This window comes from Macrosteles quadrilineatus, unplaced genomic scaffold (assembly GCF_028750875.1).
Source record: "Macrosteles quadrilineatus isolate MER2022 unplaced genomic scaffold, UCM_ALF_1.0 Scaffold_3__2_contigs__length_128488019, whole genome shotgun sequence".
Lineage (NCBI taxonomy): Eukaryota > Metazoa > Arthropoda > Insecta > Hemiptera > Cicadellidae > Macrosteles > Macrosteles quadrilineatus.
Genome location: NW_026542596.1, coordinates 11,118,663 through 11,369,689, shown reverse-complemented (window position 1 = coordinate 11,369,689; position 251,027 = coordinate 11,118,663). Strand labels below are relative to the sequence as shown.

The window sequence follows — 251,027 nt, the reverse complement described above, 5'->3', positions numbered from 1 at the left end:
AATCCATCCCGTAGTTATTGCGTGATTGAGCAACACACATATACACACAAACCTTCAGATTTATAATATTAGTAAGATTAGTCATAAACTGAACACAAATAAAATTAAACAACTAAAATATTGCTATCTATACTATTATAAAGAAGAGGTGGTGTCTGTGTGTGTGTGTGTTTGTATGAGGTAATCTCAAAAACTACTGAACCGACTGGGCTCAAATTGCACACAAATGAAGCTACAGCTCCGAGGATACATATAGAACTATTCCCGCTTCGATATTGTCCTAGAGCTCTGCCCCGTGGGCTTTCAAAAATTTGAGGTGAGAGATTTAAAAGTAAATATTGATTGATGGTATCCATGGTAACAAAGAACAAACCTACAAAGTTTAAAAATGTAAACAAGCAGAACTAACTGTCAAATGAATTTTGATTCCACAATTCCACACAGCTGGTTCAAACATATTAAATACTACACGAATATTAGAACAGAGAGGGTAAGGATTATAAATTTAAAATAATGATGTCACTAAGCCCGAATGTAAACATTATTTAACAAACCATATGTTAATGTAATTTCATTAGTATATGATTCTTTCAGTTACTTCATTTGTTAATGTTTATGATCTATTATACTGAGTCTGTTCTAATATTTGTGAAATGCTGAAATAATATTTTACAGGGAATAAATCTTTGTAAATAAATTGTTCGTGGATATAGGAAATAATTAAGATTCTATAATCAGAAAGTTTGGATGTATAGATGTATGGATGTAAGGATGGATGTTTGTGGCGAGTAAACGCGAAAAATACTAAACCGACAAGGTTGAAATTTAGTATGATGATAGCTGACATTCCCGATTAACATAAAGACATATTATTCTTACCTCAAAAATCCTTTCTGGCTCCGCCCCAGTGACTCTGGCTCTAGAGTTTCTCATGTAAACCTTATGAGTATTCATATTTAATGAAATTAAAGAATTTTGTCAGCCGTTTCAACTTTACAAGTTGGTTCTATGATATTAAATAGCATTAAAAAGGTATAAGGCTTACCAACAGGGTGCAGCACTATTATGTGTTTTGCATTTATGACCATAGCTAATTTTAACCAACTAGCAACAAAAAGTTGTGGTACGCAATGAGAACTTAACTTTTTTCATGGTTTAGGTGCAGTGAAAGAATATTAGGGCTATGGTAGATACTATAGGACACTATATGATACTATATAATACCGTTTAAATTAAAAGACCAAATTTTAATAAACCGTGTCCTCTCCCATAACTAAAAGCATTTATACTTATATGCCAACCCCGTACGAAGGACGGGTACTCTGCTAGTACTCAATATAATTTTATTTTATTTTCCTAGAAATACACTATTGCCATGTCTTTGATGTTCAGAAAGCATCAAAATTTCAAACAAACTACTGTACATATATTGTACAGACGTATTAATAGAATATGTTTCCGGTTTCAAGAAGCATAACTAATGAAAATATAATAAACCATTATGGAAAACCAATTCAAACTAAGCTTTGAATCCTTGGGAAGCTCAAAGCAACCGTTTCATCTCCATTGTTTACCAAGCTAAGAATAACAACTGCCCGTGCCAGGCTTGAAATTTCAACTGTCAATATATAAATAACCAAGCCACGGGAGCAATGTTATGATAGAGATTTCCTGGATCGAATTGGAGGAATTTGTTGACTTAGCAGTTATACCGCAATACTTTACCAAAAACCTGATCTTTGATAGATTTGTCAACTTTATGGATTAGCTGAAGGTTTGTTTACAGTCCGGTGTTCGAGTCTTGGGTGGGCATTTTTCCGTACAGAAACACCGTGTACTATCAGTTCAATATCGAAATACTAAGTATCGATTTTATTTCGATACACCGTTCAGCGACACACATTTGATAACGGGGGGGGGGGGGGATTGTCCCGGTGTACAAAGAAGGGGACAAAAATTTGCCTAGCAGTTACCGACCCATTTCATGTATTCATACAATGGCCAAGATCATGGAAAAAATTGTCAAAAATCAAGTATGTAATTTTTTGAACATTTTAATCTGTTTAGTAACTGTTAATTTGCTTATAGATTAGGTCTTTCATCAACTTTAGCGGTGGTTCATATTGTAAATAATCTTTTTAATGCTTTAGAGGGTAGGTGCTTTGCTCAGATCACCTTATGTAATCTGAGCGTTTAACTGTGTTAATCATCCCATTCTTGTAGACAAATTAGCTCATGATGGTTTTCAAGGCTGAGAATTAGATTTATTTGTGTCGTATCTTAGTAATCGTAGGCAAATGGTTGAGGTTAATGGTATTATATCGCAAGTCACTCATGTTAATTTTGGAGTCCCTCAAGGGTCAATTTTGGGCCCATCTTATTTTTGATCCTTATGAATGATTTATCTGTTAATGTTTCTTGTTGTGATGTCTGATGTCGCAATCTATGCGGACGACAGAACACTGTTTTGTAGCCATACGGTCTGCCTTAACAGAACAGGTGAATCGACCGAGTGGTTTTCTGCAAATGGCTTACTTTAAATGTTGACAAAACTGATAATTTATTGTTTTCAACCCATGATATCTGTGATTTCAGTTCTGTTAAGTTTTTAGGTATATAAACTGACAATAGGCTGTCTTGGTAGCATTATATTGATTTTCTCTGCACAAGGCTACCCAGAGTCAAACGTTTATTAAGCAGTTTAAGAAATCATGTTACTAATAGCTATTTGTAATTTTTAGCCTATTTTGCATTTTTTGAGAGCATCATAAGATTTGGTATTGTGATGTGGGATAGTGGAGTAGGTATTGGTAAGGTGTTAGTGATAGAAAAAAAGTCATTAGAATTGTTACCGTTGCCAAAAGATTAGGCCATTGTAAATCTATGTTCATAGATAGAATCTACTATATTAACTGTTGTAAATCTGTATATTTATAAAGTCTCCATTTTTGTGAAAAAGAACTCAAACAAACATGTTTTGGGAGGAAATGTCCATAGCCACTTAACAAGAAATATAAATTTTATTGATGAAAACTAAAAAAGACAGAGAGAGAAGAGAGAGAGTGATGAGTTTTTTTTAAGTAAGACTGTCAAGATCTCAAAACTATCAGACCCACTAGGGGATCAAAATATTTAACATGTTTCCAGTTTATTTTCGTGCATTGCCCTTAACATAATTAAAAAAAATGTATAAAAAACTGCTCTCTTGGTGTAAAGCCCTATGTACAAATTAAGTGATTTCTTCAATTTACAATTTGTAAACAAAGATTTAGATTTTATAGTTGTGTATAAATAATGTTTCTGTTGTTTATATTTACGATGTCTATTGTAATTCTTGTGAATTAATTAACGACTAATAAACTTGCCTATTGTCCAACGTATTTTAGGATTAATTTGAACACCGAGTGTAGGAAGGGATTGACATTATCTTGTAATAAGAATAATAAAGCGCTCACTAAAATGAAGCAAGCACACTAAAGAACTAATGACTAATGAAGGGTAAGTTTACCCTAAAATGAGATGATGATTTGGTGTGAAGCTGTTTTGCTATTACAAAAAATATTCTTTGTCAAGGAGATCACTTTTTAGAAGAAATTTCATTACCGATTCATTAAAATTATCTATACATTACAGATATAAATCTACAAATAGCCTAATGGTACCAATGTTTACTTTAATAGATGGACAAAAACGCCGACCACCACAATCCCCTTAAATCTTTCTCTTTTTTTATTTATTATTTTTTATTTTATTTATTTATTTTTATTTTTTTCAACGGACATTCCATTTTGTTTGATGTGGTGCTATTTGTTTACAAACTTATCTTTATCAATATAATATTGCAATGTACAGTTCAAGATGGCTAATTAAATAACAACTACCTACACATTTGATCTTCCATATTTATAAGCCGTGATGGTTGAAATTGTTTGTTTAGTTTTCACTTTTATTTATAATGCCTCTAGTTAACTTTGTTTCGATATAATTCTTCCACGAAATGTCTTCAATCTATGTCACAGACGAAATATCGGATTTCAAACTCGACATCGTCGCATTTTGACGACGTTGCCCTCATTATTCAAGCGTCTATTTTCGTTACCTACTTAAGTGTAACAACTCACTCTGTATCCGCTATTAATTTATAACTAGTTATCTCAGCCTTTCTTAGATTTAAACACTACAAATTTATTTGGCTATATCATAAAGAATGAATTTATAAAAGCGTTTAAATATGCAGCACCATATCAGCGTCTCGGTTCACATATCACTTGCGTTTATACAGTATGTAACATAATACTACCTGTAGCTTTATCGTCGTTTTCTACTGTGTGACAATTTGACAGGTTTGGACTGTTCTCTTGATAAAAAAAACCTAAAAATGCTGTTGGCGAAAGATAAACACAAAGTAAACGCACATAATAGAAGAAATCAGAACAGAAAAGGATCTGTTCTTTAAGTAAGTTTGGGAAATAGATGCCCTATAAAACCCAGTTGTATCGTCTAACTTCATACAATTATCATTGGTTTATTTCAACCACTGAGCCGAGAGAAAATCTAAGTCAACTAAATGTAACAATTTGTGGTTGTTGTGACCATTAAAATTAATACGTAAAAATATAATCTTTAAAGATTTTTGAAAGGTATACATGATTGCTAGGTTGGTATAGAATCTAAAATATAGGATTAATTTAGGACAGGAAAATTCCCACGTACTTGAAGAACTATTATTTCCCAGAGTTAAGTGGCGATCCGATCGGATGGGTAATTTGACACTGATAAAAAAACATACAAACACAGCCTAAACAGGCTTACGTGTACGTTAGTCCCACCATACTCCTTTTATCTATGGTCCCACGAATACTTGAACGGACACGGTATGGATCATAAACATAAACAACAATGTTACTGGCCCGAAAGTAAAGTTCTACCGAGCACGGCAAAAGGGAGTTTAGGGAGATATGGAGAGCGTGTGTGAGTGAGAGCGCGGAGGCAGTAATAATGAAACAGTAATAAAAAATTAAATAACATATTACAGAATGATAATTTTAATTGCCTTTAATATTTATGTTTATATTTATTTTGAAAGAATTTAAGTGTAACATCAATTACTTAATACAAGATAAACAATATTTGTATCATTGATTTAACCGTTTGAGGTAGATTTTTTCCCCATTTTTCAGCGGGTATAGTTTGCCATTCGAGCAGAAAACGCCCGGCGACGTATACTTGCCATTTGACCACCAAGATAAACTTTTATTATTATTTTTGTTTAGTATAGGTTGCCATTTTTTAGCAGTAGGCGAAATGGCGGGTGGCGACCTACACTCGCCATTCGACCTCAAAGGGTTCGGTTTGAACTTGTAAAATACCATTTCAACCTTGACCAAACAAACCACAAAATTACAACATAAATGCCCTTAAATATAACGGCAAAATATTACCCAACATTTATTTATTTTACCAATTAAAAAGTTTAATTGCCACATTAAATTAGAACAATTAACTATCAACGTAGCGCAGGCGGGCGCTCGCGACGATGTACGGGGCAAAAATATACCATGACACACTATCGTACATCTCTCTGTACATCGGACCGATCTTTTCTTTGATCTTTCGCCAAAAAACCCGGCGCTCGTCACCCTGCTCGGCCTGATGTCTGGTTCGCCGTCTGGATCGGTGTATGGACCCCTGACACACTATCAAACATGCTCCCTTCGACCTCCCTTCTCCCTGCACGGTTCAGGGTCATATCTTGATCGGAGAAAAAATCGGTAGTGTGTCACCGTCTTTAAACGTAGTTTGACATTGCTTGAATGGGAATGTCTCAACCATAATGTTAATGCTATTAATCAATGTATTTTTTAATGTATATGATCCATTACGGTTCTGTTAGTGTATTCGTGCGTTAGTCCTATAGATTAGTCAGCAAAATATAGGCCTACAGAGTGTCCCGGTCCCGAATGTAAACAGCCAAACTCAGGAAAATGGGGGTCAAAATAAAGAGATTTCAAGGAAAGATATTTTCGAAAAATTGCTTCGTTAACCAAACATCCACCATTTTGTATTTCTCACATGAGAATTTTTATCTTTAGATTTTCAAACAGATCTTGAACTAAGTATATGTTTAAGGTAAAAGAGACTTATGCCAGAAAAGAAAGTTAATATTAAAAACTTTAATATAACAGCCATTTTAGTTGTATTTTTTAATTTAAAAAAATGGATAATGGCTTTGACTATTAATACAACAACTTCTGTATCCAATAGTCAATGATAATGGTATGAAAACATGTCAAAGAACACTTTTATTTAGCATTTTAAATATCCTATCAAACGACACGTAATATCAAATAAAAAATATATGAAATACAGTATCACAATTTTTATTGTAGATGTAGAATAAGGCTAAGCTAGTAAGGTACAAACAATCTTAATATTTCACCTATTTTTATATTTGATTGAACTTAATAGTTTAAACTAGTTTACAAGGATACCCAAACAGACAACGCATAAGGTTTATGATTATAACATTTTGTATAGTGTTTATTAATCTCGATTTGATATCCGATAAATGCCTACTATAATCAAAGATTTCAGCTACAAACCAGTTATTCCGCGCACAGATAAGCTATCAAGACCCGCCTACGAGACCAATAATCTCTGGCATATGCAGTGGTCATAATTTGATTTGCTATCTAATTAATTTCGTAACGCCAATTCGTGGATTAGACATAATACTGTTAGTCTAGATTTTTCGTCCACATTAATCAGATTAACGATTTTATAATATTGTACATTATGGAAAAGTGTGTTTTTTTTATTTCTGTAAACTAGTTTTGTAGGCTATTTTAATTTTACTATAAGTTATCTTGACCAATAGCTCAATTTGACTCCTGGCCCTAACCCATTTAGCTGCATTAGTACTGTATCCTTCCTTAAAAATAAATTATTGTCTTACTGAGAGGTGTTAAGTTTAATGTGTGGTGTAATTACATAAAAAAAAACAATTGAAATCATGGATGTAAGATGATTAAAGCCATTACAAAATTTTTTACATTTAATTTCTTATGATATTTTTATGAATTTACTAATTTATACGATGAAAATAGTAAAAAATACATTTTCCTACAGTCAATTATAGCACAGAAAGTTGCTAATTGCTGCACCTACTTACACAGTTTTTTTTTTTTTTTTTTTTTTCTGTCGCACACCAGTATTCCAACTAAACAACACAAAACAGTGTGCTTCATTAGGCACGTATACGCGTGTACGCTTGAAAATAAGCTGGCAACACTAAATATACAGTAACGACTACGATCAGCATGGCAGGTGGTGCAGCGTTTACCATTTCGTTCAAGGTTTGGATTTAACCTAACCTAAAAACGAGCTTTACAGTGTTTGAAAGACTAATTATTTATACTACTTCTACTGTAGTAGTTCTGCCCGTGCCGAGTCACGGGAAAAGAACGCAGAAAAGATGGAAATATATATAATGCATCACAAAGTCTGCATGTTGATCAAGCGAATTATATTCTGGATCTCTGATAGTCCAATGCGGTGTTCATCATTAGTCTCATCTATTTGTCCAAGTCGATGAATGTCACGTACTAATAATCTTGAATCTTCTACGGTTCTTGATCGTCTTCTACGGTTTTCAAAACTTACTTTTGCGGCTCGTAGCATTTTATTTAATCACGAAAAATATTATTGCATTCTGATATATTGTGCAGTTTGTTTGTATTCAACATTTACACATAACGCAAAATATCTTGACACTTGATAAATTCCACTACTGATGTAAGATTTATCATAGTAAATTTTCTTCATAAGATACATTGGGATTTTGATGGTCTGTGGGGCTGAGCCCGAGGACTTTTATTACAGGAATTGGTGAAAGGAACTTAATGTTGACACATCGTTTGTAAAAATCCGTCCATTATTAACGGAGGAGTAGTGTTTCGTAGAAATCACCTTCACGTATTATATATAAGGATGCTTTATAGTAACTGTAGGAAAAATATTATGATGTAACGCAAGTGCAAACTGCCTTTGCTGCACTCGAGAAACTTTCCACACTCGCTTATGGCGTAAACAGTTCTCTCGTGTGCAGCAAAGTGCCACTTCGTCCACTATTAACACGAATAACTATTATCTCTCCAATTCCCAAACATTGGCAAATTACATAAGAAAAACATACCAATCAGACCTGTGTTAGATTTCATTACAATCTCCATTTGACAAATGAACATACACAAACAACATATACACAAAAATCACCCCTAATACCTCCACATTGTCATGTAAAAATATATTATTTCCAGTGACTAATAGAACAGACATTTGAGTTAAAGCCTTGATTTAAGCTTTCAAAGTGGAAATATTTGGTAAAGTTTGATTTACCAATCGATCAAGTTTACACACGGCCGCCTTAACTCCGTTTACAAGCGGTTTGTGATCAATGGTAACCTTTAGGTAGCAGTAACAATATGTTGCGTACCAGTGTTATTTAGACATGCGTTTGGCACAAACCATCAATTAGACCTTCTGAATAAATCTTGCGTCTTGTATAAACCAGAATTGTAAACTAGTGATATTTATCCTTCCAAAACGTACAGAGCCAAAAGATTCCAGACGTGTTTGTATTTATAGTCCAAAATTCTGATGTATATAGCACCGCTCTGCATGTAACGTAATTTTGTGTGAACTGTGGACACTACTTCGTTTATATATTTTTTAAACAATATTTTTTGTTAGTTGTTCTCTTACTTTGACGCAAAATTGTATACAATGCAAACTGTTGACACTATTGATATGTATTGTTTCTCCTTTCATGAATGTTTTGCTACTTTACGATAATGTAATTTTTCCCAAGAGGGTTTATTAGTAAAACTCATTCTTTAATCATAAGAAATACTTTATCCTGGTGTATCGATTAAATCGATTACTATGTACACAGTATTATTTATCTTAAGGGAGTTAATTTTGGTTTCTCTTTTTCGAGTTCGTATGGCTCTTCTACCCGTCCGATTTACATAATTGAGGTCTCAAATTGAAGGTACGCACGCACAGATTAGCCATCAAGCATCGTCATATACTTATCTATAATCCCACTCGGCTTATACGTAAACGAAATTTGCCCCCCATGTATTTCTTATGTGGGTTCAATTTGGTCTTTCTTTGCCGAGTTCGTTTGGCTCTTCTACCCAACCGATTTTCATGTTTGAGGTCTCCAATTCAAGGTATGCACGTACAGATTTGTCATCAAGCATGTGCAAATATTTATCTATAATCCCACTCTGTGTATACGTAAACGAAATTTGCTCCCTATGTATTTCTTAAGGGAGTTAAATTTGGTTTCTCTTTTTCGAGTTCGTTTGGCTCTTCTACCCAACCGATTCTCATGATTGATGTCTCAAATTGAAGTTATGCACGCACAGATTTGCCATCAAGCATCGGCATGTATTTATCTATAATCCCACTCGGCTTACCCGTTAACGAAATTTGCTCCCCATGTATTTCTTATGTGAGTTTAATTTGGTTTTTTTCCGAGTTCGTATGGCTCTTCTACCCGACCGATTTTTATGTTTGAGGTCTCCAATTCAAGGTATGCACGTACAGATTTGCCATCAAGCATGTGCAGATATTTATCTATAATCCCACTCGGTACATATATACATAAACGAAATTTTCTTCCCATGTATTTCTTATGGAAGTTAAATTTGGTTTTTCTTTGCCGAGTTCGTTTAACTCTTCTACCCGACCGATTCTCATGATTGATGTCTCGAATTGAAGGTATGTACACACAGCTTTGCCATCAAGCATCGGCATATATTTATCTATATTCCCACTCTGTGTATACGTAAACGAAATTTGCTCCCTTATGTATTTCTTATGTGAGTTTAATTTGGGATTTTTCCGAGTTCGTATGGCTCTTCTACCTGACCGATTTTTATGATTGAGGTCTCAAATTAAAGGTATGCACGTCAAGTTTTCTCATAAAGCATCGGCAGATATTTACCTACTGTATTACTCGATCAAAACACATAATTTTATTTATTTTCTAATTCTTACTTCAATTTTAAGATGTACATTCATCAGTTATTATTTTATAATCCTATATATTTCAGTCTAAGGACCTTCAGTGAAATACTGGCTTTCATCTAAGCTATTATTTATTCAAATCGTACGAGTTTCAAGCAAACGCAAGGTGAAAAAACTAATATAAAAATTATTTTTCATAAGGTTTTATATGATTAAAAATTAATAGCTCCAGTATTGGTAATGCTTTTTTATGTTTTATTCTCATAAATTTGATTATTTCTCGGATATTATATTTCTTTTAACGCTGAAGAGCAGCACGGGTCCTATAGACTCAAAATAATCAGTAGCCTAAATTAAAGACTTTCATTTGAGCTATCGATCGTTTGGGTCACAAACCCAGACCTTAACATTTGAAAAAAATATTTTGCATCCAATATGGCGAATCGAAAACCGGCTGGAAACGACCACCTTGTCAAAATTAAGTTCTTCCTGCCCAACAATGTTTGGAAGTGGTCTGGGATTTATATTTGAAAAAAAATGTAGAAAAAAGTTTGGGGGGACAATTAAAACTCACCCTGTATAATAACAATATACAAAAGTTTACAGTATATAATTGCAGTATACAAAAGTTTACAGTACATAATTGCAGTATATAATTACAGTATATTTGAAAGATCGAAACTTACATTCATAAACAACATTACTGTATTGAAAATACACGATTAAACTAAGAATTCGAGACTACATATTAATGAAATTACGCTATTGAAACTCCAATATAATTTTAACTACATTGGCTGAATGCTACATTATCGAAACGAAATTACTAAAACACCACTTTTTAAAACTACTGTTATCTTGGAACTACGATATTGAAAAGATTTTTCTCAGCTCATGTGCATCGCAGGGAAAATCTACGCATACTGTTGGAAAGATATTTGCCTGTAGATGTACAGAATACCTTTATAAATGAAATTAGGTTAAAGATAAAGACAACAAATTAATTAAAAAAAAATTAACATGGGCCCTATGGTTTGCCATGCTGGTGACGAAATAACAACGAAATATAAACAGTAAATCAAAACAAATGGAAGAAATTCCAATCACGTGTTTTATTTACAGAGAGGGGTGAAAATAGAGATGTCTGTACTGTACATTACATTTTTGGTTGAGTTTTCGACCAATGGACGACCTCTAGTAAATTATAATACCCCCGCCGCAGCAAACCTGCCGACTAAGCGAATTTCCATTTGTCTGAATTGATTTTCAGTTTAATATATTTTAATAACATTAGGTTTAACGAGTACCTAGGTTTGCTGCTACAAGGAAACTAATAAAGTGTGTTTTTGAGTAAAATATTGATAGCTTAGTACAAAATAAATAAATTTGCCAAGTTTGATCAAAATATATCCATAAACAAGCAAACTACAACATTTGACAATATTCTCCATAAGAATAACATGGGAATTTTAAATTTACAATTTTTTTAATTTTCTCCGTTACTAATAATCGAACAAAAATACTTTTATATACTAAATTATTTGTTTTTTTAAGCTCTTTAAAAAGGTCTAAAGAGAAATCGGGAAATTTTGTGTTTTGAGGGCCAAAAGTGAGAAAACCCAATTTTTACCCCATTAAACCCCCCATAAAGCCCCGTTCCCATGGTCCGATCGTGCTGGTTCGCGAACTCATTCAAGTTTATCCCGCTTTACACCTTTAAACCAAATTTCATCAAAATCGGACAAAAATTACTCAAGTTATCGCGTTCACGGACGTATATATATATATATATATATATATATAAGTCTATATATATATATATATATACATATATAAAAATTTGAACGAATGGTGTTTTTGGCCTCTGGGGACATCCAAATGAAAAAGTAAATCGGTCCCGGGTCTAGGTCTTACCGTGCCACCTACGGTAATAGCTACTTCCCTATAGGGAAATTCGCTAAAACCTTATAAAACCATTATTGATTATTAAAATGGTTTATCGAAACTACTTTATCAATTTAACTATACTTTATTAATTTAAGGAAACTACCGCAAGTTACTATATCTACATAGTTAAAACTACGTTAGCGAAATTACTTTATTGAAACTAGGGTATTGAAACTGTGTATTATTGAACTCCCTTATTGACAAAACATATTCAAACTACGTCATTAAAATACAACTTAGCAATAAATAATGCACAATAAAATGTAGTTAATGATTCTAGACCAAGTGTAGAATTCTTGGATGACAGCAGATTCATAATCATAAAATCAAAACCGTTACCACCAGATGTGGATTGTATCCCTTAGGATATCAGTGAATAAGGAGGGCGACATTTATGTTAAGGTAAACAGTGACATACGTACCAAGCCATTGACAGACCAAAGTGATGCTTCCTCTGCGGCTGCCACAACAATACTGTGTACTGTGGTGGTAGAACGAGTGGAGACTGGATTGGAGTACCACCTCTGTCAAATCTGATGCCACTACGTCTTTGGTTCCATTAATAAAATCTCCTGCTTCCTTATTATTATCATTATTTACTATCTTCTTCATAATGCAATGAAATTAAATGCTTTATTTTCCATTAGGCATAAAGTGCAATAGGCATCGTCAAAACAAATAACAATATATTACCATTCATATACAGGGTGTCCCATAAGTAAACAGCCAAACTCCGGGAAATGGTTCTATGGGTAAAAAAATCAAGAATAAGATTTTTTCCAAAATCGCATCGTTAACTAGATATTTGCCATTTTGTTTTTTTCACATTACCATTTTTATCTTTAAAGGTTTACAACCGATCATTATGAAACTTGGTATGTATGTTGAGGTAATAGAGACCCATGTTAGAAAAAAAATGCATCTTGATTTATCATTAAATTTTAAAATGGAGGATGTTTTAATTGTTATTTTTTAATAAAATCAGCATTTTTTTAGTAATTTAAGTTTAAAAAATTAAAATGGCCGCCATTTTGAAATTTAATGATGAATCAAGATGAATTTTGTTATTCAACTAAACTTGTGTTGATGCAAATGACAACCATGTCTGATCTATGCGCTTCATAAGTTGTGAAACAGACTTAAATTGCATGTATAAGCGTTCTAAATGCTTTCAACCCATTCATTTATAAATGATATGTAATAAAGCCATTCTGTGTACCTATATTATTAACTTCTAAAGCTTTACATACAAGGTGAAATGTGAATTTAGAATTTTTGTATAGGTACATTATTTATATTTATAGGCAACTTGTTACATCGCAATAAGTGAGGCGTATGCTCAACTTTTTCAGTTGTAATCATATGTGTCATACGTAAAGAAACTTTATGGTGTATTAAATCTGCACTTTTGTGCTGGATAGTTACTCAGATTTTATCAACAGCACAAATCATGCTGAACAACGACGAGCCACCACCAAGACCGTATCAGTCGACATTGATTTCACTGAAGAAATGACAGTGACAGTACAGCAAGAAACCCTTCTTTGTAATGACAAAAAATAAGGCCAGCAGAGCCATCCGAAGGGGGGCGGGCGCCACAGCACAGGGGGCTCCTCGCCGTGGCTATTTGTATTAACATAGTATTACACATATAAGTGAATGCGACTATTACTGGGGGGAGGAGGCCACGTTTGCTCCGGGCGCCGCCAACCCTAGGGACGGCCCTGAAGGCCAGGTTCATCAATATGCTGTCTCAGAAAATGATCTCCAAGGGGATTGAAGTCAACAAGCTGAGGCTGATACTGATACAACTGTGTGGTGAAAAAAGCAGCATTCAGTGGTCATGTTGCTATCGTTGTATACTTACTGGGCCTGCTGATTACATTAGCTCTACTCAAACAAGAAACTATATTCTTCAAAACAGGAAAAGGTAAAGTAGAAAGCAGAATGTATATGAGTGAAAATTTAAAAACGTACGTTTTCATGTCCCTGGCCTTTTACTTCGTAGATACTGGATTTGTAGTTTATTATTATGTGTTTTAAAAATTTTTGGGACGGGGGCAACATGTTACACACATTTATTTGGTTTTAAATAGGTTCTAGGTATTTTTTTCGTATTTTTAAAGTCTCGAAATTCACGACCATGACGTGTCCCTAGGGTACATTTTCCAACTTTCACGCTGTTTTAAGACTAATTATTCATGCCGAAATATATACAGCCATATTTTTATGTCATCAATGGTTATTAAACTTACAAAAAAGGAGCAAATTATAATTTTATTGTCATTGCAAACTGACTACCATGACAAAATAAGTCTGTCCCTCGATTTGGGGTCACGACCATTTGGGAAAAATTTTCAACTTTGGGGCACGACAGTGGCAAGCCTGGCGCCGATGGAGTCAGTTGGTTTTAGAGACTAGTTCGGGGTGTACGTCAGGATTGTAGTGCCGGTCGTTTCGAGTTGAAAGGAGGAATTACAAGATTAATAAAGGAAAGATTGTGTTTTTTGTAATTTTGGTGTGTCCATGACCGTACGTAGTCATTCGATGAAGTAGACATGGGGTTATTTTTTGTTTATAAGATATTTCAATTGCTAGATTAACCTAGAAGTCCACTTTGTATCCTCGAACATGAGGTGCAGGGCTACCGCCAGAACAGAGCCAAATAACACGTAATTTCACGACCAAAGTTTCACGACCATCGCGGTTTTTTTCACGACCAATCCAGCCTTATGGATTATAGTGTGTTTGGTCGTGACAATAACTTTAATATAATTGTAAATTGAACAGTTTAGTTCAATTGAAACACATAATTTTATTATATCTAACAGTATAATTGAAGGATTGTTTAGAAAGATTTAGATTATTCCAGACAATTCACGACCGTACCGCTTGTCCCTGACCATCACGTTTATGATTTCTATCATAAAAAATTCAAAAATTAAAATATCGTCATATTTTAATGTTTTATACACAAAAGAAGCACACCTCTATACAAACATAACGATTTTTCGGGTCTCTGGTAAGTTTTTTCGGAGTTATACAAACTTAAAAAGATTTTATTGGCTTTTTTTCAATTTTTTGAGTTTTTTTCTTTTTTTCTAGAAAGACCAAATATACCAAAAGCTCAGTGACCTTTTTATTGTATAATGGTCATAAAAGTAAATTAGTTTATAGCAAAACATAGTTATAAAAATAATATTAACTATTTTTAATATTCATTTAAACGTCCGTTATGGTCGTGACAGGATTTTGTGTTTTTCCACTAAAGATTCTCTTTGAACAAAAAACTACCAAAGATATTGCGTTACCATGGACATTTTATAAAACTTCAAATGTTAATAAAATAAAAAAAATAATAAAAGTTTTGAAAAAATTGGAAAAAAATTTGCAAAGTGCTTTTCCTGAAAACGTACGTTTTTAAATTTTCACTCATATCCTCTGTTGAATTACAGAAATGTGACTGCCAGAAGCATATTGTTCATTCACAGGATTAGTGGGTGTGATACCACCTTGTCATCATCATATAAATTAAAACGTGACAGGGTTTTTTAATTTCACGATTCTGAATCAACCACTTGACAGATTTTCATGATTTTTGTATTGAAAGAAAGATAATTTTGAGAACTAGGGAATGTCGCCATAATTTTAGTTTAGGGTTTTAGTTTTTTTTAAATTAAGATTTAAATTTTAAAAAGTCTAGCAGCCGACGCTAACATTCTACTGTAGCTTTTGGTATAATACCATTTGCTTAACGTAACAGCTGTAAACATTCAGCGTTTTCGACACAATTTCAGCTTTTGAATGAAAATTAAATGACATAAGTAGAATTGACTTATTTATACTATGTGTACTATAATAATTGATGAGTTCATTTAATCGGTAAGAGGATAAGAGTTTATTTAAATATAAATAGCAAAATAATAGATGTTCTCATTTATTTTTTTGAGCGGTCTTTAAAATATTTAGTTTGTTTTAGTGAAATATAATTTGTTATAACTAAAAGCTGGTTCAATAAAAAATATTCTATAGTATAGAACTCTGAGGCTAGTTTATTTTCCCTGAGATTTGTTCATTGATTATAGGAAATCAGTAAGATTCTATAACCAATGCTGTATACGAATCGAAGCTCAAAAATCTTCAAAAAAAGCTTATGAAAATTATTTTACTACTCGACTTGAGGAAAGGTTGGGAAAATAACGATGATCACATGTTTTAATTCATCTTGGAAGCTTTTTCTTTACTATAAATTTTGAACTGCTTAAACTATGCTTGAATTAGTAATGGACACACTATTACTATACTAGTTTTAATGGACTACTTGATTCCCGTACGTAGGACGGGCCAACAGCTCGTTATTTATAAAAGTGAAATAGTAGGGATAGCAATCTCGATACTATCTTCAACGTATTTTACAGCTCGACTTCAACGCAAATGGAAGTCTCGACAGCCAGTGAGCGAATGATCCTAGACCCGAGAAAAAGAACTGGACAAACATATTTTCTTCAATCTAATGAACAAAAGGAATACCGGTAACGACATATTTTTTTTTAGTTTGACTGGGCTATAATGCAAAAAAGGCAATTTTAGCCAGTAAAGTAACGGTAGTACGTTGTAGCGGATTTTTATCTTCCTGAAATTTTACAACCTAAGGCACTGACGTCACATAATAGGGGGTAAAATTCCGGCTGCGAGTTTTTGATTTGCCCAACATCAGTCGACTAGGTGAAAGGTAGAATTAAACATATCTTTTCACGGTTGTGAATTTAATCATAACAAATTAATTATATAAATCTAGAGTGTAGGGCCGGACTTTTACTCTCTTCATGAGTTTCGCTACATACATAACGGATTTTTACCCCTGGAATTTTTCATGAATATTTTTGTCGTTTTCTAACTTAGTTTGCTTAAAATAATGGAGCAATATGATTAAAAATATAGTTCCATCACAAAGGCAAAAGTGTCTTTTTCAACCAGCTCTCTCATTTTCAGACCTCGACTTTGCCTCGAACCTAAAACTTGAGCTCATGTGAAAAGAGCCACTTTACACCCTAGTGATGAAATATACTATTTAACAATCATCATAAAACAAAAGCAGACCAAATATGGCCTATGGTTGGAAAACAGTTGTTAAATTGTTTCTTTTGAGGTAAAATTTAAAGTGGTAGAAAAAGAATTATATTGTACGCTATAACTAATTGGATTGGTTTAATATTTACATTTAAATCTACATTTAAAATCACAATCTAAATCTAAAGTACATTTAACATAGATTCCAATAATTGGTTGGGTTAAGGTCAGTCATCTGAGTGACATAAATATAATTTACCTAACCCGCCATGTTAAACTTCCCTTTCCCAAGCGTGATGTATACAACTTCCTTACTTCTCAAGTGATGTAAAGTATCAAAAACTCACTCGGTGATGTAAAGTTTAAATTTAATTTAAATATTATTGAGTGCTTAACTTAAAAAATATACTTCTATGGAGCCAACGACGTTCAACGCTAGAAATCAGCTGTGCGCTTGAATGTTATTGTTATGCTTTAAAGTATTTTCCTAACCTAGCTTTTGTTTGTAAAAGAACGTTACTGTTAGAAGATGAGTGAAATGGATAATGAAAAATATTGTTCGTAACCTCCTGTATATTGTTGGGTCAGGTAAAATCTTGTAAGTTACACGTTACGCAAGAGCTTGTTTACATCAGGTGAATTATGGTGATGACTCGCTTCACCATGACATTGTTCACCATAGAGTTCACCAATGACTCGCTTCCGCTCGTTGCACAACATTCACTTGCGTGAGGTAAAAACGCTCTTACTACACTTGTAATGTAAATAGCTATTATATCTGTCCAAGATAGGACTCCCCCCAATAGCCTTCAATGATATGACATAGTAATGTTTTGTTGTCATGTATGTTAGCCTTATTCTACCCCATTTTACAACTAAAAATCGTGATATTTCAGTTATTTTTTAAACGATTTTTTGAACTTGATGGTGTTGTTTACTAGGGAACTGAAAATGCTAAATAAAAGTGTTCTTGGCATTTTTCATAAAATCAGCCACATTTTAGTATTAGTAATATATTTTCAAAAAATTAAAATGGCTAGGAAAGGTTTAGGCATTTTGAAATTTTAAGTTTAATCAAGATAAACTTTTTTCTCTAACATGGGTTACTTCAACCTTACATACCTATATACAAAGGTTAAAAATGTTATGTTAGTTTTGAATAATTATATGCATTATGAAATTGGGATTTGTTAAAAACATTCTCACTGATCGGTTTAAATAACCTTTGGTAAGTTTGGCATTCTATATTGATCACACAAGACAATTAAACTTGCAAGGTAGTTTAGTTTAGTTTACATTACTCCTCCTCCCGGAAAAATGTTATGTTGGCAAAATGCTTTAGGGTGAGATCATCAATAAAGTTTTTATGACAGATACTTTATTTTACTTTAGGGAAACCATATAAAAATTAATTATAGGTACATTAAAACACTTAAGTATATACAGAAACTTAAATCAAGCATCACTTTTTTTCATCCAGTCCGTATTTACTCTTGACTTTCTCTAATTCCTCTTTCTTCTTGTCGACATCTACCCTCTTGAAAGCCTTGTTAGCCTGAAAATGTGTGATAAATGATTAAGTATTTTATCATTAGTTTTGTTTAAGGAAATGCTCTAGGCCAGGATTTTAAATGGTAGAAAAAGGAGGATAGCAGCTAGCTTACCTTGAAAGTGAGGGTAGGCCATAGAACAAGTAGAAAAATATATTGCACACAATATTTCGTCCCCTAAGGGACTTTGTCAAGTGTAGAGAGAGTTTATAAATTACAAGATCAATACATATCGATACATACGATACAAGATCATCTTGTAATTTATAAACTCTCTCTACACTTGACAAAGTCCCTTAGGGGACGAAATATTGTGTGCAATATATTTTTCTACTTGTTCTATGGCCTACCCACACTTTCAAGGTAAGCTAGCTGCTATCCTCCTTTTTCTACCATTTAAGTATTTTATCAGATCATAATTTATTATCCATCAAGTTAATAACCATGTGAGATAAACACAGCAACCCTCAATAAAATGATTTCACACTGTATGTACCTAGGATAGCGAGTTGGATTTACAGTAGACTTCCTGTTACTTGGTCACCTTGGAATCGAACCCTTGTCTGAACTCGAACAAGTCTTGGCTTTTGAAGGAATACAGGTCAAGACCAAACAAATTTTGTTTGCAAACTATCAGCAGCGAGCTCTTATGTGGATGAGAGGTAGTCTCGCAAACTAAACTCATTCATACAAGAGGGAGTCTATTGTATTCGGGAAGAATTTCATCGGGGATGTGGAATACTACCCCCTAGAAACCACCCCACCCCCCCACCAAAGGTGAAACGTGACATCACAAAATCTGCCAACTAACCAATATGGGTTTCCACAACTGGAATACTACCCTCCTAGCATAATGTGACACTATGCTATGTATTAAAGTTAATTTCATACGTAATAATTATAATTGTAATTTTAATTAGAGTGATTCTGTTTGATAACAGAAAAGGCACTTGGGGAATATCATACAGAATTTTGAAATGTTACAGCAAGTTTGGTTAGTTTAGGACAGTTTGACAACGAAATTTGAGTGTCTGTAACTGGAAAAATACTCCTCCCACAAATCTTTGTTGTCAAAATGACGTAGGAACCTTCTTGGGGGAGGGGGGGGGGGTAGTTGTCTGGAGGGCAGTCTTCCGGCGACTCATTTCATCAAATGTTGATTAATGCGGTTAAACCCTCTCAAATTAATTTCATTCCTGGTGTGAATATAAATATTGTATTCGTACTGTAAATGGTTTTTGCTTGCATTATAACACACCCACAAAGATAGGAAAATTCACATATACATCCATATCACATTTTACGGGAAAGCCAAGTGTCTGGTTATGATTAATTTTTAAAGAATATGGTTCAGCTAGCTTACCAGAAAAAAAAGAATACATGGGCTAAGAGATCCTTCAATCTTAACTCTGCTAACTTTTTTTAGAAATTTCATACAGACCAATTATCCATATAAAAAAATTCTATAACCTTGTGGAAAAACTTTTTAATTTTCTGTTTGAATGAAAATGACTTTCAAGTCAAACATAATGGTCATCTCCTTTTTAGAATTGTTTAAATGTAAAGCATATAATGCTACATAAAAAAATATTTTCAACAGTACCAACCTGATAGTACAACACTACAAGATATCTGTTACAAACGTTGAAGCCAGACAGGTGATCACAAGCATTTTTTGCATCAAAAATGTCTTCATAGACGACAAACGCAGTACCTCTTGTGTCAGCAGTGTTACCACTGAAACAAAAATGAAAGAATAGCACAGTTAAACATGTTGTTTTTACAAAGGTCAAACCTGGGCGTTGGAGAACAAGTAGTATTAGTTGAGCCTCTCCTAAGTTAATGGCATTTTAATTTGCAACCAGTCGTTAGCTGAGATGCATAGTGCAAGTGGCCTTTTAGCTACAATCAACATTTTAATGTTTACATATTTTTTAGTTGTAAACTGTGTTTGTGAGTCTGGAAGTTTAAAGAATGATAAGCTCATTAAAATCCAAACTTAACTTAATTAGGTATGGAATGGTTTAAAGTAAAACTGAGCCCAACACTTTGTTATTAAAATTAAGTCTTCTGTTTGTCTGAAAATGTACTGTTGACACGATTCACTCATCCAACACTAGCAGTGTACATTGGAATGCGGGGTTCCTAAAAATACTGATTTACTAATAGACATCTAAAAATTACTGTTATTGCTACGATATCTAGCAGAAAAATATTGCTAAAATAGATGTTGAATTAGAACTTTACTGAATACGATTTATTAAAGCCGAATGCCTTTGAAAAGAACTGTAAACATGAAAATTTACTCACACTTGACATATAAGCCGTAGGTCTAGGCTACTAGTAAAACTTTGACCACAAAGGCTTTAAAAAAAGAAGTTCTCTTTACTTACACTCTTATTTGGCGAATAGCACCATACTTCCCAAATATATCATACATTTCTTCTGCTGTTATCTTGTAGGGAAGGTTACGTATATATAACACTCTATTCACCTCAGGGGGTAAGCGGACCTGGAACAACAAATCCCATCAACATTATCATCACACATAATGGTTTCAGGAACAGAGGCAATTCATTATAGGCCTAAATGAAAACATGTTGGTCCAACCACCAACAGATATTTAGAAATAAATGTACTCAGGTGCTCTTTTTCAATATCCTACACTGGAATGGATATTGATCCCAGATAAGATCAGCCACATAAAGAATCTGCTAACAACATATTATGACATACCATGCATGTTAGGTTTGAATGACTAGACTTCTAAGCTAGGCTACTTGAAATCGAGCAAAAAACATAAGAGCATAAAAAAACAATTAAGTTACTTGCAAATCCAAATAACAATTAATAATTCGGTACAAATGTAAGTAACTTAGGCCTAAAGCTAAATCTTGCAAAAGAGGATTATGTAATAATATTAATGAGCTTGTTTCAGCTTAAAAACATAAGGACTCAAAGAGGTTAAAACAGCATCGTATCTTAAGAATATAATCGATAGAAACATCCTGTTACAAATTTATTATGGTTGCTTCCATAGTGTAATGGCCTATGGCATAATACTATGGGGAAACAGTACTGAAGCTCAGAATCTTTATGTTACAAAAACGAGCAGTAAGATCCATCTGTAAAATGAGAGGTCGGGTCTCCTGCCGAGATACCTTCAAGGAACTTGGCATTTTAACTCTACCAGCAGTTTATATTCTGGAATGTGCCGTTACTGTTAAAGCCAAACCTGAATGTTTTACCAACAACAATAGTATTCACAACTATAACACCAGACAAGCACAAAATCTACATGTACAACAAGTAAGAACAGCATTAGTTAAAAAAAAGTCCCTATCACATGTGCAGGGCCGTGCTGGGACCCTCAAGAGGGCGCTGGACAAAGTGTCATGAGGGCGTCAACCAAAAACCGGGGGGTACGGGGGGTAATACCCCCCGTGGGGCGGAAAAATTTTGAAATTTTAGGTCTAAAATTAGTAGTTTTTAACTTCTTTTATGCTATTTTGACAAGAAATTATATTTATATTTATAAACTATTTATTTAAAAAAATATTATTTCAGCCAGAAAATTACCATAATTTTTTCAGGGTTTAAAAATATTGCAGTCATTAGTATTGTGTTAAAAACATTTAATTTGCTTAAAGTTTATTAAACATACATGTAATACGGCTACATGAGAAAACGTGCTTTGTTTATTTATTGAATGCCTTTATGCCTTTGCTTTCACCGTGATTTTGGGTTATCCATGACACTTCAACCAGTCATTCAATTCCCTCGGTTAATTGGGAGTTGACTAATATGCTTGAAATCTTACAATCTAAGCTAAGCCTAGTAAATTGAAGTTAAATTCCACAGAGTGAATAAGAAATGAAATAAAATAATAGGCCTAAATAAAATTATATAAAACTCGTAAAATAGCTGCAAACTATCAACCAGACCCTTAAATAATCATGTAACGAACAAACTATATTAAAACACCACTCACCTAAAAAAAAAATTGTCTGACAAGTCAAGTGCCGAACTTTAAGGTTAAGTTTTAATGTAAAGTTATTTTTATTAAAGAAAAAAATTAATAACTGTCTAAATGTTGTCAGTAGCTAACTAGGGAAACTCAAAACTTAAACACTGAATATTTCAGGGAGAAATAAAAACATATGTAGGCCTATACATTATTCCCTTCATAAAATAAATAAAATACAGTTAATATAATAAAAAAATAAACGGCTTTATGGGCGTTTTATTGGAACGGTTTTGTTGTAGAATGGAAGCTCTAAGTGAAAAATTATACATAGGCCTACGTTAAGCGTTAAAATACACTAATTATTTCACAATTTATTAACTACAGGAAAATGTAGGCCGACTGTAGTGTTAAAGATAATGCGACTTGCGACAATGAAATTCGATGGTACCGGTAGCTTAATAATTATGGTAACATTCTTTACATTTGGTAGTACTAAACTAAAATAATAATAATAGCAATATAATAATACAACAACAATTACCTGCAGGCCTAACCTATGAAAGGGATGTAAACAAACCGGTTTGCTTCTGTTGTGGCTCCGCGCAGACCAGACGACTCAAGACTAAAATAGATTCTACCTCTACTTGACTCCGGTCCTAGTTTTCCGTACTGCCAACCGTTCAACGTCAAATTCGTTTTTATTCTGTCTCAGACATAGCATTCAGTTATGAAATACACTGATGTAAAACTTCTATTAAAGTTTTTTTCTCAAGATTGTTATGTGAGGAAACCAAAACCATATTTTTTTATTTTTATTTATTTATTTATTTATTTTTTTTTTGCCTTTAGAGCTAGGGCGTCAATTGGGTATTCCTTGGGAGGGCGCACCGGGCAATTGCCCGGTTGCCCGCCTGGCCAGCACGGCCCTGCACATGTGCATAAAATTATACAATAGTTTACCTCAAAATTTAAAAAGTGAAGATCAAAATGGCCTCAAGAAAAAATTAAAAATGTACCTGGTAGAGAAGAAAATATATAATGTAAAAGAATTCCTTGAAGAGTAACTGAATAAGAGAAATGAAGAGTAAATATAATACATTGACGACCACGGCGTAGATACGCTTCCAGTGGGATATTAACAAGTATCAAGTATCAAGTAAGTAAGTATCTTGTAAGAACACCTATTAAAAGTAGGCATATCGATTAGATACTAGATAGGTTAGTCTACTGTTGAAATATATAGAAATTGAACGTTCAAACAAACCATGACTTACTATTGTATGACTGAACTAATTTGAAGTAAACAAAGTCTAGAAAGGATTATTAATGTACCGGTACCAGTAGGCCTAATTGAATAATTGTAATTGGTATTTATATGCCTTATTAGGCATTTACTAACGGTTTTGAATGGGAACGATCCTAACTCTGGTCTTGTTCTCCTCAACCTTTTGATAGGCCTTATGGGTATATAATTTGGGACCAAAGTTTGGTCGTGGACTATGAAGTCCCGAGCTCGTGAACCACCCCTAAGACTAAAATACCATGCTTTCGCATGTCTGATATTATTATTTCATTGTGTTTCACCCACTATTCAATGTAATTGTGCAAAAACAGTCTGGAAGTAGCATAAATTAATGAGTCGGTTCATTATAACCTAACCTTTACATTTATAATCTAACCTCACTTCAAAACACTTATTGCAGTCACGAATCCGCATAAAACCCGACCTAGCCACCTTCCTCACATGCCTAAATAAGAAATTTGATTATTTGGTTTCAAAACAAGTTGATTTCATTCCGCATTAAGTCAAGTATAAACGGCTGTTTGCTCTCCTCCTCACTCAGTCCTCAGTCCACATCATATTACCTTCAGTACCACTCAATTATCCTTAGATTCATAATATTTACCTTCCTTTTACGGCCATATTTCGTAAAATTACCATCGGGTACACTTCCATATCTGTTGGCACAAACAACCGAATGAGTAACATTGATTATTCGGTTGTTTAATTCAATATAAACTTATCGTTTGGTTAGTTAGGTTAAGTTAACCTTACCTAACTAACCTAACGATTTATCGATCGGTATTTTCATTCGGTTGTTTGTGCCAACAGATATGGAAGTGTACCCAGAATCTCTCCGACAAAAACTGATTGTAGGTATTTTTGGATTCAGTGTGGAAAATACTGTAAGTAGACATCTAAAAATTATACATCATATCCCAATGTAGATACAGTAAATATTTGCCCAAGGTCTATGTGGAACAAACTTACAACTAAATTAGACCTACGCTAGCTCAGGAAAACAAGCATAGGGCCTAAACACTAAATAGGCTAGATTTTAGATTAGGCCTAGGTAGTCTACTTACATTTAGTTTAATTAACTTAGCTAAATAAGCTTATGTGGAAATATTTTGATATCTGACGGCATCATATTATTGAGTAGCCTAACTTACAAAACCAATGATAACCAAACCAAGCCTAGGACCCAACCAAAATCTTAACTTAGGCTTGGCTTAACTTAAGTTATAGAGTGTATTTATTGTACCGTAACAATTTATAGATAATTACGATGGAGTGGTATACCAAAGTTTTGCCTATAGGCTAATCTTACATCTATAAACTTACATTAGCTCTCTTTTGCATCATAGCCATGGTGAATGAGTGTTAGTATCCAAATGCAAAATTGCAAAGTAGATATAGAGAGTCCGTGGACAAATTACTTTGTTTAAAAGCAACCAAACGTAAAAACCCCCCTTCTTGCACTTGCAGCACTGTAACTAAACAAAATTCAATTCAAAAACTAGCTATTCTATGAAAATCTCGATATCATCACAGTTCAATAGCTTCACCTAAGAAACTAGCCTAAGCCTAACCAAACTTTTGTTTGACAGAGTTCATTCAATGACCAATCAAACAAAAACAAAACAATCCGTCATCCATTATTCCACAAACCAGACATCCGTTTCAATCGCGGATTACTCCTCTCCAATGCGCATGCGCAAACAAACTGTTCCATGGGACTATGGGAGCTGTAACAAGTGACACGCGTTCGATGACGATGGAAGGAACGGATACTGCAACCGGTTAACCTCACTTTGTTCTCCCAGTCAAACAAAGCCAACGCCAACTCACTCAACTAGGGTTCACCCATGGTGGAAGGAAAAAACAGGGTTCACCTATATAGATCCTATATACTAGATACCGTAATGTGGAATTTAGATTATTATTTTCCTTAGTTGTAAAATTTCTATACATTTTTATTTCTACTTTTAACCTAACCAACCCATATTAGTACATTGATGATGACACAGGTAAGGTAATATTGAAAATCCAATCCAATCCAATTCCACTCGCGGCCATTTGGATACAAAGAAGATAACTTAGATGCAGTAAAATGGTAAACATATACGTATATAATTAACATTGACAGCTAGACTGAAACCGTCCGTTAGATCAGGCCAACTTCATCTCTGTCCTCTGTGTTACAAATTTACAAAATAAAGGAACCTAACTTAACTTCTCACATTCCTTTTATTATTCCAAACGCTTTATTCCATTACAGTCAATGTCACTACATTTGTTAAACAAGAGTTTAATTTAACTTTATGCAGGCCTGACCCGAACATACAGTGTCGAGCGATCAAGTACTTAGTTTCAGCACAAACTATAAAATAAGTATCAATAATTTGTAAATATTTAACTGGAATAACTAACATAATATTAGTGTAGATATTTTGAGATAGGTCTAGGCTAGCTTGGTATACGCCTAATAATCTATTAATATTCAAGTTTAATTTACAAATTATGTTTCTAGCTTTAAAGTATGTTACTTTCAAGTTTTTATTGATAGGTACCTAGATCCATAATTTTTTATTGTGATATCACAGATATAGTACTTTAATGGTGATATAGCTGACTCAGAACATGGTGTGGTGATCTAAAATGCAGTAAGATTCTTTCAAACCAAAAGGCAGCAATTTAGGATAGTAAGTCAATATTAAAATTACCGTGAAGTGAGGGGGTGGACTTGCACATAAGATCCTAAAATAATAAACCAACATAAAAGCAAGAACCAGAAAGTATACTAAAGTAAAAACAAAGCGCAGACTAGTTGGTAAAAGTAAAGGAACAACCGTGCTATATTCAATTCATTGTACTGTGTGAGTGAGACTGTACACGTTGTAGCAGATAAATCTGATATCTGATATATGTCACAGCTCCACGGAACGGTTTACTCACGCATGCGCAGTATGAGAGGAGTAATCCGCGATTGAAACGGATGTCAAACCAGTAACCAGGAGTTCAACATTTCATGTTTTTTCCAATCCGGCCCAGCAGTTGAGACGATTATTATCCTTTCAACTTGGATTATGATAGTATAAATATAGTCAATATAGTGTATAAAGTTCAGACAAAGAATTTTAGGCAATGATTTGGACCACAGTTTTCTGGTTCTCATCAGCCAATTATCATAGGCAAATTTATTATTATGATATCATGCATCGACATGGTTAAGAATTTTAGAGGGTCTTTAAATTTTCTGAAACACTGAGCTGCTTTGAAAAACGGAAGATGAAGCCAAACTAGCTGTTTGCTCGGCAGCATGGATTTAAACCAATGCAAGTAACTTATGTAAATCTGGTTAAATGACTTATGCTCACGGCCACCTTTAACTACAGGCCGCGGCCTGGTAGAATTGGCAACGTAGCAAGTAGTATTGTTTCGTGACAGCTGACAGCAGACGTCCCATAAGATAACATGCCAGACATGTGACATAAGTTATTAATTCGCACTTTATTGATTTAAATTTACGTTTATGAACATAAATTTATTAAAAATATTGAAAATAAAACACACAGGAATTGAAAGCCGGAACAATATGAATTAAAATCTATATCTGTACATTTTAAGCGGAGTCAATATTGTCATAGTCCAGTGTAACCAATCTTTCGTTAATACACAAATACCATTAGCTGCTTCCAAACAAAACAGCTGTTACAACACCACTTACGACGTTGCCACTTTGAAGGCCGCAGCCTGTCACGGCCGCCTTTAACTCCAGGCAGGCCGCGGCTTTCGAAGTGGCAACGTCGCAAGTGGTGTTGTAACAGCTGTGTTGTTTGGAAGCAGCTAATGGTATTTGTGTACAGTATTTACGAAAGCTTCTTTACTGGACTATGACAATATTGACTCCACTTAAAATGAACAGATATAGATTTTTAATTCATATTGTTTCGGTTTTCAATTCTGTATTTTTTATTTTCAATATTTTAATAAATTTATGTTCATAAATTTAAATTAATAAAGTGCGAATTAATCAGTTGATGTCACCTGTCCGCCATGTTATCTTATGGGACGTCTCGACGTCTGTCACTAAACAACACCACTTGCGACGTTGCCAATTCCAAGGCGTATTTCATACGCCTTGGCCAATTCTATCAATCCGCGGCCTGTAGTTAAAGGCGGCCTGTAATTTTTTACAGCATTCAGACTATTCAGAGCAATTAATCAGCAACAAGACCAGCTGGAGCTGCCGGCCTGCCGCCAGCTGGAACGATCGTCCAGCTGGAGCTGTCAGCTGACTAAGTTCGATTTGCATTTGCAATACAGAATGCAATTAGGCCTAATTCAAAACAAACAAAACACAAATTTTCAATTTTCTAGATTGATTAATGATTGAGATATAGCCTACAGCCTCTTAAAAAATACAAATTACTAATAAGTGTCAGATAATACTTTCGATAATTAATTCTCCTTTAGGTGATCTAGTATTAGTTATTAGTTTGAAGTTATATAGGATCCCAATTATTGAAATATTTATGTAAATAGTAATGAACGATTTCACTTTTGTCAACAATTAGCCTAGCCTAGGTTAGTTTTTCTTTGGGGAATAGTTGTGGAAAATCTTGTTGAAACAATGTCTCTCTTTAAACTCTTCAGAGGAAAACGTTTTTATGAATTCCACCAATATGTTTCCTCTGTAAATGGACGTTACAGCTTTTTGTCAGCTATTTTTAGGTTATGGGGTAGAAACAATCATCAAAACTGCAATAGAGTTGTAAAGTTTAAACAATTAAACCTCTTAAACCCCACAGTTTCAAGGATTAAATTAGGTCATTATTGTAAAATTGTGACTGCATTTTCTAATAATTCAAACCATTATAACAACTATGGAACAGACTTCACAAACACAAATAAAGTCTTACCAATTAGTGTTGCCTGTGGACTAGCGATGATCCTTGTTCAATGTTCGCAAAGTATGAAAGGTATGTAACTTATTGTATAGGCTAGTATCAGTAACTTAACCACATTTGTAAAAAAAAACTGTATACTTAGTAGGTAAGTTATTTGAAAGCTTCTAGGGCAAAACTTTAAACTTAACTTAGGCCTACTGTACATTAATAGGTACCGATCCAAATCCATAATAACTTAGACCTGTAGAAAGTTTGGGTTTTGGTTAGTTAAATTTGGTTTTCGATCAAATGAATTGGCCTGCTTTTAGCGAATTTCCCATATAGGGAATATTAGCGAATTTCCCATATAGGGAATAAGCTATTAAGTTACTGTAGTACTCATGGTAAGACCTGGACGCGGGACCGATTTTTTTTTTCATTTTGAGGTCCCTAGAGGCCAAAAACACCATCCGTTCAAATTCATATATATATATATATTTATATATATATATATTTATATATATATATTTATATATATATATGTGTCCGTCAGCACGATAACTCGAGCAAAAATGATCCGATTTTGATGAAATTTGGTACAAACGTGTAAACGTACGTTTATTCGAACGAGTTCGCGATCCAGCATGATCGGACCATGGGAACGGGGGTTTACGGGGGGTTTTATGGGGTAACAATAGGTTTTTCCCATTTTTGACAAAAAAAACATAAAATTTAGCAATTTCTTTCCAAACGATTTTGTAGAGCTTAAAAAAACAAATAATTTAGTATATTGAAGCGTTATTATGCGCCTAATGGTTACGGAGAAAAATCCAAAAAATTGTAAATTTAAAATTCCCATGTTATTCTTATGGAGAATAAGTAATCTTTTGTAGTTTGCTTGTTTGTGAACATATTTTGATCAAATTTGGAAAATGTTTTTATTTCTTACTAACTATTCACATTTTACAAAAAATAACAGTTTTACCCTCCCTGATGCAGCAAACCTAAGTACTTGTTAAACTAATTCTATTTAAATCAAGAATAAATGTTATATTTTTAAGTAGACATTTCAGTGTAAATCCAATCAGTCAAATGGAAATTCGCTTAGTCTGCAGGTTTGCTGCGGCGGGGGTATTATATTTTTCCTTAATTCGTTGTAGACGGATATCTTTTTTTAGCGAATTTCCCATAGGCATATAGGGGATATTGGGTACACTTCCATATCTGTTGGCACAAACAACCAAATTAATAGATGAAATTAATCCGTTCCAAACCAACCTAACAAAACTAATCAAACTTGCTGTGCCTCTTCTATAGCCTAATCAAAAGGAGTTTTAAAATGGTGCAGCAAGCTTGGTTGGTTGTGTAAGGTTACCTAGCTTAGAACAATTCAAAGTTTTTTTAGTCAATTTCCTTAAGACGCATCTTCTTAATTTCCACATCTCTGATCGTTCTTCCTCATCGTTTAGCTTTTGGCTTTCATCTAGATGAGTATCCTGTCCACCCCATTAGTTGCACTAAATTTCTCGGATTGTTTTTAGACGACAAGTTAAAATTTTACCATCATATTAACCACGTAATAAAAAAAAGTTAGTTCAGGAATATTTGCCATCCGCACCCTTGCAAATTCTACGAAATCTGATGTCCTACTTTCCGCCTATTATGGCCTTATTTTCCCACATCTTACCTATGCCTTGCCCATATGGGGGTATGAGAATAAGTGGACCTTATTTCTATTCCGTTTGCAGAAGCGGGCAATTAGAGAGCTATATTTTCTTTAAAAAGACGTCAAACCTGCAAACCATTTTTTCAAACTGCAAACATCTTAACGTTTCCATCACTTTACATCTCCAAAACCTTGTAATTCCTAAAACAAAACATCGACAAGTTCAACAATTCCCATAACCATGCTTACAATTTAAGAACACTATTGTCTTGTAATAGCAACCATATTTTACGTTTCAGATATTCGGTTTTTTAGAGCTGCTAAGTATGGTTCTCCTGAAGACCTTAAAAGGTAAATATAATTGGCTTAAAAGTATTTTACCAGCTTGTGGTAGCCTAATGTGATTGAATTAACTTTGAGGCACGGGTCAAAGAAAGCTTTTGGCTCAGTCTGTAGCAAGGGTAATGTAAAACCAGTGCAGCGCTGTTGTAGTATACAATAATATACAATCAAATTAGGTAGTTATTTGTAACCATTATAACATTTGACTAGACCACAACAGTGTTATTACTGGTTATCATAGATGGCTATTATGCTATTCATATAGACATTTATAATTCAACTAGACCACTACAGTGTTATTACTGGCTATTATTTATAGATGACTAATTATGTTTTTATAGACATTTATTATTCAATTGTATGTCATAGAATGATTGCAGAAGAAAAAGTAAATGTGAACCAGAAACATCCGTTAGGTTGGACTGCTCTCCAAGTGGCCGTCATCAACAACAAGGTTATTTAGATTTTTTTCATTATCTCCTATATTTCACTAAAAAAAAATAGGATTTCCTGAACCTAGAGATTACAACCCTTGTTTTTGAAGTTTTTTTTATTCATTTACTTTATTCATATTTATGTGCAAAGGTGGTGAATGGGGTTTAATGATTTAAGCTGAGGTTGTGCATGAAAGTAAATCAGTTGTGTAAAGTTGGTTTTAAATGGCAAACCTTGTGCTTTTAAAATAAAATTCTGAATGTATTTTTACATCCTAGGTGGGAAACGTGAAAGTTCTATTAGCAGCTGGAGCAGACCCAAATGTTCCTGACGATTTCTCAAATGCCAACAAAGTTGCTGCTACCAAACGCCTGTACGCTTTTGATGGTATGAAAAATTGGAATTCTTAATCTGGTACTTCTAGAATCACAGTGTGTTTTTATTTATTTATTGAACACCAACGGCAAACACCATTTTACATTAAGTAGCTACAAATAGGAAAATATTATAAAAATTAATAATTAACAGAGGAGTAGAAAACAATATTTAAAACTAATTACTACATGGCAAAACAATGGGTATAGATGTTACAGAAAAATAACACTGTATAAAATATATAACGATGACAAAATATAACAATGAGTACAGTCTAACCTTGATATAACGAACCTAGATATAACGAATTCCTTGATATAACGATTTTTTTTTTTAATCCCCTAGAACTCTCCATCTGATCTTAGTCAGTAACAAAGCTACACAGGTCATCACACACCATTCTACACTCATCCTTCACTCATATTTGGGTTAAAATACGCTCCTAGGTGGCGTCCCCATCTCAATAATTGATTGATTGATTGATTGATTGATAAGACACAATGTATATTTTACCTCTACATAACAAACAAACCATAATAACGATCTTGATTAAACAAATTTTTCGCGATTTCGGCTAAAATAAGACACCTCACTATAACGAATTTGTCATTGTCAGAACCTCTACATTGCGAATTTAACCTCTGCATAACAAATTGTCTACGTCTTTCCCTCGATATAACAAATCCCCCACCCAATTATTGTTTTGGGAAAATCTGTTTCTTTATAAAATTAAATGGAAAGGTGACGTCATCGCTTGCGCTAACATTCGTCTGCTCCGTTTTACACATCTCAGTCTGCTGTTGCTGCGCGCGCTATGTTGCAATTGCAACTGAGAACTGATTTCATTCTCTGAGGACTGATGACGACGTAATGTTTAGTAAGCTGCGATTGGGCAATATGGGATAACTATGGTGAATTGTACAATTTTTTGATAAAGAGAAACCTAAGAAAGAATATAAAAACAAAACCAAAGAGAAAGAATAGCAACATCATTATTTCAACATTCCTTTAAGAGTGTTTTTATTATCCTTAAGTTGGCTATGATTATACACTTTTATAATGACTTATCTAATAATTTATTGTTTTCAATACGATTTGTTTCAACTAGCAACACCAATGCTATAGTTAATGATTATTATTGACATTCCTGTGTCGTGATAAAATCAGTACTGTACTGTAAGTAGCCTACCAGCCTATCGCGAGCAGCAGCTTACAAAACTTTCTACTGTTTTGTTTTGTTTTTTACATGGTTTATGACTACGCAATACAGTGTTTGGCTAGGTTTTAGGAGGGTTAGAACAAGCTGTGATTTTAAACTTACAGCTTTTAACCTATACCAAGGTCAATGCCATTGTCATGATTGCGCAATATTCAAGATCCCTCCCCTTTATTATGCCGGATAATTTAGCTTCTACTGTACAATGTAAACACTGTAAAGTAGCATATGCTACTTTAATTGTATTTTAATGAGGTCAAATCCCGACCTATATTGACCAACGCTGGTTCTGAACCTCGACTTAGCGAAATTCCTGCAAACCTAACCTCTATATAACGAACCTCGTTTTAACAAAATCCTTGATATAACGAATATTCAGTTCGGTCCCTTCAGATTCGTTATACTGAGGTTGGACTGTATATCAATAACAAGAATACAAACAAAATAGATCACAAAATTAACAAGAGAAAAATCAACAACAAAGGAACAACAACAACAATGCTTTTACGGGGTACCCTCAAGGATGCCTTATCACATTCTCGAGACGCATAATCCGGGGAATGGGACTGGATCTGGCGTAGTTAGTGCCAGTATGGTCAAGTTCAAATACACGCTGATGTCTCGTGACTCTCGAAGGAACATGGAAGTTTATCCTTTCCAGCAAGAAGGGGCAGTTGACTTGGTTATTTACCAGTTTGTAAAGAAAGGTCACATCAGCCACTCGCCTTCTGTTTTCAAGACTCGGACTGCCATACATATTAGAGAGCTCGTCAACCCGGACATCACGAAAGTCAAGTCCAGCACGACATCCCAGGAACCTGATGAAGCGTCTTTGTACCGACTGAAGATGGTAAATATGGCCAAGATGGTATGGTGACCAAACCAAGGAAGCATACTCGAGTAGCTGCAGGATGAGAGACTTGTACAGGATAATAAAGGCTTTACAGGCAGTTTATTAACATGACAAATCTTCAGTCTATTTGTTGGATTAATGACACTGATAATTGACAATTATAGCAATAATATTTATATAATATAATAATTAATATAATATTTTTGTAACAAACAGCATGGTCCACAATTACAATACAAGAAGAGCAACAAATCCACATGTACCTCAAGTAAATTCCACCCTTGCAAGCAAGAGCCCTTACTTCAATAGTATAAAAATTTACAATAAATTGTCTCAGTACATCACACAAGAGCCCTCTATCAACAAATTCAAGAACCTGCTAAAAACTTTCTTAAGTCAAGTGGCCTACTAGAGTGTTGATGAAATATATGTCTTGGCCATGTACAATCTTGAAGAGGAAATGAATCCATCTATATAAATTAATATGAAGAAATGTATAAAAACCTGACGACCACGTCGCTGATGCGATACCAGTGGGAATTCTCCAAGTATCCAAGTATCCAAGTATAGGGTATTTCTGAGGATAGAGTTCAGCTGCTTTAGATTTTTAGGATTCATGGATATACAGGGTTAGTAAAAAGTGTGGAGACCCCCTGTAATTTTTTTAACGGCCCATACTAGAAAAAATAAACTCGGCACACCTTTATGGCATGTTATGAAGTACTTTTTGGGCATAACCGTCACTTGGTGTACATCCCCAAAATGGGGGATTTTGGGGGAAACTAAAAAATTTCAAATACAAAGACCTATCGAGTAACCCCTCATTTTGAAGTTCCTGGTAAAAGAAAACCAAAAACGCAAACTAGAGGTCTTTATCTCAATCTAGTAAAAAATGGCAGCCAATTGAAATTCTCAGAAGTTGAATTTAACTTGCAGCTTTCCAAGTCTGGAGACCCCCTGTAAATTTTGTAGCGGCTCACACTAGGAAAACTAAACTCTACACACCTTTTTGGCACGACAAGAAAACTAACAACGCAAACTAGAGGTTTCTATCTCAATCCAGTAAAAAATGGAAGCTGATTGAAATCTTTAGAAATCGGAAATAACTTGCAATTTTATATTCAATTGGCTGCCATATTTTACTGTGTTAAGATAGAGACCTATAGTTTGCGTTGTTAGTTTTATTTTATTATGACCTTCAAAATGAGGGGTCACTCGATGGGGCTTATCATTTAAAATTTTTGAGTTTCCCCCAAAATCCCCCATTTTGGGTTTGGGAACTTATGAGAATTTCAATTGGCTCCCATTTTGTACTGAACTGAGATAGAGACCTCTAGTTTGCGTTGTTGGTTTTCCTTTACCAGGACCTTCAAAATGAGAGGTCACTCGATGGGTCTTTGTATTTGAAATTTTTTAGTGTCCCCCAAAATCCCCCATTTTGGGGATTAACACTAAGTGGTGGTTGGTGTCCTACTATTTGCCACCAGTGTCGTTTGCCACCAGTGTCATTTGCCACCAGTAGGGTCAGTTCCTGGAATTCCCGCCGTGGCCGTTCCTATGAGTCATAACCATGTAGATGTACTTATAATTTTTTTGGATATTAAATAAATGTTTATAACTCCAGTTACAACTGTGAATTGTGAAAATTAATTTTACCATCTTGTTCGGCAAAAGAAAACGCATATTTTGAGTCCAAAATCACATAATTGCAAGTTAAACAGTATAGGCCTATCTATGTTTAGGTATTTTAAGCTATTTGAATATTCCTTACATGGCCTAAGATTAGATAAATAATACAAAAATAACATTTGGCACAGTATACAACGCATCAATGAGATTAAATCCCATTAAAATACTTGAAAAGACGCAGTTTCAGTGTTAAGTATTCTGCGAATATACAGAGTGAAGAACTTAAATGTACCACCTTTGCTATCTCAGAAACTATTTGATTTAGAGAAAACATTATATGGGGAATTTCAACTACTATCTTAAGGCATTTAAAAATATGAATTCTCTTCCTTTAAAGTCTGATATTTTCAATATTTAACTTAAAAATTTCTTATCGGACACCTTGTATTTTATGACGATTTTAGACTGTCATTTTAAAAATGTTTTCAGTTTAATTTTTTCTATAAAGCCACGTAAAGGAGTTACAGCGTGTAAAATTTAGATTGAAGTAGCTTTTGGTTACATTCAGCATGATATAGCTCCTAAACGAGTAAGTTTGAAGAAAAAGTGCAAAGAATAAATTATAAATGTTTTAAAATTAACACTGCAATTTATAGATTTGGAGGGGGTGGGGGGGAAAGCTCAAGGGGTAGAAGTGGGGACTTATGGGAAAATACACCTCTCATGTGGTTCTATCACATATAAAAAATCCAGCTTTCCACCATTTAGTTGCGAAAAAGGGTGTTTTATTGCGTTCATTGACTGGGCTATGATGTTCTTTGGAAAGAATCCTGCATATGTCGGTATTATGTTGTGTAAAATTCTGCCTGATAACTTAATAAGCAACTAAAAACATTTATGTTAACCAAGTCCGTCTATCGTCTAAATTAATTTGTTGATTGAATGTGGTTTTATTTAGTACGTTATTAGTTTACATTTTTATTTAGCCGCTTTAGATATAGTTTGTATTAAAGATTCATTTAACTGTGATGTCACTCTTGTGCAATATGCATCTACTTATATATAATTCAACTTTGAAAATCTTTGTAGAGGTAAATCTAGAGTTCTACTGGACCGATTTATTAATTAGTGGGTCATTGGAAAGCTTAATTCATGTAGATTTGATAATAATTATAAACGTTTTTAGCGAATTAATAAATAAATAAATTAGACTAACACTTTGTAAAACTTGGTGAGAACAGCACTAACTAACACTACAAAACCACAGATAGGAATGAGCGTTTCCGTCATGTATTTCCCTACTCCTGGAGAGAGTGTTGGAATTTTTACCATAAAAATGTTGCAAGGGAGGGTGATAGTGTGAATTATAGGTATTCCTTGGTCCATCGGCCGGTGCCTCGAGGGGTGATGACCCACGGACTAGGGTTGGGGCTGATGACTCACCCAGCCAGGTATAAAGTGGTGGCAAATGACACAAATCCTAGAGTGGTGGCAAATGACACTGGTGGCAAATAACACATATTCGTGGTGGTTATGCCCAAAAAGTACTTCATAACATGCCATAATGGTGTGCCGAGTTTAGTTTTTCTAGTATGGGCCGTTAAAAAAATAACAGGGGGTCTCCACACTTTTTACTAACCCTGTATATATATATATAAAGAAAACTACGAAAAACATTGACATTTTGTCTTTATTTTGAAATTAGATAGACAAACATCTTTTTTTGTAATTTCTTTAAGAAACACATTTGTGTCAGAATAGGCTACATAGGATGGACAGTTTTTCTTGCTTCACTTATTCAGAGATTACTCCTAGATCTACTCGACCTTTTGAACAGGAGTTCCTATAAAGGTGTTATAGAATTATTTTTAATTGTATAGCTCAATAAGTTGATAAAAACAACAAAGTTTGAGGGTTATCTGTAAATGTATCTCCAACTTTCTTTGGTCACAGCCAAACAAGCTAGTTCAAGTCTGTTCTATAGGTGCTCCTTCACCAGTATTAAAGCTGGTTCCTAAGTCTCTGCAATGCATCTAGGCAGATACAACTTTTTGGGCGTAAAAAATGTGCTTTTATGAGTTTCAATTGGGAAAGTAACTACTAAAGTTGAGAATGTTCTGCTTGCAAATCAACATGTTTAAGACCAGCAGTGTTTACCATTGTTCAGCAAACTTACTTTCTCACACCGCAGATCCTAATAAAATTGTAACCTAATTTTTCACATAAGAAAAACAAAACTGATGAACAACCTCAGCCTTTATCAAGAATATGCTTACACACTTGTGCCACCCCTTATAATAATTATTTATGCCTTAATATTTTCCTCCATGCCTAAACTACTTATGCATAAACTTGCAAAGAATTTCAATAGGGGTTAACCTTTTCATTTAGAAATCTAATCAAAGAATTAAATTTACGCTTAGAGTGCCAATTTTCCCCTCAATCATTACATTCATTTACCACTTTCCACAGTACAACAGAGGCGGGAGGACGAGTTTAGTGACCAGTTGAACTACAGAGCAACCTTCACAGGATTCACTGCGCTGATGTACGCTGTGCTGATGGACAACGTGGCTCTGGTGAAGCTGCTGCTAGAACATGGAGCTGACCCTGGCCAGGAGAACGAGAAAGGCATGAGGGCGAGAGACTATGCCAACAACAACCCACAGATACTGGCAGCACTTCAGGAGTACGAGGAGAAGGTGAGGTAAACTAGGCCATTGTAAATTAACGCTTGTGTTAGAAGCTCAAGGAGGTAATATCTTTTACCTTTGAAGGATGTACATAAATTATAGAGTCTCTTATGAGCTAACATTGTCATAAAGCGAACTATCAAATTTAACACCAACATTGTGTTCTTTACTTTAACCACCACAATTCATGTGAATCCTCAGCTTCAAACAATGCTCAGAATTAAAGAAATCTTTTTTTGTTGTAATCATTATGAGTTTGGAGATAATATAAATACGCTCTTTACCAAGTATAAATTGCTTTCTGTGATAAGATTTCTGTGGGAAGAGGTAAACTCCAAATTAAATCCATCACCAGTTGACAAATGTGGATGGTTAACTGGTGAAAAATTCAAAAATATTCATTTAGGGTCCAGAGAATGTATTCTCATTTGCAACAAGGAAGTCACCGGTAATCATCAGTTACTACAGGCAGTGATAATAGGTGGACATTTGAACCAACAAAGTTTAACCCCTTAACCGCCGTCTAAGAAGCCTAGTCAAAATCCGCCATTGCCACATATTTTTGCCGTTTTTTGACGATTTTAACTTGGAAAATAGTTATCAATATTGTTTGTAGACATCTTCAAAAACATTAAGCTTTAGCAATAATAAAATTTGAGATTGTGGGGGGGGGGTTCGGGGGTTTCTTGAGTTATAATAAAAATTAGGCCTACAATAAAGTCTACAACTCTAATAAATCGTCATCCTCAAGCATGTCACCAGCCATTACGACTAATATTTACTACTCATTCAACACTACCAAGTAAATAACCACCAAAAACCACAATTATAATGACACGCACAGTAAACGTAAGCTTCCGCAAGCACGAGTTTTACTGAAACTACGAACGGAACTGATCGGGACCATTACTGACCTATAATACCACTAAAATCCACCAGATTGCAGCACTGTCAACAACTTGTTTACGTACGTATATCAGAGATAAGGCGGGAAGTGAGCTGTTAAAAATAAAACAACAGCTGATTACGTCAACACAAGATAACTCGTACGTGGCGGTTGCTCTGAAAACTAGTATCGCCCGGCATATCTCGTGCGTGGCGGTTAAGGGGTTAACAGAAGCATACTTTTACAACCCCCCCCCACCCCCACAGATATCAGCAGTCCAAGTATAAAAAGTCCATATTCTACTCTAGTATTTGTGGTTGTGTTGCAGTTTAAAGAAATTGAAAGACAAAAATCTATAGAGGAGAGGCGAAGGTTTCCCCTGGAACAAAGACTTAAACAACACATTGTTGGGCAGGAAGGACCAATTGCTATTGTGGCAGCAGGTAACTCAGATTTTAATACCTATTCACCTTCTTGTAGGTCTTCCTTCCCTCATCATCTTGTACAAGTCCTTAGGAACCATATTTTTTCACATTATTTGCACCAAGTCAAAACCATCTATTTATTGCTTTTCTTAAAGTTTTTTTTTCAACTAAGCCTTTTCTGATCCCACTTCCTTCCAATTCTAATCCATCTAGTTTGACAGTACTCCTAAAAATTGATAGCGCTATCTCATTTCTTCATCTTGCATTCTGCTTTATACTCTCTCCTAGACATTCCATACTTCTGCAACTTTTTATAAATTTTTCGAGCAGGGAAGAACAAGGACAGTTTTATTTTATACCATGTCAATCAAATTCCACCTTCATATTACAAACTTAACCTAGTAAATTTCTACAGTAACAGGTTGTAAAATATTATTTGTAAATGGATCAATAGTTTTTGTGTTGTACCTCTAAATCAAATACTAAACCATTTTGAGACCATAGTCTAGGAGTCTTGGTTGAAGTTACCAATATTTTGTTAAAATAAAAATTTACCCAAATTATTTGTTGATTATTTTTGTTGTAAAATTTGTTGACTCTCAATCAAACACTGATAATCATAATAAAATAAATTATAAAAAGAACATTATCTACTCTTAGGCACAGAAAACATACTACTATAACCCAGAATGCCAACCGCATGGTAAAAAACATTAAGTGTTTTGAGAGAGCTTTGCCTGTCAATTGTAGGCAGCGCCACCAGCGTTGCCATACACTCAGCATAGCAACGCTGGTGGCGCTGCCTACGATTGACAGGCAAAGCTCTCTCAAAACACTTAATGTTTTTTACCATGCGGTTGGCATTCTGGGTTATAGTAGTATGTTTTCTGTGTCTTAGGCTACAACTATGCATGGAAGCATGGCTGAAAACCATCTCACTTGTGCTCAAAGCGATAAGAAAATTTGTGATCTCCTGACATTATTAAATGTAGACTTACTGTTTCCAACTCCGATCCAATAAGATTGATGTGATCATGTTAAACCACATTGGTTAAAATAGCATGTACAGTAGTCCCATTTAGTCTGGGCGCACGGCCGCACTAGTGCCCGGGATGTAGGGGGCAGTGTTTATTGCTTATTTCCAAAAACATCTGGCCCACACGGCTCTGGAGTTGTTCAGCTGTCTTCATCGCTGAAATGTACACAGGATGGCTAGTAGAGACGGAACCGCACGCCCAGACTGCTTGTGCTTACTGTACTCATATTGAATCAAAATGGTATTGGCTTCTTTGGTAAAAGGATGAAAATTTTCATAAATATTAAGTAAGATATTTTTTTCACTTTTTCAGCAATTAGGCGTAAAGAAAACGGATGGGCTGATGATGAGCATCCTCTGGTATTTTTGTTCCTGGGCTCCTCAGGGATTGGCAAGACTGAACTAGCCAAACAGTTGGCCCACTATATACACAAAGACAAGACTGACGCCTTTATAAGACTAGATATGTCAGAATACCAGGAGAAACATGAGGTAATTAATCAGCTAGTGTATTAAAAATTAGTTTTAATTGGTATTGCACAGTAAATTGTTTAAGAGCATTTTTTCATCATTTAGTATATTGTTAAATTTAAAATTTATCGATTATCTATATCTATACTTATTTAATACGCAAGCAGGTTTTTTGTGACAATTAGTCCTCCGAAACTACTGAACCGATTGACATGTTGAAATGAAATGAAATGAAATGAAATGAAATAATAATATAATGAAATGAAATAATATTTTATTTCCCATAAATTATATACATATAATTACATTGTATTTTTTTTACTTAAATATAATACAGCAAACATTACTAACTGGATAACAAAAGAAAAATTATATTCTGTAGAAATAAAACGAAAAATGTGCAAAAAAAAATACCTTCTATAACAAAGGAAAAAGTCTACATAGGCAGGGCCTGTGCGTAGACTCGAGTTGCGAAAAAGGTTAATTTAGATGGGAGGTAGAAAAATGTATAGGAAAACAAAAAATAATTCGTATAATTCTAAATTTTAAAAAATTTTCTTGCTTGAAACTGGATGTTTAGTTTTCTTCTGTGAATTAAATTGACGATAAAAAACTCTTTGTACGAAACTGAGAAAATTTATAAAAATCTGGTGAAGATTGGAGAGGAGAGGTGGAGTGTGGTGTGTTGGTCAGTCAGTGAAGGTGTTGTATCAGTGATTGTGTAGGGTCAACGGTCAGGTCCGCCCAACGCGATAACGGCCTCGGTGTCCTCTGCACTCAATCCTACAAGCCACGCTACTACATGCTTCTTAAATAGAGAGAGAGAGGGTGAATTTAAAATGTTGACATTTTGATATCTGTTACACATGTTACGATAAATGATTTGGGTTAAGTGAAAGCAATTCGTATGTGAAAATGATTTTAAAGTTTGTGGAACATTTATACCAACATTTCGAGAAAAGCGCGTATTGTGGGGATGAGTAATTTTTATAAAAATATTATCAAAGTTTTTGTACATGTGAACTAAAATAAATTTTAAAAATAACTGTCTGACTGTCAAAACTCCCGTTTCTACAAAAAGGTCGTCAGTTGAATATCTAAAGTGTTTTTTAAAAGCAACTTTAAGTATTGTTTTCTGTACAACAAAAACAGGTTGCAAGATAGTTTTGTAAGCACCACCAAAAGCAATAATTCCAAAAGATAACAAAGATTGAACATATGCATAGTATGCTATTTTAATTTCTTGCTCTTCGAGTATATCACTAAGTTGCCTAAATGCATAAATATATTTGCGTAATTTATTTGTTAGATATTCAACATGTTCCGACCACTTCATCTTTGAATCAAAAACAATACCAAGATATTTGTATGAATCAACTTTTTCAATTTTGCTACAAGAACAAGAGTTATTGGAATGATTTCCACAGACATGAATAGATAGGTTTTCAAGTTTGTATTCGGTTATCTTACGTAATGAAATTGGCATGAATTTGGTTTTAGATATATTAAGAGACAATACATTTTGGTCAAGCCATTTTTTTAGCAAACAGAGGTCTGATTCAGCCTTGTTTTTAACCTCCTCCCAGGATGATCCGGTTACAAATATTAGAGTATCATCAGCAAATAATGTTAATTTTCCTTCTGTTTGAATTTTAGAAATATTATTAATATAAAGGAGGAACAAAACAGGACCAAGGGTCGAACCCTGGACCACACCATACTCCACTGGCAAAACATCGCTTGACACTTCACCAAGTGCGACAGTTTGTAGCCTATCAGAGAGGTAGCTGCTGAACCAAGCGAGCGAGGTGCCGCGCACCCCTACAAGCTCAAGTTTACGCAACAATCGACTTCTGTCCACTGAGTCAAAAGCTTTTTTAAAGTCTAAAAATATTAACATACTTCGTTTGTTGCCATAAATTGCCTCGTTAATGCATTTATTAATATCGAATAAAGCATCAGATATGTTTTTGTCACTCCTGAAACCATACTGATTTTCACTTAATATATTGCACTGGTGGAGGTAAAAAACAAGTTGGTCTTTAGATATTTTCTCTAATAGCTTAGCGATTACACTTAACAAAGAAATCGGACGATAGTTATTCATGTCTGTGAAATCATTGGATTTGTGCAATGGAATGATCTTGGCCAATTTCAGCTCGTTTGGGAATATACCAGATGTCAGGCTAAGATTGACAATGTGCAGAAGAGGAGCACATAGAGAGTGGATGTTTTCTTTAAGAACAAAGGCCGAGATACCATCATGGCCAGGTGCAGACCCTCCGCGCAGACCCTGGACGTAACGTTCTATGTCAGCGTGTGTGACCGTGTTGAATGTGAAATTCGTGTCGAGTGAGAAGTCAGCGTCGTTTACGACTGGAGCCCCAGCTGAATTGATTGAGTTGGCCAATTTAGAACCCACTGATGTAAAGAACTTATTAAAATCATTAGCTATTTTAGTCTTCATGTTCGCATTATTCGAAGAACCAGGTAAAACTTTTTCAAATGGAAAATGGTCCTTAGAGCAATTCCTGCCCGATATTTCACTAACTATGCCCCAAAATAATTTTGGATCCCTGATAGATTCTGAAATTATACCCCTATAATAATTTTTCTTTGCGAGTTTGATGTTTTGATTTAAAGATAGGCGCAGGGCCCTGAATCTATCTAGAAGTAATATATTAAAAGGTTGGGTTTTGATCTTTTTACTTAACTTGTCTCGTTTTCGAATTAATTTAATGAGGTCTACGGTAATCCAAGGCTTTATTTTTTTAAATCTTGTTGAGTGATTTTTAATTGTTTTTGTTGAGGCTTCGATACAGTTACTCAATGTCGAACAAAAACATGCTGTGCACTGATTAACCTCGTGATTACTCATGATAGGACTCCAGTCAGTTTTTGTAATATGTTCAGTTAGTGAAGCGTGATCAATGTAGGTGCGAAATTGGTTCTGTGGCAGAGTGTCAGTTCCAGTTCCTTTAGGCGACTGAATGGTGTTAGTGATTTTAAGAGCAGTGCTGTAATGGTCAGTGATGTGAGATTGTATGACAGCAGATTTGACTCGTCTCATATCATGAAAACGGACAAAAATGTGGTCAATACAAGTAGATGTGTTGTGTGTCACTCTGGTCGGCTTGTCGATGCACTGGACTAGTCCAGCACCTAGTAAAGTGTTTAAGTAAAGATCCGTTATTGCATCAGTTTTGTGTAAGTCGATGTTTATATCACCCAAAAAGATACAGTTAGTATCTTTACTTATGCGATTATAATAGCATTCCAAACCATTTATAAAATGATCAATTTCACTATCAAACGTCCTGTAAACAGCTAACAGATTGAATATTTTATTAAAAAGACTGAATTCCAAAGAAATACCAAAAACTCTGTTGATGTTAACTTGAGTTACTGTAGCAGACAGACGTTTGTTGATGAAAACAATGACTCCGTTATTTTTTTTGTTTTGTGTATCTGTCATTGTACACAGTCAAACCCGTCCAAGTGACCCACCTCCCCCCCGCTCAACCAACACTCTGATAAGACGATGATATCTAGATTAGCATTCAAAGACTGTAAATACACTGATAAATCGTCAAAATTTTTTGAGAAACTTCTTATGTTTGTGTGAAATATTTTAAGACTACTATTTATTGGGGTTTCATTGAAAAATCTTTCGCTTTCAAAAACATTATCCAGCTCCAAGCAAGAATCGTATTCAAAAGGTGTATTTTCATCTGTGTTGCCAATCATCGTGTTTTTGGTGTCATTGGAAAGAACGTAATGTGAAGGTGTGCAGGAAACTTTCTTTTTAGGGGAATAATGAGAGAGTTAGGCCCTGGGGCCCTTAAAAGTTTCGTATTTCTCCATAAGATTAACATGGGAAACAAACATTGTTATGAAACTCCAGCTGTTGTCAGAAATTAAAAGTGAGAAGATGAACATATGTTAATTGTAAACAGTCAATAAGTTTGCTAATTTAACAGTTTGCTACAAACATTTACTTACTTGGTTGAAATGAAATATTTACTATTTGAATTTGGGTTGTCGTAAATATTACAATGGAAAAACACGAGAGAGCATGGATAATTTGATAGATACTAAAGAGAAAACTGAATTAACACTGTGCTGCTTTTCTTAGTAATCATTGAAAGAGCTGACTTAAACTATGGAAATATAGGAAAGTCATAAAACACCACTAATGACAAGAAATAGAAATAATGTTTTTTTTCATAACCGTTAAAAAAACGAGATCATCTTTTGAAAAATTATAAGATATTTACAAGAAATGTTGATTATATCGATCTGTTATGTACATCTTGAGTATTTCCATAATCTTTGAGTCGAATCTTTTAAAGTCATCATAAATTATGACTGTTATCCGTTTTAAAATAACACCTGTAATCTGTAATAGAATTGTTCGAATTCGAGCAACAGGTACACTAGTTTTAATATAAATTAGTTGTTCTTATTAAATACTTTGCAGAAGATACCTTTTCACTTTTAGATGTAACCAAAGAATCAAATACTTTGTCATCCTGTGGATAACCTTTGTATTTAGAAAGGACATGTTAAGTTCTCAAGGCATATAATCCAAAAGAGATTATGGTACATAAATATAACATTTATATGGTACATCTTCCTGTAATATTATACTGAAGCTGTTGTTTCTTGATTGGAATACTCACAAGAGTCACAAGGGTATTTTGGTCGTGATGAAAGGATTGAAGTGTTAATGTCCTGATGCTATTGTTACCTATTTTTGATGATTGTGAGTTATTTATAGGTAGCCAAGGTGATTGGAGCCCCACCTGGGTATGTTGCACATGATGACGGAGGTCAGCTGACCAAGAGACTGAGAAAATGTCCTGATGCTGTTGTTATGTTTAAGTAGCCAAGATGATGGGAACCCGCCTGGGTATGTTGCACATGATGACGGAGGTCAGCTGACCAAGAGACTGAGGAAATGTCCTGATGCTGTTGTTATGTTTAAGTAGCCAAGATGATTGGAACCCCGCCTGGATATGTTGCACATGATGACGGAGGTCAGCTGACCAAGAGACTGAGAAAATGTCCTGATGCTGTTGTTATGTTTAAGTAGCCAAGATGATGGGAACCCGCCTGGGTATGTTGCACATGATGACGGAGGTCAGCTGACCAAGAGACTGAGGAAATGTCCTGATGCTGTTGTTATGTTTAAGTAGCCAAGATGATAGGAGCCCCACCTGGGTATGTTGGACATGATGACGTAGGTCATCTGAACAAGAGACTGAGAAAATGTCCTGATGCTGTTGTTATGTTTAAGTAGCCAAGATGATAGGAGCCCCACCTGGGTATGTTGGACATGATGACGTAGGTCATCTGAACAAGAGACTGAGAAAATGTCCTGATGCTGTTGTTATGTTTAAGTAGCCAAGATGATTGGAACCCCGCCTGGGTATGTTACACATGATGACGGAGGTCAGCTGACCAAGAGACTGAGAAAATGCCCTGATGCTGTTGTTATGTTTAAGTAGCCAAGATGATGGGAACCCGCCTGGGTATGTTGCACATGATGACGGAGGTCAGCTGACCAAGAGACTGTGGAAATGTCCTGATGCTGTTGTTATGTTTAACACATTCGCTGCTGAAAACCTTTAAACAGACGCTTGCCAATGGCGGCGAGGCCCGGGCGGAGCCCCGACGCGCTAACTGAATCAGCGATCGCTATTGGTATTGAAATATCTCAGTAAGACGAATCACAAAAGAGCAGTGGTGATTGTTCTGCGTTACTCCGAAAGTGGACGTAGTTCACTGAAACACCCAAAGGTAGCAGCACTGCCTGGATCAATAACCAGAGTCTTTGTAATACGGCTCGAACTGAGAAAATCCCCGAAAACGGGACAAAAGCATTGCCAGACGGGATTTTACGGGAAATCTTTGTACCAACCTACACCAGAATAAAGCTCGCATTATAAGCTACAGGCTGGTAAAGATTACAACGTTCCCCCGACAATGGCTGAACCACACTGATCCGGCAAACAATGCAATGCGCGCTCCCCCACCGGTGGACCCCCCGCTCCTCAGCTGAGACGTGCGGGGTCCACCGGTGGACCCGCCGCATCGAATGTGTTAAGTAGCCAAGATGATTGGAACCCCGCCTGGGTATGTTGCACATGATGACGGAGGTCAGCTGACCAAGAGACTGAGAAAATGTCCTGATGCTGTTGTTATGTTTAAGTAGCCAAGACGATTGGAACCCCACCTGGGTATGGTGGACATGATGACGGAGGTCAGCTGACCAAGAGACTGAGAAAATGTCCTGATGCTGTTGTTATGTTTAAGTAGCAAAGATGATTGGAGCCCCACCTGGGTATGTTGGACATGATGACGGAGGTCAGCTGACCAAGAGACTGAGAAAATGTCCTGATGCTGTTGTGCCAAAGGCATGGATTACATTAATATATTTAATGCCAGCTGGTTATAATTCATTTTGTTATTGTTTTGAACTTATAATTGTTACTATAAAAATACAAAAACTGTGAACCAAACTCTCAACTTATTTCATTTTTATCTAACTTTTAATCTTATAAAACTAACTAACTTTAAACTTGAACAACTAACTATTTGACACTTATTTCAGTTTTATCTAACTTTCAAACTTATAAAACTAACAACCTTAAACTTGAACAACTAACTATTTGACATGGTAGCAGAGCTGCAACGATCCACCTGTAACTGATCTTTATTTCACTTATTTGTACTGTCTAACTTCAACTGAACTTTGAACATGACGACTCGACTGAGGAAGAAGGCTGCCACTCTCACGGCACGTGTGAAGTCTACCCTTGCAGAGGCGACTACACTGCTTAACGCCGAGGACCCTTCAAGGAACGCGCTACTAGCGACGCTGGCAACTCTGCAAGGCTATTCAGCTCGCCTAGAAGCCTTGATGGAACAGATTGACCTAGACACAGCCAACGGGTCGGCAACTGTGGAGGGTACCGACGACGCCGAGGACCTTTTTGGTATCGTACTTGACAGTGAGCAAGTAATATCAACCTTGAAGGTAAGACTTGAAGCCTTCAACACGAAAGCTATCAATGATCATGCCAATAATTCAAATGGTCTTTCGTCCGAGCGAGTGTTGGAAAATCCACACAGTTTAGTACAACTGCCCAAACTAATCCTTCCCATGTTTGAAGGTAGCATTCTTAAATGGCAAGAGTTCTGGGACTCGTACAACTCTGCCATTCACAGTCAGCAATATTTAACTAAAGTAGATAAATTCAATTATCTTAACTCCCTTTTGAATGGAGAGGCCAAACTATGCATTGCTGGTCTACAATTAACTGCTGACAATTATGACGTTGCCATTTCTTTACTCCAAGAAAGATTTGCTAACAAACAACTCATAATCAATTCGCATTACAAAGCCTTGATGGACTTAAGTCCCTTAAAATCGAACGACACTGGAAAACTTAGGAACTTATTCGATGTTATTGACAAACACATCAGGTGTCTACAAAACTTAGGCGAAGATACCAACTCGAATTTCTTTTTTTCTCTGATTATGAGGAAACTTCCTCTGGATATAGTCATAAAAGTAGAGGAAAACAACGTAGATAATAATCTTGATGCCACTAAATTATGTAGTATAGTAAGAAATATAATCGTAGCTAGAGAAAAGTCACAACTTTTATTAGGTTTTGGATCAACAAAAACTTCTATCCCACCATCAGAAAACGGAAACTACTTTCGTAGCTCAGAAAAGGGTAGTTTTTCAACTACACAGGCCCTTCCTTCGACCGAAAACAGAACTGCAACCTGTATTTTCTGCAAAGACGCCCACTGGAACGACCAATGCCAGAAGTATAAAACTGTTGAAGAAAGAAAAGGTAAGGTCAAAGGTCTCTGTTTTATTTGCCTGAAGAGTGGCCACAACTTAAAGGATTGTAAGGTAAGCAAACCTTGTGTATATTGCAAACAAAGGAAGAACCATCATAGAAGTCTTTGTCCCAAAAGATTTTCACAGTCCCTTAAGCCTCCCGAAAATTGTGCTGTCAATCCCGAAGTCTGTAGCGAACCTTCTCTTGTTACGGTTCATGAAAATGTGATTTTGCAAACGGCTAAGGTTTATTTGACGAGTAATGGCTTGACAGAGCCTGCTAAAGTTTTGTTTGATACCGGGAGTCAAAGATCTTATATCTGTACTAATCTTGCATCAAAACTTAAACTAAAGAGCGATAACACTCAAGTTTTATCTGTATTTACCTTTGGTAATAAAGATGCAAAAACCTTTGAAACACAAAATGTAACTACCGGACTCATACTAAGTGATGGTAAGGTTTTCAATCTCAGTTGTAATGTAGTGCCCCAAATCACGGGAAAGTTAAGCAGTACCTCTAGTATTGATGTTTCCCAGATACAATCTCGGTTTCCATCCCTTACTTTTGCCGAGGGTCAAAATGAGGATTCAGTCATTGACTTGTTAATAGGAAATGATTTCTACTTTGACCTTATAACTAATGAAAAGATCGAAGTACACTCTGGTTTGTATCTAATAAGATCTAAGGTTGGCTGGATTTTAAGTGGGAGGGAAAAATCGCCAAATGATGCAAAATCAAACACTTACTCTACGTCCTTTCTAACTATGTCACAACCTACAAATGTTTTTAATTTAAGGAATCATTTTGTGGAACCAGACTCACCGTTTGTACAAGATTTGCATATTAAAGACCTATGGAGTTTGGATAGTATAGGGATTCGTGATTGCCCTCATCAAAATGATGATGATATAGCTTTGGGTCAGTTCAATGAAACTATTAAGCTTGAAAATAGTAGGTATTCGGTTGGTTGGCCTTGGAAGGAGTATCCCCCTGACTTACCAAAAAACTACAATTTGTCTCTTTCAAGACTTAACTCACTTTTGTACCGTTTTAAAAACAAATCTAGTGTGCTTGAAGAGTACGATAAAACAATCAAGGATCAACTCTGTAACGGAATTATTGAAAAGGCTCCTCCTAACGATGACTTAACAGTTTGTCACTATATCCCACACCACCCAGTTATCAATGAGTGTAAAATCACAACAAAACTAAGAATTGTGTATGATGCATCATCAAAGAGTAAAAAGACAAATAACAGTTTAAACGATTGCTTGTACCGTGGACCGGTAATTTTAGAAGATTTGTGTAGTCTACTTCTCAGATTTAGTATGAATCCTGTTGGTATTGTTGCGGACATCGAAAAAGCATTTCTTCAATTAAATTCACAGGAATCTGACAGGGATGTCACTCGTTTTTTGTGGCTTAAGGATACATCCTCTCTTTCACTAGACAACAATGTTGAAGAGTATAGATTTTGCAGAGTACCATTTGGAGTAATTTCTCGTCCTTTTCTATTGAATGCAACTATACAACATCACTTACTCCACTCTCAACTTTCTGGGGTTTCTGAACGTTTGAAACATTCATTTTATGTCGACAACATGATTACTGGAACTCAAACCAGTCAGGATGCGGTTATTCTTTTCCAAACGAGTGAAACTATTTTTTCACAAGCTAGTATGAATCTAAGGGGTTGGTGCTCTAATTCTAAGCTATTTATGGCAAGTATTCCTGATGATAAAGTTACTAATGAAAATGAAGACAGTGTTTGTGTATTGGGAATAAAATGGGATACAATCAAGGACACGCTCTCTGTAAAACCAGTTAAAGTTGAACCTTGTGTTGTAACGAAGAGGACTGCACTGAAACTAGTAGCTTCCATTTTTGATCCTTTGGGTTTATTTACTCCTGTAGTTTTGAAAGCTAAGTTATTCATTCAAAACTTGTGGCTTGAAGGCGTTGATTGGGATGAAGAGCTGAACTCAGAACTTACAAAGGTATGGATGCAGATTCAATCAAACCTACTTAAAATTCCTGAGGTATGTATTCCAAGATATGTTGGAATCATTGGTGATACTTTAGAGTTACATTGTTTCACTGATGCATCTAAAGATTGTTACGCTACAGCTGTTTATTTGCGATTAAAGAGTAATAATACATCCACGACAAAATCAATACTTATTTTCTCTAAATGTCATGTAACCCCTAAGTCTAAGCCAAACATCACTATACCACGATTGGAATTACTTGGTGTTTTAATTGGGGTGAGATCATTGAAGTTTACTGAAACTGCGCTGAAGACTTCTGTGACACGAAAAATACTTTGGACAGACTCACAATGTGTTCTCCATTGGTTGAATACAAATAGGATACTACCAAAGTTCGTTGAGCGAAGACTCTCAGAAATTAAATCACATACCGATGTAGAGTTTCGTTACGTACCTTCTAGTAACAATCCTACAGATTTGGCGACTCGCGGATTGACTATTAATGAGTTGCAGGAGAGCCAGTTATGGTGGTCAGGCCCTGAATTTCTAGGTTCATCGGAACATGAATGGCCACGAAATGACTTTAATCAAATCACTTCAATGTCAGAACAAACTTACCAAGACACATTGAACATTTGTGAACTTCCCACATCTAACCAAGATGTTATGGCTGCAACTCAAGAGTCCACAAGTAAAGGAAGTCCTTTTGACATTGATTGTACAAAGATCTCGTCTCTAGATAAACTAATTCGAACGACAGCATATTGCAAACGAGCTATTAAAGCATTCAAGAAACTTTCAACTCCATTTACATCCAACAAATTGAGCTTCGAAGAGCTTCATGAGTCTACTTTATGTTGGTTGAGATACATACAAAGCTTGCATTTCAGCACTAGTATTAAAAGCTTAAAACTTGGCAGGACTGATCATCTCCAAAAACAGTTAGGGTTGTTTTTGGATGAATATGGAATATTGAGATGTAGAGGAAGACTTCAAAATGCTTATTTGTCATCGGAAATGAAATTTCCTGTGCTTTTACCTAAAAATGACCACTTTACCAATTTGGTAATAAATGACTATCATGTAAAACTACAACATGTTGGTGTTCAACATACTTTATCGGAAGTCCGAAAACACTATTGGATTATTCAAGGAAGATCTCAAGTGTCTAAGATTATCAGACAATGCAGAAGATGGGATGGAGGTCCATTCAAAATGCCGTCTTTCCCTCCCCTACCAATGGAACGTGTTACCCAAAATATTCCTTTTTCATACACTGGTCTAGATTACTTTGGTCCGTTGTACGTGAAGAGCAATGAACTCACTGATGACTCAAGAAAGGTATATGGTTGTATTTTCACATGCTTAACTGTTAGAGCTATTCACCTAGAACTGGTCAGTGATATGACGTCAAGTGAATTCTTGTTGGCTTTGAAGCGATTTGTAAGTAGAAGAGGAAAACCTTTGGAGATATATTTGGACAACGCTCCACAGTTCAAACTAGCTTCTTCATTCTTAGAGAATATCTGGGAAAACAACTTCGTAGATGATGACATCTTATCTTTTGTACATAGCAATGGCTGTAAATTCAACTTCATTCCTGAATTCGCTCCTTGGATGGGAGGATTCTACGAACGGCTCATTTCTAGTGTAAAACAATGCTTGAAGAAAACTATTGGACAATTGAAGTTGAGATACACACAGTTAGAAACTGTATTATACGAAACTGAGGCCATTTTGAATTCAAGACCTCTTGTGTACGTTTCTTCCGAAGACATATGCCTCAGTGATGAAATCATAACACCCGGACATTTTTTTAATTTCCATGGTAAAAATGGTTTGATTGGAAATTTAAAGTCACATAACATCCAAACTAACAAGGACTTAAAAAGAACATCAAGAAAAAACATTCTTGAAATTTGGAAAAAAGGAGAAAATGTGTTAAGTTTATTTTGGAAGATCTGGCTTCAAGATTACTTAATGAGCCTACGTGAAAGAAAAACAACTGAAATGAAGCAGAAAAAAGGAACTACAACAAACAAACCAAATGTTGGAGAAACTGTTCTGATCCATGAAGCACTACCACGAGGAAGTTGGAAAATGGGCAGAATAGTAGAACTTCACTCAAGTCGAGACGGAAAAATAAGAAGTGCTACAGTAATTCTCAGCTCGAAGAAGAAAGTTGTACGTCCCTTAAATCTCTTATATCCACTAGAAGTGAAGAATTATTAGTGTTTGTCCTTCGCCCGGAGTGTGCCAAAGGCATGGATTACATTAATATATTTAATGCCAGCTGGTTATAATTCATTTTGTTATTGTTTTGAACTTATAATTGTTACTATAAAAATACAAAAACTGTGAACCAAAATCAACTTATTTCAGTTTTATCTAACTTTCAAACTTATAAAACTAACAACCTTAAACTTGAACAACTAACTATTTGACAGCTGTTGTTATGTTTAAGTAGCCAAGATGATTGGAACCCCGCCTGGGTATGTTGCAGATGATGACGGAGGTCAGCTGACCAAGAGACTGAGAAAATGTCCTGATGCTGTTGTTATGTTTAAGTAGCCAAGATGATAGGAGCCCCACCTGGGTATGTTGGACATGATGACGGAGATCAGCTGACCAAGAGACTGAGAAAATGTCCTGATGCTGTTGTTATGTTTAAGTAGCCAAGATGATTGGAACCCCGCCTGGGTATGTTGCACATGATGACGGAGGTCAGCTGACCAAGAGACTGAGAAAATGTCCTGATGCTGTTGTTATGTTTAAGTAGCCAAGATGATTGGAACCCCACCTGGGTATGGTGGACATGATGACGGAGGTCAGCTGACCAAGAGACTGAGAAAATGTCCTGATGCTGTTGTTATGTTTAAGTAGCAAAGATGATTGGAGCCCCACCTGGGTATGTTGGACATGATGACGGAGGTCAGCTGACCAAGAGACTGAGAAAATGTCCTGATGCTGTTGTTATGTTTAAGTAGCCAAGATGATTGGAGCCCCAACTGGGTATGTTGCACATGATGACGGAGGTCAGCTGACCAAGAGACTGAGAAAATGTCCTGATGCTGTTGTTATGTTTAAGTAGCCAAGATGATTAGAACCCCACCTGGGTATGTTGGACATGATGACGGAGGTCAGCTGACCAAGAGACTGAGAAAATGTCCTGATGCTGTAGTTATGTTTAAGTAGCCAAGATGATAGGAGCCTGCCTGGGTATGTTGCACATGATGACGGAGGTCAGCTGACCAAGAGACTGAGAAAATGTCCTGATGCTGTTGTTATGTTTAAGTAGCCAAGATGATTGGAGCCCCAACTGGGTATGTTGCACATGATGACGGAGGTCAGCTGACCAAGAGACTGAGAAAATGTCCTGATGCTGTTGTTATGTTTAAGTAGCCAAGATGATGGGAACCCGCCTGGGTATGTTGCACATGATGACGGAGGTCAGCTGACCAAGAGACTGAGAAAATGTCCTGATGCTGTTGTTATGTTTAAGTAGCCAAGATGATTGGAACCCCACCTGGGTATGTTGGACATGATGACGGAGGTCAGCTGACCAAGAGACTGAGAAAATGTCCTGATGCTGTTGTTATGTTTAAGTAGCCAAGATGATAGGAGCCTGCCTGGGTATGTTGCACATGATGACGGAGGTCAGCTGACCAAGAGACTGAGAAAATGTCCTGATGCTGTTGTTATGTTTAAGTAGCCAATATGATTGGAGCCCCAACTGGGTATGTTGCACATGATGACGGAGGTCAGCTGACCAAGAGACTGAGAAAATGTCCTGATGCTGTTGTTATGTTTAAGTAGCCAAGATGATAGGAACCCGCCTGGGTATGTTGGACATGATGACGGAGGTCATCTGACCAAGAGACTAAGAAAATGTTCTGATGCTGTTGTTATGTTTAAGTAGCCAAGATGATAGGAGCCCGCCTGGGTATGTTGGACATGATGACGTAGGTCATCTGACCAAGAGACTGAGGAAATGTCCTGATGCTGTTGTTATGTTTAAGTAGCCAAGATGATAGGAACCCGCCTGGGTATGTTGGACATGATGACGGAGGTCATCTGACCAAGAGACTAAGAAAATGTCCTGATGCTGTTGTTATGTTTAAGTAGCCAAGATGATTGGAGCCCCACCTGGGTATGTTGGACATGATGACGGAGGTCAGCTGACCAAGAGACTGAGGAAATGTCCTGATGCTGTTGTTATGTTTAAGTAGCCAAGATGATAGGAACCCACCTGGGTATGTTGCACATGATGACGGAGGTCAGCTGACCAAGAGACTGAGAAAATGTCCCGATGCTGTTGTTATGTTTAAGTAGCCAAGATGATAGGAACCCGCCTGGGTATGTTGCACATGATGACGGAGGTCAGCTGACCAAGAGACTGAGAAAATGTCCCGATGCCGATGTTCTGGTTGATGATAGTATGTTATGTTTAGGTAGCCAAGATGATTGGAGCCCCGCCTGTGTATGTTTGACATGATGACGGAGGTCAGCTGACCAAGAGACTGAGAAAATGTCCTATGCTGTTGTTCTGGTTGATGATAGAATGTTATGTTTAGGTAGCCAAGATGATTGGAGCCCCACCTGGGTATGTTGGACATGATGACGGAGGTCAGCTGACTAAGAGACTGAGAAAATGTCCTGATGCTGTTGTTCTTTTTGATGAAGTTGACAAAGCTCATCCTGATGTTCTCACAGTATTGCTTCAATTGTTTGATGAGGTTTGTGAAAAGATTTGACTGTAAATACTGCATAATAGTTCCTGTTTACAGTCAGCCCTTGATAAACCGTTATAGATAAACTGTGATCAATTTAGTATTTATCTTGATTTAGCAGTGGTTTGGTTTTTAAATGTTTCCTTTTCCTACCAACACGATCCTGGTAGGTAAACTGTTTCAGGATGATCATACAATATTTTATTGAACTATATCTTTAAAATATTACTACAATAATGTTATAAATGTAGGCTATAGTTCAAAATCTGATTTAAGGACTTTTAACTTTATCATTCCTTTAGCAACCTTACTGTCTGATATGCGTCAGCCACTTTGACTTTTTGACTCCACTGAAAAACCTTAAGAAAAATAATCTGATATCTGCATTCCTGGTGAACTTGAAAGTCACCTTAGTTAGAGCCTCTTGACGAATTGCTGTCTCTCAGTCGACTTACCAAAGTAGACAGCCCAAACTGACTCTATCTTATTATATTCAAATCAAAGAGCACATGTTCAGCTCATCCTGGTTTCTGCATACATAGTGGATCACCTAAAAAGACCCATTCCAAGCATGTGGCAGTGTCCTGTGACTAAACACTTTTAACTTATTTAGGGTAGGTTGACAGACGGAAAGGGAAAAACAATTGAGTGCAAGAATGCCATATTTGTAATGACATCAAACCTTGCGAGTGATGAGATTGCAGAACATGCATTGCAGTTACGACGGGAAGCTCAGGACCTCATGAATCAGAGATTGGAGGGAAAGTTTGGTGAGTTGATAATTGTCTACAAAGTGTCTGACGTTGTAAAATGAAGTTATATAACACTAAAATGATAAACCTAGATTTTCAGGCTGAATTTCTGCATTATTAACTATCAAATTAGTAAACAAGCAGAACCGATTTGTAATTATTAATTAAGATGACCAACTTGTGGTTTTAATTATTACAGGATGAGTGTAGAATAGATTGAGACTGATTATTTTGCTTAAGCTTCGCTCACACGGTGCGAGTTTACAAGCTACTCGCCAGCGTGTAAGAAGCCAGCGAGTTGGCGAGTGTGCTTGTATTTGTTCACACGGAGCTTGTCCACTCGCCAACTTGCAGACGTGTAGAAAGACGTCGGCGAGTGCGCTTGTAGTCGTTCACACAATGCTTTTTCCACTCGCTCAGTAGCTAGCTTGAATTAAATCCTCCGACATCTTTGAATAACATGCGCACAAGCACAAGCAACAGTGTTCACACTGGGCTACTTTACACGCCTACTCGCTCAAAAGCTGGCGAGTTGGCGTGTAAAGTAGCGGCAGCGTCAACTTTTTCCAGAGCTTTTTTACAAGCAGCTATTGAGCAAGTACGTCGTTCTTACTGAGCTATTTTACTAGCTGCGTGTAAAAAAGCCGACGTGTAGCTTGTAAACTCGCCCCGTGTGAACGAGGCTTTAGTTAGTGGTTAAGATCAGCTGTTTCTTTATGATCCCAATGGCAAAAGACTGCTGGCTTCAGCTTCTAACCATCAGTGACTTTTCAGATATTTTAACCAGAACTAGAACAGCTCAGCTGCCCAGCTATATTCTATAGAGAAAAAAACATAGAAATACTCGGAATTCTGTGATATTATCCTCATGTTGTTTTGAATTAATTCAATGAGGTACCTATATTTTAGTTTTTTTTTCTGAACATAACTTACTTTATAAGCTTGTATTATGTTTATTCAATATTTATAAAATGTTCTTGTATAATGAAAATATTTATTCCAGATGAAGAAACCTCTTCAAACATAACTATTTCTCGCCACTTCAAAGACAAAGTTGTTAGACCAATTTTGAAGAAACATTTTGGCAGAGACGAATTTCTTGGACGAATCAATGAAATTGTTTACTTCCTTCCTTTTTCAAATGCTGAACTTAACAAGTTGGTTTCAAAGGAGCTGTGTACTTGGGCTAAAAAGGTGAGTAAATAAATGTATAACAGTTGCCAAAGTTTTTGTAGTGTTTAAACAAACAAGTCAATAACAATGATCAAACTGCAAACTCTTTTTGAATGTTAGATTGAATACCGTTTTACTATTGTATAGATTATCAACACAATTCTATCCTTTGTGTCCCAAATGCTAATATATCTACATTGAAAAACTAAACCTTCACTCACAAATCTGTGCAAGCAAAACTAATCAAAAACGGCTAAAAACCGAATCTAGAACTAATGCTTAGAACCATTATGTTGTGCTTTGGGTTTACAAGTATTGTGCGGACTGTTAGGTTGGATTAATGTTACATTGGGTACCAACGGCAGACTCTTTGTGTTGGGTCATTTTAAGGCAAGATCATTATTTTAACCGTCCTTTTTCTCATCAGGCGCAAGAGAAACACATGATTTCGCTAGAGTGGGAGAGGAGAGTAGAAAGTGTGTTAGCGGAAGGGTACGATGTTCACTATGGAGCTCGAAGCATCAAGTACGAAGTAGAGAGACAAGTAGTGAGTCGGCTGGCGGCTGCTCATGAGAGAGGTAATCTATAAATACACCTGTAAACTTCTTTATATACAGTAGACTCTCAGTAATCCGGCAGATATAGGACCTTGATACTTAAAACACGTCTCCGAAGATCGTGTAATCGGAAACCCCTATTACCGCGACCGGGCATGACGACGATGATGTTTCCGTAATCGTGAGAATCGTTGATAACGTCTAGCATCCGTGAAAGATGTTCATGATTTTGCCACGATCGTGCATGACGACGATGACGTTTCCAACCCGCGGGAGGTAATAATAACGTCTAAACGTCCGCGGGAGATGTTCATGATGTTGCCGCCATTGCGCATGACGTTTCCGTGACCGCAGGAGTAGATTATGATGTCTAAATGGCCGCGGTAGATGTTCATGATTTTGCCGCAATCGCGCAAGACGACAATATGTTTCCGTAACTGTGGGAGTAGATTATGATGTCTAAACGGCCGAGGAAGATGTTCATGATTTTGCCACAACCGGATTGCATTGCCGGATTAGAGAGGGTCTACTGTACATTCATAAGAAAATCAGATTTACACTTAGATACATATTCAGTACTTCTTAGAATAGATAAGTTGACCTAGAGACTCTCTCATTCTTCTCAATATATCCATACTGCCATCCACTAATATAGCATAAACATTTAAAATTACCTGAAGGAATATTATGTGCTAAGTATTCAGTTTTGTCAGCCTGACAAGCCTATCAGTCAGTACTTGGCCTCATCAACAAAGCCGATTTGGTAGCAGGTCCACTATTATAAATGGGCCCAGTGGCACAACTATATTAACTGAGAAGGTTTGTTGGGTGCACAAGGAACAGAAATTCCCCATAATGTATGTAGAGAGGGTCACAATTACCTCTCTGGCTCATAGCGCATCATATGCAAACCGCGGGCCTGTTCAGTAGGTTTGGTACGCAGCTTCCTAATTATGACATCTCTTATGAGGCTTCAAGACTTCCTCACACCTCCAGGCCTGATGCCACAAACTTGCCTTAGGCTTTCTACTTGTTCTTTTTCTCCCTGGAACATTCTGTTGTGTGTTTAATACTTTTGGGTTTCCTTTATTCCTATTAGAAAAAGTTTATTGCTGTACTTAACCTATTATACAATGAATTGATTAAGAAATATTAACAAAAAACCCTCCTTTGAGCTTAGCTTTATAAATTTAATTTGTAATTTTTTCTTAATGATTTGATGGTCACTCCACTTGCCCAGAGTCCCAACTCATAAATTTGTTCTATTCTTTGTGCTATTTCTGATATTGGTGAAATAGCTAGGTGAAATATATAATGATTAGACAGTTAGTTAACATGAAACTAATTTAATTGGGAATAAAATAGAATGCATCAACTGAATTTAAACAGGTCAAACTATAAACAAACTCATAACAATATAGAAATATAACATTAACCCTTTCAGTGCTATGAAACGATATATCGTTGTTTTAAAAAATCTCTAAGGGATATAGAGAGGAAGGTTATTTTAACAAAAAATAGCAAAACGGCCATTGGTGACCTAGGATACACTATCAACCACTTAGCTAAAAGATTCGCCCAATCCGATGATTTCGAGGTGTACATATGTCTAAAAAACCAAGGATTATGAACACCTCACTATGCCCCAGTGGTTGGTTAACATAGGAACAGATGGCGCTGCAGATGGTTGTTCAATGCGTTACTAGGTAGCAGCACCAGTTAGTCACGAACTATTTAGATGCAATCTTTTAGTTTAAACACAACAGTGATCATAAATGTGTTCCTGAGACTTTGCTGCAAAACATTAGTTTCCCTAAAATGGCTATATTACGATAACCTCGTCCAACTAAATCAAGGTTAAATTCAATGTTACATTGTAAACTATATGTCTTTTGATTTTATGAGATTTTGGTTTCAAATAATGCTATCAGAACATAAAAATTTATAGGAAAACCAGGAAAATTACAACAAAAACTAAGTTTTATTTAATGTTTACTACAAATAGCGGGATTTATCTTTCTTATATATTTTCTTATTGTGTTATTATTCAAAATTAGCCTAATTAATAAAATAGTGACAACATGACAGTTAAAATTCAACGACAGGTAATGGAATTAAAAGGCAAACAAAAAAGTCTTACAAAATATGAATTATTGGCCTAGCACTGAAAGGGTTAACCATATGCTATAAACAAATTAGGCAGGCAAATGAAAGTTAGACATTACAAAAATTTCTACATTTCACTCTTTTTCCTGAACGTTCTAGCTTTGACATTACGCATTAAACTATCAAGGCAATAAAAACTGAATTAAGATTAATGATCCTACTTTTAAATTTTGTATATATTTTCTTCTACAGGAATCATTGACAAAGGATCTTCAGTGTTAGTTACCACCCACCAGCAAGACGAAGATAGCAAACCTCTTTTGAGGTTTCGAGTGAAGAAAAAAGGTGACAAAGTGTTCACCGACTATGACGAACATTTCTTATCATAGATTAAATCCACCAATAAAACTTATTTGTTAATAATTTGTTAAATATTTTTTAAGGTTGTAAAGTAAATTTTGATTTTATTACCTGAAACATGGTAATTTATTATCCAGTTATGAAGTTACTAGCATTTATTTAAAAACAATGTTTTGTTTAAAATAGTGGATTTTATTATTTACAAATACAGTTAAAAATAAAACCATCATGAATGTTGAGCGCTATGTGTTTTAAACATGACCTTGACTGATGTCCCATGCTCTACTAGACCATCCGCATCCTATTCTGATATAACATAGTAACTGAGTATCAAGCTTTGCTCGAGGAAAATCATTACTATATTCTGAAAGCAGTCTTTGGTCAATGTCATTAATTTAAATCATCTTTTCCAGTCTATTTATATTCTGTTAAAATCATAGTTGACTTTGTTTGTGTATGCAGCAGCTATGATTCTTGTATACTTATCTACATTGTTTTGTTATTTTTTTTAACCAACACACTTATTAATCTAAAAATATCTAATGGTGTACATTTGATAAGCACAATGTAGACAGACCATAAGACCCTTTTGGAACTTGTTCTTGAAGCAAATGTAAGCGTAGTTTTAAAGGTTTAGGTGTGTAAAAATTTAATTATGAAGGTCGTATCTTACTTTATCTCAAATTTTCACCCTTCCTCCATCAGTATTGACATATCAAGGTCTCCACCTTTCAGCTTATTTTATGCTCAGCTATCGATATAGACAATAGACGAATTTCTATATTTGTGATTTCTCAAAAGAAATACAATGGCGTCATGTTTGTTTAGATCTCTTGCTTTACAAGTATTTAAAAGATTAAAGAGTTCTTTGATTGAGTCAACAGGTTGTTCCATCACCCAGTCCCGTAGTCTTTGTTTTAGACGTCTTGGGACAGTGTAATGATAATCTTGCAGCCGATATAGGATGGCTTCTTACTGAACTGAGTTATAACGTGTGCTGGAAGGCTGAAATCTGTTGCTCTTCAGGTCTGGTATGGGTGAAAAACTCCAATCCTGTAAAGGTCCAGCTATGGTCAGTGTATAGAACAACCACACTGATGTAAAGTGCTATGACGGTTGAGACCTTAAGCGCCTCTGCAGCTATCTGCGAGGTAAACATCCATGAGAGCCCTAATGGCCTTGTGAAGTACCAGGATTTTGTTAAGGTTGGTTTCAGATGTTCCTCCCCATGATATCAACCCATACCTGAGATGGGACTCCACTAAAGAAAAATATTTGTCTTATCTGCTTGCATGCCTGCAGTCGATTTAATCCTTTTCACCACATGGATCCCGGCAAAGAGCTTTTTTGTTAAGGTGTTAATATGATCTGTCCATAGAGAGATCAGCATCAATAGTAACACACAGGAGTTTTTTTTTAGGCAATATTGTAGAGCTTTGACTTATGATAACAGAATATCTGAATATAGTTCTTGTGCTGTGTCATTTCTAACAGTAGTGTGTTCTAGTATAGTGTATAATGTTATTCTGTATTCCACATAGCCAATGAGGTGTAGTGGTTAGCATACTGATCTTCAAACCCATAATACCCGGATCGAATCTTGTTGGTAGCGTTATATTTTTGTATTCTAATATTTCTTTAGTTAGAATTTGAGGTATTTTCAATTGTATTTTTTTACTAGAATGTATATTGTACATTTAACTATTTTTTCATTCATGTCTACAACAAATCCATTAATTTAAGTAATAATGTAAAATGGAATAGGCCTAAGACTATACTTTCATGAGAAGTCTAAGAAAGAAAATACTGTACATTTGTTGACCACTTAAAGGTTACTCATCTATACTGCTGAATACTGTACACCCTCAAAAGATGAAGCAAAACATGTAGAATGATTGCATTTTAGTTTTAATTAACACCAAATAAGCAGTTGGAGCAACTTTCATCAGGCAACCTTATTTTACTTTTTTTAAACATATATATATTTTTTACTAATCTCCAATACTCTTATATGAGCAGTGTTTGTTTGTATGTATGTATTTATTTATGTATACTTGCAAAAATATTTTGTAAACGGCTTCAACGATTTCCTTCAAATGTTGTATGTAAATAATTTATTTCTGGCCCAGAAACGTGTTTAATGCAGTTAAAACTGCCAATAGAAATCAAACTACGTAAAAAAATGAAATTGAAAGTCACATTTTTTTACATTGGCCTTGTGGGTTGCTAAGTAACCAGTGTTGGTCGAACAAAATAATAAGGAAAATGTAAACAAAAGACTTAATTAACATGTGTTCATAACAAGCCATCAACAGTATACATATATATATCAGGAAGCTCACCAGCAGATGCTGGGGTGCTAACCCTAGTGTCCTCACAACCTCAGCTTTAGCGCTCAGTGTGTCGGCTGTGGAGCACGCTGCACCAGTATGGAATGCATCGTCACATGCAAAAAAGGTTGACATTGCAGTCAATGACATGGCTCAGATTGTAACTGGGTGTTTGAAACCAATCCCAGTACACAAACTCTATCCTATCATAGGGATCGCCACTCCATCAATCCGACGTGATGTCGCTGCCGACGCAGAAAGGACTAAGTGTGACGGCTTCGGTCCAGAAAGAGCTTTTTATCACGGACACGAGTCCTGGATGGATCACTCTCAAGCAATCGGGTGGCAAGGTGGGAGGCCACGTTGACTAACCCTCTCATACTAGCCAGGGAGGAACTGGCTCCTGGTGGAGGCCTGCATTACACGGTGTGGAAGACCCTAAATCGAATCAGGGTCGAGGTACCAAAATGCAAGACAAACATGCAAAAATAGGGTCTCTCACCAGATGAAGAAAACATCTTTTGTGCGTGTGGTGCTGTTCAGGTTCCTGACCATCTGCTGATCTGTCCACGCCTAGACCAGTCTTGCACATTAAATGATATTTTACAAGCGAATGACAAAGCCATTTCGGTAGCTAAGTTTTGGAAAAGCGAAGTCTGATTTCCGGACACGGAAAGAAGAAGTAACAGTATACTGTACTAGCAAATTACAAAATACAGTACAAAGGAAAAAAATTCTGTTATTACTATTGAGCAAAGATTACACTGAAGAAGATTACTCGATACAGGGGAAAATACTTCTAATCAAATACTGATAATTTAACCTAGCTCTCTCCCACGATAACGTAATCCCCGAAGTACTGAGGCAATTTATTGTTAGAAAACTTTTATTTAGCAGTGAAATAAATATTTAAAAATATTATTAAATATATAATGGACAGCTGTATTCAGTTGAATCAGTATTAAAGTTAATTGTATTACAGTATAATATTTAAAGTAAACAATATTTTATAGAAAACGGCTTTGACGATATTCTTCAAATATTGTAAATAGTTTATTTCTGGCCTTAAAACGTGTTTCATGCAAGAAAAATCAAATTACGTAAAAAAAGAACTTGAAAGTCAATAATGTTTAACAGTGAGGCTTTAATTTGGCAACGAAATTACAAATGAAAATCAATAACATCAACAAAAGGGTAGAGTTATTACTCCCCAGTCCCCTTTGCTTTCTCTTAATCTCAAACAGTAATCCATAGTTACAATTAAAGCAAACAGCTGATTATAAACAAATCCTAAACGAAAGAAGTTTTCAATTTATGGCAGACGCTCTATCATGAGGTAATGTTTAACATATTACAAACTAGCAGAGTGCCTGCCCTTCGTAAGGGGTTGGCGTATAAGTATAAAATGCTTGTTGCAGTTATACTTTGTGCTTAATGCTATTGAATATCATAGAACCAACATGTGTAGTTGCAACAGCTGACACAATTCTTTTATTCCTTTTAAATATGAATACTCAGAAGGTTAACATGGGAAACACCAGAGCAACTGGGGCTGAACCCAAAAGGATTTTTGAGATAATAATGTGTCTATATGTTAATCGGGAATGTGAGCTATCATCAGCCCAATCCGACCAGAATTTTTGGTGTTTACTTGTCACAAAGATCCATCCATACATCTTCACTTTCTCACTTAGTACAAAGACTGCAACATTTTTTTATTTTTATAAATGCCATTGACAAAACATTGCTTTTAGCGGTAATTTAATTGTTAATGAGTGGTGAGCATTAAGATAAATAGATTGTGGTGAGTGGTGCAATTAGTGGTTGGTACAAGGTACATGATTCTGTGCACCACTGTCAGTGTCAAGAGAGGTTATAAATGAAAACATAACCTCTCTAAGTAGTTATAGTGATTGTTAGTAATTAAAAAATGTTGTAGGTATATAAAACATCATTTAAAAAATAAGTAGGCCTAATACCACTTTAAGAAATCTTGTCTCAATCTGTCAAACTAATGAAATGGAGCATTCATAGCTTTTTCCTGATACTATCAACAATCAATCTTGAACTCCAAACAAATCCACTACACTGACTAACTGTGCCGGTCCAGCAACAATAGGCCCATTATCAGCTGTGAAGGAAATAGCAACAATGCTTTCGAGTTCATCAACCAATCATTTCAATCTCAGACTTCGAGGGATTTATGTTCTACTGGTGAGGGATTTTATCCCTGCACGCGGTATTTGATAAATGATGGATCCTGCGATGCTGCATTTACAGAATATCTTTTCATCAGGGTTGTTAGTAAATATTTGAAAATGGCCATTTAAAAACTAAATATTCTTCAGTTAATCCAAAATGTATATTTTCTTCTGGTAGTCTACTTCTATAGCTGACTGTACCAGTGAGTGGAGTAAACGAACAGACTAACTTGTAAAAAAATACTTGGTGGAGTGAAAGATCGTGAAGTGAATGAAACATCTCGACTTCAGTTGATAGATAACAGTGATAGACCATTAGATAGTAAAATGTAGTGTCTTTTAGTATAAGTGGATCCTTCAATTCAGAAAACATTCTCTGTGCCTGGGATGAGAGAGTGAGAGATATATTTTTCCTAGCATAGATTAAAGAGCCATGCACATTATTTGTTTCAACATGCTTGATTGTATTATATATTTTATAGGTATAGGGTACAGGCCTTCTCTTGATTATGTTAACAAAGGTTTGGAGAGAAAACTGTCATATTTATTTGTTTTCCTAAATGGACCTGTTGTTTGGGCTGTAAACTTGTAATATAATATATTTTTTCAAACAGCAACAAAATTTATACCTATTTCAATCTTTTTAAACAAATATTTTTTTTTATTACCAACTAATTACTCTCATACTTACCAAAACGTGTATAAACCTGGAAAGCAATAGATACAAAATTACCATTCTCCTAAGTGAATAACTCACAACACAACTAAAATTGCACACTGGGATAAAATTGGGATAACTTTCAATCGTGGTAAATCTCTTGCCTGCGGTTGGTGGTTGGCACAACTGCGAGCCAACAGTTGCGCAGTTCTCGTCCAGGTGGCAGCACTGACAGCCACTTGTGCCAACCTAACATTACATAACCAGACCAAGAATGTTGTGGTGAAAGTGTATTCGTATTCTGACCACGCCAGCTGATCGTTCCCCGCCGGTGTGGTGTGAGTGAGTGACAGAGGTGGTGCGCCATTCATGTCTTCGGATTGTTGTGGCCAAGTGCAGGACAGTTTCGGACAGATTTTCCGCGCGGTTTTCGACACGCACGGCGGTTCTGTTATCCTTATCTTATCGATCGTCATGTCAGTCGTCAGTGCCTTCGTTTGGACCGGCGGCAGAGAGCGACGAAATCCAAGTGGCAGTGACAACGCCAAACACTAACTTACCCGTTTGTTTACGGTATGCCTGGAATGCACTTATGAATAGAAAATGTAGAAGGGTAGTTTTAGCAATTAGAGGTTAAAAATAATTATGGGATAAGGGCGAAAAAGGTGAAGATATTTGAATGTTTACGTCTTATCAGTATTGCATGATTTTGAATAGACTTAAATTTTGTTAGTTGTGTTATTTACTGTTAATTGATTTTAAAACTGCATCCAATATCCAAATAATCCATCAAACACTGCAATAGTTTTACAAATGTCTTTTAACACGCAATTTACTGTTATGTTGATCGTAACTGCGTTTTAATGCATCATTATAATGTAGGCCTAATTCGAGTAAAAGACTTTGGAAAATTGAGTTATTAAATGGAGATCTACTGCTTTACGAAAATATAACTACCTACTGTACAATAAGAGTTTTATTCATTTGTCTAGCATTAAAAACTACGATATTGTCATTAGAATGTCTAGTCTCACACCCAATAATCAATTTAGCGTCTACATTTGTAATTAATAGAATAATTATCTTATGTAAATGTGTAATAAATAACACAATTACCATTTACGCCGTGTTTTGAACTTCTTTCAAAATCTTGATGTTAACTTGTCGTGTTGAACAAGGTTAAATACCAATCACATTTTATTCGAATCTCACACGCGATAGCATATTGATTTTGCGACTGTTTAAATGACAATTAATTGTTCAGTAAGATTCGTATGAATCAAAATATTCCAATGCATTGCATTTATTTACAATGGAATCGTGAAACATGGGACGGACTAATTAATGATCCTATTTCAAGCAATTAATTCCATAACAAGTAATCCCAATGAACCAGCTTTAATAATTTTTTATGGTAGGTACATACACACTCCAACGCTTTGTCTCCTCATTCTTATTTTTACTTCTTTTATTATCATGAGCGAATATGAAAGATTTATTTAGCACTTGTCGCACAATTCACAATTTAACGCAGAAATTAACAACAATGAACCACGAACCCTGGGAAATTGTTGTAATATGTCTCTATATCCTGATCTTAAAATTCGTTAGAACTCTACGAAATGGTGTTACCGTGTCAAGCTTATTAAAAAAGTCCAAGGAAATAAATAAAAAAGTTACAGTGCTTAGGCTATTCTCGAATAATTGTTTACCTTTTTCCAAAATAAATTTTAGACTGCCACGCAGTTCAATGACAAATCAGATAATTTTGTAAAACTATTTGATAAGCTTATTTATCCGACAATAATACCATGAGAAATACGTAATATTCTACAGTCATTTTTAAAGGGACTAAAACATTGCTCAAAAGACCTGTACAATGGGAAGGCTATACGTTACACTCCTTTTATCAAGACTAAAATATTCAAAAGATTTATTTGCCATGCAGTACAAAAAATTCAATAGGCTTTGACACATACATATATCAATTAACTGCTAAATAATTTTTCTATTAAATAAATTTTAGACTAGTTTAGTAGGCTATTTAGTTTTTCAAATTCAATCTAACTGTCAAGCTATAAATAACCGTAACAGCAGTTAGTCGGCATGCGGCATGTGCGCCATTGAGAGATGAACGTTCATTTAAATATTAATCTCACTTTCCAACAGATGTTAGTTCATCCGTCACTTTCACTCAACCGACTTCCGGAACGGAACTTGGCTCGTTTTAATTCAAAGCTATTTGCTCAAATTAATCTTGATTATAAGCAGTACCTAACACGTTATAAATACGTAATAGTTTAATGAAAATATATTAATTTATAGCCTAAAAGCTCCGGCATAATATCGGATAAGAACGCACGCAAACGAGCTCTTTAGCTAATCCATAAGGATGAAGTGTTTAAATCAGAATACTAACTATATTGTATGCCAAAACTAAGATCTGTCTAAGAAAATGTTACAGTTTTAAATTTTTGCATGGTATCATTGAAATCTGTTTACATTTTGATTGGATCAAGGCACATAGCCTATATTGAAGGCTTTGTATGGATATGGTACAAACACTGGTTTAGTACTGTATAACGTCGCCCTGTCGTTATATAACATACCAAATAGCACACTGACAAAGGTACCCCGAGACCTAAATAGGCATTTCTTAGGATCGAACCAGCAGCCTCTAGATCCACAGGCGAGCACTACACTCAGCTACCCAGTCAAATATATAGCTAATACAAGAAACATTATAAATTTTGCCAAAACTTAATGAGTTTTTGTCACAATAGTATAGTAGGCCTATCACATTTGACCATACATTTTACATAGGGAAATTCTATCTTACCTTTTGAATCCTCGGTTTAGAATCAACATTGAGCGTAAAATTGCAATTCCTTTAAATTAAACTTTAATTACGATTCGCCACCCAATTTGGATTTAACGATGTTCAGCGGAGCCCTCAGTTAACCTTAGACCCCGTGGCCTAGTTTTGAAGCGCCAATTGTTGAACTTTGGTTGCGACACTTGGACAGAATCTATTAATTTATAACACTCGTAGCATATTGCAATAAAACATACATACTAGCTATACTATAATTTACAATTTGCCTTACCGGTAGCTGTTTACGTGAAACTGTTTATACCGAAGGTATACCAGAATAGGGTTTAGAAATGTAAATTAAAGACAGAACGAAAATTATACAAATTTTTTTATTAAGAAAATAAATACTAGTAAAAATCGTCTACCACTTTGATTTTGTTTGAAGATTTTTCCTGAGACCCATCTATTCTACAGCCGCCAGTTTTGTAAAAAATATCTTCACCCGAAATTAATGTTTAAGTACTTGGTTTAAACTTTAAAATTTATGGGGCTACGTCATAGAAAGAAATACAGGAGTAACACATTTTCCTGTGGTTTATATTTTGAAGTTTTTGGTTGAAGAGTAATCCTATGGGCTTGGAATTTGTATCAGACATGTACGACAGTACGAAGCCTGAACGATACCTGTTATATGTATGAGTATAAGGTAACACATTTGCATTAGTGTGCTGATACAACTAAATGTTCATAATATATTGGGTACTTAAGATTTTACAGTGTGAATGCTTTTCTTCATATTTAACATTAAAATGATACAGGAAAATCAGTAGCTTGTGAATTTATAATTTTTGTTAAAGTGGTTAAAGTGCTAGCCAATGTGAAATTAAATGAATAAATAAATAATAGCTATCAAACACACGTTTATATTGAGTATACCATAGATAGTCCTCAGTTTACTCATATTTGACGAAAAAAAGTCCGTGTTTTTATGCATTTATATCTATGATCTGTTCTGCACCTGAAAAATCATAAACGCAACATACATACAGGGATGGGGTAAAATATAACTTTTCTCATTTTTGACCCTCAAAACACAAAATTTCAAATTTCTCTCTAGACCTTTTAAAAGAGCTTAAAAACAAATAATTGAGTATATCAAAGTGTTTTTTACGCGGTTATTGGTAATGGGGAAATTCCAAAATTATAAATTTAAAAATTCCCATGTTATTCTTATGGAGAATATTGTAAAATGTTGTAGTTTGCTTATTTATTGATATATTTTGATCAAATTTGGCAAATATATTTATTTTGTACTAAGCTATTAATATTTTACAAAAAGATACACTTTATTGGTTTCCTTGTAGCAGCAAACCAGTAGCAAAACGTGAGCAGCAAACTCGTTGGACATAATGTTATTTAAATAGATTTAATTGAGAATCAATTCAGAAAAAAATCGTTTAGTCGGCAGGTTTGCTGCGGCGGGGGTATTTTTATTTTTGTATACGTATTTTAAATGCGTGTTTGTGCTGCGTTTGTTATGCACTTTGGTGACAAAAGGACTGATTTCTCCTGTTTTCAAAAATGTGAGTGAAGAGACCCGAAAATATCTTTGTGAATCTAAATTAATTGATACCTAGCATAAAAAACATGTTGTTTAAAAATTTTACCTAAAGACTGGAGTAGGCCTACACCATTTGAGTACACTAGAAAACACAATAGCTGGAAACAAGCTACCAAAGTTTCAAAGGCAAACAATGGAAAAGAGAACTACAACAATAAAGATAAAGTATTATTCAATATTTTCTACTAAACACACGACCACAAAAAATGTATACAAAAGCAATATAACGACGAAACTATCAAACCACATAAACCTAAATTCACCAATAATAAATTTTTAGCAATAAATACAACTTTTTGAATTTCTCGTCAACAAAACATCTTCAACCTTACGTATTTTGTATCTACTGTATTCCCAGACTCCTCTACTGTATTCCCAGACTCCTCTACTGTATTCCCAGACTCTAGTACCCTGACCCCGCTGTCTCGGAATGCATTTCTGGTCCTGGGGTAATGGCCAGACGAATCCTAAAAGCCTAAAATTAGACGAGGAGCGGGATTTTTGTTCACGACAGAATACATTAGTTTTTATCTCCTTCCCCCTACTCAACATCTACCTAGCCACTGTTATGTCGCAGCTATCGAGTATTTGCGTACACAAGTGTATTTTATATTGTCATAAGACGATAAAATGTTAAGTTAAAATACAATATAATTAAATAGCCAAGCCACTGGGACCATAGTGATAAGATATTATACAAAGCCGGTATCGAACCAGCGATGTCTGCCTGTCTGGCTAGCTTATCTGCCCAAAACGCTACTAGGGTACTGAAACATAAATTTACATTCCTTTCATTTGTTAGCGAATGAATATAATTAAATTCTGATACTAGATGTAAACTTCTCATGCTTTACAAAAACTGAAGCTAGTTTTGAAGAGGTTTATGTTTGGTATATGAAAAGGAAAACATAATGGAGGGCAGGAACAGAATGCACACGTTAGAACAAAAATTATCTTCAACAAAAATTAAGATTTGAAAATAGAACGTGAAGTATACAGAAAGCATGCTGGAAATATTGCAGTATCCATAGTCAACGGGTCTTTACTCTCTACAGACCATACTAGATAACCGAAGGACGTAAACTGTTTGGTTTCCATGGTGACCGACGTTCAATACATGCGTGTCCCTTCTCTCCCCCCCCCCTCGCCCCCTTATAAAGGTTATTTCGAGTTCAAATTTCATTATCATGGTACATTTCTCCCGACGAATTAATTATTTTAGCTACGAGCAATTAAGGAGGGCCAATACAGTTTTTATTTTGGCGATTTTCTATTAATTGTTACTTTATGCATCTTAATTCACCTCACACTCATATTCTGTTCATGTCTGGGTTGATTGGTCATTCCCACCTCACAACAATTAGACCTATAGTGAAAATCATAAATTTACTTTTCGAAAAACTATTAGTTTATCTACTTAAACCACCGAATGTTCTAACGGTTTTTATTCTAACGGACGGTTTTTATTCTAATTAGGTAATCAATCACTTTCTTTACCTCTCTTTTATCTTTTAATTACATCACCCCTATTTTGAGATCCCTATAAATCGCCAGTTCACTTTAGTATCGTCATTCGTCACAGAGTGCGCAACTTTCTTCTCGGAGTCTAAAACTGTTAATTCAAACGACCTTCAACCCCAAGATATGATATCAGTGACCGACAGCATTATCAGTGTCATTCGAAATCTCATCATGGTCTTATTTTTCAGAGGTTTAGTTAATTATTGTTTGGTAAATTATAAGTTTTCACAGAATCGTCATCACGATTTTATGATTCGAATTAAATGTGCGTTTCAATTTATAGACAAAATAAAGTAAAATTTAAGTTTTTATGATTGTATGCTCCCCAGAAATTTGTATTGTATCTGTCAAAATAAAATTTAATTGCAGGTTTGAATGATTATAACTTTGAAAAATAGTTTTCTAGAGGTCTCTCCAATTAATTTAGGTTATGTTTACGTAGGCCTACTTACATATTGAAGCTTTGAATTTTTGTTTTCATGCATTTTCAGTACTGATTAACTATATCTTAGTGATTAGTAATACAATATTAAACAAATAAAATAAGCAATATTTTGTTCCGTGATGAATCTTTATTTGTTTCTTGGTCGTTAAACAACAAATTACAACATACCTCGCCAACAATGAAAATGGCATCAAACGGGCTTTGGGTTTAAACACAGCCATTAAAAAACCCTCAAGACTGGCACGAGTACAAAATCGAACTTAATTGACTTATCCTAATAAAGAAAGGCACTAGCCTAATGGCAGATGATACGGTTATTACTAAACTAGTTTTAGTATTGTTATGTGTGAGCCTAAATCGTTTTATAGGAGGTTAAATAAACTGAAAGATCAGCTGACTGTTAAGCACAGTCAGATAGTGAACAAGATACCTATATACTAACTATATACTATAACCTAACAAGATACTAACTGTTCATAAAAATGGATTTTTAATAGGCTACTTCTTTATAACTGTAACCTGATGGAGGTATTTTGTAGATCTAAAAGCAACAAATTTATTTTATTGTAACTGAGTAGTTTTATTCACCTTAAACTGTCTCAAACAAAATCTTAAAAAGTAAAAGTGTATTGCATTATTCGTTTTGCCCCTGCCAAACCCTATAATAATGCGCAATTAATTCACTGGTTCTTCCCGAGGTTAGAACCGACCTTCTGATTTGACTAATTAAATTGAACTGCATTGACTTTGAAAGGCAGTGCACAATAACATTAATTTTATACGTGCACCAGATAATATTCAGTTCAATTAGGTCTTCGATTTTTTTTATTTAATAGCTCTTCCAAATAACGTACTAAAATGAGCTGCCATTCAAACTTATTGTACAAAATTACTCGAGTTTTTTTACCCTCTGCTGTAGCCCCCGGAAAGGGAGATTCCACCCCAAACCTAAGGACACCCCAGACAGATTATTGGGGTAGTTTTTGTGCCGCTGGGACAGACGCATAAAAAGTGTCTAAACTAACCGTGATAAAAGGTACTAACCGCCATTGACAGCTTCGTCTTTCCTGTTTATGGTGTATTGGTGACGAAACACAGCTAAAACAGTAGTGATTACTTGACTTAACTTCTTTATCCTATGTTCGCTATATACAATTGACCCACTTCAAAATAATTAAAGTTTGAGTGTAAACTGTGGAGCAGTGGTTTATTTTGTCCGTATGATTAAGGCCGACATGTTCCTTAGACACAGCTGTTAATTAATAGCCCATACAGCCAATGGCAACTAAGGGACCTATAGTTTATAGTGGAATCTGATCCACATTTTTGCCTTGTAATTAACGAGTTGCTCTAATTATCAGGATAGTACTGCGGATAGGCGCAGTACTCACTATAGTGCGGATACTAGTAGTAGATAAGTGATACTAATAGTACCTATATATATTTAGTATCGTTAAATTAAATTCGGGATATCTCTGTGTATTTTAAAGTGGATATGAAAACATGGCAAGTGGACAATTTGAGTGAGACAAGATGTGTAGCTTTTGCTTTTCCACTAACTAAGACAACCTGTATTTATTAGCAGCCGAATGATAAAGGACAGTTTCGACCATCAAAAAGAAACTGAATTCTCAGGATCGAACCGGCAAATTTTTAATTTATAGACAAGCATCGTAACTATCTACAGGGTGTCCCGGAACTCTCTACCAATATTTTAGGGCATTGCTCCTGGGTAAGAAACATAACTAAATATCATATTTAAACTGTCCGGAAGTCCTTAGTTATTCACACAGCCGCCATTTTGTTTTTTTCAGATATTAATTTTTTTCTAAAGAATGGTTAAACATACGAAATGGAAACTTTGCACAAACATTTATGACAACTAGACAATGCTACAAAAAAATTATCACGATTATTCAAATTCATTAAACAAAATGACAGCCATTTAAAATTTTTGTAAAATCAATGGTTTTTGAGTTATTTAAGAAAAAAACTTTAAATGGCCGCCATTTTGTTTTATGAACTTGAAAAATCGTCATAATTTTTTTGTAGCTTTGTCTAGTTGTCATAAATGTTTGTGCAAAGTTTCCATTTCGTATGTTTAACCATTCTTTAGAAAAAAAAATTATAACTGAAAAAAACAAAATGGCGGCTGTGTGAGTAACTAAGGACTTCCGGACAATTTAAATATGATATTTAAGTACGTTTCTTACCCAGGATCAATGCCCTAAAATATTGGTAGAGAGTTCCGGGACACCCTGTATAACCAGTTCTAGTAACTTCTTGTAAAACAAATCACTCCAAGGGATTGACATGCATGTTTTCTTTATTTATTTGAAGTCCTCAGAGGTTCAACAGTGAAGCATATCGTATTTCCATCGCCCCCCTCTCCCCCAATGTACCTTAGTCCTTGGCCTGGTTGACGGCTATACACCTTTACCCGTATGTCTACTACTCCACTGTCTACTTTTGACCTCAAATTCTAATGTCAATATGTAACCAGCTCATGTGCTTAAGAGGTGTAGGGGCAATGACCTCAGATTTGGGATGCCCTTGGTCGAACTGTTAAAAAGAACTAAAATAATTTTACTATATATTTTGTTTCTTTCAGTGGATATACCCTGAAACTATTACCAAATGTGGTACCGTATGTATTACCGTAGCTAAAATGTTAGCCCAAACAATTAAGAACGGATATTTGCTGCTTTTTTCATAAATTTTGAGTCCATACCAAAGTACGGAAAAATTAAACTATTTTTATAAACTTTTGAGATCGCAACAGGTTTAAAATTGTTCCAATCATTACAATTACCCGCGACTCTTCATACTGCATTGACTGTATGATTATTGCCATCGTTAACGATAGCGTTTTCGTAATACTTGTTCAATAATTAAACAACAAAGAACCCACATTGATCATGCAATTATGCGAGGGAACCATTCTTAATTAAGATGTTATCTGAAAATAACCACCTGAAATGTACTTTGTAATCTAATTTGGTATTTCCTGTCTGTTTTATATTTACATTCAAAAGTAAGAGTGGGGGATTGAATTTTACTTAATTGGTTCTCCAGTTTAACGGCTGAGTGAATTTTGTATAGAAATGTCTCAAACATATCCTAAAACAATTAAATAAATTTTCATAACAGTTTTGTGCAATTCATTTAATACATTTGGAAACTTAAAATATTGAATTAATACGTCCTAAAGCCAGTTATAGCAAACCCACAAGGCAAGCACTCAGTAAAATACCGTAGTTGTAAACGTTGCTCGATTGTAGAAAGAATCGCCGATTTCACGTGGAAAATAAAAATTTCAAACTTTAATGCTACAGACTCGGTGCGACTCTTGTCCTCTAGTGCTATAGACTGGGGTGCGACTCTTGTCCTCTAGTGCTATAGACTGGGGTGCGACTCTTGTCCTCTAGTGCTATAGACTGGGGTGCGACTCTTGTCCTCTAGTGCTACAGACTGGGGTGCGACTCTTGTCCTCTAGTGCTATAGACTGGGGTGCGACTCTTGTCCTCTAGTGCTATAGACTGGGATGCGACTCCTGTCCTCTAGTGCTATAGACTGGGGTGCGACTCTTGTCCTCTAGTGCTATAGACTGGGGTGCGACTCTTGTCCTCTAGTGCTATAGACTGGGGTGCGACTCCTGTCATCTAGTGCTATAGACTGGGGTGCGACTCTTGTCCTCTAGTGCTACAGACTGGGGTGCGACTCCTGTCCTCTAGTGCTATAGACTGGGGTGCGACTCCTGTCCTCTAGTGCTATAGACTGGGGTGCGACTCCTGTCCTCTAGTGCTATAGACTGGGGTGCAACTCTTGTCCTCTAGTGCTACAGACTGGGGTGCGACTCCTGTCCTCTAGTCCCGGGTTCGATCTCGTCAATTTCCAATGACCTTAAAAAATATTAAAATGTTGTGACCTGATTCACTAGACGTGTAAGAAAGAAAACTAAAAGTTTAACCCCGTTGGACTGGAAATTAAAATCTGATTTTGTCAGAGAACCAATAGACGTTCTTCGATAATACCTCTAGCGCAATGTGGTCGCCCACCTACTGGGGTCCATCCATCGAGAACACAAAGAATATGACTCTGACGAAGAGAACTTTCTCTATAGGAGAACCACCACTAGTCAAAGCTTAACAATAATTTGGGAAGAAAACTGCACCTGCCGCATAGCAGCCGGACGAATCCAAATTATAAATTAAAATGTGACACAGATAGTCGTAAACACCAAAAAGCCATTACTGTTTAGCACACGATTAACTTAATTATAATGGCCTTTGCGGCTACAACCATGATAATTGTAGGATAATGTAAAATACTACTATACATTTTGATCTAATCATGTTCATGAGTTGATGCATTACCTTCAATATTTTAACTTTAGTATATCCAAGACTGTATGTCACGGAGAATGCACTTCCAATCTTCCCATTTGCTTTGTAGTTTCTTGTTACGTTTCTAACTATCATCGTTTATATTTTTCACAGAAAATACGATCTTGAACAGTTAAAATTAAGTCAGTACCGGTATTCACAAAGTTACATGTGATTTTATATTATTCATTTTGAAATGAGGTAAAACTTATGTTTGTGTGACCTCTGGTTGGGAAATTCCAACAAACTTATTCAAAAACAATTCAAACGTAAATTTCATATTTCAGACTAAATCATTATTTGTTTTCAAACATCATAGAAAATGTATTATCCTTCTCTCAAATGCGTAGTTATAAAAATGTTATGTCCTAAAATGTGTAGGCCTATGGATTGGAATGTTCTACAATTTAAATTAAATAATAAATGTTTTTTTCATCTACAATCCACTTTAACTCATTGTCACCTCCATGTGCCTTCGATTCGTTTTTAAAACGCATGATCCCCCTCAAAGGCTCCTTACATAGTCCCATCGATTTGTTTAGCACTACAGATTGTATTGGAGTTTTCCAGCACCTCAACTATATCTTTACATCTCATTTGACGTAGAGTAGTTTTCCAAGTCAGTCACCCGTGCTCCGTGCTAGTACTTGTGTACTACTCGACCTAGTTTTTAATCAGCTGTTATCAATGGTACCAACGTTATCATTGACCTACTACACTATCTGACCTCATATCGACGAAGTACAGTGTCTTTAACCCTTAAAATTCATCTTCCATGATTGTGTACGTGTTTCTAAACTTACTGTTGAAAATTGTGTACAATTTTCAAATACTCATGAGTTCAGGCAAAGACGAGTTTTAATTTTATGGTTGCAATATTTTGATAACTTAAAACACAATGTAATACTTATTAAGTTGTGCTGGATTATATTACTGTGTATGTTCTAACGAGCTTAATATAGCATGGAACTCATCCAGTTTGTGTAGAGGGCGATTTGTTGAAAACTATTGTTTTTGATAATTGATTACTTTAAAAACTATTTCGACTAAACATAACAGAATATTTAAATACTGTTTTGTTTTTTCTATGATATTAGTCTATACGAGTCGGACGCAACTTGTAAAATCTGCTAAACAATAAGTGAAAAAAACATTCTTATCTTTGGAGGGTGGCATTTTTGGAATCTAGAAAATTAAAACAACCATCCTATAACCTCATCCTGCATTTTTACCCAACTTGAATTTTTAGTAGAGACAGCTCTCGGGTTTGACTCGAGTGTAATTTGTTAGCTTAACATTATTCACAGGGTAGTTATCCCAGGGACGATTAATTACAACCCGTTTAAGATATAACATCTTAGAGGATAACCTTTACAGCTATCCTTGGTGTAGTTTACCTTTTCCCGATGACGTCATAGTTCTACGCCCGTTTTACCTAAAGCGTTAACGACCTGTTATCATCAACCAACAATCCCTATCAGCTCCCCATTACAGAACCTTTCCCTCTTGCCCAGTTCTTAAAACCCATTTAGCAATTTTATAGTGGGAATATCCTTTTAAAGAGTTATTACCTGTAGTTTTATTTTCTCGCCAAGCTACTCCTATGGGAATTGTTATTATCCTATTTTAAACCAATTGTTATTTTTTAGTAATAAGTATGATAATTGGTAGAAAGAGTACGCTACTTTATGTGAACGTTAGTTTATTATTCAAAAAATCAGGGGGTTATCTGAGGAAATTGTGGTGCGATTTTGTAGTAAAGTTTAATGCATGTGATTACCTCATATTTTAACGATAGTGTTTGCAATTTTCGCCTCATTTCCAACCTATACCAAAATTGATGAAACCATCACTTATCATGTTTTTAACCACGATCATTGTATAAACTACTAGCTGCTTTACCCGTGCTTCGCAACGGGAAGAAACATCAGTTTCATAATCAATGAAATAGATTTAGAATAATAATAATCTATAACCAAGTTTAAGATTAAATAATCCTAACACATAGTCGTGTAAAATATATTTCGTTTGTTTGGATCAGCTGTCTGAAGAGCATTTGGTAGCTCTGACTGTTTACATTTAGCTTGGTAAATGTAATTTACCAGTAGTTTACCTTTGCATTGGAAATAGCAATGCAAAGGTAAACATTGTGAATTTTCTCATGCTTCCATGGAGACCAATTAATATTTACTTTTGAAAACCTCATCTTAAAACTTTGGACATCCAAGGGGACCCGAGAGGAACTCAGGGAAGTGAATATGCCTATGACATTCCTAGATATGTGGACCATCTTGGTGCTTAATTTGGGCTGTATCGGTTTAGTATTTTAGTCGTGACAGCTGCCCAGACAGACACACCCTCAATTTTATAATAGTATGAATTAAAAGCTGAATTTTACTGAGCACTTTTAAATTAGGAGACAATTCTTTTAGATACAGATCTTGTCATCATTCGAATATAGGTACATTATAAACCAATATAAAACATTTGTCTACAAAATTAAATACTTATACAACAAAAATTGTAATACTAGTCTCTATATACTGTACTCCAGAAAAAAAAGTATTTATAAGAAAAATATACCGGTATTAACAGCTATAGATTAGAAAATATGCGTTAGAAAATAATACTTTGCCAAATAAATGTCTTGGTGAAACATTATTTTTCGTAACTGCAAGGAATTTTGTCACCGGTAAATTATCTTAATTTTTTTAAATACGAATTTGCTATACTTCGGACCCCCTTGGTCCCCATCCTTATTTCTTTTAACACTTTTTCAGTTCGCTCATCATACGTCAGCGATCAGCATGCTAAGTGAGAACCCGTTCCACAAACTAGGTACTCTTGGGACACTTTCGCTGCTCCCGGACAACGCAACACGCCGCGGTCGCGACTCGCGAGTAAGAATGGTCCTCAGTGGACGAATATGACGTCATCAAGTCTCGTACTTTCCCTGTCACTCTGGCGATAATTACACAGCGGATGTCTCGGAGCTAACACATGTTAGCTATAACTGCTTACTGCAGAAGAACCATATTCTGATCATTGCTATTTTACCGTCATAAGGTTCACTGTATGGAACACAAGAAAACTCCAACAAGTTTAAACCATTACTTTAGGATACTGAAGTCATCCCACCTATAAGGACCAGATGTCGCCAATTTTGGATTAAAAATGACAAAGTTTATTGAGCTAAATTATAAAATTTTCATTTTTCTCTACTTTTAGCGAATTTCCCATATAGGGAATAAGCTATTACCGTAGTACTCATGGTAAGACCTAGACCCGGGACCGATTTAATTTTTCATTTTGAGGTCCCTAGAGGCCAAAAACACCATTCGTTCAAATTAATATATATATGTGTCCGTTAGCGCGATAACTCGAGCAAAAATGATCAGATTTTGATGAAATTTGGTACAAACGTGTAAATCTACGTTTATTCGATTGAGTTCGCGATCCAGCATAATCGGACCATGGGAACGGGGGTTTATGGGGGGTTTTATCGGGTAAAAATGGGGTTTTCCCATTTTTGACCCTAAAAACAAAAAATTTTGCAATTTCTTTCCAAACCGTTTTGTAGAGCTTAAAAAAAAAATAGTATATTGAAGCGCTGTTGTATGCCTAACGGTCACGGAGAAAATTCAAAAATAGTGTAATTTAAAATTCCCATGTTATTCTTAAGGAGAAAATGAAAATTATTGTAGTTTACTTGTTTATGGGTATATATTGATAAAATTTGGCAAATTTATTTATTTCATCCTATACTATTGACGTATGGTCAAAAACACTTTTTACCTTTCCCGTAGCAGCAAACCTAAGCACTCGTTAAATCTAATATTATTTAAATAGGGATTAAATATGTCTTATTTATGGAAATATTTGAGTAAAAATGTAATCAGACTAGTTGAAATTCGCTTAGTCTGCAGGTTTGCTGCGGCGGGGGTATTTGTTACAGGGATAGTTGATTTGACTTTAAGGTGTGCTTATAAAAGGTCGTTAATCAGGTTAATTAGGTAAACAATTTAGTTTATTCGACATAAATCGCTTTAGCTCAGCGCATGTAGTGCACAACTCAAAGTCGTCCATTCTGCTTCAAAAACTGGCGACAACTTAAAACATCCGTTTTGGAAACGCTTAAACATACGGCTCAAGCAGTCCAGACACACCCAACGCATGAATGAAGGACGCGGCACGGCGGCGGCAGAGTTAAAGGATATCTAGCATCTTGCATTCACCACCACATCTTTACGGCCTGGCAGTTCCTCGAAATTAGATCCGCATTCTGAAACACCCTGCAAATTTGCAGTCTCAGATTCATTCCAGATTTGGACACTCGGAAATGCCTTTGCCGGGCGTTGACCTTACATTCACTGAAGGAGTAGGACGTAAAGGTATACGTCATGAGGTTGGTGCTACAGCTACAGGGTGTCAAAGCTCACCTTTTGCGTTGACCTTACATTCACTGAAGGAGTAGGACGTAAAGGTATACGTCATGAGGTTGGTGCTACAGCTACAGGGTGTCAAAGCTCTAGAGCCGACAGTGCCTCTTCTTGATATCAACTGAAATTTAACTCAACAAAGCGAGGACCGAAAAACAATTTTGTTCATAAAAATATATTTAATATATTTCTTAATACTGTACCATTCTTTAAGCTACTTAATGACCATTGTGTTAATCTTAATCGGCATGCTACCAAAATGGATCCTATTTTGTTTTGGTGTTGTAAAAGAACGGGTGTTTCCGAAGTATGTGGTATGTTGCAATTGAGTTATTTAGTGCTATCAAACCCTATGAAATATCGGCTACAATGAAGAATTCTTTTAACTATAGCTTTTCTACAAGTATTTCCTGCTAATAAACATGTTTTATTATCAACTATTTTTTTTTTTTTTTTATTCCATGTCAACTGTAAACTCTACACTGTAATATTATATTTCGTACCGAGGGCCGAAAACCATTTCGGTCTGTGGTACGAACGCAATTTTTCACCACATTATACCCTATTAACACTATTCACCACAATAATAATGCACAATGATAGTCAACACAACTTCAAGGTTTTGTGAAAAATAATTTGAGGAATCAGCGAAAATAATAATAAATAGTTGCTAGGCAGCGTTGACAATAATGCTATCGATACTGATTGTGTATTTAATATACATTAGTGTTTTAAGAAAGTAAGCGGGCAGATGATTTTGCGGCCCTAGGGATGTAAAAACCTGCTCGGTCCCCAAATGACGATGACAGCTGGCATGGCCAGAAAAACGTAACTTTCAGCCACCAATTAACGCATGTAAAACAGCTAAAAAACATCATAGTGTGGTGAAAAAGAAATTTTAAATACATCATTTTAATTTTACCAATTGTTAGTAGAGGATCAATTTTTTATTTAAGATACCATAGAAGTTATATAGCGCATGTTATAACATCAGGTTGAAATATGTAAAGCCAATTTATGTGGCTGAATTTAGCTGTAATATTTTATTTTGGCTGTTTGAAGCGACGAAGTAACCATTTTAAAAGTTCAGTTTTTATATCCATTATTATAAATAAATAAAACACATTTTCTATTACTGTATTCTCCTAGTAGAGTAACAGAGAACCAACATGTATGGAGTATCCATACACACTTTTACTCCATACATCTTGGCTGAGAACTATTAACAGTGTAGTAAATATTTGAAAACCTCACAAGGTGTTATCAACTAGTATTAACTTAAAGCCCCTCTACTTGCAACCTAGCTTATCTAACAAGGTTGTTTCATGAACGTGGTTGGCACCTTCTATCTAAACAACTAATCTGAATAAGTATAGTTAATTATTGTACCTCACTATAGTGATAAGAAGAATACCTGGGATTCATCATACTATATAAGGTGAATGGGTATTTAAAACTACTTTTACCTACGACCGTTTTTTAAAGTAGCCGTTTCAGTACAGTTCTTAGAATTGAAAAGTATCTTATAACAGCATTGTTTACTTCCATAACAGCATAGTTTTACTCATAACAACACGGGTAACAGACCAATTAGGTTCTAGGATTGAGAGAGCTGAAGTAAAATTGTAAAAAATTCTAAATTCAACTAATCAGCTGTTCAGACCAATTTAATTGTTGATTGGTGCAATTAGTGTTTGATACAATGTTTCGTTGCATCACTGTCAGTGGCAATGATTGGTTATAAACGAAAACATGTCCTCTTTTAGAAGTTATAAGTAGTGGTTTAGTAATTAAAACAATGTCGTAGGTAAAGTAGTGTACGCAACTCGCGTAAATAGTGTTAACGACACTCGTAGAAGTTTTTAAGGCACTCGCCAAGGCTCGTACCTTAAATTTTCTACTCGATTCGTTAACACTATATTTACGCAATCGTTGCGTAAACTACTATTTACCTACGAAATCAGACTTGAGACTTGATGTATATCAATTAATTTAGCTGTGTTAATATTGGTTAATTAGGTGGTGCTGGGAATACTGCACATGTATTGTACTAGTAATACGCTATATTTTTACTTACATATTTGATTGATTCATTTTACAAGACAAAAAAATACTTTTTGTACACCAAACGATACATTATGTTTCCAGGCTCCACAGTGTAGAAGAGAGAGTAAATGTAATTACTAAAGATGAGTACCTGAAAGGGATTCGGTTCGTTCTTGCGAAAAGTCAAAATTCTGTTGATGGTTCTAAACTGAACCATGCTGTCCTGCATGTCTGTAAACACTTCTAGTTTTAATCAAAGCTACACTGGTCATCTTACTCAGCCTCTATTGATGTTCAGCTTACACACATAAAAGGCGTCTTAATAACAATACATTCTCCCATGTACCTTAACGTCCATGTACAGGGTGAGGCAATGAGAACGCTACAATTTGTTTTATCTGTCACATGTTAATTGTTGCAACAATGAATGATCAGCTGTGCTTAAAACATCAATTAAACTATGCCATTTTAGTAAATATTATGCCTGAGGCTATTAACACTGAAATTTTGATGTGGAAACGTATTTATAAAATAGTGGTTCTTGTGCAAAAACCCAGAGATGGTTTGGACCGTATTCCATCCTTGGTCAACATGGCGCTGTTCCAGATTGGAAAACAATGTTGAACTGGGTAAAATTATTTAGGATAATCGCTTAAACAAAAAAAAAAATAATCGGTGGGTGCCGCAAAACTCTTTGTACACCAGCAAATGTTAAAAGAATATGAGTCCCAGTAACTCAAAGTCCGAAGAGATTTGCCAGGAAGCTTTTATTGTTGAAAGCTTTACGTTGGCTAATTTTTTTGGGAGGGGGGGGGTTGTTCTATTAAGCTACTTGACGTTCTAGGTTTTTCAAAGTCACCCCACAGATTTGCTTGAACCGAAGCTAAGGATAGTCCAAAAACTAAAGTGATTCCTGAAGAAGTGCTGGAGGAGTATTTGATGGAGTTTCAAGTGGCTAAAAAGGAATGTCAAGTAGGACAATGAAGTCACTTGTAGGATTTTGTTCTCAAGAAATGGAAAAATGACTTTGTTAAGTTAAAATGGCAAAAGATAATCTGTGTTTTGGTATGCTATTTATATCCATAGGGTGAATATTATTGAGTTTGTACTGTTTATAAATAGGGGCGCTTTCATTGCCTCACCCTGTATAAATCCGTGTGGAGGACTGAGTTGTTAAAGCAAAGTCCAAAGACCAGCGTATTGGAAAACAAGATAGGAATAATTACAAGCAGACAAATGAATCATGGACAGGTCGACCCACAGACGGTATTTTCCTCTTGAGACGAGCCGAGCCGCCATTTTCGATCAGCAGATGACCTTGGTAGCAATGGCCATTTATCCTCGGAGGAGATTTGTCGTTGTCCACGCCGTCAAAACAACCACTCGACAACACAGTCTGGTTAATAGCACGTGATTGGCTTGGATATTGCGCAGTAGAGGGCAGTAGTTGACACCCCATACCCATGTCTATGTTGTAGCATAACACATACTCCTTTTGAATTTATTATCCTTATAGATTAGCTGAAGATTTGAATTTTAATTCCATCAGATTCATTTAGGTAATTTTGTTCCAGGTTTGTTCCTTGTTTTTTAGGCCCTACTCATTGAAAAGACGGTTTAACTAATTAGACCTATACAACTATAATCCATATTTTCCTCTGATATTGTAACACAAAAAACACACCGCACAGTAAGGGGAATACCGTAAAATACATTCTTATATACAGTAAAAGACATGCATTTAATAGACATTACCATGCTCCAGACGTACCAACATGAAACGCACATTAAAACGGCTTAAGAATTTACAATAGGATGAAGATGTTATCAATTAGTAACCTCTGTAGTACGTAGTAGCTTTGGCTTTATAAACTGAGTTGAGCTGAGTATATGGGCCAGCGGCCACAAGATTTTGTAACAGAGACGGGGATGCGGAATACTATCCCCCGAAAAACTACCCCCCCCCAGGTGAAATATAAAACAGATTTTCGAAATGTTACAGCAAGTTTGGTTGGTTAGGTTAGGTTAGATTAGAACTGTTTGACAACTAAATTTGAGTGTCCGTGACTGGAAAACTGCCCCCCGGTCTCTGACGTCAATATGACGTAGGAACCTGCTTGGAGGGTAGTTTTCCGGGGGGCAGTCTTCCGGCGACCCACAGCAGTCTTCCGGCGACCCACAGAGACAGGGCTGGTAACGTGAAATATACATAAACACAGACTTGATCCCTTGATCGCACATGGTGGGAAGACTACTCGCACTACTCAAATACAATTATTCAACTGATCTTTTCATTTGAAGACTGACTACAACTTACTCATGGAACTACTGTTTACGTTGGTTAATCTATTACCAAGGGTTCAACACAATCTTTCAACAACAATAGTAATTTCATTAAATACATGTATTAGCAAAACAACTATATAACTATATAACATCACCTTGGCGTGACGCAATTCCGTATTTCGTCCGGACGAATCTATTGTCACCACTTTGTCCGATTGTCTCCTTAGCTTACAACTTTCCATTATTGATGGAATATTGTTGACCATAGGTGCACTTCCAATATATATCGTTGATTCTGAGGCAATAATATCATGTACTTATTTACATTTTCTATTGTACGTGTCCTAAATGTGTTAATCGTTTCAAAATCAACATGAATCTCATTGTAATAAATTGTCACCATTTACACAGAAACGTAATGCTGCATTCTTAACATGAATAAGTGAGGAAGATTGACATATCAAATTCAGTGGGATACGTTTATTAGTAATGTTTTGTTTAATAATATCAGTTTCTGAAACCAAGACCATTCACACCACATGATCAAGAAGGGTTGGGTCCAGTTTGGAACTATTAAGAAGCACTGGCTACTAGAATCGAACCGGCGACCTTTGTGAATTGTGAGGTGAGCATCATAACTACTGGGTTGCCGTATTTTCAACGAAACCGTGCTAGAAGTCCAGTACATTTTCTCATTCTCCTGGTAAATGTATAAATCTGCGGCAGTGACAAGTAGGGTGTTTGCAAGTGAGAGAGTCTGGGCCGGTGCCAATGCGTCAACGCGCAAAAGTGAAACCAGCAACCAGCGTCGAGCGACCACGTTGCACAACCGACTATCGGGGCCGCGCATGGAATATGGATGTGTCTTATTGGGTCGCTCTCTCTGTGTCTACAGGACGCGGTGGACACGGTTGTAAACATTTTGGGGAGCCGTTTAGCTCCGATAGGGAAATATCCCTAGCTTTACCAATGCGAACCTCCGAAAAAGTACAACTTCGACAATTCAAATTCCGGGCAGGTTCCATGATTTTAAACTTACAATTCCAATACAAAGAATCTAGCAAAAGACCTCCCTCCTATACGTACGATTCAAATCCTCATTGTGCAAAGCTCCGAAAAGGCAACGCTTTAAAGCTCGTGTACACTCTAATCAACCTTAGTACAGTAAGAACCATGCTAAAGAACAGCACACAAATCATACTAAATTCTTTCTTTTTAAACACGAAGAACGTGCAAGTACGATCTGCTTCATCTATACTGTACCTCATTTATTCAGCATTTGCAGGTATGACAAGGCATGATTCCGAAAATCCATTCGTGGTACCCTGTAAGTTTTGAAATTCACAGTTCCAAAAGTTACCAAAAACCAATTGCTCAACTTTGAATATAAAAATTAGAAACTAAGTCATTCGTCCATGTTTTGTTTATACGTTTTTATTACCATTGGCAATGAATTGTCTGGAAAATTGTTACCCGCCAAATGTGACAGTTTTGGCGGGCTTCTGTGCTGCCACCGACTGACTGACTCCTATTAACCAATCACCGACTTCCTGGCAGACCGTCCTGCTCGACCAAGGGTCAGGGTCTCTGTTAGTTGGCCCGCGGACATACTTAAGAACTTACGTCACTTCGTATACAATTATAAACTTGATTAACTGCTGTAAAGAGCTCTTCAGTGCTTTGTAAATGTTGTATTGGCGTTTGTCCACTGTTAAACCATACGATTGAAGATAGCGATTTACAATGATCACCTAAAGATGCTTCAATTTCATATTTTTACACCACCTTACCTTTACAAAGCGTTGGAAAAATATAGTTGTCTGAAAATGTCCAATAGTTAATAAGAAAAACTCTAGAAATCACTTAAATCACAAATTTTGTGATTACCAGCATATTTTTCTAGATTTTATGGAAACAAACAACAATTATTTTTTCGCCATAAATTAAGAACTAGTAGTAACCTTCAGTACTTCACTTATGTGTTAGTCAATGAAAATTAGACAGATATTCAATTATGCATCTGTAAAAGACCGCCGCAGGCGTTGCCTAACCGATTTATTTTTTCGAATCGCGCTACAAACGTACTAGTGATAGCCTACAAATAATAAAACATAACGATTACGACACTTTCATTCAGATAGGCTTTGTCGCTTACGGTTCACTCATGTCCTACCCATAAAGTGGATTTTGCTGGTCTCTTATTGGTCGGAGGAAATTTTGTTGATCGCTTCATTTTGAATATTATTTAGAGATGTATTTTGTTTATCGGGTTTAAAGAGATTTTTCTCGCCTCTTAATCAGAGATACATTTCACTGATCACCTTTGAGCTTCATTGATTGCTGATTCAATGATACATTTTGTTTTTTGGTTATGTAGAGGATCATATCTCTAATTAATTACTCACGTTGCTTATCCCGTTCTTTAGAGATTGCATTTCCTGATTACTCACACTAACTTAATGATACACTCTGTTTCCCTCATTTAGAGGTTCATTTTCATGGTTACATAAGAATACATTACGGTTTATAAATACATACCTACTCAATCAGAGAAACAATTATCTTCGATATTATTCGGAGCATTATTTCTCTGTGTACTAATTCATGGATGCATTTCTCTGTTCACCTGTTTGGAGCATAATTAATTTTGATTAATCAGAAGTAATTTTCGATCATCTCTTTTCTATATATTGTTTACTTAGAGCTTTACTTCTTTGATTGTTGATTGGGAGATAAATTCACAGCTCACTTATTAAGAGCTTCATTGCAAATTGCTCTCTCAAAGATCCATTTCGCTCACCGCTTATTCAAAGATTTATTTCGCTGATCGCTCACTATGAGCTGTTTTGCTGAGCGCTTGTTCAGTTCGCTATACTTTTTGCCAGTCATTGTCAGTCCAGCCTTCATATGTGAATCTAATTAAGACCCCTTTGTTAGTTGAAGCGGCGTTCGTCCTCGACAGTGCTCGACCGTTTCCGAACCTTCCCGAACCCCAAAGTATCTTACTGTATGGAGCTGTCGTTCACTGCCTGTGAACTGTCTCTCATGGAATGCTTATCACGGTATTTTATTGGACGTGGTTCACAGTTTCTACAGATTAGATAGATGTAGTTTAGATCTAGTTACGAATCCTACATGTTTGACTTTTTACCAATGATCACACCTACTACCTGTCATGTTCGTGGACGAGTTTAATAAAACGCTTAACAAAGTTTTAATTTATTTACGCTTTGTGCATTTATACTTTTTAACCAAGATTTAATTCGTTTCGTAACATAAAAACAGAGACGCAATGATTTGAATTTTGACCGGTAAATGAGTGATAATGGAGACGCCTGTTGTAGAATGAAGTGAGACGCCTTACACCTTATGAAGCTTTGTTACTAACTAAGAACAGTTGTTTCTTCATCCAGAGCCATTTTATTAAAAGTCCCATGGCAAAGGGTAGCTGGGTCCAGCCTAGATCTATGAAAAACGTACTGACTTCTCAGGCTGGTATTTACATTAAGTTGATCCTACAACTTTCGTGAAATCTTTGGCAAAGAATTATATCATTGTTGTATTCAAATCGAGATAGTTCCTCAAAATATGAAACATCGCTCTTGTATTAGGTGTATACGCCGACACACTCGTACTCTAAGGCGAAGAATGATTGTCGAATCAATAAGATGATAACATCGCTACTGACAACGATCATAGATTAAAAGAAGTAGACGTCGAACAAGCATGTCTACTTCTTTTAATCTATGCTACGATCAACTGATTCTTAATTCACGATGATTTTATAAAAGACCAATAATTAAGGACTTGTGTGCCCAGTTCTGAACCATAAAAAAGCTACTGTATTTCCTGAGCATAATCTTCTGATTGCCAGTCGATAGCCTTGCCTACGCATCAAGTTTTCATATAAGGACAATCAAAACTACTAGTTATACCTAGACCAATCTACCAAAACTAGAACTTGTGATTACTTCCTTCATTAGCTTCGGGACATTAATTATAATTGTTGAAAGTGAAATGGAGGGATGTCGACATTACAGATTCAGACACTCACACAGACACCTGCGTCAACATGTGACCCATATGTCCACTCGAAGGACACCTAGTGCTAGTTTCTCATTCATACATAACCACGACTATATGACTGCGCAGTAGCGTTTTAGGCTAAAACATTCCTCAAATCTGATATCTTCCGGTAAAAGATTGTACACTTATAGTTGTATCGCGTTCCTTGAAACTTCCTAATTGTTTATACAAGGTTACATTGCCAGTTTATGGAACAAAGCACAGTAGTTGATGGCGTTAATGTTTATAAATATTGTGTAGCATTAATTTAAAAACGTAATCTTACCACTTCGTGTATCTAGAATCTGATCACATTTGTTAAAGATAGTAGACTACCACAGAATAGAGAGAGGAAAAGTAATTTCTCTTTGTCTCTAACTTTATTCTGTTATCAAACGAGATTAATGATTAGTGTCGATTAATGATCTTCCTGGACATATAACGTGCTTAGTGTTATGAAATATCTTCTTTTATTGTTTAAAATCATTAGAATTTGATAAAATGTACAAGAAAAATTCAAACATTGTAATTAATTTTTAACCGTATTAATGCAAGTATACATAACCTATTTACATGAATTACAGCTATTAAGCTAAGCGTGATAACTCTGAAAGCCTAGGGATACGACATCAACACACACCGACACCGGCAACAGAGTGAGGGATGGACAGTGAATTAATGAATTGGGTTATATCTTTAGTACTGACCAATAATGCCTGTTTTAACGAGGCATTCATTACAAACCCAGGGTTTAAGAACGGGTGGGCTTAGTTTAAACTTTAATACCCCCGCCGCAGCAAACCTGCAGACTAAGCGAATTTCCATTTCCCTGAATGGATTTACACTAAAATGTCTCCTTAAAAATATCACATTTATTCCCTATTTAAATAGAATCAGTTTAAAACATACTTAGGTTTGCTGCAACAGGGAGAGTAAAAGTGTTTTTTATGTAAAATGTTAATAGTTAGTAAGAAATAAAAACATTTTCCAAATTTGGGAAAAATATGTTTATAAACAAGCAAACTACAACAGTTTAATTATTCTCCATAAGAATAACATGGGAATTTTAAATTTACAATTTTTTGGAATTTTCTCCGTAACCATTAGGCGCATTATAACGCTTCAATATAAGCTCTACAAAATAGTTTTAAAAGAAATTGCAAAATTTTATGTTTTTTGGGTCAAAAATGGAAAAAACCCATTTTTACCCCATAAAAGCCCCCATAAACCCCCGTTCCCATGGTCCGATCATGCTGGTTCGCGAACTCGTTCGAATAAACGTAGGTTTACACGTTTGTACCAAATTTCATCAAAATCGGATCATTTTTGCTCGAGTTATCGCGCTAACGGACACACACACATATATATATATATATACAGAATTTGAACGGATGGTGTTTTTGACCTCTAGGGACCTCAAAACGAAAAACAAATCGGTCCCGGGTCCAGGTCTTACCGTGAGTACTACGGTAATAGCTTATTCCCTATATGGGAAATTCGCTAAAACCATAAAAAATCGGTTGACTCTTATCAGGACCGAACTAGAAACCTTCTGATAACTATATAGAGGGGTGTTCGAAAAGGGAATATGACAGTAAAACAAAAATATCATCCCTTGCATATACATAATTATTTCTCAGTGTTTTAAGGTGACTGTAAGTGATGAAGGACAGTATTAGTTATATTGACTGCACTTTACTTTAGGTCCTACACTCATTCGAATGAAAATATCGATTATTCGATTGTTTCATTCGATATATCATTTGGTTAGTTAGGTTAGGTTAACCTTACCTAACTAACCAAACGATATATCGAATGAAACAATCGATATATCGATCGATATTTTTATTCGAATGAATGTAGGACCTAAAGTAAAGTGCAGCCATTATATTTTATACATACGGTATAGCCAATGTACAATGCTAGTTAGGAATGTGTCCAATGCAAGGCAGGAGTCTGCTAGGAGCTAGAGTATTGAACCTCGGCCATTGTCCCAGTGAACCCACCTCTGTCACACAACAACTATTTGACTGTATAAAACACTGAACGAAACAGAGCTTATGAATTAACCAAACACCCTGTAACGTCGGCTTGTCCCTTGCAGAGGAACGAGGTTCAACCGAAATGAAATAAAATAAGAGACACACAACATCATGGTCCTATCGCAAAATTAAATAGGTACACCGCGTTCCAAAAAAAACTGAACAATTTCATTTACTCATAAAAAGTGTATTAACAATCACACGATAAACTAATTACATTTTAACTGACCCAAATATTCCTAAGTTTTGTTTGATATCATATGTGTTAATGATTTTCAACATGGTTGCCATTGTTGGCAGAAAGATAGTCAATACGGCTGTCCAATTCAGTCCACACTCTATGGCGCATTTCGTCAGTAATGTTAGTAAAGGCTGCATTTATTCTTTGCCTCAATTCTCAGACATCGGAAACTACTGTCTTATAAACTTATAAAATTGACAAATTTAACTCACATGCTGCACAGCGAACAGACTTTCGAGGGTCGTGAAGAAATAATTGTCGCACGTTTTCAATCAATTCATTTTGGATTTTCGGCCTACCTTTACCTTTTAAATGTTGTAAGCTTCCAGTTAACATAAATTTGTCATACCAGGCTCGAATGCTGTTCCGTGATGGAGGACGTCGACCATAGCGTCTTCTAAATGTTCTTTGCACTGCAATATCTGACTTACTTTGAATGTACCACTCAACGAATTGCGCTTTCTCTCGTGCGTTCATGGTGCCTGCTTAATGACAGGGCAATGTTTTTAAATTTCAAGTTTCAAGCGACAACAATGAATCAGCTGATAGTTACAATTGATATTGAACAAAACTTCATGAGCTCAGTTATGATATGATCACCTTCAAAGTAAACTAGGTATGCCTGGACGTATTATATAACAATTTAAAATTGTTAAGTTTTTTTGGGGACACGGTGTACTATGTAAATGGTATAAATATCAAATCATAAAGTTTGCAATGAAAAAAATCTAATAAATTAAATGCTCGTTCCAAGAAAGACAGAGTACTGGTCAAGAAAATATTAGTTTTCAATACCGGTACTCTGGCTATTTCAATCTGACCTAGACCAAAATCAAAATAAAGAAACATTACGATACCATTTTTGAGTGATTTTGAACACGCTTTTATACAAGTATGTGATGTGGTCTGAAAGAGTTCCGTAGAGGGCGAAAGAGTCTAAATATAATACAATGATTTTGTCTACGTTATAATTTTCCAATTTTGGGTGAGGTTAAACCGGAATCTACCACAAATTGACAGCTTTCCCCCTGCAATTAGTATGAGACGTAAATAAAATGCATTTGAGGAACAATGGACGATTTGTGACGCACGGATGCACCTAGCCTCAACGTGTGCGGCTTGTACTTCTGGTAGTTCTAGGAAGTGGAAGGTACTAATGTACTTGAAAGTATTCGAAAGCTTAGCTTTCATATGTGGTTTAGTTTAGTTTCAATCCCAACTTCGTGTGGCGACTCTGGTAATTCTCATGGGGAAAGATTCTATTTTAATTCGGATCAACGAAATGGAAATCAAATTGCAGAGCTAGGTGGAACAGAAGCTAGCAGACGTGGAGTAGGTTTCGTTTTTATAAGTGAGTTCATTTAAGTAAAATGCAAATAATTAATTTATCAGTATACAATTCTTACGCTATTTATCTTTTGAGTACAAAATGTAGGAGGAAAGACTTTAATTATAAATTATAAAATATTAACTGTCGGTAGATATGGCTAGTTGCTAGTTCAACCAACGAAACTTCGTAGTTTTTTTTCTTCAAGAAAACTGTCACGGTTAGGGGGGGGGGGGAGGGGCAGAAACGACTATATAACTAAAGAAGAGATGACAGAAGCAATATTGTTACGAACCAATAAATTTGGGGTGATATTTAACTTTCAATCGTAATACCGATAACTGGAATTTACAAAAAAATCCAATTATGCACAAAACTATTTCGAATTACAGTAATAAAAATTGTTTCAATGCTTTTCAGTGTACACAATTGATGAACAATTAGTTAGATGAAACGTCCTTAAGTATTTTGTAATTTAAGGATATTCATAAAATGTAGAATAATCATGATAGTTATGTTTATGTATTTCATGTCATGAATAATTTGTGATTTTTGTGAATTCGTAATATTTTCTTTTTCTTTATTGTTTAGGTGAAGTGGTAGAACATTTTGGCTATGGTAGATGTGTATACCATTAGTATACCGTCAATTTAAAGAAAAAAATTGTATCAAACTTTGTCCTCCTCCATTGCAAACGCAAAGCTTGAGTATAACTGCAATGAGCATTTTAAACTTATATGCCAATCCCATACGAAGGACGGGTACTCTGCTAGTATAATATTATAAATGTGAAAGTATATAAATGGTATATATAAAGTATATAATGTATATAAGTATATGAAAGTATATAAGTATATAATGTATATAAAGTATATATAAATATTTGCATTTATGACAACAGCTAATTTGAACTAAGCAGCAACAAAAACAATTGTGATACGCAATGAGAAATGTCAAAAGTATGATCGTGCACAGTTATGTTTATGTTTTTAATTTCATGAATTACTTGTGATATTTTGTGAATTTTTATAATTTATTTTTCTCTATTGTTTAGGTGAAGTGGTAGAACATTATGTCTATGGTAGATGTGTAATACTCTAGTATAGGCCACACTGTAAATTTAAAGAAGCAAATTTTATCAAACTGTGTTCTCCGCCATTCCATACGCAAAGCTTGAGTATAACTGCAATAAGCATTTTATAATTATATGCCAACCCCGTACGAAGGACGGGTACTCTGCTAGTGTAGAATAATTGTCTACCTGTATTACCTCGTCAATTTAAAACTGAGCCCCGGACATCCCGGCGCCAAAATGCAAACAATTTAACAGCTGTTCACACATAACTTGTTTGAGTTAATAATTATCCCTAGACCTCCTTCAATGAGAGGTTTGTGTGACTCTTCGACTGTTAAACATGAACAAGTTAGTGATCGAACCTAGGATTGTATTGTATTGTATTAATGGGCTGTTTAAAAGTAAGCTGAGGGATGAATTGGGTATTTATTACCTTTGACGTAGACAATGGTATTACACTAATGAATGGGGTACTGTTTCTTGTATTTTTGTGAACAATTGGGAAAACATGAAGGAGATAAAGTTTTAAAAAGTAAAATGTAAGAACGAGGGGATTTAATGACAATGTATGAGGAATTTCATACTTTCTTGAACGGAATCGTGAGAGGAAAATTTAATTCATACAATTAAACCGTAGAATTAAATGGTATTTCAATGACAAGTTTTTGGGGGTTTTGGCTTAGCTTAGACCGATTTGTAATCAAATTCGAAACTCTTAAACTTACGGGGTACCAAATCGTATTTTGTGTCAATATTTTCACTGAAAATTAGGATTTTAAATGTTTACCAAAAATGTTATTTTCCTATTGGGTGAGTGGTTAAAAAGGTAAACCGAGGATAAAAATGTATTTTTACAACAAGGTGCACCATATCTTTTATATTCAGGAGTTTGTTGCTCAATTCCCACTAACATTTTAATTCTCAAAATTAGACTAAAGAATATCGGTACTTTCTCATAATAAATAAGGAGAGAGAATGAAAAGTAAAAACCAAATTATGAAATAAGTACATTTACGACATCACGTGGCAGTTTTTTCGTCAATCAAATTATGGAAAAGATTGAATAAAAAGTCAACTTTGAGATTTTCACGTTAATCTTTGGGATGTGATATCGTGTTTGAAAACTAAATACATTACAAGAACTATTTGGAACCGTATATGCCATTGACTATAGATAGGATGACTCAATCTGGATAACCAAGTCGGGAAACCCATAGATAGTCCATCTAGACTAAGTCAATACGTATACCATAGCGTAGATACAGTATGTAGGCCTAGTTAGTAATAAAACCCACAGAAACCCCTCTACCAACTCATAATGTGAACGAACACAGTTTTTAGTCCACCATGAAGTTGGATAAAGTCAAAAGTCAACTCTATGATGAAATGTAATCTTATGACATAGTGTAGGATGTTGGATGGATATACAACAACACCAATGTGCTGTGATGTGATGGCGACTACCGACTTCACATGCCATTGACCTGGTTCTTCGGTCGGACGCGCTATTTTTACCGCCCAGACGTGTTTACTGTTCACTATTTCTGATCAGTCCCCATCAACAGTAGAATCCAGCTACTGACTTGTGTTTAACCATAGATTAGACAAAGGAGTAGATGTCACTGGCCCGAAAGTAAATATTTGTGTATTATTTATTTAAATGGAACAAACGTCCAAACAGTTTAGTTATTCCAATAGTAAAGGATTCGGGCCGGTGACGTAATTTGTTCACATTTATGATCCATACCTTTTCTGTTCTAATATTCGTGGTGTATTCATAAGAATAACGTAACTTTGGAAACCAGTGGGGCGGAGTCTTAGTAGAGTTTTCTAAATAAAATAGGATTTTGTTTATATGTGGTATATTGGCTATGCACCTACAAAATTTCAGCTCAGTTGGTCCAGTATTTTGAACGTAAATAATGTGACATACTAACAACATCCAAACGTTCGCGTTTATGATATTAGTAAAGTTGACCGAGTACATGATTGAAATTTATCGGAATTGGATCTGTTTGAAAATGAAACTCAAGCTGTAAAAAGTTATCTCAAATATCTACCACATTCCATACAGAAACTTCTGCAGTAGATAAAATATTTTGACTTATTTACTGTTTTGTTGGAATTGGATCTGAATCAATGTGTAACCGCCATTATTGTTTTTGCAGGTTTGGGTAATGCCAGAAGACAAGATGGTGGCGCCTTCACGTGGAGAAGAAGTGGTGTGGGACAAGCAAGTGACGAACGGCGGAGGCGCAGCCCTGCTGGCGGAGCACAACGGTGCAGCCATCACGGGGTCGCCGAGGAGGCCGGAGTCGCGGGGCGAAGACCTGCAGTGCGGTCTGGGAATGTGCACTCCCGGCTGGCTCCAGGTGTTCGCCTCCAAGCAGGCGTTCCTGGTCACATTCTGCGTCACCTGGGTGCTGCAGGGGATGTACTACACGTACTTCGTCAGCGTCATCACCACGATAGAGAAGCTGTTTCAGCTGCAGAGCAAGACCACAGGAGTGATCATGAGTGCAACGGAGATAGGTCAGATAGGCTCCTCGCTGCTGTTGACGTACTACGGCGGCCAGGGTCACCGACCCAAGTGGATCGCCTGTGGGATGGTTCTGTTCGCCGTCGCATCCTTCACCTGCTCCCTGCCGCACTTCATCTTCGGCGAACAGCTGATGCAGAGTAGAGAGACGATGTTCAACAGCATCACCCAGACGCCTAACTCCACCGTGATGAGGCCCGACGTCTGCCACGCCGCGGAGTTGTTCTCCCTCAACACTCCGGCGTTGGAGGAGTGTAGAGAGGAGGCGATGCAGGAGCAGAATGCGCAGACAAAGACGACAAAGAAAGTGCTGGTGATATTCTTCGTGAGTTTGTTAGGCGTGGGGATGGGACAGACCGCTGTGTACACACTAGGGATCCCCTACATAGACGACAACGTGGCTGGTAGAGAGTCGCCGTTGTACTTCGCTATCACTATCGGAGTGCGGATATTGGGACCAGCGCTAGGGTTCATCCTGGGGTCTCTGTGTACCCTGTTGTACGTCGACCTCTCCGTGGACCCTCCAGTGACTCCCAAGGACCCTCGATGGGTCGGCGCTTGGTGGTTGGGTCTCGTGTGCATCTCCGCGCTTCTGATGCTCGCGTCCTTAGCCATGTTTGCGTTTCCTAAAAGACTGAGTACTTGTAGAGTCGTCGCTCCTTCTGTGAAGAAGCGCGAACGCAAGAACCCCAGCCTCAGAGACTTTCCGAAAGCCATCAAGAGGTTGCTGAAGAACGACATCCTCATGTTTCGCACGGCCAGTAGTGTGCTGCACATTCTGCCCATCGCAGGGCTCTACACGTTCTTGCCCAAGTACCTAGAGTCGCAGTTCAGGCAGACAGCCCATACTGCCAACATGGTCTCTGGTTAGTATCTTGCATTTTTCTTCCAATCATTTTTTAAATACCAGCTCTTAAATTTATTTTATAAAAATAATCTTAAAAAAATACCTGTAGAACTAAAAAATACTTACCAAAATCGACAGTTTAAGGGTGTAACACTCTGAACTTGGACATCCAATATGATCGTAAGCCAACTCTTGGAGAACTTGATTACAGCAGCTGTTGTTTAATATTGTTTTTGGTGGACGTCACCATCGTCGAGATGGGAGAGCTGTTTGAGTTACACACATAATTCATTAGGCCATTAGGGGTTTTTTATTAGGCCTTATGTACTGTTTGTGACATATTTCAGTAAATGAATCAGTTCATGCAGTTTGGAAGAAATCCATAAGATTGGTGAACATTCTTAGTTGATAATCCTTTTAATTAAATGTGTTAATTTGCATTGACATATTTAGGCATGACACAGTAGTTTGTCACCACATTATGTAACCACAGATTGATTATTTACAGATCAAACGGATTACAGAAAAGTAAACCAAAACTCTTACAGCTAAGTATAATTCACCTAATAATATTTGGTGCAAAACTACACTCACGACGAGTCGGATTTGAACAAGATTTTTATCTGGACCAAAGGTGGTAAAATAATAAAACCCAACAGGCTCACGTGCAATCGGTTCTCCAACTCACTCACGTTCACGTTTGAAGTTGACCTTAAAAAATGACGTCATCGACAATATTCGCGGACTAATCGAATTTTACTTTCTAACCGGAGGCTACTTTCATTCTTTTGGCGAACGGCGCGGGAATCCCGGCATTGTATTGTCTAAAAATGCTGATTTAGTTGTAAAGTGCGTCATACACCTTCCAGCTTACCACTCTTACCAGAATTGTTGTTTAAAAGTATTGGTACGGCAAAGTAACTTATCAGTTGTCTCAGAACCATCAACAACTATAACAAGTTTAATAACAACTAAAGATGTCGACATTATATTGTATACATATCCGTTGTTTCGGCATTTTTCTATGTTTGCTTGCTAATGTCATCTGGTGAACCCACATTTCTGGTTGAACCCAACCAATCGACATTTTTTTCAATCTTGGCCAGGTCTCGCAATTCAGGCAGAAATTATGGACATGGATCCATATGATTGGTAAATTTTAAAGACTTGCTTTGAGATAATTTCACAAAGTATTCACCATACCTTAAAGTCTATTTTCTTAAAATGTTGTACATTTAACACATGAAAAGGATTTTTTTAAGTGTTCTACAATCTACATTCAACTATCTCAAAACATTGCCAGAAGTAGTTTGTTCATGTGTTTCGAGCATTCATTTGCTCGTCTTCATTTTCTACAAGTATCTGGTAGTTTTTGAGAATGCATTTTTCAATTGTCCTTAATATCACACTCTTATGCGAATTAGGCATTTTCTTGTAAAACAAAAATGTAAAAACATTAGGCTTACTTGCTTGGGCAATTTATACCCCAAGTCGTTGCGACATGCGGATCAATAGAACACGCCGGATCAATAGAACACGCTGATCAAGTGTATTTGCCAACACGATACAGTACTATCATAAAAAATCTTTCAAATTTTACAATAGGTTGGGAAGTCCTATAGAAAACGTTGTTTAAACTCAGTGGTAAACCACGTGTTTTGATAAGAGCCAACTTAAATAAACATTAATTTAACAATAATGCTTTGTTAATGTAAAACAGCTGATTAACTCTTGTTTTTTTTTTTTTTTTTAACTCTCATGTGTATTTTTGCTATCAAACACACGTGGTTATATTTAGTCGCCATTGGCACACTCAAACGTTTCCACAAGCATTGAATATGTTTTAAATTTCACAACAGGATAATGAAGTTTAATTGCACTGTTTAAAGTAAATAATAAAGCAGCATGTTCATAATAGACTATTTAGATCATAATAGGTAAATTGATTTGAGAATAACTAGTTATTTAAAAGTTCTGATTCATATATAGTTGTTTTAATTCCCAATCACATAAGATGAATATTATTTGTTATGACCTAATTTAGATTACGGAAATAAAATCTATAAAATACTTTGCCTATTTGATCAGTGGTAGTTTCCAAAAGGCGTGTAATACCAATAATTCCTCTGTATTATTTTATCAGTGGTGCTGTAGTCATCATTAGATTTTTTCCTTTGTTCTGTGTTTACTGTTGAGGTCGTATCTTGGCTTGATTTTGAACATACGCTATGCTCATTTGTTTAAATATACGTCATTATTTTATAACCATCATGACAACCCATAAGTCAAATGTTAAAATTTAAAAAACTTTAAGTCACTTTAAAATTGTATAGGCATAGTAAAAAATTAAAATTATTTCGTCTCAAACCTTCCAAACATTTGTCAAAATAACCTTGGTAGCTTTGGCTAAATTATGTTCAGCCATTATAGAGTGATAGTGTTAGAATGTTTCCACTGAAGCCGACCCCAAAGAGCTTAGCTTCGCTCCGCTCAATGAATGTATTTCTTCTTTCTTTTTAGTATGGTTGGAGATTAAGATGAAAATGAAAGTCATAGTTAGTTATAGTAAGTGATAATACAGCGGAAGTTGAGTGTGAGCGTGAGGAAGTTCTAATCTCTAGTCTCTACTATCACGTTATGACTGAGGACGTTAGGTTACGCTACAAGATTTTTGAGGCGTAGCACATTCTTCATTTTTTCATAACTCAAGTAAAGATAAGCCTAAGGCCAAAGGTTTGTGTTTAAACTTCGGTTTTTAAGATCAAGTGCAACTCTATTCGTGTCTCGCCTAGAAAATGTTGAGAGATAATCAGCTAAACTAAAGTATGTTTCTATCGCAAAATCATGTTGAAGTCCTCTCTTTGTATCGTGGTTAAAATCCCTCCGCAGAAACTCCAAAATCCATGACCAATCCAAAATCCAAGGGTTGTTCAACATCCGTTTCGTTTTATCCACTTACCAAACGTTTGTAGAATCTTAAAGGATTCTTCTCTGATTACTCGTATGTCAAGATTCATTGTGAGACACTGACACTAACAATATCCATGGGGTTTGGGGTTAGATCAAACCTAAACATAATTCATACTCACCAAGACAGATTCCTTCTCCTTTAAATAACAAGGACAAGTGTTTCTCTTCTCTAGCAATACCAAGGTTCCCAACATCAATTCATTTTGCATTGATTAAGCAAATATTGGCGAATACTAGTTAGATTAATATTTTGGGTTAAACAATGACATTCCCTTCACCAATCTCTCCTCTAGCATGTTGACATGTTAAATAGATGCAGCTAAACATTAATTTAACAATTTATATTTCCTTTTCAACAACTGGTAAGCAAACAACATAAACTAGAAATAATTAGATTTTATATATGACAGTACAACTAAAACGTTAATATGTGAGTTATGATGTGTTAATTATAGTGGTAGAAACACTCTTGTGTATATTAATACCAGCTCAACAGTCATTGCCGCTTGAGCAGCGGCCTAAGTGTGTGAAAGCCTGACTACTTTGCGATCTTAATAATACACAAAATAGCAATTTCTAAGATCATTTTCAATTTTCTACCAATATATCATTTGCCAATATCAGGAAAGTGACCTGGTCTAGTGGTAGAGCACGGGACTTAGATCCCCGAGGTCCCTGGTTCAAATCCCACCAATCACCAATGGATTTTATCCAAGTGAAAATTCCGCAACCTCTAGGACTTGCCTATATAAATGTGAATAAACGATGCTGGGTTCGAGCATAGCATCCTGTGTGTGATGTAACAGTATGACAAAAATTAATGTCAATAATGTGTTGCAGGCATTGGAGGCATCCTGGTGATGGGTCTGGGCATTATCATGTCAGGAGTATTCATCCTTAGAGTCAAGCCCAATGCAAGGTTTGTGGCCGCATGGATTGCCTTTACTGCCGTTGTCTACGCAATAGGTAAGTACCATGTTGAACTTTTTGTGAGAAAGAAATAGAAAGGAAATTTGCTTGCTGAGATTTCATGGCGCACCTTAGTGTCTAGGAGGAAAAGGCTATTGTCCGTTCACAAATTTAAGGCGGTTTGAGGCCCCCCAATCCTACACCACTTTTTTCTGCGTAAGAGTCTTCATCAGTGGTAGCCTTATTGCATTTTAGTCCCATAAGAGCAATGTTAACTTTTTGTAACAGAATTTCTACTGTTGTGATAAAATAATGATTGGGTGTAAAAATTAAGGTTTAGTGGTTCTCTAGGGAGTTAATATTTTAGTTTTGCCATTTCCTCTCCACCTAATAAGTTAATGATCATTAATTAAGCCTTATTAAATCATTTATTAAGAAAAGGTGAATATTACTTTCTTAATCCCTAGTACTCTATGTTATAAACCTAATTATAAATATTCAAAACTATAACTTTATAAATAACACCGACATGCTGAAATGATGGTACAGTATGTTCTGTCAAATTTAATATTGCTCTTATGGGACTAAAATCCAATATACCACTGATGAGGATGCTTAATGCCTAAGCTGCTATTTGACATTTTGACAAAAATCTCATCTGTTGAGCTATGTTAAAATGATAGGATCAAGATGTGGAAGGGATAGATTTCCACCCTTAAAACCATCGAAATTTTTTGAACGGTGGAGTATAGTGAAGGATGATTGTGGAATATAGTCTTAGATAATTTGATTATTTAGGAACAATCAGTTGAATGCCTTGTAATTAGGTACATTAACCTTTCAAAAAAACATCCTTAGGTAGTCACTAGAGGTGGGTCAGTTACATAGCTCCTACGGAACACAGCTCCATAACCTTGTCTCCCTGCGGCAAAACCATGTCTATGATGATTTATCGTTTTCTGCGATGCAAACTGGCACCGTAACAACATGTATCATTTGCTTAATGGAAAGTAACATCTTTGGCCTTGAAACCGGTTATAGAAAACCCCTTGAACACTGTGATTAGCAATTTGTGCTTTAGTACATATAATCACACAGGCCAATTCCAGCGGCCATATTAAATAGGTAATGGGTTCTGTGCTATGTAACCTGACAATTATGCTGTCGGGATTGTTGTTTTGTATATTGCCTGTATGATGTAGCAGGCAGCGTTATCGACAGTTGCTGATTTGAGGTACTCATTACCTCGGTGATCGATGCATGAAGACACTTGTACCAGATGTAAAATATCTTGAACTACGGTGCACTCTATGGTTTATTCACAATATTTAGGCAGTTAGAGTGGAAGTTCCCCTACCACTTTTTTTATTTAATGTTTGCTTTATCAGCTGTTGAACCATTATTTTATAGGCAAGGGTCAAGTGGAGAGGTCAGGGGATAGATATTTCTTTCCCTAAAACTGTCTAACTATTGTGAACAAAGTACATTTGAGTATAATCAATAAAATTAGCTGGTATTAAATAAACAAGTCTACTAACTTATTTGATAGTCACCCTTCCAACTGTTTTGACTGTAAATTATGTTTCCTGTAGTTGATATCAAGGATTCAATGTACAGCATATGTTTGTCCTATGTAAAACCAGTCAAAGGTAAAACTAAGGAATTAAGTTTTTAGTGAGTCGGTGGCTCAGTCGGTAGCGTCGCGGACTTCGGGCCCAAGGCAGCGATGTCGTGGGTTCGGATCCTGGTCACTGCCGATAACATTTTATCAGTACAGTTCACCTTTGTACTGTACCGGCTCACTCCTTGCTTTGCTGTTAACGATCCACGCACGGGCGCTTAGTCTATGTGGACGGGCAAATGCAAGGTTAAAAGAGGCCGCCAACCTCTTTTTTTAAAAAAAAAAAAAAAAAAAAAGTTAGAGGTTTTCAGACATGGAATTTCAGCAATTCTGAATTTTCAGGAATGGGGATCCTGATGACTATTGGATGTCCAATGGACGACTTTGCTGGTCTGAAAATAGGCGAAGGGTGAGTAAACGAAGACAAGGCACCCACACATTGTTACTGATATTTCTAGACATAAATTTGACTTTCAAAAGAGACTATTTGAGTTGCAAATGATCTAATAGTATGATCCCAACCAGTGTGTCTATTAGTGAAATGAAAGAGATGTTACAGAAACTACGTTAGATGTAAATCCTTCTTGTAGTTGCATGTTACAAAATATATACATCGATTCCCGTTTCAATATTTAGGCCAAGATAACTAATTATTTACGATTTAACTGACAATCTTATACTTAAAACAATTTCTTGTAAAAAAGATAGTATTTATGCCACATCATCTTGTCTATTACAATAATGTAAACAATGTTCCTTAAAAGCTGACCTGCAAAATACCACTTCAAAAATACAGTATAAATGTAAGCTGTGCTTATGGTTATTGAGGCATCCATTTCATAGATTAATTGATTTTTTTTCTCTTGGTCCAGAATCCAATACAGTACTTTGATAACATTACCATTAGTTTGTTATCAAAATAGCATTGCAAGAACATTGCTATATTTAAAACATATTTTTACTTCTTTGTGAATTAATAAATTTCCTAAGGTTCCCATATTTTTTACCTCCAAAACATTAAATTTTGCAATTTCTCTCGAAACTATCTTCTTTTTTGAGCTTACAAACACATAATTTAGGAGCCTAACGTAGAGCATGGATAATTCGTACGTCAAAGATCTGGACTTTCATTAATCCGTGATTGTCACTACAAAGAAATACAATTTTGTCCTGTCTTTTAAAACGTATTAAGGACTTTGAAAAAAAAATCACCAATAAAAATCTATAAAATAATGTAAACGTCTTTTGACTCTGAACAAGATTGTATAACCCCCATCGCTGTAAAAATAGCGGTTCAATAGTATATTACGTTACTAGTCCTGAAAATAGGTGTTTGCCGGACGAGTGTGGTCGTTCCCGTGCGAGACGAAGTTGAGTACGGAGTACCACATGAGTCTGGTAAACACATTTTGGACGAGTGACGTACGATATTTTACGATATACTACTAAATCCGTACAAATCCTTATAATATTTCCACCAACTAAAGGACTAAAAATCACTAGTCATAACCTCTTATGTTTTTGTTTATAACCACTCATTGCCACCTAAATACAATATAATCAGCTGATTGGTGTCCGGTAAAACTCATTGCAGTACAGTAGTACACAATGAAACCCCATTTGAATAAGCTGGTGGCAAACAGCTGTTTTCTGGATTAAATCCTTGCGTGGGAAGTTCGTCAAAATAATGTAGTGTGGCGTAAAAGTGATTGCAACTGTAGTAATTTTCCCCATAAAAATTTAAAGAAAAAAATTCGGATAAAAAATCATTTGACCAACTTTATTAAAACTATCGCAACTTTTGTTATTTTCCCCCTGAATTATCACACCCATGATAAGGGTTGTTTACAAGCTAATGGGAGAAAGTATGTGTCAAATTTCTGATACCGTCTATTTAACATTAGTATAAAAAACTACAACTTACACTCCCTGATTTACAATATACTATTTTTATTTGATGGTTTCTATTAGTTACCAAATAGCATAAAAACCAGTTTTAAAAATCCACATATTCCAAAATTTTCCCCAGCCCCGTGGATGAGGGAGCTTAAGATTACGTGGTTAACTGACTTTACTTAATTCTGACATGACAACCCTCCTCAACTAAGTCTTGTACTTCAGTTGCCTTCAGAATCTTAAAATCTTCAGAATGGAGTGTTGAATACAGCATTGTATGATGATTTTTTTAACAGAGTTTAACTGGTTTTGCTCGGAACATTTATTAAAAGCCCAATGGTCTGGGATAGTTGGGCCAACTCTCTCTCTTTCTCAGGATCGAACCAGCGACCTTTTTTTACTGAGTATTACAACTACTCAGCTACCCAGCTATGTGTTATTGTGGTAGACCTTACATTGTGGGTGGGGAGGAAGTAAAATGCATTTTACCCATTCACTTAAACCCTTACACACAACTTATTTGAGTCAGAATATTAATTCACTGTTTTCTGTTCAGTTTCAATGCAGCCAAGTTTGAGCCTCCCTGCAAGTTGGATTGTAACTGCAACATGGTGAAGTTCAACCCAGTGTGTGGCTCGGATAGGCTCACCTACTACTCCCCTTGTCATGCAGGCTGTCATAACTATACACTCAGCAAAGACTCGTCTATTGTAGAGCAGGTGGGTGAGAGGCAATGGCGGATTTGTTTATTTAGCACCTTTCTTCTACATGTAAGAGAATAAATGTACTAAATTACCATTATTACTGCCTGTCTTCTTCAGCTAAAAGTTTATGTATCACCCTATGTTTTTAAATTTTTGTATGTCCCAACTTTACCTCGGCGCTAGATTCTAGCCTTAACTGTTTCACGCATTACTTCAGGCTAGTCCTCTCTGGGGCCGGGGAATTATCACATAGATAAAATCCATATTGGTGATTAGTGGGATTAGTACCTGAGACCTCTGGCTGAGAAGCCGCGAGATCTACCACTAGACCCAAATATCACTCCCATATATCACACCTATTTACATTTTTCTGGTTTTTGTGGCTTATTTATGCCCGGGGTCTAAATTTTAGACTAATATTTACATTTGTAAATATTAATTAATGGATCAAACACCCTCCTACCCAGCTCTGTAATTTTCTAATTAATCTGCGTCATTGAAACTAACAAAACTGGAAACTAAATGACAAACCAGCAATATCACAGAGATCAAAGCATCAGCCCGACCAGGACCAAATCTAGCATTTGGGCGCCCCTAGGACCTATAACTTATTTCCACCAATAGTACGGTTAAAATTACTTTCCTAAAAATCTTTATAAAAATATCATGCATCACACGACAATGCAATTTTATCAATACAGTTTTTTTTTAGGAATTCACTTTGTTCCTGGGCGTAGTGAAAAGTTGTCTTCAAACTTAAACACATATTTAGCATTTTTATTTCTCAAATATTGTTTCCTGTTTTGAATACCTAACAAAATTTTACATGAACGATGTAACAAAAACTTTGCAGTACGAAGAACCAAAAGAGAAAACATAAAAATAGTAGCACAATTTATAAAAGGATCATTCATGTTTTCGCTGTATGACTGGTTTAGGGACTTTAGTACCCTAAACCCTAAAGGCTCGTCTATTCTACACAGGACTGGTTTACGAGCTACAAAGTATGTTTTGTTTCACTAAGCTCATAAACTAGCCAAGTGTATTAGCGACCCTCACTCGATGCACTTCTCGTTTGGTTAAAAGCGGGAATTGTATGTCAAACTCATTGACAATCCTGCTTATTCAGTTGCTGGCTAGAAGCTTGTAAATTCGCTCTGTGTAATTGAGACCATTAATTTATCAATAGAGATAATCTTAATAGCCTCAATAATGTAAATAAACTTACTCTTACTCTCTTACTCTTAAGGGGATATGGCACTGAAATAATGAATTTTTATTCAAAAAAGTGATTTTTAAAATTTGTCTATTATTTTTTATTTATAATGCTAAAAATAAGAAAAATTGGTCAAAAATAAAAATAAAATATTTTTTTGTGCTTAGGCTTTATTAAGAAAAATACGGAAGAAATTAAAAAAAAATCCGGTCATTGACTTATTTTAGTAATAATTATCATTATTCTTAATATTAATTATATAATAATTAAGTAATAATTACATAATAATATAATAAATAATAATAAAATGCTTGCATAAACAAAAAATTGATCCATAACTCAACAATAAGTATCATCACTGCCAAGTGTAACTTGAGCGTGCGATTCCCGCTAATCAGTTTTTTAGCGTCTTTAACTACTAAATTTGATATATCTTCAAAACGGTTTATGCTACATGATTCAAATTTTTACCAAGTGTTTAGAATGTCATTATCTAAATAATTAGGTAGAATTGTAAATGTATGTCTATTCTAAAGTTAAAAAAGATTTTTTTTATTTCCACAGAAAACCAATTTATTTTTTTTAAATTACAAAATGACCCATAAAAAATTAATAATTAAAGATACTGTTATAATTCTACCAAAATATTTAGAGGGCATTATTCCCTGCAAACTGATGGTTTAATGATTAAATCCAATAATTAGAACTGAAGTTATATCAAATTTAGTTAATTACCTAAAAAAAAAAATATTAAGGGTGTAACTTAACAAAAAAATTTACTTTTAACTACCTATTCTTATGACTATAAAACACATGGTATAAGTTTGAAAGACCTAGTGATAATGTTAAGGAAATTAGCATTTTCAGTGCCATATCCCCTTAACCTTATCTAAAGTTTAAAATAAAATTGGCTACAGATGTTCCTTAAAAAAAATTTAAGTGTCCTACACTATCCAATGTCAATGAGTTGGGGCAAAGTCAATGATTTATGTTACCACAACTATATTGTTATCAGTTGTCATGCACACCATTTATACATGTAAGTGGGGATCAACTTAAATAATCTCAAGACAAAAGTACTCAGGAAAAATAACAACTCTTCTGTTTAGTTCACAGAATGCTCTTGTATGGGGTCTGATGAACAAGTAACGGAGCGCATTGGTGTGTGTGAGAGTGACTGCAACAACTTCACTCTGTACATCGTCTTATTCTCCGTCTTTGTCTTTGTCCACTCGACTTCCGAAGTTGGCAGCATGCTTCTCATTCTTCGCTGTGTTGATCCCAAAGACAAAGCAATGGCCTTGGGTCTCATTCAGTTTGCTATCGGCCTTTTTGGTAATTTAGCAATTATCATTTATATATTGTTTTTAACTAAACATTTGTTTAGAATAGGCTAGTTAAAAATGTTTTAGAAGAGAGTTCAGTTGTACTATGTTAAAAACTCAAGGAGTGTAATGAATAGTTTTAGATACCCATTTTATTTAATCTTTTACATTTTATTTGTAAAACAATTACATGTCTTCTTAAAACTGAGTTGAAGGAAGAGCCTCAAAGAGCAAGAGCAATAATGTCCCAGCTATTTAACCTTTCAGAGGGCGCATTAGTTTTTAAGACGGAAGAGGGCAGTGCGCCCTCCGGGTGCCGGAGGTTACTTCCGGGTCAATAAAAACAAACATTTATGAAGTAAAATTTTATTTTAGTACACAAATTAAGTTTTATTTTTAATTTTAAACATCAAAAATATGTTTATTGAACTCTTAATTGTACAATAATTTAATTTAGATTTTATAAATATAAAATTAAACTATTATTCTATAAAATTTTCTAACATAAAAGTATATGAAGAAATCTTTTACAAGAATATATTCAAGAAGTTAATTTAAATTTTACCACAATGTCCTATAATGTGGTTTTAATTGATAACACTCTCAATACCCGATGTTTTAAGTAATTTAAGATAATGGGTATCTTAATACTAAATGGCTCTGTACATACGTTGTTCGTGAATCTCCCTTTCAGCATGGCTAAGAGTGTTGCAATTCGAAATTTAACTTCTTCTGTAATCTTGTAAAAACTATATATTTACTAAATAATGACATGAATCGTAAAAAAATAATTATTTACAGTAATAGTTTACACGCTATAATCAACGCTCACACTAAACTAGAGGTCGCATCACGGAAGTTGCCTCCAGGCTGTACGAGAATCGGCAGAGCGCACATGGAAGTTACTTCCAGCCTCTTACAAAACTGAACAAAACTAACAAATATAAAATAGTAGGGGTGAGTTTTGACCTTCACTCTATTCCAGGAATGAGGCGCGTGAGGTACAGTGACACTCACACTGCCGACACCACTCAAAATAATATAATCGCGAAAAATAAAACATCCCTGGAGGTTACTTCCGTGATGCGACCTCTGGAAGGTAAAAAGTCAGACATCAACCTTGATGAACCAATTTTAGTTACAACAACCCCCAAAATATTAAAATCTACTAATTCCTCCACTTGTAATAATCCATTTAAAGGTTTTGATCAAGAAGTTTTTCACAGGTAACGTGCCTTGCCCTATCATCTACGGAGCGTTGGTGGACTCTGCCTGTTTACTATGGGACACAGTGTGTGGCAAACAAGGTGCTTGTAGACTCTACGACACAAAGATGTTCCGATTGTTCTTTCATGGTAAGTAGAAATTGGACATGAACCCATTGTGAAAAGAGACAAACGTTTTACAAGTACTTAGTAAAATAAACATGTTTGGACAGACTTAACAACTTATCTGTATTATAATCCCTCAGATAATAAATATTGATGTCCAAGATTGCAGTGTTGTCACACTTTTTAGGCTGTTCAACAAATCTAAACTGTATTAGAGATTTCTTATGTCTTGGAGTCTTGGATCTATATCTTGGAGTGCCATTGTTATCTATATAAAGCTCAAATACCACTGATTCACTCATCACAAAATCTCAGAAACCTTAAGACCTAGGAACCTGAAACTTGGCAGGCATCTTCCTGTTGGGTAGTAGACGCTCACTAAGAAAGAATTTTACCCTCCGACCTCTGGGCTCTGCCCCAGTGGCTCTGGAGTTTCCCATGTTAACCTTATGAGTATTCATATTTAAATGGAACTAGCTGTACCCGCGGGCTTTGCCCCGCTTAACTTCATAAGTATTCGCATGGCTCAATCACGTCCTGGTTGAAGTTCGTTCGCTACGCTCACTCACCTTCAGGTTGGAAATCGTTCGCTGCGCTCACATGTTTTCAGGTTAGCTCGTTCGCTACGCTTACTCGCCTCCAGGTTGATGTTCGTTCGCTACGCTCACTCACCTTTTGGTTGCAAATTAGCAGTTGTCATTAATTGTTTGCTAAAGGTTTTTATGTTTTAATATTTAACATTGGAGAATTTAAACGTTGTTGACTGCACAGGTGTGCTGCGATTGGGGTTTAATACATTTGGACTTATTAAAAAGTAAAATAGTTCTCTGTGCTGCACTCTGTAGTAACACTGTGCCACTATTTCAAATCATGACTAATGCTAATACAGAATGTTGTGATTATTCAAACCTACAAAACAGTTGGTGAAAGTAAACATCTGCTTTTAAATTATATTTATTTGTAAACATTGTAGATCAAAAAGTCTGACATTGGCCCACTTAAAACCCTCTGGGGCAGAGCCCTTTTGACGGATCTGCACCAAACTTCACTCGAACCATCCTTGAAAGATGCTTAATAATGCCTGAAAGTTTCATTACAATCTGTCGAGCGGTTTCGGAGTCCATAACGTATATACACACACACACACACACATACATACATACATAGTTCCTCTTTTATAGATATAGATTAATGAATCTTAACAGCTGTTTCAATTAAACAAGTTGGTCCTGTTCTATGATGTTCAATAGCATTAAAGTTACAAGGATTACCAACAGGGTGCAGCACTATTATTTCTTTTACATTTATGACAACAGCTAATTTGCAACCAAAAGGTGAGTGAGCGTAGCGAACGAACTTCAACCTGGAGGCGAGTTAGCGTAGCGAACGAGCTAACCTGAAGGCAAGTGAGCGCAGCGAACGAGCTCTAACCTAAAAAAAAGTGAGTGAGCGTAGCGAACGAACTTCAACCAGGACGTCAGGACTCAATAACGTCTTGATTGAAGTTCGTTTGCTACGCTCACTCACCTTTTGGTTGGAGCTCGTTCGTTGTGCTCACTCGCCTCCATGTTAAAGTTCTTTCAACATGGCTCAGTCACATTTGGTTGAAATTTTAAAACTTTTTTTTTAACACATGTTATTGTATACTACAGTTTAATCAAAACATTTTCCTCCAATGCTAATGTAAAGGCAATTTTTTAAATTTTTTAAATTACTAAATAAGGGTTGGATGGATTATAAATTTCCTTACATAAAACCTTCTCCTGGCACTAAGGAACACAACGAAAAAAGAATCATCCAATTCTGTGCTCTCGTTCTCGAGTTATAAATACCATCAAAAAAGGGATTAATTTTTAATGATATAGAAAATTAAATTGATAGCTGAAAAGTTTAGTATGAAATAAATCAAATTTACCAAATTTCACTAAACTTTATCCATAAACAAGAAAACAGTTTATTTTTTCTCCATAAAAATAGCATGGGAATTTTAAATTTACACCTTTTTGGAATCTTCTCCGTTATTGTTAGGCATACAACAATGCTTCAATGTACTAAATTGTTCCTTTTTGAAAACCCTATGCAACAGTTTGGAAATAAATTGCAAAATTTTATGATATTAGGGTCAAAAATGGGAAAAACCAATTTTTACCCCATAAAATTCTGTTTCCATAGTCCGATCATGCTGGTTCGGGAACTCATTCAAATAAATGTTAGTTCAAAAGTTTTACCAAATTTAATCAAAATTGGATTATTTTTGCTTGACTTATCAGGCTAACGGACACATATATACTTACTTACTGCCGTGGCTCCTGGTACCCAAGGAGTTACTTTGCCTCGCCAACACACTGCCTCCAGATTCCACGATCCATTGCTTCCTCCTCTCTTCTTCCCATTCTTTTAAGATCTCTTTTCACTTGATCTCTACACCTCAACTTGGGCCTTCCAGGAGGTCTTCTACCCTCAGGGTTGTTGGTTAGGGTGCTTTTCACTAAGGAGCCCTCTTCCATTCTTAACACATGGCCCGCCCACCTCAATCTTCTACTTCTCACCTCAGCCACAATATCCAGATCCCTGTACAACTCTTTCAAAACCCTGTTGTGCTTTACTCTTCATTCTTTATTTTTAAAGGTTGGTCCAAAGATTTTTTTAGAATCTTGTTTTCGAACACCATAAGTAGTTTTTCTGTTCTCTTGTTTAGCACCCAATTCTTTGAGCCATATAGTAAGACTGATCTTATTATGGTTTTTTATATACAGATTTTAGTTATATGTGAAAGTAGGCGAGAACTTAACAATATTTGTGGCATGCCGATAAACTTTTATGTGCTGCATTTAATCTTTGTTGAATTTCAAAGTCTTCTTGATTATTGTTCGTCAGCATTATAGTCCAGGACCTGACTAGGGTTCTGTGTGCATGTCGTGTATAGAGAATTTTGCTTTTGCATTTCAATATAGGTGTCTTAGGAAGTGTTTTCCACTCGGGTGTCAAGTTCGCACCTGGTACGTTTTCGAGCTATGACGTCATAAAGATGGCGGCTCGGCAATTTTTAAATGCGTATATTTCGCAAACCGTTTAACGGATCGGTATGATTCTTTTTTTGTTTGAAAGATATTTTTACAAACTATCTTTTTTGTATTTACACATTTGTTGTAAACTTAATATTCACCGCACAATATTGAAAAACGTCGTTTTTATTGTTATTATATTTATATTAATAATTAATATTATCCCACAATATTAATAAATGTACATTTAATTGTTATTTTTATTTTACTTTTGCTAATAACTTTTTGACAAATAGTAGGTTAACAACAAAGGTGTAAATACAAAAATGATAGGCTTAAAAAACATCTTACAAACAAAAAAAGAATCATCCCGGTTCTTTAAACAATATGCGAAATATACGCATTTAAAGAATTGTTCCAGCCGCAATATTTTCCGGACTTTCTGACATGTTAAGTGTTTGTTAACGGTTTATTTAATCTCTTGGCTTTAATTTTAGTTTCAAACATTAATTGTTTGGTATCGTTGGAAAGGGCATAAAATTATCTACAACTTTTGTAATGGGTAGTTATTTCATTCTATAAGCGTTTAACAAGTTATGAGGTAAATTTCAAAAACAATGACATTAAAAACCACGTTTTTTAATATTGTGAGATAAATATTAAGTTGACAACAAAAGTGTAAATACAAAAAACATTTCCTGTAAAATTATCTTTCAAACAAAAAAAGAATCACCCCGATCCGTTAAACGGTATGCGAAATATACGCATTTAAAAATTGCCCAAGCCGCCATTTTGATGACGTCATAGCTCGAAAACGAAACAGGCGCGGACTTGACACCCGAGTGGAAAACACTTCCTAAGACACCTATATTGAAATGCAAAAGCAAAATTCTCTATACACGACATGCACACAGAACCCTAGTCATGTCCAGGACTAAATCTTTCCCGGACCGTACACCACTTTCAGTGTTTTTTTACGGTTTATTCAATCTCTTTGCTTTATTTTTAGGTCCAATCACATATTGTTTGGTATCATTGGAAAGGGTATAGAATTATCTGAAACTTTTGCCACGGGTGGTATTTGATTTTATCAGTGGTTAAGAAATTATAAGCAAAACAATAAATATAATAACAATAAAAACGACGTTTTTCAATATTGTGCGGTGAATATTAAGTTTACAACAAATGTGTAAATACAAAAAAGATAGTTTGTAAAAATATCTTTCAAACAAAAAAAGAATCATACCGATCCGTTAAACGGTTTGCGAAATATACGCATTTAAAAATTGCCGAGCCGCCATCTTTATGACGTCATAGCTCGAAAACGTACCAGGTGCGAACTTGACACCCGAGTGGAAAACACTTCCTAAGACACCTATATTGAAATGCAAAAGCAAAATTCTCTATACACGACATGCACACAGAACCCTAGTCAGGTCCTGGACTATTACTCCTAGGTAAGAGAAGTTGTTTACTTTATAAAATTTGTGTCCCATAGTAATTCCAGCTTCTAGTTTTTGTATTTCTTGTAGAGAATCTTCCAAAGCTATGTTGAATAGCAATGGGGACAAACCATCTCCTTGTCTTACACCTGTATCAAAATTCTCTGAGACTTCTCCATTGACTTTAACCTTAGATCCTGATACAGTTGATTTTGATAGGCTTATTAACTTTTTGAATATTCCATACTTTACCATTACTTTCCAGAGTTTTCTCCTAGTGATCGAGTTGTATGCTTTGGAGAAGTCAATGAAAAGGAAGAGAAAGGATTTATTGAATTCATAATATTTGGCAATTGCCTCTTTCAGTATAAACATTTGGTCAGTGGTTGATCTTCCTCTCGTAAAGCCAGCTTGATGGTCTCCTATGATATTTGATGTATATTCCTCTAGTCTTTTTTGTAAAATCTTTTACAGTACTTTGTAGGTGCCGTTGAGGAGGGAAATGCCTCTGTAGTTGGTGAAGTCCTTTTTGTCTCCTTTCTTGTGAATAGGAATGATGACTGCTTCCTTCCACTCATTTGGAATCAATTCGTTGTCCCAAATATCAATGATCAGTTTGTGGATCTCCCTTGCCAGTTCTGTGCCTCCTGCTTTGATTACTTGCGATGGAATAGAGTCCTCCCCTGGGGCTTTATTGTTTTTTAATTCCTTGATTGACGTTTCTACTTCTTAAATTGTTGGGTATGTTACAATTGGATCTACATTCTGGTACACTTCCTCCTATTCTTCTTCTTGTTCAGACTGTCTTACATTCAAAAGATCTTTGAACTGTTCCTGCCATACTTGTAGTCCTTCCTTGATCTGTACCACCGGTTGTCCTAATTTGTTTTTAATCCCATATGGCATTGGACTGTATCCCTTTCTAAAAAAACTTATTGATCGGTAGAAGTCTCTACTGTTGTTTGCTGTCCTGTCCTGTTCAGCTTTCTCTAAGATTTCTTTTGTTGCTAACGGACACATATATTTATATACACTAGAGGTCCAGTGGTCGAAAACTCAACCAAAAATGTGTAATGTACAGACTTCTCAATTTTCACCCCACACTGTAAATAAAAGATGTGATTGAAATTTCTTCCATTTGTTTTGATTTTCCGTTTATGTTTTGTTGTTATTTTGTCACCAGCATGGCAACCCATAAGGCCCATGTCAAATAAATTTAATTCATTTGTTGTGCTTATTTGTGAGCCTATTTTAATTTATAAAGGGATTCCGCACACCTACAGGAAAATGAAAGTATCTTTCTAACATTAGCCATAGATTTTCCCTACGATGCACACGAGCTGAGAAAAAAAGTTTTAAAGAAACATGCTTGCCTATTAACATATAGATAAATAAATTTAAATGAATGGTGTTTTTTATCTCTGGGTTCTTTAAAAAAATTAATATCTATCGGTCCCTGATCCAGTTCTTACCATGAGAACAATGGTAATAGCATAGAATAAATAAACACCAGAGAAGAGCAGGGGCGGCCTAAACTTCGTGGGATATTTATTCGGGCTGCCCGAGTTAGTTGGGCGGCCCGAGTTCAGAGTGCGCTAGCGTAGTCTTCGCGTCGGTAATGCAGTTATGCAATACACAGTACGTTGTTGACGTCTACAGCAACGATGCGCTCGGCTCGTAGACCGTAAGTGTGCGCTAATGTTTTGGTATAATAAAACTAACATTTAAAATAAACTATTCATTTATTACGCATTAAATTTTATAAATGTTATTATTTGACTTTATAAATGAAATTGTGATGAATGGATTGCAATAAAGAAACTATTGCGGTGGTTTTGAATGTGAATGAAAACTAATGACTTATAATATACGTGGATTACGTTTATATTACTTCATCTATGGTAATAGCTTATTCCCTTTATGGGAAATTCGCTAAAAGCGATTATATAGTGTGCTTTCCAGAAAACAATTAATTGAAAATATTTTTCACACAGGTACAACTGGGGCTCTAATGTTGTGTGCGTTCTTTGTTGACATCATCGTCTGGTACAAAGCTGGCAGCATCAACTTCGTAGACGAGCAGACGACTGCTCAGGATGAAGAACTCAACCCTATGACGGGGAAGTCAAGATCGGAAACGAGCGTTTGATTAGTAAGTTTTAATTGATCATTCTATTTTATCAGACAGTAACAGTTTTTACTTGTTAATTATTTAAAGCTGAATATGAATGCAGAGTGAGTGAAAGAATAATGAATTTTGAATCACCTTCTGATTCTTAGGCAAGCAGTGTAAACAATATTTTTTGTTAATACTTTTAATACTTTTCATTGAAATGGCCACCATCCATGTTCTACGACCCTCTCTCTGTGAATGGTCCAGTATTGTGTAATATCTCTTACTATCTCGGTGTGGCGTTACTTTACATCAGTGCAGGAAAGCAAACCCTTTTCTCTGTACCGTATACCTGGAATAAAGAGGCACCTGGCATTATCCAACCACAGGAAATTGTTTTGGCACACAGCATACCTCACAGTTTGTCAACTTCTCACACCTGCATCTCTCTGCCAACCTTCACACTATGAGGGCAATTTAAACAGAGACCTGGGGCTCAGTATACAGACGTGTAACACTTTATCTTAACTTATATCATATCTACTTACTGTTCATAATTTTTCTACGCCTTTATGATAATGGTTCAAAAGTAAAACCACCACCTCGTTCAATTTAAGACAAAGGAACTTAAACCCATGAATAGGTTTTGACAATGGAGAAGCAGACAACGGCTCAGGATGAAGAACTCAAATCTATAACGTAAAAGACAAAATCGGAAACAAGCAAATGTAGAAATGATAAATTTAACAATTTTGAAATTATTGCAATCGTGTTATTGCAATGACCCTGACTACACAGCAGCTTTAATAGTGCAGTAGAAATAATTAAAAATATAGCTTAAGGTGGATCTAATTGCAACACAAATGATTTTTGCTGTGAATGGTAGGTAGTATGCATCTAATCAACATACTAAAAATATACATCCGTACTGTGGCGCAATATATGTTTTTTGGCCGCCATCTTGAAAAAAGTTTTAAAATTTTAATATTTGTAAAAATAACTTTTTGGGTATCAAATTATAGGAAATTTAATGCTGAAAAATGTTATAATAGTGGTTATAAGCACTATTTAGAAATACGATCGTAGTACAAAATACCCCCGCTGCAGCAAACCTGCAGACTAAACGAATTTTCATTTGTCTTAATTGATTTTCAATTAAATTTAGTAATTCAGTTTAAAAAATCTTTGTACAACTGATTTGATAGATTAATGATGGCAAATATGTGCTTGCATAGCTTTGAGACCAAAATTATGAAAATCGGTTCGGTACTTATACCGAACCGCCCATCCGTTCAGCCAAACGAACTCGAAAAAAACAAATTTAACTCACGTAAGTAATGTACAGGGAGGCAGTTTGTGCATAACTCAAAATATACGTCAACATGAGCGCTGATGCTTAATAGCTAATCTATGGTGCGTCCATAGCTTTAGTTTAAAGCCGGATTTACACTATGTAGCAAAACCTGCTATATAACTTTTGCTATATAACATTGCTTGATAACTTTTGCTGTATGAAAAAATTACAAACAATTTTAGTGATTCTGGTGCTCGTGCTATATGTTATATGTAGCACAACCTCATTCGCATTCCGTATCGAAATGTGCGCTGAAGAGACATTGTTCGTGGCAGCTATCGTGGTGATCTTGGAAGTCAGACAGGAGCGAAGATTTTAGCAAGTTTTAGATTTGACCGCTTTTTGCTTCGAGAAATAAGTACAGTATAGCAGATTTATTACGGGACCTTAATGATGATGAATACGCTGACAATCCATAATTAAAACGCTAAATAAGGCGACGGTAGCTTCAAAAACGTTTTACGTATGATCACAACGCCGGTTGTCCACAGGACAGTTCAATTAAGCTTATAATATCATCCCGATCCTAGGCACTGTCACTTTCTGTTTCCAGTCCTTCCATTATAAACAAAGATTGCTGAGCAAAACCGTTCGCAACCAGGAGGCTACAACTGTGAACTGTGTGCATTAAATGCTACATATAGCAGATGCTAGACGAAAAATATATGTATATCATTGCTACATATGGCAATGTTAGATGTAGCATGTATTTCTTTTGATATTTACCGACTTTTGATATTTACCGACTTTTGATATTTACTTCTGATGCCTTAATTGTTTCTTCCAGAAGCATCAAGTCCCTAGGGACATCAGTTACCAAGTTCAGGGAGAGTGCCATGCTACCTCACAACCCTAGGGCATCATAGTTCCTCCCTCACTACCCACCATTACTCTGCAGCCCCATTCCTCTTAGGAGGGTTCAAGGGTCATCTCAACCTTCAACCTTCAGGAGTCTCCAGTCATCAGTGAACTGCGGACTTTAATCTTTTAACAAAGGCTTTAAGGAAAACTTGTAAAGTTTACATTATAAGTTGATTAATTCAAAATGAATTGAGGAATAGTTTCTTGAGGAACTAGGCTTTTTTGTATTTGATGTATATTTTATTTTTATACGTTTTTTGCAAAAAATTATTCACCAAGTTTTAAAAACTAGTGTTGATACATTTTAATGATAAAGAATGTAATTTCTTTAATTTTTAATGATAGATTTTTAGCAATGAGTGTTTAAAATTATTAAACATGATATATTTTATCTTATTAAATTAGATTTCAAGATGTTAGTGAAAAGTTGTTTGAAACGCTTTATGGAAGAACAGTTTTCTGTTTTAGCCAAGTGTGCTTTTATTTTAAGCATTTACCTCATTGTGTTTTACCAGTTTGACAGTTAACTTTTCTAAAATAAACTGTAACAATTAATTCTAAATGATAAACTAAGGTAATGAAAGGACTTGATATTAGTTATTTAGGTTATAGCCATTTTATAAATGTGTCAAAACCGCCCAATTAGGGACTTATATAGCTGTATTTAACTATAAACACACCACTTTATATGCAAGGTTAAAACAAGGTTAAAATCATTAACAAGTGTGGTTATTACCAAAATACAATTAAAATTATTAAAAACCTGAACAATTTATTCTTTCCAAAAGGATTGCCCCTGCACATCAGTAGGTGGATTTATTACTCGTCATACTGCAGCATAAACAGCTGTTTTCCAATACAGGCATTGAGGGTCTAAACTAGGTAGCTCTTTTTCTCCCTAGGAGAAAAACTCTGCTTGAGTCATTAGCAGTACATTTTGCTCACTCGTTACCTTTGTATCAAAAGTATCAGTTGTAATTCTGGATTTCAATAGATTGTGGTTCATTCTGTGTTATTGTCGACTGAGTTCAAAGCTGTTTACATTGAATCTAAGAATGGATGACTCGAGAAAACAGTTTATTTCTCTGAAATCCCAAGAAATTCAAGAAAAATATTGATATATCAATAGTTTGACATATTACTCGTCATACTGCAGCATAAACAGCTGTTTTCCAATACAGGCATTGAGGGTCTAAACTAGGTAGCTCTTTTTCTCCCTAGGAGAAAAACTCTGCTTGAGTCATTAGCAGTACATTTTGCTCACTCGTTACCTTTGTATCAAAAGTATCAGTTGTAATTCTGGATTTCAATAGATTGTGGTTCATTCTGTGTTATTGTCGACTGAGTTCAAAGCTGTTTACATTGAATCTAAGAATGGATGACTCGAGAAAACAGTTTATTTCTCTGAAATCCCAAGAAATTCAAGAAAAATATTGATACATTAATAGTTTGACATATTGATAATTGATAGTATAATGGATACAAACACAATCACAATATACAAAAGGATACAATACCTTACTAAACAGCAGCTTGTTAACAATAGCAAAATTGAAAACAAGATACAAGTCACATTGGGAGCATATCTTTATATACAAATTATTTTGTTTTTGTAAATTAGTTTGCTTAAATAATGGTGCAGTATGACGTAAAATATAGTTCACCACACAAACTAAAAGTGTCTTTTCAACCATCTTTCATTTTCCGAGGGTTAAACTTGTGCTTGTGTCGGGAAGAGTCACTTAGCATCATAGTGATGAAATGTACTAAATAAACTATGAATAAATAGGCCTATACAATTTTTACTCTTTTATGATATTATTGTTGCCTGAGAAAAGGCTTAAAAACCCCTATTATCATGATGGCCTTTGAGTCAAGTATTTTTACATCTAGTACTGAGAAATTACTGATTTGATACAAATATTTTTATACTTTTATAAAACATAGCATTTTTTAATAATGTTTGACTAATGTTTAACAGATGTCAACATCCCAAAACTGTGTTAATGTTTTTAAACATGAGAGTACAAACTATATGGCATAAAAACCAAGCATAGATTTAAGTATAAGACTGTATTTTTTATTTACCGAGCAATTTTCTTACATAAAATGTTACTTATGTTGTTGAATCTGTCAAGCATTGAACAGATGGAATTAGATATTTATGAATGTTGTGGCTTTAAATCTGGAGGAATATGGTGCATTAAAGGCAAATTTTGTAGACAAATTGTTGAAATAATTCTAGTAAAATATGTAAATTTTCTACATATATATATATTTTAGTAGATTTAATGTTTTTTGTAGATTTGTACAAAGTTTAAGGCCTAAATGATTGTAATTTATTTGTAGATAAAGTATTCTTATAGAATCTCAACTATGGAAACAAAAAGAACATTTTTAGTGTGTTTGTTACATGTTTTTACAGTAGATCTTTTAAGGGCTATAAGATATTATCATAGGTAAATAATTGCTAACCACGTTGGTTTGTACCATACCTATACCATGGTACCTTGGTTTTATAAATTAGTAGAAAAGTTTCTTATACTGAATAACCAAACTCACCTAGAAGACTTTATAGACATCACATTTTCAAAGATATATTTTTAGCTAAATTATAATATAAGTTCAATTAAGCTATAGAATTCACGTTATGTGTCATTCACAATACATCTGCTTGTATGATATTTAAAATACAGCGGAGTCTTGCTAATCAGAACTTGTGAGGCCTGAACCTTTTTGGCTAAGTCATTTTTCCAATTTTTTTTTTTTTGTGGCATTACATTGACATGAACATAGATGGCAGCAACAATACTCTACTATAACCCATCTGGTGCACATAAGTAAGACTGACCCTTGTAAGATGACTTCAAGCCTTGCATTCTAACATCAGATTATAGAGAAAAAACATTGGGAAAAACATTGGGAAAAACATTGGGAAACCTAGAGGCCATCTACACATTCCACTTACCTACATGTTCATACTAGCAGGACTCTTCTTTATGCAATTGTTAAAACTTTTAAAATAAAATGAAAACTAAATTTAGACAGTATTTAGTGACTAGATTTGTATAATAAAACATGTAAATACATTAGGTTGATTATTGCACCATGGAATCTATGAGCTGATCTAACATCACTGAGATGTTAAGTATCGTCCAATGTTCTGGGCTGTGTCTTTTGATAAGTTAATTTTATATTTGTTAAATGAATATTTTTAGGTTTGAGTTTTGTCCTAATTTAGTGCATGTTAAACAAGTAAATAGTGATTATTTATGTCGAACATTTGTGTTCTTTTACAAGTTTTACTGTTTTTATTGTTTAGTTTATGTCAGCTAAATTGATTGTTAAAGGGCATTTTAGACTACAACGTTTATGTTATATTTGTTATTTTAGATAATTTGTATGAAATTTACTGTTGTTCATGTTCTTTTTTGCTTTGGATTTTATTTTTTGAAGATCTTTAAACTCTCAAAGCCTAAGGACTATATGCAGTCCTGATTCTTTTATTCTGCTTATTACACGATATTGATATTTCACTGAGGCCGATATTTTAATAGGATTAGAAATGTCGACTAAACTAAAAAATGTTTATCACAAGTTAATGTTCTTAAAGTTGTTAACAGCTTCTTTTTATGAGAAACTCAGTCAATTATTACGTGCTTGCAACTTCTATTGCAACAACATAAAACATAAAATATAAACTTATTCAACAACAATTTATATACAACAATTTCAATATATAAAACTTAAACCAGAATTTTATAACTGAAAAATTAGATAGTTAATTTTAAAATCAAATGTAAAACCTTACTGTTCTTAAAAACAAATATACCAAACTGTATCTAAGCCTTTCTTAGGATTTTTTGGACAATGTACTGTAACAAATTTACTACTATCAAATAGTTAAGTAGGTTAGGAGAGATAATTAAATTGACAATATCAGTGATTGAATATCAACATCACAAACATTTATAATCTTTATACAACTTTGTTATTTTTTACAAGCTATTTTCCTTTCCTTGCGCTGTAATTGTCCTAATAAAAAAATTTTCTATACAATTTTACATGGTGTACCCAGATTGTTAGTACCTTTTTTAGTAGAACCTCGCAGATATGTAAGATTTAATGTTTAAAGTTTATTGTTGTGATGGTAAGTTTATATTAATTATTTAATTGATAATCGCAGATATGTACTATCTATCATTGGTAGGTTGAACACAAGTTTCACAACATTTCTTGATCTGGAATCTGATCCAGTCTTCAGGTGGGAAGAACTCGTTAATAGTGATTACATGATGAAGATTGGCCCTGGATAAAATAATTTTGTAGAGTTGTACCATGGATGCTTAACTAAACAAAACTATTAAAAATTAATTTTTTTAATGGTACATTTTAAACATGGCGTTCATCTAACTTTTCCATAAGGCTAACCTCCTAAGAGGGCCCCGGTCTGGTTGGAACACACTAGCTCCCGGTAAAGAGAGGGTCCGAGTTTAATAGTTTAAATTAATGTTCAAAATGTTTGATTTTACACATTTCTTACCTTAACTCTTCAGACATATTCGTGAATTATTAGCTTTTATGTTATAACTGTAAAATTTGAAAAAAATTGGATAACAAGGGGTCTTATAGGGCTAGCCCCCCTAGCCCATATTGATCTAAAACGCATGATTTAAAATGTTGTGATCGTTTAGTAACTGAGACTACTAGATAAAGTGTTGTCTTGACGATTTAAAGACCTGCAGCTTAAATACACAGGCAGGCAGCGGAGTCACGGGGAGAGGTATTTCTTCTTCCATTTCATTTCTTGGACTAATGACTTAGATTTCTTGAGTTGAAAAAATCGTAATTACACAAACATAACTTTTTATCAATTCATTTAAGATGTAAAGAAGTAGACTAGTGTTTTGTAGAATAGAATCTGCCTTTATACATTGAATATATTGATTGTGGATAGCATCTTTTATGTCTCATCAATTAACAGTGTGAAAACCAAGAGTAAAAATAGAATTTGTTCAGTAACACAACCGCTGGACAGCACTTTAGCTAAGTTCTATTTGAACACAAACTGACCACAGATTAATATTTACAGCTGGTCCATAATAGAATACCTACCCTGGCATTCTGCTAACCAAAGTCATATGATATTCATCCTACATGCTGACTGCACAGAAGAAACACCTGGTAGAACATCTTATAATTCCTTCGGCGTTTCTTCCAATGTTCAAATAAATAAATGAATAGTTGAGATAGGTTTATGAATGGGAAGGAGTTGGGCCAACTGATGTCACCAGCCTTGTACTGTATTGCTGTATGAATGCAAAACATTCCTGGGCAGATACAGATGTTATCTGACTTCCTGTACCTCAGTTGGATCCCCAGACGTGTAGAAACATTATTTTAGAAGGACCGTTTCAAAATAATTTCTATTAAGTGTAGGCTACTTGGTACATTCTATTTTTCATGTGAATAATACATAAGTAGCCCTACTCTTGTACATCTCAAGACTAGTGCAGTTTTTTACTATGGGGATAAACCTCTCATTCCCATGTTAAAGCTGTTAGAGAGCTTGCTGATGTATAATACTCATTTTAGTCAAATCCACTGACTTTTTACGTAAGAAAATTTAAAAGGAAAACTTACTGTATACTATAGCATCTTTTATGTCTCACCAGTTACAGCGTTACTTAAAACTACGGTAGAAATGAAATGCTGACAGAAGCACACTTCGTGTCTCATTGCACTGGCTGCAGATGATCTATGTAGTATGTTATATAGTATTACTGCACCTAGAAATGCCTGTAAAGTGTGAGGGTGAAATTTTTTAAATAGTTGTTACTTGTCTTATTTTTTGAACAACATAGGCACCATAATCTATATCCATATATAAATCCCAAAGTACCCATGAACTTTTGAGAAGACTACAAGTCACATCCCCATAAACCATACACTTACAAAAAAAAAAAAAAAAAAAAAACACAAAAAAGACAAAAAACCTTATACTTAGCCTGTGCTTTCTACCAAATATGTACTTCTAATCTGATTATTTACTTGAAAGAAGTCAATTAACATTAGAACAACTTAGAAGTAAGTACCACATGGATTCTTTAGCTTTTATATTTATTTATTTACGACATTGCCTTCATTTTGACGTAGCCTTACCAACGTACTGCAATGTATAAGAATTCCATAATCAAATATCACCTCTTATCTTTCCTTTACTTCAGGTTTCAATGAATGGTTATGTTGTGTCAAATTTGTTACCGGTACTGACAGGAAACGGTTTATATCAGTTTTGATTCGGTTCTTTACCAAAGGACGTAGAACGCTCTGTTGTATCCATTGGAGATTTTTTTAAACACATTAAGCCCTTTAGGTTCATTATCTCCTAAACACATGCTAAAAAGAACTCTATTATCATGTTGATGAAAAACTAAGCACGATCCAAAATGGATTGTAGCTCACTTAGCTAGGTACGCTATAAAAGCAGAAGTTGGCCGTCTCCGGTCCACAGAGCATTAAATAAAAAGTGCTCTGTGGACTAAATGAGAAGTGCGCTTCTTATTTAGTGTTCTGTGCTGTGGTCAAACTGTCATACTACACAATAGTCCGTAATCCTTTTAATCTGACTAAGTAGGAATTTCCCTTGAACCTTTGCCATGACTTTATACAAGGCATATGGACCCACGCTAACAAAGGAAGAATTGACGTGCTAGACCCATTTTTTACACATTCAGTTTTTGTGACTTTGTCAAGGGTGCGCTATGTGAAAACTATGTCTATGTAAAAACAATTTAAGAATGATTTGAGAAGAATTAACTGCGAATGCATTGCATGGGTCGGCTAGGAAATGAATAAATCATCAAACTATTGAATTTTATGTTCACCTAAAAAAAAAAAATTTCTTACGAGAAAATGACAGGTAAAAGGTACTCGAGTTATTACAAACTAAATACAATTCTGGAAGGTAGAAACAAATGCTGCCAAACTCAAAAGTTGTTACAAAAAATTTAATTACAATAAATAAAGTTTTGAGTTTCAACCAGCTTTGTAGATGAGTTTCATTCAATCGTATTTCAAAGCTATCTCCCCCTGTATCTGAAACAGAATAAAAATGTTAAGCATTATTAGCACTGGACTCTTTTACTATGAAAAATACAAGAGGTGCAAAGTAAACTTTCAGTTTCCACGTTCAACTTGTTACCAGTTTCATTATCACCAATGTAGTTAAATTGTATATTTGACTATGACACAATGAGCCGCTGCTGTTAATGGTTATGTCACTTTTCACCCGAGTCTCTTCCCGCCCGATATTACCATAGACTAACCAGCCACAGGTAGACTCTCATCCCATTCTGTAAACCACGACAGGTATTATTTGTCGTGGCCCTTGCCTTAATCTATATATATAAAAGGCAAAGCCCTCACTGACTGACTGACTGACTGACTCACTCACTCATCACTAATTCTCCCACTTCCCATTTACCTAGGAGGCTGAAATTTGGTACACTGATTCTTTAGGCATTAATTAGGAAAACTAAGTGGTTTTTATTCTGATCGGACTCTCGGGCTCCGCCCCAGTGGCTCTGGAGTTTCCCATGTTAACCTAATGAGTACTCATATTTAAATGGAATAAATGAATCTTAACAGCTGTTTCAATTAAACAAGTTGATTCTGTTCTATGATGTTCAATAGCGTTAAAGTTACAAGGATTACCAACAGAGTGCAGCACTATTATTTTTTTTAATATTTGACAACAGCTAATTTTAAACCAAAAGGCAAGTGAGCAAAGCGAACGAGCCCCAACTTAAAGGTGAGTGAGCGTAGCGAACGAACTTCAACCAGGACGTGTGAGCGCACCGAACGTGCTCCAACCTAAAGGTGAGTGAGCGTAGCGAACGAACTTCAACCAGGACGTGATTGAGCCATGCGAACGAGCTCACATATGAAGTTAAACGGGACAAAGCCCGTGGATATAGCTAGTCCATACATACATAGTACATAGTGTAAACAAATTGTAAACAAAACACGACCTCTACAGTGTACCGGACAGAACTAACAATAAAATTGGCTTCAGCTATTCCATAAAGATGAGAAATCTACCAAGGGAGTATGTTTTATCTTCTAAGATATTGCTGTGCCCGTGCTTTGAAACGGGAAGAGGACGTGAAAGAGAAGAATTAGTTCTTTACATCTATTGTATAAAATAGTTAGGCCTACACAACCACAAGGTATATTCAGAAAATTTACTGAAACACCTGGTTTAAAACTACTTGAGCTTCACTCGAAATAGTATATTTTTCATCATTAGGACGTTAACGACGTTTTTCTACCCGAGCTGACGTTTTACGGTACAGGCGAAGTCGAGGTCGGAAAATGAACGAGGGTTGAAAAGACCCTTTTTGCCCGTGTGATGAACAACATTTTTCTTCATAGATTGCACAATTGATTAACAAACTAATAAAGAAAACGAAGACACTTTTTATGTTAAGGATAACCTCAACCACTTCTAGCTAAAAATCCAACTGTAGGCCTACATATTTTTGGTCGAGTTTTCGACCACTGGACGACCTCTAGTTATTATTATTTAACAATTAAAACATAGGCTATAAACATTAACTTATATAAACAGGGATAAACTTATTGAAATGCAAATTTCAAGGTGAAGAATTGCGTGGTTCACGGTTGAGAAGATGACCAACCTTCTTGAACATGAACTCATGAACAGAGAGTTGTATTGTACAAGTAGCCTAGGCGGTAGTTAAGGTAGTTAACATGGAATAACCACTGGAGCAACTTTATCATTTGTACTTACGACTTTAATCGCGTGTTTTGTACTCAGCACAGCTTAAAAATTTATTTATCAACGGCAATGCACCAATTCACATAAAGATCACGATTATTTTCTGTTCGAGCGATTAATTATTAACGGTTATTTAGTGCTAGTGTCAAATTTGAAGTCAAATGGCCGCATCCTGATCGGAAATTATGTCGGTCCAAGATGTCATTTTGTCTTTAGGCTTACAATTAGTGACAAAGGAAGGACGACATTAGATAGTAAGACGACCATAGTTTAAACAATACCCCCGCCGCAGCAAACCTGCCGACTAAGCTAATTTCCATATGTCTGAATTGAATTTCAATTAGGCCTAAATATATTTAAAAAAACATTAGGCTAGTTTTAACGTGTTCTTAGGTTTGCCGCTACAAGGAAACTAATAAAGTGTGTTTTTTGGTAAAATATTAATAGTTTAGTATAAAATAAATAAATTTGCCAAGTTTGATCAAAATATATCCATAAACAAGCAAACTGCAACATTTTACAATATTCTCCATAAGAATAACATGGGAATTTTAAATTTACAACTTTTTTAATTTTCTCCGTTACCAATAACCGTACAAAAGTACTTTTATATACTAAATTATTTGTTTTTTTAAGCTCTTTAAAAAGGTCTAAAGAGAAATTGGGAAATTTTGTGTTTTGAGGGTCAAAAGTGAGAAAAACCTATTTTTACCCCATAAAAGCCCCCGCAAAGCCCCGTTCCCATGGTCCGATCATGCTGGTTTGCGAACTCATTCAAGTTTATCCCGCCTTACACCTTTAAACCAAATTTCATCAAAATCGGACAAAAATTACTCAAGTTATCGCGTTCACGGACACATATATATATAAATCTATACAGGGTGTTTTTTTAAAAACTTGCATCTTTATTTATGTAAAAACCGCAATAGATAGAAATATGCAGTTTGCGGGAATCATCTATTGACGTAGGGGGACCAATTGTTTTGAATTCAACGTTACATTCACATTCCCCCCCTTTCCCCCCCTGCCCCCAACTTATTTTTTTTAAATAGCAAGGCACCCCTTGTGACATATTAAATAAAAGAGCATGAAAAAAGAAAATGTTTGATGAAAAAAAATTGAAAATCGGTTCATAAATTTGTGAGATATTCCCCCCCTCACCCCCCCGGAACTTATTTTTTTTTAATAGCAAAGTACCCCTTGTGACATATCAAATGAAAGAGCATGAAAAAAGAAAAATTTTGGTGAAATTTATTTTTCATTTGATATGTCACAAGGGCGGGTACCTTGCTATTAAAAAACAAGTTATGGGTAGGGGAAAAGGGGGGTGATTATCTCACAAATTCATGAGCCGATTTTAAATTTTTTTTCACCAAAAATTTTCTTTTTTCATGCTCTTTCATTTGATATGTCACAAGGGGTACTTTAATATTAAAAAAAAATAAGTTCCGGGGGGGTGAGGGGGGGAATATCTCACAAATTTATGAACCGATTTTCAATTTTTTTTCATCAAACATTTTCTTTTTTTATGCTCTTTTATTTGATATGTCACAAGGGGTACCTTGCTATTTAAAAAAAATAAGTTGGGGGCAGGGGGGGAAAGGGGGGGAATGTGAATGTAACGTTGAATTCAAAACAATTGTTCCCCCTACGTCAATAGATGATTCCCGCAAACTGCATATTTGTATCTATTGCGGTTTTTACATAAATAAAGATGCAAGTTTTTAAAAAAACACCCTGAATATATATATATCTATATATATCTATATATATATATATATATATACATATATAAAAATTTGAACGAATGGTGTTTTTGGCCTCTGGGGACATCAAAATGAAAAAGTAAATCGGTCCCGGGCCTAGGTCTTACCATGCCACCTACGGTAATAGCTACTTCCCTATAGGGAAATTCGCTAAATAGCTACTTCCCTATAGGGAAATTCGCTAAAATGACTGATATTGAAAAGCACAAGAATTTCTACTCTATTAATCTGACCACCTACCCTCCAACTCCTCCCGCGCTGGCTGACGAGCTGGCCTGACTCTGTGATTGGCTGAAGGACGCTCCGAACGGTCCAATGGGAGTGTTCAGCCCGAAGGCCTGACTGGAGGCCGAGCTCTGCGCCTGGGAGTTAGACTGAGACTGAGACTGACCTCCTGGATAGCCTCCATATCCTTGCTGAGGATAACCTCCTCCACACCCACCAGGGCAACCTCCTCCGTACCCTGGCTTGTGCTTGTGTTTGTGGCCTCCATAGCCACCACCAGGGTAGCCACCGTATCCGCCACCTGGATATCCACCATAGCCTCCTCCGTAGCCTCCACCATAGCCGCCCCCATAGCCACCCCCGTAGCCTCCTCCTGGGTACCCTCCATATCCGCCACCTGGATATCCTCCGTAGGCTTTCCCGTAAGGTGATTTAGCGGCCGCCCTTACTGAGCGTAGCCTGGTCCGACCACCTGCACAAAGTGTATATTAGAGTAGTTGATCTTCCGCGATATATTGAAATTTAATGAATAAACGCAGAAGGGTTGACCCTTCTGTTGTGTTCTCCTAGCCGCCGAATTCGGCAGAGAACACTTGTCATACACCCTTCCGATCCGACTCCGATCATACTGCGGTACGACTGTCGGAGAGGGGAATGGTACTTAACTTTGAACGCGGTTGTTTACACCTCTCCGACACGCGTCACGTCATACTCCGATCCTACTCCGATTTTGACTCCGATCACGCACCGACACTGCAGTCTATTCGTTTGTCGGATGCAGGATGGGTTGTTTCTTAAAAATCACCTTTATTCTTAAGATTTAAGAATAATGGTTTAAGATAAATATATGCCGATGCTTTATGTGAAATCTGTGCGTGTATACCTTCAATTTGAGACCTCGATCATGAAAATCGGACGGGTAGAAGAGCCAATCGACTTCGAGAGAGAAGACCCAATGTGCTTAATATATAAGATGGGCACTTAAGTAAACCACCTAAATTTCTTTCTATACAGAATGAACCCAATTTCTTCGTTTTCCACTGCCCTTCAGAGATGTCTGACTTTCTTCCTCTTCATCTAGACAAACGACCATCATGGCTGAATCCCGAAGTCCAAAGTTTTTGAACATGTTTACCACCTTCTGCACGTAGTTTACAAATCAGACTGGCAAGTGTTGATCGACCGTTGGAGGAAATCTGAGATGGGTCGGAATCGTGTATGACATGTGTGTTCACCCCCTCCGATCCCGCACCGATCCTTCTGGAATCCCGCAAATCGGATCGTAGTAGGATCGGAAGAGGGGACACACTTGTCATACACCCTTCCGATCCGACTCCGATCATACTGCGGTACGACTGTCGGAGAGGGGAATGGTACATAACTTTGAACGCGGTTGTTTACACCTCTCCGACACGCGTCACGTCATACTCCGATCCTACTCCGATTTTGACTCCGATCACGCACCGACACTGCAGTCTATTCGTTTGTCGGTTGCAGGACGGGTAGTTTCTTTAAAATAACCTTTATTCTTAAGGTTTAGGAACAATGGTTTAAGATAAATATATGCCGATGCTTGATTTGAAATCTGTGCGTGCATACCTTCAATTCGAGACCTCAATCATGAAAATCGGACGGGTAGAAGAGCTAAACGAACTCGAGAGAGAAAAACCTATAATATATATAATGGGCACTTCTGCTTTCCTTCCATGCAGAACGGACCCAAATTCTCCGTTTTCCACTGCCCTCCAGAGATGTCTGACTTTCTTCCTCTTCGTCTAGACATACCGCCACCATGGCTAAATCCTGAATACCAAAGTTTTGGAACATACAGTATTTATCACCTTCTGCACGTAGTTTACGTTTACGAATCAACTGGCGAGTGTTGATCTACCCGGTGGAGGAAATCGGAGATGGGTCGCCGGTTCGGAAGCGTGTATGACATGTGTGTTCACCCCCTCCGATCCCGCACCGATCCTTCTGGAATCCCGCAAATCGGATCGTAGTAGGATCGGAAGGGTGTATGACAAGTGTGTCCCCGCCTAAAGAGAAAACAATAAAAGTCATGACCCAGCCCTAACAAGCCTTTTCAGGCGTTCTGGTCGGTATATTTGATTTTATTGTTCTGGACCTGTCAGTTTCCTCAACAATATTAGCTGCGACACACATTCTTTAAACCTTTCATACAAATTAAATATTGCTAGTGTCGTTACTTCAAGACAATCCCAAAACATATTAATTATGCGGGAAAATTTTCATGTTCTAAATTTTTAAACATGAGGGGAATTCTATTGTGGGGATGGTATAGTTAAGAAATTTAATAAGATGAAAAAATCTTAATCCTGCGGCGGGCTGTGAGACCAGCGATATTAAACAGTAGTAGTTGTAGTATATCGATGAGCGAAGTCAGTCCCGCACGCCGCAGCGACAAAGACGTTCTCATGGAATATGTTTGGTATCATTTACCGAGGTAATGAATTGCAACGGTCCTCAGTCGTGAGAGTGACTTTGTGTTACAACTATTATTGGTTTAATTATTTCATTTTAGTTCTGTAAAATTCAATTAATCCAACTTCAAACTGTGACAACTAATTAGGTCCAACGTTTCCAAAACCAAATAAGCATTTGAGTATGAACATTTTTTTACCTATAAAAGGCACAACTAGGGAGCAAATATCACAGCTACTGTATTTATAAACCCTTTTTACAAAATTTCCTTTGTAAACATTAAACAGCCAACAGCTTATTGCCTTGTTACCTCATTACCATGTCTTCATCTTTTACCCAATAAGGGATTGATGGCGTCAGAATTTCAAAATACAAAATACATTTAAAAACAACTGATTCGAGTTCATCAACTTATTAATAAATACAGCTAAAAAGGGGCGGGGAACTAAGGAAACCTTCCCCTTAAACCCCATAAACTTTGAAAACTGACCATAATAACTTTCAGTATTAGAAAATACAGTACATTAATATACAGTAGGTATATTATCAAATACTTATTTGCCTGCCTTATGAATGTATGTACTTTATGCGTTACTGATTATACGAATAGGCCCTACATGATTTTTCTGTTCTATTAAGCTTAAACTTTACTTTCAATTAGATATTAAATTTATTTATATTTTAAACTTTTATATGTTTGGGTTCTACCCCCCTGGCATTAAAGTTACCATATTAACATTAAACGAACTATTTTATAAATCGGTTTCTATAAAAATGGTAAGAAAACTAAAATGTTTAAATTTATTTGCTTACACAATACAAACTCTTTTTACACTTTACATTGCCATATAGCTGACGAAACAATAAAAGAGTTTTTTCAAAGCTACTTGGTAATTTGTTTATTGTACATTGATTATTAGACTACAGTAAATTATTTGTTATACAAGCTGTTTTAGATTATTTTAAAGGATTTTCCTGTTTTATAATTTGCAAAACATGTGTCAAACTTCTAATAACTTAGTTTACATTGTCGGATGGATATCTGTAGACAAAGGCAGACATTCTATCAAACGTTACATTTATCAGGCCTGGCTAATGAACATAATGGCCAGTAACAGAGTTGTCATATAATTAATTCAAAACGCGTTGCCTTAAACTTAGTCATCTTTGCCAAATACGCACTCGTCGTGTCGACGTCGACTAGTCTGACCTATCCTTTGAGGAGTTTTATACAGATGGAGGATCCGCGGCTATAATAGGTGGTCTTCCAACTACCAGATAACCATTATCACCCAATTCACCGCTCTCAGTGATCTGCCGCGGCGGTAATTTCGCCGTCGCCGCCGTTCGAGCAGTAGTCTATAGACTTAAATGGAAGCTTACACACTGGGCAGCAGAAACGCCGTTAGCGGCAGCTGTGCAGCCGTCCACTGCCACTGCGGCGGGCGGTGTTTTTGCCGCTCTTGTCTACGCAGTGGCGTTCGTGACCAAATGGGCGTTTACACATTTGGCGGTTGTCTACCGTCGCCGCTGATCAGTCGTATTTCCCAGTTGCTCCAAGTCAGAGGTCTTTGAAAATCTGCCTTTTAATTTGTATCTTGTTGTTAAGTTTGTGAGTTGTTTATAACATGTATTTATTGTTTTAAGTGTTTGTGGCTGACGAGTGTGAGAAAATGAGTAAGTTTATAGACAATGAGTTGTTAATATCATTTGTAGAACAGAGGCCAGTTTTGTGGGACAAAACCCTCGACATATTTAAGGATTGAGATGCAACAAGGAATGCGTGGAAGGAAGTGTGTATTAGGGGAAATTAGAAAAAATGTGCAAAATACAATTTTCTGAACACTCAAGAAACAGAGAAGTCACAACACATTAAGCGATGAAGAACTACAAGAATTGTTTTGGCTACTGATCATACGTGGTGGTAATTTTGCCGCTCGATGTTTGGCGGTATTTTTGCCGCTGAATGTGTAAGCTCGACTTTTTTCGAGGCGGCAACGGCAGTTTCGCCACCGCGGCAAAAACCGCCAAGTGTGTAACCAGCGTAACTCGGGTGGTAAAACTATTTATAAGTAATCCTCGACAGTAAAAATAGATTCATTTTAAAATGTGAACCACCCGGGGAGGACTTAAAACGAATTTAAATGGCAAGAAATGGCGGAGTCTCAATTTGGATTCCATGTATGGATGGATGGGAACTTGTGTCAAAATTAAATTTGTATTAATGTATAAAAGCATTCTTCTGTCCATATTAAACGTTTGTTGGTTAATAAAAAACCAATCACGACAGATTGTTAATATAGTAATGTACAGAACGCTCCCAAATCAAATAGTCCGTGCAATGGCTGATTCATTGCAGTATTCTTTTTATATGTACAAAAATGTAAAACTTAATGTGCATAAAGTACTTCGTAGGATTAATAATTTAAAATTTTAATTGAAATTTTAGCTATGGTTGCATCAATAAAGCACTGGTTTGGTTTAATTTATATACGGACCAATGGTCCAACGGTCCAAGGGTACATTTCCTTTTATTGTGAGAGTATTTAAAACATTATATCAAACAATGGCCTATTCTGTACTACCTACCCTCAGCCAGCGCCAGCCACACACAACACAGCACCAACACTACACCAACCCTCATGATGTTACTGATAGTTTGTCGGTGAGGTTCGCTTTTATAATTCTCCCTCTACTCCTGTTCTTCTACCGGTTTTGTCGGACAGTCCATCTGCAATGATGCTAATTGTCGGTCGAGTTCGCTTTCAAGGACCCACGTGAGGTCAGAATCGTTGATCGCGGCGCAAAACGATGAAATCGTCCAGGCAGTTTTAGACTACAATGTTATTCGAGTTATGTAACAGCGGTCTATTACAAGCTTTGTTTTATCAGTTTTTAATGTGGAGATTTCTGTTCAAACGGATTTTTTGAGAGTTTCAAATTGTTTGTTTAGTGGTTAGAAGGGATAGGATATGAAGTCGGTTTACAATCAGGACTTAACTTATTTTAAGACATTTTTATTCATAGTGTCTACTATGTTGTTCCATTTTGAAATTGCCTGGTTTCGAAACGTTAAAATAAAAACTTGCCGTAACCTTTGATTTAATTAGGTATTGATTGAAGTGTAATGAAGGTAGTAAATGAACTGATACTTAATAAACGTGAATTAAATGATAATTGGAATTTAACTTCCACGATTATGTAGGTTTCAAGTTTCCATAATATTAATTGTTATTGTTATTGTTTTATTACTGGTTAATTCTTTATCTTCGATGTTAAAATGGCGGGTGTTTTTGAGGCAAAAAATACAAAGGTTGAGCGTTGAATGCGTGACGTAAAATGTACTAAGAACATTTTATTCGTAACAACAGTTTTCAAAGTGTAATACAGTAATGCTTGGTTCATAAATTGATTAAAATATAAATATTGTTTAGTTTAATAGCAATTTTATAGTTTATAAAACAATCTGTATTTTTTATGAATATTGACTTAGCCAATGCATTAACGTAAATCTGGCCAAATAAATTACTTGTGACTTAATCAAGGTAATATGGCCTTACATTCGAACTGTTAAATACTCCAATGTACATTTCTACGACAAATTACTTTGGATGAAAACTAATCCTCTCTACACTTTAAACACAAAGGAAAATTTTGCTTGAAAATGAACTAGGAAACAGACATTCAAATTACAATGATGTCTCCTTGATTAGAACATCACTTACTGTTCCCGGTTGGCGGGATTCCCTCCAAATGTAAAGCCTTCGCGCCAATATGACGCACCTCTTGCAAGGTTATCGTTTGTTTGGCTGAATAATTAGATGCCCATGGTAACTCATGTATAAGACCAAGTCTTGTTTACAGAAGCAAGTAGCAGCAGTATTCATAGAAGTAGCCTTCCAATGGGGAATCCCACTGCTTTGAGTCATGCACTACCGCCTTCTAAAAATTATGTTGGGAGAAGAGGGATTTGTAAATTATTTTGTCCCCGATTAAAGTGTGCTCTACGTTATATTAGAAAACTTTTTTCAAAAGGTCGTACTTCAACTAGCCAGTTGTAATCTTAATTGTGTTAAACGATTTCTGTGTGATATCGGCCTAAAAAAAAATAACTTAAGGTAACACAGTAGTCCCTATCCCGTCCATGTTAATTTCACCATTTTTAGGTACACCTAACTTCTTTAAAAATTATCCTAGCAACCTGAGATTTTTATACATTGTCTTTCACACCTTTTTCAACGATAATAGGAACCACTTTTGTTCTAAAGTCAAAAATAATTTTTTTATGAATTTTTTTAAAAACATAAATATTTTAACGTTTTTTAATTAAAAAATAATTAAAACTCGGGTTGTATCAAATATTTTGTAATTTCACTTCCTATTATTATTTGTTAATATACACAGAAGGTCTGTAAAAAATTTCATTAAAATCGGTTCATAAATGTGTCAAAAAAATGTACCGGACGAAGAAAAAAGTAAATTTTCGGTAAATCGCATATAAAGCCTTAGTCGCTGTCATGCGATCACTGAAACAGCTGTGCAAGATTTATAATAAATGACAAAAAATCTATCAAATAAATTTTATTATATAACATATTTGGTATCTATGGATTCAGGATTAAATTTAAAACTAGAATTAATTATAAACAAAAAATATTTTATTTTTTTTTCATATAAAGCCTTAGCCGCTGTCATGCGATCACTGAAACAGCTGTGCAAGATTTATAATAAATGACTAAAAATCTATCAAATAAATTTTATTATATAACATATTTGGTATCCATGGATTCAGGATAAAATTTTAAACTAGAATTAATTATAAAAAAAATATTTTTTTTTATTTTTGACTACTGTGTTACCGAACTTTGCCTTTTTATACTGACAGTGGACTTCTCATCCTATTGTATAAAAGTAAGGCTTGTGACAACATTCTTACAATTTCCATCAAAATCATCAAAACTATATTTTTCCAAGATTTACATTTTTTCCTTTAATAACCGAGCCATGATTATTTACTAGTCAAATTCATCAATCTCAGGCTGCTTAACATTTGGCAAGTAAACACATAAAATAAATGTGAAAATTTTTATTTTAAATTTGCTGGAATGGAAATCAAATTTTAAATCATTCTAACAAGCTTAATATTGGCATGACAATACAAAATTAACAGAGCCCTGAGTCAACATTGAAACGAAAGGGTTTCCCAGATTGTGCAGAACAAAATCTCAGTCTTGCGGCGATTGTGTGGGCAATGGGCAGTATAGAGTTATGAGATTTACTTTACACCACACTACATTATTTTGACGAACTTCCCACGCAAGGATTTAGTCCAGAAAACAGCTGTTTGCCGCCAGCTTATTCAAATGGGGTTTCATTGCGTACTACTGTGCTGTAATGAGTTTTGCCGGACACCAATCAGCTGATTATACTATATTTAGGTGGCAATGAATGGTTATAAGCAAAAACATAACCTCTCTTAGAGGTTATGACTAGTGATTTTTAGTCCTTTAGTTGGTGAAAATATATTAGGATTTGTACAGATTTAGTAGTATGGCGTAAACTATCGTACGTAACTCGTCCAAAATGTGTGTACCGGACTCGTATGGTAATCCCGTACTCGACTTCGTCTCGCACGGGAATGACCACACTCGTCCGGTAAACACTTTTTTCAGGACTAGTAACGTAATATACTATTACACTAACTTGTCAACCTTTATTGTGACATACGAAGCATGGTTTACTGTTTTTATGAACTTTCGTGTTTAAGGGTTGATGTCGACTTCATTTTCCTAGCTTATTTCAGTAAATAATCAAACACATTTCAAGGAAACCAGATGTCAATACAAAGGATTATATAACTACGAGTTGGACCCTTGCGCAAATCGTTTTCGACTCCGAGGCAAACACATAAAACATAATTATGCCACACCATCTTAACGATGAAAGATTGATTAAGTTTGTTTATAACAGTTATTAGGTCAATAAAACAACTAATTAGGGCCTAACGATAAATTAAATTTGTTGATTTTAGTTCTACACTAAAATAATGATTTCCCTACCTTAATCAGGTCGAAATTAATTATGCGTTAAGTACTCCATTCAATACTATTTTTCCCGACACTATACGAAATAGAGAAAACGTTTGTAAAACAGCTAAAAACATCATAGTGTGGTGAAAAAGTTTGTCATCAACTGTTTTTAAATTACATTTGTAATCTGACAGTGGTCAAACATTAAACTGAAGGACGAAAGGATCAGCAGTTGAATTACAATTCACAGTTAAACCGTTATAAATACTTTAATACTTTTTTTAATACGTTTCTTTGAAATGGCGACAATACAAAGTAGGTATTTTAAGCCAAGTATGAATGGAGATGAGTGTATGATGAGTGGCGCGATCTTGTAGTCTTGTTAGTGACTAAGGCAGACATATTCCTTAGACACAGCTGTTAATTAATAGCCCATACAGCTAATGGCGACTAAGGGACCTACAGTTTATAGTGGAATCCGAACCACTTGTTTCCTTGGTATATACTAATTGGTCTAATTATCAGGATAGTACTGCGGATAGTCGTAGTACTCACCCGTGCGGACGTTAATCCACACAAGGGAGTATCGCATCCACAGTGCATACCTATAAATATCCACAATTGGTGACCTCCTAGTAGGTGGATTACAGGACGACACCACCCGTCCCAGTCATTAAAGAAAATTAGTCATCATAACAGCTTCTTTAAGAGCAAGCTTTTAAAAATAAATTAAACGCTAGGAGGTGAAGCCCTTTTGGTTGTGGTTGTTTGTGTACATCAAATAAATTACGACCAAATAAGTAAGAGAAAAGTATCTTAATATAAGAGTTACAGTTTGTGTACAATCCTTTAGAAAAACCAAAACCAGACTAACTATAATGCGTTGCTATGACAACGTAACATAATCTAACATAAGTTTAACATCAGCTGACGCTACACCCTGGAGGAATTTACCTTTTTAGTTACGATACGTCACTCTGCTGGATCATAAGCTTTAAAATTACACCTTAATTATAAATACTGTATCGGTCAAGTGAAACGGCTGAAAAATTGATGTCTCAGAGCAAATCCTTATATTGGGAGTATTTCAATCCAAATTAACGGATGAATGAACATACGTTTGATTTTATACATGTTGATAATACTAAGAATAAAGATCATCAATAAAACAACAATTTTGAACTTGAACCCGAAATCGCTGATGATTTAGAAAAATAGTAACGCTAATGGTGAATCATTTCACTGTTGGTCTCCCAACTAACATCATAATTATCTAGAACGGTGGCTAAGAAGTGGCAATAAAGCAACTGTAATGGCTCTTTGTGAGATGAGGCACGGGAGGAGGAAAACTGCGAATCACGTCCTCGACCAAGACCTTCTTTGACCGCCTCGGACCTTGGATAGTCTGTATAGTGTAGAGAACCCATCGCTAATCTGCACCACGAGACCCGGTAATGTGCACCTAGGCTACATAAAACAGGGTGTTTAGCTTCTTGGTAAATCTCAAGTCAAAACAGGATAACTTAGGAGGAAATCCGGAAAATCAGTACTCTTCTGCAATAAAACCCTGCCTTGGTAAAAAGGTTTCGGTAATCTCAAGAAAAATACTTCTTAATTATTACTCTTAATTATTCTGTTGGTAAAATATTACATAAAAAATGGGATGAATTACTTGGTGTTCTCTAATAGAAAACTTGTTTTATTGTTATTTACTTAAATACTTTTCAATGGAGTGGCGACCATACAAAGTAGGGATTTTAAGCCAAGTATGAATGGAGATGAGTGTAGGATCTTGTAGTCTTGTTAGTGACTAAGACCGACTTATTCATGAGACACAGCTGTTAATTAATAGCCCATACAGCTAACTAAGGGACCTACAGTTTATAGTGGAATCCGAACCACATTTTTTGCCTTGGTATATACGAAATGGTCTAATTTTCCGGATAGTACTGCGGATAGTCGTAGTACTCACGCGTGCGGACGTTAATCCACACCAGGGAGTATCGCATTCACAGTGCATGCATATAAATATCCACAATTCGTAACCTCCTAGTAGCTAGATTACAGGACGACGCCACCCGTCCCAGTTTAACCAGTTCCTATCCAGCATCAGAAGACTTCGTTTAATGCCGTCCAAGAATGTAGTTTTACCTTTTTTTTATTTTATAAGATAAGTAATGCTTAATATATAAGTTGAAAGTCTGTTTTTGATAACGGAAATGAATTTGTGTTTGGTAAAATCTTAATTAAACCTTTGTAATTCTAAGTATATCTTTAGATACTCGTATATATGAAATATAGGACTTGGTTTATGTGTATAACAAATTGGTTTCGTTCCTTGGTAAAGTTTTAAGATGACACTGTTGAATGGACCAGTGGACATTCTATAATACGATTTATCAGTTGGTATTTTGCAGTGGAAAACTTGGTTAACTGGTCATAAAAACTTGTTCATCTTCTTTCAGTAAAATCTCAAGTAGAAATACTTCTGTGTTAATCGGTTGGTTTCTGCAATTGATTTAATCGTTTGATAATCCACACTGGAAAAACTCGTTTATTTTCCCCTTGTGAAACCATTGGTAAAAAAAGTTGCAGTTTTTATGGTATTTATTACCAATCAGCAATACATTTCATTTTACAAAGCTTTATTGAGTGGTAACGTCTTAGTTTTTACTAGCCTATATTTACATGGATAGGTTTGGTCACATTAGACTAATAGGTTATGAAACACACGAATCCTCAATGGCAAATTTTACCATTTATCGATTTTTAGGGTTGTATTAATAAAATGAACTTACAAACCTTAAACTCGAATCTACCAAAAGTCGCTGGAATATTATTGGCTAATGCTGATGGACAAACGAAAACCGCGTTGTGTTTTATGTGTTCGCCAAATAAAGTCAATACTTTCTACAAAACTTTCGAGTTTTATTTTTATCGGAAATAGAGGTATTGTAATGTTAGTTAAATAATTATTAAATATTGTAAACATTATTTTTTTTAATTTTTGAGGTCGAATAATTGATTAATAATAAAACAATAGCTATATTTCATGGTGAGGATAGTGAGGATGGTTCCTATCCTACACAGAAAGTGTTTTGTAAAAACACTCTTCAAAATTATACCTCTCCAGCTATATACATTTTCGCATGAAGTTAATTGTTTTGAAAACTAACTTTAGATATTCCAGTTGTTGTATACAAGTTCGTAAATGTTTGTGCTGATAAATGTGTAATGTAACTTTACTGTTTCCATATGAAGCAAATGTTTGGCCTGCGCATCTCGTACAGCAATATATTCACTTAGAATATTGAATATTGTACTGCGGTTATCCTCAGAACGGTTAGGCAAAGAATAACAATTAATTGATCTTGATTTGTTTTTATCAAATACTACCTTAATACTACCTTAATCAGGTCGAAATTAATTATGCGTTAAGTATCTCATTCAACACTGTGTTTCACCACACTATACAAAATTGAGAAGATATATACAGTTAAATGCACACTTAATATTCAGTAAACTAAACTTTATTAGTATATTTAGATACAATACGATGCAATTTTGAAAATCAGTGTGTAATATAACAGTTATTTTGAAATGATCTACCTTATATTGAGCATTGGTGCATTATTAGGATTGGTGACTTTGAGGCGCGTGCTTAATATTAAAATTCTACAATATTCAATTTCCATTTTTTTACGGCATGGACTCACTTCTACAGCATATAATTTGACAAAGGTTATACTTTTAATTAATTAATCACGAGAATAGTCAATATTATCAAGTAATGAAACTTCATTTTCGACCACTTGATGGTTGTAACCATTGAAGGATGAAATGGAAAATTGTAGATAATCCGTGAAGCAGGTTTAGATCCTTGTATTAGACTATAAATCCCATAATCAGTGATTGTACTTTGGCGGAACTGTCGGTTGGATTCCCCAGTCTCTGAAATATAGACGATAGTGGGCTTCAATAGTTTAGCGGCTTTCACTAATATTTGTATTAGCGAATTTTCCATATAGGGAATAAGCTATTACCGTAGTACTCATGATAAGACCTGGACGCGGGACCGATTTTTTTTTCGTTTTGAGGTCCCTAGAGGCCAAAAACACCATCCGTTCAAATTCATATATATATATATATATATATATATTTATATATTTATATATTTATATATATATATTTATATATATATTTATATATTTATATATATATATATATATGTGTGTGTCCGTCAGCACGATAACTCGAGCAAAAATGATCCGATTTTGATGAAATTTGGTAAAAACGTGTAAACGTACGTTTATTCGAACGAGTTCGCGATCCAGCATGATCGGACCATGGGAACGTGGGTTTACGGGGGGTTTTATGGGGTAAAAATAGGTTTTTCCCATTTTTGACCCAAAAAACATAAAATTTAGCAATTTCTTTCCAAACCATTTTGTAGAGCTTAAAAAAACAAATAATTTAGTATATTGAAGAGTTATTATGCGCCTAATGGTTACGGAGAAAATTCAAAAAAATTGTAAATTTATAATTCCCATGTTATTCTTATGGAGAATAAGTAAACTGTTGTAGTTTGCTTGTTTGTGAACATATCTTGATAAAATTTGGAAAATGTTTTCATTTCTTATTAACTATTCACATTAAAAAAAAAACAGTTTTACCCTCCCTGATGCAGCAAACCTAAGTACTTGTTAAACTAATCTATAATATTAAAACGAAACAGTGTTTTTTTATTTCACGATTCTGAATCAACCACTCGACGGATTTTCATGATTTTTGTGTTGAAAGAAAGATAATTTTGAGAACTAGGGAATGTCGAAGCTATAATTTGAGTTTAGGGTCCAAGTACTTGTTAAACTAATTCTATTTAAATCAAGAATAAATGTTATATTTTTAAGTAGACATTTCAGTGTAAATCCAATCAGTCAAATGGAAATTCGCTTAGTCTGCAGGTTTGCTGCTGCGGGGGTATTTTAAATTATTGTCATTAACATTTTAACACAATTCTAGGCTATATTGATTGAAGGTGTTGTACACTACTTGCATTTTCTACGGCGGCTGACTGAAGAGGTACGATTTCGCTCCCTGATTCAACTCTCAGTAAGATTGACCCAGAACGTCAATCAATGGTCTGGCGGTCAGTGACTCCATGACCGAGCCACAACGTCGACCTTGGTGTGGTCGTGGCGCCCCTCAGGCAGTGCAGGTCTTAGCACCTCGGGGGTAGAGGAAATGACCGGACTTGGTCAGCTTGGACTCTCACAATTGGGTCATTAGGCCAGTGATTCGAAAATCACATAGAAATAATGAAATAAACTGTATCATCAATCTGACACATACTTTCTCCCTTAGCTTGTCAGTAACTCTTATCATGGGTAAGTGGTGGGGGAAAATAGCAAAAGCTGCAATAACTTTTGACCATTAAGTTGTCAGCAATAGACGTTATGCTATTTTGTTCAGAGTTAAAAAGAACTGTAATATACAGAATTTTAATCAAAATCATTCGAAGAATTTTTAAACTCTCTTTTTCCTTAATTTTAGGGGTTTTTAATCACCATTGAAAATCAAAATTTCAAAAAATGTATAACGTGGCCTGGAGATACCATAGATTTATTATTTTTGTAACGAAAATGAAATTCAATATCCCATCATACCATTTTATTATTGAAAAAGCCTTCTTAGAAATACGCAACAATAGTAAATGAAACACCTTCAATCTAGAACTGCAACTGCAATGCAAGAAAGCTTTGATGCTGTATGGAACAATGTTGAAGTCGCGACAGACATCAGAAAACACTGTGACATGACTTACATTGTAAAAATTCCATTACAACTTTGTTTGGCATCGGAGGAAGAGGGATCTATTTTTCTTACAAGTTAATAGTATCGCGGTATATAACCTTTCTAAAGGTAACACAATTGATTAATTTTAATTTTCTAAACATCATTTTCTAATAATAATTTTGGATGTAAACACGTAGTGGATTTGGCTTACACAATATTACGTCATTGGACTTGTATACACATACTGTACTTGTACACAACATGTTGGATTGCGGATGTGGGGTATCAGATATTAATTAGGTGGTAAAAAAGAGTCAATACATATTCCAAATAAATACTGTAGAAAATGGTTATGATACGATTATGACTTTCGTTTTACGATAACCACATAATTTCTAAACACACAGACCTTAAAACCTATTTGTACCAATTAGTTTTGCTTGACACAGTTTTTTTATCATGGACGGACTTTTTAAAGTCGGAATGTCTTCTACTATCCAGCACTACTACAAAAGTATTCGAATGCAATGGACTTAGCTCAATCGTTTTCAGACTAAGGTATACGCATGCTGTTGTTATTGAAGGTTAAAGTTGCAAAAATCAGTCGATTGAGTGTAGAAACTGTCTTAAACTACAAAAAACACAGGCAATAAGAACTTCCACACTTCCTTCATTCCTAGAGGATTGAGTAGTCAGCATAACCTAAAAGGCAATCATTCTTTGGCTTACTGCCATGAAATTAGGTCTGTTAGATGAGATACTTTCTAAATACCAGAACATACATTTATACTACTTAATTTACATCATTTACAGTACTTCTTACTCGACCAACATTAAACAAATGGTGTCCAGTTTCTTAATATATACTATGGCGGCTTACTATGAAAGCCTAAATATAAACTTGTGCAGAATTCCATCGATGATTCAGTACTGTTTCACTTGCTTGAAACGGCTGAATAGCAAATTATGTAAAGAACTGATGTTCTCGAGATAATTTGACATTCACAATATGACATGTGAGGATTATGTGTAAATGTGCGGCAGTTTGAAGTCCACAATGGAGTTTCGGCTGCCAAATGCGTCCACGGGAGACATAACGCGTGCAGGACACATTCATTGCATGCAGTTGGTGCATCGTTTTACGACTAAAGCTACACTGTTGCCATATCGAACGAAGGAAAAGGCTTAAATATTTCATGTGATCTGAGATTTAAAAGGAACTCCACCTTCAACTGTAGTGTTTTATCGTTATGAAGATGTTTGAAGAGGCGTTTATTCTAGTTACTGTATCTTCATGTACTGTTTAATGAGAATTGTTTTGTTACTCAGTACTAGTGCAGTGTCTAATTTGCTGTCACCTCACAACTGTGTGATAAATCTTTTCGTTTTTACTTTCTCCCCCTATACCATAGAATATGGAGAAAGTATTGTTTTCGTCAAAATTTTCGAGTTTGAGTTTTGAGTGGATATATTCGTTTTGGGTCCCCCTGGACCCAAAAAAGTGGTTTTCGAAGTGATGTCTGTGTCTGTGTGTCTGGATGTGTACTGAGCTAGGGACTACACCTCTGGTCCGGTTTCGATGAAATTTGGTTCTAATCCATGGCATCTCCAGGCGTTTTTTTTCATTTTTTTGAAATTTTGATTTTTAATGGGTATTTCCCCATAAAACCCCATATAAAACCGGAAAAATCGGTTTTTCTAAAAAATGGCCCTAACGATTTTAATAAAAATTTAGTATGTTGTAGCCCTTTCAATTCTGATCAAAATGGTACAAATCCCATTTCTGTAAAAATTACGGTTCAAAAGTTATTGTAAATTATGTTATTTTCCCATAAAAACCCCATAAAACATCGAAAAATAGGATTTTATCAAAAATCCTGTTTAGATTTAACATAGTAACTTATGTTATGATCCTTACAATTTTAATAGTTTTTTTTCCATTTTTTATAAATTTTGATTTTTAATTGGGATTTTCCCATAAAACTCCATAAAATAACGGAATAATAGGATTTTTCCAAAAATGACCCGAACAATTTTGATAAAAATTTAGTATGTTATAGTTCTTAAATTATGAACAAAATTGTACAAATCCCATTTCCGTATATTTACTCTCACCGCTTACACATGATAATGGTTGTTGACAAACTTATGGGAGAAAGTATGTGTCAGAATGCTGATACCGTTTATTTAAATACATATTTTGGTGTATTCGTAATGCTGAGCTACAAATTAAACCAAATCGAATGGCCAACTCTCCTAGATCGTCCCCCAATACAAGAACTGCCTCTGACCTTGACTTTGCAAAAATATAAACAACATTTTAAAATTGCAAAAACACATGAAAATGATAATCATTTCTAAACAAGTATGGTAATTTAATACCTTAAATAATGCCAATATTGTTTTATAAACGTGAATGTGAGTTTGTAACGCTTTAACGTGGAAAATGGATGTATAATAGACCTACAAACAAAGATAGCATATGTACTGAGGAATAACATCGGTCTATTGGCGGTTTTGCTATTTTTAATTGGAGGTCTATATTCTTAATTGGGATCTCATACTTCATGTATAATATTATTTTAAATCAAATAAAACGGAAAAATAAAAGCTACAAAACATTTTCATGAAAAAACTATAAATAATTAAAACATAAATGACATTAATTTATACTCTAGGCATATATACCAAAAGAATATCTCCCTGACCTTAGATAAATCTGAGGTGGTTAACCTTTAACCTCGTCTTTCTTCTGCTTTGGAGGTGATCCATTTATCAAGGGAAAGGAGACTAACCTACACATCCAGAAAACTAAAAGGTGGGTTGGTTCTACCAACCTACCATTGAAGTTTGATTGAATATCAAGAAACTATTCCAATCCTAAACGAAACCCTATTATGAAACCCGACCACGACTGGGATAAGAGTTGTCTTTTATTACCTATTTTGTTGTATATTTTGAGAGTCAACTCAAATATTATGTAACTAATGGAAATGCTCACAATGTACATAACAGTTCCATAACCATTTCTTGTAAATAGTTAATCATTTTTCAAAAGCTGATGTGGTTTTTTGTGTATTCTTCAAAATATATGCTGGATGTTCGAAGTGGTGCTTAAGGGTAGGTGCTGAACTAAATTCCCGAAGCATCTTAATTATGCAATGTTAATATATTGCTCGAATAGAGCCTTTTGCTTTTTACTTCAGTTTTAGGTAGTGATTTCACAAAGAACTGTAAGGCATTAAGTGCCCACCCCATGCTAACAAAACATTGTTTCTATTTTCTTAAGATAAAAATGTCTACTCAAGTAAAAACAATAGGTAATACATCACTGCACAAGACAAGATTATATATTTTTCAGATATATATATATATTTTCGAATATATATTTCCATATATACATATATATATTTTTATATATATATTTTTTTTTTCAAATATATATATTTTCAGATATGCAGGGTGACAAAAAAGTCTGGAAACGGCTTTATATCTTTTTAACTAAATTTGTTAGAAAATTCAAACCTTTCAAACCTTTCAAACAAACTTCCTCTCGGTCTACGCATCTTGGATGTCCAAAGTTTTGAGGTGAGGTTTTCAAAAGTAAATATTAATTGGTCTTCATGGAAGCATGGGAAAATTCACAAACTTTGTTTACCTTTGCGTTGACATTTCAATGTAAACAAACAGAACTGCCAAATTGCTTATTCCACAATTCATTTCAGACAGCTGATCCAAACAAATTAAATATAATATTTTACACAACCATGTGGTAGGTTTATTTATTCTTAAACTTTGACATAGATTATTTTATTAAAAAACTATATCATTGATTATGAAAAAAAAGATTCTATAACCGTTGCTGTATCAACCCAGGCTCTGCTTTCGACTTATTTAAGTGTCTAAACTATAAAAATAATGTTATTGTTATATTATCATGTTAACAGTAGTACAATTATTACAATGTAGGTTATACTTTTTTTGTATAAATCTTGTGGATTTTTGTTTATAAATTCGAACTACTTAACAAGTGTTTGTAGGTGGATAATGTGTGTAGTGACAAGACTACCCTACTCACTCGAGATCACTCTCCATTAAAACTTTTAAATTCCATCTACTATCTAGTTAAGTATTGCTTCTGAGGAGAGCTCTTTCCACCCAACTATTTTTGGATTTGAGTCAGTCAGATATCAAGAAACCAAAGAAACCATTTTCTAAATGGAATCTGACAACGAAATTCAACTATCCCTGGATTAAAGTTTGTCGATTAAATTTATGTAGAGTTCGTTTAAAAACGTAAAGGATGCCAGTCCGATACAAAGAGGGGTAGATTGTGGAACAAGATTACGTTTCTCATTTGGCTAATAATAAACAACTAGTGTCCCTGTTGCTCGAATTCGAGCAATTGCTAAGTATTAAAGGCGTTATTTTAAAATGAATAACAGTCATAATTTCTAAAGACTTTAAAAGATTCAACTCAAAGATTTTGGAAATACTCATGATGTAGGTACATAACAGATCGATATAATCACAATTTCTTGTCAGATATCTTATCTGACACACAAATATCACAATATCACAATAATCACAAATATCTTATCATTTTTTTAAAAGCTGATCTTGTTTTTTAGCGTTTTCTACAAATAGCCTTACTCGTAGCCGCATTAGGTTACCCATAATAACATTATAAACAAACAAAATTTCTATTTCTTCTCCTTAGTCCTTGGTGGTGTTCTATGACTTTCCTTTGGTTCCATAGTTTGCAAATGGGCTCTTTCAATGATTAATAAGAAATGCAGCACAGTGTTAATTCAGTTTTCTTTTTAAGATATAAATTTATCCTAGGCTCTCTCACTTTTTTCCATTGTAATATTTACGCCAACCCAAATTCAAATAGTAAACATTTCATTTCAACCAAGTCAGTAAATGTTTGTAGCAAACTGTTAAATTAGCAAACTTATTAACGGTTTACAACATATGTTCTTCTTCTCACTTTTAATTTCTGACAACAGCTGGAGTTTAATAACAATTTTTGTTTCCCATGTTAATCTTATGGAGAAATACGAAACTTTAAAGGGCCCCAGGGCCTCACTCTCTAATTATTTCCCTAAAAAGAAAGTTTCCTGCACAACTTCACGTTACGCTCTTTCCAATGAGACCAAAAACATGTCAATCGGTTCAGTAGTTTCGGAGGAGTAATTGTCACAAAAATCCTGCTTGCGTATTAAATAAGTATAGATACAATATAACAATAGGACCCTAATTAACCCTAACAATACAGAAAAAATTCTTACAAACTCACAAAATAATATAATTTGCGTTGGAAGGTGTAAACAAAGGGAAGATATCAAACAAAACTGTTACTAATGACAAATATTTATTCTAGATACACAATATGTTGTAGGTGATGGTGGGTTGGAGGCAGTGTATGTACAGTAGGTCACCGTTGGTGCTGAGGGTTGCTTCCGCCCCCGTAGGCTATAGCGTGACTACTCGCCACGCCGCTGCGTCCGTTGCTGACGCTATTGGCAATGACGGTCGTGTGGGGACCCCCTTGAGGGTACCGGAATCCCCCTTGGTGCCCCTGACTAGGGTAGTTGGGACCTTGGCCAGGATAGCTGGGTCCATGACCTCCTGACCCCTGGCTAGGGTAGTTGGGACCTTGACCAGGATAGCTGGGTCCATGACCTCCTGACCCCTGGCTAGGGTAGCTTCCTCCATGTCCCTGTTGTGGGTAACCCCTAGAGTATCCTCCTTCGTCTCCAAAAGACGAGGGGAACATCCCAAGCATGATGGGGAACCATGCGTTGAACGACGCTGCTGCGTTACCTCCTGGAACGGACAAACATATTTTACATTTGTATTTACATTCTACATTTCAATAAATAACTAAAGAAACAACTGGTCTTACTCGGTAACAAAGCTACACAACACAAGGCATGCACTCCATTATACAATCACTGTTCACTCATATCAGGCTACACTCATTATTGTATTCATGTCTCGATGTAATGTTAATGGTATAATAGGGTAGGAAAACTCAATTGAACTACTATTTTGATGCTTTAAGAACGGATTATGCTTTTCTTGTTCAGCCAGCCATTTCTATCTTCAACCCATCAAAAGTCTACTATCTTTTACTGGATATAACTAGAGATTCTATAACATGTGAATATAACTACTCTTATTTACATTGAGTCATCGACAGAGTACGCTGATGTACTTGCTGATTCATTTTAAATACACCAACTTTTAACCAAGATAGACTGAAACAACAACTTATTGTAAGCTAAAGAACCTTTTATGCCACATCAGAACAACAAAAGCTAATGGACAGAAATATAATTTCATAATGAAGCATACTCTGCGAGAGGTTTATTCTACAATGTTTTTTTTGTAAAAAAAAAATAGGCTGCAGCAGATTTTATGTAGATGACATGTCTATTTCAGTATCTAAAATCCATTGCTACTGTTGTAATATGATCATTGGATTATTATATTACTCGTCCTTTAAAAACTACATTTTCACTTTTCTATTCAACATTTTTAAACCTACCTCTACCGGGTTTTTCGTACTCCTCCTCGTCCTCTTCCCTAGTATTGTACTTCTTCTTGTTCTTCTTTCCAGGTCGCGGCGGTGGAACCTCTTCTTCCTCCTCGTCCCTTCCCTTGTCCTCAGGTGTCCATGGACTCTGCCCTCGCTCAGGAGGGTGCTCCTCCCCTGACGGCTGGGCTGACTCGCCCTGGCTCCACGGTCGTCTACCGTAGGGGGCGAAGTCCCCGCTGGTCGCGAAAGCTGACAGTCCTTTGCCAGGCATGAACCCGCTGAACGTCATGGACCGACTTGGCTCTCTCTTGTCTCGGACGACAGCGTTGTTGGCATCTAGACATAATTGATGTTTAAATACCGTACCTAATTATTTATAAGGGTCTTGACCCATATAATCTAGCATTTGGCTAGTAAAAAATTATTATAAGGCCGTGGTTTGGTCCGTTCCTTGAACAACTCGTTAAAATGACGAAAGCGAATTTATAGCCTTTCTATACCCTCACACATTATACAGTCTTCTCCATGAGTCAAAAGGGCTGGGTGCAATCTGGACAACCTCATTGCCCAATTCAGCTGTCACTATTGTTAGGTTGGGGGTATACTAAATCACTGGCCAGCACAGTTTGTAACCGGGAAACCTGACTGGCAAGTAGTAGAAGAAACACATTGCATTGAAGATGGTGGATCGAACAGAAGATTGGACATTTTAATATATGATACAAAATCTAAAAGTGGAATTGTAATTGATCCAACTAAAAGGTTCGAAACATCAACAAATCAACTCCTAGAAGTAGGTGAAGAAAAGAGGAAAATTTATAGTAAATGTGAAACTTATTTAAGAAAAAAAATTAATCTAAATTCTATATCAGTAATTGGCATAATGATTGCTGCAAGAGGGACTATTACAAAAATGTTTGAAGAATTAAAAAGAAAATATAATCTTCCATCAAAATTAAAAAATGAAATAGTCATAAAAGTGTTAAAATAATCATGTAAAATCATTCAAAATCATTTATATGGACAACGTTATTAATCTAAGTTACATATTATTAATATCATAAATTTAAGTTTTTTCTACTGTGTCTAATAGGCAAAGCTCATTAATAAACTCAGTTTTCAAAATAAAAATAAATAAAATTTGATTCCTATTTTAATTTTTTTAATGGACCAAAGCTGTCAACAAATACTTTAGACAATTTTATGCAAACATCAACAACTGTCCAATTAGGGAATTTTACACTTTAATAACCTTGAAACTATGCTGCGATTTGTTAATTTAAATTGATGTTCTTATGTAGCTGAAACAATTAAAACGCTTTACCACTTAAGTGTATCCATACCGGTAACTCTAAAACGCGGCTAATCAACGTCTCGCACACAGGATCGAAGTGAATATTTCGTGACCCAAGTTCAGCGTTTAACCATTGACTATTAGGTTTAACTCAATGTCCGCCCATGCTGAAAGCGCGGGAGTAACTAACATTTTGGCGGGACCGCCCACGCACGCGCTCACCTCACCACCCAACAGAGCCTAGCGTCCGTGGGTAAGAAGTTGGTAGCTCAACAAATAGTGGCGTCAGTGGGTAAGGAACTAATGGTTATAACCTTTGGTTCTAGAGGTCTGGGTTCAATACCCGGCATACACAAATAAGTGGTGTTTCGTACGTTTTCTTCTAAAAGCGTTTACTATTCGCATTTCTCAATTACAAAATACCCCTAGCGCTGAAACTTTATTATATTTCATCACTAGGGCGTAAAGCGACTCTTTTCGACCCGAGCTCAATTTTCAACCCCTTTTTTTGTTGCAAAATGAGCGAGGGTTGAACAGACACTTTTTGTCCTTGTGTTGAACTATATTTTCGTCATATGCAACATTAGTAACAAACTAAGTTAGAAAACAAACATATTTTTCTCTAAAGATAACCTCTCAAAAAGACTTCTAGCTTATTTTAAATTTTGCAAATGCAATAAGCAGCTGTTTAGTACAGTACTTGATTTGATAGTTTCGTCTATTACGATTGAAATGCCAAACCCACTTGCGTTTATTCTTCCTCTTGATTTTTGCGCAGATCACGTACGCAAATCAGCAACAGACGTCTTAAAGCCTCCCTCTTTAATACCAAAGATGACATTTTCCTCAGCACAGTAATTTCCTACTCAACCAGACTGAAGTAGCCGCTACAACTCGCCATGTGTGACTGAAAGTGTTTTTCAAGCCTGCGAGTACGAGTGGCGACTAAAAGTAGCGGCGACTAAAAGTAGTGGCGACTAAAAGTAGTGGCGACTAATAGCGGCGAGTAAACTCGACATCGCCATTGTGTGACTGTGACTGACAGGTGCAGGGCGCTGAATTTTTATTTCAGGATTAGTGTTGCCTACAGTATTATTTTGAGGCTTCTGATTGGCTGAGGGAACATCATTACCGCCACGATACGGTCGATGTCAACGGCCTCGGTGGTAAAGTGGATAGAGTGCTAGGCGTGGCTAGGCTAATGATCCGAAAGTCCCGGGTACAAATCCCACCCATAGCACACTTTTTTTTGTACTGGATTTTTTTCATTATCAACAAGTTTGGTTGGTTTGGTTAGGTTATGACGGTTTGATTTAAAATTAAAACATTATGAAATTGAATTTGACCCATTTATAGTTTTATTTTATGAACAGAAATATTTTTTTTTCGGTTAAACCTTCATTTGATTTTTCATTGTTAGCAAGTCTGGTTAGTTTGGTTAGGTTATGATAGTTAAATTTTATAATAAAAAATTATAAAATAGGATTTGAGGTATTTATAATTTTATTTTATGAACAGAACAATTTTTCGATTAATAAACCTTCATTAGATTTTTTCATTGTCAGCACGTTTGGTTGGTTTGGTTAGGTTATGACGGTTTAATTTCATAATAAAAAATATAAAATTGAATTTGAGGCATTTATAATTTTATTCTATGAACAAAAATAATTTTTCAATTACTAAACCTTCGTTATAGTCGATCAGAAGCCTCTAAATGACACTGTTGGCAAAATTAATCCTGAAAAACAAATTGTGCGGCCAGGGCCTTGGCCTTCGAGTGCCGCAGTTCGCCAAGTTACCGCTAGGTGTCACTACTCACTAGCCCAAGTGCGCCGCAGTTCGCCAACTCGCCGCTAGAGTGTATTAGTGTGCAGCAGTTTACCTAGTAACCGCTTTAACCGCTAGGTGTCACTGAAACATAGAACATGTAAGTTTATTTATTTATTTGTAATATTAAATTATTCAGGCACAATAAACCGGTTTAACGATGACAAAAGAAAACTACAATTGATAAACTAAAGGTTTAAAGGACAATATTGCTATTTAAAGCCGTAGTAATTTGCTACGAATCCTCTGTATGCACCGACACTCGCAGGGAGTGTTGAGTAGCTAGTACATGACTACCGCACTTGGCTAGATCGTTGAACTCAATTAGATATAAGATAAACACAGTAAGATACTATTTGTTTGAAAAGCCGAGAGTCGCGTCCCCAACCTGGGATCGATGATTGGCTTATAAGAAATCTATCTATACATATATATAATACGTGAAGCCGTTTTTTGTTAACGCAACTCCTCCCTTATTTGTGAACCGATTTCTACGTTTAAGGTGTCAAAAGATTCGTCTCAATATGTAGTTTTGCAATAAGGTTTTAGAATTTTAAAATTCCTACTCTTAAGGGTGTGAGGCCCTCTCAAAGGTTGGATTTTCCCCATAAGAAATGCATAGAACAAATTCAAAAACAAAAAACATCTGTTTATAAAAAGAAACTCATTAGCTTTTTGAGAGTAAATATTAATGTTTGTAATATTCAGTAGGTTAAGACCAAGTTAAACAGTTAATCGGTTTTGTTGGAAGAACAGAAATGCCTCAAGTTCAAAGAAGAAATATTGAAAACGGGAGGATGAGACAATTAATAATAAGATATCTTATGCGTATGAGGAGAGTAGAAAAAGAGAGGCCTGGTTAACAGATACCCACCCAGATACACATTCACTTAGTGGGATGGATAATATTGGCCAGCTCTGCTATGCAACTTACTTTGGAAGTGATAAAATATACGAAGCACATAGTGTTGTCACGGTAGTAAAGTAAACTTGCCTAATGTCAGATGAAATGAATGCATGGAAGAAATTTTTACTTCTGACACTGACAGATTGAGATATTTCAAAACATTTATTAGAAACTATAATAATGCCTGGACTATGATCAAGTACCGGTAGTATGATTATACCAAATCTTGGCGGACCTTATGTTTTTATTGTTAACTTTTGTATTACTCGCTCTACTTCAATTGAGAAAAACGCAAATGGATTGTTTACTTCTAGGTCATATTGCCAGTTTCTCGGAAAAACTTACACAAAGTTTTTTGACTGAATTCACCAACACAATCCAGACATTTCAAGTCGAAAATAAGAAGTTTCAAAAACTCATTTGTTATTGAAAGTTTTAGTGGCAATATTAGACCAAACATAAGTGAAGGACTTATTGTTTATGTATTCAACGATCGAGTAGTTACGGTCAAGTTTATTTTAATGATTCAAGAGGGGCAAATATATACACTGTTCAAAAATGGGGCACATGAAATGGTTGATACTGTATCACCCCACTTTTCAGGATTCTCTACGGAGAAAATTTGTTTTATTAGAGGGATGTCTCAAATCAAAGAAATACAATGACCCAACTTAAATTACTTAACACATGTTATTAGTAAGGCAACAGTTTTCTTCAATTCTCAATGCTGGAAAAACTTAGTGTCATCATGTTAACTCAAATCGAAACAGATCGTTTAGCATTAATTAGAAGTTAATTATCAGTTAAAAATGAGAGCAGAAATAATGTAGATGAACCTTGACAACGCAAATACAGATATTTAAAATTTGTTTCTAACAAGTGTTTAAACAACTCTAAGTTGTAACTAGAATTACTCGAATTTAAGCATAACGTTTTTCTAGGCATTATGTTTCATACTATGCGGCTCATTGAGCCGCACGGGTTCTCTAGTTGAACGTTATTGTCGGCACTAGTGAGGTGACTATCTGTGAAAAATGTCAATTTATAGGATGCTGATGCTATGCTATTCAGATTCTTCCAATTACTTATCTATCTCTAGTGATGTGGGGAGTACTTTCCCGACTCGATACCGCAACTACTCGAGTACTGGACTCGATTCTTACCTGTATTCATGGTATAGCACCGAAGCTATGTTGACTCTGACTCGTAAATACGAATTCAGGAAATGATTCTTGTCTTGACTCGAGTCAGACAGACTTGGTTCGTTTTATACTCTGTCTGTGTAGATTCAATGTGATGAGAGCGAGATCGGTTATTCATCTCACATTGAGTTGATTGTTGATAATTATGGATTTTATAAAACTTTGTTGAATTAACGAAACGTAAAATTTACAACACATTAACGATGGTAAAAAATAACACAAATAATTTTATTTTTAAACAACACAATGTGCCTAAAAGCCATCTAGTTTTGAAAACAATTTCCAAACAAAGGATTTATTTGCTTTCGTGGCATTTTTGTGACATCTTAAAACAACTAAAACAGGCCTAACAAACACAACTATATGAGGTTAGATCTTTTACAGGTATAACGAGAGTAATAACAAACAGTATCTTGACTCAAGTTAGCCATTTACTCGAGAGCTTTATTCGCCATTCAATACAAAATGTACAATATGCTTTGTGTCATACATTAAATAACTTAACTGATAAAATAAATAAATCAAATCATTCCAAATAATAAATTACATAATGGAAACTCACACAGCAAACCATGCAAAAAATAAATTAACAAATCAGCAAGCCATGAAAAAAAACAGCAAACCTACATACCAGTTACAGGCAAAACCTCCTAAACACATGTAGAGATTATTAGTTTTAGATCCCATCCAGCGACGTCGATGCCTTATGTTTTTGGTAAACACCACTTTCTGTTCTATCCCTGGACCATCCCTGTTCTTTTTTCGGGAATATTTTATTTTAAAATTTATTTTTCTCAGTCATACCTACCCAACATGTTAGCACAAAATAGTATGGAATCTCTTTAAAATTAATATTCAATCTAGCAATGTAAGTTTTATCAAAATATATAGTCAATTTTTCAATCTAGAGGACACAATGTTCAACAGATACACTAAAAACCTAAAAAGCATACTTTTACGTTTAAATAGAAAATTAGTGACTTTAAAACGGTGCTTATAGGACTTTTTTCTAGTTTTCATCCAAGGAACTATTTCCCAAAGGCTGTCAAGGGTTCCCGTGAAACACCCTGTATATCTAAAACAAATTTGAACGAATAGTCAAGTGTTTTTCTCCTCTAGGGACATCAAAGTGATAAAGTACAACTGTCCTGTGTCCAGGTCTTACCGTGTCACCAACGGTAAAAGCTACTCCCCTATAGGAAAATTTGCTAAAACGGCTATTATCGCAGCAATATGACAAAAAAAATTATGTTTGCTTACAGAATGAATAGTTATCAATAGTAGGTTACATTAAGTCCTATTGTTACCAAGTATCATGATTAATACCATCTTGCTCAAAAAGCTTTAACTTTGTAAAAAATAACAGAATTATTTTTAGAGCAGGAAAATTTACAATTCGTTGACTAAAAGCTGTGTTGTAGTTAATTTATTATAAATATTCATTTTACCTATCCTAACAAAAACAAGCTAGTATTATAGTACTAGGTTGTTTCTAGAATACTGTAATAATTCTCAAGTCAGGAAATCTTACTAATATTATAAATCTGAAAGTTTGTGAGTTTGTGTGTATGTTTGTGTGTTGCTCAATCACGCATAAACTACTAGACGGATTAGGCTGAAATTTGGCATGATGATAGCTCACATTCCTTATTAACATTTAGGCATATTCTTATCTCAAAAATCCTTTCAGGCTCCGCCCCAGTGGGTCTGTAGTTCCCCATGTTAACCTTATGAGTATTCATATTTAAAGGGAATTAAAGAATTTAGTCAGCTGTTTCAACTTTTCAAGTTGGTTCTATATTATGCAATAGCATTAAAAAGTTATAAGGTTTCCCAACAGGGTGCAGCACTATTATTATTTTGTTTGTGCATATATGACAACAGCTAATTTGAACTAAGCAGCAACAAAAAGCTGTGACACACAATGAGAACTGTCAAAGTAAGATTGTTTACAGTTAGGTTTGAGATTTTAATTTAATGAATAATTAGTGATATTGTGCGAATGTTTGATAATTTATTTGTTTCTATTGTTTAGGTGCAATGGTAGAACATTATGGCAATGGTAGATGTGTTATACTATATCATACCGTAAATTTATGAACCAAATTTTATCAAACTGTGTCCTCCCCCCATTGCAAACGCAAAGCTTGAGTATAACTGCAATAAGCATTATATACGTATATGCCAACCCCTTAAGAAGGACGGGTGCTCTGCTAGTAAGAAATAAAGGAGAATATTTGCCTAAACGAAACCAGGTCTGTGTTAAATCCAAAGTGTTTTATTTTTACTTACATAATTCACTATCCACACTCATTCAATATAGTTAAGGGTTCAATATAGCCATAAAGGTACACACGAATCTCAAAAACGGGACATGCGAAAATTATTTTAAAATATATTATATACTGTACTTGGGACAACAAAACCCTTTACATAATTAAAAAAATTAAAATAAAAGTATAGAAAAGTAGTATAGGAGAGAGCGGTTGGAGTAACTATGATATTATATGATTTTATAAGGAAAATCACAAAAGTTGCAAAAACTTTTCAACTGTAATTGTTTCAGCAATTGTTGCACTATTTTGTTTAGAATTAAGGACCATAACACAATAGTTTCAATCAAAACAGACTTTTTTCCTAAAATCCATATTTTTATATTTTTTTTGAATGAGAAATACTATAGGCTACAATAACTTTATGACCGTAACCGTAATTCGTAAGAAAATGGGATTTGTACCATTTTGTTCAGAATTTAAAGTACCATAACATACTAATTTGAAACAAACAAGTTTTTTTATAAAAACAGATTTTTTTATTTAGGCTATGTTTTTCTAAATACCAAAATAACATAAGGTACTAAGGTACAATAACTTTTGAACCGTATTTTTTACGGAAATGGGATTTGTACCATTTTGTTCAGAGCTTAAAGGACTATAACATGACAAATTGTATCAAAATTGTTTGGGCCATTTAAAAAAATCTGATTTTTTATTATTTTATGGGTTTTATGGGAAAATCAACATTAAAAAATCAAAATTTAAAAAAATAAAAAAACTGGAGATAATATGGATACATACCAAATTCCGTAAAAATCTAACTAAAGGTGTAGTCTGCAGCTCTGTACGCATACACACACATAGGCTTCCAAGTCTGAGTTCGGGGTTAGTTGATCCCTTTACGGCACTTCCCAAAACATATATTATAAATTTAATTAATTTAAACCAATAAGTATAATCTAAAATTTTAGTTTGATTTACATGTAAATTACAGTTTGAACTTCTTGTAAATCTTACATACTGAAAAACATTAACTAAATATTACACAAATTTGAACAAGTTTCATTCACCTGATATGGAGTTGTCCATACACTGTTGCCATCATTATTTTTATGAAAAGTAAGAAAATAAACAGATATACCTATAATCTTTTCCTATTGTCATGACTTTTGTCACACTTAAAAACCAAAAAGTATGAATTTAATAATTTTATATTCATACATGAAATAAGTCATGCAAACGTGAAGCATAGGACAGTAAACTATCATAAAGTAGACTATCGTTAGTCAATGGTTAACCTAAGAGGATTTTGGAAGTTCAAGTACAATTAGACAGTGAGGTTCTAAATATGTATCTATTTGTCTTATTTAATTTCTTATTTAATATTTCTTGTTTATTGATTATTTAAATTTAGGCCTTACAGTTATGTGGAAATGTACACAAATGTCTACACAGTTAACTCCTATACTCCATTATCAAAGCTGGAAGCTCAACACGTAAGGTTGTTTGTAATTTTATACTGTTTAAATTCCGAAATGATCAAAGTCTGAATGTTCTAGTTGATAAAAAACATAGTGAAATATTTGTTCAAACCAATTTATTTTTGATTCGTGTCAGGTTTCAGAATTTAATGTAATTTAAAATATAAAACTTAAGCTGATGTGATGTAATTGAAATTTATTTAAATGGATTTGTTATGGAAAAGAAAATAAATAACATCGTAGAAACTGGTTTTATAAACATATTTTCGAAATTTGAAACAACTCGAGTTATGTGACGTGGAAGGGAAAAATTTTTATCTGAAGGATATTTAATTGCATAACACAAAATACCATTGCTTAACAGCTAGACAATTTTTGAGCTAATTAAATGTACCTTTTGTGACCCCTTTTATTTAAATTATTTAAAAAACTAGCTACAAATATTTGTTACAAAACCTATATACAACTAAAAAACATACAAAAAGAAACTCAGCAAATTCAGATGATAAATTTAATTTGTTACCATATCCAAGAGAAATTCACTTACTAGTGTTGAAGAGAAATAAATTTAATCCAGTAATATAAACCAATATTAATGTAAATTTCAAAATAAATGTTTGGTTTTTGATAATATAGCCTTTGGCCAATGTAAAATTGCATTAATAATTTAGCCGAATAAATTATATTTGCTAACTTTGCAACTATTTTGAATAAAGAAAATGATATATTTATAAAGCTACTTATTATACTATTGAATTAAAATAATATCGTTAAAATTACTCTGATTTGTACTCATGTTCAAGGATATCAAGCGTTAACACACAAAACACAATAAAAGTTAGCAAATGTTCGAAAATTTACGATAGCATAAGATGACTGTTCCAAGCATTTTAAATTAAATTTAATTATTTAAATGTAAAAACTTGTGTATCTTAGATAACTTGGAATGTCATTCTAAGCACACGATTGACACATTGCGAATGTTTGACAAAGATGTAAAATGAAAATGAGCGAAGGTTGAAAAGACTTAAAGCACTAATGATAAACTACATTTGTCAACAACTAGCACAATTTCTTTTAAGCACAAGATCTACCTTAAAAATTATAACTTTAATGTTACTAATATGTTGGCCACTAATAGATAATTTATACATTGGCTCTTATTTTAGCGAATTTCCCTATAGGGAATAAGCTATTACCGTAGGTCTCATGGTAAGACTAGTCCCGGGACCGATTTACTTTTTCATTTTGATGTCCCTAGAATCCAAAAACACCATCCGTTCAAATTCAATTATATAATTATGGGGAGGTTTATGGGGAAAAAATTGGTTTTTTCTCATTTTTGACGCTCAAAACAAAAAAAATCGCAAATTTCCTCTAGATGATTTTGAAGAGCTTAAAAAAACAAATATATTTCAGTATATTGAAGTGTTTTTGTATGGTAATTGGTTACGGAGAAAATTGTAAATTAAAAATTCTCATGTTATTCTAATGGAGAATAAGTAAACTGTTGTAGTTTGCTTGTTTATGCATATATTTGGAGCAAACTTGGCCAATCTATTTATTTTATACTAAGCTATTCATATTTTACTAAAAACACACTTTATTACCCTGTAGGCAGCAAAGCTAGGTGCTCGTTAATCATAATGTTATTTGAATAGATTTAATTGAAAATCAAATCAGTCAAATGGAAATTCGCTTAGTCTGCAGGTTTGCTGCGACGGGGGTATTAAACTAGCTGTTACCTGTGTGCTTCACCCCTTTAACTTCATGAGTATTATGGATAATTTTGCGCAAGGTTTCTCGTCATGAAGAACATTTTAAGTATATGGTTTACGGGGGTGTGAATTTTAATTTTCTCAAAAGTTCATGCGTATTTTGGGATTTATATATGGATTTTAATCAATGTAAGAGGGTTTTTTTGCAGTAAGTTATAATTTCATGACTATAACCCCAAACAACTTCTAAAGCTAATACGAAATATTTTATTGGACAAAATCAGTGGAAAAATTTTACAAGTAAGTGAGAAAAAAGCTGATTCTTTTTTGCTTCAGAGACAAAAAGAACTGCCAAAGTCCGCTGCATGAAATGTGTTTTTTAAATATAGCAAAATAGGCCTAACACATCGAATTAATCCCGATGCCTGCCGAGGTGACTCTTTTTGACACGAGTACTATACTAGTTTGACAACGAGGCGAATTCGAGGTCAGTAAATTAGCGTGGGTCAAAAAATGTTCGGGCCGTGTTAAGAACTATATTTTTATCCTAACTGATTGCTGCGAATGCAAACGTGTATTTTTGCACGATTATAAAAACCCTGATTCTTTTTTATTAGAGACAAAAATAACCAAGTAAAGCAATGCATTCATTCGAATCAACCGTTTCACCTTAGAATTATGAAAAATATGTTAAGTTTACTCGGACACCATCCTCTCACCTTCCACCAGAGTGCCGATGCCGACGATGGGAAGCGCGAGGACACAAGAGATGGACGCCAGCTGCAGGAGGATCACTCTGGGTTCCATCTTGTCCGTGGTTCCATGGTCCCTGGGAGTCCAGGACTATATAGTCTCCCCTCCCCACATTAGACGTGCCAGGACTGACAAGTCGGCCTGGCACTGCCGAGGGTATAGCGATCGTCTGGTAAGCAGGAGGTCGTAGGTTCGATCTAGGTTATTAGATATTCCTAATGTAAGCGGTCACAGTTTGAGGAAGGGTGTTATTCTGAGAAAAGTGAGATGAGTAACAATGATTATTTTGAAGATCACCAGTTATATCCTAAAAAGACCCATTCGCTTTTTTCCAAGAATAAGAATGCTGCTGGTTAGATCGGCTGACAACGAACTGCACTCACGGTCAAAGGAATTTACAAGGGTTGGAAGGGTAGTCCGCCTAAGCCATATGGAACTGCACTCACGGTCAAAAATCGGTCTTTCACGGCTGAACGCTTCGCTAGCCCCTTAGTCATCTGTTTATTCCGTCCTCTGTCTTACTTTATCCAATACTTTATTTAATACACGTTTTAGTGTCTGTCCCAATAAATACAACAATAAATAACCTAACCTTTACAAAAGAAGCTTCGTTATAATAAGAATATAGCCTATCATGTTATCGTAAATACTATGCTAGAATTTTCTGCGCACATATATATGTGTATTTTTTACAATGTCAGTAGTAAGTTTATTTTTTGACGTTTAGATTAATTTAATCAAAACTTTTCAATATATTTCAACTAATTTAATAAGTTTTAATCAATTCAATCATGGTGTTGCACAATGTGATATAGGTTAATTAAAAACTGACTGTGAGTGCAGTTCCAGTACCTCCAGAAAGGCTCAAAGTGACCGTGAGTGCAGTTCCGTAGTTGGATTAGGACCAGGGACTGACCGTGAGTGCAGTTCCAGCCCTCCCGTTAGATCCTGATAAAGGTCTAGCTTTTAATATTTCCCTAGAAAGAAGAAGGTTGCCGCATATTGCATAGTAACCAGAAAAACCTCCGGATTTTTCTCAGGATCATGAGAAAAGTCATTAGTTTTTCTAGGGAGAAGAGTTTTACCAGTTCGATGTCAAAAAAAGTCAGTAGCTTTGAAAAGCAAAATGAGCTGTCTTTTAATGTTTGGAAAGTGGTATTTATTTTCATTGAAAGTGGGATTCATTGGGATTTTCATATTGTAAACCGAATGTGACTGAACCCCAGGGTAGTAACATGCTTAACATTTTCATTAGACCCTCGTCTTTCATTCATCTCTGCCTTGTTAAAAGCCTGTTGTGTCCTTGTACCATCGCTGGAATTGGATCTTATCACTTTTTTGGAGTGGTTATTTTTCTAATATGTATATGGACTTTTTTGTGTGAAAATAATAGGTATGATAAATACAATTTTTTTATATAATTCATACACTCAAGACAGTTATTTGCGGATAGTCAATAATTCGTTAACATATATAATCAACAACTAGCACAATTTCTTTTAAGATCTACCTTAAAAATTATAACTTTAATGTTACTAATATGTTGGCCACCAATAGATAATTTATAATTTATACCACATACGTTTGCACAACCATTTCCTTTAATATTTGATGAGAAGAGAGACACATATCGGTGAAGAGAGTGTGGCTGGTTCGGTGGTTAGAGCGATTTTCGTCCTGAACTACGTTTTGGTTTGAATCCTTCCAGTCACCAAGGTCATTTAGCCACGCGATGATACGTATATATATATAATAGAGTGATAATAATTGAATCGGATATCTACTGCATGTATCTCTAAACCTGTAGCCTCCTCACTGTTCAATGCGCAACAAACGTAGACCAAGGTTCCCTATATTTAATGGAACAGTTCTTATGAACGAGAAAAGTTTTACAGTTTTTACTTTCAATTCGGAACTAATAGTCTTGGATTGTTAAAGACAATAGTAGACATCAACTCGTCCAATTGATTTGTGACAAAAACAATTCAGTAAAATTGTCCTTTAGTAACTCCAAAAGGTTTATAGGGGCTCTCTTTGGAGAGTTTAAAATAATTCAACAGAACACTCCTTAAGAACAGATCAAAAATACAGCTTCAACGCGTACTTATTTCTTACTTAGTCCCAACAAAGTCGATATTCATGAACTCTCGATTTACAGCAACGCCAAGCCCGAAATCAATTCACTGTAAACCCCACCTGAATCCTAAACCGTCACTTGGACAAAGTCGCACTTGATGTCTGATTTACATGCGTCTGCACGAGAGTTACCAAATAAACAAGATGTGCCAAACACGCACACGCGCACGTGCACACAGACACGAGCCATCTTGGACTTGTCTCACGCAGAATCGAGGATGTGCCGAGTGCCAGGATCAGGGAAAATAAGGACCAGGAGAGAATATGCAACAAGCTGTCAGGGAATGTGGCTGAAGGAAAAAAGCATGCAGTTGATGGATTATAAAGGGAATTATTATTTGTTGTTTCATTGAGGCAGGGTAGCTGAATTTTTATTTCAGAATTAGTGTTGCCTACAGTATTTTGAGGCTTCTGATTGGCTGAGGGAACACCATTACCGCGACGATACGGTTGATGCCATCGGCCTCGGTGGTGTAGTGGATAGAGTGCTGGGCTGATGATCCGAAGGACCCGGATTCGAATCCCACCCGTAACACTATTTTTTTGTATGGGATTTTTTCATTATCAACAAGTTTGGTTGGTTTGGTTAGGTTATGACGGTTTAATTTTATAATTAAAAAATTATGAAATTGAATTTGACCCATTTATAGTTTTATTTTATGAACAGAAATATTTTTTTCGGTTGAACCTTCATTTGATTTTTTATTATAAGCAAGTCTGGTTAGTTTAATAAGGTTATCATAGTTTAATTTTAGAACAAAAAAATTATAAAATAGGATTTGAGGCATTTATAATTTTATTTTATGAACAGAACTATTTTTTCGATTAATAAACCTTCATTAGATTTTTCATTGTCAGCACGTTTGGTTGGTTAGGTTAGGTTATGGCGGTTTAATTTCATAATAAAAAAATATAAAATTGAATTTGAAGCATTTATAATTTTATTCTATGAACAAAAATAATTTTTCAATTACCAAACCTTATAGTCAATCAGAAGCCTCTAAATGACAATGTTGGCAAAATTAATCCTGAAAAACAAATTGTGCGGCAGGGTAATAATGTTGCAGATTGAATATGAGTGAAGCATGAGTGTATAATGGAGTGAGATGCATGTTGTAAGAGTTGCTGGTTCTTTAGTCACAATGTTTTGAAATCCCAATAATAGAGGACAGCTTGGTACAGTTTGAACCATCATAAAGTTTCGGACTTTTCTCAAGACCTTATATTAACTAAGTAAGCACTATGACCAATCATCTACGTCGCTTGGTACTTACGGCATACATGATTTGACCGTGTGCTCCCGCTATCTCCGCGTTCCGCCACCTCCGAACCCAAATCTGTCCCGCCACCTCCGAATTCTCGAGTGACCCTTATAATCCCATCATTGCCTTGTTGGTAGCTGGCATTGCATCCACGACTGCGAAGCCCCGTGGATGAAAGATTTGATGAAAATTTAACCCGTGGGTTAAGTTAGGTTAGGTTAGGTTAAGTTAGGTTAGGTTAGGTTAGGTTAAGTTAGGTTAGGTTAGGTTAGGTTAGATTAGGTTAAGTTAGGTTAAGTTAGGTTAGGTTAGGTTAGGACGGAAAGTCTTAACGCAGGTAGTAACTGAGGATTATAGGGGTCACTCTGAAATTCGGAGGTGGCGGGACACGGAGGTGCCGGGACGCGGAGATAGCGGGAGGTAACCGATTTGACGCTGTAATATCCATGCAGTCAAATAAAGTATATGTCTCCTCTCTGGTCAGCCAAATAACACTTCTTGGCTGCCACTATTCTAAATTATATGCATCGGATGTTAGTTAGTATTAGAGATAAAGTTGTTTTATTAGCGTAATGACTAACTAAAGATGGAGGTGAACAAGTTGTGTCTATACTTTTGCTTTGAGGGAGATCTTAACGGTAGTAAACAATGATATCCTAAGTACATGTCCCATCGTAATGATAAACTGCAAAATGAATCCATAACTACACGCACCATGCGAGTGATTTCAATCTGTCAACTTATCACGGAAGGAGATATGAGAGTAAACTATTTCATGTACGGTCTAAACCTTAACAATACGATCCTGTACAAATCCTGTTACGTTGAAGAGAGCATTCCACCAATTAATTGGAATCCACATGATTTTATTTTTCTTGTTATTTGATACTATTTCAATCTTTAAAGTTGTGCGTTATCTATTTGATCTGTATCTCTCTCATTGGCATTATTATATCATTACGTTGGGGTTGGTATTTTAATATGAGTATGTGTATGGCATATAATGTTCGCTAACATATACACAAATTACAACACAGAGATGAATAGCAATAATCACATGGCATCCAAACTTGACTATTGGATGCCGAAATCTCCGAAAAACATTTCTATAGTTACCACAACCAAGAAATCGTGAATTAGCCAGTCTATCTCTATTTGTCATTTTTTCTTTACATGTCCAAATAAAAACTACTTCTTTAACATTCATATGATTTATTTCATAAGTTTTTTTTTGTACGGTTTTTTTATGCTATAATACTCTCCTTATGTATTTATATACTTATATGTTTTTTGCACATTTTTGTGTAGTATATTACAGTGTTGTTCTTCTGTAGCATATTAGGTCAAAAAGTTGAGATTTTAACAGGTTTGCCTCTTTTTGTTTAGCGTCCATTGAACTAGTTCTTTCAAAGATCTTTAAAACTACTTTCCCCATTGTTCACAATTAGTTGCTTATAAACTCTGTTATGTAATAACATTTTAATAATATATTTTATAACTATGAAATCATTTGTGGAGAATGTTAAAACATACATAAACACAGACCACTCATTTTCTGATATACCGTGCGTACTTTTACAGCAACAGAATCGGAAGTAGTTTGTTTACAAGTCCACTTTTCTTGCAACAGTTTTTCCGAAAAAGGCAATCATGACCGAGAGCCACTGGACGCTGGACGATGACGCGATCGCTTTCACTGAGGAAAGTGAATGAGACTTCAGTCCTAACGCTAGCCTCTGTCGATAAGGTAAGTCTGCTTCTGTCTCTGTTGTTTGTTCTAATTCCGGTATTTTCTTTTTTGAATTCTTGTTTTCTCGTAGAATCTAAAATGACTGTACATTTGGCGTGTAATAACGTAGGGTACAGGTTATGTAAAACTTGTTCTTTAATCAAATTTACCATTTGTTGAAAGCATATATTTACCATTCCCCTTTGTTGTTTAAATAGTTCAACAGCATAACGATAGTGTTATCCAATAGCAATTCTAATAATAATTGTAACATAGGTTATTTTCTGGTAAATGATCCCAACAATCGGAAGGACGCTGGTTTGATCAGAAGAAAAGTCTGTAGCTTTGTGATTATTAAAAACTGGATTAATGGCCTAGCAGTCCTTGATAATTCAGTTAAAAAAAAATTATGTTGTCTAAAGTTCAATCTTTTGGACAGTAAACTCTGATGATATTAGACAGTATAAGAGCTAGGCTAGACTGCTAGTCCACTTTATACCACATTCCTAAACTCATCCTTTATTCATGCTCAGCTTCAAATACGTAGACTAAGTACTCGTACGTCACTGAGTCAAATTATTAAAAACCATAATATTCTTGAGCATTTTTATTAGGTCTACTGTATTTCACCACTTTTGTCAAATTTCCCTACAGGTTAAATTTTTTTAGTAAAAATTCAACCAAGCAAAAATAAATTCTCTTTGTCTGTAAGTTCGCTGAGGCTAGGGTATTTTACACTAATAATGCTTTATTAATGAACTTTTCCCCCTAGTAAAGTTTGACCAAGCTTATAATGTCCACGGTAACATTAAGCTAACGAAAAAGTGGATAAATTTAGCTGTCAGCAGAGCAATTAACGTATCCGGGATTGAAACACACAAAAACACAATATAACATTTGTCTCTCATGATAAAGTCTGCTATAACGCAACTATAGACTGTTTTACAATCCCAGTAAATACGCACAACTAAACATGGAACACTTAGTAACATTGTTGGGCACCGTTGGTTACTTGTTTATGAGCAACGTCAAGTATCCTTGAAATGTCTGTACCTCTTGTCAATATCTGTATCTGAATATCTTGGTTGTCAACACACATTTACTGTCCGTCTCGTCCGTTTAAGCCTGATGAATATTTGTACTTTCATGACATGCATACGTAGCAACTACCTACATTGCATTATTTACGTACAGTTGTCTGTCTGGTACCTCGGAATACGACTTGCACTACCCAAAGTAGTCGAAAGTAATTCGGTTTATCACAAATAGTCAAGGCTGTTCACACATTGCCAACTAGGACACTGCTTCCCGGTTTAGGGACCGGTTAGACGACTACCCACGTTATATACCGCTACGACAGTCATTCATAGTTCACTTCAAAGAGTAATTTGAGGTTTTCCCTTAAATCACACATAGTATACACAATTTCTTGATCGTTTGTGAGGTTTTGTTTACAATAAAAATATTTCGGGCAACATTCTTTTCGAGTTTAGTCTAGGACTAAAAACCATTTACTACAGTCAGACCATAAAACGGCTTTGCACCGAGACAAGGGTGCTTCGTGAAACCAAAGAAAATGTCACCCTTCTTCGCCGTATCACACTGACTAAAACCAGTAAAGAACCTCTCACATCCATCCATGAGTAAATAGTAGTTTACGCAACGATTGCGTTAAGTTAAGTTTTCTTTACGACACTCGTAGAAGTTTTTAAGGCACGAGCCTTGGCGAGTTGTGTACACTACTTTACCTACGACAGTTGTTTTTAAATTACAAACAAGCTGGGTTTTAATAATTACTAACTATCACTACTCCTAACTTCTTAGAGAGGTTATGTTTTCGTTTATTGTCATTGCCACTGAAAGTAATGCAACGAGTTATTGTACAATCAGCTGATTTCATGTAATTACGTGTTTGTAAAACTTCGTTAAATAATACTTTACCTTTTTCAGGGAATAGGTTCTGCTAGCAGCATTCTTAACATAAATACTGTATCAGGTAAAATTAGGGAAATATTGCATTTTGTTGTTGTTGGACAACTGAATGATTATAGTGAAACAGTAAATACAGTTAGATCTCAGCATCGAATATTATAGATTAATTATAAACAGTTTGTGCTCTCATTTCCATCTCGTCAACTTCAATTTCAATAACTGACATTTTTAAATCAGTTTAATCTACCCTCCATTAACTTCCACCAACTTAGGTTAAGAATACGCGAGTATCAACAGGAACAAGTTGGATCAACAATTAAAATGTCATTTGATCAGCTGATCAGCTGATTAGTTGACGTTCGAAGCATTACAATTTTACTTCTTTTCTCTCAATCCTTGATCCTCATTGGTCCGTTACCCGTGTTGTTATGAGCAAAACTATGCTGTTATGAAAGTAAACAGCTGTTAAGTGAAACTTTTCAATTCTAAGAACTGAACTGAAATGAAATGGCTACTTTAAAAAACGGTCGTAGGTAAATCATATTTACGTTATTTATTACCATCCTTACATCGAAATATTACCTTCCCATTCAGATAAATCTTACGTCAATCCTGTCGTTGTGAAACTATATCAATAAAAATTTTGTAACAGTTTATGGTTACATTATTTGTTTCATGTTTTTGTTTACTTAAAATATGAAAAATCAATCAATCAACTGTTACAATCACCGTGTTTAGTGTCGATTCAAAGAACTTATAAATGTTGTTATATGCATGTTCACATGTCATTCCAAAGCATAAGGAAAGAGACTCGTAATTTTAAAAGAGACCCGTCTGATAAATAAAAACATATATTTACATAACAGATAAAAACAATCTTTATATTTTTACTAGTGTACCTGTTGCTCGAATTCGAGCAATTGCGAAGTATTACAGGTGTTATTTTAAATCGAAAAACAGTCATAATTTCCGAAGACTTTAAAAGAGTTGTCTTAAAGATTATGTAAATACTCACGATGTATATAACAGTTCGATATAATCAACATTTCTTGTAAATATCTTATCATTTGTCAAAGCTTTGTTATTTAGTGTTTTCTACAAATATTTCCCACTGATAGCCGCATTAGGTTGTCCATCATAACGATTATAAATCCTAAAAAAAAATATTATTTTTATTTCTTTCACTTGGTGGTGTTCTAATGTCTAGTTTGCAAATCAGCTCTTTCAATGATTGCTCAATAAATGCAGCACAGTGTTAATTCAGTTTTCTTTTTAGTATATCAAATTGTCCAGGACTTCTCACTTTTTTCCATTGTATTATTTACTATAACCCAAATTCAAATAGTAAATATTTCATTTCAACAAAGGCAGTAAATGTTTGAAGCACACGTTTCCTTAACACACTCACTCCCGTGTGGAGAGAAGCCTTGGGACTGAACCTGTTAAAATGCACTAAAATATTAACAGCAATTAAAGTATCCAGCTGATAATAATGTAAACAAATATATTCTTCATAAGGATAACATGAGAATTTTAAAAGCCACTAGGGACAGAGCCCAGGAGCCTTTTCTAAAATGTAAGGTCAGTTTACTAATCTACACAACTAGACCAACATTTTGGTATATAATATGTGGGGTTAAATCTTAAAACAAAAAGCCTTATTGTTCACAAACTTTCATGTAGCGTATTAATAATATAGATGTACTTTAATTTAAAACGGCGTCAAAATTGGGTTACCTACCTTTTACCTTCGTCATAGTCATTCCACTCTCACTTTGACCACAAACAACGGATTGACGATAAATGTTCGTATGTATCGTGTTCACTGTTATTTTCGCCAAACAGTGATACACATGTTATCAGCGAAGGTCACAGTGACCCCTGGTGTTATCAGTATCTGTCTGTGTGTTTTGCAGAGTGAGTGGCGATGTGGGCTGTACTACTGTTGTTATGTGTTGCCTCCGTAGCTTACACCGCCCCCGCCCCACAGGCTCCTACCTCCAGCCCTAACAAATGTGAGTATCAATATTCATACAAGGTATTTTTCAAAGTATTGAAAATTAAGAAGGATACACCTCAACTTTGAACGATGGCATTAGTCTTTTTATCTCCTTTATGCAAAGAGGATTTTGATTTTAATAGTTCAGTATAAGCTTATGGTGGGAGGGGGTTGATCTAATGATGCATCTGAACCATTTGATATTTTACCAATACATTTTTATTCATTGAATTAAATTAAATTTGAATAGTGTAAGTAGGCTTCTTATCCAATTGTAATCATAAAGTTTTTGGGTATGTCATCTCGGTGAATTTAGTCCACTTCATTTTATTTTAGGGAAATTTCACGATTTGTGGTCCACTTCTTAGTTGTAAATGTAGAGGAAAGCAATAGTTTACAGATATATAGTGAAATTCTGTTACGCTTGTTTTATTAGGTAAATTTATCAGGTAATTATAAATAAACTAGCTGTACCCACGGGCTTTGCCCCGTTTAACTTTATAAGTGAGCTCGTTCGCATGGCTCAATCACGTCCTGGTTGAAGTTCGTTCGCTACGCTCACTCACTTTTAGGTTGGAGCTCGTTCGCTGCGCTCACTTGCCTTCAGGTTAGCTCGTTCGCTACGCTAACTCGCCTCCAGGTTGAAGTTCGTTCGCTACGCTCACTCACCTTATGGTTGGAAATTAGCTGTTGTCATATATTAAAAAAAAAATTAATAGTGCTGCACCCTGTTGGTAATCCTTTTAACTTTTATGCTATTGAATATCATAGAACAGAACCAACTTGTTTAATTGAAACAGCTGTTAAGATTCATTAATTCCTTTTAAATATGAAAAATCATAAGATTAACATGGGGAACTACAGAGCCACTGGGGCGGAGCCCGAAAGGGTTTTTGAGATAAGAATATGCTTTAATGTTAATCGGGAATGTGAGCTATCATCATGCCAAATTTCAGCCCAATCCGTCCAGTAGTTTATGCGTGATTGAGCAACACACACACAAACATACACACAAACTCACAAACTTTCAGATTTATAATATTAGTAAGATAAAAAATTGTAACCAAAAATGGTCTTTAACTGAGCCAGACATAACTAACCGTAAAATTGTCATCATCTGATCTATAAGGATGATATACATAATATTTATCTATAGCAATAACATGTCGAATGTCACCCACTAAGCCATCCAATGTCCTTGACGTAACGGTGTTGACAACTGACTTCACATGACTCACGGAATAATGGCATGGCAGGTAAGTTCTCTGGCCACAAGATTACACTGCTGACCTTTGAACATCATTTCACGTACCGTGCTTACCTTTGTGTATATACAGGGTGTCCATAAAAAAACATTTCAGGACTTTGGGAAATAAATTCAAATTGTTTATTTGGCCATTAAACATTAAACAATAGGCTATGTCAATACATAATTCAATAAAATAAGAATAAAACCATCATCAGAGATTGGTTAACAATAAAATCAAACCATGCTTAGTTCAAGTCAAACAGCAGGCAAAATAAAAAGTTAAATAAATCAGATTAAAACCATGCACATTTGGTGAAAAAAAAAAATCAAAAAGCAGTTAAAAAAAACACACACCATGCATTACCTAATTACAGGTGGACCTCTGTCTTAAGGAACTCACTAGAGTCAAATAAAGGTGTTTCTAAGAGCCAATTACTTAGAAAGGCTTTGAATTTTGGTAAAGGCAAACGCCTCACTTCAAGAGGCAGATGATTAAAATACTTGCAACCTGTAACAGGAAAACAATTAATTGATTTACTCAGTCTGTGCCTTACAGTGAAAATATCAAACCTATTTTCGTAACCTTCCCCATAAATCCCCATATTAAAAGGAAGAAAAAGGTTTATGGGAAGGTATGTCTGAAAATGCATATTAACCCAGATATCCGCCATTTTGTTTTTTATACAAAAATATTATTATCTGCGAAGTTTTTTATTTGATGATTATGAAATTTTGTAAAAATGTTAACATACACAAGACCTATAATAGAAAAAATTATAAAGTAGTTCCGATTGTAAATTTCAAAATGGCGGCCGTTTGAATTTTTCTAACTTAAATAAATCGGACGAAAGGTAACTGAAATATAACGTTTTTTGTGTAATAAGGCAAAAATTAAGGGTTCCCCGACTAACTTTGCCTTATTTTTACACAAAAAATGTTATATTTCAGTTATCTTTCGTCCGATCTTTTTGATCTTGGTATCGTTTGATAAGAAATTAAAAATTCAATAAAAAGTATTTGTGACATTTTTTCATAGAACTAGCCGTTTTTTAGTTATTTAAGTTAGAAAAATTCAAACGGCCGCCATTTTGAAATTTACAATCGGAACAACTTTATTATTTTTTATATTATAGGTCTTGTGTATGTTAATATTTTTCCCAAATTTCATAATCATCGAATAAAAAACTTCACAGATAATAATATTTTTGTATAAAAAACAAAATGGCGGATATCTGGGTTAATATGCATTTTCTGACATACCTCCCCATAACCTTTTTCTTCCTTTTAGTATGGGTATTCATTTCCCAAAGTCCTGAAACGTTTTTTATGGACACCCTGTATATCAGTATCCACAATAGCATTCCTATTGACTATAACTCCCACTCTGATCTATAACTGTTGTTCCAGCGGCATTCATCCCAGCCTTTGATGAGATCGTGGTAGAGTCGAGCCTGAGGGTGAAGGGGAGGTCTGGACCAACCAACCCCATACAGCGTCAAGGCAGAACCAAACTACTGGTGGTGCCAACTCCTGGCACTCCGCTGAACGGTACCTCCAGCTCCACCTCTACTTCCACGACGTCCACATCATCGACGGCGGCCGCGGTCACCTCCACGGAGAAGTAAAAGACGGCCTAGGAGAACGGTAGACACGGGAGTAAATGATAGGAAGCCTTCAACTTTGAGGAGTTCCGACATCAACATCAGTTTCAAGATTTAAAGGGGCAGACAAAGTAGAAACTTTATATGTCAATCCTCTTGGTAAAACTGACAGATGTTATATATTTTACAATTTGCATTTGCAATATTTAATAACACACTAATATTGAGTATCATATGCCTATACCATACCTTTAACAGTTTTCTTTTTCTAAAAGTAAATCCGGTAGTGACCAGGATTATAATAATGACAGTATTGCAATACGTAATGTAACTTTACATTTTTACTATATCTAATTTAATAAAGGTTTAATTTATAACTAATGAGCATTTTTATTGATTAAAATAGTGTCTATGAAATACCTAATAAATTGCAAGATATATTATCCGAACAAATAATTATTTCGTTTGTATATTCTACTAGCAGTGTGCCGAATAATAAATAGTGCTACTCGGCGCGTTACATATTGGAGAATTTAAACGCGCACAGGTTGACGGCAGGTTGAGTGCACAGGTGTGCTGCGATTGGGGTTTAATACATTTGGACTTATACAAAAGTAAAATAGTTTTCTGTGCTGCACTCTGTGGAACCATTTTGGCACTATTTCAAATAATGACTAATACAGCATGTTGTGATTATTACAACCTACAAAACAGTTGCCAGGTAACAGCTAGTTATATTTATTTGTAAACATTGTAGTTCAAAAAGTCTGACATTGGCCCACTTAAAACCCTCTGGGGAGGAGCCCTTTTGACGGATCTGCACCAAACTTCACACAAGCCATCCTTAAAAGATGCTTAATAATGCCTGAAAGTTTCATTACAACCTGGCCAGCGGTTTCGGAGTCCATAACGTACATACATATATATACATAGTTCCTCCTTTTATAGATATAGAAAGATAGAAAAACAATGGTTTTTAGAAAATTGTTCACTCACGGTTTAAACAAAATTAACGTTTTTGTCAAAATATTACTTCACCCATGGTACTTGATGTAAGAGCTGAGGATGTCTGTGGATGTCAGTGATGCATAACAGCTGTTCGCCCTTGTCCGGACCATGGAGGAATGTGGTGAACATTGCGTAAATGACCATGGAGGCTTCCGTTCTGGCCACGCCAAGCGGTCTGATATAACCGAAGGTCGACGGTTCGATCCTAGAAGATGTTTGAAAATAAGCCCAGCTGTAGGTGTATGACACCATATCAATAAACCAACGAATTGGTTGAAGGGTGTATTAGGCTACCTAGCTAGCATGTGAACGTCCATCAGGCTACTATGGTTTGGATGGGCAAACTGTTGGGGATTAAATGGGTGGCTAGTTATACAAGAATTCACATCTTAAATTTAGTAACATTTAGAAAACTAATGGGTATATATTGCTTGGTTTATTGGTCAGCTACTACGAAGGCGTATGCCGGAACCACGAGAACTGTTTTATTCTATAATATTACTTGGATACTGAAATGCACACACCGTACCTTTACATGGACCAGGTTTTGCCAGCATCCATCTTTAATGAAATCTACTGTGTACAAAACAAATACAACGGTAAATAGGTATTCTTTCAAACAAGAGTTTATTTTAGCGTACTTTTGTACGAAATTATTCATATTATTTTTTATTAATCTAGTTTTGTATTATAGAAGTACTTTTACCGTGGAAAATATGTTTGGTTAGTTGAAATCTTCTATGGTTATTTAAACTTCAAATTTAGCTAATATTTAAAATTTTATAGAAAACATGCCCCCGTTAATATTCATTCCAAAAGGGACTTTTAGAAAGATTTTGAGCTCCTGTTTTTGAAAAATAGTTTTTTTATAACTTGTTTGCTCTATCTGATGTTGACTTGCACACTAGAAAAGGACACTAGACAAAAATCACTCAAAGTAAAATCGTAAGTAATTTACTCACAAGAAAACTTTACATTTAAATATTTTCAAAATTATAAATAAGTTACATAAATAATTTAAACAAATTAATAACAATAAATAAATACATAAATAAAAATATCACACTACAAAAATCAGGCGAATGAACTTGTACTGTAAGTCACGTGAATAGGTTTTTTGTCGTTGAACGCCGTCCTAGTAGTCGTAGTACCTGAAAAACAAGTTGCTATTAAAATGTGTATAACGTTAGTAAGAGTTAACCGAAATGTTTTATTCTAATGCAAGCACCTAAAATAAACCCAAAGTTTATGCAACTGTGGGGCAGAACCAAACGTAGCCCCTACGTTGTAGTAGTACGGTATTTTAAGGGGTAATTATGTGATTTATTTTTTCCTAAATTAATCTGATACAGATACTTCACTAGAATGTATAAGCGAAGGAAACTGGATCAACCAACGAGTTCTAACCCGACTGGTATGTTTATAATAAGCAATTCGTTTATTCTACATAAAAAATACTCTTATTTGTTGGAGAGGAGAGAATGATTACTTGCAAACTTTACTTAAAACCCCCTTTTAACTCAATTTTCATAAAAAATGTAAGAACTTATATTTAATACATGAATAAGTTACAATGATCTTTTACTACACTTTTAAAGAAGAGTGTCTACAGTACAGAGAAAGACCTAAACAAGAGGCTCATGTCATGTTTTTCTAGAAAGATGAACACAAGGTGGGTTCCTAACCACCAGGTCATGGTATTTTATATTGGTAAGACTTATTATTCTGCGGGAGGAAAAATCTCCTTCACAGCAAAGCTTGGCAACCAGGACCATGTTTACCAACTTACTCATGGCTGTAGTGTTGGGGTTTAGGCTTGGGTTTGCGATGGTACGACCCTGATCCTGCGCCAGCACTTGCTGACGCCCCGGCCTGACTGCTGCTGAGGCTGCCGTAGAACGGACCAGCGCCTAGAGTGGCGGAGTGACTATTGCTGTGGGAGTTGGAGTTGCTGAAACAACAGAAACATGAGTAGTTGACGATGTAGTGATGGATGAGATGACTTTGGTTAATCCTTAGTTCAAATATTGACTTCAGTATAGTAGCAATGTCCAACCAAGCAACAAGTATCAAAGAATGAAATAGCAACATTCAATCAACTTACAGGTTATTTAATCAAAACAAAATTTTAAAAACGTACAGTATAATCGAATTTAACATTTTTGATGTCATTGCTGTAGGCTACTATAAATAATTTTATATCTGCCATCCCAGCCCGTTTATCAAATTTAGTAAAATAAATTATTGGTTAGTTAGTTAAAACCCATTGGCAACATCAAATTTAAAAATAAATTAAAAAAAATATCTCATAGAAATCGTTCTTTACTCCATTAAATAGGTGTTTCCTCAATTAACCTGAATTTATTGGTAGTTTCTTAGTATTATATAAATTGTAATTTTAGCTTATAACTGTATTTATTAGGTTAGGAATTTAACACTATTCAATGTACAATGTACAATTATTGAATAAAGATATTGAAATGAAATGAAAAGAAAATGAGAGTATAACCACTCTTGTAAGATTAACTACAAATTCAACTAAATAGCGTTGTCTTCACACCAAGCCAAGTATAACCTTCAAATAAGTACAGTCAACTCAACTGTTTTTGCTGGACTACACCTAGCATATACCCATCTATAAACGTCCCCTTTCTAAAGAGCACATTTAAAAAGCATTATTTACACACTTTACTTTTTATACTTTGAAGTTTACTATGGATCAAGTAATAGCCAGTGTTTATTTTACCCCTAACCACATGTTATTGCATTAGATAAGGAGACAACCTTGATAACAAGTCTCATTTTATAATCCCCATGAGTCTTGTTATCAAGGTTCTACTAGAGATAATGCAATACTTAGAGTAGCCTTCGTCTCCTCACCTGTGAGAGCCGCCTCCATGTGGGCCGCCACCCCCAGCGCTGGCTGCTGATGCGGAGGCAGACGCTGAGCTCGCTGCGCCAGCCCCACCCCACCCTCCCTGGGGGCGGCCACCCTCGTACCCGCCATAACCTGGGTAGTACTTCCCGGGCTTTCTGTGGCCGTGATGTGATACGCCACCGAACCAGCTGCGAACCGAGTACTTCTCTGCCTTGTCGTCAGCTGGGAAACACAAATCTTGTAGTAAAACATAATACCGTTGTGGTAAATTATTAACCTTTCTTATTTACATGCAAAAACCATTCTGTATTTTAGGCCTACAAAATGGATTAAAACTTTATTAAATTCCCTTATGGATAAGATATAGAATTTTAGTGTATTTTGTAGCTTTAGGCATAATAGTGCCAGGTGATATAGACAAACTTTCCAAAATGTTACTTTAATTTGGATTTTGAAAAAACCAATTAACAATCTTTTTAAAAATAGCCTACAACTACTGATAGTTAAACTATTCTTTTATACCTATGTTACATTTTATACGAGTAGGTATATCTACAAATCATCCAAAGGTATTGAAAAGTTAACGAATAAATTAGAGTTATAGCAACTTTATGATATTTTCATGGTTTTTCGTGATATTATAGGTTAGAAATTATTCCTCTGAAGGCTTATGCAGTTTTATAAAAACGTATTAAAAAGTCAACGTAATAAATAAAGTTTATTGTCAAAATACAATTTTCGCTACACTACAGTGAAATTACGTGTTTTCTTTACATGTTTTATCACCTGCGAAAATTCATCATTAAATTGTTTACTACGTAAAAACATTTTTACTATGCGAAATGTTTACAATGTTTTTTTTATTTTGCCAACGTGAACAATATTTGTTATTGTTCTGTCAACTGTCAACATTTTGAACAACCGACACTGTACAACCAAATATTAAAATATGCTATGAGTTTTGTTATGTTCCTAACTGTAATAAAAGCAATATCCAATGTCAGTTTTAATTAATAATTAATAAGTCTTTGTAGTGTAGCGAAAAGTCAAAACACAAGTACAAGTGAGTTTATACATATAATCGACCATTTAAAGTGCTCGATAAATCTCGCAGTTAGTCTTTGGTACATGTGACAAACTTAAACACTTAACCTGCGTTAAAATAAAAAAAAAATACTATTGACAAACCATGATATCTGCTTTGAAAAATAAAATACTTTAATTTCAAAGCTCAAAAACAATATCATTCGACGAGGAAAAAACCATGTCAACCTTTTTTCTGGTCTACAAAAAACTCTTTTCCACTCAAATCAAACTCACCCCTGCCAAAATCAGAAACTACTAAAATTCGAAACTTACGACTCTTATCAGGCGCCGGCGCCGCCAGTACGGCCGCCCCGAAGACCACTAACACCAACGCTACAACACTCTGAAGACTCATGTTGTTCTGCCTCCGCCCTCGCCGCCTCCACGCTTATATCCTGAGTCGGAAAACCGACAAGGCTGACTGATCCTGGAGCATCTTCCTGATCGACGAGGCCATCTGAGGAGATCCGTGGACAATCGGCCACGGGACTTCCGCCTGGGAGAGGCTTGTGTTTTGTCTGGAGAAGGAAGGTCTTGCCCGGTCCCGTGACGGTCAGGGTTTGCAGAAGTTTAAGGTTGTAGGAGTGCGAATATTAGTGGATTCCGAGGAAGAGAAATTGGGAGTTTTACTAGTGTTTTTGTGCTGGCGAATCCTTAAGAGAAAGGTTAAGAGACTTTTGTGGCCGTGTTCCATCACGATTGGTAAAAAACAAAGGTTCCACGACATTCTGGAACCTGGAATTTATCCACAGGTGAGCAAGAATAAAAAAAGAATAACTCACAAACCTAGTTGAAGGTTGAAGCTGGAAGATCACGATAAAAACAACCCACAGAATAGAATAGTAGTGAAACACAAATTCGGTCAAATTCGCAAAATATTGTGGACACATTGTAATTAACTAATCGAGTTACTCACCACTACAAAGTCGAGCGAATAAAGTGTATTTGTATAGTGTAAAGTATCATTGAGGACAATTTTAAGGTTCGAAATAGTAAATTTCATCATTAGGACGTAAAGTGACTCTTTTTGACCCGAGCACAACGGAAAATGAGCAAGGGTTGAAAAGACACCTCTTGCCCGTGTTAAAAACTACATTTTTCGTCAAACTGCACCATTGATCAAACAAAATAATTTCCAAAACTGAAATATTTTTAATTTAAGTCTCTCAAAACTACTTCTAACTTGTTTAAAATTTAAATTGCTAATGGAAACAAGCAACTTTAGTAAGTGATTCAATTGTTTCGTCTATTACGATTGTGTTAGTGTATATTTTACTATCGATATGTCGAACTATAAAAACAAGGCAACTGTAACTGTAAGGAACTGTAAATAAGGCAACAATTAACTACAAACATACTTTTGATACATCCAATTTTTTATAGCCGGAATTTACAACTGAGTTGACAACAGCTGATTTTTACTTTCTAGGGGATAAAAACTCGTTTTATTCCCTAACTGTAAGGGAACTGTAAATAAGGCAACAATTAACTACAATCGATACATACTTTTGATACATGCAATTGTTTACAGTCGGAATTTACAACTGAGTTGACAACAGCTGATTTTTACTTCATAGAGGCTAAAATCTCGTTTAATTCCCTAACTGTAAGGGAACTGTAAATAAGGCAACAATTAACTACAATCGATACATACTTTTGATACAGTCAATTGTTTACAGCCGGAATTTACAACTGAGTTGACAACAGCTGATTTTTACTTCCTAGAGGCTAAATAAAACTTGTTTTATTCCCTTAAAAGTAGTTCTAGAAAATTGTCTGCGCAGTTGAATGTAAAGTTGTGAGGTTTGTAAATATCAGTGAACTTCGATGGATAAGTAAGCACATACTCATACCTAGTTAGTGTTTTTGTTGGACTCATAGTTGCGAATCTTGTCAAAATCTCATATAAAAATGAGCAGTCAAGATTATTTTTATATAACATAAGCTGCGTTATGACTGCAATGATTTAACGAGAAAAATGCTCAAATACACTCATGGAGTTATGAATGTTAGAAATTTTCTGATTATGGTGGTTTAAATTTTGTCATTTAATGTTGGAAGGTTAGTATCAGGCTTAGGTTAGCACTATACACCTCAACACTACATACACATGCTGCAAGTTCTTGTTTAGGACAATTTGGATTGAGAGTAGAGCTATACAATGTTTCCCTACTGGAGTGAATTAGTCGATTATGAGATATGTTTGCGTGACTGTATTGGCTTGTTGCTGGCTTAATAGTAGTATTGAGTTTAATTGAATTAGTTGAAAATTGCAGAACTCACATCAAAGTAAAAATTCGTAATATATAAGTGTGGCTCAAATAATTTGATTAATTTAAATCCGTGCATTCAAATGGTGTTCAAGTTTATGCGTGCCCCGAGTGTAAGAGTATGAGTCTTGATAGACACGAATGTTAATTATATTCTTCAATCACATAATTGTTCATTTCTCACACTAAACTCATTCATATGTATATCCACAAGGTGCAATTTTTATGTGGAGGTTAAATTAAAATTAAAATCTAGTGGCATTGCTTTATACGATAAGAGCCACGGCTGGTGAGAGTGTGGGTCTAAGGTTCTGGAATCAAGGGTTCAAATCCTGCTTTGTGAGATCTTGACTCGGTGGTTTGAAGCTTTTCTTATAAAAACGGAAAAAATAGGTCTTTTGGGGAAGGAAGTAGGACTTATTTAAAAAAAAAAAAATACGAGAAGACAGCCAACAGTACAATTTGGAGTATGTATATGCCAAAAACAATTTTTTAGCATTTAGCTATATTTTGCGCTCATGATAATTATTTGCCATAACTGAAATCATTTTTGAAATTCATTTTTGGGACTATATTCCAGTTGTTTTAAAATATTAAATTAGGTTAAATATTTCATAAAAGATGAGTCTGTTACTTACTTTTCCAATTTTGAAGAACTAAGTAAATTTGATTTTAGTAATGTAATAGTAGTTACTGTCCCACACCAAAGTTCGTTGAAAATGTTGACATCTCAATTCTTTTGAGTCCCACAACTAAAATCAAAACGTTTGATGTGCTTTGATGGTCGCCAAAATTTTGCTAAATTACAAATGAGCTCCTGGCTTCAGTCCTAACGCCGTTTGATTCTGTCCCTGCCAAATCAAGCAGTTAGTATACACAGACATGTCTTACACTGGCGCTGCTTGAATATAAATGGTCTGTTAATACTTGTGATATTTAGTAAAACGTAAAATGCCTAATAGTTCTTCATAGTGTTTATGATTATAACAACTAGCGTGTGAAAGTTCATCTAGGTTTCATAGGTAGTAATCAAACAGACAAAGTATTGACATTGGATAATACACCAACATAAAGTAGACCTTACATTTCCATGTCAAAGTTGTACATTTTAAGCTTTAGCATTAGTCTTCTATGTGATATAGAATATTTCGTACCTAGGGCCGATAATGACTTTTTGCCGGCTCGAAATAGTTTTTAAGTTCGAGACAAAGTCGAAAACTTAATAGATCGAGAGCTGCAAAACCATTTCGGTCCGTGGTGCGAACACAATTTTTCACCACACTATACCCTATTACCACTATTCACCACAATATTAATGCACACTAACATCATAACTACAAATTTAAAGGTTATGTGAAGACAAATAATTTGAGAGACAACTTGATGGGAACAATTAATTGAGAAATAACCGGTGACAATAAAACAATGTTATTGCAATGCTATGGATACTGATTGTGTATTTAATATCACAGATAATAGACCATTATTATGATATTCTATTGTCTGTGTTAATATGCATTAATATGTAGTTTTAGGAAATTAAGTGGGCAGCTGATTTTCGGCCCTAGGGATGTAAAACCCTGCTTGGTCCCCAAATGACAGCATAGACAGCATTACGTAGCTTTCGGCCTCTAATAAACGTTTGTAAACCTGCTAAAACATTTTAGTGTGGTGAAAAAGAATCTATATATTAATACATGGTGGAAGGAAAATACATACGTGTGCTATTCGGCTATTCCCGTCATATTCTGACGTCACTCGGATTGCAAACAAAAGAGCATCTGATTGTAAATGTAAAATTAGTATGTATTTGTTTTGATTTGATTGTTATTGTTTTTTCATAAAAACACACATTATAAAAACTTCCATTTTCTGAATTGATTTTTAATTAATCTATTTAAAAGACATTAGGTTTTAGTACCTCGGATTGCTGCTACAAGGAAACTAATAAAGTGTGTTTTTTAGTAAAATATTAATAGCTTAGAATAAAATAAATAAATTTGCCAAGTTTGATCAAAGTATATCCATAAACAAGCAAACGACAACATTTTACATTATTCTCCATGAGAATAACATGTATTTTAAACAATTTCTTTTAATTTTCTCCGTTACCAATAACCGTACAATAACACGTTGATATACTAATTTGTTTGATTTTTTACGCTTTTTAAAAAATGTCCAGGGAGAAATTGTGTGTTTTGAGGGACAAAAAATTATAAAACCCAATTTTTGTCCCATAAAACCCCGTCCCAATGGTCCGATAATGCTGGTTCGCGAACTAATTCAAGTTTATCCCACCTTACACCTTTAAACCAAATTTTCGTCAAAATCGGTCAAAATTAACTAAAGTCATCTTGCATATACTAGCTTCTGTACCCATGCTTCGCAATGGGAAGATGTACTATTCCACCTAACCCAAACACTTGTTAAGTAGTTCGAATTAATAAAGAAAAAGCCACCAAATTTATACAAAAAAGGATGACCTACATTGAATTGTCTTACTCTTAACATTAAAATGATGTGAAATAATTGTGTAAAATATATATTTTTTTTGTTTTTTGGATCAGCTGCTTAAAATTGTCAAATAATCATTCAAGAGTTATGATTGTTTACATTGAAATTTCAACACAAAGGTAAACAAAGGTTGTGAATTTTCTCATGCTCCCATGGAGACCAATAATTAATATTTACTTTAAAAAAACTCACCTCAAAACTTTGGACATCCAAGGGGCGTAGCCCGTGAGAAACTCAGGGAAGTGAATAGTCCTATGACATTCCTAGATATGTGGACTATCGGTGTGTTTAATTTTTGCTGTATCGGTTTAGTCGTGACAGCCGCACAGACAAACAGACACCACCTCAATTTTATAATTGTATATATATACAAAATGAAAAAGTAAATCGGTCCCGGGCCTAGGTCTTACCATACCACCTACGGTAATAGCTACTTCCCTATAGGGAAATTCGCTAAAAGGAAATTGTATTTCACTCACATTGCATTCAAATCTAAAGCGTAAAATGTGTGTTACAACTGAATGAAAAGACAAAACTTTTAGAAGTAAAAATAATTCATCTAAAACACTTTCTGAAAGATATATAGTTTAGGTTGGCTTGGATAGCCTACTTGCGTGATTGCAGAACAAATGCGTTTTATACCAAAATATTGAGCAAATAAAAAAATATAAATGTAACTTACACTTGATATATAATAGTTAAAACAAAACCACAATCATCTTGAAGAGAATACTGAATACACATGTTTATTGTTCTTCATCTCTGACTTAGTATTTTGCCGAGGCAGCGCCTTCATATATTTTCCTTTATACTTCGGTGTAGAAGATTCTGCGTTTGTGCCTGATGGGCTTAGCTGTACCAATGCAAATTTGATTGGTATATTCGAAGTTCAGATTGCTATACAAAAGTTTTTCACAAGTAAAACTCTCACATTTATGAATACATAAATGTGTGTTTTTCTTGTCCAGTTAAAATTTTTAGTGTGGAAGCGTGTAAATAATTTAGATGAGTAAAGTTCAGTAGTTCAGTTTCAAGTTTCTTGGTAATTAGTAAATATGAGTTAAGAATTATATTAGTTTTACGGATAAATTAACTTTAGACCTATGTTAAAAGAATAAAATACACTAATTTCTTCCAGTTAGTTTTCATTCAAACAATTAATAGTTCATTTACCATAACATAAACAAATCATCGGTGTTATAAATCAAATGTAAATAAAAAAATGCTATGTACAGTCTATGGCTTAGCCACAACGACTACGATCAGCTGGTGCAGCGTTTCCCATTTCGTTCAATGTTTGGATTTAAAAACGTGTTGTACAGCGTTTGAAACACTAATTATTTATACGCTTTATAGTAACTGAAGGAAAAATATAATGTGTAACACGAGCGCAAACTGTCTTTGCTGCACTCGAGAAACTTTCCACACTCGCCTACGGCTCCTGCGTAAACATTTCTCTCGTGTGCAACCAAGTACCACACCTGGCAAAGTGGACTTCCTTGCACTGATAATAGCATGCCAAGTAGTTAATTGCTGAATTTACTTACTTTTGCCGCTCTCATTTTTATTATAGCACTCATTTCTTTGCCACTTTCTAGTATTCCAACCAAACAACACAAAACTGTGTGCTCTTATTAGGCAAGGCAAGTAATACGCGTAGACTTGAAAATAAGTTGGTAACACTTAAATATATTACTGTACTACGATCAGCTGGTGCAGCGTTTCCCATTTCGTTCAACGCTTGAATTTAACCTAACATAAAAACATGTTGTATAGTGTTTTACCTACGACCGTTTTTTAAAAGTAGCCATTTCAGTACAGTTCTTAGAATTGAAAAGTTTCACTTAACAGCTGTTTACATTCATAACAGCATAGTTTCTTTTCATAACAGCATAGTTTTTCTCATAACAACACGGGTAACGGACCAATGAGGTTCAAGGATTGAGAGAAAAGAAGTACAGTTGTAATACTTCGAACGTCAAATAATCAGCTGATCAGCTGATCAGTTGACAATTTTAATTGTTGATCCAGCTTGTTCCTGTTGATACTCGCGTATTCTTAACCTAAGTTGGTGGAAGTTAAATGAAGGTTGATTTTAAAATATCAGTTAGTGAAAGTGATGTTGACGAGATGGAAATTAGAGCACAAACTGTTTGTGCTAATCTTTTGCCACCAAAATCAAAACAAAGGTATGCAATTACATGCCAGCAATTCATTAAATGTACGAAACTAAATAAGGTTAAATTGATAAATGAAAATGTTCTTCTGGTTTATTTTGAAAAGCTCTTAACCACTTTTTCACCCAACTCGTTGTGGACCACATATTCGATGCTGAGATCTAACTGTAAAATAGCTGTTTCACTATATTATTCAGTCGCCCAAAAATATATGCAATATTTCCCTAATTGTACCTGATACAGTATTTATGGTAAGAATGCTGCTAGCAGATCCTATTGCCTGAAAAAGTAACGTATAATTTAACAAAGTTTTACAAACACGTAATTACATGAAATCAGCTGATTATACAATAAGTCGTTGCATCACTTTCGGTGACAATGACAATAAACGAAAACATAACCTCTCTTGGAAGTTTATGAGTAGTGATTGTTAGTAATAAAAACCAGATTTTTAGCAATTAAAAAACGGTCATAGGTAAAGTAGTGTACGAAACTCGCGTTAATAGTCTTTACGACACTCGTAGACATTTTCTACTCGTGTCATAAAGACTGACTTAACGCAATCGTTGCGTAAACTACTATTAAAGACTATTTTTTATATGCTTTACAGTAACTATAGGAAATATATAGTAGAGCGAGTGCAAAGTGTCTTTGCTGCACTCGATAGAAAAACTTTCAACACTCGCCTGCGGCTCGTGAGTAAACATTTCTCTCATGTGCAGCAAAGTGCCACTTCGCTCACTAGTTACACAAATAACTATTTCTACCCTTGATATGAATATCATTTTGAACAAAACAAAAATATAACAACAAAATATCTCTTGGTTTTACATCGAAGGTTATCTAAACTGTAAATGTTAAGGTATTTTATGTTATTAAAGAAATGCTAAATCAACAAAAATATAAGTCTACATTAGCAATATTGTCAGATAATTAATTAGTTGATACTAGCCAAGCCACATAGACGTCACTTCACGGTCGTGGTTGTCATCTGTAATTAAACTTAAAGACCTTCAATGCACGACGAAACATTACAAACAACGTGACAACTCAACGCACGTTGTCATCTATTTTGACTCTTCCTTGGACGTTTCACTAATTTCATCACAACTTTAGCACATGCACTTTTACATTGACTTAATGTAAATAACAATTAAATACATACAACAAACAATAAAACAATCAATACATTGACTTTGTTTAATGTGTTATCATAGAATAACCAACACAAGATCTGTTTTATCAATAGTATTATGTAGTCTGCCATGTATTATGGCAATTTATTATCTAATTAAAACCAGTTGATAATTGAATTAAGAATACAACCATGAAATAGAGCAACAACAAGATTATCTTGTAACGTTGCAACGTTGTTGTTTTGTAGTTGACATGTAGTCTCTTACTTTAATTGCTTGAAAATAGTTACAGCGTCTAAATACTTTTGTTTTGCTATCCTCACTGTATTAGCAGTATTTGTTTTCATATTGTACTAGCAGCTACCCGACACACGTTGCTGCGCTAACAACAATTTTTTTAAAATAATTCATTCTTTAAGATATATTAGTTGTATAAATATATAAGTTTTAAGGCGTGAGCACGCAACATACAGCTGTCCGTGTGAAAAGCATGCATTTTCTAAATTTAAACCAGCGATAGTCAGGGATTGCCCTTGTGCCTTATAATAGTGATTGCAAAAGCAAGACGCAAAGGAAATTGTAGTCGCTTGAATTCAAAGGGTAATTTGGATTAAATCATCAGTATTCTTAGGATTAAAGCTATTTCTCCTTTAAACTTACCACTGATGATTGTTGCTTCGATTAAGTTTGGTGTCATTTTTTGAATCGTCAGTCTGGTTCCATTGCACAGCTTGGGTGAATTTAAGTTTCGCACTAGTATTATTGGAGTTCCTTCTTTTAATTACAGTAATGTGGTGGGTTAGTGACAAATTGGGCATTTGATTACCTGAGATAGCACGCTCACTTATAATTCATTTAATAATCTATGTTAAATTGTGTGGGTATACAAAAAAGATAAAAAATATTAAGGCACTGCCATCGCTTTTCTTGTTTATAAGGCTTTGATAAAGGGTTTTGCTTTGTATGTTTACATATTTAATAGTGGATACTTTAAACGCTGTTGAGTGCACAGATGTGCTGCGATAGGGGTTTAATATTTTTGGACCTATCCAAAAGTAAAATAGTTTTCTGTGCTGCACTCTGTAGAAACAGTGTGGCACTATTTCAAATCATGGCTAATACAGAGTGTTGTGATTATTCATACCTACAAAACAGTTGGTGAAGGTTAACATCTGCTTTTAAATTATCCTATACTCTAATACGAGCAATGTTTGCTTGTATGTATGTATGCTTGCTTGCACAAAGATCTCGAAAACGGTTCCGACGATTTTCTTCAAATGTTGTAAATAGTTTAATTCTGGCCTAAAAACGAGTTTACTGCAGTTAGAACTGCCAACAAAAATCTAATTACGTAGAAAAATGAAATTGAAAATCACATTTTTTTAACATTAGTCTTATGGGTTGCTAGGTAACCTTGTTGGCTGGATTAAATAACAAGGAAAAAGTAAACAAAAAACTTGAAGTTGTAGCATGTGTTCATAATAAGCCAACTACCCACAGTATACTAGCAAATTACAAATACAGTACAAAAGGAAAAACATCATTTAGCAAAGATTATACTGAAGATTACTCGATACATTGTAGTCAAGGGTAGCAGTGATAAGTCTGGGATCTGTTTATGACGATTAGATAAGGGTATGGGCAATCCTAAAATGCTATGGGAAGGGAGGGAAACAGGTCCGTGACGTAGGAAGTGGTGAAGGAAGTAGTCAAGGCGAGCTGTCCGGAGTGTGGGAACTGTTTATGCCGATTTGATAAGGGTATGGGCAATCCTAAAATGCTATGGGAAGGGAGGGAAACAGGTCCGTGACGTAGGAAGTGGTGAAGGAAGTAGTCAAGGCGAGTAGTCCGGAGCGTGGGAACTGTTCATGACGATTAGATAAGGGTGTGGGCAATCCTAAAATGCTATGGGAAGGGAGGGAAACAGGTCCGTGACGAAGGAAGGTGTTAAGGAAGTAGTCAAGGCGAGCTGTCCGGAGTGTGGGAACTGTTTATGATGATTGGATAAGGGTATGGGCAATCCTAAAATGCTATGGGAAGGGAGGGAAACAGGTCCGTGACGTAGGAAGTGATGAAGGAAGTAGTCAAGGCGAGTAGTCCGGAGTGTGGGAACTGTTTATGACGATTAGATTAAGGTATCTGCAATTCTAAAATGCTATGGGAAGGAAGGAAAACAGGTCCGCGACGTAGGAAGGTGTTAAGGAAGTAGTCAAGGCAAGCTGTCCGGAGTGTGGGAACTGTTTATAACGATTAGATAAAGGTAAGGGCAATCCTAAAATGCTATGGGAAGGGAGGGAAACAGGTCCGTGACGTAGGAAGTGGTGAAGGAAGTAGTCAAGGCGAGCTGTCCGGAGTGTGGGAACTGTTTATGACGATTAGATTAAGGTTTCTACAATCCTAAAATGCTATGGGAAGGGAGAAAAACAGGTCCGCGACGTAGGAAGTGGTGAAGGAAGTAGTCAAGGCGAGTAGTCCGGAGCATGGGAACTGTTTATGACGATTAGATAAGGGTATGGGCAATCCTTAAATGCTATGGGAAGGGAGGAAAACAGGTCCGCGACGTAGGAAGTGGTGAAGGAAGTAGTCAAGGCGAGTAGTCCGGAGTGTGGGAACTGTTTATGGCGATTAGATTAAGGTTTCTACAATCCTAAAATGCTATGGGAAGGGAGGAAAACAGGTCCGCGACGTAGGAAGTGGTGAAGGATGTAGTCAAAGGCGAGCTGTCCGGAGTGTGGGAACTGTTTATGAGGATTAGATTAAGGTATCTATAATCCTAAAATGCTATGGGAAGGGAGGAAAACAGGTCCGCGACGTAGGAAGTGGCGAAGGAAGTAGTCAAGGCGAGCTGTCCGTAGTGTGGGAACTGTTTATGACGATTAGATTAAGGTATCTGCAATTCTGAAATGCTATGGGAAGGGAGGGAAACAGGTCAATGACGTAGGAAATGGTGTAGGACGTAGTAAAGACGAGCTGTCCGGAGTGTGGGAACTGTTAATAACGATTAGATTAAGGTATCTACAATCCTAAAGTGCTATGGAAATGGAGGGAAACAGGTCCATGACGTAGGAAATGGTGTAGGACGTAGTAAAGGCGAGCTGTGTGGAGTTTGGGAATGGATCTATGTGTCTCCAATACAGTACTTAGACTGCTTTCAGAGTGGACTAATGATTTTCCCCGAGCAAAGCTCGGTCCCCAGGTACTTATATTTATTTGTAAACATTGTAGTTCCAAAAGTCTGACATTGGATCCCATAAAACCCTCTGGGGTGGAGCCTTATGACGGATCTGCACCAAACTTCACACAACCCCATCCTTGAATAATGAATAATGCCTAAAAGTTTCATTACAACCTGGCGAGTGGTTTCGGAATGCATAGTATATACATACATACATACATACACAGTTCCTCTTTTATAGATATAGATTTTATTTTAAAAACGTTCCAATATAAATGCAAGCGTTAAAATCATATATATTAAAACGTGACAGGGTTTTTTTATTTCACGATTCTGAATAACGTTTTATTTACAAGCTTTTTCCCACCAGAATTCAATTTTGATTTCCAGTGACCCACCTCCTGTCTCCATAGTTGAGGCGTTCCGTCTTCCGCTGTTCCTTGGTTCCAGTCCAAGGTTCCTGGGGTTCCCCAAGGCAAACGTTTGCAAAGTTCACAGTTCCATTGTTCCTTCTGTCATGTTATTGTTGACTGACCAATCAGGAAGCAGATTGTTAGCACAGGTGTTAATTTTGTATAACGGACATGACGTCATCGGTAATAAGCAAGTCTTTCTGTAAAGTAGAAAATTCAAGATTTTTTTAAATTTTATTTTTGCTATATTGTATTTTACCTCAGAAAATTGGTAATCATGCTAATATTATAAATCTGAAAGTTTGTGAGTGTGTGGGTGTGTTTGTGTGTGTGTTGCTCAATCACGCATAAACTACTGGACGGATTGGGCTGAAATTTGGCATGATGATAGCTCACATTCCCGATTAACATTAAGGCATATTTTTATCTCAAAAATCCTTTTGGGCTCCGCCCCAGTGGCTATGTAGTTCCCCATGTTAACCTTATGAGTATTCATATTAAAGAATTAAGTCAGCTGTTTCAACTTTGGTTGAAGTTGGTTCTATAATATGCAATAGTATTAACAAGTTATAAGGTTTCCCAACAGGGTGCAGCACTATTATTATTTTTTTGTATGTATGACGACAGCTAATTTGAACTAAGCAGCAACAAAAAGCTGTGATACACAATGAGAACTGTCAAAGTAAGATTGTTTACAGTTAGGTTTGAGTTTTTAATTTAATGAATAATTTGTGATATTGTGCGAATGTTTTATAATTTATTTATTTTTCCTATTGTTTAGGTGCAGTGGTAGAACATTATGGTAATGGTAGATGTGTTATACTATATCAAACCGTAAATTTATGAACCAAATTTTATCAAACTGTGTCCTCCCCCCCCATTGCAAACGCAAAGCTTGACTATAACTGCAATAAGCATTTTATACTCATATGCCAACCCCGTACGAAGGACGGGTGCTCTGCTAGTAGAAAATAAATTGAGGTGCTTGGTGGTTGAAAACTGAATCAAGCTGTTCTTTGTTCATTTTGTAAACTATCCAAAGAAACAGATGATCTTACCTAGTAAACAACCGTTGCAGACTATCCACTCCATTCTGCTCTCCTTGTTATCTTTAGTATGAAATACTTACACTTTGTGGACTTAGTAGATATTAAGTGCGTCTATTATATATTATCCAACAAAAGACATTTTTCAATGTTAAAGGCTAAGGAATCACTAATCTAACAAGATATTACACTCCGTACAGATTCTACCACAAGTGAAAAATCTTCATTCTGTATCAGTATTTGGATATATTAAAGAACATCATGCCAACAACCTGATGTAATCACAATGGCAAAATAAAATACAGAAAACCTGCAGACTAAGCAAATTTCAGTCCATCCATGATTGGATTTTCACTCAAATATTTCAACAAACAAGACATGAAGGTGGTAATGCAATAGGAAGACGTCTTCCAGGACATCCACAGTAGGATGGCAATCGGATGGCTCGGTCGGTAAGGGAGGACAGTCCACACGGTAAAGGATGATGCTGATATTTAAAAATAAGATTTTTAATGAGAAGTGAGAAACCAACGACAGAAGGGTTTAATTCAAAATACCAGGGCTGTCTACTCTTCCAGATGCCAGAGATTGATCGGAGAAGATTGATCTGTGAGCCTTCGAATCAGCTGATATTAAGTCACAAACCATACGGAAGGGACATACTAGTCAAGGGTATGTTAAGATTGCAAATGATATTTCAGTTGAAATAGTTTTAAAGTTGATTAGATAGCAAGTATTAGCAATAAAATAAATAAAAACTGTAGGCCTGCATAAATCGATGTCTGCATCAGCCGGGGATAGAGAAAATCTTAAACTTGTCTTCAACAACTGATGCACAGTATATGAATAATAAACTTATAAGGAATTATTTTATGGTTATAGTGTACTAGATCTATCCATAGTCAATGGTACGATATAGGCTAGCTATACATTAAGTATACTCCCTCGTTCGTTCATTATCCATGTGCATCAGTCGAAGACAAGTTTAGGTAAGGTTTGTTCCAAACGGTTTATGCAGACAACGTTTACTAAATAAAAAAAAAAACATTTTGACGATCATGCAACAGAACAATTTTTAGCCAGTTCAGTGGAATGGGAAGCCTACTCAAATCCAATGTAAGTAAGTGAGTAAGTTGTTAGTCCAACTGCTTGAAACTTGTTTTGGGCATTCCTGATCGTTGATCTCGTCTAAATGATTAATTTTAATTTTTATGTTACAGACTATTTTGAGTATAATCTTAGCCTCTCCTGGAAGGTAGACATGAGCTACAGTACAGATCAGCCGGATCCCTGGCCAGTTGGCTGCCTCCCAATCCCTACGTTTGTTCAGCATGACAATTACCTTAAAACACCCCACCTTTCTGGCGAGGACTTGTGATTCATCGGACAACAAGCAGTTACATTTACTAGTTTACCTTACCATTTGTCATTCCGGGCAGATCTTGTAGGTGGCACTGACCTTATCATGGTTACTGGCATTTCTCGTGTTTTACGGAAACGTGAGCAACGCGAACTATATATAGATTACGGAATTAATTGATGGCGTCATGTATAAAATGGCTTATCGTATAAAATATCGTTAAACTGCAAAATCATACAACGTTCTTTCGAATTTTTTAACGATCGTTGCAATTGGTGTTGGGATAACACGCTCATAGGAGTTGATACAGTTTTTGTGAGAATTTACCGAGTTCTGTGAGTCTCTGTATGTGTTATTTCGTTAAATTTAAAGTTATTGCAGAACACAGAACAATTTTATATCTACTTGTTCCCTGTTATTTTTTTTACGTTAAAGCGCGTTCTATATAATATGAGATGATTTTACTCAAAATTAAATAACTCAAACATTACCATACTCTAAACCAACCATCGCAATCCTTTATATACTTCAGATTTTACATTGTAGTAGGGTGTCGACTTTTAGAATCAAAAGGCAATGCTACAATCTACAGAATACCTAAAATATCAATAATAGATAATATTTATGAACAGTAATTAACATAAAACTACATGGAATGCTAATGTGATGCAAATCCATTGTATTTAATTTTTACAAGTCTTCCTCATTAAAAACATTTAATTCTATACCAAATTGTTGTAATTACTCGTTACTATAAATCAGCTAAAGTTGCATGTAAGTAATTAAGGATTTACCTTGCACAAAATCCTTAAATTTAAGGAAATTTACAGAGGATGCAGTATATTTAATAGGTATATTTTTTTACAGTCTCAAAATGTTTAACTCAAAATGGTCGTAAAAGTAATTATAATTTCTTATTTACTTGTTGGGAAATTTATTACTTTTATGATGCAGTTATAAAACAAGCAAACTGCTTCGCAATTTACATAATACACGAAATTAATTAGCAACACTCTGGCCAAGACCTTCACGGGCGAAGCTACGCCTCCTCCAACACTGTGAACCGCCTGGACTTGACACTGTACACTGAAGTAATCGTTAAAATGAAGTAATCAATCTAGAGTCAAACTACTCTTCAATCCTATTAATTTTAATAATCAAATTAAATATGTTTGTTAAATATCTTAGTAAGGGCAATTCAGTGATTCAAAAAGAGAAAAAATTGTTACTATTAAAAAAAAAAAATCATTCATCCATTTCATATATATATTTTTAGAAAATTGTACAGAGTTCTAATTAATTTACTTTCTTGGTTAGATTTTCTTGCCGTTTGATTTTCTAGGACATTGATTTTGGTTGGCTATATTTTCTTTTGAAATTTTGTTATTTATGATTTGAAATGCATCATTTTTTGTCCTTTAACTGATCATCACATTTAAGCGGTTAAACGTTTTTCTTATGGCTTTATCAATGTTTGTATTGTGTGGTATGCAAATCAATTCTTTTGTTTTCTGTTTCTGAAGTAGTTCTTTGTGTTTTGAGTTATCTTTTAACAACTCAAATCAGTGGGCTTCCTTGCACTGATTATAATACAGAAAGCTGCTAATTGCTGCATTTACTTACTTTGCTGCAAACTTTTTACTTTTTCGCACACCAGTACCAATTAAACAACACTAAACAGCGTGTTTTTATTATGCACGTAATCCGTGTACGCTTGGAAATAGGTTGGCAACACTTAGAGATACTAAAACCATAGGTGAAGTATTACTGTATATTACTTCATCTATGCTACGACTACGAACAGCTGGTGCAGTTGGTTCCCATTTTGTTCAACGCTTGGATTTAGCCTAACCTAAACGTGTTGTTTACTGTTTGAAAGACTAATAATAATCTATATGCTTTATAGTAACTGTAGGACAAATATAATGTGTAACTCGAGTGCAAATTGCCTGGCACTTCACCCACTAGTTACATAACTAACTATTTCATACTTGCTTAAAGTAATCTTTGCCACATTCAACACCATAGTACTGTTTTAATGGGGAATTATCACGCATTAACTAGTTAATACTGAGGCGTACTTATTGCATTTTTTTTAACAGGACAAATGTAGTAAGATTATTTCCGTAGCTTTGTCACTGGTTAATACCACCTGTTTCTTTAGCCAGGACTATTTAAAAGCCTAATGATTATCAAGGACCACTGTATCCAGTTAAAAACCATCAACAATACTTTTGTTTGGACAGTATCTGCGATCTTCTGATTGATAGGCGAGCACTATTACTATCTATTTTATTACATTATCCGCAAAAAGCAAAAATTCATAGTCCAACGCTTAGAGCTACAAAAGACCATTAAAATAGTTAATTATACGTTCACCCAACCGTGGTAACGCCGAATACACGGTAAAAACCCACCTAACTACAGTAAACCACTTCCCCGCGTAGTTAAGTTTGTTGTTATTGCAGTTCGTAGATTATACTCCGTGGCAGGTTCATTAACTGGCTGTGTTTTCCTCTTATCTTTCGCAACATCATCAAGGGCACTGCGATATCGGATGTTGATGGGAAAAGAATATTAAATCCATGCGGAATACAAATCAGTTGTGTTTGAATAGAAGCGGTGTGAACTAGAAGGTCCCACTGAAACTGTGTTAAACTATTTCAACATTTTATACATTGGAACATTTTTTTATTCAATAGGGGGAAGGAAGGGTCTACAGAGCTAATGTTTTCGGGGTCATCCCTAGAAAATGTGTATTTTTTATTTTATTTTGCTATTTTTGTTTGAGTCGATGACGTGGTTATCAGTTTTTGCATCAAACCATATAAAATATTTAAATATGTGAGAATTACAAAACTTTTGGATTGAGTTTTCAATGTGTTGTTGAAGTGTTGACAGAATTTGAACGGATGGTGTTTTTGGCCTCTGGGGACCTTAAAACCAAATAGTAAATCGGTCCCGGGTCTAGGTCTTACCATGAGACCTACGGTAATAGCTTATTCCCTATATGGGAAATTCGCTAAAACAATTAAAGCTGTTTGAAAAAGAAGTATATTTACAAAGGCCGACTATAACCTTAATAAAACACCCATAAAATTAGTGTCCAATGTCCTAATATGTCCCAATGTCTTAACTTAATAAATAAAATACAATTTTTAAATTAAAGAGCAACAGTCTAAAGCAATTACTGTGTATGTTCATGATTTTTATGGAATTTATTATTTGCATTTACAACTCTTCATCAAGAGAGCTCTCTAATCTTGTCTGAAAGATCTTATTATTTCCTAGACATGTAGACTAACCGACTAACAATGGCCCCCAAGTTGGGCTCCAAACGAGGATGCGTAATACTATTGCGGCGACCGCTCCAAACTATCAGGTCTAAATCAGGTAAAATCCATTAGTGATTGTTTGGATTTGAACCTAGGCCTTTCAGACAGAAACCCTGAGCTTAAACCACCAGACCAGCCGAGCCATATTGTCCGCACTCCGCATTAATGAAATAGCTAGTGATTGGACCTCAAATACGTTAGTTTGGTAAAAATAAATTAAACATTGATGTGCAGGGATAAACTATTCTGCCAACCTCTATCAGGGTAACTCTAGGTGAAAATGATGTTTAATAGCAAGGAAAACAATATAATCCTGGGAGGGATACACTAAGTAAGGAGGAGTAAGTATAATGTTTTCAGAAACATGATTCGAATTCACGACGTCGCTGTTACGATTACGAATTCTCCGACGTTATGAATTGTCTTGTACGAGTTCTGGATACAAATCCTCCCCACGAAACATTGGCTCCCTCAACACTGTTCATAGTGGACCTTGAAGAGAGAGTGTAGGAAAATAGTCGAGGTGAATGCTTCGTTTCTTGTTGAAAAACACACTATTTGATTATGAGAGTTTCTAGAAGTATGGTTTGACAATATAGTGACTAGAAATGCTAAGCAAGGAGAAATTATACAACAAAGACAAATAAATCCTTAACAGAAAGCTATTATTGTTGCGTTCAAAAATTATTTCAAACTTAACTTTATAATCCCTTTCTCCCAAGGACTACTTATTAATTATCTTATTCATAAATATTGTTAATATTTACAGCTTTATGAACAAAAAAACTAATCGATATTCTTTTATCAATTTAGGAGACTGTCTTTTCATCTGGACCACTCTGAACCAATCAAACTGGAATTTCATATTAGGATTATTGTTTCTGTGTCCTTGCCTCTACGCAGATTCCAATTTAGCCATCGACTTAACGCTGTGCCAAGCTTTGCCATTGCTGATATGGAATTTTTGTTGTGAAATGTCGATTCTTTACAATACACAAATCTATTGTTACTTAATGATTTAACATTTCATTTTTGTACTTTTTTATCCTTAGTATTGAATGCTATCCATGTGACACTTTCAAAGAACTGATAAACAATCATGAAGTTATATAACGTATGAAACTAAGCACGTGTTTCCGCCTGTGGGTGTACCATTAAACTACGCTATATTTTTTGGTGAATTTAATTACCATTTGAGTATGCACCATTTCTGGTCTCTTAGTTTTACCTTAAATGGCAAAATATTTCCAATTTCTGTTGAGCCGCAGGTAAAATTGTAAGTCACACATACAAAAAAGCTTTAGGTGAAATACCTCAAATTACGTATAAGTAACATACGGATTAAACGTATTATACTTCCTTACTGATTTATTATTTCATGGATTACATCAAGAAAATTTTGTCTGGTTTCGTAGAGGGTGTTTTTGACTAGTACCTATTATTTGTTATTCAATCCATTTTCAAAACATTTACCCAAACAAAAACGAGTTAATTTCGCAAGTCTTTGCCGTCATGTGTTGAAGAATATCATGCCGAGAGAAAAGCACAAATTGAATCATTTTTTTACCGGCCTTTTCAATCATATAATTCGCCCAATCACCCAATAATAAGATGGAATATTTTTTTATGCAGGCTTCAGATTTAACGATACGATTATAAGTGTGCTTGCCCTTTTCAATGGAAGAAGTTGACAAATTCTTGACTGTTGAGGATAACCCGACGAAGAGCCCTGTCACAACGTAAGTTTTTTGAGCCTGGTGTTCAGCGAGAATTGACCAATTAAAAATTTGAAGGTTATAGGGAATCTCCTCTAAAATCAATTTTCAATATCAATATCAATTATCAATTATTTAAGATGGGGACGCCACTATGTGCGTATTTTAACCCAAATATGAGTGAAGGATGAGTGTAGGATGAGTGGCGCGATCTTGTAGTCTTATTAGTGACTAAGGCCGACATGTTCCTTAGACACAGCTGTTAATTAATAGCCCATACAGCTAATGGCAACTAAGGGACCTACAGTTTATAGTGGAATCCGAACCACATTTTTCCTTGTAATTTACGAATTGGTCTAATTATCAGGATAGTACTGCGGATAGTCGTAGTACTCACTAGTGCGGACGTTAATCCACACCAGGGAGCAACGCATCCACAGTGCATCCCTATAAATATCCACAATTCGGGACCTCCTAGTGGCTGGATTACAGGACGACGCCACCCGTCCCAGTCTAAACAATAAATAAACAAAGAAAACCATCCTCTACAAAAGCAATCCGCATTCCAGGCTGGAAAAAGTCAATTTGGTTTCTCAGAAAGTCCGAGCCCGAGGATTGCCCTGACGCTGCTATGCTGTATCCAGTGTCCAGGGATACCCGGTCTACGTCACAATCATGACGTCACAAATGTAATTACTTATGATGGCGTGCGAGCCCAGCTGGAGTTAGTTGTGGAGTGTCAGTGCAGCATGGGACTTCGGGTGGTTTTTGTAGCTGCGCTTTTAGCATATGGAGCCGCCCATTCTTATGGTTAGTTTGTGTTTTGTGGCTCTGATGTTTTTATTCGTTAGAATTATTGTTGAGTTATAGATATTTTCTTTTTTTAATTACGTAAATATGTTTTAGTGTTATATTTTTTTAAGTTTTAGATGATTTATAAAATCTCATTATTGTAACATAACACAAAGCAAAACGTCGATGTCAAGATAGAGGTATTTCACTAATGTGTTTTGGGATGGTTTATATAGTATTATACTTTTAATATTGTTGGAAATCCTTTCAAAAACATAACGATGGATAACAAGTAAGAAATCGGGTGTATAAAAAAAATACCCCCGCCGCAGCAAACCTGCAGACTAAGCGAATTTCAACTTGTCTGATTACATTATTACTAAAATATTTCCATGAATAAGACATATTTATTCCCAATTTAAATAACATTAGATATAACGAGTGCTTCGGTTTGCTGCTACGGGGAAAGTAAAAAGTGTTTTTTGACCATACGTCAATAGTATAGGATGAAATACATAAATTTGCCAAATTTTATCAACATATACATAAACAAGTAAACTACAACAGTTTTCATTTTCTTTATAAGAATAACATGGGAATTTAAACTTACACTATTTTTGAATTTTCTCCGCGACCGTTAGGCATACAACAGTGCTTCAATATACTAAATTATTTATTTTTTAAGCTCTACAGGTTTAAAAAGAAATTGTAAAATTTTTGCGATTCGGGTAAAAATGGGAAAATCCCATTTTTATCCCATAAAACCCCCCATAAACCCCCGTTCCCATGGTCCGATTATGCTGGTTCGCGAACTAGTTTGAATAAACGTAGGTTTACGTTTGTACCAAATTTCATAAAAATCGGATCATTTTTGCTCGAGTTATCACGCTAACGGACACACACATATATTTATATATATATATATATATATGAATTTAAACGGATGGTGTTTTTGGCCTCTAGGGACCTCAAAATGAAAAATTGTATCGGTCCCGGGTCCAGGTCTTACCATGAGTACTACGGTAATAGCTTATTTCCTATATGGGAAATTCGCTAAAAAACACTGTATGATCCCCTTTTAATCTTGTAACATGAACGAACCCTTAATCAATAAAAAACTAATTCAAAATATTTCAACGAAGCAAACAAAACATATTTCAACCAATGCTTGTTGTTCGGAGTTAAGGTAAGGCTTTCATGTGAAATAATAACACGATATAAAGTTTACCCATAAAATAAAGGTGTTTAATCCCTATGAATACCCACTCAGCTGGACTTTTAACTTGCAAAATACTTGGCATTTATATTTAACGGCGGTTAATAGGTTTACTTGCTGTATCGTTACGATATTGCAAATGTAAATAGCTAATATAATTTTTATTTGAATCATTACTTTTTCTTCTTTCTTGTTTGGTCTCACACGCTGCAATAACAGCTTTTAAGCCTATGTCAATCAGATATAAATTCCTTCAACTTGACAGTAAACGCAGTTTTGCAAAGTTACGAGTTGCATGTACAATATACTAGCCTACCCTACATGCTGCAAGGTAGGTTTCACTCCTTTCAAGATTTGTCCTCATTTTGTATCAGCTGAAAATAATTTTATTGTGTGTATCTCCTCTCAATAATCATTGTTTCAATTGCATTTCCATTGAGAATACTCCAAGTATTATCTGCAGGTATTAACAAAATCAAGCTGTTGTTACTGACCTTAGCTTTGCCTTGGTTTTATGTTAAGATATTTATTTTACCTACGACCGTTTTTTGAAGTATTCATTTCAGCTCAGTTCTTAGAATTGAAAAGTTTCACTTAACAGCTGTTTACTTTCATAACAGCAAAGTTTCATTTCATAACAGCATAGTTTTTCTCATAACAACACGGGTAACGGACCAATGAGATTCAAGGATTGAGAGAAAAGAAGTAAAACTGTAATGCTTCGAACGTCAACTAATCAGCTGATCAGCTGATCAATTGACAATTTTAATTGTTGATCCGTCTTGTTCCTGTTGATACTCGCGTAATTTTAACCTAAGTTGGTGGTTAAAGGAAGGTAGATTAAACTAAATAAAAATTTCAGTTTTAGTGAAAGTGAAGTTGACGAGATGGAAATGAGAGCACAAACTTTTTGTGCTAATCTTTTGCCACCAAATACAACAAAGGTATGACATTACATACCAGAAATTCATTAGATGGACGAAACAAAATAAGGTTAGATTGATAAATGAAAATGTGCTTCTGGTTTATTTTGAAAACCTCTTAACCATTGTTTCACCCAACTCGTTGTGGACCACATATTCGGTGCTGAGATTTAACTGTAAATTAATTGTTTCACTATATTATTCAGTTGTCCAAATAAATATGTAATATTTCCCTAATTGTACCTGATACAGTATTTATGGTAAGAATGCTGCTAGCAGAAGCTATTGCCTGAAAAATAGTAACGTATTATTTAACGAATTTTTTCAAACACGTAATTACATGAAATCAGCTGATTATACAATAAGTCGTTGCATCACTTTCAGTGGCAATGAAAATCAACGAAAACATAACCTCTCTAAGAAGTTATGAGTAATGATTGTTAGTAGTTGAAAACCAGATTGTTAGTAATTAAAAAACGGTCGTAGGTAAAGTAGTGTACGCAACTCGCGTTAATATAATAACATGTGTCATAGAGATTATTGTAAACAAAATCAGCTGATCCTCATCGTAGAATTTACGTGACCAGAAGCCAGTGATGCCAACGTATTAACACAATCCTCGTGGTTCACTTCTAGTTAAACATGGTATTTCTGAGTAGACCCACCCATGATTAGTTGGCACTTGTGTTCGAAGTACTTCAAATGTTTTAAGATACTTTTGTGTTTGAGTTACTTTTGGAAGTGATATCACTGATTGAACTAATAATCAGTGATTGGTTCGACTGAATTAAATTGGAATTTAATTATTACAATATAACCAATAAATAAACAACAACAACAACATAACAATGTGGTATAAAATATGTGACCCAGACATAAAAACTGATTGAATTTGTAAAGAATATCAGTTAAATTCACGTAATTAATAAATGTTTATTTTTGTAGAATGCAAATAAATTATGAGCTAGAATTGGGCAAAATAACATCTTTAGTATTTTTCTAAATTTCAACGACAAACTGCTACAGCTCGAAATTTAATCAGTAACACAGTGTTATTCTTTATTTCAGTTAAATATACAAACTCGACAAATTAATTTAATCATATTAAACATTACAGAATAGCTAATATTGGGCTAAAATTGTTAACTAAATATGTAATCAACCAATTTACAATTAATTAATGATAAAAATTTTTCAATATGTCATGTTGAGCAATGTATACGAACTGTGGATATTTATAGGGGTTCGTTAGCTTATTCTTGGCGTTGGAATAAGTAACATGATGGAATTGTCAGGTGTGTTAATGTGTATTGTAGGTGTATTTAATTTTTATTTTATTTTCTAACGGTTCAATCGAAAAATCTAAGCAGTTATTTTTAATGTGAGAGAGAAATCTTTGTGTTTTTACGTTTTTGTTCCTACAGTAATTGCATTAGGAACATATGCCAATATTTGTAAAATGTATCTATTTATGATACGCATAGTTTTTTCTAGGACTTTCAAAACATTGTTATTATATTGGTATAGCTGATTTTATTCCATATATGATATTCCTTCAGCCAATAGAATTAATTTTAATTTCCTTACTTGGTTTCTTATAAGCTAATATTATTAAGTTCAAACAACAATAGCCGGTTTAACAATAATCAGAACATTCTTACCACTCCTTCAGTAAAACCACTCGTTAAGGTCTTAATGTTCATTTCAAATGTAACAATACCAATTTTACGCTATTGCCTTAAAGTTACTTCAATATCTTCTGACAAATTTAGATTGCTCGTGAACATTTACTTAAGCACGTAAACAAGGCAATTTAAGTTTACTTTCTTACACCTTAAATAATTGTTAACGAATTTTAATCGCCATACTTTAATTTTCAATGAAAGCCTAGAGGAACACAATTTTAATATAGTCTCTAAACCGAAATAAAATCATTCGTTCATTGAAATTTTCAATTATTTTCTAGGGAGATCTTCCAAAATCCACCCCGTTTCACTTTTAACCCCTTAAGTTTGGTGTTTTTGATATAAATTAATATTCACAAGTGACATTATTGATAAACGAATTAATACTCAAGTAAGATTAAACTTATAAAATACAAAAGACAATCGTTAAGAAAAAGTTCTGGAGATTCATCGTGTTGTAGAGTTGAAAACTTACTTTGTGGTACGTTTCATGTTTCGTAAAATACACGTTTGTGTGTGGCTGTACTGTTAAATATTTATCTTTTACCTTATGAGAAATTTCACATTGTGTGCATCGTTCTTTGGTTATAACGCCACAGAACAACCATTAATTTTAAGTCTTAAAACTAATCTATAAATAAAAGAATACAAAGGACATAATCTTTATAATTGACCATGGTTGATGCTTTAGTATGTCAGATTCTAACTGTATATGATTAATTGTTACAACCAGTATATCAGCTCAAGAAGCACATTTTCACAATCAGCTCCATTATTGTGCACAGATTATTTTGCGTTTCCCTCAAAAACACGAATGTCAACGAAGATCGTTAAACACTCCGTATGTATGTTGGGAAAGAAGTAAAACAGAATGGTCACGCTTGGAGGAGGGGAGGGGAAGAGGGAGAACCTCTTGAAGTTCAAGGTCACGGTCGTTTGCAGAGGTCGCAGTGCCGGAACCTCTAATGGTTGGTAATTTCGTCTCCCGCCTGTACTCGTGACCATTGGTCAATCATCTTTGCCAATTGTGCGTCTATGGAGAAATACAGCTCGGATAATGTTCAGACATCTTGATGGAAAGTTTAATGACTGGTTATAACAGGGCCCAGTTGTATAGTAGACGAGTTCTATTAAAGCCCTGGTACAATACCAAGCAAAGAGTAAGAAAATATGTGTTCCTAATTATTGTTACGGACACGTCATGGCCAGGTTTCTTAAAATAAAAATTGGTCTACAGGGTTTTGTACTTTTTAAAAAAAACTTTTGAGGCCACTGTGCTTTCTCAAAAGTCAATTGAGCAACGGGGGAATTCGATCCCACAATGGCCTCTCTTATGGGATTTAAATGAAAATAGTTTCTGTTTGTTTTTAACTTGAATAGAAGTCAAAATTTGACATACATAAATATGTTGGGGTTTGGTGTCGGGCAGAGTTGGATGCATCTGGAACGGCTTTGTAGTACGTCACAACTCCGCCGAATCTGCAGGGGGGAGAGGGAACCATGATCAACATAATTTTCAGTTAAATAATCCGCAAAGCTGGTTAGGTTTTTTTAGACTAACACAACACCATTTACTAAAATACTACTAATGTATGCACACTATTTAAATATTAACTAACTCTTTCAATACCAAAATCCGATACGACTGTTATGGAGTTCAAACAGAGGCTGCTGAGTATGTAAAATTTATGGGAAAATAACGATGGTACAAGGTTCAACAAGGGGTAGGGTGGCTGCCGGTTACAAAGTCCGGCTGACAACGAACTGCACTCACGGTCAAAGGAATTTACAAGGGTTGGAAGGGTAGCCCGCCTAAGCCATATGGAACTGCACTCACGGTCAAAAATCGGTCTTTCACGGCTGAACGCTTCGCTAGCCCCTTAGTCATCTGTTTATTCCGTCCTCTGTCTTACTTTATCCAATACTTTATTTAATACACGTTTTAGTGTCTGTCCAAATAAATACAACAATAACTAACCTAACCTAACCTAACCTAACCTAACCTAACCTTTACAAAAGAAGCTTTGTTATAATAAGAATATAGCCTATCATGTTATCGTAAATACTATGCTAGAATTTTCTGTACACATGTGTATTTTTTTACAATGTCAGTAGTAAGTTTATTTTTTGAAGTTTAGATAAATTTAATCAAAATTTTTCAATATATTTCAACTAATTTAATAAGTTTAATCAATTCAATCATGGTGTTGCACAATGTGATATAGGCTAATTAAAAACTGACCGTGAGTGCAGTTCCGGTACCCCCAGAAAGGCTCAAAGTGACCGTGAGTGCAGTTCCGTAGTTGGATTAGGACCAGGGACTGGCCGTGAGTGCAGTTCCAGCCCTCCCCAAAGTCCCATGAAGCAGAAAATGAGCCATTGTCCTCCTCATCAGGTACCTGTGGAGACCCGGGCTCTTTTCAGGCGTAGGATTATTAAACCTTTTTGGGGATTAACATTTCGGGCTCTTTTCAGGTGCTCCGAACATGGAAGGTCACAAACAACAGGAGATTTATTTTAAATTTGTTATTGGCACTTAAACATTGTAGCCCGGGTCGGATACGTAACTATGTATACGGGGCAACCTTTGAAGCCAATAGTGAAGTGAGCAGTGGAGGACTATGTATACTAATCAGCTAAACATACATACTTAGATTGTGGTGGAGAAAATGCACCCGACGGATCTTATAGGGAATTACTCTTAGTGGGTATTCAAGTACATGCTCAATCTCCACATGCTTCAGAAGAAGCTTTGGTGATGAGGTTGGGTAACAAAATAATTGGCGACTATATAAGATGGTTATATACTTCAAAACAAGTGTTACAATGACTTTTATAAAAATAAAATTAAACATATCATTGACAAAATCCACAATTACTAAACTGTCAAATTTTTAGTAAGGATAGATTTTAAAATACAATAAACCAATTTCGTACTAAATGCATTCACTTAATCAAGATACTATACATTACTCAGCGAAAACTTACATATTGTTTAGTTTAAGATAGCTAAAAAACCGCATCGCCAGCAGACCTGACTGTCTTTTCTCATTTAAATATTCTCTGACCGACTGTTTGGACAAGTTTAGGATTCATTTGAATAATTATTGAATTAATAACCAAATTGACTTTAGGTTGACGATGATGTATTGTTTCAGATGGTGAACATCGAAGGTTACGAGGACGAGGTGTACTAAAAGGCCTTCTTAATGTTCTAGACCCTCTTCATCTCGTCCACCCTGCGGGGTCTCACTCGTCCTCTCAGGCACAGAGCTCCAGCGGCAGTCTAGGAGGGAACTTCGGCCCCTTCGGACTCACCGGTAGTTACTCTCAGTCCTCCGCCAGTAGTCAGTCTTCAGCGGGTGCGGGTGGCAGCAACAGTGGCTCCAGCGCCCAGAGTTCTGCTGGAAGTGGTGCCGGAAGCGGATATTCTGGTTCTAAGTCTCAAAGTTCCGCGAATGCTGGTTCTGGAGGATACGGAGGTGGCTATGACTATGGATGTCCTGGAGGTTGCTCTCCCAACAGTGTCGGATATGAGGGTCCACCTAGGGACTACGCACCTCCTCCAAAGAAACCTGAATATATAGTTATTATCAAAGAAGTTCCTGCAAAATCTGATAATTACCCACCTGCACATTATCAAACATCCTATGGTGGACATGACCAAAAGCCTCAGTTCAATGGGTTAGGGCAAGGAGGGTATTACCAAGGAAGTAACTCCCACTCTGATGCTAGTAGTAGCGCGAACGCGGCGGCAGGAGGTGGGTCAACTGGGTACGGTGGCCAAAGAGGATCTGGAAACAGCGGGGTTGTAGGGCTATCTAATACCGGTTCGGGATCAAATAGTAATGCAGGAAGTCAATCAGGGTCGGGAGTAGGCAGTGGATATTTGAGTGGTGGCTATCCAGGTGCAAACTCAGGGTCGTCTTCAAATGCAAATGCAGGGAGTGGGAGCAATAGTGGCGGATACTCAGGGGGGTCATCTAACTACCCAGGATCTTCGTCCGGATCAGGTGCAAACTCACAAGCTGGCAGTTCCGCTGGAGCGGGAAGTGGAGGATACGGTGGTGGCAGACCTGGAGGAACATACGGACAGAAACCTCAATCGTATGGCTCTGGATCAGGATCATCAGCTAATAGTGGTGCTTCAGCTGGAAGCAGTGGGTATGGTGGTGGAAACTATGGACAAGGGGGTTACGCTTCAAAACCAGTTTACTCGCCACCACCGAAGCCGGCTCCAGTTTACTCTCCACCACCACCCAAGCAGGCACCAGTGTATCAGCCACCACCAACTCAATATAGACCATCAGGGGGATATTCAGGCTCAAACGCAGGATCTGCAGCGTCATCACAAGCTGGTAGTAGTGCCGGTAGTAAAGGTGGCAGTTCTGGCTACTCTCCTGGTTACCAAGGGTCCGGATCAAATTCTGGAGCAGGATCACAAGCTAGCAGCGGAGCAGGCAGTGGAGGACAAGGCAGCAACTCAGGCTACTCCCCAAATCTAGCGAGCGGGTCCGGGGCGAACTCCGGAGCTGCTTCTCAAGCCAGCAGTGGAGCAGGCAGTGGTGGTTATGGAAGTGGTGACTCTTATGGGTCAAGACCATCTGGTGGATACTCAGGTTCAGGAGAAAACGCAGGAGCACAAGCTTCCTCCCAAGCTGGAGCAGGAGGTTCAGGATATGGAGGAAGTGGTGGATCGAAACCTTCTGGAGGATACTCTGGATCTGGATCAAACGCAGGATCTCAAGCTGGAGCAGGAAGTTCAGGATATGGAGGAAGTGGTGGATATGGTGGATCGAAACCTTCTGGAGGATACTCTGGATCTGGATCAAACGCAGGATCTCAAAGTGGAGCAGGAAGTTCAGGATATGGAGGAAATGGTGGATATGGTGGATCAAAACCAGCTGGAGGTTACTCTGGATCAGGGTCTAGCTCAGGATCCCAAGCTGGGACAGGAAGTGGTGGATATGGAGGATCCAAACCAGCAGGAGGATATTCTGGATCAGGATCCAATGCAGGATCACAAGCTAGCAGCGCAGCAAATAGTGGAGCAGGAAGCGGAGGCTACAACAGCCAAAACCTCGACGAAAGCATAGCCAACGTCTTTGGTTCAGGAGGAAGCGGAAGTGGATCATCGAGCAATTCTGGAGCATCTAGTAACGCTGGTTCTGGGTCATATGGAAGTGGAGGATCCCAATCTGGCAGTTCTTCTCAAAGTGGATCCTCAGCAAATTCCGGATCTCAAGGTGGCTCTGGGTCATACTCTGGGTCCAAGAGTTCTTCATCTGCCTCTGCCGGATCTGGATCGTATGGAGGTAGTGGAAGTTCATCATCGTCTCAAAGCGAAGCTTCTTCAGGTTCCTATTCCGGAGGTGGTGGAGCTGGAAGTCACTCCGGAAGTCAGTCATCAGCGTCTTCCGCTGCAGGATCAGGTTCTGGCTCAGCCAACCGAGGGGGATCTGGTACATACAGTGGCAGTCAAGCCTCTTCCTCGTCAAGCTCAGGATCTGATTTGATCTTCCCCGATGATTAACCTGATTACTGATTTGCTCAAACTGAAAACCTAGAATATTATAAATGATTAAGTAATAAAATTGTATTATTTATTTTCTTACTGTCTTTTACTGTTTGGACCTCAAAAGAAATTCAACAATTTAGATCATTTTTTTCTTTTGTTTGTATAGTTAGAATTTCTTTGAATACAATCAAGTGAATATGAAAATTCGTATTGTTTTCGGAACATAAATAAAACTCTTGTTACAGTAATTGATTACGTTCTTGCTTATATATGCATAAGGCACTGCATTTTTATTATTTGAAACAAAAGTATTGAAAATAGAAAATATTTTGAAAACGTCTTAGCATAAGGTGCTTTTATTTCAGTATTTACATGGCGAAATTAACAACAATAATTATCGAAATTTATTTCAGAAAAACTAATTTCACTTCCTAAACTCCTTTTGATCATACTTTTTCATAAGAATAGTTTATTTTCACCTCGACTGCCAAGTTGACAATAATTGATTGCGTCTCTAGACACCAATAAGGCAGAGTTGAAGGTGAAACGTCACTTAGATGACCTTGACGTGACGTCACAGAGTAATCAATTAATCAGCTGTTGAGGCGAAGGCGGTGAAGAAGATTACAGAGGCTGTGGCTATTCTCGGATTTTATGATTGGATCTAGAATGACTTTGTCACATGCACTGCCACGAGGTAACGTTTAAAGTTTGAAGTTGAAAAAATTTAGAAAAAAAGTTTATTCGTCTAATTTTTATTAGGGTATTAGTGGGTTCGTTAGAAAGATACAAAAAAACTTATCCAACACGTTTGTTTGAAATAATGTTTTGTCAGTGGTGTGGTTAAGAAACGCCTATGGTTCAATAACATTCAGATCGGATTTTTGGTAATTTTTAGAATATAAGAGAATAAGATAAACTAATAATATTTTAATTTCTATTAGAAAATTTGGTAAAATCCAGATTTTAAGTAATTTATTCATCATTTCTATCGAACAAACTTACACTTTAGAAATTACTTACTAGGCCAGTGAATAAATGCAATGATTTGTTAAACATTACTTAAATCCACAAATATCATGAATGGAGTTCCTGGCTCTTTCATTATATGCTTGAAAATAAAACGTTATCTTATTCTGTTTTTTTTTCTTTTTTATTCGTTGTAATAAGGATAAAATGACATGTATTTAGTTCAATTTCAACCATAGAGTAAATGTAAATAAAATATTTAACGTTTTTAACATGCAGTCATCAACGAAAAATATATAAATACGTGTACAAAAGTAGAGGAGGCGTTGGTATAGTTTTGTTAGAGCTTATTTGTTAGTAATTTAGTTTATTGTTATTTATGAGTCCGGCACTACTGAGATTGAGCTTCTCAGTGTGTGTAAATGCATTTATACCGCCTCTCTAAAAATAAAAAATAAAAAATAGTAGTAAGAGCACAAGAATTTGTCGTGGAGAATGAGTTAAAATCCCACAAATAACCAATAGATATTCTCATTGACTATACAATGTATAATCATGTTGACCCGATGGTTGGAGCCCATTTTATGGTGCTGGGCCAATGCAGAAAAAAAATAATGTATCCCTAAAGTAAGATGCACTTTGTGTGAACTGGAAATCCTATTCTCCAAAAGCCATACGATAGAATTAAACAACCCATTAGAATCTTTTTAATTCTCATAGTCCAGCTGTGTTAGTTTTGTGATGGTTTGACTAACACAACGATGTGCAAACGTTAACAATTTAGTACGTCAAGTTTTCTTACGTTTGAAGTTATTCGAATCAAAGAGAATATCTGCTGAAAATTTTAATAAAAATAAACTCATCAGTGAGTAATTTTCGACTAAAATAACACTCTCTAGTGTTAGTGTATACGAATGAAAACTTGAAGGGTTCAAGTGTTAGTTCAATGGATATACACACTGAGACTCTTCAAGAACCACAAGATCCTGACCATCACATCCACATACATCCTGGAGACCATAATCCTCATAGTAAATTCAAATCCAATCCTCCGATCCAGTCAACACAACCACAATACCCGCAACAAAAACAACATTCACCTTCCACGCCACAGACTAAACAAAACCAGTAAATCACCATCTCACTCAGGATCATCCCTCTACAATCTCCTGCCACAACACATAAAAAAAATTAACAAGCCAAACATCTTCATAAAGTCACTAAAAGAGTACTTAACAGTCAGACCCTACTACTCACTATCAGAATACACTGAAGAACATACATACCAACACCTCAAATAGGGCCCATCAAAGCTACTTCAATCAAATATTGACGATTCCCCAATCACCAGATTGTGGAGAAGACATCGAAGGTAAAGAGGTAAAGGTGAGTACAAATATTATTGCCACTATTTGTGTGTAATTAGTGCCATTATTTGGTACAAACATTATTGCATGCAGAGTTTTCCACTTAAGACACATCAGCTGGTGATTCACAAGACTGTTACATATTGCGTATGAATAATTCAATATGGTCACCAAACGTTCTCCAACATTCACCTCACGCCAGTCGAGTCTCCTCAGCTTAGCATTCTCAGTTTATGAATCATACAAGTCATTGTATCTACAGCCAAGTATGAATGGATATATACTTACATATCTTTCTATATTTGACTGTTGACTGCAGACATCTCTATCCCATGTCAAAATTGTTACCAGTTTTGGAATGCAAACCAACGTGGTAGTGTGTTGATGTCAGTCACCAATTTATGTCGAATAAACTGGTACTGTTTAACTAAAATAAACTAAAAGAGAACTTATTGTTAGTCTTTTTTTTAAATTGAGGACAATCAAAAAACCTGCCGACTAAGCGAATTTCTATTTGTCTAAATTGATTTTCAATTAAATATATTTAAATAACATTACGTCTAACGAGTATGCCTACTTAGGTTTTGCTGTTACAAGGTAACTAATCAAGCGTACTTTATAGTAAAACATTAAAAGCTTAGTACAAAATAAATATATTTGCCAAGTTTGATCAAAATATATCTATAAACAAGAAAACTACAACATTTTACAATATTCTCCAAAAGATGGGGATTTTAAAATTACAATTGTTCGAATTTTCTCCGTTACCAATAACCGTACAAAAACACTTTGATATACTAAATTATTTGTTTTCTTGAGCTCTTTTAAATGATCTACAGAGAAATTGAGAAATTTTGTGTTTTGAGGGTCAAAAATGAGAAAAACCATTATTCACCCCATAAAACCCCCCCATAAAACCCCGATCCCATGGTCTGATCATGCTGGTTCGCGAACTCATTCAAGTTTATCCCGCCTTACCCCTTTAAACCAAATTTCATTTAAAACGGCCAAAAATTACCCAAGTTATCGCTTTTAACGATGTATACTATATATGTGAATTTGAACGAATGGTGTTTTTGGCCTCTGGGGACATCAAAATGAAAATTAAATCGGTCCCGGGCCTAGGTCTTACCGTGCCACCTACGGTAATAGCTACTTCCCTATAGGAAAATTTGCTAAAAAGGAGTAAATAGAATTTAGACAATAACAGTCTGTGAAGCAAATTCAACCACCTTATTTTAAAATTTAAATTGGCTACAGGTTGGTCCTTATATTAGGGATGTATACTTCAACATCTAAAATTCAATTATCTAACTGATAGTCTTTAAATGTTAATTACAGTAGTTATTGTCTGACAACGTAGACTAAAATATTTTGACGTTTCAAATCGATTTTCATACGACTTCAACCACTGTTTTACCATTGGCTGGAAAGAGACCTATCAAAGAATTAATTGCTTTTAAAGATATCAACATCACAATACAACGCTAATGTGGAAAATAGAATAACTTAGTTTAAAGGTTTAGTTTAGGTTTTAGTGTAACACGTTTGAGTTGTATTGTGAAGCAAAATTCTACTCATATTGCTACGGTAGAAATAATTTTTACGCAACACTACATTATTTTGACCAACTTCCCACGCAAGGATTTAGTCCAGAAAACAGCTGTTTGTCTCCAGCTTAATCAAATGGGGTTTCATTGCGTACTACTGTACTGTAATGAGTTTTACCGGACACTAATCAGCTGATTATACTGTATTTGGGTGGAAATGAGTAGTTATAAACAAAAACATAACTTCTCTAAGAGGGTATGACTAGTGACTTTTATTCCTTTAGTTGGTGGTAATATATAAGGATTTGTGCCGATTTAGTAGTCTGGCGTAAACTATCGTACGTAACTCGTCCAAAATCCTAACTCGACTTCGTCTCGCACGGGAACGACCACACTCGTCCGGCAAAACACTTATTTTCAGGACTAGTAAAGTAATATACTATTTCTTTACAATTGTTCATTGCTGTAATATTGAGCTAAAATGTTGACAAGCTTGACATCTCTAGTTCCTGTTAATTTTGCACCGCACTTTAAACTACCTTTTGGTTCGTATATATATTTTTAAGGAGTCGCTTGATTTTGCAAAACAAGATTATGTCGCATTTTAGACAATCTCCGTTTTGTATTTATCATATTTACAGATCAACTGAAGACAATGTTAAGGTATTCTTATGCCATGAATATTAGAACAGAAAACCTTATGGGTCATAAACATACGTAACTAGTCCGAAAGCAAATATTTAAAAGGAACTGTAAAAAAACGTCTTAACCAGATTTTATTGTTATTGGCATGTTTTCGAGCCAGTGACGTACATTTTTGTATTGATCCATACAGTTTTCTATTCTAATACCAGTGTGTGTGTGTGTGTAGAGAGTATATTTTATATACTATCTATTTTTTGTTATCTCACGAAACTATTGAAATGCTCATAATCAAATAGTTAAGTTCCAAAGTGCTCAATATACAGTTTACCATAAAATTAAAGAAAATGTTCAGTGCATATCAGCACTCTTGCATGTAGGCATGAAATACACCCATAATAGGCTTTAGATTTATTACAGAACGGTTAGTATAATATTTTCCGTATCCATTTATTCAATACTCACGGTATCTATTCGACAATTTGTTTGGAGTTAAGTGTCCTCGGAGGCTAGCGGCTATCTTGGATCATTATCAAACAGCTGCTGAAGAGTTATTTATCAACAAAAATAATTTTTTCATCCATTTTTATCATTCAAAGTGATTATAATTTTAAAATCTAGGACACTGTGAAATTATAAAATTTCCTTTTCACACAGTTACCTGAAAAGTGAGCTTCCTTGCACTGATTATAACGCAAAGTAGGTAATCACTGCATTTACTTACTTTTACCGCACTCATTTTACTTTTGCCACACTCATTTTTTGCCGCACTCCAGCATTTCAACCAAACAACACAACACGTTGTGTTTTATTAGGCACATAATACGCGTAAACTTGAAAATAACCCTTAAAGGTACTAAGACTACGGTCAGCTGGTGTAGCTTTTCCATTTTCGTTCAATGCTTGGATTTAACCTAACCTAAAAACGTGTTGTATAGTATTTGAAAGACAATTATTTATATGCTTTATAGTACCTAACTGTTAGACAGATATAATGTGTAACGTGAGTGCAAAGTTCCTTTGCTGCGCTCGAGAAACTTTGACACCACAAACAGTATAATTCTACTCGCCAAAGTCCTTTTGAATTTACCGCCTCAGTAGTCATAGTACAAACCATTTCTACTAGACAGCAGCACTCATCAGAGAGCCTACATAATCAATACTCCCACAAGGAGGCAGCACAACCTAGTGGCGCTTCACTCAACCACTCGCACAAAACAACATGGCGTCCATATCAGCTGTTTACCATAGGTTAGCCTTATTATACAACAACTGTGTCGGCATGAGGGTGAAATAAATTGTATCTCTGTGTATTGTGCTGTTATAACTCAATTAGTGCGTGTATGAATGAACTGAGCCTCAACAATGGTAAGTGTGTTTATCTTTCTAACTGTGTTTTCTTTGTGTTTATGTGTGAGGTTATTTGACCTCTTGTTTTCAAAAACCGTCCCGTTTGAATTAGCCTCGTGACGCGGTTACATAACAGTTGTAGACGCTGGAAAATCTGTATTGTAGTTTATGATAATGTATCGGCTGTTTTGTTGACGGGATTTGTTTGTTTTCTTCCTTGTTTTGTTTGTTTCTGTTAAAATATGAATGGGGAGTTTGCGCATCGCAGGCGCTCTTGTAATAAATAATAATTCTAGTTTTTCAGGTGTGATTTTATGTTTTATTTGTTTAATTGATTATGGAAAATTGATTTTTTCTATACACTTACATTTAATTATGTAGGCTACGTAATCCTAATTTCTAATTGCTTTTTATTTTTATATATTAAAAACTATTCTTTATCGGTACATCAACTTTATTTATCAATACGAATTTTAGTTTGTAATATTTAATTTTCTTTCAGTTTTATAATTAAAATCTTGTAAGTTAAAAAATTCATTTTCACACACAAAATTAAACTAAAATTGTTATTTTGTTTGGTTACCTAATCACCTAACTCAATAGAAATTGATTGCGGATAGATTGCGTACATAACATACGTACTATGTACATATATACTTGATATATCTAGATATACATATACTTGATGTACATAATATTCACGTACTAATATAGTTACAATGAGTCTAAGCAAAAAATCAAACGTTCTTGAGTACGTGCAGGTGTTATAGCTTGTAAATGCAGTTATTACCTAAGTACTATTATCAACAGTACACGGCGTTCCACAAGGATCAGTTTTCGTGCCCTTGTTGTTACGTAAGAGACTCTACTGAATGGAGAAATGTAATACAGCTCGGCCACCCTCGCTGGAGTATCTTGTTTTCCGAGGGTCGACGCTTTTATTGGCCCAGCAAAATAAACCAGAAGCGTTTCATCTAAATTGGCTTCAGGCTTCTTTTTATCGCGATTTGACCATGTTTGAACCTGACACGTGTTTTTGTTTGGATCAGCAGTTGACGATTATCTTTGTTATGTATGGTTTGAATTAACGTGAAGTTTAACATTATTAACGTAGATGATAATAGCATTGACTCAAATTGACTATGAGGCCCACTGATCGTTTACATCTCCGCCTTTGATTCCATACTTAATATACATTATTGTGTGTTTTAATTTTTTATATTTTTTTTACGTAGGTAATATGTTTAAAATAGAAATAAAACCTTCTAGACTTATAACTTAGAAGAGAAACAGCTTAGGCCTATTATACAACCAAATAGATATAAGTTTACGTGTTCTCACACAAAGCATTTGATTAGAATGTTAATTAGCCTACTGGTGTCTTTTTGCTTTGAGGAATCGACAAAGTGTATTGCTTCCATACCTAGATATTAAAACATGAAGAATACGGCAATACAGTATTTCAAGAAAGGAAATACAAATCAATACGACTGTATATTTTACCATACAACACTTCTTCGTCATTGAAATGAGAATAGAAAGTGTCAAGCTGTAGTTTGATAGTAGCTTGTAGCTTGACGAAAGCCTTTTAGAGATAAGATAATCCGAACATAGCTAAGTGTGAAAGCCCCGCCTCTAGAGTTACTTATATCTCGGAATGTTTACAAGCTTACTGTAAACACTGAACAGTAAACACAAATAACCAACATGTACATATTAGGAGTAAATACATCATGTGGGAAACACAACTGTGTGTACTGTGTAGCTTACTGCTGTACTGCACTTCCGGATATGCTTGAATGGACTTTTGTTTACCTGGAATGCTTGGTCTTAAACAAGTAATACGTATATTTTTATTCGTAGGTACTTGCCAAGATAATGAATAACCAAAATTATAATAACCCAAGTCCAAGGAATATTTTTTCAATACATACACATAGTAATAATTGTAACTTATTATAATAAATATATATATATATACAATTGTTAAGGTAATTTTGACATGGGGAGATTTACATTTACAATGGCTAACTTGCAAGTTGCACTAACAAATTTTAGGAAATTAAACGCCATAACATCGTTATTTTGCGCGTAATGTGGATTTAACAGTGGATAGTTATAATCCCCATCAAAGCATTCATGCGCTTATGTTACACCATGCAATAGTAGTTTACGCAACGATTGCTTAAAGATAGTGTTAACAACACGAGTAGAAAATTTAAGGTACGAGCCTTGGCGAGTGCCTCAAAAACTTCTACGAGTGTCGTTAACACTATTTACGCGAGTTGCGTACACTACTTTACCTACGACGGTGTTTTAGTTACTAAAAATCACTACTCATAACTTCTAAGAGAGGTTATGTTTTTATTTATAACCTCTAATTGCCATTGACAGTGATGCAACGAAACATTGTATCAAATACTAATTGCACCAACCAACAATTAAATTGGCCTGAACAGCTGATTAGTTGAATTTCGAATCATTACAATTTTGCTTCTCTCTCAATCCTTGAACCTCATTGGTCCGTTACCCGTGTGGTTATGAGTAAAACTATGCTGTTATGAAAGTAAACAATGCTGTTATGAGATACTTTTCAATTCTAAGAACTGTATTGAAACGGCTACTTTGAAAAACGGTCGTAGGTAAAATCTATAAGACAATGATTGAGTTATTGAATATAAAGAAATCTAATGGGAATAATATCTGTACGGTAACAATACACTCTCAAACGCAACACGAAATTTCTGCGATGCCTAGTTGATAAAATCCATGTTCTGCAAATTTGAAATAAAACCACATTATTTATAATAGCAATATATCCCCAGAGCACAGAATGAAGAAAATGTTTCATATTGAAATATCTCTTGGACGACTAGTCTTTAGAAAGAGACATACCGGTAAACCTTCATTTCTTTACAAGCCGTTATATCATATTTACAATTAAACATTAGCAATTTAAAACTAATGTCAAATAAGAAATACTACCATAAAAGTAAAGGCAATAGCTTGTAGATTTAGTTCAACACAAAGAGGAAATAGCAATTTGTTAATGAATTTCTAATTATAAATTCAACATTTTTCTGTACTATTTGGCATCTAATGTTACGAGGACATGGAAGCGCATTGTATACAGAGTGTCCCAGAACTCTCTACCAATATTTTAGGGCATTGCTCCTGGGTAAGAAACATACTTAAATATCATATTTAAATTGTCAGGAAGTCCTTAGTTACTCACACAGCCACCATTTTGTTTTTTTCAGTTATTAATTAAAAAAAAAAAAAATGGTTAAACATACGAAATGGAAACTTTGCACAAACATTTATGACAACTAGACAAAGCTACAAAAAAATTAGGACGATTTGTCAAATTCATAAAACAAAATGGCGGCCATTTAAAATTTTGTTTCTTAAATAACTCAAAAACCATTGATTTTACAGAAATTTTAAATGGCCACCATTTTGTTTTATGAATTTGAAAAATCGTAAATTTTTTTGGTAGCTTTGTCTAGTTGTCATAAATGTTTGTGCAAAGTTTCCATTTCGTATGTTTAACCATTTTTTTTTTTTTTAAATTAATAACTGAAAAAACAAAATGGTGGCTGTGTAAGTAACTAAGGACTTCCTGACAGTTTAAATATGATATTTGGTTATGTTTCTTACCCAGGAGCAATGCCCTAAAATATTGGTAGAGAGTTCCGGGACACCCTGTAGACATGACAGTTTTACCATGTTTAGCAACAATGTCTTGACTGAGGGTTCGTGTGTAACAATTTAATGGATGCCATTTAAGGAGAGGAGAAGAGGAAACAACAAAAGTGGAATTATGGATCATCGGAACGGTGGAATTGGGGTTATAATTCATTGTTTTGCGTGTTGTTGGTTCGCTTATGGTTTGTATGTGTTAGCATTTATTCTTGTATTTTTATTAGAATAATAAGTTCATATAAAAAGTAAGATACGCTGCTTTGTAAGGAACTCTATTTTTATGGAACGCCGATAACTCATTTTGACAATTAATTTTGTATAGTATTTATCCAAATTTTCCTTTGTAGAGTATTGTGTGTGTGTGTGTGGGTTTACTTTAATTGATTTTCGTACTTCAAACTTATCCTCTAAAACGTGTTGTACCAAATTGCTTTTGAAAATAGCCTATTGTTATTTTTTTATATTTCTATCATATTGCTCTTTGAAGATTGGTGCTTTTTGTAGTAGGCTACATACATGTGCTGGACAATGTGATATGCAAAAATTAGTCTATGCAACAGTTAGTCTCATACAAGAGGGTAAAATGATGTCTTTAACATACTCAGAACTTGGTTCTAGTCTAGTTTAAGAATATCATTTACTTTAGCTTACATGTGGCTCACATGGGTAGATAAAAGCGATTTCCGTAAGATGAAATAAAACACTAAATGGTCTTATAAAATACGAGTTTTTCTTCTATGAAAAAACTTCGAGTATCTTAACTAGGTCAGTATAGATGTTTTGAAGCACAAATGTCCTTGAAATTTGCACAGTAAACAATGTATTGAGATGGCCTTCACGAAATGGAGCGAATCAGAGAGATAACACTATAACACTTATAAAACCGACGTGAGTTAGAAGCTAACAGCTGACTTTCTATGTTATCTTTCGCCGTAGTTATCATGGGTTTGAACGGCTACCTTTAGGATTCATGAATTCAATGCATACAGTAAAGCAGTTTTTTTTTAATTCTACGGCTATTTGTTACCAAAATATTCCAAGGCATAGGTTTAGTAGTAGCTTTGCATTTTTCTGTTGTTTTATCCCTACCACAGAATGAAGAAGGAACGTTGTCTTTCGGTTAGTGTGCTTTGAAAGGGTTGATCAATTGTTATCGCAGTTTCCTTGCTTTGGGAACTGTTTTAACGAATTTGAGCACTATAGTTATTGAAGGACTTTTTCATTTTATTTCTATTTTATCACGAAAGGCATTAGCAGCAGCCATTTAGCTGTTTCATTATTGCAAACAATGTTTTAATTAAGTTAAACCCTTATTTGGTTTACCCGTTAACCGAACTATAATTGCGATGTTCACACATTTAAATACATAATAAAGCGATTTTGAAACGTTTAATGAAATTTTTATGACGCAAGTACAGTATAAGATATTGTTTTAACTACATGATTGCTTCCAATAGAGTACGCGTATTTAAATATAAGAATGGAACCCCCAACACAATAATACCGGTACCTATAACTATTTGGATTTTGAAAGATTTTACTATTGAGTAACCTTATAACGTGCATAGGCCCAACCTGTTTCAGACAAAAATAATATATCTCTGTGCTGTTCCCTACAAAACAAAGTGTGTATTGCCCTGTAGGAGTAACCTTCTGTGGTATCAGCATCGACTTGTAGGACGACCTTAACCTTTTAACGGCTTCCTTATCACCTTATCACTAGATTATGTTAAAGAGTGTTATTCATCGAGCTTTTATAATGAATGGCATGATATTTAGGATGAGTTTTTTTATTTTTAGTTACGTGTACGGATATAGTAGGCCTTTTTACACAGAATATATTGAATCTGTTTAACTTTTAAACAGAATATGTTTTACTTTATTTGACATACAAGTTGTCTGTCAAGGGTTTGTGAAATATAAAATTTGTCTCATATTTCTACTGGGTGAAAGACTGTGACATTGTTGCTATCTCAGAAATGGTTGGACAAAAAACATTTTGATTGAGATGTAACGATATGTTTTGTGTTAATTTAAGTTCCGTGTATACAGTTTTAAATTTAGCCCCAATTTTCAAAAGTGTGGTCAACTAAGACACCTTTTGCTGAAACACATTTTTCAGGGGCGTATTCATTCTTTAGAATTTGTTTAGAATTTTATCTGATGTACTGAAAGCTGTTGAAGTTAAACTTTTATCCTTAAGAAATAAACTTAGGTTGTTTTGTCCTGGTTAAACTTGAGTTGTCTTTATTTATTTTATGTTTCTGTAAGATTAAGGAAGCAATGATACATCAAAGACAGAAAAGGTCTCAATCACATTTCAAATAAAATTATTTCATAAATTAAGAATTTTGTTTTGGTTTTTATAATTTTTCAAATGCACATATTAAAAAAAAAACTTTATTTATTTAAAAAAATTTGATTTTATGAACGAATTATTTAAAAAAAAAAATGGTTATCTTATGGTAAAATCTAATGAATGAGGCTATTAGATTTATTTGAGGGTGCTGTTGTTGACGAAAACTAGAACAAAAACTTCCAGTATGACCAAAAAATCAATTAATAGCCTTACAATGCCTTATATAGCCTTAGTTGATCAATTATGTAGTTAAAATAGGTTTTAGTAAGTAAAGTAGAAATAAATAACCATTAAAACCCCCTCTCCATAAACTCAGCAGAACGTTTGAGGTAGTAGGCCTATTTTTACATTCATATTTGAAAACATAGAAAACATTATGTTTGTTTTATGCCCTGCTACTTTTAAATACTTTTCCTTTTACATTCTTTTCCTTTTTTGGCATTAATTTAACTTATTGGTCACAATACCAGAGTTACAAACTTGTATTGGTTAAAACAAGTTTTTAAAGTAAGTAAACTCGCAAGGGATCAATAGTAAACACAAAAAAGCCTTTACAAGTTAAAATATACCTTAAATTCGTCTTAATATCCATAAGGATAATCTGTAAACGTTTAATCTATGGCGCAATTGAGTGTGGTAGGACAGGGTTTGGTAATCAAAAGAAATACTACATTCCTGTCAACCTGTTGGATTAGTGACCGATTTTCAATAAACCTGTTCTGTTACTTAGGTTTTAGTTTGTTTTGAAAGACTATCTAGAATAGAAACACTTCATGCTACTTCTGAACGTTTTAACAGCCATTAGGAGAAATATAAACTAAAAGAAAGAGAAGAAGATACGGAGAGTGTTCAGTTTTCTAAGCAGTAAACTGTGAGTAAACTTTGTAATGTGATCGAAAGATGCATACATTGTTGTCTAATCAAGAAAAAACGGTGTTATTGAAAAAACCCCATATTATAAAACCCCTTCAACTTACAGCTCCGCATATTCGTGGCCAAGTTTATTGTTTCTTTTTGGTTACGCTCGAGGGCTGTGTCAAATGTTTACATTTCGTTTACAAGGATATAAGCATTTCTTAAAATTACACTCCTACCTTAAGTCTAAAATGCATTAAAAACAGTAATACAGCTGTTTTCTAAGGTATTTAATCACGCCCTGGTTGAAGTTCTTTCGCTACGCTCACTCACCTTTTCGTTATAGCTCGTTCGCTATGCTCAATCGCCTCCAGGTTGAAGTAAGTGAACTAATTTTTTAGAATTTTAAAAATCAAATTACTAAAATAACGGTTGGGTGGATTGTAAATTTCCTTACACGAAAACCTTCCCCTGGAACTAAGGAACACAAAAAAAAATAATCATCCAATTCGGTGCACTCGTTCTCGAGTGTGTATATGTAATACCATAAAAAAAGGATTCATTTTTATTTATATTGGTAACGCTATCAGTCTATTATATTGTTTATCTTCTGAAGTCCAACGTCTATTGACTTGGAGATGTGCCTGTATTCTGACGGGTCTGCCAGTGTGTCGTCACTGTTCTACCTATACTGTATCAGGTTACTCTGGAAGCCTTACCTCACCACCACGCCGGCCCCCTCAGGGTGCATTACATACCAGGCTGCAATCTGATACAGTCAATAATAACAATAGCAAATATTGCAATACAAAGGTTTTGAAGCTGTCAATGTCATGTTTAACGTGGGTTTTTGTTACATATATAACGTATTATAATATAGTATGTGATCATTGGTGATCTTGTGATCCAGTAGTTTAATATCTTCTTGAAGAACCGTCCCACGGTTTCCAAATCTTCCACGTGTTAGCCTAGGTTAGCGGAGCAATTGAACACTTATATTGTCCGTAAAACCACGCATTTCACAATAAAATCCATCTCGTCGCCAGTGTAGTGTATCTGTTGTACCTTAACAGAGACACCATCTAAACTAGGGAAGTAGTCGGATTGTAATAGCTATTTACCTTACAAGTGTAGTAAGAGCGTTTTTACATCACGCAGGTGAATGTTGTGCAACGAGCGGAAGCGAGTTGCATAATTTACCGAAGTGATGTAAACACGCTCTTGCGTAACGTGTAACGTGCAAGATTTTACCTGACCCGACAATATACAGGAGGTTACGAACAATATTTTTCATTATCCATTTCACTCATCTTCTAACAGTAACGTTCATTTACAAACAAAAGCTAGGTTAGGAAAATTCTTCAAAACATAACAATAAAATTCAAGCGCACAGCTGATTTCTAGCGTTGAACGTCGTTGGCTCCATAGAGGTATATTTTTTAAGCTAAGCACTCAATGTTATTTAAATGGGTTTCATTACATCACCGAGTGAGTTTTTTCCAACTTTACATCACTCGAGAAGTAACGAAGTAATATACATCACGCTTGGGATAGGGAAGTTTAACATGGCGGGTTAGGTAAATAAATAAACCGATTACTTCCCTAGTTTAGATCTAGGCGAGGGCTCTGGTTGGCCGCGAGGCATCGTATGATCACAGCGTTGATTTATTTGTTCGAAGACATTACACGACTGGATTACCAATGATCACATACTATATATAATACATTATATATGTAACAGTTTTAAGGACTATAGTGGATTTGTTCATCACTGATCAGTGAAACAGAGTTTTTATGACGTTTCGGTATCTTGGATCTGACCTCATCACGAGGCTTCTATAGTCCTCTCCACCCTAAGTTGAGGCAGACCAAGGCCGCACGGCGTATATCTAGTGCGGCCTTGGTCTGCCTCAACTTAGGGTGGCGAGGACTATAGTACTTATCTTTTCGTAACTCATCTAGTTTAATTTGTAAAGTAATTTGATTCCCAAGAATTGCTGGTCGTTGGCCCATGCGGTAGGCATGAAGGACTTCAAATCCATAGCATGAAGTCGTGGGTTCGTATCCCGGTGCTGCCCCTAATATTTGCCAGAACACTTCATTCTTGCACTGTTTATTTAAGCACTTGACTCTGGTGGCCTACTCGCCTGAGTCCTATGTAGAAGGGTACATTCTTGGTTTAAACAGACAGTCAACCTCTCATAGAAAATAAAAGCTTGATTTGTTTTGAATGCGTTTTCAATTAACCGCTAACAACATCTAGGTCATTTAATGATGCTATGTTAATGCATGTAGATCATTGAAGAAATATATTATTATTTTACTTAGTAAATTCATTCTTTTTCCTACAGTTACCTAACAATGTATATGTTCTCTCACTGATTTGAGAAAGCAAAGTGGCCAATTCGCTCATCAGTGAGACAATTTTAACATTGTCTCACTCTAATTACTTTGTCTCACTCCAGATTTTCAACGTGAAGGCACGAAATAGTGAGCGCGTAACATGCAGGCGACGTCGTATGCGCGCGAAATACGTTGGCAGCACTGGCTGTAAATCAGCTGGTCAGCTGTTGTACAATTGTATTTGTCACTTCACATTAAATGTTATATTAAAAGTTCACTTCTGTGTAAAAAAAGGTTATGTTTCTTCACCAATTTATTTGTTTTATGGTAACTGTAGGAAAAGTATAATGTGCAACTCGAGTTCAAAGTACGGCTCGTGAGTAAGGATTTCTCTCGAGTGAGTCAATTGCTCACTTTTCTCACTAGTTGCACAAATAACTAACTATAGTCATGTTAGACAAGTAAAGAGTATGAATAACCCATTTTAAAAGATTCTCTGATGTTTGGTTACAACGTTAAATCAGCAACATAAAACTGTTCAAAATCCGAAACTATATAAACAACAAAATTTCTTTCAATATCAAAAGATATGACATTGAATCAACTTACAACTAGACTTACAATTTTCGACAGAAGTTCAGCAACCACAACGATTGCGTGCTCCAGGTATATCATACCCGTAGAAAAGTGTCAGTACTTAAGCGAGGTTTCATGTGTTGTTGAACCGAGATCGTTCCTGATATACTTTGCATAATGCATTTTTATGCACCTTTATAGTGTCAATATTTACATGATTATTGCAAGTTATTTGATGTAGTCTCAGTGACTTTCGTTTATTTATTTATTATTTCAACGGTAACACCATTTTTACATTGGAGTATACATTAAATAGGATTAAATCACTTTATAACATAGCATAATTAGGTAATAAATAAGAGCAATAATAAGAATAAATTAGAAAGCAGACATGACATGCAAAAGAAATAACCAGTATAAAAGAAAACAAAAATACATTCATAGGCTGAATCATTTCAAGTGTAAGACATACAAAGACATAGCAAATTTGGTACATGCTACTAAAATACGTGCAATTAATAAGAATGAAAATGAGAAGCAGGCAAAAGATGCAAAAAAACATAATAATATGGCGCAAAGATAACAACAACAGGTAAAATATGAAGTGCAAAAACATAACAACAACAATATTTAACAATATGCAACCGAGACATAACAACAACGAGAGAAAAAAAGGAAACAACAAGTGCAATACCGGTAGGCTAACAAAAGAAATAGTAAGATACAACAACAACAATATCAACAAAAATAAATAAATATATATACATATATATATATCTATATGTACAAAACAACACCCATAAATTGTGATATTTGATATTTCGTTGTGATATTTGTTTAATTTTGCAGTAGTTTTGTAGTTTTTATTTTGTTTTATTCGGATTGAAATTAGATTATCTTTTTATGAGCTTACTTGAACGTTGAATTTGATGAATATTGATCATATTTTAGTTGTAGGAGAGTTCTGAACCACATTAGTTACACAATCACACACAATTATAGTTCAATACTCATGAATGAAGCTGAACGCAGGTACTTGTCGTAAACGCCTAAACAAATCAATGTCTTCTCAGGTTGTTATTCCAATTTCAATAATACTTTATCCAAAGAAAATTCTTTAAACAGACTTATATTAAATTACAATGCAGAGTCTTCTTGCAGTATCTAAAGTCAATGCAACATGGTTAGAATACACTAAATGATACACACTCAAGGGTTTTCTTTCAGAAATACGCAATATACATAGCTATATACTTTAGTATTTACACTTGCCATTAATTAAACATACACCCACATAAGTAGGTCAGTCTACTAAGCACAACATCAAGGAACATTTTTGTCCGACATTTATAGAGGACGTTTTTATAGTTGACGTATTTATAGTTGACTTACTAAATTCCTATTATAGTATTGTATAAATTTGTAAAACTAGCACAAATTAAAATAGCTTGTTTGTAAACTACTGTACCGCTTGTCCTATGCTGTTATAGCCATTGAATAAATTCCATGCTAAATAGAGGAACGCGTTCATATCCGATAAAAGAGGATGGCGTCTCTTTGTAAATCTTGCTTGTTCCCTGGTAGTTTTACTACATCAGCGGACAGTTAAGTTAACCGGACACAAAACTCTCTGATTTTAATACGGTATTATAAATTAACTTGTAGAATTCAAAGTAAATAAGTAACAATATACGTAAAAGAACGGTTTCAAGAGAACCAACCATTTGTGTTGAACTGTTAGTAGCTCATCAACTCCTGTAAGCGCCAACTCACACAGACTCAGGCTAATACTTCCACTGGAACGTCAACAGTCTTCAAACTAATTTGTTGTGAAAATCTGTTTGCATAAGCGTAGTAAATAAAGAGGAACAACCTTCAAGAATATATCGGTAACTGTGTTAAAGAGTTAAAGAATGCAAAATTATTGTGATAGCATCAAATAATCACCCTAAATGAAGAGTTAAATTAGCGTTATTGATTTTAGAACTTTGGACTCTGCAAAAGAGTTTTATTCCTGTGATAGCATCTGTTATTAGGAATAATGTCTAGTAAGACATGATGGCGATTACATGTGTAGTTTTTATTAAAGGTTACATTTTTACAACAAAGTTCTTTACTTGTTGGTTGTAATTCTATCACGATAGTTTTCGCTACACTATTGTAAATGACCTGTTTTCGTTACATGTTTATCACCTCAGAAAATTAATCATTTTATTGTTTACAACGCAAAAAGAATGTTTACCATGCATAAGTAATGTTTACTATCTTTTTTGGATTTCGCCGACTTAAACAAACATTTGTTAATGTTTCATCAACTGTTTCAATTTGCAACAACCAAAACTGTACAACCAATGTAAATTTAAATTTTAAATTTCAGGCATAACCCAACAAATGCTATGAGTTTCGTAGCATTAGTCTTTGTGGTGTAGCGAAAAGTTACATTCAAAACACGAGTGAAAGTGGGTCATATCAAATTCTCGACCATTTTAAAGTACTCGATAAATCCCACACTTGAAAAGTTTTGTCTTAAGGTGACACAGTACTCCCTATCCCGCCCATAATAAAATGACAGTTTTTAGGTACACATAACTTATACAAATATTAACCTATCAAGTTGAAATTTTTGTACTAAGTTTAACACACTATTACCAACAATAGTATGAAGCAAAAAAAGTTTTTGAGCAAAATTAAATTATAAGTATGATTTTAAAAATTTTATAAAATATTTTGTAATTTTTTAACATAAAATATTTTTTTACTTCAAAGGTTTTTGGTTGTCATGGAAACTGATTCGTATTATTGTTCCTTATCATATGAGGAACACACACAACAGTTTTTATTGAAATTGGATTATAATTGAGGAAGAAAAGTGTACCTGACTAAAAACCACTTGAGTTTCGGAAAACGACAAAAGTACCCCCTGTCACGGGTGGTAGTAGGACCCTCGTGCATGCTAAAGTAAGAGTGTATAAAAGTCGCTGTATAGCTTAAAATAATTTTTTCTTCCATAATAGTTGGTATGTACGTGTTCAGGAAGGTGTGTTCTACAAAACTAAATAATAAAAAATGTTAAAAAAAATTAATATTCGACGGCGTACCCTCTGCATCTTGATTAGTAGTAGGACCTTGGAAATGCTAAATTAGGCTGCAATAGTTTATAAAAGTAGCTGAAAATTTTAAAAATAATTTTTTTCGTCCTTAATTTTTATTATCTACGTGTTCAGAAAAGTCTGTTCTACAAAACTAAATAATAAAAAATTTTTTTTATATATTTGAGTACTGTGTTACCATGAGTAATGAACGACTCACTTTCTACTCCTGTTATTAAAATTACTATTACAAATATAAATTTTTATTCGGATATAATAATTTTAAAATTATTAAATGGGTAGGGATGTAAAGAGAAGAAACGAGATCACTCGAATGGTGCCAGACGTGAACCTACCTAAACCTTCCAACCTGACCATTGTACATAGTTATGATTGGAAACCTTTCCTCGATGAAGGGATAGGAGTTTCCTAATCTAAAATCTCTTCCTAATCTAAAATCTCTTCCTAATCTAAAATCTCTTCCTAATCTGACACGCGTATCTAAGATCACCGGAAATAGATGTCGAAATGGAGTTTCCGTTTAATTTTGCGTAGATACTGAAAATCCGCTTCTTAGTCTAAAGCTAAAGAGATTTCAGTGAAACCTGGATATTCACTAAATCGCCTTAACCTCCCTTACCCTTACCTAACTTTACTGATGTTGATTCTGACTAACTGTAGCCCAAAGAGTGCAAAGTCATAAGCTTGTGAATAAATTTACAGTAATCAATATTCATATATCCATGTGGTCATTTGATCCATCATAAAAGGTTGCAATTGGTTCAAAACGCTTAAACAAATTTCTTACTTCTCTGTGCTGTTATCAAGTAGCAATTAACACACTTTTTATAAGGTCTGGAATGAGTGACGTATTAATATAGGGTGTCCCAGGAAGGGGTTTAAACGTTTGATTTTATACTACGTGCCCATTCATGCACCGAACTTTATTAAACTGTACACAGTTTACAAAGTAGGTTCTAAAAATAATCTGGAAAAATTTCAACTCCCTAACCTTAGTAGAAACAAAATGGCGGCATATTGAAAAATTTACCAATTTGCTTCCTATAAAAACTACTTTCACGATTATCTGATTTGTTTACTACGTTGCGGTTCTAACGCTCATTGTTGAAGAACAGCTGTTTGACTGTAAAATGAGTTTTAAATGAACAGGTCTTGCCCCATTTGACGGTACCAGAAATGAATCAAGCAATCTTTCAACAAGATGGTGCACCACCTCATTTCGCAAATCCTGTCAAGCAATTACTAAATGGCAACCTGATTTGATTTGATTTGACCTTCATGGCCGTTGGATTGGTCGTGGAAATGATTTTTTAGATTGGCCACCCCGATCACCTGATTTAACTGTTTGCGACATCTTTTTATGGGATTTCTTGAAGGAGTTTATACCCATAGCTTCAATAATGATGAGGAACTAAAACGATCAATAGAAGACGAACTTCTCCGGATACTGCGGAGTTTCTTTGTAAGAGCTTAAGAATAAATTGTTACGTAGGTTATCAGTGTGTTGCTGTGGATGGGTTACAGTTTGAATAATTTTGGACATTAAGGTTTTCCATTAAGGCTATGTTCTAGTTTTTTTTATTTAAGTCATATTGCCCTGGAAAGTAACAATAAAAATATTTGATAAAACCAAAAATACCTTCTTTAATCTTTTTCAAGCATCGTTTTTCAATATGCCGCCATTTTGTTTCTACTGAGGTTAGGGAGTTGAAATTTTTCCAGAATATTTTTATATCCTACTTCTTAAACTGTGTAAAGTTTAAAACAAGTTCGATGCATGAATGGGCACGTAATATAAAATCAAACGTTTAAACCCCTTCGTGGGACACCACGTATATTACAATGGTTTCAAGGATCGAGGAAAACTAGATCATCAACAAACTTAGTAGTTACTTCAAACATTCCAAAGATCAATCATCAGAGTTTGGAAACCTTGGTGAAAACCCGTCAAGAATTTATTCCTGTTCAAATATTTTAAAATACTTGATTCTTTTGAGAGTTTTCAGTTTCCGTGTGGTAGAGTTGTCAAAGAGCCAAGAAAGATGTTATATTCGATCCCCAGCAAATGACTTGAATCACGGAAGATGTCCTCACCCAATACTTAGACTGTTTCGCCCGGCATTTTGTACCTTTTGTTTGGCTAACAAGCTGTGACGACGTCAAATTACTGCTTAAATTACAAATACAAGTAATACAACTACAACTACAACTAGAGAAAGCTACAAAAAAATTATGAAGATTTTTAAAATTCATAAAACAAAATGGTGGCCATTTAAAATTTTCTTTCTTAAATAACTCAAAAACCATTGATTTTACAAAAATTGTAAATGGCCGCCATTTTGTTTTATGAATTTGAAAAATGGTGATAATCTTTTGGTAGCTTTGTCTAGTTGTCATAAATGTTTGTGCAAAGCTTCCATTTCGTATGTTTAACCATTCTTTAGAAAAAAATAATAACTGAAAAAAACAAAATGGCGGCTGTGTGAGTAACTAAGGACTTCCGGACAGTTTAAATATGATATTTAGTTATGTTTCTTACCCAGGAGCAATGCCCTAAAATATTGGTAGAGAGTTCCGGGACACCCTGTATTTTGAGAAAAACCTTCACAACCATTATAACATAAATTATTACGGTTACATTTCGTGTAATAATCAATTTAACACTTTTTAATAAATTACTGTCCACAACTTCTCGTGGCCCGTACTTGATCTATTTATCAAAATCCAGTAAAGCTTATGCAAACAAAATCGTTGAGTCGGACAGTTTCAAGGTAACTAATAATTATCAAACCACTGATGTCAAGATTACACTCCAGCTGTAGATGTGACTGTATTGATCATCCCTTAGCTAAGGGTAGGTTTCGACCAAAAGCTTCTCTCTGTGTGCATCTATTATGGAATGTATCTCGCACCACAGACATCCATCATTCAAACCTAGAATCTTCCGAGGGCAATTTTACCATCAGCAATTTTATCACTTCTGTAAGTATAATCAATGAAGAATGTGTGACTAAATAATTATGTTTGTTACTGGATAGCACAACTCCACGGATTTAAGTTAAGGGGTTTAATTTATGTTATTTAATGGAACCCTTATAAATCAAAAATTATAAATGCCATTAATATCAAACTTTGACTTAAGATTTTGATTTTGTTGAATAATGTAATATTAATAACTTGTTATTACAAGTTAAGACAAACTCCTGTACCCTTAGCAATATGGAAGTGGCCCTAAATATATTTATTTTAAATTATGTTCAAGGACACTCTCTTTTTTCAATTATGCACCCGAAGTCTTGCACAAATCTAAGATTAATCATTCCCGTGCCAGTCAAACGATCCCGTGCAGTTGCAGCAAGCTGCAGTGACTACGGCTGTTTCGTGCTCATGAGTCATCAGAAAAACGTCAAGAAATGTAATCATTCGAAGCTGAGGTCGTCATAATGGTCTTGACATTTCACATACAGAATCAGAAACAACTGAAGAGGAGAAGAAGATTACACTAAACTCTGTAAACAAAAAGACTAGCTTTGCAAGTTTATAACTACTTCATGTTCTTCCTACTAAATATATATGGAAGCCTCATTTTTACCAAATTTTTTCACTTCTTTTAGCATTCCCAATTAAATTGTAAATTAGTTTTACGGAAATTTAAATTTCTTTTTAGGAATTCTCGTTCATTACAATAATAAACTTTGCATCACAATTCAAAAGAATGAGTTAGGACCCCTACATTACTGTTACAGTAATACTGGCAGCATTAAACCTTTAGTCTATTTTAATTCCATGCAATCGTGCTAGTGTCCATAAACTTTTGTTGATGATTTTGGATTCATAGCTACTGAATACCAACGTTTTGTATGTAATTAAGTGTGAGAGTTCTCAAGTTCAGAGAACTATCTTCCCCACTGAGAGGCCTACCAGTTTTTTGTTCAAAGCTGAACCTATAGATTTAAAGGTAGATTGCTAACCCCCAGACCATAACATTATCACATCATGTAGCTAAAAGACACTGGTAATTGTGCCTAGATTTAAACTCGAGCCTAAAGACAGAGGTTTTGAGCTCTGTTTACCAGCCTAGGCCTATATGTCATCAACATAAACATTTTGTTGATTTGTTGATGTTGTAATCAACACCAGACTTCTCATTCCTTTGTAAATTTTGAAGCTCGTTTTTCGCGTCTACTTCATGCCCGGTGACACTGATCGCTAGTGTCTACGAAATTTTGTGTTAGATCTTGTGTCTAGATATTTTGAGATTAATTTTATGATTTGTGCTTAACTGTTTGGTTACATACCTAGATGGATATTGTTTATGATTAGATTGTTTTATTTGACTAAAACAGGTTTTAAATATCTGAAATAACAAGAAACAAAACACGGCCTCTACACTGCACCGGACGGAACTAACAATAAAACTGTCCTCAGCTGATCATAAGGATGGAAAATCTACCAAGGTAGCATTTTTATCCATGATAATGTTCTCTGGTGTCAAATTTAGACAGTAACGTGATAAGGGTTTTGACAGTTATGAAATAAATATAGCAAAGACCGCTGTGAGAGCAACACACAGCACAGAGTTAAGTCCACGATTAATAAACACCGTAGCAGACTTGCTAGATATAATCTGACTGTTTTGACTGAACTTTTCTCCCCTACGATTCACCGTGGAGTGGAAGCCTTTCAATGCTAGTCGATATCATAAAACCTTCAACTCCCCGGGGCTTCACAACGGCTTTAGTTTACTTGCGTTGATTAGTTCCCTTAGCTCGAGAACTTTGTATTTTTAAAAACATTGTTATGTCACCATAACTAGTTGTTTTGCTAGAGCCCATTCATATGCTGTTCCTTTTAGCGAATTTCCCATAAGATATTACCGTAGTACTTAGGTAAGACCAGGACCCGGGGCCGATTTAATTTTTCGTTTTGAGGTCCCTAGAGGCCAAAAACACCATCCGTTCAAATTCATAAATATATTATGTCCGTTAGCGCGACAACTCGAGCAAAAATGATCCGATTTTGATGAAATTTGTTACAAACATGTAAACCTACGTTTATTCGAACGAGTTCGCGAACCAGCTTAATCGGACCATGGGAACGGGGGTTTATGGGGTAGAAATGAATTTTCCCCATTTTTTACCCAATTTTTTTAAACAGTTTTGTAGAGCTTAAAAAAAGAATTACTTTAGTATATTGAAGCGCTGTTGTATGCCTAACAGTCACGGAGAAAATTCAAAAATAGTGTAGTTAAAAATTCCTATGTTATTTTTATGGAGAAAATGAAAACCGTTGTAGTTTACTTGTTTCTAGATATATATATATATATATATATTGATAAAATTTGGCAAATTTATTTATTTCATCCTATATACTATTGACGTATGGTCAAAAACACTTTTTATCTTCCCCGTAGCAGCAAACCTAAGCACTCAAATCTAATGTTATTTAAATTGGGAATAAATATGTCTTATTTATGGAAGTATTTTAGGAAGAATGTAATCAGACAAGTTGAAATTCATTTAGTCTGCAGGTTTGCTGCGACGGGGGTATTTTTATTGGAACGAGAAGATTGAAACATGCCATTTACTTCGAATAAGGTGATTGGACTTGTTATGCTTTTGTAAAATCTGTTTTAATTTTCGTGTTGGCGACGCTTGAGTGCTTACACCCGTGTATCTCAGTCTATTTTGTGCTTCACTATAATATTATGCGACAAGCAATGGAAAATAGACAATTTGATTCAGTTAAACAGTTTTACAATTTTGATTAAATAACGAGAAGCACACAATGAACAACATAGTGATCTCTACGTGAACCGGACGTAGGTTGCCTTATGTCTTCAGCAGATGCTTTGCTAAGTCTAAAAGGAGTTGTATGAATGACCATGCTTTGAAATAGAGTGTGCTTCTAGAATATGTAAGAATATCCTACTTTAAAAAAACTCCAGCTTAAGCTACATGCCTCGATATAATTTATGCAACCGACAGTAGCCGTAAACAATACCCAAACGAGTATGAAACCAAGTGTGAAATAAAACTCGGGTTTTCAAATATCAACAAATATATTTAAAAATATCACATTCGTGTTTGTTTCAAATAATTTCATATAAAGCATTGATTACAAGGTTGCCCAAAGCCTGATACAACATACTCTTTGGAGATTCCCTTCGTATGGATCAGCTGAAGGCAGTTTTAAAGTATATTTCTGCCTATAAACATAAAGGGGTTTTTTCAAATTATACAATGTTTGTTTAAAATATTGTTTTATTTTAACTATTACACCAAATTATGCAATATTATTATTACAAACAAGCAGTGAATACAGATTGCAATCATACCTTCTCTGATGGGTTGTGCCGATTCGTTAACATTAATAAGATTACGATATAAACTGCTATGTTACATGATTTATTTAATATAACTTTTATCCACAATGTCATATGAAATAGAAGAAAGAAGAATATACAAACCAACAATATTAGCTGAAAATTGTAGCAATAAACACATGAGTATACCGCAAAACATAACACATAGCATCAACAAACTGCAACAATAGAACGCAACATTAACTGCGTTTCAACAAATGAAAAACAGCTGTTTACAGTTATGACGTTTACTGCGTATGCGGTAGAAATATTAATCAATACGGTTCAACTACATATTTAACACAACATCACAATAATCTAGTGCATTTTTGTTATTTGTAGTAGTAGTCTCTCGTAAATATATATTCCCACGTGATCTTTGAAAGTATTTGTCGGCCATTTTTGATTCTGGTACCATGTACGGAATTTGTTAAGAATTCAAAAGGGCTCCTAGGCTAAAATTTATTAGTATACCCTTAGCGTATATAGTACCTTCATGCCAAATTTGGTGCTTTTATCCACCAGGTAACGGTATTCGTAAACTAAAGCCCTAAGCCACCAGACTACTAGTGGCGTATAATGCGTATATTTTATATTTGCTATATTATTAGTTTTTAAACGAATGCAACAGGATAAAGTAATATATTTGAACTATTGTTTTCATGTAATACATAACAAGCACAAAATAAAGTGCGATCTGCTAAATGTACCCTTAAATAAAACATATAAGGGGTTAGTGGTCAGCAACTTATTAAAGAGCTACTACACATCATACAGACACCCAAACAAACTTCTAGATGTTACAATAGGATTATCTAAAGTCAACGGCAAAGCCCACGTGAAGCAGCTCACTGTATCAAATGACATCTTACATCAGTATCATGCCGAAACTGATCCTGATCCTGACATAGATCAGGTTTGCGATCATACTGATATCTTGAGGTCAAACCGATGTCGTTCTTACTCAGATATTTTTCGGCTATTGAATCCGTCACTGTACACTCGAAGCAGGGTCGTAAAGAAGAAAGCTCGACTTACTTAACACAACTGTGAAATTCAAGTACTGAATTAATTATTGTGGTTGGTTTAATCAATGCTTATAACGAGTTATGTTACCTAATGGGTTTTCTGTTTTCTCAGTTCATTTCTGTGTAGTGAGCGAATTTAATTGAACTGGTTAACACACTGGATTACTTTGTAGCGTGTGCTCCCGCTATCTCCGCGTTCCGCCACCTCCGAACTCAAATCTATCCCGCCACCTCCGAATTCTTGAGTGACCCTTATAATCCCGTCACTGCCTGCGTTGTTACCTGTCATTGCATCCACGGCTGCGAAGCCCCGTGGATGGAAGATTTGATGAAAATTTAACCCGTGGGTTATGTTATGTTAGGTTAGGTTAGGTTAGGTTAGGTTAAGTTAAGTTAGGTTAGGTTAAGTTAGGTTAGGTTAGGTTAAGTTTAGGTTAGGTTAGGTTAGGTTAGGTTAGGACGGAAAGTCTTAACGCAGGTAGTAACCGAGGATTATAGGGGTCACTCTGAAATTCGGAGGTGGCGGGACACTGAGGTGCCGGGACGCGGAGATAGCGGGAGGTAACCACTTTGTAGAATTGTGGATTTAAAATACTCCCTTGTACATTTACCGGTCTTGAAACTGCTGAATAACGTGTTTTATTAACAACTATATAATTATTGTAATTGGACTTGCTTTTAAATTATTTTAACGAATCAAAACGATCCAATGATAAACAATACAACAGCTTCTCTTGTGTTAATACTATAGCCAAACCGTAGAGCGCGTATTTTAAAATGTTACCATAATATTAGAGAAATTATGGTAATGTTTTAATATCTGACATTAAAGCACTCTAAGCTTTACCAACATGGAAATCCACACAACTATTTTATAGATACAGGGTGATTCAAAAAGGACTTTACAACTTTGAAAATTCATATATATCTTATTAAACAAGGTGCAGAGCTGGTTTTGGTGTTGTTTTAAAGGAAAACACTTCAAGTTTTCTTTTACCTTAAACTAAAGATTTTCTATGTGACTTCCGTTGGATTTGGGGAAAATAATTATATAGGGGACGGGATTTTTTAATACTGGAGACAAAAGCAATAGATTACAGTTACATCGATTTATTTGGTTACAATGGTTGTAAAAATGTGTATAAGAAACAAACAAGTATTAACGAAACTCCTTCAACATAAAGCGGATATAAGCATACATCCCAAAAAGTATTTAATACAGATTTACCATGCAGCATGTTTACCCTCTTGTAGACGGGGGTTTTTGTTGACCTAACTTATCTGTGAAGGAAAATCCTTACTAATTTGAATGTGACTCGCCGTACTCTTCTTTATATTAATACTAGCTATAACCCGCGGGCTTTGCCCCGTTTAACTTCTTAATTTTCAAGATGATCTCGTTCGCATGGCTCAATCACGTCCCTGGTTGAAGTTCGTTCGCTACGCTCACTCACCTTTAGGTTGGAGCTCGTTCACTACGCTAATTCACCTCCAGGTTGAAGTTCGTTCGCTATGCTCACTCACCTTTTGGTTGCAAATTAGCTGTTGTCATAAATGTAAAAGAAATAATAGTGCTGCACCCTGTTGGTAATCCTTGTAACTTTAATGCTATTGAACATCATAGAACAGAACCAACTTCTTTAATTGAAACAGCTGTTAAGATTCATTAATTCCATTTCTCATAAGGTTAACATGGGAAACACCAGAGCCACTGGGGCGGAGCCGATTGGACGGATCACGAAATTGATGGTGTATAAACCTATTCCATGAAATTCTACACGTATGTACCAAGTTTCGTGGCAATCGGTTCAGCGGTGTCTGAGTTTATCACTGCCAAATATATATATATATATATATATATATATATATATATACAAACATCCTCTTTTATACTTATAGATGACGTAAGAGATTGTATTTATATATAGAATGTGTCTCAGAAGCTAAATCCTAATAAAAAAGCTTCAGTATTATGACTATTATTAGTTTTTTTACGCCAGCATCTTAGAAATTTGCTTACAAAAAGTCGATTATTTATGCATACTCTCTGGGCATGAACCAAGTTTTCAGCATGAAAGGCTGAAAGTGTGATCATTACAATTAATGACAATAAGAATTACATTTTTCTGTTACTCCGATTATTTAACTTAAATAAAAGATTTGCAACTCCAATGTTGTGGTACGCAAAATTAATCGTACCACAACTCTATTATAGTGTATATAATAAAAGCAAATAACTATCTCGTAATGAGTTATCATATAAAAAAAATTAATATGTTTGTTGTAAATATTGGTATGTATTGAACCAATCATAATGGTTATTAGAGTGCCCTCCTTTCAAACACATGATCACCGGTTTAATGGTTTAATCATAAGAAAAGTCAGTAGCTGCTGAATGTAACAGTTGTTCGCAACTGGACTCAGCTGTCCTCGATTAACTCTCATGGCTATAAGAACAGCTGATCTTAATGAGCGTCCTATGAAGCTAAACCGAGATATTTATATCGAGTCAGCAGGTGTAGAAAAGTGTTTGAATGAAAGGTTTGGATTCGGTATTTCATTAAATACATGTAATTAAATAATGTAAAGTTCATCAAACCCAAAGCTCATTTGAGGGGTTCTTTAATTTGAAAAGATAGGGATAGTCAGGTTTGGCAGGTTTTTCATCACGGTTGAGGAACTAAGGTGGCTATGGTTAGTAGTATCTCACTTAACTACATAGCACAAGACATTACTCCATCCTACACTCATATTGCATTAATGGCGGTGATGCTGATAAAGACAATTGCGATAATTTTCGAAAAAAAATGAAAACGACAAACTAAAATAATCATTCACCATGAGTAAATGACAAATTCGACACAAAAATACATTTTCTTAAAATAAATCTCTTTAATTCTCTACTGATTGCGGCTTGTATTTTTCCAACACTTTATTCGAGAAATGTCATAACATGTTATTGTAATAGGAGGGTTTAATGTGATATTCAGCGTTATCTTTCTCATAGCTACGTCACCTATCCTGATAGAGTTGAAGACGTCGCTTCACTTGACACACAGTAGTTCGTCTCCTAATTCCACTAGATAGCGCTGCACACGACACTGCAACTTACCTAGATTTCTCAGTTATCTTCGGTCGTATTGAAGTGAAAAAGTAGACTTTCGATCATATTGTCAAATCTGAAGCGTCTTTTGTGTGTTTTGGTTGGTGATGTCTGAGTGCGTTGGTGTCGACTAAATGATTACACAGTATCTCCTAGTTTAGGGTAGATTGTACAACTTGTTCTTTGATCTTTGATTATTACCGTAGGACTAGTAATACTTTACAAATAGATTGTTATATTTAATTACATTAATTTATTAGTTTCTGTTTATTTACTAACAAGAAGTGAATAGTAAATAACAGAGCGTCCTCTAAATGCCCTAAAATTGCTTTCCAAAGAGTATTCCGACCATGTTGCAACTTTTCTCATTTTCCTTTTGTCTCCTGTGTCATCGAAAGAGAAAAGTTACGTTGACCATGTCACGAAATACGTTTTCTAAAGAAAAAGGGGCAGCATTGGCTTTAGAAACTGCACGTAGATTTCTCTGAAAAGTAGATTTTGATGGTTTACCCTGTCATCTATGATATAAAATGTATAACTCCTTATGTATAGAACGTTATATCTCTCTTTTGCGTTTCTTTCTTTGGTTTACTTAAACAGCGATTACAAAAGAAACTAAACTCTATTTTTCTCTTGTATTCATTATCTTGTCATGTAATGCAACACGTAAGTATTGTTAACTTGCGAATGACTATATAATTATGAAAAATAATGCGATCCAAAATAGGTTCATATCCTATAAAACTCTCCACCGTGTTACTTATTTTACTTGCCACTGGCCCTAGTTATGTTCTATTAGACATTGCCCCTTCCTTCCTATGTACTTGAGATTGTGTGTTTAGCGGTCTGGGGGAACTTCCTATACGATAACATAGGATAACCAATAACGAGTTCAAACATTTAACACCATAGAACATTTGTGTCGACTTTAGACCGTTTATGGTGTTTGTTTCGTGAGTGTTGTTTTGTAAGAGCAAATTTTGTGAGTGTACAGTGTACAAGTTTCGTGATAAAAAGTGTTATGCATTCAGCAATAAGGAGAGTGAGTAATTAATTGATTTAAACCTGAAAGAGAATAATTTATAAGACCAAGGGGTACCGAAGAGTTCACCAATAGTTTTGGTTTTGATTCTTACCTGGATAAGCGAGCTAGATTAAGCTTTATAATGATTGGTCCGGTGTTTCGTGTATACTTGTTTTTCCCATTATATTAGACTAAATATTCAAGCCCCCTTGGCTGAAAATATTGTTGATTCAATGTGTTTGGAGACTGTTATTATACACTAAGTAAATATGATCAATGATAACAATGTATTTTCCCCAACAGTTTCAAATAACTGTAGAATTATCTTCTCTATTCATGCCAAAAACTACTGAAATTCCTTAAATGCTGTGATTTCGGTAACATATATTTAAACAAGATAAGCTTTCCATACAATCATCGAACATCAACATTATTTCAAATGTGAATGTACTTGATAATAACCTAATGCCAAATTATTTTACTTGCTTTATAAATTCTAATAATCGTTTAGCGTTATGCATTCTGAAGTAGAAGTAGAAATCCCTTAAAATGAACCTCTTGTAACTTTGTATGATTATGATTAGCTACTACAAGCCTCCACTTTATCTTTCAAGGTTTTATTCCACTAACGAAAAATATTCTGTACTGTATTTACAATAAGCTGTAATTTCAGTTTTGCTTGATTAAAAAGTTAGTGTTTAAGAAATAAAACTTGTATTGTAATTAACAAGACACCAGTTTAATAGTTATTTTAGACTATATTTTTCCTGCAGTTACTATAAAGCATTTAAATAATAAGTCTTTCAAACACTATACAACACATTTTTAGGTTAGGTTAAATCCAAGCGAAATGGGAAACGATGCACCAGCTGATCGTATTATCTTTAAGTGTTGCCAACTTATTTTCAAGGGTTCACATATTACGTGTCTATTAAAATAACAATGTTTTTGTTGTTTGGTTGGAATACTGGACTGCGGCAAAAGTAAGTAAATACAGCAATTAGCTACTTTGCGTGCTCTAATCAGTACAAGAAAGCCCCCTTTGTCATGTAACTAAAGGAAAATCTGTTTTTCTTTATGAGCCTAAGCTTTGAGAGAGAAATTGTTCCCCACTATTTTTAGTCATGGCACAAAATATTGTTGCACAAAATATATCCATAATGAAGCAAACTTTACAATATTCGCCATAAGAATAATACAGCAATTTTAAATTTACAATTTTAAAATTTAAAATTCCCATTATAATAATGCAGAATATTGTAGAATGTTTTAGTTTGCTTGTTTTGGATATATTTTGATCAAATTGGCATTTTTTAATATTTTAAACTAATCTATTAATATTTTACTATAAAACACACTTTATTAGCCTCCCTGTAGCAGCAAACTTAGGCACTCGTTTAACCTAATGTTATTTAAATAATTGTATATCAATTGAGGCAAATGGTAATTCGATTAGTCTGCAGGATTGCTGCGGCGGGGGTATCCCCTTATCATATCGTCCGATATCAGAAGACGTGCAAGGAAACGTATGTGATATCCGTTGAATCATAAATTATTTAACTCGCTCGTTTTCCTGGTGTGTCTGTTTTAACAGCTGGAGTCTATGTCGTGTTCTCTATAAAGTTATATCTTACTTTTATTAACCTTTAAGTTTTTTAGCGCGTTGACGATCCTATTGAACCACAGACCAGGGAACCCCCATCTCTGATTGTACTTTACAGGAGCTTTGAATCAATCATCATAAAGAATTACCAATAAAAATCCTGATAATAGATGTTATTGTGACATAACACTTAAGATGTCTCAAGACTGTTATGTGAGTTACCAGATGACCTTAGGATCGTTATACAGTACAGGTGTGGTGGTGTCTAGTCTAGTGGTTAATTACACTGAAGACTCTTGTTCGATTCTCGCCAATCACAAGCTATGGGATACTGAAATGTAGCTCCCTATTTATGAAACTAAAAAGATGGATATCTCAGTTTAGGAGAGCTTTCATGGTATTTTGAAACTTCCTTTTTTCCTTCCATAAATCAAACTAAAATTAATTGCTTGATGTACAACATAACACACCTAATTTTACAATCACTTTTTGGAATACAGTACTAAATTCTTACCATGGGTTTGATTATAATAAAAAAAATATAGCTTTATTTTTGTCATTGGCCTGTCATAGCTAGTATTTATACAAAATGACCTTCAGAAAATCCGTGCATGTGACCCGGCTATTGTATTGTTATACTGTATTGTTATTATACAGATTTAAAAAATCTATAATTCACTTCGAAACTCTCGGCTTTAATTTAATTTTTCCATAAAAAAAACTCTAAACACAATTTCCCTTACTAATGTTATTGTCTCCAAACACTAATACAGTATGCTATAACTAATCCAAGCCAAATGATATACCACGCTAAGTTTGTTTGCTTGTAGAGAAATGAACCATGACTTGGAGGTCTGTGATCTTTTCATCAATAAAGTCAACAACTGTCGTAACGTGGCAAATAACATGGAATGCAAAGAGTAAGCTGACTAAGATATTGGTCTATACTGTAAAATCCTTAATGTGTACACTCAGTTTAAGGTAACTATTGGGGTTTTAACCTCATTTTAAATATAAACACCAATAACTTAGTATGTCACCAAAGTCTTCTATTTAGGCTTCGTTATTTTGTGTTTTATAAGGTCATAAGTTCTTAATTTTCGTGTGAAATTGATTAATGTAAAGTGAGTCTGATACTTCATTCTTCAAGTTATTTAAGAAATTATTGTGGGAATCATTTTTTCTTCATTTAGTAAAATCCAACAAAGTTTTCATGACGTTTTAATATTTGGAATCAGATCCCGTCCACAGGTGAGAAAGTACCTTAGGCACAACAAGAATGGTACACAAACCCTGCCAAAGCTGAAAAAAAGAATGAATGTAACATTTTTTCATGTCAACTTCACTGCAAACATAATCCAAACAAAACGAAGTATTTTTTGTTCAACAAAACAGTCAGTTTGTGAGTCGTATTACAAACCCCTAACATTATAGCCTACATGTTATCTTACGTATATTATTTACATGTGAATCACACCTTTTGAATTTCAACACGCCCATTCCAGATCAGAATTGCCTAATATTGTAAAAAACTTATCCAACTTGACACGGTGAGTTTCGAACAGGATTACTGGATTCCTCGATTTCCAAATCGAAACAAGTTCAAGCTGGTCTAACTAGGCTCTCAGGCTGTCAGAATGGCGGGCGTTCTACACACGCTTCTGTACAAACGTACAAAAAGACGCCTACGCCCAATGCACGTTATATAACACAACGGGACCCCCGCCCAGCCTTGGCCTCCTAGCATGGGACAAGAGCAGATGATACAGTGAACCAACATGACCTCAAGCTTGGGTCGTTTTTATGATCCATCATAGATCACATTTTGTATGTATTCTTTTCTACAAAATTGGGGTTTTCTAGCCTTTTCTGTAACGATACTGTCTATAACAGTTATATAATCAGTTATTTATGTAAGGAATCATGTAGTCTTTTACTAATTGACTTTTGGTCGAAAATCAATAGGTCATTGGCACAGTTACTAAGATTGAGTATCAAAACTGTATGAATTAATTTTTTGTACTCATAAAATATTTATTATCTGTATCAATTAATTTGTCTGGAAAACTGAGTGATTAAGGTTCTCGTCCTAAAAACAGAACGTCGTCTGTTTTGACCAAGAGAAATTTCAATAACTTTTCAGTATTTCGAAACTGGACCTATATCGACCTAGCTGTCCTTGATCAATAGGATTTTATATATGCTTCTGGCTGAGGAAACATCTTGTCTTAGTCAGTAGCAAATGTACACAAGGCGTCTCCACTAATTTTTTTATGGCCATTTGCGTCCTCACCTTGGTTGGTAAAACCGAAAACCGGAAATGTATTCAATTTAATTCGATACAAGAGAACTTTATAAACGTTGCTAAAAAACAATTAAACGTTAATTTATTTGATTATGGGTTTCTTCGTGATTTACTGATATTTATATTGTTTTGCTATACATATTTAGTTAGTTAAGTGATATAACCTACAGAAAAGCTAAATATTTGTATGACTTGATAAGAAAAAAATACAATTTAAACCTCATGCTTGATTATTTTTCTACCAAACGAGTTATTATTGATAGGGCACATGATCAGTATGAATAAATTATTTGCGCACTAAGTGAAAGTCCATATATAGTATAGTTGTGCGAAAATCGTCCAAGGACATGACACGAAGGCAAAAACATTCAAAAGTGGGGAGATGTCTACTTCTATATCCAATTTAAAACCAAAAGATAAGCGTAAGAATATTTTTTATCATATGATCGTGGAAATACATATTTCAACATTGTTAAATGGCACCATTTAAATATATATTTACACTATAAATTATTTTTGCTATGCGAATACGATACAATTTCTAGATGTAACACAGCTTTAGTAAAACGAATCGTTAAAGTCTTTTTTTCTACCCTTGTTAAACCTTTTAACACCACAAACTACATTTCCATTTTAACCTTATTATTAGGTGTATTTTTAGTCTTGGCAGTTATTATTGCTGCTTTAAAAGTGAGAAAGTAATTTTACTTGTAAACTAATAACTAATAAAAAGAACAACACAAACATGCTCAACTCGTGACTTTCGACTTATCAATTTTGAATCAGAATTTGTCATAAACTAGCAGTACAAAGTGCAGTTAAATTATAAAGGCAGTGCACTAAAAGTCGGCGTATGATTGTCTTAAGTGTTTCTTGATAAGTCTATTCAAACCTGCGCTGGTCGTTACCGTAGGCATTTTGCAATTTAAATTCTCTTTCCACGATGTTAAATTCTTGTTGTACATATCTATAGTAGTATCGGGCTTCTTAATCTAGCCATCAGAAATAATTCAAGTTTTAAATAAACTTCAGTGCATTGTACTAAGTCAGTTTATCTTAAAATAAAGTTTCAAATCAGACAAAAGGATCTCCTCTTCTCAAAGCTAAATTCAAGGCATATGGACCATTGAAGTGCACGTTCGCTCCTAATTTTAAACTAATTTAATAGAAAGAGCAATCAAGTGTTAACTATGTAGATCACCATTGCTTATGTGATTCTTCGCCTGAAATTCTTGATACTTCTTTCAGCGGTGTGAAATCGATTGAGTAATATCCACTGACTGCGTTGAAGGTTAATACGAGTTTGTTTTAGGAAGCTGTTTTGGCATTAATAACTCAAATTAAATAGACTTTGTACAAAATGAAGTATTAAAAAATATGATTCACCTGAGATGTAGTTAATTTGAATTATTTTTATTTATTATATATTTTTTAATTTATCTACTAATTAAAAAAAAAAAAAAAAATGAATAGTTATTTATAGTTGCAAATTCATTTATGGCTTAAAAAGAGTCCTCATACCCACGAGTTTATAGTTTACTTTAAAATGCACCCTTTTCCAAGTCATTGAGCTAACATCCCTGGCATCTAGTGGCAGGTTACGTAACTTACAAATCGCTGTTGCATAACCTTAATTTTAATATTCCACTCATTCGCAGTATTCATAAGATACCGTTGCTTGTAGTTTGACCACTTTTTTGGTTTATTTTGGTTTTGAGTTCGGGGGTGCTCCCAGCTCGCACGACCGCACTTTGCATTAGCCAGGTATTCCCCCTCCCTTCCCCACACCTCGCCGTTACATAACCAAGCTTTGCCGCACTCTGTTAGAAGTTAGCTCTTTGTGCGGTGCGTTGTTGTTGTCGTTGCTGTTTTTACATTGTTGCGCCTTATCAGCTGTTACATTGTTGTGTTTCGGTGCCGGTCTCTGTGATTTCGCGACTGTGATTTTTATCGTGTGTTTGTTTCGGTTTGTGTTGAGGTTGTTAAGTTTTTGTTTGTGTCTAACACCACCTGTGAACATTGCACTGTTTGACTGTAAGCTAATATCTAGGAACTATTTAGTATCTGTTTTTGGGGTTACTTGGCAGAGAGAAATAGCAAAGTAGGAAACTACATAATTAGTGTTTTTTTTTTTTTTTTTTTTTCAGATAAGCAACTAACATAGTTTTTGGCACTGAGGATATTTTTATGCACTGCTCGATCTAATATCTGTGTCACTCTAACACTCACGTTTTAGTAATAGATCCTTGTGTAAATAAGACGGCACGTTACGTAACCTTGATTCCACGCAACGCTTGCAGGATGGGATCTAACGCGGCCCTTCTCTTTCCAGCTTAGCGGCTGTCATGTCTTATACTTTTACGGATCCCGAAAGTTTAAATCGAGATCCAGACACGAGCTCCTTAGCCTCTACTAGCACCACTGCCACGACCGCCAGTCAGCAGTCTACGAAAAAGAAGAAACCTTGGTCAAAGTTCAAGAGCAGTATTAAATCAATTGGTGATAAAATGAGTTCCAAACCAAAATTTACCGACCCTACTGAAAGTAGTGAGCAGAAACGAGTAAAAAAGGGTAAAAAGGTAAAGGCTAGTAGTAGTGGTGAGCTGAAACCCTCTACTCCTGAAGAACCCCCTCGAGCGAAATCTCCCACGAAAAATATAATGAAGAAACTCAGTGTAGAAAGTATTAGCACACCTTTCGTTGGCTATCAACCGGCGTCAGTGAGTCCTGGACCTAAGTCTTACGCTAAGGCTCTCCACAAGTCAGGGTCTACCAGTGAAAGCAATCTATCGGCGAGTGACATCGATACCCCTAAGAAGTCTTTGACGTTGGATAGAAATATCAAACTGCAGGAGTCACCGGACAGCGGTCGAGCTAGTCAGACCATGGGTAGCCTAGAGGGTAGCAGACCTCCTAGCCAGATCAAGGAAGTATCCTCCGACGTGAGTGTGGACAGCGACTACACAAGTCCCAGCCAATCTAAATCTTACAGAGGACTAGAGGAGGAATCACTTGACAAGTTGGTGACGAAGACGGAACAGTTCGCGCAGAGTTTGACGTCACCAGGGAAAGAATCCAATAGTGATGTGTCGGTGGAGTTTTTAAAAGCGGAAACTGCTGTAAAACCCGAAACAAAAGATTCCAAAGAACCGGCAATTGGAATTGTGAAAGAGAAGAATGAAGCTCCTGTGGAAAAAGGCAGAGTGGGAGATGAAGACGCAATGGATGGCCGTAAGAAGAAAAACAACCGAGAAAGCAAAAAGGAAGACAGTTCAGGTTTCATAAACTCGGAACGATCAGTAGTAGACCCTATTGCACCTCCATCAAAAACCCCGAGAAAAGGGTCAGATTCAAAGTCGGAAAGTACGGATAAAGATGCGAAGAAAGGTGCATCTAAAAGTAAAGAAAGTCAAAATGATGATTCTAAAGGGACCCCTGAAACTACATCAACCTCTGACGAAAAGAGATACGATAACAAACCGGATAAACCACCAAGTAAAGTACCTGTTTTTCAAGAAAATGTGCCAAACCCAGAAAAACGTACCTCTTCGCCAACAGAAGGAAAAATTAAGAATGACACAGTTAAGAAAGAAGACCCAAAGCCTCAGACACCAAAAAGTGATGACGCAGGAAAACCCGCATTGAAAACACCTGAAAAGGTCGTGTCTTCAAGTTCACAAGGACAATCGCCGTCCACCCTCACAGGTGGAAAATCGACGAGTGACACAGTTAAAAAAGAAGGTCCAGAGCCTAAGACAAAAAAAAGTGATGACGTAGAAAAAGCCGCATTGAAAACTCCGCAAAAGGACGTTTCTTCGCCCCTCACAGACCCTCAGGGTTTGACAGTCGAGGAGAAGCTGCAAGCGTTTCTGTCAGCTGAGGGTATGGCGGGAACCATCAAGGAAACACCCGCCAAAAACGGCGATGGGGTGAGTGACGTCACAACTATTATTGAGGTTTACATAATCACTGGTTAATCTTGACGCATGCGTTATTAATCACTTGCATCCAATTGATTTTTGATTAGATTGCTTCACCTATCTTGTACCTACAGTTTATAGGCAATGAAATTGTTCGCTAACGAATTTGTAACTATAAATTAGCCTAGTACTCAAAATTATTTCTTGGTTATGCTTTCGTAACATTTGCTCCCATATTTGATTGGTTTAGGAAACTTCAGAAATGCATTTAACGTTACTTCATTTAGTTTATACCAAAAAGAGAAATCATTTGAAATTTAAAACTTTTTTACCTGACAAAATTTAATTTTTTTCTTCCTGCATAACAAATTTAACGAATTTTCTGATAGTAAATCACCTTTTAAAATGTTTTGATTTTTGAATTACAGTACTCTAGAAATGTATTGCGTGTTTTGTAACTAGCAAAATTATAAATTAGGAATATTATTAAAATAGTGTTTTACTTAAGATGATTGTGGTTTATTTTACAGTTACTTTAACTGTCTCGTCGGCCCCAATTATGTGGGGTTAAGTGATACGGTGCCACGGAAGCGTTCAGTTACATGGTTATATAATCTTAGGACACAAACTCCTGACAAACGAGGCGCTAGTAATTGCTTGATAAACATATTTTTTATACATTTAGTAAGTATTTACTATTAGAATCGTGTTCCTATAAAAGTGTTTTCCCGATTTAATAATATCGATTCAGGACCTTATACTTAAAATGAGTAAACACTTATGTAATTACTAAAAGTTGTTGGATCTAAAACCCAATATATTATATTAAACCGTTTAGTTCAACATTAAAAAAATAAAGTTTGTACAGTGTGAATAGACCTGATTGAAAAGACTTTATTCGCTGAAGTAGCAAAATATACAAACCTTCGTAAAGATCGACTGTGTTATGATTGTTATTTTTACGTTATGTACGCCGATTCCTAATCACAAATTTAATGTCAGAAAATTCCAGCATCCACCACTATTCGAGATATGATATAGTCAAAGGTCAATGGATTATTCAATTCCTGTCAAAACGAACCTACACTCGTACCAAGAAAAAATAAACCTAAATTTGGCTTACAGCATTCGAATGTCACGATTCAAAACTAAATTAAACGTTCCACAATTGCAGAACATATTTAAATATTCACTACTAAGACATTACACATATTTATTATAGTAAAAATTGTTATATAGGTGTAGAATTATTGTTATATAATATCAGTTATGTAACTAACGTGTTGACCGCTCCAGGTATTGCTTCATGTTTTTTTTCTTGCATGGACATTAGCATACACCCTTGGATACAGGATAACCTGCAATTCATTCTCTGGTTAAAGGAGAAATAACAATCTACAAAATATGTTTTTATAGGTTTTAATTCTTTGTCACATTTTGATTTTGTAAATACCTCCTTACATAAAACTGTTCGAGCTGTAAGGTGGAATATATCTGTTTTTCTATTTTAGTTTACATTGAGACGAGGACACTGTTATATTTTGTGATTATTACTGTCTGTACGGAATTGGAATTGTTTATGTTTATTTGTAAGCGAAACCCCCTAGTCAATGTACTTTACTAATATGGTAATTAATTAAATTATATTCAAATGCCGGTATCCTCTCCAACTCCCAGAAATAAATTCAACAACTAGATGCCTAATCAGAATTATATAGCATATCAAAAATATTTTTTGTGTTGCGACCATTGCAACTGTCGGTCCCTCTTTAACCGCTTGAAAACACTCAACACCAACAATTACAGATACCTCAGAGATAAGGCTCATAAGTCGAAGTAGCTAGGTTCAAGACCCACCTGGGGAAAAATATTTTGTTCCATTTTTTGTTTTTAATTTACTTTAATGGTTTAATCAAAATACTCAACTGATAAATGTGCTTTTCATACTAAATCTAATAGTTGGCTCAACAAAATTTACAGACGTTGGCCCTTGGTTGGCAAATGGTTGGGTTGGCCCAACGTAGGCAAGATGGCTACATACCGTTGGCCAACCGTGGGAGACAGTCGTTGGGCCAACCAATCCCCAACCGTTTTTGTTGATAGGGATACATCTGTGCGTATTAAGGATCATGTCCTTATTGAGGTAACCTACTCGGTGGTAAAACGTGTAATGGATCTTGAAATCGTAGATCCCCTGTGTAAATGAACTTCAGAGCTGGCAATGGCAAAGGCGGAATTAAATTGACGAATTTTATCCAAATAGTTTCTGGATCTAAGTCTCACAGTCCTTTTTTCAGATTGGGAGTTTCCAATAAGTTCATGAAAGTATGGTGAATTCCGCAAGTGAGTTAGGCTAAACATACCTTTCATTTATGGCAACAAAGAGTACAAATTGAACTGTCTCAGCCAGTCTTTTCTTGTTTAAAATGTAAGTTTAAGCCATCCTAATGCAAACATGTATCGTTCATTTGCCCGAGGTTGGATGTAGCACCCTCTGTATCCGTCAATTGTTCCATTGGGAGGGTGATGCAAGCGGTCACGTTCGTTCACGTTCCCTCCACACTCAGTTCTTCGTCTTACTGGTGGCATTTAATTTTAAATTTAGGCCTAAATAAAATACGAAAGAACCAAACAACAGAAACCACTACAAAGGAATTTTGATACACTTTGTAAATTATATGAAAACTAACGGATAAGTGCACTGTGAATAGCCTAATCACTTTAAACATTCACTTCATCACACCGAACTCCAAAACTACATGATAATTCAGTAAAATACTACAATTAAATTCAACTATTACAACAAATTTGTTGTCAAGTCTTGCTAGGAAACTCTTTATGTACAACCAGACTTAGTTAACAGATGTTAAAATAAAAATAAAAATTACGGCTTTGCTCTGGAAGAAATAAGACCTGGAGCCTGTGGTCAACCTTAAAAACTATTTCAAATAACGTCCATACAGTATGTTTATTTGTTTACAAAGAAAATTGAGTTTGGTCCAATGTCAACAGATAGCGCCGCTGTTCCCAAACATTAGCCCTTAACTGTACTTAAGTGATGCCCTTTCTTAATATTCAAAGACGTATTTGCACATCTACGTGAAAATACCTTTGATTTGACACCTCAAACGTTAAAATCCGTCAAGCTGTTGTTTACTTATGACTGTGAAAAGAAAACTGCTTGCGCATTAATATATAGATTCCCCATATGGGAAATTTGCTAAAACTAGAGTCCTTATTTACTTCTATCTTATTACTACCTTACAATTTCAACGTATGTTATTTTTGACGATCCTCGTATTTTGCCAATAATTTGTTCACTGTGCCACCAAAACTAAAACATAATTTTCCTCTAAATTGTATTATTGTTCACTTCTCCTAATAAGATTTTCTCTTTACAGAGTCTACAATCAGACAAGCGAGAGTGTCTTTACAAGATTCTTGTTATTGGAGAGTTGGGAACTGGGAAGACGTCTATTATCAAGAGATATGTCCACCAGTTTTTTTCGCAGCATTACCGAGCAACCATCGGGGTCGACTTTGCTCTCAAAGTGCTTAATTGGGACTCAAACACCATCATCCGCCTGCAGCTTTGGGATATTGCTGGTGGGATTTTTACCATAAAATATTATTTTATTAAATTATCATTTCCACATAATCAAAGTTTAACGTTGTTTCTTTAAATATTGAGATTCATAAATTCTCCTGGAGAAATAGCTTAAAGAATTATTAATTTTATATCAATCACTTTTTCAGAGATTGTTTGGGAAGGTTTTTACATGATTTCGTCAAATGTTAAAACGATGACATTTTAAAGGTGCTTTGTTAGCCTTGTATCCTGAACAAAATGTCAAAAGTACTGTCAAACATTTATATTCTTTTCTATTCTGGTTATCTCCGGGTCTGGATGTTGACTAGACCACTCAACTATGTTTCTCTCCACATTTCCTCTTCCTCTACCATCTGCGATTTCACCATTGCCTTCTCAAAACAAGTTTTTTTTTAATAGATCCCCTCATATTTATTTGAAATTTTAATCACAAATTTAAGACAGAATCTGATTCTTCTAGATTAGCTATATTTTTTTGCCAGACTCTCTTTCATAAGCTTGGGTTTACTAAATCAATCTCTAAGGCAATTAAACCATTATAGTGTTAATATTTTAAGGTTTCCCTTTACATACATTTCAGATGTCCCATATTCATTCAAATGATTGAGTACTACCATGGACAAAAAGAATTAAATATACACCGTCAGCTGTGCTGTGGTTACCATAGGTTCTGGCGCACACCGCTGGGAGCGCCGGCGCTCCCATCACTGTGCGCCAAAACCTATGGTAACCACAGCACGGCTGACAGTCTATATTTAGTTATTTTTGTCTATGGTACTACTAACTGTTTTATTAGCTGTCAGGAAAACCTTTTTCAAATATTTTTTTAAGAAAACACAAACTTAAATGCACATATTCATAACGTTTGACCTTGACCCCTTATATTGTTGTGTTTGATAAACTGTTGAATGTGCCGAGGGTGTCCTTATTAAGTGACCAGTTCAGGTCATCACGTAACTATACGTTGATTTTACTTGTTTCTATACCATGAAATGTTTCAACAGGACAGGAAAGGTTTGGAAACATGACCAGGGTGTACTACAAGGAAGCAGTTGGTGCGTTTATCGTGTTTGACGTGACGAGATCTGCGACGTTTGATGCCGTCCTCAAGTGGAAGCAGGATCTTGATTCCAAAGTACAACTTGCTGACGGTAGTCACATCCCCTGTGTGCTGCTAGCAAACAAAGTAAGATATCTACAAATACTTTGAGAACTGTCTACTCTGACTACAATATTTGGTTGGGCAAATTTATCTTTCAATTTTTATGCTTTTGATTACTATATTTTAAGCTGAACATAAATGCAGGGTGAGTGTAAGATAGAGGGAGATGATCTGTGTAGCTTTACGTGGTGGACAGTGGTGTAGTCACAAATGTTCCGTTGTGGGAACGCTTCCCAAGGGTATGGAAAAATATGGGTCACTCATCAATATAGGTTCTTTGGCAAAAGCAGAGAGGTATCGCGGTTCCTGTCCCACTACATCAGTGTTTACTGATTAGCTGTGTCATTGGCCAGGATCCATTATTAAAAGCTCATCAAAAAACTACTGAATTTTCTCGGGATAAAATCAGTGATTTTTAGATTGTTAGGCAAACACTATAATATCATAGCTACTCAGCAATATTAACAAATATAAATACATAAAATGTTTAACTATACTATATGGTATTAGATGGTATAAGAACAAAATGTCAAACGGGGGAGAGTGGGGATCCTTGAGACAAGCTTTTTTATATAAATTTTATTTTTTTTTTCTATATGACTTGAAGGGCTAGATTATGTATTATTATTAAGCTTAAGTATATACCTTTCTCTTCCATTGAATTTCAAAGATCTATACTAAGTCATAACAAAAAAAATAATAATTTGTAATTTTTGTAAGTGTCTCAATGTGCCCCACCTATGGGGTACGTTGAGACAGGTGGTGGGGATGGTTGGGGATGGTGGGGATGGTTGGTTTGGGTTTTCCTTTGTCATTTGAAGGAGACGGCAAGATCATAACTATATCTTTGATTGCTACACTGCCAATGTCGTCAACATTTAGGAAAAAGAATGAGTTTTTCATTTTAGAAGATTTTCTTAAAAATTT

At 35.2% G+C, this 251,027-nt stretch overlaps 9 protein-coding genes across 13 annotated transcripts in view; 5 read left to right on the top strand and 4 right to left on the bottom strand.

Annotated features, from left to right (window-relative positions):
* Window positions 1-18,416: 18,416 nt before the first annotated feature.
* On the bottom strand, window positions 18,417-25,431 carry LOC128990064 (splicing factor 3B subunit 6-like). The gene is made up of 4 exons (XM_054412294.1): window positions 25,199-25,431; window positions 20,999-21,117; window positions 20,213-20,342; window positions 18,417-18,610 (listed from the first exon to the last, which is right to left on the bottom strand). Exons 1-4 carry the CDS (start codon window positions 25,223-25,225, stop codon window positions 18,518-18,520), a joined length of 369 nt encoding a protein of 122 aa, XP_054268269.1. The 5' UTR covers window positions 25,226-25,431; the 3' UTR covers window positions 18,417-18,517.
* A 2,803-nt stretch (window positions 25,432-28,234) lies between these two features.
* LOC128990550 (caseinolytic peptidase B protein homolog) lies at window positions 28,235-60,540 on the top strand. Its single transcript, XM_054412962.1, has 12 exons — window positions 28,235-28,839; window positions 30,712-30,763; window positions 31,124-31,208; window positions 31,468-31,576; window positions 37,735-37,964; window positions 39,170-39,284; window positions 40,616-40,794; window positions 55,198-55,359; window positions 55,967-56,123; window positions 57,109-57,299; window positions 57,706-57,856; window positions 60,194-60,540. The coding sequence occupies exons 1-12, from the start codon at window positions 28,491-28,493 to the stop codon at window positions 60,328-60,330; spliced, it is 1,917 nt and encodes a 638-aa protein (XP_054268937.1). The 5' UTR covers window positions 28,235-28,490; the 3' UTR covers window positions 60,331-60,540.
* A 5,211-nt stretch (window positions 60,541-65,751) lies between these two features.
* Window positions 65,752-121,995, top strand: LOC128990214 (solute carrier organic anion transporter family member 74D-like). Its single transcript, XM_054412507.1, has 9 exons — window positions 65,752-66,063; window positions 95,967-97,203; window positions 100,995-101,120; window positions 103,027-103,093; window positions 105,137-105,299; window positions 107,610-107,835; window positions 109,052-109,180; window positions 115,598-115,755; window positions 117,858-121,995. The coding sequence occupies exons 2-8, from the start codon at window positions 95,976-95,978 to the stop codon at window positions 115,750-115,752; spliced, it is 2,094 nt and encodes a 697-aa protein (XP_054268482.1). The 5' UTR covers window positions 65,752-66,063; window positions 95,967-95,975; the 3' UTR covers window positions 115,753-115,755; window positions 117,858-121,995.
* A 2,927-nt stretch (window positions 121,996-124,922) lies between these two features.
* LOC128990588 (uncharacterized) lies at window positions 124,923-133,830 on the bottom strand. Its single transcript, XM_054413029.1, has 3 exons — window positions 133,760-133,830; window positions 128,741-129,197; window positions 124,923-125,029 (listed from the first exon to the last, which is right to left on the bottom strand). The coding sequence occupies exons 1-3, from the start codon at window positions 133,812-133,814 to the stop codon at window positions 125,014-125,016; spliced, it is 528 nt and encodes a 175-aa protein (XP_054269004.1). The 5' UTR covers window positions 133,815-133,830; the 3' UTR covers window positions 124,923-125,013.
* Window positions 133,831-148,355: 14,525 nt separating this feature from the next.
* On the bottom strand, window positions 148,356-161,065 carry LOC128990249 (calcium-binding protein P-like). Of its 2 annotated transcripts, XM_054412558.1 has the most exons (4): window positions 160,967-161,065; window positions 149,552-149,878; window positions 148,684-148,827; window positions 148,356-148,626 (listed from the first exon to the last, which is right to left on the bottom strand). In XM_054412558.1, the coding sequence occupies exons 1-4, from the start codon at window positions 161,052-161,054 to the stop codon at window positions 148,436-148,438; spliced, it is 750 nt and encodes a 249-aa protein (XP_054268533.1). In that variant the 5' UTR covers window positions 161,055-161,065; the 3' UTR covers window positions 148,356-148,435. The 2 variants fall into 2 exon arrangements, with proteins under 2 accessions (XP_054268533.1, XP_054268531.1); XM_054412556.1 differs by having other exon boundaries at window positions 148,356-148,827.
* Window positions 161,066-166,072: 5,007 nt separating this feature from the next.
* On the top strand, window positions 166,073-173,289 carry LOC128990695 (uncharacterized). Its single transcript, XM_054413216.1, has 3 exons — window positions 166,073-166,145; window positions 169,976-170,074; window positions 172,715-173,289. The coding sequence occupies exons 2-3, from the start codon at window positions 169,987-169,989 to the stop codon at window positions 172,930-172,932; spliced, it is 306 nt and encodes a 101-aa protein (XP_054269191.1). The 5' UTR covers window positions 166,073-166,145; window positions 169,976-169,986; the 3' UTR covers window positions 172,933-173,289.
* Window positions 173,290-174,968: 1,679 nt separating this feature from the next.
* LOC128989000 (keratin, type I cytoskeletal 9-like) lies at window positions 174,969-178,235 on the bottom strand. Its single transcript, XM_054410852.1, has 4 exons — window positions 178,154-178,235; window positions 176,797-177,016; window positions 175,706-175,867; window positions 174,969-175,067 (listed from the first exon to the last, which is right to left on the bottom strand). Exons 1-4 carry the CDS (start codon window positions 178,233-178,235, stop codon window positions 175,052-175,054), a joined length of 480 nt encoding a protein of 159 aa, XP_054266827.1. The 3' UTR covers window positions 174,969-175,051.
* Window positions 178,236-197,759: 19,524 nt separating this feature from the next.
* LOC128990732 (fibroin heavy chain-like) lies at window positions 197,760-207,248 on the top strand. 2 transcript variants are annotated; one of them, XM_054413274.1, is made up of 2 exons: window positions 197,760-197,831; window positions 204,856-207,248. In XM_054413274.1, exons 1-2 carry the CDS (start codon window positions 197,771-197,773, stop codon window positions 207,168-207,170), a joined length of 2,376 nt encoding a protein of 791 aa, XP_054269249.1. In that variant the 5' UTR covers window positions 197,760-197,770; the 3' UTR covers window positions 207,171-207,248. The 2 variants fall into 2 exon arrangements, with proteins under 2 accessions (XP_054269249.1, XP_054269248.1); XM_054413273.1 differs by having other exon boundaries at window positions 197,762-197,831; window positions 204,796-207,248.
* Window positions 207,249-243,260: 36,012 nt separating this feature from the next.
* The window catches only part of LOC128988890 (dentin sialophosphoprotein-like), a 15,459-nt gene continuing 7,692 nt past the window's right edge, over window positions 243,261-251,027 (top strand). Inside the window, exons 1-4 of one of the 3 annotated variants that reach the window (XM_054410642.1) lie at window positions 243,261-243,442; window positions 243,741-245,337; window positions 248,730-248,934; window positions 249,943-250,124. In XM_054410642.1, coding sequence (XP_054266617.1) covers window positions 243,754-245,337; window positions 248,730-248,934; window positions 249,943-250,124 — 1,971 coding nt within the window. In that variant the 5' untranslated portion in view covers window positions 243,261-243,442; window positions 243,741-243,753. Of the gene's footprint in view, window positions 243,443-243,564; window positions 245,338-248,729; window positions 248,935-249,942; window positions 250,125-251,027 lie in introns of those variants that run through there. The other 2 variants (XM_054410644.1, XM_054410641.1) reach the window with 2 other exon arrangements.

What these genes read in the sequence shown, in the direction of transcription:
- LOC128990550 (XM_054412962.1), top strand. Translation starts at nt 28,491, where the DNA reads ATGTCTCTCTTTAAACTCTTCAGAGGAAAACGTTTTTATGAATTCCAC. An exon ending in TGGCCGTCATCAACAACAAG is followed by an intron (nt 31,209 to 31,467) that starts GTTATTTAGATT and finishes TTTACATCCTAG; the next exon opens with GTGGGAAACGTGAAAGTTCT. An exon ending in TGCTTCAATTGTTTGATGAG is followed by an intron (nt 55,360 to 55,966) that starts GTTTGTGAAAAG and finishes TAACTTATTTAG; the next exon opens with GGTAGGTTGACAGACGGAAA.
- LOC128990695 (XM_054413216.1), top strand. Translation starts at nt 169,987, where the DNA reads ATGTGGGCTGTACTACTGTTGTTATGTGTTGCCTCCGTAGCTTACACC. An exon ending in TACCTCCAGCCCTAACAAAT is followed by an intron (nt 170,075 to 172,714) that starts GTGAGTATCAAT and finishes CTGTTGTTCCAG; the next exon opens with CGGCATTCATCCCAGCCTTT.
- LOC128990732 (XM_054413273.1), top strand. Translation starts at nt 197,771, where the DNA reads ATGGGACTTCGGGTGGTTTTTGTAGCTGCGCTTTTAGCATATGGAGCC. An exon ending in TGGAGCCGCCCATTCTTATG is followed by an intron (nt 197,832 to 204,795) that starts GTTAGTTTGTGT and finishes GTATTGTTTCAG; the next exon opens with ATGGTGAACATCGAAGGTTA.
- LOC128990588 (XM_054413029.1), bottom strand. Translation starts at nt 133,814, where the DNA reads ATGAGGGTTGGTGTAGTGTTGGTGCTGTGTTGTGTGTGGCTGGCGCTG. An exon ending in GTGGCTGGCGCTGGCTGAGG is followed by an intron (nt 129,198 to 133,759) that starts GTAGGTAGTACA and finishes CACTTTGTGCAG; the next exon opens with GTGGTCGGACCAGGCTACGC.
- LOC128990064 (XM_054412294.1), bottom strand. Translation starts at nt 25,225, where the DNA reads ATGGCTATGATGCAAAAGAGAGCTAAT. An exon ending in TGATGCAAAAGAGAGCTAAT is followed by an intron (nt 21,118 to 25,198) that starts GTAAGTTTATAG and finishes TTGTTGTTCCAG; the next exon opens with GTCCGCTTACCCCCTGAGGT. An exon ending in GCTATTCGCCAAATAAGAGT is followed by an intron (nt 20,343 to 20,998) that starts GTAAGTAAAGAG and finishes TTTTTGTTTCAG; the next exon opens with TGGTAACACTGCTGACACAA.
- LOC128990214 (XM_054412507.1), top strand. Translation starts at nt 95,976, where the DNA reads ATGCCAGAAGACAAGATGGTGGCGCCTTCACGTGGAGAAGAAGTGGTG. An exon ending in TACTGCCAACATGGTCTCTG is followed by an intron (nt 97,204 to 100,994) that starts GTTAGTATCTTG and finishes AATGTGTTGCAG; the next exon opens with GCATTGGAGGCATCCTGGTG. An exon ending in TGCCGTTGTCTACGCAATAG is followed by an intron (nt 101,121 to 103,026) that starts GTAAGTACCATG and finishes CTGAATTTTCAG; the next exon opens with GAATGGGGATCCTGATGACT.
- LOC128990249 (XM_054412556.1), bottom strand. Translation starts at nt 161,054, where the DNA reads ATGGAACCCAGAGTGATCCTCCTGCAGCTGGCGTCCATCTCTTGTGTC. An exon ending in CATCGGCACTCTGGTGGAAG is followed by an intron (nt 149,879 to 160,966) that starts GTGAGAGGATGG and finishes AATTATGTCTAG; the next exon opens with ATGCCAACAACGCTGTCGTC. An exon ending in GTACGAAAAACCCGGTAGAG is followed by an intron (nt 148,828 to 149,551) that starts GTAGGTTTAAAA and finishes TGTCCGTTCCAG; the next exon opens with GAGGTAACGCAGCAGCGTCG.
- LOC128989000 (XM_054410852.1), bottom strand. Translation starts at nt 178,235, where the DNA reads ATGAGTCTTCAGAGTGTTGTAGCGTTGGTGTTAGTGGTCTTCGGGGCG. An exon ending in GCCGGCGCCTGATAAGAGTC is followed by an intron (nt 177,017 to 178,153) that starts GTAAGTTTCGAA and finishes TGTGTTTCCCAG; the next exon opens with CTGACGACAAGGCAGAGAAG. An exon ending in CATGGAGGCGGCTCTCACAG is followed by an intron (nt 175,868 to 176,796) that starts GTGAGGAGACGA and finishes CTGTTGTTTCAG; the next exon opens with CAACTCCAACTCCCACAGCA.